Genomic DNA, 226185 nt, shown 5'->3' on the forward strand with positions numbered 1-226185 from the left:
GGCACAAACCACACGCACACACACCATACAAAATACACCACACACATACCACACATACACACACACACGCCATACACACACCCCACAACACATACACACACACACACACATGATCTATTGGCCCAGCCAAGTTGGCAATGACGTGCTGATGCTCTCACAGCACGGACACAGATAGCTGGAATTCCTGCAATCTGGGTTCATCATACTTTATTGTCAGTGCTTCATCAGTGTTGTTTTGAATTGACTGGGTTTTTTTTAAAGATTTTATTTTTCCTTTTTCTCCCAAAGCCCCCTGGTACATAGTTGTGTATTTTCAGTTGTGGCATGTGGGACACTGCCTCAGCATGGCTTGATGAGCGGTGCCCTGTCCGTGCCCAAGATTCAAACTGGTGAAACCCTGGGCTGCCAAAGCAGAGCGCGCGAACTTAACCACTCGCCCATGGGGCAGGCCCCTGACTGTTTTAATAGCTTAATTACACTGATCATTAATTATAAATTTGGCTTCTTGATTATTTTAGCTTTATAATTATCAGTTTAGTTTATTGTGGTTGTGTATAGAGATCTTTTGAACCTATCATTTTTCAAAAATTAGACTTTATGCATTGTAATTCAAATAGCATCACCATGCCCCTATATATACCTATCCATGCATAGTCCCCCTTGCAATTTTATTAGTACAGTAATAATTCACACAATACTGACTTTTATCCTCTGGAACCTGGGGATAATTGTAAGGTTTTGAGGTTTTTGCCCCTCTTCAGTGAGTCACAGTGAAAAACGTGAGACCTCTACTCTGGAGGACGGACCCACACATATCTCCTGTTAAGTCCCAACAGCCACCCTATTCTTACCCTTTTAGGCGGCTCAATGAGTCAGCTCCTTTTTTGATTCCATGATGCATACGATAAGTTTTTGTTTTGACTTAAACCAGCTTGAGTTGGTTTTGGTTACGTGTATCCAAAGAACCTTAACTAATAATTTCATTATATTATACATTGGGGCAAAAATATTAATGTATTCACAGTCTTTCCCCCTCCACCTGCATTCTAAGGAAAATTCTCCTACTTTTTTTTTGATTAGGGTGTGGGTGGAATGGCAGAGGTAAAAGCTAATCAGATTTGTTACAAGAGGCATGGCACCAGGAAAAAAAGAGAGACTCAGAGGGCGAGGGGCGGGAGGGTGAAATAGAGAGACCTGAAGAAGGAGCCAGATGAGTTGGGAGATTCTGGGAGGTGAGTGAGGAGAGTTTTGTAAAGAACAGCTGCCATAATGAGTAGGCAGATATGAGGACTTTTTAGGAAGTTTTACTGTGTGCAGAGACCACTCAAAAGTGGCCAGTGGTATTCAGGTTTGAACCTGACCAATCCCCTTCAGAGTACATAGATTTTTCTTAAAATGAGTGCAATAATTAGAACCTAATCACTAGATTAATACCCCCTAAATTACACTCCCATTTTAGTGTTTCTTCCCTGAGATTCCTCCCACAACACCTTGAGTGGTGTTCCAAGATTCTTCAACCTCACATTATTGACAATCTCTTAGTTTATTCCCACAGACATACAATCACATCCATTGAAAGTTGTTTTTAGTAGTTTATCTCTGAGGCAACCATAATTCCAAGTTCTTACGGGGTTTTTCATTCCTGCTAAGTTGACACTAGACCCTTTTTTTCTGACTTCTGGACCTAAATGCATAGCTTCTGAGCCCAACTCTCAGCCTGGCGCTCTCTCCACTACCCACAAGGCTTACCTCACCTTTTGCTGATTACCAGAGTGTCTGTTTTCTCCATCTAGTCAACTAGACATCACCATGAGGCCAAGACCTATTAGATCTGCTGTTCCTGTCATGGTGGTAAATGAAAATCAATTAGAGGGCTTTCAAAAAGCATAGATTCCCAGGCCTTTACTCAAACTGACCAAATATGAATTTCCCTGGGAGAGGCTCAGTCATTTGGGAAAAACAAACAACAAAACCTTCCTTGCTGATGCTGATAGGTACTCCTGATTTTAAAACACTGAAGTATGGTGCAGTCTTTAAGAACATTTCAATGTCCATGGTGTCATATATCCTATCTATAAGCCCTGGAGTGTTAGGTACATTAAAATGTCAGCTAAATAAATTCTTGTTTGTTTGACTGAACAGCCTGTTCACTAATAAACACTCCTTTCACTTAGTAAATATTTGTTTACTACATTACCTAGCAAAGCAGAGGCCCTTGTGAAAGTGAAATTTGTGCGGAATTACAATATCAACAAATATTTACAATGACATCATAAGGAATATAAAACAGACAAAAATCAGTGTTCTTAGTTGCAGATAACAGAATCCATGCTAACTAGTTTAAACAGAAAAGGAAGTTGTTAAAGAATCTTAGATAATTCAAAGAATCTCTAGAAGAGCCAGAGAATGGGCTCAGAAGCCACACAGTTGAGGACACTCCCCAAACACCCTCAGGGTGTTCCTATGAAGACACCACTGTCCCGGCCACTGGGAGGCTCTCAATGACGTTGCAGAGGACTGGAGGCAAGAAGTTCCACGATTGCTGTCCACGAAAAGCTGAAATCTCTGCCACCACTCTCATCCAAAGAAAAAGAAGTAGGTTCTCCTTTCTCCTGTCATTCAGTTCTGAACTGAAGCCTCACATAGGTCCAGCTGGTTGGTAGATTCACATGTCTGTGCCTGAGCTACATGGGAGGCTAAAAGAGGGAGTTGAATTTGTGGCTTCTGTCTTGGAAAGGGAGGACTCAATTTCCCAATGACAGAAAACCTGTCTGAAAGTTGATAAGGATCCCTCTTCTTCTTTCCACTCGTCTTCTGCTTTCCTTCTCTTCCTGAACAATTCAGTCCAAAAGCCATTAGATAGGCCAAACAAACTTGATGTGTGTACTGGGGAAGTGGGGATATCTGTGGTGTCACAGAGTGGGATGTTGGAACCTGAGTAAAATGAGGTCATCTACACTGGGAAGGAGGGGGCTGTCCAGTGCAGGGTATCAGAACCTGAGTGGGATGAAGAAAGCATCAGCAAGTGAGGGCAGGTAGCATGGGATAATGGAGCCTGAGCCGGGTAAAGAAGGAGGTGTCCATGCAGGAGAGAGTGTCAGAGTCCAAGAGAGTGAAGATGGCATGCATGTGGGTTACAGCCTACTGCAGGGTGTCCAAAGCTGAGCAGGATAAAGGGGGCATTTGCATAAAAAGGTGACCTGGGGCAGATGTCAGAGCCTGAGAAGCATGAGAAAGATATTCACATGGGAGCAGAGACATCCTAGCATGAGTATCAGAGCTTGAGAGGAATGAGGAGGGTTTAGATATAGGGGGTGACCCAATGTGGAGTTTTGGAGCCCAGGCAGGCTGAAGAGGGCATCTATCCATGGGGCAGGGGGCAGTTGCAGTGGCTCAGTACTGGGTATCAGAGCCCAAAAGGGGAGAGGATGGGATCCTTGCTGTGGAGGTGCAGCAACGAAAGCCTGGTTACATATAGGGAAATTGATCAAATAAGTAAATTAATATCAAGTATAATGAAACTATGTTTCTCACTTTCGGAGATGGGAGTTACAAATATGAAAAGGGAGAAAACTAGAATGAACACTGTGGTTGGACTTGAAATGGAAGTATTGGCTGAATTCATGGTTTTCAATATAAACAGATAGAGAAATAAATACATATGTAAATGTGTGTACATACACACACATACATGTGAGCATGTTCGTACATGCACTCTCTAGCTCTGCCTTCTGGGAGGGCAGCAGCACCTCTGTTGTACTGAGCACATATAGCACCCAGATGGTGGTTTCTAAACACCATTCTCAAGTAAAAACAACCAGGGCTTCTTAGAGAAACTGCTAATTCCATGAAGTCTCAGTCTACCTGGGCTGCCATAACAAAATACCACAGACTGAGTGGCTTAAACAGCAGAAATTTATTTTTCCACAGTTCAGGAGGCTGAGAAGGTCAAGATGAAGGTGCCAGCTTTGGCTCCTGGTGAAGTCTCTCTTCTTGGTTTGCAGGTGGCTGCCTTCTCACTATGTCTTCACACGGTGAAGAAAGAGAAAAAACGAGCTCTCTGGTGCTTCTTCTTATAAGGATACTGATCCTGTTGGGTCAAGACCCTACCTTTATGACCTCATTTAACCTTAGTTATCTCCTTGCAGGCTCCGTCTCCAAATAAAGTCACATTGGGGGTTAGGACTTCGACACCATGAAATTTGGAGGAACACAACTCAGTCCATAACACATAACTGGAGCAGGGAAACTACAAGATGAGCCTGGAATACCACTTTTTTTTGGTCAAAAATAAGGAAGTGCTCAAAGAATAATGGAGATGTGTCAAAAAAGACACAAAAGCCGGACTGAAGGGGATCTTAATGACCAAATCTGGAAAAAAAAATGAGCATGAAAAGAAATAATCATAGCAACATGTTACAACCCTTTGAATAAAATAGAAAACACATCACTATTGACATAATAAATAAAAGAATTGAAAGCTTGATAGGAAAGAAGATGTTTATAAAGTCTCTAAGTACCTCCTCACAAAATATTTATTAATTACAAAAGAAAAAAGAGTAACTTTATAGTGAAGAAGGCTGTTAGACGTCACTGTAATTAAGTGATTAAATTTAACATCATCAGCAGTGGAACAAATAGAAATCATGTGTCACCTGAGAAGATGCAATGAGAAGAATATAGCTTTGCTCCTGTGATATTTGTACCAGAGGCTCATAACCTCTTCATATAATCATGGAGAAACAACAGACAAAATCAAGTTGAAGAACATTCTACAAAATAACTGGCCTGTAGTCTTCAAAAGTATCAGGATCATTAAAATCAAGGAAAGACTAAGGAAACTTTTACAGATTGAAAGAGACTAAAGAGACAGGACAAATAACACAACGTGATCCTAAAGTGAATCCTTTTGCTCTAATGAACACTATTGGAACAATCAGTGAAACTTTAATAGGGTTTGAGAGTTAGATAGTAGCAATGTATCCACCTGAGTTTCTCTATTTTGTGGTTGTGGTTATATGGGAGAATATTCTTTTCTATAGAAAATACACAATAAAGTATTTGAGGGTGATGAGGCACCATGTTGACTATACACTCTAATGATTCAGAAAAAGTACTTTGAACTGTACTGGCAACTTTCCTGTGTAAGATTGTTTCAAAATAAAAAAGAAATTTTAAAAAAGGAACCAGAGAACCGTAGCATGGCAAATGTGTACTCCACCCTCTGTGTCATCACTTTTCTCTCAGATTCAGCAAACAACCTTACTTCCTCCTCAACAGAGAATATAGAGGCACCAGTACGACCTTCCTCCACCTCCCATGCACGTCCTTCATTTCCATCTGGGTCTGTGAAAGCAGTGTCCCTCCACCTGTCCATGGCCAGTCCTGCCACGGCTGCCTTAGATCCCTCTTCCCCACCTCCTCTTCCTCAAGAACATCCCTCCATCAATCATTCCTTCTCAACTCTTTATCTTCAGCCTTGTCTCTCTGTTGGTTCTTTCCCTTCAACCAAAGCCATGCTCACATATCTCCCACTGTTAAAAATGTTTTTTCAAATCCCTCTCTCTTTGTCCACAATTGCTATTTCAGATCTTCATCACTTTCCTCAAGCTTGCTGTTCCATCAAGGATTCTTAATTTTAGGCAACAGAACCCACTCTAGTAGTTAACTAGAAAAGAAAAAATTGTTATCAAGTATTATTAGATAACTCAGAGTATCTTTGGGAGTAACAGAAAGTAGGACTTCAAAGACATGTGACTAGAAACAACTCCTGCATTCATTCCTCTCTTACTAACCCCTCTCTTTCACTTCACAACCAAACTTCTTGCAAAATAAGTCTACACTGACTGACTCCACTGCCTTTTTGCCCCTTTACTCTCTGACCTCACATTCCATTGAAACTGTCTTTGCCAAAATGGCTTACACCCTCCTAGTTGCTAAGTACATGGACTCTTTTCCACTCTTAACCCCTCAGAAATCTCTGCAGCATCTCAGACTGTTGCTCTTGTCCTCCTTCCTAACACTTTCTCTTCCTTGACTTCTCTCATCCCCTCTCCCCTCCAGGTTTTCCTCCTGCTTCTCTGCCTGGCCTTTCTTATTCTCCTCCACAGGCTCTTCTTACTCACCCAGCTCATAAATTCTAGTGCTCCTCAAACTCAGCCACTTTCTTTCTCCTGTCAGTGTGTACTTTCTCCTAGGTGTACATCTACTTCACTGGCTTCAACTCCTACCCACACACTGTTGGCTCCTAAGTTTTTGTCTCCAGCTCAGCTTGTCTTGAGTTTCTGACTCATATATGGTATCCACCTGCCACCTAACATTTCTATCAAGATGGGTCCCAAAGATTTTGGCATCAGTGAATACTCTTGGTTACAAGTGAAAGAAAATCCAAAATGTTTTAAATGAAAAGGAAATTAATTGGAACAGCCATAGGCAGTTTTGGGCTCACATACAACTTGATCCAGGAGCTCAAATGATGTCACCAGGACTGAGTTCTCTGTCTCTCCCTCTCCTCTCTGTGTTGGATGCGTTCTGATACTGACTTTCCATTTCTCATCAAAAGAGGGGTGTCAGCTGTGCTACCATCAAATCCGTCAAATCCAGTAGAAACATGATAGAGTCTGTGTTCCAGTATTCCCTTCAGAAATCATGAAATTCACTCTGTTTTGGCAAACTAAAGTCACAGACCCAAGCTTGAGTCCATCACTGTGGCCAGAGAACTATGAAGCATTGACCAATTTAGGCCAATGTCACTTGTAATAAAATGGGTAAAGGATGTATTCCCAAATAAAAATTGAAGCTCTGACAGAAAGAAGAGGAAAGGATACTGGAGTAAGCAGATAATATACACTACAGTGTCCAGATCTGAACCCCCACTCGGGAACTTTGAAATTGTCCTCATCGCCTCCTTTACCCCCAGTCCTATTGTTTCTCACTCTTAGAATATCTCTCCATTCTACTTCTTCTTCCCCATTGCCACTGCTACTGTTTTTTTTTAGACCCTCATCATTTCTCACCTGGATAACTACTATAAGCCTTTAAATTGATGTTCTTGCTTCATTTTTTTCATTCGTTTAACTAATCTATGCAGAGCAACTGCTACTCACCAGACGCAGTCCCTGCCCTCACAGACCTCATAGGCCTGTGGGAGACAGGAAGAAAATAAACAAGTAAACAAATAAATAGAAAAATTGCAACTTGTTTAAGTGTTATGAAGGACACAAAGGGATTCACGAGAGAGACAAATGGGGGATCCGCCTAGATTGGGTGGTAAAAAAAGTCTTTCCATGACATAACACTTAAGCTGAGATCTGAAACACGAGGATGAAACAGTCACATAAGGAGATGGAGGCAAAGAGAGGAGAGGATCCAGGCAGAGGGGAAAGCCTGTGCCAGGGCCGGTAGGGTGTGTGAGAGCAACTGAAAGGACACGAAGATGACTAAAGCTTAGAGAGGGAGGGGGAGAGAAAACCAGAAGAGCCTGGAGAGGCAGGCAGGAGTCAGGCAGAAATTTATGGGTGTGGTAAGGAATCTGGATCTTGGATTTTATTCAAAGTAAAATGAAAATCCATTGAAAGGTTATTATGAGTAGCTTTATTGGGGAATAATTGACATGCAATAAACTATATACATTTAAAGTACATCATTTCATTCATTTACATGTATACCCATGAAACCATCACCACAATCAGATGTGAACATATCCATCACCCCCAAAAGTTTCCTCATGCCTCTTTGTAGTTTCTCCCTTTTATCTCTCCCCAAAGACTCCCTGCCACACCCCTCCCCAGGCAACCACTCATCTGCTTTCTGTCACTATCGATTGGTCTACATTCTCTAAAGTTGTATAAGTGGAATCAGACACATGTATTCTTTCATTGTTTGGCTTCTTTCACTCAGTATAATTATTTTGAGATTCATTTGTGTTTTAAGCATCGATAGTTCATTCTTTTTTATTGCTCAGTAATATTCCATTGTAGGAATACACTACATTCACTTATCCACTCACTTATTGACAGATATTTGGGTTGTTTCCAGTTTTGGCTCTTACAAATAAAACTGCCATGAACATTCGTGTACAAGTCTTTGTATAGACATACACTTTTTATTCTCTTGGATAAATACCTAGGAGTGGAGTGGCTGGATCATATTGTATGTGTATGTTTAACTTCTTAAGAAACTGACAAACTTCTTTTACAGAGTGGTTATATATTTTATAATCCCAAGAGCAGTGTATAAGAGTTCCAGTTCTTCCACATTCTTGTCAAAACTCTGTGTGGTAAGTCTTTTTAGTTTTAGCCATTCTAATGGGTAGGTAATAGTATCTCATTGTGGTTTTAATTTGCATTTTCCTAATGACTATTAATGTTGAGCATCTTTTCATGTGCTTATTTGCCATCTATACATCTTCTTTGGTAAAGTGTTCAAATATTTTGCTCTTTTATGATTAGGTTGTTTGTTTTCTCATTATTGAGGTTTGAAAATTTTTTATGTATTCTGACTACAGGTCTTTTATCAGATATATCATCTGCAAAGATTTTCTCTCAGTCTGTGGCTTGTCTTTTTGTTTTCTTAATAGTGTCTTTTGAAGAGAATACCTGAATTTTACTGACATGTAATTTATTAATTGTTTTCTTTTATGGATCGTGCTTTTGTTGCTGTATCTAAAAAGTATTTGTCTAACTCAAGCTCTCCCAAAGATTTTCTTTTATGTTTTTTTGTAGAAGTTTTATAGTTTTAGGTTTTACATTTCAGTCTGTAATCCATTATGAGTTAATTTTTGTCTTTGGTGTGAGGTATGGATCAAAGTTCATTTTCTTTAATGTGGATATCCAATAGCTCCAGTACCATTTTCTATAAAGACTATCCATTCTCCACGGAATTGCCTTTGCACATTCGTCAAATATTAATTTTCCATATATGTGTGGGTCTATTTCTGGACTCTATCTTGTTCCATTAATCTATTTGTCTGTCTTTTACATCAATATCACATTGTTTTGATCACAGCAGATTTATAATAAGCCAAAAATAGGTTGCATTAGATCTCTAACTTTGTTCTTCTTTTTCAAAGTTGTTTTAGCTATGCCACATCCTTTGTATCTCCATATGAATTTTTGGATCCATTTGTTATTTTCTGAGAAAAGAAAAGGCCTGCTGGAATTTATTTTTATTGGAATCTCATTGAATTTATGAATCAATCTGGGGAGAATTGACATCATAACCATATTGAGTTTTCTGATTCATGAACAAGGCATTTACTTAGGCCTTCTTTTATTTCTCTTAACAATATTTTACAGTTTTCACAGTATAGGTCTCTCACATCTTTTCTCAGATATATCTCTAAGTATTTCATATTTTTGATGCTATCGTAAGTGGTGTGATTATTATATATTTTCTTTTCCAATTGTTCATTTCTAGTATATATAAATACAATTGATTTTTGTATATTTGCATTCTACAACTTTGCTAAACTCTCTTATTAGTTCTACAGCTTTTTTTGTAGATTCCATCAGATTTCCTACATAGACAATCATGTCGTCTGAGAATAAGGACATTTTCACTTCTTCCTCTCCAATCTGTACACCTTTTATTTCTCGTTCTTGCCTGATTATACTGGCGGGAACTTCCAGCACAATGTTGTGTCGACGAAAATAATCCATAACCAATCTATAAATGAAAATTTGGGTGAGTTTATTCTGAGCTTAAATCTGAGGATTATAAGCCGGGGCCTTTCTTCCCGGAGGAAGAAAGGGCACCAAGGAAGTGGGGTTTCACAGACTGGTTATATACCCCAGAGAGGATGTTTCACATAGGATTGAAATGTCCCTTTTACAATAGTCGCAAGACTGCTCTGTCGGCACAGCGATTGATGGAAACAGCAGGTAGGTCTTCTGTCTCAGTGAACACAGCAGGGTGGCAGTCTGTTGTCTCCAGCTGAGTGGTCACAGGTGAGCTGGGTGGTCAAAGGTGAGTGCAGCAATAAGTTCCTAGCCTAAGGAAAAATGCTTATCCCTAAGGGAATGCTAATGTGGGGGGAAGTTGCACCTTTATCTCAAGGGCCTTTGTTCTGGCCATAGGAAATGTCTAAGCAGATATGCAATGCGTGCTCAGTAGCCAGTCAGGCCCTTTTGGAAAAAAAAAACAAAGTCAGGCCGAATTAGGTTTATACCAAATGGCTTCCTCATATACTCCAATACATCCTATTGCTTGCCATTTTTATTTGTCAGTTGGATAGAAGTGGTAAGAGAGGATGGGGATGGAATATTCTACAAATGTAGTTAGATCAAGTCAGTTAATAGTGTTATCAAATCTACTGTATCCTGACCTTAATGAGAAAGTGTTTGGTTTTTCATCGTTACGTATGATGGTAGCTCTGGGATTTTCATAGGTGCCCATTATGAAGTTGAGAAAGTTTTATTCTATTGCTGGCTTTTCAGAGTTTTCCTACACTTATTGAGATGATCATATAATTTTTCTTTTCAGTTTGTTAATATAGCAAATTACACTGACTGATTTTTTAATGGTAAACCAATCCTGCACTCTTGGGATAAAATACATTTGGTCATGATTTATTATCATTTTTATATATTGTTGGATTTGATTTGCTAAAATTTTAGGAATTTTTACATATATGTTGATGAGGGATATCTGTCTGTAGTTTTTTTTTCTTACGGTGTCTTTTTCTGGTTTTGGCATCTGGGTAACACTGTCCTCAGAGAATGAGTTGGAAAGTATTCCCTCCTCTTTCATTATGAAAGAGTTTGTATAAGAGTGGGATTATTTCTTTCTTAAATGTTTGATATAATTCACCAGTGAAACCATTTGGGCCTGGAGTTTTCTTTGTAAAAAAATTTTAAACTATAGAGGGAGATCCAAGATGGCGCCATGAGTAGTCCTCTTTGTCTCTCGCCCTTCGAGTCTACAATTATTTGGACACTTATCGCTTGACAAAGGATATCCAGACAGCATCTCAGGACGTCTGAGAGACCCACGCGACTATACATCGGAAGGCGGATGGACTTTCCTCCGGGAGGATGTGGAAATAGGTGAAAACTCTCCGACCCCGACGAGCAGCCTAGTACCCGCTAGCGGCTTTCTTCCAACGGACGCCCCCAGAGGATCTACACACATCTAGGGCAGGAGCGAGCACACAACAGAGGAGCGACGGTGGAAACAGGTGACCAGAACCCTACCTAAACCCCCCGCAATTACTCCTAAACACAGAGGGAAACTTTGGAGTTGCACACCTGAGCCCGCGGGGAGAGTCTCTCCCCGCCATTGGCGGGGAGTCCCCGCCGGGGGTTCGCGGCGCCCGGAGGGTCCCAGAGAGAGTCGCTGAGGGTACGGAGGTCTCCCAGCTGCCGTTGCTGGCCCCGTGGGACTAGGGATTGCCAGAGATCTCGGAGAGGACCGGGGCTGGGAGAAGTTTCAAAGGCCGGCTCTGCGACCCGGACGGGAAGCACTGGAGTTCCGCCCGGGCAGCAGACAAAACTCTCTGTCTGCCATTAGCAGAGGGGCCATGCCGAGCATTCACGGCTCCGGGAGAGGCCCGGAGAGAATCCCAGAGGGCGGGGCGACCCCCAGCTGCCATTGCCTGCCCCGTGGAACTAGGGATTGCCGGAGATCTCGGGGAGGACCGGGGCTGGGGGAAGTTTCAAAGGCCGGCTCTGTGACCCGGACGGGAAGCGCCGGAGTTCCGCCGGGCAGCAGACAAAACTCTCTGGGCGCTCGCGACCCGGACGGGAAGCGCCGGAGTTCCGCCCGGGCAGCAGACAAAACTCTCTGTCTGCCATTAGCAGAGGGGCCATGCCGAGCATTCACGGCTCCGGGAGAGGCCCGGAGAGAATCCCAGAGGGCGGGGCGACCCCCAGCTGCCGTTGCCTGCCCCGTGGAACTAGGGATTGCCGGAGATCTCAGAGAGGACTGGGGCTGGGAGGAGTTCCAGAGACCCAGCTTCGTAGCCTAGGGGGAAACCCTACAGGCTCACAGCAGCCTTAGGGAAAGCCTCTGCACAGCACCAGTAGAAGGCACCCAGCCACCAGCCACAAGGCTGGAAGACCCCAGGGCAAAAGCAGCATAGCTAGGTGAACTAACCACAGACTGTAGAAGATGCCAATAGCTCTCCTACGACCCATAGAGGACAAGTGAGATTTGGTGGGTGCCGACAGCAACGGAGTGACAAATATAAGTGATCCCACCCCTGGCCGCTGGAAAAGCCCATAACACCGTTGCAGACGCCAAGGAGAGAGCACGTCTAGGTGGGCTGCAACAGTAGGCACCAGCAGCCTGAAGCCCCCCTGTGACGGCCCCCACAGCAGAGGAGGGAATCCAAAGGGCCACTGTGGCTACAAGGAGGGGCCCAGGCCCAGTTAGCAACTGTGGACAGGGTTCCTGGTTGGTGCAGTATAAACAGCTGCTCCCCCACCGCAGCAGCTGAAACAAGTGAAAGGAGCAACTAAACTCTATCTCCATGCGGAGGCACAAATCAACAACATCAAGCAATATGAAAAAATACATTAAATCTCCAGAACAGAAAGAAAGTAACAAATACACAGAAAACAATCCCAAAGAAAATGAGATATATAACCTAAATGATGATGACTTCAAAACAGCCATCATTAAAATTCTCAATGAGTTAAGAGAGAGTTCTGACCGTCAACTCAACAAGTTCAGGAGCTATGTCACAAAAGAGTTTGATACGATAAAGAAGAACCAAACAGAAATATTGGAAATGAAGAACACAATAGAGGAGATTAAGAAAAATCTAGATGCTCTGAACAGTAGGGCCGATAATATGGAGGAAAGAATTAGCAATTTGGAAGATGGCACTATAGAATTGCTGCAGGCAGAGGAGGAGAGAGAAGCAAGACTAAAAAGAAATGAAGAAACTCTCCGAGAATTATCAGACACAATTAGGAGATGCAACGTAAGGATTATAGGTATACCAGAGGGAGAAGAGAAGGAGAAAGGGGCAGAAAGCCTATTCAAAGAAATAATGGCTGAGAACTTCCCAAATCTGGTGAGGGAGATGGATCTTCAGGTGACAGAAGCCAATAGATCTCCAAACTTTATCAATGCAAGAAGACCAACTCCACGGCATATAGTAGTGAAGCTAGCAAAAGTCAACGACAAGGAGAAAATATTAAGGACAGCCAGGCAAAAGAAACTAACCTACAAAGGAACCCCCATCAGGCTATCAGCAGATTTCTCAGCAGAAACTTTACAGGCTAGAAGAGAGTGGAATGATATATTCAAAAATCTGAAGGACAAAAATCTACAGCCGAGAATTCTCTACCCAGCGAAAATATCCTTCAAATACGATGGAGAAATAAAAACTTTCGCAGATAGACAAAAATTAAGGGAGTTCATTGCCACAAAACCTCCTCTTCAGGAAATCCTCAGGAAAACCCTCATTCCTGAAAAATCCAAAAAAGGAAAGGGGCTACAAAACCAAGAGCAGAGGAGATAAGTAGAAGGACAACAACAGAGAGTAGCAGCTCTACATCAGAACAGATTAAACCATGGGACGAGAAACAAAGGAAACTGAAGAAAGGCAGAAAACAAGACACAAAATGGTAGTGGTAGGCCCCCACGTCTCAATAATCACTCTAAATGTAAATGGATTGAACTCCCCAATCAAAAGACACAGAGTGGCAGGATGGATCAAAGAACAAGATCCAACAATATGCTGCCTCCAGGAAACACACCTCAGCCCCAAAGACAAACACAGACTCAGAGTGAAGGGATGGAGAACAATACTCCAAGCTAATAATGAACAAAAGAAAGCAGGTGTCGCTATACTAATATCAGACAAGGTAGATTTCAAAGCAAAACAGATAAAGAAAGATAAAGAGGGACAGTATATAATGATAAAAGGGACTCTCCACCAAGAAGACATAACACTTATAAATATATACGCACCCAACACAGGAGCACCAAAATTTGTAAAGCAACTCTTAATAGAACTAAAAGAAGACATCAACAAGAATACAATAATAGTAGGGGACCTCAACACACCATTAACACCAATGGACAGAACATCCAGACAGAAAATCAACAAGGAAATAATAGAATTAAATGAAAAATTAGACCAGATGGACTTAATAGATATATATAGAACACTTCATCCAAAAACAGCAGGTTACACATTCTTCTCAAGTGCACATGGAACATTCTCAAGGATTGACCATATTTTGGGAAACAAAGCAAACATCAATAAATACAAGAGAGTTGAAATAATATCAAGCATCTTTTCTGATCATAATGCTATTAAACTAGAAATCAACTACAAGAAAAAAGCAGAGAAAGGTGCAAAAATGTGGAGACTAAACAACACGCTTCTCAACAAACAATGGATCATTGAAGAAATTAAAGAAGAAATCAAATTTTATCTGGAGACTAATGAAAATGAGAACACGACATACCAAAACATTTGGGATGCAGCAAAAGCAGTCCTAAGAGGGAAATTCATCGCAATACAGGCCCACCTCACTAAACAAGAAAAAGCTCACATAAGCAACCTCAAACGACACCTAACAGAACTAGAAAAAGAAGAACAAACAAAGCCCAGAGTCAGTAGAAGGAGGGAAATAATAAAAATAAGAGCAGAAATAAACGATATTGAAACAAAAAAGACAATAGAAAGGATCAATGAAACAAAGAATTGGTTCTTCGAAAGAATTAACAAAATTGACAAACCCCTAGCCAGACTCACCAAGAAAAGAAGAGAGAAATTGCAAATTAATAAAATTAGGAATGACAGAGGAGAAATCACAACAGATACCAATGAAATACAAGAGATCATAAGAGAATACTATGAAAAACTATATGCCAACAAATTGAGCAACCTGGAAGAAATGGACAAATTCCTAGACTCCTACAATCTCCCCAAACTGAATCAGGAAGAAATGGAGAATCTGAATAGGCCAATCACAAGTAAGGAAATAGAAACGGTAATCAAAAACCTCCCCAAAAATAAGAGTCCAGGACCAGACGGCTTCTCTGGAGAATTCTACCAAACATTCAAAGAAGACTTAATACCTATTCTCCTCAAACTGTTCCAGAAAATTGGGAAAGATGGAGAACTCCCTAACACATTCTATGAAGCCAACATCACCCTGATCCCCAAACCTGACAAGGACAACACAAAGAAGGAGAACTACAGGCCGATATCACTGATGAACATAGATGCAAAAATCCTCAACAAAATTTTGGCAAACCGATTACAGCAATACATCAAAAAGATTATACACCATGATCAAGTGGGATTTATACCAGGGACACAGGGATGGTTCACCATCCGCAAGTCAATCAACGTGATACACTACATCAACAAAATGAAAAACAAAAACCACATGATCATCTCAATAGATGCAGAGAAAGCATTCGACAAGATCCAACACCCATTTATGATAAAAACCCTCAGTAAAATGGGTATAGAAGGAAAGTACCTCAACATAATAAAGGCCATATATGATAGACCCACAGCCAACATCATACTCAATGGACAAAAACTGAAAGCCATCCCTCTGAGGACAGGAACAAGACAAGGGTGCCCACTTTCACCACTCCTATTCAACATAGTACTGGAGGTGCTGGCCAGAGCAATTCGGCAGGAAAAAGAAATAAAAGGAATCCAAATAGGTAACGAAGAAGTAAAACTCTCGTTGTTTGCAGACGACATGATCTTATATGTAGAAAACCCCAAAGAATCCACAGAAAAACTATTAGAAATAATCAACAACTACAGCAAAGTAGCAGGGTATAAAATTAACGTGCATAAATCAGTAGCATTTCTATACACTAACAATGAACTAACAGAAAAAGAACTCAAGAACTCAATCCCATTCACAATCACAACGAAAAGAATAAAATACCTTGGGATAAACTTAACCAAGGAAGTGAAGGATCTATACAATGAAAACTACAAGACTTTCTTGAAAGAAATTGACGATGACATAAAGAGATGGAAAGACATTCCTTGCACATGGATTGGAAGAATAAACATAGTTAAAATGTCCATACTACCTAAAGCAATCTACAGATTCAATGCTATCCCAATCAGAATCCCAAAAACATTCTTCACAGATATTGAACAAACAATCCTAAAATTCATATGGGGGAACAAAAGACCGCGAATTGCTAAAGCAATCCTGAGCAAGAAAAACAAAGCCGGCGGAATCACAATCCCCGATTTCAAAACATACTACAAAGCTACAGTGATCAAAACAGCATGGTACTGGTACAAAAACAGGTCCACAGATCAATGGAACAGAATTGAAAGCCCAGAGATAAAACCACACATCTATGGACAGCTAATCTTCGACAAAGGAGCAGAGGGCCTACAATGGAGAAAAGAAAGTCTCTTCAACAAATGGTGCTGGGAAAACTGGACAGCCACATGCAAAAGATTGAAAATTGACCAGTCTTTTTCACCACACACCAAAATAAACTCAAAATGGATCAAAGACCTAAAGATTAGGCCTGAGACAATAAGTCTTTTGGAAGAGAATATAGGCAGTACACTCTTTGACATCAGTTTCAAAAGAATCTTTTCGGACACTGTAACTCCTCAGTTGAGGGAAACAATAGAAAGAATAAACAAATGGGACTTCATCAGACTAAAGAGCTTCTTCAAGGCAAGGGAAAACAGGATTGAAACAAAAAAACAGCTCACTAATTGGGAAAAAATATTCACAAGCCACTTATCCGACAAAGGGTTAATCTCCATAATATACAAAGAACTCACACGGCTTAACAGCAAAAAAACAAACAACCCGATCAAAAAATGGGCAGAGAACATGAACAGACATTTCTCAAAAGAAGATATGAATATGGCCAATAGACACATGAAAAGATGTTCATCATCGCTAATCATCAGGGAAATGCAAATCAAAACTACACTAAGATATCACCTTACACCCGTTAGATTGGCAAAAACATCCAAAACCAAGAGTGACAAATGTTGGAGAGGTTGTGGAGAAAAAGGAACCCTCATACACTGTTGGTGGGAATGCAAACTGGTACAACCACTATGGAAAACAGTATGGAGATTTCTCAAAAAGTTAAAAATAGAAATACCCTATGACCCAGCCATCCCATTACTGGGTATCTATCCTAAGAACCTGATATCAGAAATCTCAAGAGTCCGTTGCACCCCTATGTTCATCGCAGCATTATTTACAATAGCCAAGACGTGGAACCAGCCTACATGCCCAGAAACTGATGATTGGATAAAGAAGATGTGGTATATATACACAATGGAATACTACTCAGCCATAAAAAAAGACAAAATTGGCCCATTCACAACAACGTGGATGGACCTCGAGGGTATTATGTTAAGCGAAATAAGCCAGTCAGACAAAGATGAACTCTATATGACTCCACTCATAGGTGGAATTTAGTATATTGATATGGAGATCTGATCAGTGGTTACCAGGGAAAAGGGGGGGTGGGGGGAGGGCACAGAGGGGGAAGTGGTGTACCCACAACATGACTAACAAAAATGTACAACTGAAATCTCACAAGGTTGTAATCTATCATAACATTAATTAAAAAAAAAAAATTTTTTTAACTATAGATTCAGTTTATTTAGTATCTATTTCTTCTTGTAAGAGATTTAATAGTTTCTGACTTCCAATTTAATCTAAATTGTTGAATTTTTTCATATAAAGTTGTTCATAACAGTCCCTTGTTATCCTTTTAGTATCAGTAGTTATATTTTTAAGAGATCACTCTGTCTTCTCTGTGGAGAATAGAAAGGTGGGGGATGTTGGAGCTTGAGGGGGTAGAAACTTAACATTTGTTTACTCTCCAACTGGGTTCTGAATTATATGAGAGACTCTAGAGTCATACATACAATAGGAAATCAAAATAGCATCTGCTTTTTGATAAAAGGAGGGTTGGAGAATGTGGTTTAAGTGTGGCAACAATGAGCTTTCTGATACTCTATCCCAGAATTGTAGTTACCAACTTCTTACTCCCAGGAACAGTCAGCTCTCTATGACAGTGGGTCCCCTTTGGGAGGCCATTCCTATAAACTTCCGGTAGAGAAGCAGAACACAACACATGTCTTTTAGCAGTCAAACCCTAAGGTGACCCCCAGTGACTGCCTGCCTCCTAATGTCCAAGGTTTTGGGTAACTCCTTCCTTTCCCCTTGAGTGCAGGTGGAACCTGTGACTTGCTTCCAACCCACAGAATGTGGTAAAGATGATAGTATGTCATTCTGTGGTTACATTACCTTATATAAGATCACAGCAGATGGGCTGGGTCAAGACACTCTCCTTACTGGCTTGATGAAGTCAGCAGCCATGTTGAGGAAGCCCACATGGCAAGAAACTGCAGGCTGCCCCTGGCAGCTGAGGGTGGCCTCTAGCCGATAGCCAGCAAAACGCCAGGCTCTCAGTAGTGCAACTCCAACTAAGTGAATTCTGCCAACAACCTGAATGAACTTGGAAGTGGACTCTTCCCCAGACAAGCCTCCAAATGAAAACACAGCCTGGCTGATACCTTGATTGCAGCTTTGCAAGAACCTTCACAGAGGACCAAGCTAAACCATGCCTGGACTCCTGACTCACAGAAACTGTAAGGTAATATAAGTGTGTTGTTTTCAGCTGCTAAGTTTGTGGTAATTTGTTACACAGCATTAGAAAACTAAGACAGCCTCCCTGAGGCAGGCAGATCAATTCTGAAAGAAAGCTAAACTCCACTTGCTATTCCATTTCTTAAACTCATCACTCAGATTACTGAGAGAGGCCAGGACCACTCATCCAATGGAGGTGCCTCCACATGGAAACGTGAAGCCAATGAGAAGGAAAATTTACTTCTTCCCCCCATCCCTGTCTCCAGAGGAAGAAGAAGGAGAGAGAACTGTTAAGAGGTTACAACCATAGTCCAGACAAGGATGATGGTGGCCAGGATAAAGAGAAGTAAAAGGATCTGAGACACATTTGGAAAACACATCAATTGCCAGAGTTGCTAATTGACTGGATACAGAAGGTGAGAAAGAAGGGATCCGGAATGACCTCCAGGTTTCTAGCTTAAAGAAATGGAGCTATGGCGATGCTGCTAACCAAGACGGGAAACCCTGGGAGAGGCACAGTTTGGGGGAAGAGTGGAAATCAAGAGTTTCTTCTGGACATGTTAAGTTTGAGCTCCTGTGAGAAATCCAAGTGGAGATGTCACTTAGGGGGTTGGAGACGCCAATCTAGAGCTCAGAAGAGAGGATGGTGCTGGAGATAAAAATGTGTGAGTCATCAGCATAAAGATGTTATTTAAAGCCTTGGAAAGGGATGGAATCCCCTAGGGAGGGAATGTAGACGCTTGTCTTTCCAGTCTCTCCTTCACAGTGCCTGCTGACTCTCATTCTAAAATGTAAATCCCATCTTGTCCATCAGCTTAAAATTATGCAACAGAAATCAGAGGGGTTTTTTTTTCTTCTTTTAAGTTTCAATTTTACTAAAATGTTGTTTAAACTGTGAAAGGAAAGTTATGTTAACACGTTGTACATTGACCTAGTTTCACAGAAGAAATTATATAGCACTGATTAAAAGCCAGTACAATATTTGGAAAGTGGAGGAGAGACAGAGAACGCAAAGAAAATATAATGAAGGCAAGCGAATAATTAAATTACAGCAAATGTGTCGCTTTGAACATTCCTTTCTCAGAGTAACTGTGATAATTTATATACCCAGCCAAAGATTTTAATTGCTTCAAAGGCCACTTGCTAGCTGTGTGACCCTGTAGACTGCTTTAACCTTTCTACATCTCCTTTTGCTTTTTCTCTGAGGTGGGAATAATGATGTTTGCACTAGTTTCCTGGAAAGGTTGTGAGAGGGCCAGATGAGATCATGGAAATAAAAACATCGAAAAGTTTACAGGAGGAGGAGGAGGTTACAAGCTCCTTAAGTTCAAGGACTGCAACATATCATGCTTACATCCTCTCTGCTCGGTAGAGTGCCTAGACTTCATTATAGGATTATTATCAGAAAGGAAAAAAATGCTTCAAGGGCTCCCTATTGCCTTCAGAATAAATCTCAATTGCGTTCCTTGAGAGCAGAGTTCAAGATTAAGACTTGGGTGCAGATAGTTTATGAAATTGTCCAGAAAGCAGGAGAGGAAACAGGAAGAGAGAGACAAAGAGAATAAGCCAATGTGTGTTTACAATAGGGACACCACTGATGAAGGCAACCGGGCTGTCTGCTCTAAGATCCAAAACCTTTCACCTGACATCTACCCTCCCAGAGCTCGTAGCCCCTGCAAAGGGGATTTTCCTGCCATCACAGTCTCCCAAAGAGGCAACCCTATGAGGTTTTATACTTCATAGCCCTGCCTGCCTCCCTGTGCCAAGGCTGATTAAACCAAGAATAGGCACCTGTCCTGTCTTAGTCGACTCCGGCTGCTATAACAGAGTACCATAGACTAGGTGGCTTAAAAAATGCAAATTTATTTCCTGTAGTTCTAAAGATTGAGAAGTTCAAGATCAAGGTGGTAGCCGATTCAGTTCCTGATGAGAGCTCTCTCCCTGGCGTACAGGTGGCTGCCTTTTCATTATGTTCTCACACAGTGGAGAGACAGAGAGCTCTGGTCTCTTCTTATAAGGATATTAATGCCTTCACGGAGGCCCTACTCTCATGACCTCATCTAAACCTAATTAGCTCCCGAAGGTCCCCCCTCCAGATACCATCACATTGGAAGTTAGGGGCTTCAACATATGAGTTTTGAGGAGACACAAACATTCAGCCCATAACACATCCCAAGGGCAGCCAAACGTTAGGCTTACTGGTAACCTGTAACTAAATAAGACTGACCAACCAGTTTCTCTCTCTGGGGAAACTGAGCCGGGGAAAGCCAAGAGAATGAGCCCATCTGCAATGGGTATTGAAACTGACCAGATGAAAGGTAAAGATGGGGCTATAAGAATAGATCGATTTTACCAGGGGGTGGGTTGATTAGGAAAATTTATCGTAAAAGAGATGATTCTTGAACTGAATCTTGAAGGGCCACCATGTGTAAGGGTAACCATTCAGACAAAATGAACTGAAATTATGAGCAGACCAAGATGATGAGAAAATAAAAGGTACGAGAGAGAAAAGGTGAGTAAGGATGAGAATAAGCCAGTGGTGGTGGGTGGAGTGGAGATGCTTCGAGAGACTGAACTTCCAGAAAGGCCCAGCACTATCCTGAAGAGTTTCTTCCTGCTGCTCCTGAGGCCAGGCCAGGGGGCTTCCCCATGCCTGTGTCTTCTGACCACCCCTCACTCCTTCAAACAAAGGGGCTAAGGAGTTCCAGATACCCACAACTCTGGCGTTCTCCATATATTCCACAGTCCATCATGCTAGCCCTGCCTCAACTTCCTGGGCTACTCTGCTCATCCTTTAAAACTCAGCTCAGCCTTCAGAGCCTTTCCTGACTCCACTGTACCCTTAACACCCCGAGTTACAGGCCTTTCCTCTGTCCTCTCTAATACCCCATACTTATCTCTAATATAGCATTTTTTGAGTTCCAGTGATTAATATTCTTGTCTGCTACCGTTACATTGAGAACTCTCTGAGGAGAGGAACAAGCAATTAATTATCTTCATTTAACAAATATATATTGACTGCTAACTGTGTGCCAGGCACAGTGATAGACATTGGGGACATGAAAATGAATGACGCAGAGAGAATTCTTGCTCTCATGGAGTTTACACTCTAAATGTTTTTTGAATGAATGGATTAATGGGGAGTTTGATGGGTGGGTGGGTGAGTGGGAGGATGGATGTATGAATGGATAGATGAATGGACAGATGGATCGATGCATGGATGGATGTGTGAGTGAATAAGTAGCTGAAGCTTTGAGGTGGGTAGGTCCCCTGTAAAGGAACAAAAGAGCCTCTCTTCAATTAAACATTGTGAGCCACTTCTTAGTCCCAGGCCAGATCCATCTTCATCCCTGTATTAGTTATCTATTACTGCATAACAAATTGGCCCACGACCAAGTGTCTTAAAACAACAACCACCAATTATTATCCCAGTTTTTGTGTGTTGTGAGTTTAGACAGGGCACAGTAGGAATGACTTATCTCCACTCCACAATCTTTGGAGTCTCAGCTGGACAACTTGAAAGATGATCTTGAAAGATCATCCTGAGATCATCTGCAGGTTTGACTGAGGGTGGAGGATTTGCTTCCAGGCAGCTCGCTCACATGGCCATGGCAAGTTAGTTTCCCTCCAGGTGGGCTTCTCCTGGGGGCTGCTGGAGAGTCCTCAAGGTATGGCAGTTGGCTTTCCCCTGAATAAACAATTCCAACAGAAAGCAAGGCAGAAGCAGCAATGCATTTTATGACCCAGCCTGGGAAGTCACATACTGTCACTTTTGCCACATTCTAAGCATTAAAAGGAAGTTACTCGGTTTGGCCCACATTCAAGGAGATAGGAACTAAACTCCACTTTTTGGAAGGGAGCAGTGTCAAAGAATTTGTGGGCATATCTTAAAACAACCATGATCCCTCTTCCTCAGGCCCCAAAATTGATTTGTTTTCTTTTTTCTGGCTGCCACCATCTACTGTGAGACTCCTCTCCACAGACTTCCTCTCAACCAGTAGGATGTAGTCTCCCCAGTTTCAGCCCTATGAGCCTTCTCTAAATAACTCTTTGCATTTTAAGGGTTTTATTGCTAGTTCCTATGGAAAAGCAAAGCAAATCGAGGTTAAAAATGCCAAAACTAGGGAAATAATAAAGTTATAAAAAAACTGATAAAGAATTGGTAAAGAGGGGTCAGACTCGGTGGCCTAGTGGTTGAGTTCACAGCATTCACTTCAGCAGACTGGGTTCAGTTCCTGGGCACAGACCTGCATCATTCTGTTAGCAGCCATGCTGTGCTGGTGGCCCAAATACTAAAAAATAGAGAGGAAGATTAGCACGGATGTTAGCTCAAGGAGAATCTTCCTCAGAAGAAAAAAGAAAAAAAAGAATTGGTAAAGAGGCTATTATCCCTGGGATTCCCTGAAACCACCATGAGTTCAGATCCGTGGCTCTTGGTGCCCCCCATAGATAGCCCCACAGGGAGTCAGTTCCCATCCTGGGGATTTGCCTGCAATTTCTGTCTGATTGGATGGCCAACTAAGCTACTTAGTCATTATCCCAAGAATATCTATGTTGACATCTCTTCTATATCTGATGGAATTTTTGGTCTCTTCCAGAACCTTCTTCCAAATCTCTTCACTCACTGTGGGCACCTCTAGTCTTGAGTTGTTCTGCTTTTAAATTCTCCAGCTGCCCATGCTGGCTCTTCTGGACTGTACCCTGATCCAGGGACACTGGAAAAGGAAGGCCTTCTCCAAAACAAATCTATAGACTTTTCTCCCGGTTTTGGGGAGTCCTACACAGACCTGAGGATCTCAGCACCAACATCTCTTGCTTGGAAAACTTCAACAGCACCCTAACTGGTCCCTCTCTAAGCTACCCTCCACAACTTAGCCAGGGTGACCTTGCTAAGTATGTATCTGATCTCACTCCTGCCACTCTTAAGATTCTTCAGTGGTTCCCCATTGCCCCAGGATAAAGTCCACACTCCTTGACAAAGTCTACACAGCCAACCATGATACTGCTTTGGCTCACCTTCCCTGACAGCTTTCAACCAGGAAGGACTAGGTTGTCCAAGTTCTGTCCCACCCATGCCTTCACTTTACGCATGCTGTTTGCCCCACCTGGAAAGTTCACCTCCCCTGCTACCGCCCCCAATCCTAGGCCTGCCTCACTCCTATTCACTTTCAGGTGTCAGCTTGAATATCACTGTTTCCAGGAACTTATGCCTGACCTCACCCCACGCAAGCTAGCAGACTAAGATTGCTCCCACTTTTCACACTTGATTGAATTTTCCTTGTTTGTTTATGTGCACTGTTAAAGCCTTGATGGCATAAAGCAGGTCCTGTATCTTTACCACTGTCGACGAAAATAATCCATATCCAATCTATAAGTGAAAATTTGGGTGAGTTTATTCTGAGCTTAAATCTGAGGATTATGACCCGGGAGAGTCTTTCCACAAAGGAACAGAGCACTCCAAAGAGGTGGGGGGGTATACAGGGTCGTTATATACCCTCAAAGAGGATGTTTCACATGTGATTGGAATGTCCCTTTTACAATAGTCGCGAGACTACTCTGTCAGCACAGCGATTGACGGAAATAGCAGGTAGGTCTTCTGTCTCAGTGAACACAGCAGGGTGGCAGTCTGTTGTCTCCAGCTGGGTGGTCACAGGTGAGCTGGGAGGTGAGTGCAGCAATCAGTTCCTAGCCTAAGGAAAAATGCTAATGTCGGGGGGAAGTTGCATCTTTATCTCAAGGGCCTTTGTTCTGGCCGTAGGAAATGTCTAAGCAGATATGTAATGCGTGCTCAATAGCCAGTCAGGCCCTTTTGGAGGAAAAAAAAAAGAAGTCAGGCCGAATTAGGTTTATACCAAATGGCTTCCTCATATACTCCAATATATCCTATTGCTTGCCGTTTTTCTTTGTCACCCCCTAACACAGGGCCTGGCTCACAGTACTCGCTCAATGAACGTTTGCTGATTGAGTGAATCAATGAACAGTGGTCCTTCACTGCTCTCCTCCAAGTGTCCATGACTGTTCTCTGGAAGGCTTGCCTTGGCCCTGGCCTGTTTCTGTCACATACAGCTGCGTGAAGAGTGCTGACTTAGCAGACAGATGGCTACTAATGCGAGCCCAGCTCTTCTGTGACCTTTGCTGTCCTGGGTCACTATAGGAGCTGAGTCTTGTTCAGTGCCATGTGATGTGAGGGACTGGCACTGCCACCACCAGCTAGCTCCAGCTCTGTAATCCATGTGACAGGTCCCTCCACATCCCCAAGTGGCAGGAGAATTACCTGCCATCTGGTCATCCTCTCTGCCTGGGCAATCAAAGCTGTTGACTGGGGTGTCAGATGACCACTGGGTGGACTCTCCCTTTCATAGCATGGCCTGGGCACTCTGCCAGACTATACAGCACATCTCTGCTGGCAGTTGAAGCAGTTCTTTACCAAAGGCATCCAAAGCTGGAAAGACTCCAAGCTGTGGGGTTGCAACCATTTTATTTCTGTCTCCTTTTATCAGTACAGTGGAGGTTTGAGCACCGAGTTCTAGATTCATGCGGCCCGAGCTGGATCCTGGTTATACTACTGCCTAGTGGAGTGACCTGGGGCAAGTCACATGAGCTTTTTAACCCTTTGATTTCTCATCTATAAAATGAGATAAATAAGAGTAGGGCCTTCTCTTAGAATTGTTGCCAGGGTTAAGTGAAGAATTGTTGTGAGGGTTAAGTAAAGAGCTTAGAACAGACTAGGGCCTCAAAGAAATGACAGCTACTATTATTTGCACAAAAAGGGAGGCAAGGCTTGGGTGGAATGTTCCTCTTTCTCTAACTCTCTTCCTTGTCTCACTTCTTCCCCCTACCATCCTCCCTTCAAGCCTCTCCTCAGTCAGGATATTCTTACCGTCCCATAGGATGATGACAGACCCAGCCCAGTCTCTTCTTCGTGGCTACTGCAGGCTGATGTCAGCACGCTGTTCCTCTACCGGAAGCTCTGCTGGTCCACTGACAACTATGCATATCTCTGTGTGTTGAGGGAGAGATGATGAGCAGAGAGTGGGTGTTTCAACCCCATTTCAGCTTCTCTCCATGAGCAAATGCCGCAGTCTGCTTTTCCCCGAATGACCTAAAAGCAAACACCCCTTGCTACAGCAACAATTGTCTTCCAAAGGCCACAGTGTAGGATACAGAAGGAGTGCATCTTCTTCCCATTAACACAGCTTTGACCCTACTCTTTGGGAAGTAATTACCCTAGCTTTATTATGCTAAAGGACCATTTGCCCACTTCCTGGCCTGGTTTTTATTACAAAGCATCTCTCTGTTAACTGAAAAGGCTTCCGCCTGAATCAGAAGACTAACAGCACCATCTCCTCAGTATAATCCCTCTTATCCCCATATTTCTCTTTTAATGATAGCTGTTTTTCTTTCTGTTCATCCCACTATCCACTTCCATCTTGCCATGTGGAAGATACAGCCCCCTGTGGCAACTCCCACTCAGCCAGTTTCCAGCCTGAAAGGCACCTCTTGGGCCCAGCTCACTGTAGAGATGACTAACACATCCTAAACCCAAAGATGAATCAATCGCTCAGGGTACCAGCTCCAACCAGTTTTCTCACAGACCCTGTGACCTCCTTGGGCACCCACCTCATCCAATCCCTGTCCTCCTGGAACTGTGGTCCTCAACTTTGCCCTGGTCCACTCACCCTGTATGCATTTATGCCACATTCCTAGCACCAGGGCATCCCCACATGCTTTCCTTTTATGCTCTGTGGCATTACTAAGACAATCTTGAGGTAGTGCTCCATCCCCAGTTCAGACTCCACCTCCAAATCTTCCCACAGCCAAGCAACGCTCCCCGGCTGTTCTCAATTGTATTCTAGTGCCACAATCGCTACAAATTTCTTTCTTTTTTTTTTTTTAAAGATTGGCACCTGGCCTAACAACTGTGGCCAATCTTTTTTTTTTTTTTTTCTGCTTTATTTCCCAAACCCCCATGGTACATAGTTGTATATCTTAGTTGCAGGTCCTTCTAGTTGTGGGATGTGGGATGATGCCTCAACGTGGCCTGAGGAGAGGTGCCATGTCTGCACCCAGGATCCAAACCCTGGGCCGCCACAGCAGAGCGCATGAACTTAACCACTTGGCCACGGAGCCGGCCCCTACAAATTTCTTAAATACGCAATAACTACAAACATAATTCCTTCCATGGGGAGACAAGGCCCTCCCTATCCCCTAAGTCTCCAAGAAATCAAAGAGAGTTAATGCCACCTAAATCCCAAGCCCCACACACTCCCAGAGGCTGCCAATAACCGGGGGCCCTAATGGACACTCCAGCTCACCCCACCCCACCCTCCACCCCAATTTTCTAAGTCTGTTCAGCAGCCAGCGCCTTTAAACCTAGAAACTAATTTGCAAGGAAAACAATGAGGAGAGTAGTAGTCTTTCTGTAGGATTCCAGTGAAAGGTCCCCCTGGGACAGGTGCTCTGTAAAGAACGGAGAAGGGCCCTAGAGAGAAACATCTATTAACATTCAACGCCCCCCCCCAGTGGAATGGAAGCTGACCCTCTGCGAAATGGACATCTGCCCCAGGCCACAGGAGTCAGCGCTTGGGTTCACATTATTTATCCTGCAAACAGAGCTGCTAATAGGAAGCAATCACAGGCCTGCTCCCACAGCTCAGGGGCAGCATGCAGAGCCGTCCCCAGGACACGTGCCTGGGTTGCTTTGGAGCAGTGCTATTTGAAAAAGGAGAAAAAGAAAAACAAAGTGGGAAAGTGGGAGGAGGAGACAGAGCAAGAAAGGGAGAGGAGAGAGTCAGGGGGCGGGCAGAGAGGGCAGACTTGTGGTCCTTGCAGGGCCCCTGAGGAGACAGCCAGCCTTGCCTGGAGGGAAATACTGATGTTATCTTCTGTGCTACATGGATGGGGGCCGGGGACTTGGAGATGGGTAGAGATTCACCTTGAGTCATCCCCTGAGTCATAGGCAGGAGGCAGAAATAGATCTTATGACCCAATGTTCCTTGTCACAGATGTCTTGTAGCATCTTTAGCTAGGACTCCTGAGTGGGGATGGATTCAGGTGCTCCTTGAAGCCAGTTGGTTCATTTGATGAGATGTCTCTCCTCTTCCATTCCAAAGGCAAGTGATTTAAAGTCAGGAAGGACCAAGATATTCAAACAAGTGTCCCTGGCCAAGCCTACCTCTACTCACATCACGTCCATCTGTTTACCATCATCGTAAGGTCCAACTCATTTGTTTCCTGTTTCTCCTTCGTGTCTACTGCCTTTTTGCTCCCTGCTTCCACATACCACACACACCAAGTCCATCTAGGACTTCTAGATCTCACTGGAAGCCCATGCACTCCAGGAAGCCTTCCCTGATTAGACCAAGCCAGTTTTCCTCTTTTCTCTTACTTGTATTCCTTTAGGGATCGTGACAGATAGTGTGGATGGCCTATCCAACAGCCAAGAGCCCTCCATTGCCTTTGTCATCGGAACTCAGATTTAGTTCTGATATTCCCCCTCCCCCTGTGCTCAAGGAAGGTGTCCCTTCCTTAGTCCATTTACGTTTTGGACTTGTCATGTGAGGATATTACTGTTTTTAAAATGTAGGTTTTTATTATTTTTCGTGTATGGTGAGGTCAACAGATCAGGAGACAATTACCATAGAAAAGACAGTTTGTTACTTACAGTTCCCAAGAGGAGGAAGCACACCACACCACACAGGCAGGAGGGCCACATGGGGAGGCATCAGGATCAGCAGGGAGGGACAGGGACAGGGGAAAATGTAGATAAGAGCCTTTATTGCAGTTTCTGCAGGACAGAACAGGTGAGGTAGTGTAAGCAGGTTTAGGATTGGCTAGTTTGAATAATTTCAGTGGGCTCTGGGGCACAGCGGCTGTCCCTAGTTGCCTGGTACCTGGCTCCAGAGCAATTAGGCCAGATGGATGGTGGCCCAGAGTGTGAGAGCCTTGTGAAAGCCTGATAAATGAGGGTGATGGGGTATGGGTTATGGGCTCTGGATTGTTGGTTTGCACATGAAAGGCATGTTTTCTGGTGAGAAGTTTACTATCTTTAGGAATTAGCTAGCCCTGAGAGGGGCAGTGTCTCCAGGCCCAGCAAGGGACCAAGAGATCAAAGCATCAGAAATGCAGAAAATAGAAAGGCGCGATTAATACAATTACCCTTGGAGCTGCTGCACTCCTCTCATGACCACAGGATTCCCAAGAAGCCATTTCAGGCCACCTGAACTTGTTGAGCTCCTAAGTTAAGCTATCTTGAATTGCCTTGCTTTGGCCACTTTCATTCAGCTATTTTGTTACTTGCAGCTGAAAGCATCCTAACTGACATGACGTTGAAGCCTTTGGTTTACTGTAAAGGTAAAAATTCTAAGTCCAACTTGTTTTTTTACACTAGAATTGCTTTTTTAAAGAATGAGTTGCTTGAAATAACACCATTCCCAGATTGCAGGAACTATGGATGAAGTCATAATAACTCATCACATTTGTTCAGAGTTTTATACTTTACAACCTCTCGGTTGCTGCCTAACATCTCCAGAGTCACATAGAGAGTGAAAAATAAATGTTCTGAATCCAGCTGAAGAAGCAAGGAGGTATCTTTTACCTCTCCTGACCCTTGGATCTTCTCATATGCTGTTTCCCCTTGGAGATAGGTTTGGACCTTAGGTAGGTGAGACGATTGGGAGGGGAAATGTTATTAGGAAGGGGAGAAGATAGTGAAATTCAATTGCTATTTGACTGTAGGACCAAATAAACATAGAGGGAGAAATATCTTAGAAGGGAGAAGACAAGCTTCCCAGACTTGGCGTAACTGCTGTCCAGATATGTGCCCTCTGCCAAATCACATCACATTTCTAGGCTTCAGTTTTCTCAATCACAGAAGAAGAAGCTGAACGAAGTTTTTCCTGGTCACTTCAAACTGTAAAAATTTCGTGATTCTAGGTAGAAATAGCTCATCTCAACTCTCTTTCTGTTAAAATGCCAACCATATACAATCAAGTTCTTTATTAGAGACAAAGACAATTACACAAATTGGAAGAACTTTTTGTAAGTGGTTCTGTTTGGCAGGACCCTCTATCAAGATACAGAAATAACTTATCAGTGATATTATTAATACTACTGTTAACGGGTTGAATCATGTCCCTCTCCCTAACCTCTAGTACCTCAGAATGTGACCTTACTTGGAAATAAGGTCCTTGCAGATGAAATTAGTTAAGGTAAGATCATACTGGAGAAGAGTGAGCCCTTAGTCCAATGATTGGTGTCCTCATAAGAAAAGGAGACAGACACACACAGAGGGAACAAACACCATGTGAGGAGACAGAGACACACAGGGAGAAGACAGCCGTCTGACATCAGAGGCAGAGATTGAAGCGATGCATCTACAAGCTAAGGAAGGCAAGGATTGCCAGCAAACACCAGAAGCTAGAAGGGGCAAGGAGGGTTCTCGCCTATGGGTGTCAGAGGGAGCATGACCCTGATGTTATCTCAACGTCAGACTCCCAGCCTCCAGCACTGTGAGACAATAAACTCCTGCTGTTATCTCGAAGCCACCCAGTTGGTGGTTCTCTGTCAGGGCAGCCCTGGAAAACAATTACAGTTACCAAAAGCTGACGTTTATTGAATGATTACCGTGTACCAAGAGCTGTGCCAAGTAGTCTATGTGCAGAATATCTTGTAATCTTCACTACAATCTTAGGAAGTTGATACTATTTTAATCCATGTTTTACAAGAATATAAGGTTTTAGGAGTTAAGTGCCCACAATTATTCAGCCAAACAGTGGAGTCGGAGCTCTGAGGTACAGGACCCTTTGTTGTAAGGATCTTATGTATTAAGGGGACTTTAGAGATTCGAGGCCTCTTGTGGATACCAAGCTTTCTATACTACTTGAGTTGTTTTGTCTGTTTATGATGTTTGTCCAGCCAAGCTGTATAATAAAGCACCTCAAATTTAACGTGTCCAAAATGGCACTCATCATTTTCCCCTCCAAACCTCTTCTTCAGTTTCCCACTAAAACATCTTCTCCCTTCTCCCCAGGCTTATTTGGTTGCTCTGTGCATTTGCTCAGGCTGAAATCCTGAGTCTTCCTCAACTCCTCAGTCCATCCCAAACACATGAACATCCAGCAAGTCCTGTCCCCTCAGGCTGTATATTAAATCCAATCATAGCTCACTGTCCCCACTGCCATCACCCTGGTCCTAGTCACCAACATCTCTCTTCTGAGCTTACTGCTCTAGCCTAACTAGTCTCCTTACTAGTAGCTTCCTCTCCTGCTCTCCTGGAGTCCATTCTCCACAAAGCAGCCAGGGTGGGCTTCCATGTTTTAAAACAAGTCAGATCATACTACTTTCCTGCTTAAAACCCTCCAAAGGCTTCTCATGACACTTAGAATAAAATCCACTCTTTCCATGGTCCGCGAGGCTCAGATGGTCTGGCCTTTACCCCGCTCTGCAGCCTCATGGACTGTCACTCCAGCTCTGCCACTGGTTTTGGAGTCCTCAGATATTCCCCAGCCTGGTAGTGTTTCTTTCACCTGCCGTGCTCTCCTCCAGGGCTTCCCTCAGCTGCCTCCTCCTTCTTCAGGCCTCAGAGATCCACCCTGACCACCATATTTAAAACAGTCCCTTTCTCCAACCCCATTTCACCTAGTTTAATTTCCTTTGTTCTCTGAAAATTAGCGTATGTTTATTTTTTATTAACTTACTTTCTTGCTTGGTTTTTGTCTCTCTCCATTAGAATTTAAACTCCATGGGAGCAGGGGCCTCATCTGCTCTGGTTCGCTGCTTTATTCCAACACCTAGAATACTGTCTGGCACATAACAGGTGCTCCAGAAACGCTGGCTCAATGCGTGGAGGAAGCCTTAGGATTCTCAATGTGGGACCTGTGCTTTTGGTGACTCTGTCATGTCTTTTTCTGCTTCCAGTTCAGTGCTGTGGCTCAAGCAGGTGTTCACCAAATGCTTTCTGTTAGATGACCAGAGAAACTTTCTTTAGAGAATTTCTGATCTTCTTGAATATAGAACTTTCTGGGTGGTCCCAGAATTTCACATTCTGAAATCCATCACACAGTGCGCATAGGCGAGACTCAGAAATTTGTCCTCAACTTCTCCTCTAGAGGAAGTCCCTGTCCAGTGAGACAGATTCACTCTCCACACATGTGGGCTTGACCTGCCCCAAACTTGGGACCTTGCTATCCTAAGAGAGCTCACGTATGTAAATATTTTCTGGATTTTTAATTACTTCCAACACAGAGAACACATTTGAGGCCACTTGACAGTCATTCTGCATCATTTTCCACTCCAGACTGCTTGGGAAAATGAGTTTTTCTGCTGCAGGGGACGTAGAAGAATACTAAGGATTTTTTTTTTTTAATGAAGTCCATACTTGGTGCTGTTCTCAGATACATTGAGTCTATTTGTACTAAACGGAAGTGGACTTGTGCTTCTTGGAAACTGATTTCTCCATTCCCTTCAGTATTCTTTTTTTGCTGGCCATTGCCTTTTAAGCCCCTCCAAAAGCTGTTCTTAACTCCTGATCCCCTGGTAGGGGGGTGTGTCCAGGTCCAGCAGTAAGAACTGTGGCAGCAGTTTCCTTCAGACCCTTGAAAAGTCTGCAGGAAGCGGTCAGATGAGGGGAAACTCTGAGCCTTGGGTGATGAGTCCTGGGCGGCCACTGCTTTTCTGAGAATATAGCGTCACACAGGACATCAAGCCTCCAAGACAGCTGCTTGTATCCTGTCCCCATCCCACTGTCACCACATTCACCCATTCCCATTCCAGGCTAATTACTCCAGATCAGGAAGGAGAAAGAGGGAAGTGATTTAAAGAAAGGTAAGTAAGTTGGCCATTAACCCTGAAGAAGGCAGCAGCTGTGTCTGTTTGGGGCACTATCACCTCTCAAAAAAACAATCCAAATTCCCCTTCCTTTGGTGAGAGGTGTCGGGAAAACAATCTGACTGGGTGATGTGTTTTGGTTACAGTTCTTTTGGTTGCAAATAACAAAAGCTCATTTGAGCTAGCTTAAACCAAACATGAAAATGGATTGTATGGGTATAAGAGTATCTCACAGAACCCAAGATCAGGGAGAGGATATGAGTCTCAGGAGAGATCTAAGCCAGGAGCCGGAAATCCCTCAGGCACCAAATCGGCCCTCTTCTCTTTTCCTTCCACTCTAGGATCACATAGATGCTCGTCTCTGCTTCTCTCCGTACTTCTATTTCCTTCTTCTCTATCTCTGCAGACTGGCTCTTCCTGCTTCTCTCTACCTGATAGCCATCATTCAACTGTCAAGTTTACAGGTTCTCAGTTTAAGCCACACGCAGGCACTCACCCAGCCTGATCACAGCTCCAGGTTCCCGGGAGAGAGTCTGACTGGCTCAGCTCGAGTCTAGTACCCACTCCTGATCCATTCCAGTGCCAGCCAAATGAACCTCTACATATTGGGAAGCTGTCCTGACAAATAGACAGGGCGGGGCAGGGTAGGTTCTCAGACACAGGGTCACTGAGGGCTAGGCTGCAATCCCCAGAAATAGCTATACCACATTATTATCCGGCGTGAACAGAGAGCCACCTCTTCATTTCACCACTGTTGCTGTTCTGTTTCCTTAACTCCAGTATTAAAAATGACTATAATCTGGCTCTTTATTTATTGCTTTTCTTATCTGAGAAAGTATCATTTGTTACTAGAACTTTGTAAGGAATCCTAGAATCATTTTTTCTGGAGTAGTTTTTCCTTCTGTCTGAATGTCTGAACAGGGGTCTCCGAACCCCTACCTCATAATTACTCACTCTCAGACACTGGGAACTAAGGTAGGGGTCCTGGGATCATTTTAGTCAAGGCTAAGAAATCATAACAAGAAGAAGAAGAAGCAGGAAGGTAAAGAAGAAGAAATAGACAAGGGAGAGGAGGAGTGAACGTGTATTGAATACTTACCGTCAAGCATTGTGGGAAGCATCTCAGGGACTCAGTAGCCACTCCTTTCCTCAAGCAAGTTAGAGACGCTGAGAGCCGTAACTGTACTATCCCCCCACATTCAGGGCTGCTGCTCTCCCCTAGAGGCCCCTGCAAGTGCTTGGCTTGATTGCACAAAATACTACTGACTATTTTCATCTACACAAATAGCTTTCATTTGTACCTAATCACCATGTAGCACAAAGATGAATATTTGTTGATTAACTTTGCTTTAAGATTAATTTCAACAGTAAACTCTGCCTATTATTTTCAGGCTTCTTCGTTTATTGTTTGTGCAGAATTTATTATCTACTCACACTTAAAGATAATTAGAAGAAACATCATTTCTTGGGTTACTAGGCTGTAATATAGATGGCACATGGCTCCTTCACCGAGCAGCAGAGGATAATTGGATATTCTGGCGAATTGATCTTAACATATTTGGATATCTTTTTTGAAATGGAAAGAATATTAGTGTCCTGGAGCTATACGGTATGATGTAGTTGCATTTTAAAGGTACCAAATAAAGAGGTGGGCAGCACCAAGACTGTGGGAGAGTATTGGTTCTAAAGCCAAAACAACTCCTAGCTGTGACACCTAGGGAAGTGGGTGTGTGTAGAGGGAGTTAACATCTGTGGAATGTATACTATTATAAGTAATGGTACTGCAAATATTATTTTAGATATTAAATTTATTAAATAATTTAAATATTACTTTAGTAATAGTAGTGATAATAATGACAATAAAACAGAAACATTAGAAACAAGATCTGTTGAGCTCTACGTGCCGTGCAATATCATATTTAATCCTCAGAATAGCCCTAAGGAATTGGTGCTATCATCATCCTCATTTTTCCAGAAGAGGAAACTAAAGCTCAGAGATGCTAAGTAACTTGACAAAGATCATGTTGATAATCCGTAGGTGGGTCTGTTGGGCATCAAAACTTAAGGTCTTTCCAGTCCTCCTGGGCTGTCTCCAAGGTTCAAAGATCCCTGATCTCCAAGAATCTCAGCTCCCTCATTTGTAAAGGTGGGTGGTAACATTTTACTTAAAACTCAAGGTCTTGAAGAGGGTCAACAGGATCACACACCTGAGAGCACTTGGTGAAAGCTAGCAAACGTAATTTTCACAGAGTCTTAGAAAATTGACGTGTTTTCCTTGAAGAAAATAGGTAAACTTTGCTTCCTTCCTCCCTTTCTTCCTTCCTTCTTTTTTCCCCCCTTTCTCGCCTTCTACTCCTTTTGTCCCTCTCTTTTGTTCTTCCTCCACTTTCTTTCCATCCTTCAACCACTCCACCTCACCCCTCTCCTTGCCTGGTTTGGGAAAGAATTAACCAGGAGCCCAGGAGAGCATGCATTTTAATTTGTCATCTATGATTCGCTGGGAGATGGCTTTGTCGCCCAGAGGACAGAAGGAGACCTGAAAGTTTCTCACTTACACAGATCTGGCTGCACACCCGGCAGGGGCTCGGGGCATAGTTGCTAAATGATGAATGATACTGTTGCTCCAGTTAGACTACTCATTGGATAGATATGAGCAATTTCCTTTTATAAGATCATCTTCCTGCTGAGTCTCGGGCATCAACCTGGAATTCTCCTAGAGAGAAACCTATCTGCCCTTGATGGAGTATACAGGATAAGGCATAGCACCTGTGATCAGAAGGTCTAGATCTGAGTCCCAAATGTGCTACTTTTTTGCTGTGTGATGTTAAGAAAGTTATTTACCCTTTCTGAGCCTCAATTTTCTCAACTTTGAAAAGGGGAGGGTGGTAAGAACGTGTGTTGGAGATGTGAGTATTAAATGATGTAATAGATACTCTATAAATAGCATGTTTGTGATTAATCACAAATATTAGTTGTGACTGGAATTATGTATTTTTCCAGTAGTAGGGAGAGGACTGGTGAAAGCAGTGGCCTGAGCCCCTGGAAACCCTTCCTCATGAGCAGCAACTAGAGAGATTTCACCTGGCTTTTTCTGGGAGGTTCACTTATAGTCCTTTATAATTTTTATTATTTAGAAAGACAAGCACAGATGTCATTTAGAACTTGCAGAGCAGATACCTGCACCTGAGACAGAGGCAGCGAAGATGGCGAGCACTTGGGGTGAATTTAGGAGAACTGGGCTTTGCGAGGATGGTGGCCATCTCCTTGCAGGCGACTCAACAGTGGCTCAGGGAAGTAACTGACGAAGGGAGAGACAAGTGCCCGTTATTCACAATGAGCAATCACCCCACAGCCCTGGCCCCCATGAATTCCAACATCCCCAAAGCCATTGCCTTTACAGTGTCTCCCTTCTTACCTCCACTCCCGGCTGTCCAGACATCGATTTAACCTGACTAAGCTGAGGAGGCAGGAATGTTGGCAAGAGGAAGACATCTAGTGAGGTTTGCCCTGGGCCCCTCCTGCCCTTGACCATCAGGGCAAGCGCAGCTCTCCCACCTCCTTGGATACAGCAGTGACCACAGCGGGGCTGAGCAAGGGGTGCAAGCCTTGAGCATTCACTGAACTTGGTGTTAGAGGAAACGGAACTCCACTTGGGCTCTGCCACAAAAATGCTGTGTGACTTGGTCAGGTCACTTAATCTCTCTGAGTCTCAGCTTCCTTCTGAGTAAAATGGAGATGCTAATATATGTCCTGACTTCCTCACATTGCCGATATGAGGATCAAATTAAAAAACAAACAAAAAAATCATGAGAACAAAAAAACCTGTTTAAATGTTTATTTTTCGGAGAACAATGAAGCAGTTAAAAGCAATAGGCAATATGTACGGAGTAACATGGTTGGGTCTTAAAAACATGGCCTTGAATAAATATGCAAGAAACATAATGAGCTATACAACACAATACTATTCACATAAGTTGAAAATATTTTCTCACAAAACAATCATATATGTTTTTGAAAGATTCAACATCAAACAGATTAGAACAGTAATAGAACTAAGGAATGGGAATAAAATGAATGAATGAATGAATAAATGAATGAATGAATAAATGAATGAATGAATGGTAGGGGTTTTGCATGGACCAATAGTGTGACATGAGGGGAGGAAGAGATTAATTCAACCCTGTGCACCTGAAATTCAAGGAAAAAATTTTGTTACTACGAAGAGTCAGCTTTGTGAAGTAAGAAGGGAGTATTGCCAACACCTTCTTCTGCGACCTACGTAGTCTTTCATTTACTCATTCATTCAATTAACATTTGTAAAACATCTACAACAGGCCTCATCGTGCCAGGTTTACAAAGCTCTAAAAACACAGGTCCTGCCCTCACATCCCTTGTTTACAGACAAGGAAACGAATGAGGACAGTGTGCAGCAATGGCATCTGATAGAAGGGAAGAGGGAGGACCCAGAGGAGAAGGCCCTCACCTAGCCTGGGCGCATGGAGGGGCTGGGGCAGCAAAGGCTGGAGAGAGTGCTTGAGCTGTGCTGGAAGGCTGAGTTGCCTCAATCTGGTGAGGAAGGTGGGCAGCGAGACTTTACGTAGAAGAAACAGACTTCAGTGGCATTGAGACTTGGAGGAGCGACTAGCTCGTAACAGACTAGCGCAGATGGTGTCAAGCTCCTGAGAGCTGAGGGCAGAGATGCAGGCAGGACCCTTCTCTAAAGGGCCTTCGAGACCAAGATGGGGAGTTTGGATTTTCCCTAAATGCCTGGGAGCTGATGATGTGGCTTTACAAAGGAGAACATCACACCCAGATACAGATTTTTAATAAACACCCTGGACACAATGTAGAGACTGGGTTATAGGAAGGAAGCTTGAGGGTGGGAGATCATTTAGGAGGTTGTAGGAGCATTGGGGGCAGTGGCCACAGGGATGGAGAGAAGAGACCAAGGGCGTGAGATCGTAAGAGGTAGAATCCAGGATTATGTCGATTGGTGTCTGACTGGATGTAGGGGTAGGGGAGAGATGAGCGAGGGTCAGGGATGATTTTCCAGGTTCCCTGTCAGAAACCAAGGTAGCTGACCACGCCATTCTCTAGAATAGGAAATCCAGGGGGAGGAACAGGCTTGGGCAAGACGATGAATTCAGTTTTGGAGGGACTGAGTTGAGGGTGCAGAAGGTGGTTGTACACACATGTACACAACTTTGGAGAGGGCCCTGGGCTGGAAATATCTATCTTTGGAAGCACTGAAATGTAAAGCCACCGGAGGAGATGACACATGAGGGAGAACTTAGAGGTGAAGAGAGAAGAGGGCCAAGAATGGATCATTCATTTAAGGGATGGGTGGAGGAAATGGAACTGCAGAAAGAAGGAAAGAAGAGACCAGAGAGGAAGAGATGAAGTGAGTCATGGAAATCAAGGAGGAGGGAGGATTCAAGGAGGAGGAAGCAGAGGGCCAGCAGATAATGCAAACAGATCAAATAACATCAAGACCGAGATGACAACAGCAACCCAATGGCCACTGGGCACAACAGGGAGTAGATCCACCCTAGAGTGGACTGAGAAACAGAGAGAGAAAGCAGAAGCAGCAGGTGCAGAAATCCTTTCAAGAAATCTGACTGGGAAGGGAAGGAGGGAGACAGAATTGTGACTAGGGAAGCAAATAAGGAATTTTTAAAGCATGAGAACAACTTGAGTATCTACAGAGAGGAAGAGATTGAAGATATAGAAGAGAAGCGAGAATGGATGGAAGGGGATCCTGGAGAAGGTGAGGAGGGTGGAGTGCAGGCCCCAGCTTCACGTGACTGGAAGAAGGGGCCTCTTCCCTGGATGCAAGCAGTTTTTCAGCTTTCCTAAAACAATACTGCATACACAGCTTTCTGCTCCCTGTAAAATAAGACTGGTATCTGTTAATGAGATTACTGTGAAGTTTGTTCCACTTCATCCTTCCCTCATTTCCTCACTCTCCAACTTCCTCCAAGAATGACAAGAACCCGCAGGTACCTGAGAGACCCAGAGCAGGACCAGTGGGGGGCCAGAGCAGGTGGGGAGGGAAAAAGGAGTCTCGCCTGTAAGGGGACACAGAGAGGCATCGACATCCCTCATAATCCACAACTCAATGCCTCTGCCTAACCATAAGGCAAGCTGAGAGTCCTCACTAATTTACGGGGAGACTGTCCTGGTTTGAATCAGCTCTTACTTTCCCTGCCTCCCAACTCTGGATCCACCTCTCCATTTTTAACTTACTCCTGCTCCTTTGGCTTTTGGTGTTCTTTCAGTTCTGGCCGCTGATTCGTGGTTCCTCCTCAAGAGTTTTGCCTTGTATTCAGTACTTTGACACTCTAGCTTCTGTCTTTCTTGAGTAAAGGAATTTGAGATGGCTAATAAAGACATATTGAATATAACAAGATTTTTAAAAAATGAGATCACAAATAAGAAAAAAAAGCAAAGTTAAAAGAAATAGGATATATCCAAGGGTAAGGTGAAAATGCCAAAAATCTGTTCCATAGGTTTCTGTGTACCTTACTTTAAATGGTCCTAGATTGAGTTCTGAACTTCCTGGCAGCCAATGTAAAGAGGAGACATGATGAGGTATGCAAATCACTGTGGTTTTAAATAAAAATCAATGTATTGAGATACAAGAAAAAGGGAATCCAAGATAAGGAGAGGCAAAGGAAACCTCCAGAATGAGAGTGAAGGAAAGTCCTAGCTTATTAGCCATGCGGCAGGCCTAGAGAGCACCAGAACATTCCAGGAGCTGTCTCCAAACAGCTGTCTCCATCGGAGGAAGCTGATGGAAAACCTGATATGTTCGAAATTATTGAAGAGCTTAGACAATTAGGGGAAAGCTCAGCATGAAATAATGATAAATACATAGAAATTAAGCATACAGAAAATAATTGCCCCCAGTATAAAAAAATAAAATAGTGCAAGAAGGAAAAACTAATAGCTCTGCTATAAATAGCATTTATATGGTCATGATAATGTAATCATTGAATATCAATATAAATGTTGTCAAATTTATGCTATAATATATTGAGAGGAGAAGAAGAAAGTGACTGTGAGAGATTATAATGTTTATTGTTTTTAATCTAAGTCTTCTTCAACATAAAAATGAGAAAGGAGAAAATCAATAGATAATGCCTCAAACAGAAAGTTCAGGAAGTAGCTGTATAAGCTTGTTCTTTAAAGATATCAAAGCTAGTACCAGAAAAAAACAGCTTACAAAAGTTGGGGCTGGAGGATCAGCTTCCAAGATGATTTACTCACACGGCTGGCAAGTTATTGCTGGCTGGACGCAGGAGGCCTCAGTTCCTCACCACATGGACCTCTCCATTGGGCTGCTTGAGTGTTCTCACGACAAGCAGCCAACTTCCCCCAGAGTGCGCAGTACCCGAAAGAACATGGTGGAGGGTGCAGTATCTTTCATGATCTGGCTTCAGAAGTCACATCTGTCATTTCAGGTATATCCTATTGGATACACAGGTCAGCACTACTCAATGTGGGAGGTGATTACACAAAGACATGAAGTACCAGGAGGCACGGATCATTGGGGCCGCCATACAAGTATGCAAAAACTAGGAACTTGCCTAATAAAGAGAACCTCATCCTTAACATTCTTATAATAAGTACATTGTTGGGCCAGTCGTGCAGCAGAGAAGCCCTGTCGTTAAAAGCTAGCCAATCAGAGGCTAAAATTATGTGTTCAGGCACTCAACTATGAAGATCTCTGAAGGTCTGACTTAACAATGGATAAGACTTAGGGAATCCGGAGGAAATGGTGGGAATGCATGTCTTTTGCCTCCATTAAAGCTATTTTTTGCAACCGAGCATTTGGTAAATGTTGAGCTGCAGGGAGCTTGAGGTGATGCTATCTGACAAGTACACGGAGTTCGGCGCCACCCTGCTACCAATTAAGGGCAGATCCACATTCCTTAAGAGGCTGAGCTGGAGATGGGCTGTCATCCACCATCACCGTCCACCCTGTGCAAGTTCAGGAGCCTGGCTGGCACACATGTGTGGCTTGAAGGAGAGCCTCTTGTGCGTAATACTTGTCCTAGGCGCAGACAGCCTCGGCATTTAGGGCATCCCAACTTTAAATCCACACCCCTCCTCCTTGCCCAAGAGCAGAACAACTATCCATTCCCTCTTTTAAAGTTCTATCAGCCCTTCGAAGTCCAGCTGAAAAGCTCCCTGTCCCTCAAGCTTCCCTCGTTCCCTCCATACCTGCTCTTCCACCTCTTCCAGACCGGTGTCCAGGCCTCCCAGCCCCTTCTTTGCTCCCCCGGCCAACCTTCCTGACCCATACTTACTGACACGGAGGGAATTAACCAGGACTGCGGAGGAAAAGTGGGTACAAAGTGTGGTTAACAGGGCACACAGAGGTGGACGTATTGACCCCAAAAAACTCTACTGTCTCAGTCAGGTATGGGACAGGCCTCATCCAGGTACCACCAGGTCAGCTTGTACCTTCCCAGACCTCAGGTCTGTTCACAAGAAACCCTTGTCACTTTTGTCTTTGCATAGTGTGCCTTTAGAAAAGGGTGACTCCAGGGGCGCAGAGATGCCCACAAAGGACATCCTCAATTTTTTGTTTGTTCAGGCATTGTTTTTCCCCAAGCAAAAGACCACAGTTTCATCACATTCTCAAGACCCAAAGAGGTTAAGAATCCTTGTCAGAGGACAGAAATCATGGTCTTCAGGCCAGATGTGGCCCTCTGAGGGTATTGCTTTGAACTGCACAGTGTTTGGGGGAGTTCTGGCAACATTTAAACAAAAATACAGATTTCTAGATTTTAAAAAAATCGGAAAATGGGGCAACCCTGAGCCCACATTCCCTGGTGTCAAGAATTGGCTAGATGGGGGCAGCAGCTGCCCTTCAGATGGGGCACCAGCTCCCCACAGTCCCCACCAGACCAATTTCTTTTTGATGACTCTGCCTTCTTCACCACGGTTTAGGTCCTTTGTTTCAGATCTTTAAAAACGGGTAATATTTCTCTCCCAGCAGTTGGTTTTTACCGGTTTCGGGCCACTGCTCACCATTTTTAGTAACTCTCTCGACCTGGCGCCTGTGCTCTCACTCAGGAGCACACACTGATGCACACTCCCATCTGTCCCTGGGGAACTCTTCCTTCTATTGCCGGCAATTCCTTACCTGGGGTGGGACCTACCTGAGCTGACGCTCCCGCCTGACTCCGCCCCCCATTCCTGATTGGCCGGTGCCCGCCCTACCTTCCCACCCTGAGAGCCATGTGTTTGCCTCTGTTTCTTAAGGCTGTGGGGGCCAGGTCCCCTGGTGGGAAGACCATTAACAACCCCATTTAACTCTAGATGTAAGAGCTTTATTCTGTAATAAAGGTGACACTTTGTCCTCCATCAGTCTACACTTGTCTTTTTCCCTTTAGATTGTGGATTCAGGAATCACATTGCTCTTCACTAGCTGTGTGACCTTAGGCAAGTCATTCACTCTTCTCCTTCAGTTTCCTCGACTGTAGAAAGAGGATGCTAAGACTTGTGCCATCCTCAGTGAGTTGTCATGAGGAAAAAATGAGATAATCCAGCTTTAAGTACTTAACTAGTCTAGTATCCAGGACATAATAAGAACTCAATAACCATAATCTATTATAATCTCTGATCTTGGTGATTTAAGTATTAAACCAGACAAAACAAGGAAACCAAACACAAAATAGATAAACGCAGATTTTCTCTTGTGGGAGCTCTCCCCTTCTTCCCTTCCATGGTCTTTGAAGTGGTGCCAGGAAACCCCCAGGGATTCCCCCCACCACTCTCCCCCACATCCCCCACCCAAGGATTTTCCAAACATAGTTAACACCACTGTGCTAGCTGCTTGAACGTTCCTCCACCAACCCAGTGGTGGAGCCAACACCTGAGTCACCCTCAGTTCCTCGCTCTCCCTTACCCACCACATTCAGCAACCCCAAGTCCTGTTGACAATCCCTCCTAAATTTCTTCCCAATTCTTCCCTTTTCTCAACCCCACTGCTACAACCTCTGCTTTCATGAATTTTTTCTTTCATCCATGAATTCAATATTCACTTATTTAGGAAATATTTATTGATACTGACTACGTGCCAGGCACGGCAGTAAATGCTACAAATATAACAGTGAGTGAAACAGACACATCCCTGCCCTCAAGGAACTTCCATTCTACTGGAAGGAGACAGAAAATAAACAGGTAAGTAAAAGATACAGTGTGGTGGATGGAAAAAACCAAAACATGGAAGTGGGACAGGGCGTGGAGGATGGGGGAACTATTTTAACTAAAAGGACTGGGAAGTCTTCATTGAAAAGGAGACTTTAAGCAAAGGCTTGAAGGAGATGAGGGAGTGAATCATGTGAACATCAGAGGAAGACCATGCCAGAGAGAGGAAGAGAAAGTGCAAAGGCCCTGAGATCAGTATGACAGGTATGTTCTGGGATCAGCCATCAGGTCAATGTGGCCGAGCCAGGAAAAACCGAGTGGGAGATGAGGTCGTTGAGGTAACGGCTCAGCCTGTGGGGGCCTGGGAGGTCATTGAATGGCTTTGGGCTTTCCTCTGAGTGCAGTGGGAAGCCTTAACTGAGCCCCCCCCCCCCCAACCCCGTTTTCACCTACATTGCTAACATAGCCTCCTGTCTGGCTTCCCTGACTCCAGTCTTCACCACCTGTCAGCGCTGCCAGAGTCAGCTTTCGGGACACATCACGCCCATTCTTACCCTTTAACAGGACCCCATTGCCACCAGAAAACCTCAGTTTCATTGTTGAGGCTTTAAAGCTTTGTGATTTAGGCTTAGACTCGCCTCTGTAATCTTTCTACAGCCGCTACCCAAGGAGCAGCTCCTGCCCTCCCTAACGCGGAGCCGATTCTGATTCCCTGTCTGGGCCACCGCCTCTCGCCCTCGTTTGTTCCAGCTTCTTGCTCTGCATGCAGTGCTTCTGCCCTTCTCTCCCCTCTCTCATGACTGCTCACGCACTTCTCTGACCGCCACGGAGGTGGGAGGGGACGTCCCCGCTGGCCGGAGGGTCCCATCTTGTGTGTATCTCGACTGCTGTGCTCTTCCCTCTGCTTTCTCGTCCGTTCATTCCTCTGCCGGCGCTAGCAGAGCACTCTGAAGACCAGACAGCGCCTTCTTCATCTCAGTATCTCCAGTGACTGAACAATTCCTTGCACGTAGTAGCAGCTCCATTAAATTTTAGTTTAAAAATGAATAATCTCTTTCCTGCCCTCTTCAAACCCAGCCCATTAAGCTAGAATTAATCTTCCCTCTGCTCTTAAGCACTTCCTTGTATTTGATTTTTAGCAATCACAGTCCAACCTTCATTAGTGGTGTGTATACATGTGTGATAGGTCCTCCTGGGTTATAAACTAACCAACCAGGAACGTTGGAATTAATTTTTGTAACCACACTCCACCCTCACCCCTCCCCACATCACCTAGAAGGATGCCTCTCACAGATAGGTTCCTATAACATTAAGAGTACGGGCTTGGGGATCAGACTGGCTTTTGCATCTTGGCTTCCTGGGCAGTGTGGCCTTGTCCAGCCATTTTACCTCTAAGCTTTTTTCTCCTTTTTTTGAAAATGGGGATGGGGATGGTAATGCCTATTTCAGAGCGCTGTTGAAGGAGTTAAACGAGCAACTGTGCATGGTTTGCCATGGATTCAGGGCTCAACCCAGGCAGCTGAGATCATTAGAGGCACTGTGTAGTGTTTCTCAAATTTGTGTCAAGTTCAGTCTCTTTTAAAGGAGAAAAATAACATCCCTGAGAACACATGCAAAAACACTGACAAAAGAAGTTTTGTCTTTGTAAATGGTGTAAAAAATTTTGTAAAACCTATCATAAAATTGAAGTAAAAATTCAAGCAATTCTTGAAGAACTTGCAGAAGCTAAGGCTGTGTCTGTAGATCCCAACCTTAGTAAACAAAGTTGACTTGGAGCAGAACCAAAAACAGAGGAAGGCAGGAGGCCACTTCCATGGCAGGCAGTGTGGTTTCCCTCCAGAGGACATTCTTTGTGGTGGTCTGCAGAGACCGGAGCCTTTTGTTCTTCCCTTGGGGGTGGGACTAGGGAGGAGGAGCCAAAAGGCCAGTGGTTTGTCCCTGGCAACTCTCCCCTGGTGTGGGTCCAGCCCGTGGGTGTGAGCAACCTCCCACCAGAGCCCTGGAGCCAGCAGCGCCTTGCATAAGACTGAGGGGAGATGGACTGTGGGGCAGAGGCAGAAAGTTCAGGGAAAACAATGTAACTCAGAAATTTTATATCTCCAGCAGATGGGAAAATCACCAAGGCAAGACAGGGTCATCCAAGCAGAAAAGAACTATAGCAAATAAGTATAAAGATGGACCCCGTCCGCATTCCCTCCCTGCCCCAGATCAGGCCCGGCTGAGGATCCTTTGAGGTCTGCCGCACAGCTGGTCTCCAAATGCCACTTCTCAGCCCCACAAGGCCCAGAACACACTCCTCACCTCCTCCTTTCACCTAGCAGAAGCCAGTTTTTACAGACCCAGAGTAGAAACATCTAGAGATTTTCCAACTTGGATTTCTAAGAGATCTCGAGAGCTCCTTCCCCACCAGCAGCATATGGCAGCTTCTCCCATGTAGTCATACAGGCCGAGACCTCAGCAGTAATCAGACCAACCATTCACCATTTCCCTCTCTCAAAAACCTAAATAAAAGTCTAAATGATCATAACAGCAACTGGCAGACTCCTGCAAATGCAAACAGACATCATTTACATTCGGAAGGAATCTGCGGAGGGCAGCAGCCCCTCTGAAGCTCTTTTTCTCATTGGAAGAGGTTATCAAGCTTGGAATGTTATTTTCCTCCCCACAGGAGATTCTGGAAAGAATACAGACATTAAGCCGAGCCTAGCCCCTAAAATGTTCCCAGTGGCAACTTCGCAGGGGCCTACAGTGCCCTTGACCCACAGCAACCGAATGTGAAGCAGCTCCTGGAAGCTCCCCCTTCCCCACGGCTGTCTGACACCCTGTGGCGGTGCTGGTGGAGGCAGAAAGGGCTGGGATGAGCTACCTCCCGGCCAGAGGCAGCAAAGGATGGGACGAGAGTTTTGAAGTAGTGGAAAAACAAGCTCTGTTCTAAATCACTGTAGTGCTCCATGATTGGAACTTATAAGAAAGAGAAACCCAACTGTTCACCCACAGAGCCCAAGGATCCCAGCAGAGTTCCTTCTTCTTCTTTCATTTTCCTCTCCTTCTCCCTCTGCCGCCTCCTTCCGCCCTCCCCCACTGCAAATTGGAACAGTTTTCCAGAGGGTGATTTGGTGATGTGTGCCAAAGGTCTTACTAACCCTGATTTCTAGGAATCTATCCCAAGAAAATAATCTGTCTTATTTTGTTTTAAACTATAAGTGTTCTCTTTGGAATGTTATTTATAATAAACATAAATAAACCAACAATGTGGAATTGGTAAATGATGGTATCTTTTTACAGTACAATACTATAAAGGCCTTGAAAAAAAATATGAGGAGGGGCCGGCCGTGTTGCCAAGTGGTTAAGTTCACGCGCTCTGCTTCGGCGGCTCAGGGTTTTGCAGGTTCGAATCCTGGGCACAGACATGGCACTGTTCGTCAAGCCATGCTGAGGCGGCATCCCACATGCCACAACTAGAAGGACCCACAACTAAAAATACACAACTATGTACTGAGGGGCTTTGGGAGAAAAAGGAAAAATAAAATCTTTAAAAAAAAAATGGGGAAAAGCTCATGTTATACTGGGAATTTTTTCAAAGCATTTTCCAAAACATTATTTCAGCATACTTCCAATGATATAAAGACAGAGGAAGGCAAAAATATGTACAAAAAAAGACTGGAAAGATATGTTGTTGTGTGGTGGGTGTATGGATGATTTCTCCTTTGTACTTTTCAATTTTTCCACAATTAACATGTATTAGTCTTTAATCGGGTATAAAAAGCAATAAATTGTCCATCTCGCTAAAAGACAGACACAGACTTTTACCCAGTACACATACTTGAAGAGCAAACTTATGATCACTTTGCCCCCTGAGAAAAGCTGGAGTTGGAAAGGGCCAATGAACACAGGGCAGGTCATTGACCAGCAAAGGATCCCTTGGCAGGGCTGGCTACATGATTTGCAGGGTCCAGGGCAAAACAAAAACAGGGGCCCCTTTGTCAAAAATTAAGAATTTCAAGACAGCAACAGGAGAACATTAAACCAAGTGGGGGGCCCTTCTAAGTGGTGGGCCCTATGTGACTGCACCAGCCACATGCTCAGGAAGCTGGCCCTGCTCATTGGCCTGGAGCAGTATACTCTGGCCCAGTACGTGTGGGTTTGCAGACGGCCACCACGCGTGGAGGAGTTGACAGGAGGTCCCACTGCCTCCTCACTTGCTGCTGAATAGATTTTCATTCTTCATGAGTCCAGCTTCCCAGCAATCACCCTCTGGAACAGCGGCATACTTTATCATATATATGCAAATCAGAAGCCCGCCAAGGTTACTTAAACCCTGGATCATGACCTCCCTTTTCTTTTTTTAAGGTGATTGCTTATTTATTCTAAGGATACCAGAAAGAGGCCAAGCCATCTTCTACTCTGAAATTAATGACAGTTCCTACTGAGAACAGAATATGGGATTTTTTTTAAAGAGCGATTTCTGATTATTTTCTTTCCAGAATCATTCAGAACCCTGATTTGCACAGTACCATGGTCTTTCTCTGGCCCGAGACCCTTTTTTTGCCAAACTCTTCTTTTTGGGAGCAGAGAGGAAATTCATTAACAAATTCGCTACAGAGCATTATTCATTCCACATGTCTCACACAGAGGTTTTTAATATCAGGAGTTACAGTAAATCACCTGAGTTGTGATCACATGAAGCTAACGAGGTGCGCAGAGCAGCGTGCCTGCTGATGACCAAGAGAAGGCAAGGTTGGAGGAAGCGTGTTGATTCCCCTTGTCTGGGGTGGAGAACAAACTCATTAACTAACCCTTGGATTAAATTATGTGCAAAGCAAATCTCTCCCTTTGCAGCCAGTCCCAGACACTGCCTGCTGCAGAAATGCAAACAAATCAGATTCAAACTATAACCAGACACTTGTCTGAGCCAGAGCTTGTGAAAAATGGATGCAGAGTTGCTTAGGCAGAAACGCACACATTAACTTCTTCTTCCTCTAACTTCTCCAGGAGACTTCACCTGCCCAGATCGGGGAGGGGGTGGGGAAGGGTCGAGTTCTACCCCTCACCCCAGTGGCCAGAAGAACTCCTTTCATTTCCTAAAATGCAGCATGGGGAGCTTCGGACCATGACAAGTCATTCCAAGGCCTTTGAACCTATTCTCTCTTGACATTTCCTCTTTTTATCGTGCTGAAAACTGGTACAAGGTTTGAATGTTGGAAAATATTGTAAAGGGGTCTAGTTCCACTCCTCTAACACTTGCATCCTCTGTAAAGCCCCACCCAACATTCATCCAGCCTTTGCTTGAACACGTCCAGGAACAGGGAGCTCACTACCACCAAAGGTAACACAAGACATTCTGGCACAAGGCTGATTATTCTTCTAAGTGGAACTCCCTCTCTTCGGGTAACTTACCTCTATTGAGAGCCTCATTCTACACTTTGGGGACAGGTAAAACAAGTATTGTTCCTTTTCCTTATGATGACCTTCCTGATATTTGAAGACAGTGCTCTCATTTCCCATAGGTCTTCTCCTCAGGGGGTGTTATCTATTCCCTTTCCCAGTGACCTTGGCCTGTGACAATCTCTTGAGGCTCAGTTTTATTGCTTGTAAAATGGAGATAATAACATCTACTTTTCAGGATTGTTGTTGGGATTAAAAACAACGCATGCAAAGCATCTCCCAGGAGCGTAGCACAGAGTAGGAGCCTAATAAATAGTAGCGGTTCTAATTATCCTCTTTACCTAGGACTGAAAAGAACCTTGCTTCTCTGGTCTGACCACAGCAGAGCAACACAGGACTGTTTCCCCTCCTTTACGCTAATGCTATGCTTCTACTCATTTGGCCTACGGAGTATCATCTTTTGGGGCAGCCACACCACATAGTACCTACGTACATAAACCTTATATCAGCCAAACTCTTAAGTCTTTTTGCTTTCAACCTACGGTGCAACTAGAGGTGGTTGTGAAGTGGGAAGATACCTGCCAAGTACACTTAGTAAGGGCTCAAAAAAAGTAAGCAGCTGTAAGCTGTTACCAGTTGACAAATATTGTCCAGGAGGAGGAGATGCTGGCAATGAGGAGACTTGCTGTGGATCCACTGCAGATTCAGTTGGCCCTCGCTTTCTCTCAGCCATTTCTCAATCATCGCATGTTGGCTTCATACCAAATTCCCTCCTGCGGCTGTTTCCGCTCTTCTTTCTCCTCAGGCTCTGAACTGCTTCCCATCCCCTCACCCTCAGCAGGCTCCTTGCCTATTACTTTTCCAACAAGACTGGGATTCTTTTTAAAGGGAACTCTCTCCATTTTTACTCAGTGTCTTTATCCCCTTGCTCCAAGCTCTGATAAGCCTTGTCCCTTCTTCCTCCACTTCCGTCCTCCTCCTGAGTGGCCTCATCCTCTCGCTGTTCTTTCTCATTTACCTCGTCAACCTCTGCCCAGGCTTATACCTTCTCCCCTCTGGAAAAAAAAGTTTCCTTTTGCCCTAAGAATTTCTTCTCTTATAGGCTAATTAAAGTAATAACGAGATACCACTTCACATCCATCAAGCTGGCAACAAACACCATGTGTGATAACACTGAGGCGATTCAGGAGGAGGGCGGGTACTCACTCTGGGAAGTCTCGTGGCTGTGCCCAGTAAAACTGAAGATGCGTACACTCGCAATGTGCCAGTTCTTCCACTTCTAGGGGTCTGTCGAGTGACTGTCCCATATGGGCACAAGGAGACATGAGCAAGGATGTCCTTGCAGCACTATTTCTAACTGAGAATGAACCAGAGCTCTATTATCATCCCGGCCAGTCTCAAAAATAAAGCTGAGATTTAAAAAAATTGCATAAATGTATTTATAGAAGATATGTTTTATGCAAAATTTTAAAACATACAAAATAATTCTACAAACCATATTGGTTCAGACGTATGCAATAAAGATATTTTTTTAAACACACGGGAATACAAACTTAAGGATGATGTGAGGGAGAGAGGAGAAGTTAGAATGGGGAGGGAGTTAGCTGTATCTGTAAGCTTATAAGTGTTGTTTTTAAAACAGAGACGAAGATCTATAGTAAGCATCACAAATATTAACATTTTAAGTCTGAGTGGTGATTCATAGTTGCCAATTGTATTTTCTGTATATTCAAAAGATTTCATAATTAAAAGTACATTAAAAAAAAAAAGTCTGCCAACCCTGCTTCTCCTTCCCTCCTCCCCGCTGCCCTCCTTGTCTGCCTGTTGATCATCAAGTTTCTTGCGTGGAGGAGCTGATGTTCCACTGCTGCCCTCTCCTCACTGACTTCCGTGCTCCACTGCAAATGCCCTCCAGACCCCTGAAGCTGTTGCCCTCTGCTTCCTGACCTCTCTGCATGTTTGCGACTCCTGGCTGCCTCCTCCTTCTTAGACGTCTCTCCTCTCTTGGATTTAGAGAGGAGAACTTTTCCTGGTTCTCCTCAGTCTCTCTCCCTCACCGCCTCCTCATCATTCCCCCAGCCCCTGAATACACATCCAGGCTTCCCTGAACCTCAAAACTCATTTTACATCTCTACTTTCTCCTTTGATGAGCTCACCCACTCCCGTGCAGTTACTCCAGTGAAGGGGTCAAGAGCATGACCTTTGGTATAAGAGCCAGACAGACTTTGGTAGAATTTCTGGCTCTGCTACTTTCTAGGTGACGGGGAGGAAGGAATTTTCCTCTACCCTTCTAGGTTCTTCAGGCTGGTCTAAGAATTAAATTGACATGAGACAGATTAACAGGAGAAAATCAAATTTAATTTCAAATGTACAGGAACCCCACCTACATGAGAGGTTCAGAGACAGAAAGGTAAACTGAGGTATTCATGCCATCTTCAGCTAAGGAATGGGATAGGGACCTGTGGTTTCAGAGGGGAGGAGGGTAATTCACAGGACGATAAGAAGAGCAGATGCTCAGTGGATGTTTGCCCTATCATACAGAGAAGTCAGAAAGTTATTTTTGGTAATAGCTCTCATTATAGGCAAGGCCCTCAATTTAAATTCTTTGAGAGAGAGGTAAAAGTTTCTCTTGAGCCTGCAAGGTCTCAATTGCTTTCAGCTCAAAATACTACACATGCCACCCAAAGTGACACATCTTGGGGCAGCCTGCCCTGAACCTCACCACTAGGTGTGTGACCTTAGACAAATCATGTATTTAAACCTCAGTTTTCTCATCTGTAGAATGGAGATAACAGTCCTAATCTGTAGGGTTGTTGTAAGGATAAAATGAGACAATGTATTTACTGTTCATTCAATAAATGTGATTATTTACATAGCTTCTACATATTCACCTTAAATTGAAAGAGCTCCCTCAGCAATACGGCCCTGATTGGGTTTGTTTGGCTTTTATTTCCTTATATACCCCTAGAGGCAATTTACACTCTCACAAAACTAACCTATTAGCTGTTTCCTGGCTATGCCTGTGCCTAACGACTTCCACCCCTTTGCTCATGCTAGTCCTTCCTCTCGGTCCTTCCTCTAAGGGCGGCCTCAAAGGCTACCACTTTATGGAGCCTCTTCACATCTCTCTCATTGCAGTAGGACCACTTCCTCCTTGGAATTCTCATGAAGTGCCCTTCTCTTAAGCACTTACCTTAAACTACTCAGCTAGTCTTAGATAGTAGAGGGAAACTTATGCCTGTTTTATCATCCCACCCTTAACCATACCCCCCCATGTCCCCATCCCAACTGAGTTGTCAGTTCCTGAGACACAGAAGTCATCACCATGTCCTCCTCAACCGCCAGCACAAAGCCTGGCTCTCATTAAATATTTGTTGGTGGGATCAGTTGTTTCGAGGGTTAAGTGAAACCACTGTATTTGTGCTGTGTCTGCTGAGTGCAAAGGGCTCGGTAAACAGTGTTGCTGTTTATTATTTCTGTGCAGTGGCAGAGCGTGGAGGTGAGTGCCCTGCAGAAGCTACAGCCCAAGGCAAACGTGAATTCATGGGTGAATCCAGTGAGTCTAGGCTCCAGGTGACACAAGGCTAGCAACAAGGTCCTTTTCCCAGGAGACTTGCAAAGAAAACTGTGTGCAAAAGAACCCTGCTTGGGTTCTGGCTCTCTGGCTGCTGGCATTCACGCATATTTCTTTGTTTTTTTTAAAGATTGGCACCTGAGCTAACAACTGCTGCCAATCCTTTTTTTTCTGCTTTATCTCCCCAAATAACCCCCGGTACATAGTTGTATATCTTAGCTGTAGGTCCTTCTAGCTGTGGCATGTGGGACGCCGCCTCAACGTGGCCTGACAAGCAGTGCTATGTCCACGCCCAGGATTTGAACCAGTAAAACACTGGGCCACCGCAGCAGAGAGCGTGAACTTAACCACTCGGCCACGGGGCCAGCTCCAGGCATATTTCTATGCTCAGGAGAGGGGCAGCTGCTTCAGGAGGAGCTTACACCTGTGAAAAAACGTAGTGTCTGGGGCACTTGCCTCTCAAGCTCATGGAGAACATCCTTGGAAGGAGAGACAATCCCTCCCTCTTCCTTTTTGTCTTCCAGCCTTTTCATCTCCTTATTCTCTTCAAACATCTGTTGAGCCAGAGCACCAGGTACTGATGCTGTAAGAGAAAGTTACTCTCCTGGCTCGCAAGGGACTGTTTTCCCACAGAAAAGGACAGTTTCACAGTCTAGTCTGGGGAGTTGGGTCCATGATTTGTTAAGACAGACAATGAGACATAATGACACATGTGCTGGAGCCAGGAGAGACTCTTGGGTAAGGAGGTCAATTGGGAGCCTCCTGAAATGGTCCAGTTGAGTGGTCATGACAGCGATGGTGGCAGTGGTATGGAGAGGAGCCCTCATGGCTGTCCCTCCGGCTCAGGCTGAGGAGCCTCCAGAAGCTGCTCCATCCCCCACCCCAAGCAAGGCTGGGGTAGAAGGTCCTCCTGTCACAGAACTCCTACCACGCTGTAATGCAATTGCCTACTTATTCATCTCTTTATCCCACCAGTCCGAGAGCTGTGAAGACGTGTCAAAGTCTGTCTTATTCACTGTTTTGAATAAGCACATAGCACATAGTAAATACTTCATCAATATTCATTAAATATTTAATTAATAAATTGTCTGTCCCAGTTGGCTTTGACATTGAAGTGTTCCCACCGATGCTCTCGCATCTCCCCTCTCTCATGGGCTCCATTCAGACTTCAGCATCTCTCAATGGCCTTCCCTGACTCGGACCGTGTCTCAGCCCTGATTTTCTTCCTGCCCCATGAACTAGGCATCGGGCCACCCTCTACACTGTCATGGGGTTCTGACTTTGCAGTCTAAACACCATCCTTGGCTTTGTATTTTCTGCCTGCTGATGACCACTCACTGAGGTTCAATCCCACAATGGGGTCCAGGCAAGACAGACTTCAGATCCCCTTTTTGAATCTGGGATATCTACAATTTCCTTTCATCTGTAATAATTGACTCCCCTAATTATGACTTTTCATTTGTAGAGCTTCTCTTTGCTCCTTCTTGCTGGACAGGTTCCTCGGCTTGTCCCGTTCTTTCGCTGCTTGAAATCCAGCACAGATACAAAACACTCTGTGCTAAGTATGAGATGAGAAATGTGAACAGCTGGCATTTGTGTAGCTTTATGATTTACAAAACACTTTCACATACATCATCTCATTTAGTCATCACACCACCCCTGTGAGGGAGATATTAATGTTGTTGCTATCTTACAGATGAGGAAACTGAGATCGCACAGGCAGAAAAGAGCTGAACTGTAGTTCAGGTTGTAACTTGAACCTTGGATGTCTGCTCCCAGCCCTTCTGCGGCACTGCCTTCAGCGAGAGAGTAAGCCAGGCTGATACGATCCAGACCATGAATCAATAAGAGTGTCGAGCTGCCTCACTTGTGCTCATTAAAAACCCACAGAACATAAATCCCAATTTATGGCCGATAATTTGTCTGCAATTCACAGGCTTTCAAATGAATACTGAAGTTTGGTTTACATGAGATTGCTCCTATCTCAATTTAAAATCTAGAGATACAACTAACAGTTCCTCTATGCCTCCCCTTATCTACTTAATTATTAAACTAGTGTTTCTAGTTTACATCTTTAAAGCTTCCTCTAGATATGTAAGTAACATCCAACAGTAAAATATATCTCACCTCAATCAGGACTAATGAAGGCTGGAAAGGACCAAGAGAGGACGAGAGGGGAATTTGCTAGATCATAATCAAGAATAAGAGAAATCCACATCCATGTGTGTTTACCTCCCATGTGCTGGGAGGGAAAAATTCTTAAGAATCCAGGTCACTGGGTAGAGATTCCAGGGGGTAGAAACTACCGCATCTTCAGCCACTACAAACATAAGACATGCACCTGCTTCACAAGCCACTGAGCAAACTGATCACACCATGTGTAGAACGCCCTGTACAGGGGTCCAGTGAGTTAGGAAATACTCATACGACCTGAGGGGCTAGACCAGATGACTTTAAGTCCTCTTCAGGCTTAAAATAGGCTACGCTTCTGGTCTGTGGAATACTCTGCCACACATCTTGTGACTCCAATAAATGCAGCTGGCATGTATGCCAACTTTAAATCTTTCAAAGCCCTTTCACTCTTATTTTGTCCCAACCTAGAGTGGACAGCCGATTAGAAACAGTGACGGAGAGCTCTCAGAGAGGACCCAATGGCTACAGGGAGAACTGACAGGTGACAGTGAGAGAGGAGAGAGAAGAGACACGAAGTAGAAAAGCATAATAGCCACATTCTACACAGCATAATTGGTTCTGAATGGTATAGCAGCACAGTATAGTAATTAATATTGATAATAACTCTGAGTCATCACGAGAGGTTAAATCACAGATAAGGCACTGCATGCTGGTCACTCAACTCATTTACAAAATAATTATTGGACACGCAGTGTGCACCTGACTCTGGATGCCAAGGATAGAAAGATGTATAAGGCTGTCCCTGCCCTGAAAAGGCTCTCTGCACTTCAGTTTCTTCAATTGTAAAAGAAGAGAGCTGAACTCAGTGATTCCTAAGATTCCTTCCTGGAGGTCCTAAATGCTTGAATCTCAACAATCCTATCAGATGGTATTCAGGTAACAGAATCCTGTTTTGCAAATGAGCAAACTGAGGCTTGGAAGGGTTAGCATCTGGCTGAAGGTCACATAATTAATGAGGAGCCTCAGAGCCAGGAGACTCAGCCACATGGACCAATCACACTGAAATAGAAAGGCCTTCTTACTCCTATTCCTGTGCTCTTCCCACATCATCTTCCTTCCTGCAAAAGGGCAATCAGAATAGATGGAGAACAGCTCATGCATTTGATAACTGCATGGATGTACAGGTCTGGAATACAACATTCAGCAAGTACAAAACAAACATCACATGCAATTCAACAGCGATAAACATCTGTAAGACCAAGGCAATCAAAATGGCATTGAAGGATCTGTCAAAATCAACAGCAAGATAAATCAAAAAAGTCAATAGTGGGGCTAGCCCAGGGACATAGCGGTTAAGTTCGCACGCTCCACTTTGGCAGCCCTGGGTTTGCCAGTTCGGATCCCGGACATGGACCTGTGCACTGCTTGCCAAGCCATGCTGTGGCACGCATCCCACATGTAGAGTGGAGGAAGATAGGCACAGATGTTGGCTCAGGGCCAATCTTCCTCAGCAAAAAGAAGAGGATTGGTGGTGGATGTTGGCTCAGGGCTGATCTTCCACACACACACACAAACACACACACAAGTCAATAGTGATGGCTACTAGGGACACATGCTGAACAATTAAAATATCTTTGAGAGAAAATGCAGTAGAAGGAAAAAGGCAGCTGGGGAGGACTATGTTTAAAAAGGGAAGAAAGAAACCAAAAAACGAAACACACACATCACTGCTGGTAGAGTTGGTTCAGGCACAGAGAAAGGGGGATGCTTCCACATACCCTGCTTTCTTCCCCAATGGCTGGCGCAGGATGCCTGTCAACCCAACTGTTAACTGATAACGTAGAGATCTATGGCTGGAAACAGGTGCCATGTCTTCTCACAGACAATGTACAAAAGGAGAAAGAAGGGAGCTGAAGAGCCGCTGGATCAAGACAGATGGTTATAACACCAAACGGAGACGGCCACCAGCATACTGTCCAATATAAGACAGCAAGAGTCATAGCCCTGGGAATGAGCACTCACTGAGCACCGTTATTGTTCTGGATGCTCTGATAGGTATTTTTAAAACATTAGCTAGCCTATTCCTCACAATAAGTCTCTAGGGTAGGCAAGATTCAGTGAAGCTCAGAGAATTGATTTGCCCAGATTTATACAACTAGCAAGCGGCAGGGCAAAGACTTGACCTCAGCCTGAGTTCAGATCTCCAGCTCTCTCCACTCCTCCACACAGCTTCCAAGACATAGGTGTTGGCCCTTATACTTATTAGCTATGTGGCTTTAGACAAATCATTTTAATCTCTATAATCTTCAGATTCCTGAGAGTGCCTGTCTCATGGAATTCTTGTAAAAATCAAAGGAGATAAAATGCATGAGCATTTTGCTATCTGAAAAGATGTCTGCAATCATGGTAATATTAATAACAATAACAATAAAAATATTTATTAAGCATCTACTGTGTGCCAGGCACTGGGCTTACTGTTTTACAGGGATTATTCATTTAATTCTCACAACAATAGCTGAGATTGGTACTATTACCCACATTGTATAGATGAAGAGAGTGGGGCTCAGAGAAGTGAAGCTACTTGCTAGCAAGTGGCAGGGCTGGGGTGGAAGCAGGTGTAACTAACCCAGAACCTGTGCTGGGAGCCAAATGCTGAACAATAAAGGCCTTCCCACTACCTCCTGTGGTTTTATTGCCTTCCTCCCCTGTGGCCACAGGGCTTAGATGTGCTGGCCTAGTTTGAGACTGTCCCCTTAGATGCTGGAGTTAGAAATCATCACTGTGGGAAGGCCAGCATGTTCTGCAGTTGAAAGGAGAATTCTTCCAGTTTTTATCTGTAGTTGTCTTTGTCTAATTGAATTGAAAAATGCCATTAAGAACATTTATTGCTTGCTGGCAAAGTGCCACTCCTGAGTTAGGACCTGAGTTAGGAGACAAATATGCCCAGCGTTTCAAGGTTCACAGTCTAATGGGGGAAGACAAATACAAGTACTTATTGAGCCCCATCTATGAGCCGGGCTCTGCATTAGGCCTTGAGGACCCAAAGATGAGCAAGACACAGCACACTGTGGTACACTCCAACTGGGATGTGCACAAGGTAAATCAGGGCCTGCAGGAAAGGCACCTGACTCTGTTGGGTGGGAGTGGAAATGGTCAGAAAAGCCTCCCAAAGAAAGTGGGGTTTCAGAGCTGCATACTGATTGTCTGCACTGTTAAAGAGTTTGCATATATTGTCTCTAATTCTCACAGCAACAATCCTATTGGGCAGATATTATTATTACTTTATAGATAAGGTAACTTGCTCAAGGTATCATAGCAGTAAGTGGCAGAAGCAGACTCTGATCCTGGAAGCTCTGACTCCAAGTTTGCCAGACTCTAAAGTTTGTGCTCTTTCTAATATGTCAGCTTGCCTCAGAGGAAGAAACAACACACCATGAATGAACAGAACAGGAAAGGGGAACCAACCAGGGCATCTAGACGGCGTCACGGAGGAGGTGTGACTTGAGTGAGCCATGGTAGAATGATTCAAGACAGGCCTGCACAGGTTCTTGCACTATTCTAGTGAGTCCTTCGGGTCATGTGCAGAGAGGAACACTCTAAAGGGTTAAGGCCATCTGCCAGCAGTCCAGGGGATGGGGTGACTTTTTTGTTGGGGAGTCAGGGTCAAGATGAGGAGTTGTCTTTGGGTTGCAGGAAACAGAAACCCACTCATACTAACTTGAGCAGAGAGAAAAACAAACAAATAAGAAAAGGGAGTATTTATTTTAAGGATTCAGGCATTTGGTAGAACCCAAGGACTGGAAATGTACTGTGACCACAGAAGGGATGGTCAGTGATAGGACATGCACACCAGCCAGGATCAGCTGCCCTTTCACTCCTGCCTCTGCTGCTTCTGTACACCTCATCCCTTTCCCTCTGCAAGTCTGGCTTTCGTTGACTCCCAGTAGCGCAAAAGATGCTTCTAAAGACTTTCTCAGATCTAACATCTCTAATCTGCAATTCTAAATCCCCACGAGAGAGAATCTGACTTGTTCCCCTTGGGCCAAACAGCCTCGGCCAGGGAGTAAGGGTGTCCATCCTCAGAGAAGGTGGGTTTGGGCTGGGCAGACCCGCAGAAGTCATGCTGGAGTGTTCTGGAGATGTGTCCAACCCAAGATATTGTCAGAACCCATGTTCTAGAGAGAGGGTGCTGAGAGGTCTTTTTTCTACTTTCTCACTCTGTCTTTTAAAGTAATACATTGGCTTCCACATTTATAATTCTTCTATGGAGTTATTAAATCCATAAATAAAGATTTAATCTTTTAAGCTCTGCAATGTCAGAGCAGAAGTTAAAGAGCAGGCAGAGGAGAGCTTATCAGCCTTCGTGGCCGGGGTAGCAAAGGAGGAAGCTTCCGGGCTGCTGGGGCAGAGGGGCCAAGAGAGGTGGCAGCTGCTGATAGGGACTTGCCCTCTGGCTGAAGGAACAGAAAAGCCCTTCTGGACCAGGGACCATTCTGCCAAGGCAGCGACAGAGAGGCTGGACAGCAGGTCCTAAAGAGACCTATCCTGAAGGCTAGAAGAAATGCAAGACAGTCTGAACAGCTCTCCAAATGAGCATGTTTTGACATAAACCAGGTAGAGAAATGGGGAACAGAGGAAAGGGATGCTCCCAGGAGCCTTGGGGAAGGGGCGCCTATACAAGGAGAGGGATTGAGAAGGGATCCAGAAAATCCGAGACTGGAGGAGGAGGAAAAGGGCAAGGGCTCTGGTTCCTATTTAGCTCAGAGCCCTATCAGAGGAAGCACTGACAGCTGAATCAACAACTTCATTCCTTACATCTCTGCTCTCTCCCTCCGCACCATCCAGGGTTCGGACAACATTGGCTTGGGTTCCTTGATGAAAATGACAAGGTAAACGCTTTGGTTTCTCTGGCAGATAGACACAAAGATCAGCTCCAGGGAGGAGAGGATATTGAGAACAAAGAGGAGAGCTTGGAATGTAGGGCAGGAAACTCCAGGGGCTAGAGTTGGGGCGAGTCCCTCCTGCTTCTTGACGCTATTCTGCATCCCCATCCCAGCTGTTTACTGTCTTGGGGCCAGGCGTTGGGGCAGATGTGGAACTTCTCTTTGGGCTTTTAGCTTCTCTTTCACATTAGGGCCTCTGCTTTCTACTGTCTTTTGTTCAAATCAAACCAGAGGTCATACCAGTTTCTGCCAAGTGATGGGCTGTGGAGGGTGTGAGAAGGGGTCGGGAGGCTTGGTTTGATGGTAGGATTCAGCTACTGAGGCTCTCTCCTCGAGCAGCAGACAACTTAGCTCAATGAACTTGGACAGTTCCCTGGATCTGCCAACACAGTTCCGCTCACCTTCCAAAACGCTTCCAAAATAGCACCAGCTATTGTACAGGAGCCAAAAAGAAAAAAAGCAAAAAGTAATAAATGACAAGGCCCCAGGGATTTCTGCCCTTTCAGAAAAGTCTGAGTGAACTTTTCCAAAGAAATTTTAAGCCCAGAAGAAAAAAGATTACTTTTTCGTTTCTCATTGAGGAATCAGTCAAAGAAAGATGCCACAAAGACAGGCACACACGTGTGAGGCAGAAGGAGCCAGATTTTATACTCTGCTCCTCGCACTGATGTCATTTACACAACAGGGTCTCAGAGCTGTTCTCTCCTTAGGGTTGTCAAAAAGCCCTTCCTGATGTTTGGTGCTATATCAAGATAACTCCATAGACACAGCCTACCCTCTAGTAGCTTTCAGTCAGACACTGACACAGTGTCACACTAGGAAGAAGACAGGCGCCCCCCATGTGCTCAAACACACACACAAGGCTGTGCCACCACCCCTCACGGCCTGGACCCCTCTCTCCAGGCCTCCACTGAGTGCTCCCTCCCTCCTCCACACCCCTCTGTGTGCACCGGGCGCTGGAGCCAGATGTGCCGTGGGCAGACCCCACTGTGGGCTGACAGGCAGTGATTACTGTTGCCAGCCCCACATTAGGAGAGAATTGAATGGGAGAGAGCCCCCACCCACCTCGGGCTCCCTACAATAGCGCCTTTGTGAGGTGCCTCACTGTCTTTCTTTTCCCCTTCCCCACCACCCGACATCAGGAGCCACTCTGCCTGAGGAGAGAAAAAAAGAAGACAAAAGGAGGCTCACAGGGCCCTGACTGATCCACTCTATGCTGAGGTGGGAGGAGGGGTGTACTTTGGGAAGAAGACTGTGTTCCTTTCCCCTCCTCCACTGTGGTGAATAACCAGGAGGACTTCCAGGGCTGCCTGAGGTCAACTTACCCATAAAAGCCGTGGATCCTGTCCATCAGACAGCCCTGCTCCAGAGTGCTGAGCATGGAGTTGAGGCTGGGGTGGGGCCTGGTACAGAGCTCACAGATTCCTAGAGACTGAAGCGCAAAACCCAGGTTTTCCTCTTCCTGTCCCTTCTCCCTTCCCCAGACTGCTTTCTGTAATTCCAAACCAGGGGTCAGAGTACTGGGCAGGAAAGGGTTAAGTTTCCAGGCCTCCTGGACAGACTTCAGCCAGGTTCCAAGACTGGGGTGGGTAGGTGGGGGTGAGGAGGGTGGAGAGAGGCATGTGTTGGGAAACTGGTAAGACTAACATCTGGGATACGGTCTCTGCCCCTCCTCCTCGCCCAAACCGCAGACGCTGTGGCAGCAGGAAAATCAGAGCGGTTCAGACCAAGCACGATTGTGCAAGCCGGCCCTGGGGGCCAACCCAATGCTGGAGATGGGAGTGGGGTTCAGGGTTGGGGGCAGAGTCCACTTCAGAGGTGAGACTTAAATAAAGTTCTTACTAAAAACACATGCCTTCAGGGCTCTGGTTTCCACACCAGACTTCAATGCGACTAAGATCCATTTTCTGGTTCAAAACCTCTGAGAATTGGAACTGGAAGCCCTGCTCCTGGGCTCGAGTCTCATAGCCAGAGGCAGGGTGCCACTGGTGGTTGTGGGAGGGCTGCTGCGGATGACGTGGGTGTGGACGAGGTCTTTCGCCCAGCCTCCTAAATTGGCGGGATTCTGTCGCCTCACCAGGAGCCTCACAGTAAAATCTGTAACTAAACAAGTCCCCTCTCCCTCAGCAAAGAGAGCCCAGCCAAGTCCCTAATGTGGCCTAAGGAGTGGGGATCGGATAGAGGAAGAAAACGGAGGGTCACGGGGAGAAATTTGATCTGAGGACTACCCCAAACAAACACAGGCGAGGAGCAGTGGATTTTCCTTTTAATGCAAAATGTTGCAATACAAAATGATGTGGGGATAGTCCCATTCTTGAGAGTACTGAAGGGAGAAGGAGAGAGGGCAGAATTGAAAGTCTCTTTCTCCCAGTCCTCTCTCTCTCCGACTCAGCTGGGCAAGAAATATTCTGTTGCCTGTTCGCTGGGGTTGCCCCCATAGGAGGGTCAGAGCTCTGGGTCTGGGTCGTCTTTGGCCTGCAATGTGTTGACACAGGACAGGAGAGAAAGAGTGAACGTTCAGAGTTTTCTTTCTTTTGGCTCTAAAAGGATTACTCAAGATCTGGAATTCCATATGAAATGAAGGGACTATGAGAATTTGGCTTCCGTTGGCTAAAAATACAGGATTTGAACCACAATTTGCTCACATTTGGATGAGGAGCAGGAAATTTAGTGAGGATATAAATGTATGGAGGTGAAAGAGATACAAAAACCAAGGCTAGCTCTTCAAATTTCTTCCTCTTTCTTCCTCATCTCCAGCTTATAGACAATCTGGTAGCCATCATCCCAGGCATAGAGCTGGCGCTCTCGGGGGTTATAGCGGAGGCTGGAATGGGCACCATATCGGCGTGGAAAATAAGGGAGTGCTGCTCTTTCAGGGGTCAGGGTGCCACTGGCATCAAAGGAGCACTGGATGCGGGCCCGACTGGCAGGGCGGGTGTTATAGACGACGTATAGTGTCCCACAGATGACAAACGCAGCCTCAGCATTCTCTCTGGGACATGGTGTGTCCCACTGTTGTTCTGTGTCCAGTGTCTGAGGGTCTAACTTGGCCAGACACAAGTGCCTGTCATCCTCCCGGGTGGCATAGATAGCCCAAAGGCCCTCCTCATCAGCTGCCAGGTCAATGTACGTGTCTGCTGTCAGCCCGTATGGGGGAATCAAACCCTCTGCTGGGAACACTGAACTGTCCACCACCGTTCGGTTTGCCAGGTGGAATTTGATGAGCTGCAAGGTGTTCTCCAACTCACCACCCCCTCCAGGTCCTCCAGGAGGCCTCCGGGCATAATAAAGAAAGCCACCATATACCAGCTGCCCTGTGCCCACCCAGGGGAAAGGCACCCGGACTCGGGAAGCTTTCCGGGCAGCCATGGCAAGGGTGAAGTCACGCAGCCTTGGGAAGACAAAGGCTGTGTCATTCTGTGTCCCATCTAACACGTAGATCTTCTCTGTTGGCCCCATTGGATCCTTGGTCCATAGACCAGCTGGGCCACCGAACCGCTTCAGGATCTTCATTGATCTCACCTGAGAGATTGTGTAGCCACAGTCTGGTGGGGAAGGAGAAAAGCACAGGACAAAGAAATATAGGCAAGAGTTAGATGCCCATCGCAGGACCCCCCCTGGGTGGGGCATTTGGAGAACATTGGGACAGTGGATGCCTCCACTCTTATGGAAGATTGGGGAAAAGGGTATCACAGAGGCCTGGGTCCCCAGAAACTTTCCTTAATGGACCAGTCATTACAGATCTTTCCCTAAAATAGATCCCAGAAGATAGAGGATAGAGCCAAGGTGGACTGGGACAAGGAGAAAAAGGGAACAAACCGAGGAAGAATACTGGTTCTGAGAGTGTTAGGGGTCTGCTCTCAGATTGCTTACCTGTCATCATATCATACTTCTCATTTCTTCTGCCCTTGCCTTTGGTCCCAGGGCCTCCGCTCACCTTCTCCTCAACCTCTACACAGGGTAGAGCTGGGTTCTGGGTCTCCAGGTAGTCCACTTCCCGCTCCAGACGGTCCACTCTCCCCGAGATGGTGTCAGCCTCAGTTCTAAGAGCCTCCCGCTCCTTTTCAGCCACCTCCAGCAGCGGCAGCATCTTGTTCTTGAAGTCCCGCAGCTCAGCAGCATGTCGACTGCTCTGGTCCTGGCACTGGGCCAGCCTTTCCTGAAGGGATGGGGGAGCGGGAGGGAGGGCTGCAGGGTTACAAATCCCAGGCAGGGAGAGGCCCAACCAGGGAGTCAGGAATGGGAAAAAGCACAAACGCAGCCAGGCATTAACATCCCCTTCAATCCCCACAGAAAGGAAACCAGATGTTCAGAGATGCTAAATGCACAAAGAGCCCATCTCAGATTCACCTAAGTCCCTACCCCCACGTCCTGTCCTCCAGCCTGTGTTCTCTGTGAGCAGTGCCACCGAGTCATCTGAGCCTCTAGGGCAGTCTAACAGTGTATGAGAGAGGGAAGGGGTCTCTGCTCCATTATACAGTTTTCCTTTTGGGAGTTAACATGCTACAGACTTTAAACTGTTAAAAAGGCAGAAAGTTTCAGATTCTCTGGGAACTCCCAACATTAACAGAATTATCATCTTGTCCTAAGATACATCTCCACAATCTTAGCTCTCATTTCCACTCTGTCCCCTTTTCCTATCTAATCCCAGGGGTAAAATACAAGGTCTGTTTGCTTTAGAATTGCTCTAAGCATCTAAGAAAAGAGGAGGGCTTGCAATTTTAAGGATCCTCTTATTAAAGATGCAGTTTTCTGTAGATTCTTACAGAGCCCTATCTTGTCATCCCTAGATCCTGACAAACTGGGTGAATCCACATATGTGGAATCCTTCCAGGCTGGGCTAGAAGAGAACAGGAGTTGCTCACCTCTAAGGCAGCTAGTCGTCGTTCCATGTACTCCACAAGGTGGTGCTGCTGTCCTTGAAGGGGTACTGACCACCACAAAACGAACAAGATGAGGAGAGGAGTGCAGGGCCCCATGGCAGCGGAAGAGTGGGGACAGAGAAGAACGAGTGTGCAGTAGTGTGCAGTTGGCCTCTTCCACTCAAGCCCGCGAGTTAGCTTTGGAGGCGGGGTGGGGGCGGTGCCTTCTCTCTTTCTGGATCTCCGGGTCTCTCTCACTACTCTGGAATGCTTTCAGTCTCTGTACAGCCCCCACCCGCTCCTTTCCGCCCGGACTGATCAAACACAGATGGCCCTATTGCAGAGCAGCCAGAAGCCTTAACCACCTCCCGCCTAGACTGTAGGCTCCCCAGGAGAGGAAAGTAGATGGAAACCCTAGGGCAGAGGCCTTCTGGGCAGTCACCCAGGAAAAGGGGCTAACTGCTGGAGGCAGAGGTCCCAGAGCAAACTCTATTCCCATGTGTTAGAATGCTTCCAGTGCTGACTTCTTAAGAAATACCCTTCACTAATCCTTCCCTTTCCCAGCAATAATAGTGTGGAGTTTTCCCCCCTATTTCAGTGGAAGCTGGAAGAAGGGAAGATGAGATTTGAGGGGAAGAGGTAGAGAAAAAAGGCAACATTGGTCAAGTCTGTACTCCTTTCCTTTCTAGCTCACTGGCGCCATCTTGTGCTAAGCACCTGGTGTCATCTCAGGATTAATAAAGGAAACCAAGGCTTTCAGTCACCTTATGTGGAAAATTCTCCACAAAGCAAGCCAGATTGAATTTACAGAGGTTTTCATCATTAAAACGCAGATTTCCCCATAGACTACCCAATTACGTAAGGGGCTATCCCAATTTCTCTCTGATTTAGCCTAAGGAAGAAAATATAACTGAGACAAAAACAATTAAAAACAAAAAAACAAAACCAGGTTATTGAGAAGTTAGTAAACTCTTGATTACTTGGCAGTGAGATTGACAGCAGAGCCTCTCTATATAGCGTTCCTCTGTCTGAAAGCTTCTAGATGTATTCTCTTATCAAAACTGAGGAGTGTTCAGCAAGTTCACACTAATTTTACATTCATTTCTTTAGGCAAAAAATCTGAAAAATATACATGTTACAGTCTAAATCAATAAATGTATTCTGACTCCCCTACTAATGGGAGAGAATAGACTACTGATAATTTCTCTTGGTTATGGTCTAAAAAGGTGTTTCTAAATGTTTCTCATTTCTGTATACCAACTATGATGGTAGGAACTCAAAAGGAATTAGTGGCCAGTGTAGGGTAGACTTGGCTTTAAACACATGTGTCAAAAGAAGTCAAACAAATACAGCATTTATTCAGAGACCTGCAGTGATTAATCTAGATAAATCTCTAATTCTTTATCAGGAGAAATTTTCTTCACTTTAGAATCAAGAGAAATCTGATCAGAAGTGCTCCTTCTCTAAAAAGGACTATGCTTCTAATGGTGCAGCTTGAAAGGAAGGAATAATAGCATCTTCTTCTGGTGATTATTTTCATTCTGCTACTTTAGATGTTTGGTGGAAGGTAGTAAAAATAAAATTTAATTAGGGTGTGTCAGAAGTTTCTGTCTCTTTCAAAGGGTCAGATCCAGGTGATGTTAAGTTAGAGGGCTGGACACTCCATTCTTGGGAAGTGCTCCCTACCAACCCCTATTCATTTCTGTTGTGGAGGTTTGTGTGAAGAATGAATTTGTCTCTAATACTCTACTGATGTGCAGATGCAATGCATTTAAACACTCCAAAGATGCCATTTGTTGATCCCCTTTGTACCCCTAAAACAGAAGTCAAAAACAGCCACATGAATCAGAAAATTTACCCATTTTATTGATGCATTGCAATTGCTCTACATTTTACCATATTATGTAGAAAATACTGAAAATACAAGCTACTTTGTAAAACCAAAGACAAACATTGAATCCAAAGATAAACTATGTTTTACACAATGGACCCTTTTCCCGTAGTTAGTATTAAATTTTAAATATCTATTTCTTTTGTTAAAATGATTATTTTACATACTCCCTAAGTACATCTGCATTACAAACATAGCTCAGTAATTCTCAGAAACTGTTTCTAGAGGCTTGTTGTAAAAGGAAGCGCACAACCAGAAAAGGGAGAAAGCAAAAGAAGTTTAAATCGCACACAATAACTAGCATATCAAATACATTTAGTAAAGTTGGAATTCCATTGCAATATCAAGGATTCAAAGCAGAAATACTAACATTACATATAATGTACATATAATGTACTGCTACATGTAGTGAGATTATTCTTCAAGCTGAATCAAAACCACACATTATATAAAGTTTAGCAACAAACAACCATGTAGACATGCTGCACCATCCATCAGTTAAAAAAAAAAAATCAAAATAGGAAGCAGGCTTGGGCCATTCCTGTCACCAAGAGGCAATTTCATTTCCTATCCTAAAACAAACCATCCTAACCAGTGGGGTTTTGCATAATAATGCTGAATAAAACACACATTACTGTGCTTGCCTGGCTAAGAGCAGTCAAACTTAGCCCCTCTAGTGGAGGTTGATGGATGGCCAGAACTGTTTGAAATGGAGTTCTCATTCTTGGGGCTGGTATTTTAGCTGAGCACTGACAGTAGATTCACCTCCTGGGAGCTATTAAAAACTCTGGAGGGGTCAAGTATTCTGATGAGCCTAGAGTGGCTAGACTTAACCCTTCCCCACTTTCTCTCTCATTCTGAAGGGGAGAAGCTGGAAATGCAAGTTCTGAGAGGACTTAAAAAGCTTTAAGCCGGTCTGAGGTCAAGGCACGATGACCCAGGCCAGCTGCTCACTAAATTCACGGGGCTTCCCCCATCCTGTCAGGGCTGGCAATGCTAAGCCCCAGGGACAGAATCTAGAGCCACACTGAGTACACACACATTCAGTAGACACAGGTGGATTTTTAGCTTCGTAAATGTGAAATGCCAATTTGTAGACTAAGACTGTAAATCTCTAAAATTCTTAAAGCCACACACTGCTAGTAAGGTGATTAAGGTAACAATACAAGCTCTTGGTATTGTCTTTTCCCCGAGAAGTTAAGACTCTTATCTTAAACGGTATCTACTAATTGGACTGGGGGAGGAGAGCAGGAGTGGAGTGGGTTTTTTTTCCTGCATCTCATTTCTTACAAAAACAACAAATCTTATCCCTTGTAGAGGAAGGATAAGGAACAAAAAATGTTTCCATTAGAAACTAGGTCTGCCTTTGAGCAAGAAAATCAGAATGTGCTTGGCAAAAAAGGAGACACAATGATCACACACACTGACCAGAAAACTGTATAACACTAGTGACAGAAACTATACAAACTGCTTGGGTATCTTGACCAACATAGTGCTGAAAACACAACTCAATATAATGATAAAGAAAAATACACGGAAAACAGCGACATGTTCCTGGTAGGCTGTACTGACCATCTGCCCCATCTTGGAAGCCCTTACTCCTTACAATGAAGAAACTCCAAATACCTTAACAGCTCCTCGGTGTTCAACCCGGTACAGAGCTTGCTGACCAGGCTCCAGAAATCTCCCATCTCCATCCTGCACCTCCTTGACACCATCTCTACAAAGAACCAGTCCTAGACTTCTCTCTCAAATATGTAATTTTCAATTCAGATGGAACACATCTGTATCTTAGGGTTAACTTTCCTCTCCAAAATCTTTTTATGGGCAGGAACATCCCCATCCCCAGTACCCTCTACTTGACCCAGATCCATGCAGGAGCTGAGAGTACAAGGACAATTTCACAGTTTGAAGGGCCCCAAGAATATACAAGTTGTTAAAAAGAAACCTCAAAAGCCCAATGACTCAACAGGCTTTGGTTCCTTCTCAATATTCTTCACTGGCTGAGAAACCTTTCTGTGAGTTAGTTCCCTGTCACCAGCGGCATCACAAAACTCCTCCTCATAGTATGGGGACACGGCAAGTAATACAACAGGCTCTTTGGTATAAATACATCTGTTACATGTTTTCTTCAACGAGCAAATATTTTACTAGGAATGTCAACTATTTGCAGGAAGGACTGCCACATGGGAAAGGAAAAAAAAAATCTCATTCTAAAAGTGATTGCACATACCTTAAAAGAAGGAAAAAAAAAATGCATATTTAATATTGGCTTGACTCCTCTCACCGGCTTCCTGAATTCTCACAGAAGCAAGGTAGCAACATACAGTGAGAGAGCCACATGGGGAAAATGCTTCTGTGAGAAGTCAGCTTAGATTCCAAAGTGGAAAGGGGTAGAAGTGATGGTAAAGGAGAAAAGCTGCTGTTTTTATTTTTCAATGTCGGCAGGAAAACTGAAAACAATGCATTTACACAACACAGCTACTAATCCTGTTCTGATAAATCCCAGTGAACAGTTTAGGGTCCCCGGGGGCTTGCTGGTCCATCCTAAGGCAAGCTCACTGTAAACTCTATTAACCACTACATTATCATATAAGGCACTACAATAAGGGAAGGAGGAGAAAGGGAAGGAAGAGACACACACTGAACAACTCCTCACCAGACACACCTGTGCAAAACAATTCGAAGGGTCTCCTCTCCTTGCAGGCAATGCCCCTGCTCATTCAGCACTACAGTAATATGCTCTACTATAATTGCAATTAGTTCACATACATTCCAACAAGTATCAGTTCATTTTGGTTTAAATACAATGGAGACATCAATTCCATCTCCGGGGTAACACTGGAGGATCAGATACACACTAAATACACAATTCAAGTGTAATCACTACACATTTGATTACAAATAACATGTTAGGTTAGCAGGAAAAGTTGCTTGTTATATTTTTCTAATCAATATGTACATATTTAATTATGCAAAATATTAAAACACCACCATTACAAAACTTCTAAAATATTTTTAAATTCAGTAATAAATTTTTAAAATATTTTTTGCAATTCCTACATGCACTTATTGTATAAGTCTTAATAAGAGAGCATTCAGTTTGCTGCTGGCATACAAAGGAAGCTACTTTAAAGTATAAAAGCTATACACAACGTTCTTATCTGGATTCAGATTCTTTAGCTTTCTCCCCAAATAAATCACATAGAACAGAAGGGAGAGATGAGGCAAAGAGAGAGAGGTGTATTATTGAAAATTCATACTTCTTCAGGCAAAGCTCATCAATGCCAACAACCTTTACGCATAGCTTATCAACGCCAGTATCGCATAATGCAAGGAGATTTTGCATATAATAAAACCACCGCCACCAAAGAATAATAACTTCCTTCACGGCTTTTCCAATAATAAAATTTAAGCTGAACCAGAGAGAGAAGGACTTTTTAAAAATAATTTAAAAAGAACGCACGGTGCTTCACTGAAGAGAATACCTGGTGCTGTCACGGTAGGTACAGATTCTCCCACACTAAGTTATCAACAAACGGTGAGCTGCTTCCTACCATTACTTTACAATAAACACAGGAGCAACTGAGAGATCCCAATAGTAACAGGGTAGTATGTAACCAGTTTTGCAAAATAACAATCGTCCATTGAGTATAATGCAACATGAAAACAAAACTAACACGCTGTAAGTTTAAATGTCCCATAAACAAAAGTAAAATTTTAAGGAGAAATGCCTGATAGCAAAATACAGACTTGTGTAAAATGCTCTTAAAATAGGCAGTTAAGTCTTGGTTTTTAAACAAGCAAAAAGTAGTAATTTTTCTTTTTTTACTTGTTTCCAGATTTCAAGTCCTTCTATCAGCATTTTCCCTTTGACCAGCAATTACAATAAAACAAACTTAAATAAAGAGGGGCTTCACTTGTTTTTAAAAGCATTTATAGAAATCACGTCAGAGAGAGAAAATATTTTTCAAAGGGTAACTTCAGAATGATCTCTCGTCCTTGGTAACTGAAGAAGATGGGCATCTGAACTCTTCCAAATACCAAAAATGCTGTCACAAAAATAAAGAATTAAAAAATAGGGCAGACTTTGGGAGACTACAATAATGCAGTCAACACTGAGACAGGTTCCCCAGAGAAAAACCTTCTGCTTCAGTGGGCCCCTGCAGAACAAGTTGCTGGCTAAGGAGTTTCAAGACAGAGTAAAGGAGGAGCTTATCCTTGCCCATTATTAAGAACTCAGGGCCAGGAACAGGCAGCCATGACCCCTCCTCCCTCATGGTCACCCACTACAAGTAGGAATACTGGCTGATCTTGGTAGGACTAAGTGGGTATCCAGTGTAAATTGCTGAGCCTCGGGAAGACCCAATGTAGGACTGGGTGGCAAACTGGTGTTGGTACTGAGCAGGGGCCACACTGGCAGAAGTGAGAAGGCTGGGCCCGACACTGACAGGGACCTGGTGCACCAGAGTGCTAGGGTGGGTGGTATAGGCTGCAGCATGCCTTGAGGAGCCCTGGGGGGAGAAGAGATGAGCAATGGAGCTGGTAGAGCCCAATGCAGCAGCAGAGGTGGGGGCAGCATACGTATACAGGTGAGGCTGGCTTGGCAGGTGAGCAGGGGCTGGGGCCAGGTGTGGGTGCCCCGTCGAGTGCAGTGGGCTGCCATGCTGGAAGGCGTAGGGGGCTTGGGAGAGTGGGGCCACAAACGCCTGCTGCCTGCGGGGGGCAGGGTTGCTGCTTCTCTCCTGCGAGGTTGGAGCTGACGAAGATTGCTGGTTCTGGAAGGAGGAAGAAAGGAGTGAGGAATCTTGAGATCACTCTGGTTCAGGACACCACAGGCCAAGTTGAGAGTTGAGGTTCTAACTTGCACTGCTTCTAGGCTGCCACAGCAGAGAATCTCCCAGGTTGGCAATGTTGTCAGAAGTCAGCCATCCATCCCTCTGCCTCTTGGCAGAATAGATCCTAACCCAGCCCAGATAGCAGCAGTTCGACAGAGGAAAGGGGGAAATCAAGAGTTCATAGGGTTACCCACTCCTGCAAGTTAGTAACTGTTAACCAAACTCACCCTATTCTGGCGTCAGTGAATTTGAATTTTTTCTAACCTTTCTTTCTTGCCAGTGTTTTCTTTTGTTCTCCTCTAAGTTCTTCATGTCCCTCTTGCAATGTGGAGCCTAAAACACATGCACTAACTCGAACTTACATTGGCACTTGAACGTGCTTCTCTCTCTCACACAAACACAAACACAAACACAAACACAAACACACACACACACAGTTTCACATTCATATTTACACTACTGGTAGACATCACACAAGCATCAAAATTTTAGCTGAGGAAAGAGTGAACACAAACAGAATAGTGATCTTCCCAATCTCATCAGTGGATCAGATGGAGGGAAAAATCCCCAAATCCCAGACTCAACCAACAGGCAGGACTACAACCAGTTGATTAAGAGGCCAGAAAGCTTTTCACTGTCTCTTGCCTCAAATAAATAGCGTGAGGCTAGTTTATGACCTAGGAGATAAAGGAAGAGAATCTCGTCTCAAAGCATGTGGTGGGGCAGAACCAGGCATGGACTAAAGCATCCTAAGTTCTTTCTGAATTCCAGACATTTCTCTAATCTTCCAAGATAGACTGGGGAGGTCTGATGGAAAATCCAAAATGTACACTGAACACTTCCACAGAGAGTGAAAAAACACAGCACATGCAGATATGACACAGGCCACAGAACACCAAATTGTTTGACACAAAAGGGGCTTCATCTGGCTTTATTCAGCAGTCTAGCCAGAAGCAGGGTTCTCCAGAGAGTAACAAGAAGGGAGGGCCCAAACAGAAGGCAGCAGCCCCTTGCGCTTACCTGGCTAAGGTTGAGCGGCTGTGCTGCGCTGGTCCCCCCACGTTGAGCTCGATACCCTGTGGGGGTGATACAACATCCAGATGACTGCCCACTCACTGAGGCCACTGGCTTGGTCTTACTGCTCAGGAGACCTAAAAAAGGGTCAGGCCTTAGTAAGCTATGAGTAGACATCTGCTCAGTATCATTGAGCTAAACCTCAGATGGCATCATATTAATCAATCCAATTGCATGAGGTTTGCAAGAGTTAAGGTTTTACGTGTATCTTATTTCCTCAATTACATTTACACCAGAAGTTACAGTTACAAAAACTGTATTATCCATTTCTTTTCTGTCTTGCCACAAAGCTCCATAAAGGATCTTTAAAATGTTCACTTCAATAAATATTATCTAATCTCCTGCAACGTGCAAGGTACTACTGGAAATACAAACATGAGTTAAGACACAGTTCCTATCACCAAGGAGCCTGGAATTTTATGTAGGAAGTGATTAAACAAGTATAAAAATGACAGTGTGAAGCTGAGTAAGACACTGGCAATTCTTAGAACATTTAAGTGTCAAAAGGGTTTAAAGGAAGGCAAGATTATATCTTGCTGGGCACTCACTATTTTCAAATTCTAAGAAACTGCAAGGCAGTTGAACATAAGATCAATTTTCAAAATTTCGCTTCCTTCTGTATTCCCACTAGGAAAACCGGAGCATTTATTCAGAGACTTGCAGAGTAGCTTATAGTCTTTGGACCCAACAGTGGACAGAGTTCCTAATAACGTTGTTTAGTAGCCTGATATCAGGAAGTTTTGCCTTGTCTGCAATGTGACAGTTGTCTACTTCTGAGGAGGAGAACCTCATTGAAGCTGAACACAATATCCTCAAATGAGAACCCTGTTTACGTCTCTGGCAGTAACATAATTCATGGTAAAGCACTAATTTAGACAAGTATGGCAGAGATGGCTATACTGACACCAAAAATTCACGCTCCCCTCCTTTGACGTATGGAGTTGCCACTGGAAAACAGCTGCTTAGACAAGAACTACATCTCCTGGGCCCCCTTGCAGCTAGGTGGGGCCATGTGATTTCTTTTCACTGTTTCCAGGGCTAAAGAGGTTAAGAACCCTATGTGCCTCCTCCAAACTTTCTTTCTCCTTCTGATTGGATGCCGAAGATTCCAAGGCTCTGATCCTTAACTCACTGCAGGCCTACCCACAAGGAACACTTGCACTGGGAAGTCATGTGAATAAGAAGTAAACTTCTATTATGTCAAGCGAGGGAAATATGGGGCTCGTTACTGCAGCTAGCATTACCCAATAACTGAAGCAGGGAGCCCAAGCCCAGCAACGAACAGAGCAAGAAAGACGGAGATAACTAGGTTGATAATAAAATCCAAAAAAGCATCACTGCTATGACACTGGGTGAGAATAGATCTAAAGGACATATTGTTTTCCAAAACACTTTTGCAGTCTTTTTAATTTTTTTGTAAGGAAGACTGTCGCTGAGGTAACATCTGTGCTAGTCTTCCCCTAATTTTTTTTTTTTAGGTGGGATGCTGCCATAGCACGGTGTGAAGAGCAGTGCTAGGTCTGCACCTGGGATCCAAACCTGCAAACCCTGGGCCACCAAAGCGGAGTGCGTGAACTTAACCACTATGCCACTGGACCGGCCCAGTTTTGCAGTCATTATTAATATTACCAGTTCCTGTCCACTCTTGGATTGTCAAATTTGAATCACCTGTGGCAAAAAAATCACCTGCTAATTCTCCCTGCCATACAACGTGTGTCTTATTCACCTTCTCCCATCAACAGTGAGTATATTTCTGAGACTAGAGATTTATTTTTATATTAATCCAAGCAAAATAAACATAGAAGGATAAACTATGGCCAAAAATAATTCACATCACAAGGAACTGATTTCTGAATTGAGTAATTTTTAAAGATTTTATTTTTTTCCTTTTTCTCCCAAAACCCCCCAGGTACATAGTTGTGTATTTTTTAGTTGTGGGTCCTTCTAGTTGTGGCAGGTGGGATGCCACCTCAGCAGGGCTTGATGAGTGGTGTCATGTCCACACCCAGGATTTGAAATGGCAAAACCCTGGACCACCAAAGCAGAGTGTGCAAACTTAACCACTTGGCCATGGGGTCGGTCCTGAATTGAGTAATTTTTAAGAAAATCTATACCACTGGTCTCTACCATTGGCATAAATAGATTATAACAAAATTTTAAGGCTACACGAATCAAAGGAGAATTCAACTCTAGCTGTGAAGATACTTACCTGAGGCCTGGGTTGCTACAGTGCAGTCACCAAGCTGAGTTTTCAGTGGAGGCACAATGATGGTGCGGGTGCCAGTGCCATCTCCCACGACTCTGCCGGGCCCCTCCAGAAGGGGTCCACTGTTCCCCCGGAGTGCACTCAGGGTATCAGTGGAATACGGGCTGCTCAAGGAAGAGTCAGAGTCCGGAGAATCATTGACAGTGACATAACTGATGACATTAGACCTTGCCTTCAGGCCAGAGCTGAGGAAAAGAAAATACATGAAAATTCACTACCCTTTTAGCAATGTTTCTTTGATGGTCTCTGGTCCTCCCATGATAACAATGATGATGATGATGTTGATGACTGTCATAATAACAATAATAGCAGCAGCAAACTTTGGAGTGGTTATTATGCATCAGGTACTATTCTTACACTATACACACATCTCATTGAATCTTCACAACACTTCTATTATCTCCATTTTGCAGATGAGGAAACTGAGGCATAGGGAGATTAAGAAACTTGACCAAGGTCATACAAGAAGACAGAATTCAGATCCAGGTCAGAATGACTCCAGAGGATACACCTCTAACAACTACTCCATGTTGTCTCTTAGCCATTCCCATTCACAGTTATTTCAATAGTTTTCTTCAAACACCACTTTTTTTCCATATCACCCTGCTGGATTATACACGATTCCTTATTAGATCTAATCAAACTTCTCACCACATGTTTCTTTTTGAAGAGTTCCTTCACAAACTGATCCCCACCTTATTAACTTCAGTTTTTCCTTATTTTTTAATGTGCTTGGCTCCAGTGAAAGCAATCCTGCTGGTTACATAATTTTTGCCACTACTAGGCTACTTTTCCTCACTGGAAAGTTTACTTTTTCTCTTCCCCAAATCAGTTCAATGACCACTTTCAAAACTTAGTTTCAAGCCTACTTACTATTTGTAAATACCACTTCGTAATTGTAAATACCATGTGTAAATAGCCCTATTGAAGTACTTCATTCTAAATTTACTGTTTCAAGTTTAAAACTTCATTCATGTATGACTTTGTAAAGTCTCCTAAATTACTTTCATGTGTGAATCCTACCTCCTCAGGTAAAAGTAGGGTTATTCCTCTTCTATATGCCTAATACCAAAAGCCCAGTGAAGAAAACAACACAGATCAAGGCAAGTGACTATGTTCACACTGAGAGAAAGCTATATATTACAGTTCTTAAATGTATCTACTCTTACTTAGTTAAGTGCCCAGTTAAAGACTTGGATTAAGGTGCTGGGATAAGAGAAAATAATCTGGTACTAAATTCTGAAGTTTTTGGACCATATAGCTGAGGGGAAACAGAAGGCAGCCCTACCTAAAGTGAAGAGGTGTTTCCAGATTAAAAAATTACACAAATTTCAAATTATCTCACATCTACTGACTCGTCCCAATTAACTGTTGCTTATACGCTTCTGTTATGGTATCTGTTTTCAGATCTAAAGTTGCTCAAAGGCAGGGGATCATGTTTGTTGTGTAATGTGCATTCCAAGCCAGAGTAGCTTGACAACTTAATACATACCTTCTATCTAATGTATCTGAAAAGACTGATTTAACTAATGAACATGTATAATATTAAGAAAAACTTGTCAATGCTCAAGATACAGAAAACTTGAGTGTTTTGGCTCATTCATCCAAGGCCATCTGTTTTTAGTTGTTCCTTTCATAGCCCAAACTAGGCCACTTGCCTGAAGCTAACAGTCTAAGCCAAAGGGTAGGAACCACCAACCCAGGGAGCTATTCACCTGTCTTACCTACTGGGCTTATATTTGTTGTCCTCTTCCTCATCAGTGTCACTGCGGATAGTGATGACACTCACAGGAGGGCTGGGAGTATCTGGAATGATGATTGGCTGATGCTGATCTTGGACGGGGACTAGAGAATTATAAGAAGATGTAGTACGGAGGGGACTGCTCCCAACCAGAGAATAGACTTGAGAAGGCAGAACATCCAGAGAGGACCTGTAGGAAAGGTCATAAGAAAGACTGTTCAGTGCCTGGCTCCCAAAACTATACATCTTTTCCCCAAAACTCTTTGCAATTTGCTCTTTGATTCCTTTTTACCTAATCATTAAGCCAATACACTTGACTATAAAAGTTCCAATAAAAAATAAACTCTGGCCAGAGTTTCCAGTGACAAGAACACCAAAATACAACACAAATTTTATTTTCGTATGCCCTTTACCCCACAGTTAATTTCACTCTGTAAAGTGGGCAGAAAAATAAATGCATCAGCATAAAGAAGGCCTGGATTCAAAGCAGCAGAGGGGAGAAAGGTTTAGCATAACCAGGACACACCTGTATGCATGTGAAAAAGAAAATGTTAGCTCCTCCTCAATTTGGCAGCTACTTGCTGCTTCACACCAAAAGTGTCTATACCACCACCCTCTAAATACCAGGCAACACGTCTCTCAAACTGGCACAGTATTAACTATCAGCTCTAACAGAGACTTACTTGGAAGAAACTGGAGCAGCCTGCTTATTCTTCTTTGAAGGGAGGGAACTGGATTGTTGTTGTCTGACAACATGGGCAACACCAACATTCAGGGGCTGAGCAGTGGCCAATGTCACATGGTTAGTCAGCAGGGATGGCTGCTGCATGATAGTGCTGTACTGGTTACCATGAGAGTGGGCACTCCTGTATCAACAGGAAGAAATAGAGAACAAATGCCTAAAACACTAGGAAATCAGGACCAAATAGGTATTAAAAGCAATTAAAACAACCAGATAGAGCTGCATTTTATTTTTAAGGCTAGGCACCTGGATTACGAGGTTTTCACTGTATGGTTTCTAATTGCATAAGACTTTCTTTAAATCTGAAGTAGGGGCTGACCCCGTGGCCGAGTGGTTAAGTTTGTGCGCTCCACTTTGGTGGCCCAGGGTTTCGCTGGTTCAGATCCTGGGCGCAGACATGGCACCGCTCATCAAGCCACACTGAGGCAGCATCCCACATGCCACAACTAGAAGGACGCACAACTAAAAATATACAACTATGTACAGTGGGGCTTTGAGAAGAAAAAGGAAAAATAAAATCTTAAAAAAAAAAATCTGAAGTAAATGATTTTTGATCTTAGAATCTACTGTTTTCCTGTATTCAAACTTTCCTTATCACTCCATCTCTTAGCCTGATAGGGGTTCTTTTTTTAAAGGATTTCACACAGAGATAAATCTCTCCCTTCTTTCTTTTCTTCTCAGTCTCCCCAAATCATCAACTGCTCCTACCCTAAGGGATCTGCCCTTACAAATCACCCAGAAAGGAGCATAGGCCACTTGCCTCCAGTCCGCGAGCTGCTGGCCACTGCCCATGGCCTCTGGAATCACTGCTGTGGGCTGGACAGAGTTGTGGAGAGCTACCCCAGGCAACTGTTGCCAAGTTGAAGGCAGGAGAATTTGCTGGGTTCCTCCAGGCCAAGCCTGCTGTAAGGAAACACAAAAAGATCCAGACTTGACTCATTCTTGGTTTTTTCTCCTGTTTTTTTCAGATGAAAGAAAAATTCATATCTTAAAAGAAGTTGCTTGTAGATTGTTAACTTGCAGAGATTAAAAAAGAAAAGTCAGAGGGGCTCAAGGTTACAAGTCTTAGAAATAGAGAAAGAGAACATGCTGCTTTCTCTTGGCTACCTCCATAACCTGACCACCAGGGTATTAAAGAAAAGATCCCCATGGTTAAGAGTTTCTATTATACTATAGAGTCAAGGAGGCTGAAAGTTCACAGGTAAGCTCTGGTTAAATGCTCCAGTATCATTTTTGCAAAGATTCTAAAAATATCCCTAGATAGAGTTAAGACAGCTCCCTTGAGATTAAAAATGGGAATTTTAAAATTTGAGTGCCAATCAGATAAGACATCAGGTCAATTCCATCTAGAAAACAAAGGAGAGAATTGTTCTTTTTTAAAAGGGTAGTACTTAGAAAATGGAGCCAGATGTGGATGACCAAAGGCCAAAATCCTTTGGCAAACAAGCTTATGGCAGAAAGAGAAAGCTGACTTCATCACTTATAGCCATATGATAGAACTTAATAATAAGGCAATAAGTAAAATATTTATGAAATAGATGCAGAGAGCACCAGATTTTGTTTTTAATAGTTACCTAAAATATATCATTTTATGTATCATTTATAGAAACATACTTCAACATAAAAATTAATCACTACAAGAAAATATAGCATTTCTAGTTTTTAACAAGCCATGTCACTTGCAATAGACAGCAACAAATATGCTTTCTGTACTTCTCACAGAAATTCTGAAAAAATGGGAACAGATTTGAAAGTTTCCTTTTTAAACTTGAATTCTACAGTACAATCACCTACAATGCTTGGGTACATATGGTTCTGTTTCTGGAATTTCAAACTGCAAGGCCATCAACACACTGTTTTAAAAATATTTCTGCAAGTAACAGATCCACTTGTTACAAATACCGGTTCCAAACAAGAAGCCTTCAAAGCAGAGAAACTGCAAACATGTCTGCTACCATAAGCAGAATTTAAAACAAAACAAAACTAAACAAAAAATAAGAGAAGTATGTTAAGTCACACCATGCGTCTTTCCATAAGCCAACACCTGCACAAGACAAAGCATGTAGTTTAATACAAAGCAAGAAATAACATTCCAATGTGAGGCAGAAATCTGGCGTTCCAAGCGACGAACTGTTTTGACAGAGGAAGAACAAAAATATGCAAAGCTTAGCAAATGGCTAGTGCAAACTTAAGAAAAGCAGCAAAGGAGAGTGTCAACTAACATTTCCAACCTCAAAACCATAGGTGAGCAAGTTAAAACTAGTGGCTTGGATCAATCAAATTGGAAATATATCTGACTCCCTTCCACTCAGGTTCCATGTTTATGATGTAATTAATCTGGAGGTAACAAAGGCTTTTAAAGTGAAAACCAAAGAAATTTCAACAAACAAAGTATGTTTTTGGAAGTGTTTTCACTCACATGAGTCCTTGAGAAACAACAAAAGAAATTCAAAGCTACTTTGAAAGATGTAGAAATATCAGGATTCAATAGTATTAATTAGGTTTTCAAACGTTTAATTTTAAATTGCAAATAATGAAATGGTGGATGTCCAATAAACAATTCTAACTCCCCCAAATAAGCCAAAACACATCCAAAAATCACTCTTAAGGTTACAAATCCTGAAATACACCTCAAAGTCCTGTTTCCCTGTTTTTCCTATCTCTAAGGCCCATACATTTGCTGCTGTATTTAGTAACTTTTCCCCATGACTTTTAGTAACAAAGATATTGTATTTGCATCAAGTTTTTCAGTCATTTTTTTCACCTTTTAATAAAGACTTATTTGCGAAATAATTAATTTCCCCATAAACCCCTAGAAAGGAATTCACCTTTAATTTCAACCAACAAATGAAATACGATCTAAAAGAATTTTAAAGGGAACATATTTAAATGGAAGCTATAAGGTGCCACTGATCATGAGTGGCCAAAGAGTTATCTTCATGTGTTCAGAGAAGGAAAGTTAATATCAACTCATAAAGCAATAAATTAAGAGCATCTTTTAACATTTCTACATGCACAAAAGTTTTAGAAGTTTAAAACAGCAAATAAAGAAGGAAGCTAACTTGCCAAGGAGTTCAAATTTTGGCCATCCAGGTACCTGTAGCAGAGCCAAACTAAAGGCCATCTCCTTCAATCTCAAGGATCAGAGAGTACAAGATAGGGCAGAAAACAGGTAACAGTGTTGAAGCTCTTCTGAGGCTACACCAAGAGCTTTTATCACACTAGGCTGGCAAAGAAGAATCAAGGGATCTGGCTCCTCACAGAACCACATGAACATCAGAGTCAAACAGTGCTTCAGCAATGTTGGGGAGGAAAACAATGAGACATTAAAGATGTAGCAAGAACACAGCCACAAAATGGCACATGCTTCCATGCCCTCTGCAAAGACTAAGTTAAAAATTTTTTTGAAAAATGAGAAAACCAGAAGAAAACAGAACAAAAACAAACAGGAAAAAAAAAAGAAAGAAACCAAAGAAACTCCGTTAGTAACACAATCAAGTGAGGGGAATTACCAGTACAGCGGCAGTCTGTTCAACCAGCGCCGGCCGGCCGGCTGCGCAGCTCAGAGTAAAGGGCACCGCATACTGCGGTGTGATGGTGGCTACTTGAGGGTGGAGAGTTGCTACCATTAGTGGTGTACAGCTTCCCTGAAACGTAGATTAGGCAGGTGAGTGAAACAAACACGGAGGCAGGTATCTGGATACAGAAGGGTTCGTTCCCCCCAGTTATTACCAACAATAAGCAGTAATTTCATATCACCTAAAATGCTTGTAATCAAACACAACTTTCCCCTTCAACTCTGCACAGCATCGGCCAACTAGGTCAAATGTCAATGGCCTAAAGCAAAAAAGTATAGGAATCCTTCTTGGGCCAGATTCAGTGATCAGTTCTACAAAACTCAGTTAACAAAAGCATGTATTAAGAATTTCTCTTCTTCCTACTCACAAAATAGGGGTTTTGGGTTTCAGAATTTCCTATGTGTCACGCGCCACAAACATTTACAGATAGAACTGAAAATACAGGGGCGAGCCCGGTGGCGTAGCGGTTAAGTTCATATGCTCCGCTTCCGCAGCCCACAGTTCACCGGTTCAGATCCCAGGTGTGGACATGGCACCACTTGGCAAGCCACGCTGTGACAGGCATCGTATGTATACAGTAGAGGAAGATGGGCACAGGTGTTAGCTCAGGCCCAGTCTTCCTCAGCAAAAAGAGGAGGATTAGCAGCAGATGTTAGCTCAGAGCTAATCTTCCTCAAAAAAAAAAAGAAAAAGAAAAAGAAAAGGAAATATAATATCTGTTGCTTATATGAATACATGATTTTCTTGACCATCTTGGTTGCATGTTCCATGGCAGATATAAAGTTTTAAAGCTTTCTATAGCCGAGTTAAACATAAGTAATGAAGGAATATAATACTTGAAGAGGCATCCTGATATGATCCAGCCTCTCAACCATGATGAAATTCTGAAAGAGTGAGCAGAGGGGACTCTGAGGCGGCAAAATGGGATACTTTTATTTTTAGAATCAAAATGTTGTTAGATGTGTATTCTACCTTTAAGAGCACCAAGATAAAAAATTAACTTCACCCCACAAAATTAGAGTAAATTTACTCAGAAGACAATTTCTCAAAGTCTGCATATTTATCCCTGCAAGTCCAAGAAAGACATTGGCAGAGTTGCAATAGCGTTAAGAATGAGTATGTTGTTCCTTTATAGATGTTTCATTTTAAGTCCACTGAACCATGACCAAGAAAGACCTTATAGTCAAAGCAAATACCATTTCCTAGGACAAAATATGTGATTCTCAATAGTGCTTCAGCAATATTGAGTATCCAAGTTGCTATGGTTCTTACCTGTGTAAGAACTCCCGGCTGTATCTGTAGTGGCTGAGCAGCTGGCGCCTGGGGTACAATTGGCACAGCATTATCCATCCTCACAGGGAATCCAGAATGCTTTGTTGTTGCTTGTAGTCCAGCTGTAGAAAACAACATCACAGTTAAACTGTTACAGGGAATGCTGGTTTAAGAAAATTCAAAAAAAATTTTAAGATTTTTATTTTTCCTTTTTCTCCCCAAAGTCCCCCGGTACATAGTTGTGTATTTTTAGTTGTGGATCCTTCTAGTTGTGGCATGTGGGATGCCACCTCAGCATGGCCTGATGAGCAGTGCCATGTCTGCACCAGGATCCAAACCAGCAAAACCCTGGGCCGCCACAGTGGAGCGTGTGAACTTAACCACTCAGCCATGGGGCCAGCCCCTCAAAATTTTTTTTATCCTACAAAACTTAAAACACAACATTAATCCCATTCCTATGAACAGTATAAGCAAAAACAAACAAAAAACCTTCACTTAGTAAGTTACATTCACCTTTTAATCAACTAGGGGGGAAAAAAACGTGTTTTTAAAATGTAGTTTATTAAAAGGAGGACAAATATAATTATAACTTGTGGTTAATTAGATAAGGAAAATTATGAAAAACTCAATAATTTATCATCTAAGTTACCCTTTTGTTTAGAATATTTTAAGGGGATGTTTCACCCCACCCCTAAAAATATATAACCTAGTTCACAAATTAGTTATGTATTTTATCTTTAACCAGTACGTGAAAGGAACAAAATATGCCTAGGATAAAAATATTTAAAAAGTAGATATTTTGGTTTACAGAAACACTTCTTTCTACTTATTTTAGAAATCTGCTCATCATTGACAGCTTTCTAATGAAGCTCTTTCGTAGCTAATGGACAGCCAGGAAAATCAAGAATATTTTGCTGCCTTTAAAACAGTGACCGTGTCTCATTTACCTTTTTATTCATTATGCTCTCACACAAACGTTGAATAAATATTTCCTACAAATAAGAATATCCCATTCTGGGCAAAAGAGAGGGTCAAGATATAGTTCTCCCTTTTGCCAAGAATTGAGAAGAGAGCCTTCAAAGTTTTCTTTTCAACCTACCCTATCAAAACTGTCAATGTAGAGAACTTTTCTATTTTGCCTCTAATTCACTAATGCCCACAGTTTGAAGTGAACATACAAACATTTTAATTAGAATACTCTTTCAGTGACACTTTCTTAGCTACCAGCCACTAATTTCCCTAAATATTACTATGGAGGTATCAAATGAGCAAAACTCATAAACTCTAATACTGCTGTTTTCAGCAAGTTAAGTCTTCCAATTTTCTATTTCAGTAATTTACAAGCACTTTAGTAACAAGTTGTCATATAGGAAAACACGCTCCACAAATGTACAAAGTAAGACAGACTAGTAAAATCAGAATTAAAACACTCTACTAACTTTTTTTAAAAAGTGCCACTTACATAAAAACAAAAAGTAACAAATCCAGATATCGGATTTATCTGATAAAAACATTTGTCAGCCTTTCTTCCTAAAGCAATGCTATCTAATAAGAAAGCTAAGCAACATCAAAATTCTTATCTACATGGCTAACTACAAGACAGTGTTATTCTAATAGCCTCCTACAAATTGGTAGGAACTGAGGAAGCAAAATTTAGGAAGAAATGTTTACTATAGAAGCTCATCTATGCATCCCAGGGTGATCAAGTAAAAGAGGACAAAATTACAGAATAACAGTTTCCACTGAGCAAAATGAGTATCTATCTTAGTCAACTGGAATAGTATAGAAAGTGGTATTTATAGTACTGACCTACAAATGTGACTCTAAGTAAGTATTAGATTGCTATAGTAATTTAGGCTAAGCCACAGCAGTCAAGCTAGTTTAAAACTAGCTTCTTCAGGGAACTCCAAGTGGAAATAAAGAATTAACAAAAGGCAACACTTTTGGAAGGTTCTCCTTGAACCCTGAACTGAAGATTGAAATTTTGTTTTGTTTTGTCGTTTTTCTTGAACATAGCCCTTTAAATAAAAAACCATGGAAGTATAGAAAGAAGAGTAAAACTACCTAACTGATGAGGGTCTATTTTCCTTTAAGTATAGACATCTTATACAAGAGCAGATGGTGAAAGAAAAGTAGGCAACCTGGAATAGAGGACTGTTGGGCAGAAACCAGCATATGGATGTGGCTGGCATATCAATTGACAACACTTTATAGGTATTTGAGTTTAAATTCTGAGAGGTAGTATAGAATAATACTTCAAAATACATAAGCCCCATTGCCTGGCTTCAAATCATGGTTCTACCACTAACTAGTTACAAAGACTCTGGGCAGATGAGAGAATCATGATCAATTTTCTCATCCATAAATTGGGCATAATGACATTACCCACTTCCTAGGATTGTTTGTAAGAATGAATGAATACATGTAAAAACACTTACAACATCATCTGGGATGTAGTAATACATATCAGCTTTCATCATTATCATCACCTTAATTTTAAAACTTCCATTCATTTGGAAATTTTACAATTTGCTCTACCTAGCTCCTCAGGTTATTTAGACTTCCTAAAATAGGAAAAAAATTTCCAAAGCTCACAATTACCTAATTATACCAAAAGGGTATACCACTTTCCCCTCTACCTTTTCAGTTTACATTTTGTTTTGTTAAATGAACTAAAAAGTTCTTCTGCCTCATCTCCTAAATATCATCTGAGAAGAAACACAAAACTTCAGAGTCCCACATATGAAAACTGTTTCAATGAAACTCACTTTGGAAGAGGTGAGGGGGAGTGGGGTGGCTATTTGCTAAGTTCAGCAGAAGATCACTTAATATAAGACAACCCAAAGTACAGAATTTACTATTATGAAGTATATGCAGAAAATAATTTGGTAAGTTAGGCTAAATTTGCATTTACGGGTTTTGAATCTGCTCCTCCGCTCTCCCTGTGGTTTCTCCCTGGTTTACATCGCTATCGCTCTCCTGTCCTCCCGGTAATCTCTCAGTCTCCCCTAGCCCCTCTTTTCCTTCTGCTTGCTCCGACTCTGTCAGAAACCAAACAAACAAAAGAGTCACAGTCAATAAGTAGCTGAAGTAAAAAGATAAAAATGCTATCTGCTTCTATGTAAAGTCCTATGAGAAACCTGAATCCTGGTTTATTCCCAGAGCACTGACACTGACTTTCTACTGGGAAAGTCAAGAGTGTCGTCAGAAAATATCCTTAAAATGATTTTAACTTTTTAAATGGCTCACCAGATCAATAACCACACATTTCCCATATTTCAGGAAAAAAAGGAACTATACAGACTGGATTAGAGAACAACAATGAGAAAATGAGGAAGGATGGGAATGTGAAAATTAAAATCTTATTGCAACACATCAGGTCAGAGCCTCCTTCTTCAGCTACTCGGCTCCTCTGCTGAAAGGAGTTTGCAGGAACAATATGATTCACAAGCTGAAGCAGATAACCTTAGTGCCTTCCCCACACAAGTACCTCAGCTTGTAGAATTTTTCAGTGCAATAATGATCTTTATATCTGAATGCAACTTAAGAGGTTTCTACATTCTTAAATATGATTTTTACATTTTAGAATAAAATTACCTTTTATTTGGAACACTAATTTTATTTTAGGATGAAATGACACAGGAAATAAGATTTAATATACAGCAATTCTATTTACAACAAATTTTTTCAAGATGTATATATTCTGCATATTGAGAGACACACTTATACTAGATACATGACATTGGTACAAGGTCTCAATGGGTAAGAAAACTGGTATCAGGCAGTTCAAATAAAGAAATGTTAATTGAACGCCAATGTGTCAGGTAGTATCATAAACAGATAACCAATGTAAAAAGGGTAAATCTGCTTTCTTAATTTTAGTTACCTTCATAATCAGAGACAGAGTTTAAACTTGTCAGAAATCAAAACTAAACAACCAGATACCTAATAAAAATCTGCCTAAAGCAGGTAATTCTGATATAACACCATATGATACAGGAGTTTCCCCACTTACTCTGAAAAGCAGGTGGACATACTATAAATGTTTGTTGGAATGGATCTGTCTGAGTGCAAATCTGAGTGGTTCCAGGCTGCAATGAAACACCCTGCTGGGCAACTCCAGGAACTGGTGCTGCAGATGATGGGTACAAAGCCGACTGGTAGTTTAGCAGTGAGACATCTGAATTAGCCAGAGAAAGGGTAGCAGCTGCAGCAGTAGAACTGGAAGCTAGAACACTGGCCTAAAAACAAAAGGATTATAGTTGTATACTGGTATAAAGTGGAGATAATATTTTTACACACAGAAAACCTATGCAGAAAAACTGAGAGCGAACTTTTTAAATATGATGTTAACTGTCTTTGAAATAACTCTCTGCTTAAGAAATTTTCTCAGTCTCTAAACTTAAGGAATATTATAAGGTTGAGTAAGAAAACAAAGAATAAAAAATGGCCCTGGATGGGTTGAGACTATACAAATCCCTACCTCTCCTTTCTGTGCAAAAAGTTGCTGGATGTGAAATTCTACCAAATCTCTTATGTTCTTCCATTTAAAAAGCAGACCTAGCTAAGAAATGAGGAAACTTACATCTTCAGAAACAAACTTAAACGTAAATATAACTGTTTAGCAAACAAATGCAAAGCCACCCTTAAAGTTAATTACTGGAATCACCCAACCGAACTCATAGAAATGAAGAGTAGACTAAGGGGTTGCCAGGGGCAGGCGGTGGGGGTTGGGTGAGAGAACAGATGAAGGTGGTCTAAGGGTCCAAACTGCCAGTTATAAGATGAATAAGTTCTGAGGATCTAATCTACACCAAGGAAAAAAAAATTATTGGAAATGCTTCAATACATGTAACAAGACATATAAAGTCCTTCTAACAGAAAGAAAGTCATTTGGCTAGTCAGTACAACTAACAGCAGTAAGTAGTTCAATAGCCAGGTGCTATTTATTTGACTATGCTAAGACTATGAGGGCATGGATTAGGCCTTTGTATTTAATTTTTGTCAGCAGATGACTGATAGGTGTTATCAGTCTATCCCGTCTTCCATCACTTTGCCAAATAGAAAATTCTTAAGAAGCAACCTAGACCACCAAAGGAAAGACTGATTTCTTTACCTCACCCTGTCCTCTTGCTAGTTTCTAGCCCACTTAGGTTTGGGTTTCCAAAATTATTTACTAAATACCTGATTGTGCACTGTATTGAGCTGGTTGCTGAAGCTCATGGTTAGATTTGTGCTTGTATTTGGGGCAACATGAGTAGTGAAGGGACTCTTGATCTGACTCACTGTATCATACATGTGAACCCTCCGCTTGCAGATCTCCATGTTCTGAAAACAAGACTTAACACTGAAAAAAAGAAATTAAAGATCTATTGAAATGAATACTGAGATTTAAACAGATAGCAATTAAGATGAATATGAATCAACCTCCCCCTACCGAGTACTGTCAGATAAAATGAATCAAGAGGTTTTATAACCATAAAGAGGAAAATCACATATCTAAGTTTTAATCTCATGATTTTTCAATGAGAAAGGAAAGCATCAGTGAGCCGAACATGCAAGTACTAAAGCTGTAGCTCATGTGATAGTTTCATTTAGCTGTAAGATAGTAACTTAACAGAGAACCACATCATGGCAAAATGCCCCAGACCATACCATACTCACTGATTGCTATGTGGAAAATCCAAGAGGTGAGTCATTGTCACAAATTGATGGTTTAGAGTTTTCAGAGGAGTAATTCTCTTATCTGCATCAATTGTTAGCATTTTTTTTAACAGATCAATGTATTCTCTTCGATCTGCCTTCTCTGCCAACATGTCTGTTCCCTCTAAGTCTGTGGACATATTCACCTTCCGAAGAAAATTTAGAAATATTATGCTTCATGACTTAACCTTTAATGCTGACATTAAATATCTGCACTATATATACAGCTGAAGAGAAAAACCTGAGGAAATTCTTTTTATTACAGTATAATCATTTTCACAGGTGGAAGTTCTTCTTATGGTGTTCAATTAAAATCTTCAATTTGGTAGAGCTTGTTGGTAGAATGAAGGTGAATAAATTCTTTTAATTCAAAATTGGGACCAAACAAGTTAAATAAAACTGACTACTACAACTTAAATGTAAAAGTTTCTATTGTTGAAAAGATTAGATGACATACCAAGTGTAAAGTGTTTAAACAGAGTTTGGAACACAATAAGCATTCAATAAACATTAGCTCTTACTAAGTATTTAGTTAGCAGAGAAAATGGACAAGAAAGAAACCTTCATAAACAGTATTTCAAAATACTGACATGCAACAAGACCAGTTAAGCAAAACCAAAGGAGAAATATATCATTATAAAAGTTTCCTTTGGGGCCGGCCCTGTGGCCGAGTGGTTAAGTTCATGTGCTCCACTTCGGCGGCCCAGGGTTTTGCTGGTTCGGATCCTGGGCGCAGACATGGCACCACTCATCAAGCCATGCTGAGGTGGCATCCCACATAGGAGAGCCAGAAGGATCCACAACTAGAATATACAACTAGGTACTGGGGGGCTTTGGGGAGAAGAAGAAAAAACAATGAGAGAGAGAGAGAGAAGATTGGCAACAGATGTTAGCTCAGGTGCCAACGTTAAAAATAAATAAATAAAAGTATCCTTTGTTAGGATGCAAACATTCTTTTTAATACATAGCAGAATATTAGTGCATTTTTTTCTGTAAAAAATGAAAATATATACTAGAAGATAACAGATTGAATCTATCTTTAATACAACCAATGGAAGGAAGTGTGTCTCTGATTAAAGAGAAACATAAATGTCTGGTTTTCTGAAACTTTCCATACTCACCTGAGCCATGTCATCTAAACAATTAAAAATGTACTTTCGGGCTTCTTTTGATTTGATTCCAGTCTCCAATTCATGTTCTTCAGGTGTCTATAAAGTACAGATTTTTAAAAAAATTCCATCTGTATGTTAGTTTCACATTTTATTCTAAACTAAAGCCAGAATACAAAGAAAGAAGTGTCATCACCTTGCCAACCAGAGATGGCAAACATGAAAGTAACTTACATCCAGAAAATCTTCCGGTAGAGAGCTGGGACCTTAATAGTTGGCCACCCTTTCAATGGTGATAAAATAAACACGCAAGCAATAATGTACCACAGCTCCGGAAGAATGTCAGTTAAGGGACATTACCGTTTTTCTCTTAAAGCTACTTGCAAGTGAAATATTTCAAATGCTAATTATTCAACAGGCTCAGAGGCAGAGTCACAGAGTTAACCAAGTTACTCAGAGATCTCTCAAGTTAAAGGAGTAGGCCCAGAAGTAAAAAGCAGACATTTGTTTCAAGAAAATATATAAGCCCTTAAAGTGGGCAGTTAGAAAATTATGTCATTTTGTCATATTTATTGAAAAGCCTCTAAAAAAATAATCATTACTAAATTACTCTAGTTCTTCCTGTCACTTAATGGTGAGTGAGCACTACTCACTACACCTCCTTCCCAGTTGCTGATTCAAATATACAAAATAATCTGAGCCAACTAAACTGTCATTTAATATTTTGTTTTGAACTAAGGATAAGGCCAAATGAGTACAATGAAATAATTTTTCCAAGTATTTCCTCCTGCAAACATACATCCACACCTTTTCCCTCCTCCATCTCAAGAACTTAATGACTACACTTGGAAATCAAAGTTGGGAGTGAGGAGTACAGGAATGGGTAGTATAGTAGAGGAGACAGACCTTAAGCCTCCACAGTGGGTACCCCAAATTAGGATCTCTGTTGAAAAACCTGGTTGTTTTTGTCCCGGCACTGAGAAGATATTCAGCTGGCAGGCCTTGTGTTTGTGAAATGTAACGAATCTGAAATGTCAAAACCATCAAAACATTGATTTGGAGTAAAAAGGGAAATTATTAAAAACTTTTACACAAAAACATTATTAGCTCTGCAATAAAAAGGTACTGCAAAGAAATTAACTTTGATCTATACAAATTAAATTTATCTATAAATACATATATATGCTAACCCACTCACAGGTTATTCCCAAATATTTATTCATTAACTTCCTTCTTACTATATCTGTTATTTACATAGAAAACTCAGTTTTGAAAATTTTGTGTGTAACCTTTTTTGCTTTTTTTGTAGACTTCTGATAGAAAGTTCAGAAAACTTTAGGAGATTTCTAGGACAGAAGAGAATAGTTTCCAACAAACTATTTCACAGATTACCAAGTTTTTTTTGTTCATACATTATCAAATTTAAAAGATTAGGAAAAAATTTCCATAAACCTTTCTTCCCTGGCTACTCTAGCTCCTGTCAATTGTCCCTACTCTAAATTGCTACAGTACTTATCTTTCAAACCATAAAATTAAGCACTTAATTTAGCTTCTCTATCCTCAGATCAGTAGAGAGCAGGTACCATGTTCATTCATTCAACATTTATTGAACATCCACTATGAACTAGGCCAGCAGTTCTCAAAGTGTGGTCTGGGGACCCCTGGCGGTCTCCAAGATCCTTTCAGGGAGCCTATGAAGTAAAACTATTTTCATAATAATACTATGAAGCTATTTGCCTTTTTCATTCTCTTCTCGTGGGTGTACAGTAGAGATTTCCAGAGGTGATGTGTGATGATGTCATTACCCTGATGGCTAATGAAACACGTGCTTGTACATCCTTGTGTTCTAAAAATTTCCCAGATTTACTGTTCACACTTTTTTTCAGTTTGTTTTTTATTGTGATAACATTGGTTCATAATATTATACAAATTTCAGGTGTACATTGTAATATATTTCAATTTCTGTGTAGATTACATCAGGTTCACCACCCAAATACTAATTACAATCCATCACCACACACACGTGTTCACACTTCTGTTTGCTTCCACAATCCTCCCTACCTAGAAAAGCAATAGCACAGGTAATTTGATTCTCTCCCAACTATTGAGAGCAATGCAAGAGGCAAATTTTTTTTACCATCCCCCACATACATGAATGGCTATACTCAAGATGAAATGAGAGAGAAAGAAATTTATAAGGAAATAAATCTTACTTACCACCTCTCCCCAAAAAATCTTGTTTTAATTTCTAATACAGCATATATTAATAGCTCTAAGCTACATTAACAGAGCTCTTTGGAGTCCTCAACAATTTTTTAAGAGTGTAAAGAAGAGGTCAGTAAACTATGTCTTTCAGGCTAAATTTGGCCTGCTATCACAAGACAATTTTAGACAACAGCAGGCTATTATTCTGAATCTGTGGGAGCTGCATAAGTGGAAACCAAAATACAGCATTAGCAAAATAGAAAAAAAATTTTAAATGTGAATAAGAACATTTTAAATGTGAACTTCTGCATACAAAAAGGGTGAAATGTCTTAAAATCCAGGATAAAAATCTGTACAAGCAAATACTCTGCAAACATTTAAAAGGATAGGATAGAATTATATTTATTGACATGTAAAGATATTTCACAACATATAGAAAAAGAGATTACAAATTAAATATAATCTCATTTTTTTAAAAAAAATTACATTTCACTGATTCTAAGAGGCATATTTTTTTCACATTAACATCTTTGAAATTAGGACATGTCTTAAAACTGACAGCTATCATGGTTTAATCGGCAGCATTCTTTCTTAGAGGTACAGAAAAATGGTGCATCTTTCAATAAATAGTGTCTCAGATTTTAGGAAATACAGTATATATGCTCCTCTACATCCATAAGTTTATATTTGGAACATAACTATATATAGTACATAGTCATTCATTCTTTCAAAAAGTACTAATTGAGCCAGGCAGTGGTAACTTTAAAAAGAGATATGGTGGGGCCAGCCCGGTGGTGCAGCAGTTAAATGCGCATGTTCTGTTTCGGCTGCCCAGGGTTCACTGGTTTGGATCCCAGGTGTGGACATGGCACCACTTGGCACGCCATGCTGTGGCAGGCGGCCCATATACAAAGCAGAGGAAGATGGGCATGGATGTTAGCTCAGGGCCAGTCTTCCTCAGCAAAAAGAGGAGGATTGGCAGCAGTTAGCTCAGGGCTAACCTTCCTCAAAAAAAAAAAAAAAAAAAAAGAGAGACATGGTTCCTGCTCTCACACACCCTGCAGGCAAGTGAGACAGACACTAAATACATAATTCAAACTGAGTTGGTATTCTGAAGAAAATAAAGAGGCTTCTATAAAAATACATAACAAAAGAACCTGACCAAGACTGGGGACTGGTGAGGAAAAGCTCATTGAAGAAGTGATACTTTAGCTAATAAATGAGTAAGCATTGACTAAATGAAATGAATGCATGGTGGAGAAGCATTCCAGACTATGAGAACAGTATGTGCAAGGGCCTGTGCTAGAAGGAAGCATATTCTTAACCAGTGCTGAAATGATGCCAGTGGGGCTAGAGTATGAAAAGCAAGAAGAAATGGTGTAAGATCAATCTGGAGAAAGAGAAAGGAAGGGGAAGGACAACCCTTGTGGGTGCTCAGAGACCCTATTAAGTATTTAGCACTTTATTCTAAAAGTGATGGGAAACCACTAAAGAGCAGGAGAGTGACATGATCAAATTTGTGTTTTGAAAAAATTGCTCTGGAAAAAGACTGGAGGGAGGCCAGAGTAGATAAAGGGAGATTGCCTAGTAGCCTAGGTAAGTGATGAAGACAGCCCAGACTAGAGTAGTAGCAATGAAAAGAAAATCAGTATAATCAAGTCGCATAGGACATAATGATCAGAAGATATATATGTGCATGCACACACATAGCAAACGACAATTTTTCCTTCATCGAATTTATCTCCCACAACTAAAATGTACAACTATGTACTTGGGGGATTTGGGGAGAAAAAGTAGAAAAAAAAATCATACATTGAAGAAAAAAAAAATTTATCTCAATTGCATTATATAATTATTTGTATGATTAATTACTTAATGTCTGTTTCCCATCACCAAACTATAACCTTCATGAAGGCAAAGACAATGTTTTATTCAGCATTGTATCCCCAGTGACCAGAGTACCTGACACAAAGTAGCATCAATAAGCATCTGATGAAAATTAACAAATTATACATACAAATAAAATACAAAATAAACCACAACATAACAGGTTACCTCTGAGGGGTGGAACTACTGGAGGTTGAAATTTTTGTCTCCTGGCTTAATGCATCTTTTCTCATTTTTCTACAATGATGCACTTCTAAAATTAAAATACTTCAAAATTTTAATATTAAAGAATGAAAGAGTTTCATTGTGAAAGAATGGGAAGCTATCATCCAGATACTGCTTTTCAAACAGCTTAAAATAAAGCAACAAAAGCCCCACATTTATGCAAAGAACAAGTATTAGTGTCATTTATTTTAAACAATTAAAATGTCCCCACAAATTTGAACCCATTAGCTAACATCTAGAGAGGGTACACACATTTGACTTCAAGACTCACAAACATCTGCTATAAAAACTCAGCTACAGCATTTATCAAAGAGCCACAGCTGACATCATACTTAATAGGGAAAGACTGAACGCTTTCCCTCTAAAATCAGGAACAAGACAAGGCCGTCCACTCTTGCTATTTCTATTCAACACTGTACTAGTGGTTCAATGCAAAGCAATCAGGCAAGGAAAAAAGGAAATCCAGATTGGAAACGAAGATGTAAAATGATCTTTACTTGTAGATGACCTGATCTTGTAGTAGAAAACTGCAAGGAACGCACCAAAAAAACTATTAGAACTAGAGTTGTATAAGAAAACGAGTGCAACAAGGTTGCAGAATGCAAGATCAATTACAAAACTCATTGTATTTCTTTACACCAGCAACAAACAATCTGCAAATGAAATTAAAATAATTCCATTCATCATAGCATCAAAAAGAACAGGATACTTACAAATAAATTCAACAAAAGAAGCATAAATCTTGTATTATGAAAATTACAAAACACTGCTAAAGAAAACCTAAGTAAATCTGATCATGTTTATGGATCAGGAGACAATATTGTCAAGATGGTGATACTTCCCAAAGTGATTTACAGATTCAATGCAACCCCTATTTAAAAAACCAATGATTTTCTTCGCAGAAATAGAAAAATTCACCATAAAATTCATACAGAATTTCAAGGGAACTTGAACAGCCAAAACAATCTTGAAAAAGAACAAAAAGGACTCAATTTCCTGGTTTCAAAACTACTATGAAGTTACAATAACCAAAACAGTGTGGTACTGGCATAATGATAGATACAAGATACATACCAATGGAACAGAATTACAGTTCAGAAATAAATCATTAAATTTATCATCAACTGATATTTGCTAGGATGCCAAGACAATTCAATGGGGAAAGAACAGTCTCTTAGCAAATGCTGCTGGGAAAACTGCATATCCACATACAAAAGAATGAAATTGGTCCCTTTCCTTATATCATATTTAAAAAATTAACTTAAAATGTCTCAAAGACCTATACGTAAGAGCTAAAACTACAAAACTCTTAGAGGAAAATGTAGGAGAAAACTTCATGACGCAGGATTTGGCAATGATTTCTTGGATATGACACCAAAAGTAAAAGCATCGAAAGAAAAAATGGACAAACTGGACTTAACAACTCTACAACAAACAACCTAATTCGAAAATGGGCAACGTTCTTGAATAGACTTCTCCAAAGAAGATACACAGATGTCCAATAAGCGCATCAAACAATGCTCAACATCACTAATCATTCAAGAAATGCAATCAAAACCACAATGAGATATCACTTCACATCCATAAGGATGGCTATTAAAAACGACAGCAGAAAATAACCAGTGTTGACAAGGATGTGAAGAAATTGGAACTCTTGTTCATTGCTGGTAGGAATGTAAAATGGTGTAACCACTGTGGAAAACAATTGGTTGATTCCTCCAAAAGTTAAACACAGAATAACCATGTGACCCAGCAATTCTACTATATACCATTCTCCCATATACCCAAAAGAATTGAAAAGAGGGACTTAAAACACTTGTACGCCAATGTCCATAGCACCATTATTCACAACAGCCAAAAGGAGGTAACAAGCCAAATGTCCATCAAGAGACGAATGGATAAACAAAATGCAGTGTGTGTGTGTGTGTGTGTATATATATATATATGTTTATGTATGTATGTATATGTATACACACACAATGGAACATTATTCAGCCATAAAAAGAAGTTCTGATTCATGCTACAGCACAGATGAAAAACACGCTAAGTAAAAGAAGCCCATCACAAAAGACCACATATTGTATGTGATGAATATGATATGTTAGAAAAGGCAAATCTAGAGACAGAAAGTAGATCACCCTAGTAGCTGCCTAGGGTGAGGGGTTAGAGGAGAATGGGTATTAACTGCTAATAGATATAGGGTTTCATTTTGGAGTCATGAAAATGTTCTAAAACTCATTGTGGTGATGGTTCACAACCCTGTGAACATACTAAAAACCAGTGAGTTGTACATTTTAAATGGCCGAATTACATGGTATACAAATTATATCTCAATAAAGTTGCTTAAAACTCAGCTGTGAGAACAAAGACGCTGCCATAGGAATCTTTTTGTATAACCAGAGATGTATCAAGATAAACTATCCCCAATCCAGCTCTGCAACAGCAGCATCCTATTTATTTAGCATGGGAAAAAATGACTTCTTCCTACTATCCACAGTTTTACATCTACGCACCAGGCAAAAATTCTCAAAACTGCTCTAACATTTCTTTACAAGGAAAGCCCTAGTTGTACCTCAGCTTCTAAATCTAATTGCATTTGGTTCCACTCTGTAGCAATTTACAATACCAATGTATCTACTAGGGTTGAAAAGATGCCACAAAACACTTGGCCTAGGAATCGCATTTTGGAGGCTGTAATTGCTCAGAGCAATGTTTCTTAATCAGGGATCCATGAATCCCCTAAATTTGTACACAAAACATTGTGCACAGATTTTTCTGAGAAGATCTATAGCTTCATCAGATTCTCAAAAGGGTCTAAGACGCAAAAGGAAGTATCAATGGCTTGATTCAGTCAACTGTAATTTTGCATCATACAACCTCCCTCACACTTCTTTGTTGTTGTCGTAAAATACAGAAGCTAGCTTGTTTCTCATGAGGTAAAAGAAAGACTAAAACTCACAAAGCTCAATGTAACTGGTTACTTATCACATGAGCAACCCATTTTTTATGTTTCACTCAAAAATATGCCCAAAGAGTCAAATTTTTGGAAGTTAGTAAATGTTCTATCACTCTAAAATGGATCAACAAGTCAAAATTCTAGGCCGAATAGGTAAAACATTGTTTCGCTCTTTTTTCCTTTTAATAATTACAGATAACCATTTACTTCTCTAAATAAATAAATAAATAAACAAATGTCACAATGTCAGGAGCTGAGGGTACACTGGTGGAATGAAACAGTCTCCGCCCTCAAAGAGATTACAGCATAGTCATTAGAACCACTTTTTTAAAGAACAAGAAATGAGAATTCATAAATTACTTCCATGGCAAAACTTCTTCCCTCAGGACCAGCTGCTTAAGAAATTATAGCATATCTTCTAAAGCTCATCTGTTTTGACACTTGACACATAGATCATTTATTAGAATACTTTTCAACTCATATGATTTGCCTCCTAAATCCTATTTTACAGAGACTCAATATACATTGCAGCTTCTGGGGTCCAACTTGTTTCAGTATGTAGAGAGTATTTATTCAGTGTGTGTCATGTATAAAAGGAAAGAATAGCTCCGACTGAGCCAAAGTTCACTCTTAAAATTCAAACTCTACATCTTTATTTTCATATCTTAACTCAAGACACATTAGTTAACCAAAGTCAAGTCTCCAATAAACCATTACAGATCTGGAAAAGTACCAATCTAAGGTAATATAAAATAAAATCCTTTTTTAAATGTAGAATTGCAAACATAACTTCAGACTAAGAAGCAGGTAGAGAAAATTCTAGTCTTTAAAAAATTCTTTCTAATTGGACTACTCTTTCCCTACTATCTAAATACTTCACTAGTACTTCTCTTCCTCCAGAATCTATTTCATTAGTAACTGCTTGCTTTCCATTTGCATCCAAATAAACACTCTTACCTGATCATATTCTGAAGCACCAGGATAAAGAGGCCATCCCAGGAACAGCTCAGCTATCACACACCCCAGTGACCACATATCAATAGCTTCACAAAATGGTAATCCAAGAATAATTTCAGGGGCTCTAGCAAAAACAAAAACAGCAGATAAAAAAACCCAAAAACATTATTTGGGGAAATTAACTAAGTCAACTAAGTCCTGTTTTACTACAGCTCAAGGTATGCTGATTTAATGAAACTGAAAAGATTTTTAGCATAAAATCCATCATCTGAAACTCTTGGAGCCATACTGTTTTGGAATTCAGAATTTTTTGAATTTCAGAAAGGTACTACCATGCATAAACTACATATTGTATAATAATCCCAATGGAGTTTAGGGAAGTAGCCCACAACCAAACACATTAATACTTCTACAACAAAATATATGAGCAGCACAACCAGAGGGACCTACAACTAGAATATACAACTATGTACTGGGGGGCTTTGAGGAAAAGAAGAAGAAAAATATATATATGAGCAGTCATACTAAGTCAGCTAAATAAAGACTCTAAATAGCCTACACTGGTCCAAGTCAGGTCTTGCCAATAAATGAGTTTATACCAAACTTAGAAAAGGATTTCCAGTTTTGAGAGCTTTCTGAATTTTGAAATCACTTATAAGGGATCATAGATTTATTCTTTTTAGTCTTAGCATCTTTTTAATTATGAAAAAATCAATTAAATGGCCTGATCAACAAATACCCCTTTGTGACAGAAATGCCTTCTATGGAGACACGGTGGTTAACAGCACAGACTTTAGAGCCAGCCTATCAGGGTTCAAATCCTAGTTCCATTATTTAATAGCTGTAGGCAATTACTTAATCCCTTTGTGCCTCAGGTTCCTCATTCATAAAGTGGAGATAAGAGTACCTACTGCATAGGGTTGTTATAAGGTTTAAATAAATAAGTACTAAATAATAATAATAATGTTTAAATATTAAAGCTCTTGACCAGTGCCTGGCACATGGTAAGCACTATGTAAGTGTTAGATATAATATTATTATTATTATTATATTATTATTATTTTAAAACTCTGAATACTTTGTGTGCTTTTAGAAATAGCAATCTCCATTAATATTCCAAGTGAGAAACCTAACACTAGGGGAATGTTAAAGAGAAGACTAAGGTAACAACATAAACTAATAGTTTTATATATATGAACACATCTAAGGCAAATTACTATCCCCATTTGTAGAGGAAGAAACTGAGACAAACACATCAAGTAATTTGCGCCAAATCACAAAGTTAGTAAGTGGCAGAGCTAGAATTTGAATCTTGTCAGTCTGGCTCTGGAGTTGAGTATATCATACTGTCTCTAAATAAGAAAAAGTTAAGTACATTTATTTGCCACGGTAGTATACATGGCATTTTTCAGACTGTGACTAAAATTATGAGATAAATGGGTTCAAAAAGGGGATTATATGGGGCTGGCCTGGTGGTGCAGCAGTTAAGTGCGCACATTCCGCTTCAGTGGCCCGGGGTTCGCCGGTTCGGATCCCAGGTGCAGACATGGCACTGCTTGGTAAGCCATGCTGTGGCAGGTGTCCCACATACAAAGGAGAGGAAGATGGACATGGATGTTAGCTCAGGGCCAGTGTTCCTCAGCAAAAAGAGGAGGATTGGCGGCAGATGTTAGCTCAGGGCTAATCTTCCTCAAAAAAAAAGGGCGGGGGGGGGGTGATAATAATAGGTAACACTAATATTGATAATAATAATAGATGACACTGATATAGTGCTTACTATGTGCCATGCACTATTTTAAGTTCTTTATAAATGTGGTCACTTAATCCTTACGACAATCCTATGAAAGCAGGCATTATTACTGTTAAGTCCTCAATTATAAGATGCCTATTTTAACATCTCTGAAATTCAGAAGATTCTGGCAAATGAGGGTATATTTTAGTTTAATGACAGTGCTTTTATTTTCTTATTGGTACATAAATAATGTTTCATCTTATAATCAATGGTATCTTAGATTCTATGTAATAAGATATCATTTCCATTTTACAGATGAAGAAACTGGGCACTGAGACGTTAAGTAACTTGCCAAAGGCAAGACAACTACTAAAAGATGGAGCCCAGGCAGTCGATCCAAAGTCTGAGCTCTTAAAGACTTCATCATCTTCTCCAAATAATTTCCTTTCCTTCTTACAGGTCACAGAATTTGAATCTATAAGGATACTCTAGATCCAGAACCCTCATTTAACAGGAGATAAACGGAAAAGCAGATTTCACTATTAGGAAACATCTAAGAGGCTGGGTCTCCCCTCCTGGAGTGCGTAGGTTTCTCAAACTTTTCTTTCAGGTAAAATGTGCCTTTTGTTGTTGTTGTTGTTGCTGGTGTGTGTGTGTGTATGTAAGGGAGGAGATTAAGCGGGGAGGGTATAAAGATATTTCCCTAAATAAGAATATCATCCCTAAGTAATTTTCCAAATAAAGAGCTCTTAGAAAATAGGGTAAATTAGACTCCATAGGGTCTGGAAGCTTTCCTGATCCTTGCACAAAAACAGCAGAAGATCCAGGCCTGTGGAGACTTACACTATTTGACAGCTATGGGTGGAACCACCACTATCAACAGTCTTTGTACTATTTGATGTGGACTGTGGTTTTGTTAGCCAAAGAAACAATCTTCAAAAGTGATAATCCTGTTGTAGGTGGCTAGAGGCACACATGACTGATGGAATTTCAGAGTTTAATTAAATCTCAACCACTGTGGCATGTTTTTAGGACAGCACAAGTTTGAGAACATTAACAACTAGAGGGTAAGAGTACCCAGAAACATAAAAGGCTTGCTAAAATTGAAAAGGAACAAAATTTTTACTTTGCGAGCAGAATCATTAATTTCCATGTTCATGACAGTGCCAAAAATAGCTGGCAGGGAGAACGCAAATGGCTTTGTGCCAAAATAAAAACTGGGCTTAGAACATTCTGAAGCATCAATTGAAGAGCAGCAGATTGAGTTTGCTATTCCCACTATAACAGGAAGACATTTTAAAATCCCAAAGGTAGGTCACAGGGAGAGGCCAGGCCACCCAATAACTTACTTCTTTAAAAAGATAGCAATAATATGCAATAAACCGTTAGGATTCTAAAGCTTCAAGTTTCAGGAAATAAAGAAAAACACTAATTCAGCCCCCAACTCCCAGTAAACAAAAAACCCCTAAGACTGGCTGGAATCAGTTTTTCCATTGGTCTCATCCTGCTTCTGGAGTTAGAAAAGCAGCTGAGGATTTCCAGCAAAAGCTCACTCAAAACGGTAACTCTACCACACAAAAAGGTGAGTATCAAAAGAAAAAAATATGAAAGCAGTGAAAATAAAACAAAATAAGTCTTCTCAGTCTATTGAGGGTTTATTAGAGCCTAGAAACGTTATACATCTAAACTCTACGAAGTGAAAAAACTGGTTATTTTCTTTAAACAGAAAGAAATCATTTAGAGCAGGTTCATCTCTAAAGACTGAATATTTTAAACTGAATTCAGTTTATAATTCTTGGTAATATTTTCATTACTATATCATCTTTCCCCTTGGCCTCCATTATTTCTCAATCCCTCAATATACACCCTAGACACTGAAATTCTGGTTCTACTTCATCTGTATAATAAGAAGCCTGAGTTAGATAATTATTCTTCTACTCCCTTTCCAGCTCTGATATTCTAACACGCGGGCAGTAAAAAAGGTTACCTACTGAAGCACAGTATGGAGGAAAAAACCCACAAAACTGGCAGTATTCACTTTAGTAGCAAAATGGCATTAATTGTACTTTGGACATGGGGGGGTGGTCTATCCTTTTTTTTTTTCTTCTCCCCAAAGCCCCCCAGTACATAGGTGTATATTATAGCTGTGGTCCTGGTTGTGCTATGCGGACATCACCTCAGCATGGCCTGATGAGTGGTGCCATTTCCATACCAAGGATCCAAGTGGGAGAAACCGCAGGCCGGCGAAGTAGAGCACGCAAACCCAACTACTCGGCCACAGGGCTGGCCCTGGGGCGGGGGGAATGGGGAGGGGTCTCCTCTTTGAAAATATATCCCACTGTTAAAGTAAAGATACTAAACAGGCTTTAATTACTATAACTAGGTGGTAGAAATAGCAATCCCTGCCTTTTGATTTCCCAACTTCAAACTTCTTTAAACTGAAAAATGCCTCCAAAGTCATAAAGCTTTATTTCACTGGAACCCAGAGCAAGCTGAGGTTAAGATCACTTAACAGCACAAATCATTCTCTGCTCATTTTCATGAACACTCTTATTTCTTCCTGCCCATCTCAGAGGCATCAAACTTACTTACCAGATCAGAGATGTTACATAAAGTATAACTTCCTGCATCTGTGGCTTAGGTGAAGCTGTAGTTTCAGATGAAACTGGATTGTTTGTTGTCTAGGATAAAGTGAAAATATGCTTTGCTTCTCTAGACCTTGTCCTTCCTCACATAACAAATAAAGTGATCTCAACTTTAGATAAAGGCCAGCTAGTTCGTTCAGAATGGAAAAGCACTGAGCTTGTAAGCATGGCAAATCTTTGTGCCTAAAACTCAAGCCCCATAGACAACAACTTTTCTTGGAATTAGTCTACTTTTACATACAGTGGGCCAGGAAATAAAGTATATTATTTCCAAAGCCTGAGTCACTTAGCCATGCCCATGGCCAAGAGAGGCAGCATGGTGGCAAAAATTTATGTCAACTGATAATATTTTGGCATATTATCAGCAAGATGAAGCAATCTAAACTAAAAAGAAGCATAAGAGAAAGGCAGCCTTTGGAGCCAGAATGTTTCACTAGCCAAAATGATTTTACAGAAGTTTTCTGAAAGACAAGAGGGCGAGGACTTAAAGGACTCTAGTAAGACCACAAAACAATATGAAGAGGACCACTGTGGATAAAACTAATGATGAAGAAGGAATGCCTTAGCTGCTATTCCATTTGCCTTAGGCTCATTATCAAGTATTCCTGTGACACAACAGAACACTCACGTTAAATCCTAAACATACTCAAGCCGTGGATACTGAACCCCAGTTTGCAAATTATATATCTGATAAGGGATTAATATCCAGAAAATATAAAGAACTGCTAATACTCAACAAAAAAACTAAACACAGGGCCAGCCTGGTGGTGTAGTGGTTATTAAGTTTGTGCGCTCCTCTTCGGTGGCCTGGGGTTCACAGGTTCAGATCCTGGGAATAGACCTACACACTGCTCATCAGGCCATGCTGTGACAGCATCCCATATACAAAATAGAAGAAGACTGGCACAGATGTTAGCTCAGCGATAATCTTCCTCAAGCAAAAAGAGGAAGACTGACAACAGATGTTAAGCTCAGGGCCAATCGTCCTCACTAAAAAAACCAAACACAATTTATAAATGGACAAAGAACTCGAATAGACATTTCTCCAAAGAACATATACAGATGGTAATAAGTACATGAAAAAATGCTCAAAATTACTAATCATTAGGGAAATGCAAATCAAAACCACAATGAGATATCATTTCACACACATAAAGATGGTTATTACTCAAAAAAACAAAAACTAACAAGCGTTGGTGAGGATGTGGAGAAATTGGAATCCTCTGCACTGCTGATGGGAATGTTAAATAGTGCAGCAGCTGGAAAACAGTTTAGTGGTTCTTCAAAAAGATAACAATGGAATTACCATATGATCCAGCAATTCTACTTCTAGCTATATATGCAAAAGAATTGAAAACTGGGACTTAAACACTTGAAGGCCAATGTTCATCACAGCATTATTCATAATAGCCAAAAATGTGGAAACAACCCAAGTGTCCATCAACAAATGAATGGATAAACAAAATGTGGTGTATACATGCAATGGAATATTAATCAGTCATGAAAAGGAACAAAATTCTGATACATGCTACAGTATGGATTAACCTTGAAAACATTATGCTAAGTGAAATAAGCCAGATACAAAGGGACAAACATGCTATAATTCCACTTATGTGCAATATCTAGAACAGGCAAATTCATAGAAACAGAAAGTCAAACAGAGGTTATAAGGGGTGTGTGGGGCGGGGACAGAGTTACTGCTAACAGTTACAGAGTTTCTGTTTTTGGTGATGAAAAAATTTTGGAAATAGAGAGTGGTGATGGTTACACAACATTGTGACTGTACTTAACAACAATGAATGGTATACTTTAAAATGGTAAACTTCATGTTAGGTAGATTTTACCACAATTGGAAAAAAAACGGAGATGGCATATTTTCTGAGTCCTTATACAGGTTAAAATATCCTTACATTATTTTCAAACATAATATAAAATTCTTAGTTCAGAATTTCTATTTCCTCAAAATTAATTACAGACATTTGGAATGTTAGACATATCTCCCGACAAACGTATTTCATAAGTTACCTACTTTTTTGTTTATTGTTTCACTTCTTGATTGGGTGAATGTACTATTCATATTTAGTGCATGAACATTAGAATATCAGATTCATTAAAATTAATAACTAGACAAATAAATAAAGGAGATACTAAGATATAAAAGCTCATTTAAAAAAACTTTCCCCTCTTCTTTCAGTAACACTCCTTGGTTACAGCACAGACAAAATTGTATATATAAGCATTTAAGTACTGTCCCAATAATTACTATATATTAAAAAGGTAGCTTTGTTAGAAGTATCAATCTAGGAATATAGGGGCTGGCCCCGTGGCCAAGTGGTTAAGTTCCTGCACTACATTTCAGTGGCCCAGGGTTTTGCCGGTTCGAATCCTGGGCGCAGACGAGGCACCACTCATCAGGCCATGCTGAGGCAGCGTCCCACATAGCACAACCAGAGGGACCTACAACTAGAATATACAACTACATACTAGGGGACTTTGGGGAGAAGGAGGAGGAAAAAAAAAGAAATTAAAAAAATCTGGAAATATAAATCACTAAAGTAGAAGATACTTGGGTCAAGGCCATTCTCAGATAACCAAGTAAGTTCAAAGTATTATGGAGAATGATAAAACAGAAAGAAACCTTAGAAATCATCTAATCTAATTCTATTACGTAAGAAAGAAAATGTAAAAGAATAAAATGTTGCTAAAGTTAAACCTGAATTATTCCCAAGGCATCTTACCTGCAAAGATATGAACTTGGAAAAAATAGCAGCATATGCCCAAATTCATTACAAATAAGTAAACATCTTTAATATTTAAAGAGTCTTTAAAATGAGAAAATTAGTTATAATGGTACTAAGGAAAGAACCAGATGCTAGGATAATTCAACTAGGAACAATCTTCAGAATCAGACAATTAACTTTTCTAGGGTTAAATAAAATTTCAGAAATAAAATAATGTTACATATAGGAATGCCACACACATGGAATGAACCAAAACATATCCTATTTTTATCCTGGAATCTGTAAATAAATTCATTGTTATATGTAGTCCCATGTAATATGTTAAATGAAAACACAGACTGCTAGTCTAAGATTTGTTTTTTAGCATTTGCCACTTGCCTGTAGTAACGTGACTGTAAGTAGGTTGAGCACACAGCTTTGGAAACATGACTAGCAGAACCAAAGTCAATGACCTTCACTCGGTAGGGTTGGCGCACTGGATCAACCAGCATTATGTTTTCAGGCTTAAGGTCAGCGTGAATCAAACCAAGGCTCTTGAGCTTCATCAGGGCTGTGGCCACCTGCTGCAAGATTGGTCTGATGTACTTGAGTGGCAGTGGGCTAAACTTGTTCTGCTTTAGAAAATCATATAAGTTCTGCTCCAGCATCTCGAACACAAGGCAGGTGTGATTCTTATGCTGAAAACATTCATAAGAACGGACAAAATTATACTCATCAGCATTTTCACTGCTTAGGCGGGAAAGGATGCTCACTTCAATCTGTCCTTGTCTGGCATACGAGGGATGGTTCTTCAAGATTTTAATAGCCACAATTTCCTTGGTGCTTCGCTTCCAGCACTTAGCCACCTGTCCAAATGTTCCCCTGCCTAGGAACTCCAAGACTTCATAGCTGTTGGTCATAGAGCAAAGGATCTCATGCTGGACCAGCTGGTAATCCCCTTCTCCGCTGGAACTGCTACTCTTTGTGGTCACAGTGGTGGTTGTGGCAGCAGCACCCACCACAGTCCTGTTTTGCAGCATGAGAGGGGGATGTTCTTCTATGATTTGCACACTACCGTTGCTGTCAACTTCTTCACTTTTCCTTTTCAATCCACATTTTTGATATGGCTCAAGCAAAGAAACGTTGCTTCTGTGAGTCAGGGTCTGGCTGCTTTGGAAGGTTGATGTAGCAGCGCTGGCTGAGCTATCAGCGGCTGTTACAACAATATGCTCCACTGCAGGGGCTGGGAGGAGGAGGCCCTGGTCGTAAGCAGGGATGTTGAAATTTGCTACCTGGTGAGAGGAGTTGGCTTGCCCTTGTGTGGTTGGGAGGGTTTTGCTGTGGGTATAATATTTGTCGTTGCTGCTCTGTCCAGAAACATCCCAGCCAGAGGGCTCTATTTTCAGTTTCTTTGCACTGCAGAAGGCACTCGACGACACTGATGGGGGGGAAAACACCTGCAGCTGTGATGCCATACCTACGTTGAGAGAGAGAGGAAGAATTAGACCCTCAATTTCATACAATGCCTCAATTAGATTATATAAGAAAACTTTTGGTTTAGAAAAACCACAAGTAAACATATATCTGGCTGGGGTTTTATTTTATACATTTTCCAAACTATGTTTCCTATTATAGAAGGATAAACTTTTTGGTCTAATTACATATCCTTAATCACTCTTTGAGACTCAGCAATAATAGGACACATTGTTAAAAGAGTATGAACATCTATGATGGTTTATAAAATAATCATCATGATAATATAATAATAATAGCTCAGATGACTGATCACTTACTATGTGCCAAGCAGCAGACTAAGCACTTCAAATGCATTACTCATTTAATTCTCACCACAACCCTTTGAAACAGATACTATCAATATTTCCATTTCACAGATGAGGAAACTAAGGCACAGGGTGGTTAAAGTAATTCACCCAAAATAACACAGCTATTAAGTGTCAGCGCTGGAATTCAAACCCAGGCTCTTTGACCCCAGAACTCATTCCAAAGCTCTGTCTTCATTCCTGCCCTGATTAACTTCTTAATCAATTATTTAAATTTAGACATAGATGGCATACTTGTAAAATTCACAGATGAACCAAATTTGGGCAGGATACTCAATACTGTTAAGCAACAGGTCCAAAAAGATCACAATAGGGTAGAAACAACAAGAAATATCTAGCAGACAAAATTTTATATAAATATAGAGTCCTACTTAGGTCCAAAATACGATTAGCACAAAGCACAAGGATATACAAGGTTTACCAGGAGCACATACGAAAAACACTTTCAGTTGGTAAGAAAAACATTACACAATAACGTTCCCCTCCCCTCACGAGTGAATTCAACCTTAAACCACAGTCACAGAAATCGTGTCCAAAATGTGGAAGACAAAGTGAAGGCTATCCACTCTCTCAGATCGGACATAAAATCGGGTCTAGCTATGTCCAGTACATTATAAGGGGACCACTGACGAACTGACCAGAAGAAAGTAATCAGGATGATGCGAAGCCTAGAGAGGATATTTTGAAGAACCACAGGATGTTCTTCCTAAAAAAATATGGGGAAAGGGAGTGAGAACAGCCCAGCTCTCCATCCCCAAATGTCCCATAGACATCGCAAGCTCAGTAAACCCAAGGACTAATCCCAAAGCTAATACTTTCAGAATAATTGTCCAAACATTTGAAATAGTATACAAACCATTTCAAACTTATCTTTTTTCTCAACCACATAACCCTCAGATGACTTGGAGCTCTATACTAATCCCTTTTCTCTTGCTCCACATTTTCCCCCTTTTCAATAACTACTTCCCAGGATTAGTCATCTGTAAAAGATTCTCAAATCTCTATCTCTAACCTAGACTTCTCTCTCTTGAACCTCAAATCCTCATTTCCAAATAACCACTCCACACTGCAACTTGGACATCTTACAGACAACTTAAATTCAACATGTCCAAAATTAAACTTATGAGCTTCCACCGCATCCCCAGTCTTCTATCTCAATTATGAGATACCACTATATACCTATACCACAAGCCAAAAATCAGGGAGGCAGTGAGTCTCAGTTTCCTCATCTGTAAAATGGCGCTAGCAATATCTACACCTCACACTCCCCACAATCACCACCACTATCAGCACCCCCTACCCACCATGCAATCCCATAGCACCCTGTTTCTCCTTTATAACTTGAAATTATTTATTTAATGTTACATTCCCAGCTACAGTATAAGTTCCATGAGGGCAGGTACCATATCTGTCATGTTCTTAGCTCATGGCACAAGAACATACCACAGACTCTAGCAATATACAGACACTCCGTATTTGTTGGGTGATTTGACCTCTGCCAACCAACCTTATATTTGCCCCCTACCACTTGGATTAAACTGCAGGATTTTCAAATGTTTGTTTGTTTTTTCTGTCCCTCACTTTTATCTGTGCGGTCCTCGAGATATGGGGGAAGTCTCCAACACACACAGTACAACTTTACTAGTCATAAGAGAATAAACACACAACTAGAAAGGAAGGAAGCATGACAAAGGATGTTACAGAACATAAAAAAGCAATGTATACATTTCTTTGTGCCTAAATGCAACTAGAAACCATCTGCACCGGACTAGACAGCTGGAACAAAGAATAAATCCTGAGCCTTCGATTTCTAAAATGCAGTCCGGATTTACTTTAAACAAGAGTTTCTATAATTTACATGAACCTTGAAGAGAAAAAAGTGTAAATTAAAAGCTAAAGTCAGTACAATATAACTCTGAGGCTACGAATTTACAGATCATCTTGTTCTACCTACATCACTGATGTAATACCAAAGTATAATAAAAGAAAAATCTGAAATCAAGTAGTACCTTTAGAAAATTTACCTATTAAAATATATGCAAAAATACTTCTTGTCATCATAAAATTGAACCAATTTTTGAACAATGAAAAGAAGCAAATTTTCAAAATTTGTTTTCCATTGTACATCTGTTGAGCTACTAATTGTAACAATTCATCAAAAAACATGAGCACAAGCATACCTAAAAGTATCTAGTAAAAGAATTTGAATACAAAATTTGCAGTTTGTAGCTATGTCTAGGAATATGGGGGTTTAAAGTAATAATACTAAAAAGAATTTATGAAATACCAAATTTTTAAAAGTATATTCATAACTAGACACTTTTTAAAAATATTGCATTTACTAGAGTAATGCTGCTGACAACTTTTCACCCAATAAACAAAATAACAGGTATTGATGGTTTCAAATCTTCACACTGAGCACTGCAAAAAGTACAAGTTCTACGAAATTTTTCTGAAAGTTTAAGTATATAAATGAATATAATTCTTATTCAGTAAGACAAACTTAAGTCCACCCAGAGGGAAAGAGGGAAAGAACCACCAAGAATTTCACTGGCCTTCCCCACAGCAAGGATGTGCAGTACTTAAGTCAATATATGCCACCAGGACTCTTACGGTGTGGCTGAAACTCATCACGACCTCAACTAGCACAAGGTGAGAAGAAAATAACAGAACCAAAATTGCCTCAAAAAACCAACACTGTTATTTATATAACACTGAAATTCAGCTAAAACCAGCCATTTCTAGACACAAGATAAAGACATGTTCCAAAAAATTTGCCTTTGCAAATGGGGAGGCAACTGTCTTCCTAGGCTGAGACCTCCCAAACAAAAGTACTGGACGGAATTAATATCTGTGAATAACTTACTACGTATCAGACTCTGTTAAGCAAATTACAAATATTTTCAATTCGCATGAGAACAGCTTCCAATAAATTCAAAGCTATTTCTGACTTCCTGAAAATGTTATACCTCTTGACTACAGCAATAAACTAGTTATTTCATTTCAAACCTGACTTTCCAAAGATTTAACCATCTAAATATAATGACAAATTTGCCCACTGCACTGACCCCAACTAGAATAGGCAAAAGGCTACTGGTACTTGAACTTATTGCTAAAAATAGAATGGTCTTGCTAGAATCCTAGGCTTGCAAAAACAGTCAAATTAACAGCACCCCCACTCTCTGCCATGGTCACATCTATTTAACAACGTTTACTGGGTGCCCCACACTATGGGCACTACAGGCAGACAATCTTATCACAAAGAGTTCAAATATTATAACTATGAATGGAAAAGCTGGGTATGACAACCAAGGTAATCATTCGTCCATGTTTTGCCCTCAGTCTTCTGTAACTTCCATCTTTTCCCTGACACCAATAATAAATTCCTCCTGCTTTTGCTTAGTGTCATCTTTGCCTCTTTGATACAATTTAACAACTGGTGACCTAAATAACCTAAAATTAGTACTGTATATTGATTTCTTTCCTCTACCACTTGTCCTTAGCTGACATGCACAGATATGTACACAGTCTCCAGCACACTGATATATAAAGAGTATTCATATCATTAAAGTAGGTAAGTAAGAATACATGTTTTTTAAAAATAAAGCAAGACAATGGGGCCAGTTCCGTGGCCGAGAGGCTAAGTTTGTATGCTCCACTTTGGCAGTCTGGGGTTCACTAGTTTGGATCCTGGGTGCAGACCTACACACTACTGATCAAGCCATGCTGCGATGGCATCCCACAGAGAACTAGAATGACATACACCTAGGCTATACAACTATGTTCTGGTGCTTTGGGGAGGGGAAAAAAAAGGAAGATTGGCAACAGATGTTAGGTCAGGACCAATCTCTCCTCACACAAAACAAAACAAAAAACCCAAAAACAAACAAAAAAAAAGAAGATTAAAAAAAATAAAGCAAGACAAGTTTGGGAAGAAAATTCTTTCAGCACAACACCAAATTGCTCCCTACTCCAATCATTTTTCTCCACCCCTATGATTGCACTACCCTAGATACTTACTTCAATAGCCTAACTTGTCTCTTCCAAATGATACTCTTAAGCCCTCTTTTTAAGCTCCCTTCTCCCAATTCATTCTTCACCTCACAAGTGAAGCTTTTAAAAATGCGTATCTGTCCCCTACCTAAAACCTTAGGATAAAGGCCAAAACCTCTAAGTTGGATTGCCAGGCCTCAGAAGATCTGGACCCTGATTATTTATTTACTTATTTTTTTGCTGAGGAAGATTCACCCTGAGCTAATATCTGTTGCCAATCTTCCTCTTTTTGTTTAAGGAATATTCGCCCTGAGCCAATATCTGTGCCAGTCTTCCTGCTTTATGTGGGTCACCACCACAGCAGAGTCGCCAATGAGTGGTGTAGGTCTGCACCCAGGAACCAAACCTGGGGTGTGGAAGCAGAGCCCACTGAACTTAACCACTAGGCCACAGGGCCAGCCACTGGACCCTGATTATTTTTGTAGCCTCATTTCATCCACTCTTTCCCACAGGCACTCTCTCTTCTAGTAGTACTAAATTTCTCTGGGTTCCTAGCATAGGCCTTGCTTTCTCCTGCCTTAGTTCCTTTACACATAATGTTCCCTCTCTGAACTTCATTTTCCCCTCTTAGCCTTCTCTTCTTCTAACTTCCACTTATCCTTTTAGTCTCTTTTTAAAGCTCACTTTTTCAGTATGGCACCGGCTGTTGGTCTGGATCAAAATCTACTCTCTCCTTCATCCCAGGCACATGGCTAGACTATGTTTACCAGTGTCTCTCTCCAATGGAAAGTGATGTGTGGATGAGCCTTGCGTGTTCCTTTCCCTTTCCACCAGCAGGAACCCGTGGAGACCCAGCTTCCACCATGAAACAACATCCAAGGGATGTTGTAGAACAGAGCTGCCATGAGGTTCCACCATGAGACAACACCCAAGGGATGGTGTAGAGCACAGCCGCCTGCCCACCAGGTATGCTCACTTCAACCCTGGAACATTTACTTTAGATTGTTACATGAGAGAAATACTACTTTTTTTCAGCCAGATTATTGTTTAGTCAATCTTATGCTGACAAATACACTCAGAAAGCCTTCCCCGGACCACTTCTTAGGGTTCCTGGTAAAGGCTCCCATAGCATCCTCTATTACTTCTTAGCACCTATCCCACTCATACTTACTTATTTCATTTATTCATTTAACAAACATGCGTTGGGCACCTAGCATATCTGCCTAGCACTGTTCTAAACAGTAGGGATAACAGTGGTGTTTCAGATGTACAAGATACTTTATCTCCTGGAGTTTACATTCTGCTGAGGAGACACTCACACGTCCCAAGAAAATAGCAGCTAGTGATAAATGCTATGGTGAAAATTTAACACAATGATATGATAAAAATGGTGGGATGGAGAGAGAGACTCTAGATTTGGTGGTCAGGGAAGGCCTTGTAAGGTGGTGGCATTTAAGTTGAGACCTAATTGACAAGAAGGAGCCATTCCAATGAAAGAGAACAGTTAGTGCCAAGATGCATTCTTGGCCTATCTGAAGAGGAGACCAGTATGGATGCAACGGAACAAGGGAGAAAAGAGTAGAAGTAGGACCCAAAGAGGCAGACAAGGGCCAGATCACATACTGACTTGTGGGCTATTCTTGATTTTATTCTAAGTATGACTATTTGTAATTATTTATTTAAAAGTTGATTTCTCTTCTAAACTGCAAGTTCCATGAGGGCAATTCTCAATAACAGAGTAGGTGCGTTTTTTTTTGTATCACCAGCATCTATCACAATGGCTGGCCTACAGCATGTGTCAAATGTTTGTTAGAATAAATGACTACAAAGAGATCACAGTAATTCTCCATGTATAAACATAAGGGGATCTCAGAAGTCATTCTGACTAAATTAGAGAAATACGTGATGAGATAGAAAATATAGCCTCTTGTCTACAAGAGAATATATAGTTTTCTAAGTATAGTAATACAGAAGGAAAAAATAAGCTTGAAACTCTAATGACACCATTTGAATCAAAGTTCCCCACCCCCTTTCCTGTAAGCACTTCCTTCATAAAGAGCTACGTGAAACAAGCCAGTTCCCTAACTAGTATGCAAAAATAGGGTGTGGAATAGGTGGAGCTAGCTGACATAGGAGTAACTCTACAATTCTATGTAATTTCCAGCCATTTAAACCAATTTTGTAATATTCTGGTAAACTGGTTGAGGGGTGCTCTCCTTCCAGGTAGGATATTTTTCCCTAAATTTCAATAGCTCTCAGATCTATTTGGAATGACGAATCTACATCGTATTATGTGCACAAGGACCGTCCACAAGGTCTATAAAGTTTAGAATAAAGAAAACTATACCTTGAGGATTTTCTAGCATGAGGAAAATGTCACATTAACAAAGCATAAATCAATAAGAAACATAAACACTGAGAGACCTCTGTTTAGATCAGCCAGCAAAGGCCTAAGGAAAATAGGACTTAAGGAAGGTAATAGCAGTTTGGCAGATGGAAGGTGGAAGTTCTTTCAGATGAATGAGGTAACTTTTGCTAGAATGCCAAGGGATGTGGCAAAGTGAAAAACTGTTTAGATTAAGGAGATGTATTTGCCTGGAGCAGAAGACACTGGCAAAAAGGTACAGGGATTCTTACAGCTAAAACGAACCTTAAAAGATACTCTAAAGCTCCCTAATTCCAAGATGAGAAAAATGAGACCCAAGAAAGCCAAACAAGTTTTACACAGAGCTAATGAGTAGCAATGCTGGCAAAGAATTGAGGTCTTCTGATTCTTTTTCGTTAAACACTCTGGGACAGCACTATACCAGGTGCCCTTGAAGAACCCAAAAGAAACACACATAAGTTTCCCTATCTTCAAAGAGCTTAGGATGTTGCTTAGGTGATATGAAACACAAGAAAAAGAAAAATATAAAAACAGGATGCGAATTTTTTTTAAGTGCCAAATTATGCTCTACAAAAATACATAAGGCCTTTAGGGAGCTGGGATGGGAGATTAGAAGCAAAAAACAAAAAAGGAACCAAACAGCAAATCAGTAATTGTTGAAGTGGTAACTGAAGGAAAAATGATTTTTATGACTTGTGTTCAGAATGGCCTGAAGTGTAACTTAGGAGGAATTAATAACTGTAACCTAAAAAAAAACTAAAAAAAAAAAAAATATGGATTGCTTTATATAGTTATGAAAATGAAAATAAAAGGGCAGATCAGGAAGTCCATGTTTGCAAAATTACTTCAAATTACAAAAGGACCAGTTACAATATATAACTAACAACAAGTTGCACAAGTTCCAAGAGTAAGACGTTTACAAGGCAGATTTGGCTCTCTGATTTCTACCAACAACCACTGACTGAACTGTGCTGATGAAAACAAAACCACAGAATGAAAGAATTCTATTTTCCAGAGAATTTTGAGATCTTTTTTTCTTTTAGGAAAAAAAAATCAACTTGGTCTACAATCTACCAATCAACCTGCTATACAAACCATAAAACTACAATGTCCAAAGACATGATAAACTATTCATGAACATATCACCAGCAAAAGTCCTACTTACCAATCAGAGCCAGTATATTTACAAGATCTCATTCACCATTTACTCATCAGACACTTTACTGGCTTGGCTGCCTCCAGTTCCAACCACAAGCACTTTACCAAAATATCCTTCAAGCCAGGCACAGTATCTTAAAGTCAATGTTACACTTCATCATACCAGTATTATACAGAACCCTGAGATAATTACATGAAAATCTCCAAAATCACCAGCTGAATAACAACTATTAGGTAAAATGACTTGTTAGATTTGTAAACGTTTTACAGAAAGTTTTAGACCTATATACAAAAAAAAGCTGGTAATGATTTGCATTCTCTATAATCTTAAAAAAAAAAAAACACTACAGACCAGGAATCAAAAATAGCTTTACACAAACAAGAGCAAAATTGTAGGTTTTGCTGAGGGCATCAGCAACTTAATTTAACCCCACTTCATCAGGAGCAGGAAGCCACGCTGCTGTTTTCATCAGAGTTACTAGGAAACAAATAAGATAAAGGATAGGTTGGTGGGCAGCAGAGTCCACAATTGAAATGAATATTTTGATGCAATTACTGAAAATTCCCAAAGTGTCAATAAGAAAACCCATCCAGGGCTGCCTCGAAAGGAGTATATCTACAACTGAGTCAGTAGTTTAAGGGAAGGAAAGACATATTGGAGCTTGGGATTGTTTTTTCCCCTTGTCTCGCCCCTCCTCCCTTCCCCCACCTAAACAGGAAAGAAAGCGCGCCCAGCAATAAACACAGGCCAGTGCTCACAGTTTGTCACCACAACAAACTGGAGGTTAGACCAGCGCTCCTGGAGACCGAGCCCCACGTCTTGGTTGCTAGGCACAAAAAGGGCCTCCTTCCCACAGACGTGTGAGCAGTGCAGGCCTTACCCAAGAGTTTTGGCTGTTTCCTCACCTTTCCTTTCTTTTCTTTTCTTTCTTTTAATGAAAGCTTTGGGAAAGTGGCGACAGACAGCCAAAGTTTCCCTCAGAGCCAGATCTCCAGATCTGCCTTGCACAGACAGACATTAGGTGGGCTGGTCCCACGGAGTCTCCACCATCATTACAAATTACAAACCACGATAAAGCGCCTTCGCGGGAGGACGGGGAAGCTTCCACACCCACCCCACCACCTCCGTCCTTTCCAGACAGCGCTTCCTGGTCCCAAACCGCACAAACCACCCACAACCACGGTGATAAGCAGAGCGGTGACATACACACGCACAAGCCACACACTGGGAACCTGCCACGACAGCCGGGGAAAAACCGGCCGGGTGAGGAGACGCAAGGCGGCCCCCTGTCACTTGAGGACAACAACACGCCCAGCAGAGAAGTGGCAGGAGACTGGGGGAGTTGCCCCGAAAACGAGCCCGGAGCCTCCCCAGTTTCCTGGGAACGCAACCCCTCGGTGGCCGCGAGCGGCGGGCCGCCGACGCGGCGCCGGGTCCGGGGGGGCCCGCTGAGGGAAGCGCCCCCCACAGGCCGGGCGCCCCGGAGCGCCCCCGGCCGGCCCGGCCCCGCCTCAGGAAGGTCGCTCCCCGCCGAGGCCTCTTCCCGCCCGTCCCCACTCACCGCCGGTGTGTCTGGTTCTCAGCCGCGAGCTGGGGCTGCCGTGAGGAGGCGGCGGAGGAGACGAGATCCGGGGCCCCGCCGCCGGGTCATCATACCCCCCGCGCGAGCCGGCTCGGGCCCCGGCCCCCGCCCCCCGGAGCCGTCCCCGCGCCCGTCCCGCGGGGGGAGCCCCCTCAGCCTCCCGCCCGCTCCGCCGCCCGGCCCCTTGCCGCCGCCGCCGCCTCAGCCCCGCGCGCTCCCGCCTCGGCCTCCCGCTGCCGTCCGGGGCCACCTCCAGGCCCCTCGCTCCGCAGCCGCCGTTGTCGCCAGACCCGATGAGCTGAGCGCCGAGCGGCCGCCCCCATCCGGCCTGCCCCGCCTCGCGGGAACTCTTCACCCGCCCCGCGCCATGACACCTACTGAGGCGGAAGTGCCGAAGAGCGGGCCGATGAGGACTACCGCATAGTACTGGCGGGAGCGGGAGTGGGAGTGGGTGGGCCTCCGTGGGGAGCCAGCCTGGAACTAGTGCGGTGGCAGGATTCCCCGCCCCCTCCGCACGGCGGACTCCGCGGTGATTTAAAGGTGCTTGGTGGCGGTAGGGGGATCCAGCTGTAAAATGTCATCCCAGCCAGTGTGACATCACCACACTCTAGTGTGACACCCCCAGAGATTGGGCAGCGCGCGGGGAGGCAGTGCCTACCCGGGAAGCCCCCCTACTGGTTGAGGAATTACCCCCGTTTAGGCTTTAATGTTTCGTTGCCAACTAGAGACGTTCTAGCAGAGTGACATCCGTGTACGGGATCTGTAAGCCTCCAAGTCCATCAAGAGCGCCTTAGGGGCTCGCCCATTGCCGTCTTGGGAACCTGTGTTTGCATTAAGAGGTGAGAAAGCATAGCTGTGCTCTGAACACAACCCCTCAAAACATGCAGTGAGCGAATGCTGCCGTAATTTTCTTGCCTCTACCAGGAGATGGGAAGGCTGGGTATTCAGGAAACGGACTGCACTGGGCACACAACATTAAGGAAAAATGGACACTGCGTGAAAACTAGGTTACCCTAATAGAAAGACACTTGCCATCTCCCAGGGTCAAGAGATTTTGTAGGACTTCAAATATACCTCCCGCTGTGTAAAATGTTCTAATTCCTAAAGTGGGGGACATTTTTAGGGAGATAGTAGTATGATCTGTTTATTTTTTCCACCCTGCAAGTGCTGGAGGCAGCAATGATCTGAGCCCTAGAAAGTGACTGTCCAGAACCATGGGTATTTGCATGTACTCTTTCAGGAGGGGGGCAGGTGTGGCTAAGACGAGATTCTATCAGGCTGTATTTCTCAGATCTCACTCTTTATACATCCTTGACCTCTTTGGGTCCCCATCTCCTCACACAAAAAACAGATAAGGTTTGTGAAGATGTGCTAAAGTGGTTGTAGTACCTTCGGGTTTCTCTCCTGGCTTAACAACACTGGGAGCAGTTATGTTTTACTGGGCACAGGGAAGGTTATTTCCCTAGAGGACCAGGGCTAGCCAAAGTGTTCAATCCCACAGGGCAGTTTTGTTTGCTTATTTTCACAGAAACTTAGAAAAGGTTTGGGGTAGATATACACTGGGATGACCTGGGAAACATCAAGACATATGGAATGGGTGACCAGGCCTGTGTGGGGAGCCAGGAAAAAGGCAGAACTTGAGTTGTGGGGTAGAACAAATCCTGCTCAAAAAGCAGACTTCAGACACATTGCTTATCATCCCTTGTTCAGTCCATCTCCATGACAGGCCTCTAAGCTCCTACTCTTTTCCAACGCATCTCAAAATTGTTTAGGGAGCCTTTCCTGATTGACCCCCACTTTATTCTAATTGTTCAGTTCTGCATCATTATCTGACTACTTAATTTACTTATTTGTACCTTATTTATTTATACTTGTTGATCTCTATTTTCATTGTTCTTAGGTCATTTCCTCAGTCTGTCTCACTATAAGAACGTCTTAAAATCTAGTAGTTTCCCCTCTGTAATATCATTCATTCATCATCCAACAAACTCCTTGTGTGCCTGCTCTATGCTCGGTATTCTCCTAGACACTGGGTCAGATGTAAGATGAGTAAGACATTGTCTTTTCTCGCAGAGAGCTTTTCTCTCAGAGTAGGGGAAAAAAATGGGTAGAGACATATATAAGACGAATGATGGAGTCAGGGAACACCTTCAGAGAGCATGATATGGCCAAAGAAGTTTCAAAATTTAATGTAGCTGGAGTTCATTTGTCCATTCAGCAGATATCTTTTGAGTATCTTCTGTGTGCCAGGCACTATATTAGAAATTAAAGATACAAAGAAGAAAAGGCATGGTCCATGCCCTGAAGCAGCTTACAGTTCAGCAGAGAAGTGGCAGAATATGGAATTAGTAAAGGAGGTTGAGTCAGATTTTGAAAGGCAATAAAATGCTATTAGAGGTTTGATCAGACAGCTAATATGAAGGAATCTGTGCTTTAAAGAGAGAACTGGTGGCAGTGAGGTGAATGGCTGGCTGGAATGGGTGAAGACTAGAGAAAGAGAGCCTACCTAGGAAACTATGATGAGGGTTTCATCCAGCAGGGAACATGGAGAGAAGGGGCAGAGATGTGAGCTATTTCCTCCCAGACAAAGTCAGGGCAGCTGGAGAGGGGGATGGAGCTGTTGCCAGTTGGAAGCACTGAAGTCTCATGTAGTGTGTGACATCCCTCTAGGACCTGGAGCCTAGATTCAGTGTTAGAAGTCAAGAAGTCACTTACTCAGGAGCTTCGGTACTTAAAGCCAAGTAGAAGTTGATCGAAAGGCTGTGTCTTGAGGGAAGCTGAATCAAAAAGCTAGGCAAACTATCCAAACAAGTAGTGAACCCAAGGGGCCAGGAAGAAAAAGAAAATTCAGGTAGAAGCCAACAGCTGTAAAACTGGGAAAACCAGATGAGACTGAAGGTCTGAAGTAAAAGATAGGAGGCAGAACATGGAAAAATCCTTTGAACCAACACGGGGGGAATCCTCAATGATTTTTTTAATCTAGTCTCCAAAAATCTTTTTATTTGGAAATAATTTCAAATGTATAGAAAAGTTGCAAAATAAGAAAAAGAGCAGCCATATAACCTTCAGTCAGATTCACTTAATTAACATTTTTCCCCTTTTGCTTTAACGTTTGCAATCTCAGATACGTAGATAGATAACACATGCATACTCACACTTTTTTTTTCTGACCATTTGAAAGTATATTGCATACATCATGCCCCTTATCCCTTAATACTTCAGTGTGTTAAGAATAAGTACATTCTTTTACATACACAAAATATACAATTATCAATTCTACGAAACTTAACATTGATATAATACTTTAATCTACCACCTATCTTCCAAATTTTGTCAATCCAACAATGTCCTTCTTACCTTTTTTTTCCCTTCCAGTACAAGACCCAGTTTAGGATCATATATGCACTTAATTGTCACGTCTCCTTAGTTTCCTTTAATCTGAAACAGTTTTTTTAGCTTTTCTGGGTATTTTTAAGAATACAGTCTTTGATATTTAAAAAAATACAGTCATACACTGCATAATGACATCTTGGTCAATGACGGCCTGTATATACACTGGTGCTCCCATAAGATTATTACCATATAGCCTAGGTGTGTAGTAGACCATACCATCTAGGTTTGCATAAGTACACTCTATGATGTTTGCCCAACGACAAAATCACCTAATGATGCATTTCTCAGAATGCACCCCTGTTAGAGGGGGTGTGACTGTACAGGCCCTTTTGTTTTTTTTAATAATAGAGTGTTCCTCATTTTAGGTTTGTCATTTATGTTTGTCTCTTGTTTATTCATTATTAGATTCAGGTTATCCGTTTCTAGCCAGAATACTACATAAGTGTTATTGTGTCCTTCTCAGGATATCACATCCAAAGTCAGATGATGTCTCTGTCCCTCATTGGGTGATAATAATTTTGACTCACCTTGTTGAGGTGTCTGATTTCTCCACAGTATATTTAATTTTTTTTCCTTGTAATAAGCAATCTGTTAGGAGACACTTTAGACCATGCAAATATACTGCTCCTCATTAAACATGTTCCCCTAGATTTACCATCTATTGATGATTCTTGCCTGTACCAATCCTCCCTTAACTCTTGTTAATGAATAAATTAATTTAAGGGCCGGCCCGGTGGTGTAGTGGTTAAGTGCGCACGTTCCGCTTCGGCAGCCCGGGGTTTGCCGGCTCAGATCCCGGGTGTGGACATGGCACTGCTTGGCAAGCCATGCTGTGGTAGGCGTCCCACAAATAAAGTAGAGGAAGATGGGTACAGATGTTAGCTCAGGGCCAATCTTCCTCAGCAAAAAGAGCAGGATTGGCAGCAGGTGTTAGTTCAGGGATAATCTTCCTCAAAAAAAAATTAATTTAGTTGTCTAGTTACTAATGATATAGACTGGTTTATAATTCCTTATTCTCCTTAATTATTTGGTTGCTGAAATTTTCCCAGATTCAGTCAGTGGGTGCCTTTTCAAGTTCCTGGATTTTTTTTTAGCATGTCCCCATAATGAGATGTTCCAGATTCATCTTGTACTTTCCCTCCGCAAGTCCTATAATAGCCATTTCTCTGAGAAGTCCTGGTTCCTTTCATGAGGAATTATATTAGAAAACAACATCTGGGCACCAGGCCCACAATGATTTCTTATAGGATGTTTTTTGCCTTGGGTATGAATGTCAACCCTGAATGGACAGTTTCCCTACTCATCCCTTCTCCTAGGGTAGCAAGGCTGAGGTTTCCCCAGGATTTTTCTTTCCAGGACTCCTTAGGGTATCTTTAGCAAAGAAAGCTTGGGAAGGGGTATGTGGCAGACATTGTTCATTGCCTATTCACTGAATAGTTAGGGTTAACTAACTGCTGTAGCAAACAACCCCCACATCTCAGTGGCTTAACACAATTAAGTTTTATTGGTTGCCCACATTGTCAGTCTATTGTAGGTGCTAGAGCAAAGTACCAGAGAGAAGAGGGTTGCTCTGCTCCATGAAGTCATTCAGGGGTTCAGGCACCTTCCATCTAGATTCTTGCAACTTCACTATTCCTTGGAACCTTGGATTTCTCCACTGCATGCTTAGCATCCGGCCAGAAAAAAAGGAAGGAGGAAACATAGATGACTTGTGTGGGAAGTTTTTATAGGCCAGGCCTGGAGGTAGCAAACACATACATCTATTCTGCACACATTCATCGGTAGGAACTCAAGAACATGGATGCTGCTAATTGCAGAGAGGTTAGGAGATGATGTAATCCAGCTGTGTGCCCAAGAGGAAAGGAGATATGATTTAGTAGAAATTAAGCCAGTCTCTGCCATACTTATCCAATAGCCATTCCCTATTTTACTTCCTCCCTATTAATAGAACACAGTTTTGTTCAGATAGAATGAAGATCCTTTGATTTCAAGGAAGGTAAGTTCCTTCCCCCAAATCAGGAGATAAATCACATTTGATGTAAACCAATCCTGGTAATTCCATTTCTCTTTCCCAGTGATTGGTCTAGGAGTGGGTATAGGATTCAGTTCTGGTCAATGAAATATGAAAGGAAGTCTGCTGGGAGGCTCCTACAAAAATTTTTCTTGTGTGTAAAAAAGATAGCACCTTAAGAGAAGAAATTCTTTTGCTCCTGCCTCTTTTTGCTGAGACAAAGTAATGAAGACAAGAGGCCTGGAACTACCATGGCCATCTTGTGACCATAAATGCAACAGCAAATAGAGATGAAGATAAACAGTCAACATGCTGATGACAACAGAGGAGATGGATAGAAAGAGTGGGTCTTTGATGACATAGTTGAGCTTCTGATTAAACCTGGTACTACCTACTTCTGGACTTCTTTTTAAGTAAATGCGTTCTTATATTTTAAGAATACTGTTAGACAAGTTTCTATTATTTGCAGCCAAAATCAATCTTAACTGATACAGGAGAGAACTAGGAGAGATTTTCTAGAAGAAAGAGCTAATCTCTGGTGTCCAAATGTTCTGAGAAGTAAAGGAGAATAAGAATTGAAGAGTGGCCAGTGGATTTGGCAATTAGAAGTCACTGCTGATCTTGTTTTAGTAGCATAGTGGGGGCAGAAGCCAGCCCTGGTGGTCTAGTGGGTAAGATTTGGTCTCTCATTGCCACAGCCTGGGTTCATTTCCTAGTCAGGGAACCACACCACCCTTCTGTCACTTGTCATACTTTGGCAGCTGCATGTTGCTGTGATGCTAAAAGCTATGCCGTTGGTATTTCAAATACCAGCAGGGTCACCCATGATACCAGCAGGGTCACCCATGGTAGACAGGTTTCAGCAGAGCTTCCAGACTAAGACAGACTATGAAGAAGGACATGCCACCCACTTCTGAAGAAACTGGCCATGAAAACCCTATGAATAACAGCGGAGCATTGACTAATATAGCGCCAGAAGGTGAGAGGATGGCACAAAAAGACCAGGAAGGGTTCTGTTCTGCTATATACAGGGTTGCTAGGAGTTGTAATCAACTCGCTGGCACTAACAACATAAAGGGGGCAGAAGCAATATGGTTCCTATATAGGATATTTCATGGTATGAGGACTGACAAACTGGGAAGGATGGTTTGGTCCAACTTGGTGATAGAATCTATTCTGGTCATTTCCATATTCAGTTCTCAGTATCCAAGGAGGCTTCTTGGGTCTGCAGTCCACTTCACCCACATCTGGGAAATCATGAACTGAATCATTTTGACTGCTCTATCACTTCTTACAGGAATAAGCCAGGAAAAGTTGTTCTGGTCCCTTACCTGGTTTCATGAAGGGCAAATCCAGCATGCATGAAGTGGGTTAGACTCGGACTTTTAAAAATTTTGTATCTTCCAAGATTTACTGACTGTATAATAAGTCCCAGGCACTGAGTCGGACAGAATAAAAAATGAATAAAGCACATTCCTTGCCCTCAAGGGCCTCACAATCTAGTTAAGAAGACAAATTAGGAACAATTATCACAAGATTGGTCCTCAAAGTGGTATTATAAAAGCTGAGGGATGTAACGGTTAACTGTGTCTAAAGGTCACTGTGGAAGCTTCCAGAAGTATCACCATTGACTGAGCAGGGACTTAAAGAAGATAACACGACTTCTGCTGGGCCATCAGTGAGATGTGATTTGTTTTTAGTAACTATCTTAAGTATATTTTTCATGCAAAATGTGAACAGAGAATAAATATGCCATTGTATTATCATACACAAGGGACATGAGCTCTTAAGTATGACAGGTACTCTCTTGAGAAGAAGAGGTTATTGGTCTGTGCTAGGCTGCCAGAGAGCTGTGGGGTTAGAAACTAAAATCAGGGCAGAGATGAGTGTGGTATACAAAGCTGAGAAGTGAAGCCCCCACCTGCATAGGAACCCGTCCAGGGTAATCAGGTGAGTGAGTACTCTCCACTTCAGCAGGAAGGTCCTCTATATTGTGAGAGGGCTTTGTCTCCTCACTGCCTCCATACTTCCCTCCTCCCCCAGCATCTCCCCGCCAAAGCTGGGTTGGTTGCTGGGTGTTTGACTGCAGGTAGGAATCTGACTTGCCTGCTCTCAAGTTTAAGTTTTGCTAGTCTTTTTCCTTTTTGCATCAGAATAGGACATTTTAGGGACTGGGTCCCAGCAGAAACGATGGCTTTGGTGGAATAGGAGTCTGGATGAAGGCCATGCCTGTGGGATTAGAGAGGAAGAGTCAAATACAAGTAATTAGAAGAAAAAGAAGGTGAAACTGGAGAGGGGTGGTGGTTGCACAACGTTGTGAATGCACTAAATGCCACGGAATTGTATACTTTAAAAATGGTTAATTGTACGTTATGTGAATTTCAACTTGATTAAAAAAAAGGAGAGGATGGGAGGTTTGCAGGATTTAGAGATAATGGGCAAGAGACTTTACCCTGTAATTTTCCTAATTTTCAAGGGTCAACCCAGAGACTATTCTGGGGGAAGAGCAAATACCTTGAATACTCATACAACCCGTGTTTACTCCTCCTCAGACCCTCGTCCTCCCCACTTAATCATTTCTGTTTCCCCTCTCATCCACACATAACCATCTTACTCTCTCTCGTTTTCTTCATATACTAACCCATTATTCAGCAAAACCAATGAATAGTGCTTTTCTCTCTCTTTCCCTGGATCATCATCATCATTTCTCATTATCCTGCCTCTGCCATTCTCTAGCTTCTTACCTTTTCTTTGACCACTCTTACACAAGCTATCAGCACCTGCATTTCATATATCTTTCCCTATCATCTCTTCTAAGCAAAATCCAAAGGCAAAACAAATGCTCTGGGAAGGCACAGAGAGACCCACAAGGGAGAGGGCAATGCATCAGAACAGGAACTCAAAATTTAATAATGGAGTATTTGTGCTAAGTCATTTTGGACTTCCTACAAACTCGGAAATCAAAAAGCCCTAATGAAGTGTCCCTTGCCTAACACAATTCCTGACATGTGGTTGGTACTAATAACTATTTTGCTGAGTAAATTACTGAGTCTTTATTCACAGTGCTCAAAGCATCAGAATTCAGTTAACTATAGAACAGAGTTTAAGAAATCTCAAAATAACAATCTTCATCTTTGGCTGTGAATTCAACTTAAGTTTTTTATTAGTACTTTTGGAAATTCACTTTTATAAAGTCTGTAAGCTGTCACAAGTGGTTAGCAAGTGGTTCTCTCCGCTGGGGTGGGGTAGAAGGAGATGCCCTATCAAAACCCTAGACGGCAGATTCTCTGATGTGAAATAGGCTTCTGTCTGAAAGAAAAAAATTGTATGCTGAGTTTGCTAAGATCTACAGTAACTTTTATTACAGTATATTGCTATAATTGTTCTATTTCATTATTAATCATTGTTAATCTCTTGCTGTACCTAATTTATAAGTTAAACTTTATCAGAGGTATGTACATATAGGAAAAAACATAGTATATAGAGGTTCAGTACTATCCATGGTTTCAGGCATCCACTCGGCATCTTGGAACATATGCCCATGAGAATAAAGGGGGACTACTGTATTACAACTTGGTGAATTAAACAAAAAGACTCAATTCAGACTGAATTTGACTATGCTCTGTTCTCCATTGTATCTTATGGATCTCTCCTCATAGATGCAGATATTCAAAGATCAAGACTAATGTTATTCTCTATAAAATTTTATAGTTAAAACTTCAGAGGCCAGCCCTGTGGCCAAGTGGTTAAGTTCCCACACCCCACTTCTGTGGCCCAGGGTTTCGCCAGTTCGGATCCTGGGCACAGACGTGGCACCGTTCATCAAGCCATGCTGAGGTGGTGTCCCACATAGCACAACCAGAAGGACCTACCACTAGAATGCAGAACTATGTACTGGGGGGTTTTGGGGAGAAGAAGAAGAAAAAAAAGATTAGCAACAGATGTTAGCTCAGGTGCCAATCTTTAAAAAAAAAAAACAACTTCATAATAATTTAAAAAGTAAGTAGTCTTTAATAAATGAAATTTTTTACTAAAGAGTCCTAGTCACTCAGGAAATGTAACCTCTAACCCCAAGGCTTGTGTTGACTCAAAGCAAGTAAAACATTTTTTCTCTTCAGTATGTAGTTATAAAACATGTCTATTATAGGAAATACTGTTAATTCATAAAATATTCCAGTTATTTACTTGTATTGTAAATAAACTTGCTCATTTTTTCTTATTCCTTTCTTCATTCCCCCAAAATATGTGTATCTGTCTCATATCTTTGGGTATATATACATATAGAGAGAGAGAGAGAGAGAGAGAGAGAGAGAGTTATATATACACTTCTCCTTTGTGAAAGCTTCAGTGGAGGAAAAAGTATGTCTTTCTCCCTGTAGCTGCTCATGCTAAAGACGTAATGCTAATACATTTGTATCTAAACACACTGTAAAGCCCGTCTTCTAAAAATCCCAGTTCAGCTCACCAATATCTCTCATTGCGGCAAAAACTTCCTAACTGGTGTTCCTGCTTTCATTCCTGCCCCATTCTCCATCTGTTGCTTTTAAATATATATATATCAGATCATTTCACTCTCATTAAAGCTCTCTAATAGCTTCCCATTACACTTAGACTAAAACCCAACCTTCTTACTTTAACCTCTAAGTCACTTTTTTTTTTTTTTTGAGGAAGATCAGCCCTGAGCTAACATCTGCTGCCCAATCCTCCTCTTTTTGCTGAGGAAGACTGGCCCTCAGCTAACATCCGTGCCTGTCTCTCTCTACTTTATAGGTGGGACGCTTGCCACAGCATGGCTTGCCAAGTGGTGCCATGTCCGCACCCGGGATCCGAACCAGCAAACCCCGGGCCGCCCAAGCAGGACGTGTGCACTTAACCGCTGCGCCACCAGGCCAGCCCTCTAAGTCACTTCTGATCCAACTTCTGCTTCCCTCTCTGAGCTCCTCTCCTCTTCCTTTCCCCCTCTGACACATGTGTTTCTTGACATTCCTTGGGCACAAAGCCCATTCCTATCACACAGTCTTTGCACTGATGCTATCCCCAGGTCTTTACCTGGCCAGATCCTTTTCATCACTCAGGTCTCAATTTAAGTGTCAGTCCCACAGAGACACCTTCTTTGACCTGTATCTGAACTCCTCCCTACCCCCATTAGCCAGTTTTATTTTCTTCTTAGCACTTACCATGATCTGATATTTATTTATGTAAACTGCCTGTCTCTCTCCTTTGAAATGTAAGCTCCATGTGTGCAGGACATTTTCTGTCTTATTCACTATTTTATATCCCCAATGTCTAGAACACATGCCTAGCACATAGTAGGCATTCAATAACTATTTGTTGAATGAACAAATGAATGAATGAATTTATGGACACTAGTTTTCTCATGGGACAGTTGTAAGATTTAGAGATAATAAAGTGTCTGCCAAGCTAAGCTTTCAATAGTTGTTTGCCGCTTGAGGGCTAAGAACTCTGCTTTATTCCCTGTTTGAGTCATCTAGAGTGAAGACAGGGTTCTGAAGGAGGAAATGAAGCCGTGGAGATGTGGGAGAGCATGGAAGCCCCTTGCTCTTTCCTCATACCTTGCCTTATGCGTCTCTTCCATCTGAGGTATATCCTTTTATAATAAACTAGTGATCTACTAAGTAAAATGTTTCTCTGAGTTCTGTGAGCTGCTCTAGCAAATTAATCAAACACAAGGAGGGGGCTGATGGATCCTCCAATCTATAGTTGGTCAGTCAGAAGCACAGGTGACAACCTGGACTTGCGATTGGCGTCTGAAGTGGGGGAGGGAGGGCAGTCTTGTAGGACTGAGCCCTTAGCCTGCGGGATCTGATGCTATCTCCAGATAGAAGGTGTCAGAACTGAGTTGAATTACAGGACACCCAGCTGGTCTTGGAGAATTGTTGGTTGGCAGGGCACCCCCGCTACCAATTTAGGAATTGGGTGCTCAGAACCTTTTAGCAGGTTTTCTCCAAACTTTATATCCCTGACTGCCTACACACCAGGAGTCTGATCCCACCCTGAGGCTTTGTTTAGACATAGTCTGATTAGTAGAGTGATTGAGCTTGACCCAATTTTCTTGGTTCCTCAAAGGGACCTTTCAGTGAGCACATTAAGAATAGGATTGTAGCACTGGGGATAAACTCTTCATCCTCCACTCCCTAAACTTACTATAAATTGATGAGAGGATTCAAGATTGGTAAAATAGCTGTAATACAATAGTGTTTTCAATATGTGAATATGGTAAGGGAAAGGCTAACCCAAGGCTAGCTAGAAGTTTTGTGTGATTGAAAGATGAATCAGTAAACTATCTGTCCAGGAAAAGAACAAAACCCAAGATTCTGGGAGCTTTCTGTGATCCAGTGGGTCAAGGATGTGTTCGAAGAAGAGAAAGTTCCCCAGGAATGAGAGAGTCGAGGTGGAAGAGTATAGTTAAATAAAAGCATTGTGGTCAAAATAAAGGCAAGCATAACCATTCTGAGAATCCCCCCACAGGCAGTCACAGATTCAGATAATTACAAGAGCAAGCAGAATTGTTCTGTGCCAATGTAGGTGGGACGTCATGAGGAAGAGAAATGGGGAAGCGCCGGGAACACAAGACAAAACAGCTTGTTGTGGTGGCAGGAAGGTTGAGGGGTGGGAAGCAGGCTGGCAGACTGACAGCTGCTCACTAACGGTAGCACCAAAAATATGTGCACCTGGACCTCCAGATGGAATTTCTCCTGCTTGAGAATCATTCCAAGAAGGCAGAGAACTGTCTCCCTGGGAGTGGACTTGAGATAGAGAACCCAGGTCCAAATCCCTTTTCTTGAACAAGCAAACTCACTTATCTCCTGTTTCCTACCACAAAGGGCAGTCTGGGTCAGGAGTGAGGGATGGTCCCCCAAAGCCAGCCAGGCAGATTTTCTTCTCTAAAGGGACTTAAGTCACTGTAGTCTCATTGTGAAAAAGTACAAGTTTTCCCACAGATCATGAAACAAATAACTAATTGATCTCTAGGGAACTTCCTTTCTCCCAGGATCTTCAAGCCTAATTGCAAGATCTTAGATCTATGGGGTCATCCTTAGATTCTAAAAATAAATTAACTACTTAAAGATATACGCAATGCAGCCTTTTTATTTTTTATTTTCTTTTGAGGAAGATTAGCCCTGAGCTAACATCTGCCGCCAATCCTCCTCTTTTTGCTGAGGAAGACTGGCCCTGAGCTAACATCCGTGCCCATCTTCCTCTACTTTATATATGAAGACTGGCCTTGAGCTAACATCTGTGCCCATCTTCCTCTACTTTATATTTGGGATGGCTGCCACAGCATGGCTTGCCAAGTGGTGCCATGTCCGCATGCGGGATCTGAACCAGCGAACCCCGGGCCGCTAAAGTGGAACGTGTGAATTTAACTGCTGCGCCACCGGGCCAGCCCCCAATGCAGCCTTTTTATATGAGAGTGTTGAGAAATCAAACAAATAAGGAAACTGCTAATGTCTATTATAAGAAGCCAGACATTTACTTTAGAATAGTATGGAATTTTTCTGTTAATAAAACACAAACATGCCACCAACAACTAAATGCCTCAAAGCCCTTTGCTTCTGTTCCCCCATCTGAATTCACACAGATCCTACTTCAAGGAATGCGTGTGATACAGCATGTGCCAAGAGAGGACAAGTTCCCTTGTTCCTAGAAGATAACACCAATCTGGGGACCCTGGTACTGAAGGCTACCTTATCTCTCCCAGACACCTTGGGTAGCACAGAACTGAGGCAGCTAGAAGTCAGGCTAAGCCTTGCCCACACAGCTTAGTAAATATTTATTAACTTATCACACAAGGTGGTTTTCCATGTGTTTACATGTACCATTCTAATGATGTCCTCTGAACTTAATGAATCTTCAAGGTATTTGAATACTAGCCTCTTCTTCAGAAAGGATGGTAAGGAATCCTTTCTGAAGGGCAATTTGCATGATTTGCATCAAGAACATAAAACTGTAATCCCACTTCCAGTAATTTACTCTAAGGAAATAAACAAAATGCCATGATATATGCATAAGGATGTTCATTGTAATATGTAGAATCGTGAAAACGGGCACACAAAATTTTGAATAATATGGAAATGGCTTAAGATATACTATGATAGGGTATTATACAACTATTAAAATCATATTTGAATAATACGAAGAAATGCTTAAGATACTGTTAAGAAAGTAAAATGCAGAATATAAAATTATATACAGTATTACCCCAATTTTGAAAAAAATTTACCTATTTAATATTTACATCCACAGAAAAAGACTGGTAGAAAACAACTGATTTACATGGAGGAATTATAATTGATTTTTTCTTCTTTATATTTTTATGATGTCCAGTTTCTTGTTTTATATACAGAATAATTTTTTTTTTAAAGAATTAGAGGCTAAGAGAACCAATATTTGAATTACCCCTCATGTGGTAGGCACTCAGTTAGCAACTTTACCAATCATCTAACCTCCACGACAATCAGAGAGGGAGGTATCAGTCCCTGGTTACCAGATGAGGAACTGGGGCTCTGCTATTTAAGCATGCTCTGTCTGCCCAGTGTGCCCTGGACTCAGGCCCAGGACAATGGCCATGTTTCCTGCTGCCCCACACGCCTCCCCTACTGCGGCTCCTAGTGGGCCCACGGGAAGGTCACCGACAAAACAGAGCCGTATATGGGTCGCCCAAGAACACGGCCTTATTTTGCTTTCTAAATTCTTCCTATCTTCCTCCAAAAGTAGAAAACTTCTTTTTCCTGAACAAGATACAGAGGCTTCTTCATTGCAAAGACTCAAGGCTCCATTCTGAAGCAGTTTTTAATCCATGTGCCCAGTTCTACATGCCTGTGCCCCCTCTCTGAGCCTATGGTATCTGCTGTCCTGCTTACTGGTTTGGCATTTTGTCAGGCTGTGAGCAGAAGGACAGGGTAGAACTGCACACCCCCACCCCTTCCACCAGCTGGCTCTTTGGTCTCTGCCCTGGATACTAAAACAAACAGGCTGTGTGCTCTGGCTCCCTACTCAATCCGAGGGGGGTGCGGGGGGAGCAGCAAATATCCCAGCTATGTGAACAATCAGGAATATCTGGCAGCACATTTGATCTTTTGTAACTTTATTTCAGCCAAACGGTCAGGGCCTCTAGGCAGCTGGGAGGCCTGACGTATCCTAAGCCTAATGTTCAGCTGGGTTTCAGGTACTGCCCTGGTGAGGGGTGCCCAATGCCCCAGCTGGCTCTGTTCCAGATAGGTCCCCAGTGATACTAACTGCAAACTCTCATACAGGCAGACGTGGAATTTTTCTCCACTGTTCCAAGGCTCTTCATCCCTTCCTGTTCCCTCCCAGAGGTAGAGACAGGAAGTCATTTGAATGGGGTCACAGCAAGTCAGTGACATTCAGAATTGGAACATGCTGCCTGGATCATCACTTTATCCTCCAGCACCACAGTTCCTAACTTAAAAAACAGACCTACCTGGGGACTTTTATCTAGGAAGAAGGAAAGGGGACAGGGAGAATGGCACATGACGCTCAAAATAACAATGGGAATAACTTGGTCCTTTTTGATTCAGACTATCTCTTTCTACAGCTACATAAGAGGATTCCATGTTCCAAAAAGTTAGAGAAATACTGGGTTAAACAGATTAAGTTACTGCAGGACTTCTCAGAACCTTTAATGTGCTCATGCATATTGTGAAGGAGTTATAATGAAAGTGTTTCCTAAACACAGTTAACTATAAAACCAAGGATCCCATAGGCACTAGGATGAACACACGTTGAGAAGTGTCACTTCCAGGTTAAGCCCGTAAGGATCCTGTGAAAACAGAAAAGTAAGGCCCAAAACAAACTCCCCAGCAGCCAGCAGCCACTATCTTCCAAACTGCAGTGTTGGATCAAACAAAGTTGTCATTCTGTACGCTCCCGTCTATACTTCAGCATAGGGTTTATGGTATTTTTCTACTTGCTGGTCAAAGCCCCTGGAAGAGAACCTTGCGTAGAAAAAGTTCACTGGAGTCAGAAGGTATTTTAGTGCCAGGCCCCTGAACTCAGGAGCCAGAAGAGGGGCAGCCTGGCTGCTGTGAGACAGGGGAGAATCCTGGCCCATCGAAGCGCTCTGGTTCCCTGTGGGTGCTGAGCCGTCATTGTCTCCCCCGGGTACCACGTGGGACCCTACACCAATTTCCTCCTCAGTTTCTCGAGAGAGAAATTCCTCATCTGTAGACCTTAAGTGCAGTGAAAAACCCAAGGGGGCAGTCAATACAGTCACCAACTTCTGGGACTCAGAGAGAGAGGCTGCCCCATCCCATTCTTTGCTACAGAGGTCTGGGAATAGCTGCTGCTTGATCTGCAAAGGCTGGAGGGAGGGTTGCTTCTCAAGGTCCCCAGAAAGGTTCTCATTCTTGGCCTTCTTTGAGTCCCTGTCAGCTTGAGATTGATCAGCATTTTCCTCAAGGGGTTCAAACACGACACCCTGGGTTCTCGGCCTCTTTAGTCTCCTTTTTAATAACAGCCAGAGAAAGCCTGGTTTTCTAGAGGAAGAACTCATGTATTGCTGCACAGAGTCTGGAATCCGGGGCACAGAGAGCCTGGGGCTCAGGCTATCTTGAAAGTAGCCCTTATAGGGCTGTCGACTGACAATGGGCACCACCTGGCAAGGCTTTAATGCTGAGACAAAGGCTCGGAGCTCAGAGTAGGAGGAATGGTCAGAGTAGGGGATGATGTGGATATCGGGGTGGGATCTGCAGATTTTCCGGCTTGTGGGAAGGATGGCAATGGTAGGGTGGGTCTGGTTCCAGTGCAGCATGGCAGAATGGCAGATCTCTACGTGGTCCACAGCATGAATGCGGCCAGCCTTCTCCTCCACTGTGAACACATCTGCCAGGCCCAGCAGCTGCACCAACTCCAGGCGCCGAGGACTCAATACCACCCAGGTCTGAAACTCCAGGGCCAGCTGCTCCAGCAGTGACTCTTTTCCCAGGCTATAGAGTCCTGAATCAACGTTAAAGGGATCGGGGAAAGTAAGAGAAGGAAAAGAATGAAGCTACTGGGGAATCCTAATAAATCAACCAAATGTTTAACTAAAATACACGAAATTAATTGGGCAATCAGGGAGGAGGTGGCATTTGAGCTGAGATGTATGGAGAATGGAGTACAGGGGGGTTAACACAGAATCCACTCATTCATTCAGTTCAACAAAGGTAAGCATCTATCAAGTGTTAGGCCCTGTGAAAACAAACAAAGTTTCAGTCCTCAAGGAGTATAATCTACATGGGGACCCAGAAACAAGGTGGTTAAGGGCCATGTTGGGGAGAGGCACACAGTATTAAGAGGGCATAAAAAAGTATCCACCAGTTGATAGAGTTAGGGAAAGTTTCCTGAAAAATGACAACTAAGCCAAGTCTTCAAGGATGAGTTAAGGTGGCAAGAGAAGGGATGGTAGAGAACATTTTAAGACGGGTCAGTTTGGCGCCACTGAAGTACAAAGGAGAAACTGGTAAGAAATGACACTGGAGAGGGAAGCAAGGGCCATAGAGTAGAGGGCCTTGTATGTACTGCTGAGAAGCTTGGCCTTAATTCTGTAATTGAAGGGGAGCCATTGAAGAGTCTGCAGCAGGAACATGGCTAATTCTAATCACAGGATTAATATGACCAGAGCAGGGCTTTAGGAAAAAAAACTGACAGCAGTGTAATTCAACGGCCTGGAGGAGAAGACACTGAAAGCAGACACACCAGTTAAAAGGCCCAAACAGTACTTACACAGAAAGAAATGGAGGCCTAAATTTGGGTAACGGTTATGGTAACAGATACGGGACATGTTGTTTAATAGTTGTTTTCAGGCTTTTTTTTTTTTTTTAAGGAAGATTTGCCCTGAGCTAACTGCTGCCAATCCTCCTCTTTTTGCTGAGGAAGACTGGCCCTGAGCTAACATCCATGCCCATCCTCCTCTACTTTATATGTGGGACGCCTACCACAGCATGGCTTTTGCCAAGCGGTGCCGCGGCTGCACCCGGGATCCAAACTGGCAAACCCTGGGCTGCTGAGAAGCGGAACGTGCGCACTTAACCACTGCGCCACCGGGCCGGCCCCTAGGCCTTTCCTGAAGGTGTATTTCAAGTCCACCACCAAACGGTGAACTCCTTTAAAGAACTTACAGGTTTTTTAATATCCATCTTGTTTCTCATCATGGTTCAAAACCTCACTCTTTGGGCACACATGTAGCTGATTTTCTTTTCCCTTTCCATTTTCCTCTCCACTCACTTTTTTTTTTTTTTTTTTTTTACTTTTTCTAGGTCCTTTACTACTAGACTGTAAGCCCTCATATCTTATTCATCTTTCTATTCCCACTGCCTATCAGAATACTTGGCACATAGGAGCTTATTATATATTTGCAAAATTAAGCCCTTCTACAGCACCCTCCTAGCCAGCTGTGCTTGTCTGGGAAAACTCTGCATTGAAAACTCCAAGAATAGTTAGGATTGATATTTCTTCATGAGCAGCCAAACAATCCTGAGTAGGGGATATTTCTCAACCAATTTGCTAGTCATGCTAGAAAGTATACAATTTTTTTTCAATGCCTTTGTTTAACCCTACTTTGAAACTCCTTTCAGAATTGGGGTGTATCTTTTTAAAATATTCATCATGGTGTTAAAATTTTTTCCTTTTGTGGATTCATTATAATTTTGGAAAGAGTCAAAAAAGTCATTTAGGGGGGCTGGCCCGGTGGCACAGAGGTTAAGTTCACAGGCTCCACTTTGGCAGCCTGGGGTTCGCCAGTTTGGATCCTGGGCGCGGACCTACACGTCCCTCATCAAGCCATGCTGTGGCAGGCATCCCACATATAACATAGAGGAAGATGGGCACAGATGTTAGCTTGGGGCTAATCTTCCTCAAAAAAATAAAAGTGATTTAGAACCAAATCTATTACATTTTAAAAACAAAAATTGATTTTCATAAACTATCTCAAAAGCCAATTCCAAAAGAAGAGTCTCCAAGTGTACTATGTGGAATCACTAGAACAAGCATCTAGTTGGTTTTTCAATGTATCTAATTTTAAGCATAACATTCACTTGAATATCTACATACTGATAAATTTCATTCACTCATATAACAAATATTTATTGAATGCCTCATCAGGCAATAATCTAGGCCTCTGGGATATATCCATAAGTAAAACCAAGAGCCCTGCCATTGTGGAATTTACATTCTAGCAGAGGACACAGATAATAAAAACTAAATACAACAAATACGTAAATTATGGAATACATTGTTAAGGTGATAAGTGCAATACTGTCCCTCTCCTACTTAGAACTCTTCAATAGTTCTTTGTCCTAAGAGCAATGGTTGCGTTTAGGATCAAGTTCAAAATGGCTTATGAGTACTTCAGTCCCTCCTGCCTTTCCAACCTCCTCACCCACTGTGCCTCTGTCATACTGGCTGCTGCTTCTCTGTTCCACAAACACACAAGATTTCTTCTTACTTCTGTCCATGCTTTCAAGGAATTTATATTTCTCTGTGTGTGAGTGTGTGTGTGTGGCAGTGGAAGTGGGGCTAGACAATAAACAATAAGCAACAGCGTATTAAAATGTATAGAATATATTGGAAGGTGATGAGTGCCATGAAAAAATGAGAAGTTGAATTGGTATAGATAGCAGGAGTTGGGAATGTAGGAGTATGGATGGTGGGAAGATTGCGATTTTAGATAAGGTGGTCGGGGTAGGTTTCAAGGAGAAGGGGAGATCTGCACCAAGATTGAAAGATGTGAGAAACCCCGAAAGAATCTAGATTCACTAGCCACGGGAGAGAGAAAAAGGAAAGGAAAGCACTCACCAATCTTTATGTGATGTTGTGGGTGCTTTCGAATGAGCTCGACAATCTGGCGGGCAGCTTCTTGTTGGGAAGGAAGAACCAGGGCTGGGTTGCAATTGGTGTTATCTAGGTATAAGGTATGGATCTGTTTCCCCACTCGCAGGGCTGGCTCCTTTAGCATGGATGGCGTATACCGAAAATCACCTGAAGAAGAACATGGGGTGGGTAGAGAGTTAGAGACAAAAGAACAGAAGACAAGCCTCTCCCACCTCAAACAACAAACAGATGGGCATTTTCTTACTGGCCTGTGGAAAAACTATCACGGAGTCTGGTACTGAACTAATACAGTATAGCTTCTCTGTGGAAATGTCTCCATCCTGTTCCTGTTTTTGGATTACTCTTTACAAAGTGTGGACTCTTAAATGAGAAATCAGTTGAGAAAGGGTCACTGTGCTCATATGGGATGAGGCTAGGAGACCTCCAGACTTCCATTATGAGTTAAGGCTGCTCAGGAAAAGTAGTGTCTAGGCTGGGAGGGTAGGAGGGACCCCCCGGGAGGCCCACCTGTGTAGAGGATGGTTCCAAAGTAGCCTTCAAAGAGAAACATGACAGAGCCAGGGCAGTGATTGGCATCAATGAGGGTTACGGTCATGGTCTCTCGCCCAATTTCATCTAGAGGCAGGACATGGCTCTCACCAACTTCCAGGGCTCGGATCCACCGCTTGGATACCTGAGGAAACAGTTGGGCATCCCAATGAACACAGACTCCCCTCCCTGATACCTCCCTGGATCAGGAACCATCCCTTTCCCCAATCACGGAAAGCTGACCAAATCTTGAGCTGCCCAGGAGCCCAAGCTGTAAAGGGGATTCCCAAACAATTCACCATTTCTCCTCCCACTCTCCACCCTACCCTTTGTACAATTTTAAATAAAGATCCAGAAAACAGTCTAGTCAGCGATTTTCAGACTTTCCTGATCATCATAATCCTTTGGGGACACCTGTTAAAAAAATCCCAACCAGGTTTCCAGGACCTGCACTAGCTATAGCTACTGAATCAGATGGGGTATGGGGAGGGGCTGGAGAATCTGTATATTTACCCAGCACATTAGGTGGATTCTTAGGATGAGGCAAGTCTGGGAAACATTGGCCTAGCTTATGTGCAAAGCCAGGAATAGTTCTTGGCTGGACTCAAAGATCTCCCCAACTTGGTGCCGAAACATCCCAAGTCGGCCAGTTGGAAGCCACACTCCTATTCTGTGCTAAAGATGCATTTCTGGTTTCAAACAATTCCTGCATTGTAAAAATCAGTCCTCCTGGCCCCTACTCTGCGACTCCACGGCTGTGACAGATAGGAAGTCCCCACTCAGACGCCTGGACCAGCTCTCGGAGGCCGACTGTAGCCCCCCATACCTGTAGGTGACGATGCAAGAGGTAAGCGCTGATTGGGGAGCAGTAGAGGGGCCGGGCCCAGGTGCTAGACAGACCCACGGTGTGGTCCGAGTGCATGTGGGACAAGAAGAAGAGCCGTGCGCAACCAGCCCGGCGCAGGCTCCAAAAGTCCACGGCGATGGGCGTATTGGGGATCAGGACCCCGTTCATGGTGGCGGGGTTGGAGAGTCACCAGTGGGATCTTCATGGGAACAGACCTCCTGCGTGAGGCTCCCACAACGGCGCCCTGAAAAGAGTCATGCTGGGGCAAGACCAGGGCCAGAGATCCTGAGAGAAAGCCAGCCCAGTAGACGAATAAGTTACTAGAGTGGCAGAAAGAAGGAAGTGACGGTGCTCGCGGGAGTCGGAGGAAGAATCGAAAATCGCGCCTCTAGCCGCGGGCGGGACCTGGGGTCTAGGCCCGGCACTCAAAGCGCCCACTGCCGGGCGAAGACAGGCCCAAGTAGCCGATCTCCGACTGTCTGCCGCAGCTCCACCAGAGGGAGCCGTGCGGCTGCGCCGGGAGGCGAGGGCCTGTGGGACCGACACCCTAAGGTCGGGGGCCGCGCCGCGCTCCGCGCTCGCCCAGAGAGGGTGAGTGGCAGCTGCTCGGCTCGCGGGGGAGGCGGGACTTCCTCAGAAAGCGTGATTGGGCCTAACCGTGACGGCCACCACGTGGAGGCGCCAGAAAGGCTGGACCGGAGAGGGCGGGGTCTGCGGACTGTCGGCTGCCGGGCTGGAAATCGGGCCGAAGGCCTAGAGGTAGCCGGAGAGGTCTATGCGCGGAGCGAGGCAGCCTGCACGTCCCGGGAGGGAAGCGAAGAGCCCGGCGGGAGGCTGGCCGGGGAGCGGAGGGGGCTGAAGTTTGAGTGTGCTGGGGCCTGGGGCCCGGCTCTGGGGAAGCTGTGGCTGGGCGAGGTCACGCCTTTCGTCTCTTCACTAACTGACGTTTCCTTACCCAGGTTCCCACAGCAGGGCTAGAAGGAGCCCGCGAGTTACCTAGTGATCTGGGGGAACCGCCCCGGGCCTGTTGGAGAAGATGCCGTACCTTGGCTCCGAAGACGTAGTGAAGGAGCTGAAGAAGGCTCTGTGTAACCCGCACATTCAGGCTGATAGGCTGCGCTACCGGAATGTCATCCAGCGAGTGATTAGGTATCCCCCAACACCCTAACCCCCCACTGCAGCCCCCGTCAGGCCCTCTACCCCTGGCCGCTCTGAGCGAGGAAATGCGCTTCCATACTTGATGGCAGTTGTATGGTTTGGTCCTCCTGCTTCTCTGGAGTGCCATCTCAGTCTTCCCTGTGGGACGTCTGTTAACTTCATTTACTCGGTTGGTTTCCTCCGTATCTTGAACTTAGACTGCTGACACCCAGATCTATAATACTATATCCAGTACAGACCTCCTTTTTATCTTCGGACTCACATATCCTGCTGCCTGTTTGGCATTTCCACGTGGATATTTCTTCAAAGACATGCAAAATAGCACCTACATCCTTCCCCCTCCCCAAACCTGCTCTTCCGCTTATATTTGTGTTGATGAATGTCCACACCCAGCTGACCAAGCGTGGGACTCAGTCTTGATGATACTTGATTTTCACTTCTCAAGCCAGATGGTGTGAATTCGTAGTTCTAAATATCCATCCTCTTATTTACTTATTTTTTACTAGCGCTGCTGTCGTTCTGGTTTCATTACCACAACAGTTGCAGTAGCTTACTAATAGGTCACCTTGCCTCATTTCAGCCAGAATGAGTTTTCCAACATATGTATTTGAACATATAACTCTTGCCTACAGCTGTGGATCACAAACTTTAGTATGCCCCAAAGTCCCTTGGGGTGCTTTTAAAAAAATGTAAATATTTCATCCAATCCAGTGCTTCTGATTTCAGTGGGATGGAATGGAAGCCAGGAATCTGCATATTAAGTGTCCCATCAGATTGCTGTAGGAGACCACAGTTTGAGAAACAGTGATCTACAGAGCAAAGTCCAAGGAAGACCCAGCTAACTCAACTACCTGCACATTCTCAAAATAGTGTACCACGTAGACATGCCTCATAGCATATATCATTACCTATCTACTACACTTGACTGGCAACTCCTGCTCGTTCAACTAAAGTATTACTTCCTCTGTGGAAACATTTTATGACTTCCTGGCAATATTAGACCTCTGGATCCCCACTGCACCTTCTCTGTTACTTCAGTTATGATACTTATCTATCGTAGTGTAATTAGTGGTGTTTTTGTCTGGTTCCTTGAGCTCCTAGAGATCTAAAACCATGCCTTATTCAAAATTATGTCCCCAGAGCATATCCCTGGAATGTAAAAGCTGAATTTCACTGGAATGTACTAGGAATTCAGTAAGTGTTTATTGAATGAATAGAAGAACGTTTATTGCACGCCCATGGTGTGAAGTATTGTGTGATATAGTAGACCTGGTTGCTTCCCTCTAAGAGATCACAATCTAGTTGGATAACCAGGGCGTGCATAAGTAAAATGCCTTCTGTTGTATGTTGGCGATTATATATTTTACATCTTCCTGCTATGTATGTTGGTTTTAGGCACATGACTCAGGGCTTGGACATGTCTGCTGTTTTCATGGAAATGGTGAAGGCCAGTGCCACTGTAGATATTGTTCAGAAGAAGTTGGTGTATCTGTACATGTGCACATATGCCCCCCTGAAACCAGATCTGGCTCTCCTGGCCATCAATACATTGTGCAAAGACTGTTCGGACCCCAATCCGATGGTGCGAGGGCTGGCCCTACGGAGCATGTGTAGCCTCAGGTGAGCACCCTCTTCCCTGCCTGTTTCTCAGTGGCTGATGACTTCAGGAGCTCATGGGACAAGTTTTTAATGCTGACAATTTGTTTGAGCTCCTTAATATTGGGGGAAACACTGTTGTAACTTGAACTCAGGTTCTGAGCCATTGCTTTGGTTTAAGAAACTATATCATGGTTTCATTAAAGGGAGTTTTCCACCCTCACTCTTGGTGAAATAGTTCTTGGTTTTGGTTAAAGGTTTCTAAACAATTATGTATATGTATATTTTTGCTGCCAATGCAGCATGATTCCAAATGAAAAGTCAAGTATGGCTTTTGAAGTATGGCAGCAGCTTTCTCCAGTTCTTTATGATCTGATAGATGCACGTTCAAATATCTGCTAAACCCTTTGTTAAGTGAATAGAGGCTGAATTATGTCAAAACTAGTATTTAGGATTTGGCTGACTTCAAGATGTGTTGTTCAGGATGCCTGGTGTGCAGGAGTATATCCAACAGCCTATTCTCAATGGTCTGCATGATAAGGCTTCGTATGTCAGGAGGGTGGCAGTCCTTGGTTGTGCCAAGATGCATAATCTTCATGGAGACTCTGAAGTGGGTGAGTTTCAGTGTAATCCATCATGATCAACATTTTTTTGTGCCTCCATTCTATGTGTACCTTTGTAAAAGATTGTAGCTTTGGTAGAAAATAATAATGTTGCCCTACTTCTGTACCTGTCTCTTTAAGTAGGATGCAGGGCTTGGTATTTTCTGAGATTAGAGAAGTCCTTTCTTTGGGGTCCAGGTGAGATCCTTTGCATTAGTTACAACAGCCTGGAAATGGCAGTTTTTTTGCCTTGCGCTTTGTTATTGCCTTTGTTATTTTTGTAGCCGAGTTCAGCTTTGTCTGTCTGGAGCTGTTACACTCTGGCTTTTTCCCTGCGACTCTGAAGCTTTTCTTCTTTGCCTGAGATGTTTGTTCTCTTTTACAGATGGTGCCCTGGTAAATGAATTATACAGTTTGCTGCGTGACCAGGATCCAATTGTGGTTGTGAACTGCCTGAGGTCTCTAGAGGAAATTCTGAAACAGGAAGGAGGTGTTGTCATCAATAAGCCCATCGCCCACCATCTCTTAAATCGGTTTGCATGCTTCAGTGCTCTTTTTGCTATGATAAGATCTGCATCCCAGGGGATCTTATCTATGTGTTGAGTTAAGGAGAGGTCTTGAACAACTTCTGTAGAGTGGTAAAGAAAGTTAACTATAACTATTAACTTCCTCGTATTTCATTGAGAAGATTTCTTTTATTTGTCTTAGTTTCTTTGGCTGATACCAAGAGATGGCAGGAACATCCTGAGGGGATAGATTCTGTCCTCTAGTCATTGTGTTCCCCAAACTAAGCCGTTTATGCTGTCTTAAAATGTAGAGAGTCTGGATCTAGGGTATAGTGATCATGTCTTTGGCCTTAGATGAGTGTGCATTTGTACTGTAAACTGATCTTGGAATTGAAAGCCTATTTTGTATAAAATATTTTAAATAGTATGTAAAAAGAATAATTCGATTATGGCACAGCCTATTTTCAAGAATTCTCCCCTTGTTACGATGAATAGATGACTGGTAACATGGCAGTAACAGGGAGATGATCCTAATTTTGTTGCTGAAACAGCACTTTTCTTTTCTTTTTTTGGATAGAATGTCAAAACTGGACCAGTGGGGCCAGGCTGAAGTATTGTACTTTCTGCTACGCTACCAACCCCGCAGTGAGGAGGAGCTGTTTGACATTCTCAATCTGTTGGACAGCTTTCTCAAGAGCAGTAGCCCAGGCGTGGTTATGGGAGCCACCAAACTCTTTCTGATCTTGGCAAAAAAATTCCCCCATGTACAAACTGATGTGCTTGTGCAAGTCAAGGGGCCTTTGCTGGCTGCTTGTTCTTCAGAGAGCCGCGAGCTCTGTTTTGCTGCCCTCTGTCATGTGCGCCAGATCTTGCATAGTTTGCCAGGTCACTTTAGCAGCCACTACAAAAAGTTTTTTTGCTCCTACTCGGAGCCCCACTACATCAAGCTACAGAAGGTGGAGGTGCTGTGTGAGCTGGTGAATGATGAGAACGTGCAACAGGTGTTAGAGGAACTTCGAGGGTACTGTACTGATGTGTCTGCTGACTTTGCGCAGGCTGCCATCTTTGCCATAGGTGGGTATCTGCTACTTTTTCGTTCTGAGAGCCTAGACCAACCAGCTAGAAAGCTGTGGAACCATAGAGAGCAAGGGGAATGAATCTTGCTTCAGAGACAAAGTACTGTGCACTGAAGAATTGGGTCAATGACTACAAATAAGGGGGAGAGGGACAAAAAAAGTTTTTTTGTCAACACTGGTATTGCCATATCTTCCAGAATAGAGAATACAGATAACTCAAACTATAATACTTAAAGTTTATATTGCCTTTGTTGTCTACTCTCCAGAATGCCTTCCTGTGTATCGTCTCAACACAGCCTTATGAAGTGAGGCAGTCAGGAAAAGTGGACAAGTGTTATTAACTTTGTTTTAAAGATGAAAAAACTCAAGTCACAAAAAGGTTATTAACTTATCAAAAGGTCATACAGTTCCGGACCTGGGCCTGGAACCCAGCTCTCCTGACGCAAAGTCCTATGTCACTTCACCCGTTGTTTGTTGGGTTTCTACTATGGGCTATGTATTGTGCTGAGTAGAGACCAACACAGAATAAATCCTGAGTTTTACAGACTTATTCATACTACTCTGGAATTTAAGAGGCTAGAGTGACTCACAAAATGAAAGCAGCTGGGCAGCTAAGTTTTGGAGAGCTTCATGTGGAGGAGGAGAAGGAACCCTCATGTGTAGAATAAAGTATTTTTTAGGGGCAGAGAAGAGGGAACAAAGAGGAAAGTAGAAATCCTACAGTCAGGAGACTGCTGTCACATGTTCCCGGCAGGAATATTCCTGTGCGGATGTGCTGCAGTGAACAGTACCTCATATCGCGCTGGCACATAAATACCTTTGTTACTGAAAGTTTTCAACCTTGTTCAATGGGAAGTTATTTTACCGAAGTTCCCCTAATAGCAAACTTAGATTCTTATTTCATCAAGCAAGGGATGATTTTTTAAGTATCTTTGGTCCTCTTTGTCTTTGGCTGGTGGGGAATTATTTTAGAATGAGGTGCTAATATTTGACTTAACGCTTTTCTTTCCTTTCCCTTCCTGTGTAGGCGGCATTGCCAGGACCTACACGGATCAATGTGTGCAGATTCTAACAGAGTTGCTGGGGCTTCGACAAGATCATATTACCACAGGTAATGACTGCCTCCCTAGGTTTTTTTTTTTTTTGTCAATTGCCTGGCCTATAGTAGTTGCTCAAAAAGTATTGTTTAATAACAAAGACGTTTAAACTTTTCTTTGCATCATCATCTCTTGCCATCTGAGAAGCAGAGAGTCTATAAATCTAACACAGTAGAGGGTATGCAAGGCTGTTCTATAGATAATGAAGGTACTAGGATGACCTTGCTTATTATTTCCCCACCTTTACCCCTCTTTTTGCTTTAAGGTAGCATACTGTAAGCAGTGGCTTCCAGGGCTGGCACTAGGGTGAGGCAGGCAAGGTGCCTATGATGCAAAAGTTTAAAGAGGCACTCACTCTCAGGCTCGTGCAAGTGCTGACCCTGCGTGTCTTCTTAAGTTTTACACCCTTGGCACCTTGCTTCACCCTAGTCCCAACTCTGGGGGTTCCATTTATACTGTCTTTGGAGTATCATTCAACAGCAACACTACCCCACATTTGCATACAGCTTTGCATTTTACCAAGTGCTTTTGCCTACATTAGCTCATTTATCCTCATGGCAATCTGCTAAGAGCAGCGTTCTTTTAAGAAATTATTGCCCACGTCACACATTTCTCAGATAATCATTGACCACATCTCCAACACCCATTTTACAGAAATCCACCCAGCAATCTAGTCTGAATGTATTACTTTTCTTCAGATTCCTTCCTGCGTGGAGGCTCTAATCTTGTCCTTTTGTATCCTGAGCTGTGTTGTAGTGGTGGTGCAAACTTTCCGAGACCTGGTTTGGTTGTGTCCTCAGTGTACGGAAGCTGTGTGTCAGGCCCTGCCCGGCTGTGAGGAGAACATTCAAGATAGTGAGGTAGACTGTAATTCGCCTTTACTTCCAGGCAAAGGGGGAATGCTTGGGACTGCTCTGTGAGATGGAATCTAATTATTCTTTCTACCCAGTATCAGAAGTAGAAATTCTTAGAGTTAATTGCCACCTCAGATTCTATTTTGGGTGTAAGTGGAAAATAAATTAAAAAACATTAGGATTTAGCTATAGTTTTTATCACAAATACTTTAATTCTGTTGTTCTCTTGAACAGTTTTGAATTAGAAATTTAGGCCATGGAGTTTTCAGCTGAAATGAAAATGAGAATCATTTGTGGGATTTTTACAAATATCTGGGCTTCACCACAGGTCTACTGACTTAAATATTCAGGAGTGGTAGACCTAGACACACACACACACACATTTTTTTTTTTTGGTGAGGAAGATTTGCCCTGAGCTAACATCTGTTGCCAATCTTTGTCTTTTTGCTGGAGGAATATTAGCCCTGAGCTAACATCTGTGCCAGTCCTCTATTCTGTCTGTGGGACGCTGCCACAGCATGGCTTGATGAGCAGGGTATAGGTCTGTGCCTGGTATCCAAACTTGCAGACACTGGGCTGGTGAAGCAGAGCATGTGAACTTCACCACTACACCACCAGGCCAGCCCCTAGACACATATATTTTTAAGAAGCTTCACAGCTCATTCTGATATGCACTCTAGGTTAATCACCACTTTCATGAAGTAATTTAGAGAAATCTTTCAGTAGCTTCCACTGAAACATTAAACTCCAAATTGGGTCAGAGGCCCCAAAGCTGAGGAAGCCTTACTGCTCAGTCAACATAGACTATGACAGTCTTGAGTCTTCTTTTGTGCGGTAGAATTTCATTCCTGTTTGTTGTAGAGAGTGTGGTAGGCGGAATTGATACAATCCAAGTTGAAGTAAATAAAAGATTATACCTTTTCTGCTGACGCTAGGGGAAAAGCAAAACCTGCAACTGTCTACTGTCTTCTGTGTTTTGGACAGCCAAATGTTGAGCACCTGTTCTTGTTCCTTCATTTCCTAGGGGAAGCAGGCACTTATTTGGCTACTTGGTGTCCATGGGGAAAGAATTCCCAATGCTCCTTATGTCTTGGAAGACTTTGTGGAGAATGTGAAGTCAGAGACGTTTCCAGCTGTTAAGATGGAGCTACTCACTGCCCTGCTGCGCCTTTTCCTCTCGCGACCTGCTGAGTGCCAGGACACGCTGGGGCGTTTGTTGTATTACTGCATCGGTAGGTTCTTCAGAAGGAAATATCACTTGCCATAACCAATAGTAAAAATTCTCACAGCTTGCATTGTTTGTTGAGTCATGTCTGGGACCTAAGGATAAAATGTTAATGTTTTCTAGCGTTTCCTCCCTCCTTCATTTTTTTCTCCTATTTTGGTTGGCACAGGGGTAAAAAAGGAGTGCTTTTGTTTTTAACTGACTCAATCTGTTGTCGTACCTCAGAGGAAGAAAAGGATATGGCAGTACGGGACCGAGGTCTCTTCTATTATCGCCTCCTCTTAGCTGGCATTGATGAAGTTAAGCGGATCCTGTGTAGCCCTAAATCTGACCCTTCTCTTGGACTTTTGGAGGATCAGGCAGAAAGACCTGTGAATAGCTGGGCTTCAGACTTCAACACACTGGTGCCAGTATATGGCAAAGCCCGCTGGGCAACCATCTCTAAATGTCAGGGGGCAGAGCGTTGTGGCCCAGAGCTTCCTAACACTGCATCCTTTGCCACATCAGGTAAAAATAGTCTTTATATCTTGTCATGAAAAATCTTTATTTTTTGCAGTGACTGGTAGAGAAAGTAGAATACCCTAGCTAAATCTTAGACTGTTGCGTAAATTTGAAGTCTTTGTGAGCAAGAAAGAAGTTCATCATTGGTTATTTAAGCCATTTATCCAAAGATAAAAGTCATATTGTGTACTTCTGGAAATCTAGATGAAAAATGTACTTCCTATAGATTAAGAACATCTCTTACACAAGCTTTCTGACTCTTTTAGGACCCCTGATTCCTGAAGAGAACAAGAAGAGGGTACAAGAACTCCCTGATGCTGGAGCCCTCATGCTAGTCCCCAAATGCCAGCTTACTGCTGAATGTTTTGAGAAAACTTGGCTTCACCTCAAAGTTGCTCATCAGCAAGTACTCCCTTGGCAGGGAGCAGTCCATCCTGACACCCTCCAGATGGCCCTGCAAGTAGTGAACATCCAGACCATTGCAATGAGCAGGGCAGGGGCGCAGCCATGGAAAGCCTACCTCAGTGCACAGGATGATACTGGCTGTCTGTTCTTAACAGAACTGCTGTTGGAGCCCGAGAACTTGGAAATGCAGATCTCCGTGAAACAAAATGAGGCTAGGACTGAGGCACTGAATGGTTTTATTTCTGTATTAGAAACTGTGATTGGAACAATTGGAGAAATAAAATCATAACAGATTCTTGCTGCCTTTTCTAAGTGAGGTGAATAGCTGTGAGTGCCTTAATTTTTCTTATTAGAGCTGCTTGTGAGTCCAGATAGCATCAAATACAAAGGAGAATGGGAAATCTAAGAATGAGGGTTGTTGTGTTTTTGTCCAAAGACCATTGACTTATTCCTCTCATACCTATTGGTGAATGACCCCATTTTTCCAGGTGATGTAAAGGTTAGTGTTGTTGGTAAGGGGATGGGAATGGGGTAAGAATAGGATTTGGATTCTTTTCTAATCAGTTTGAGCGATTGTGTTACTAATTAAAGATGCCTGATGTGTGTGGACACTGATAGAGTCATCATTTGTAGGAGTCATCTCTTCTTTCCTTGATTATTTCTATAAATTGCTGACTGTTCTTATATTTGTAATCATGCTTTTTTAGGCCATAGTTCAAAGTCCTTACTGTGGCATCTGAAGTAACTCTTCAGTGTCATGTCTCCCCACTCCCCAAAACACCCTCTCTTCTGGCAAAAGCAAACCACTTACAGTTTCTTGAATGCACTAAGCTCTCTCTCACCTCTGTGCTTTGGCACCTGTTTTTATTTCTTGCCTAGAACATCTCCTCACCCCTATACCTTCTTTGTTTAAGTAACACCTAGTCTGTCTGTCAGTATGCAGCTCGGTCATGAGCTCTTTCAGGAAGTTTTCTGTGACCCTCACTGCCTTCATTAAGGGTCTCGTTCAAGCTGTCAAAGCAGTCAGTGCATATGTCTAGCAGCACTATTGTAGCTGTGTTCTTGTCACTCTTCCTCACTTTTAATTTTATCCATAACTGACCACAATTTTATATGTTAATTGAAACAACTTATGGCAAGAACAGATGTAATAAAATGATGGTAAAGTATAAATAACTAGAGAATCCAGAACAGGGAAAATGAAAATACCAGTTAAGACCAGCTGAGTTAAGGGATGAGGAAGTATCCAAATGTTCAGGCCATAAGGGCCTACATAGCTGATAGAGCTGAGCCTCAGATTTAGCTCTGTAAGTGATCTGGCAGTCAGAGAAAAGAGAAATGGTTGTATAGTTGTCATCAGAGAGGAAGAAACATTCCAATTCTAATTTCTAAAAGAAGTTTACATGTAGTCTCACATAGGTGGCACTGTGATATATATAAGATTCCTAGGGGAAGTTAGTAAAGGGTTTCACGTGACTCTCTTATGGTCTTCTTCAGTGAAGGCAGAGAGCATAACTTTCACATGGAGCTTAGTGAACGCATTTCTTCAAGGACTTGACATGATCCAAATATCATCCAGCTGAATTCAAGGACTTCTACTGCCTGGATATATAGATGGACTGCATATCTTTCAAATAATCTTCACCCATCCCTTCTCTCAACTAGGCTCTTAATAGAAGTAGATAACAGAAAGTATTGAATTTTCTGGTAAGCGCCTGGATTTTGTGAGTTGTTTGTCCGCACTGGACAATTTCTAAGGACAGTGATTGTCTTTCTTTCCTTCTATCTCCACAGTGCCTGCCACATAGTGGTTACTCAGTAAATATTTATTGAATGAATAGCTCTAAGTAATTAGATTCTGATGATGTTTTGGGATTGGTGTTTCAAATGAGTTTTGTTATATTTTATCAACTATACAGAAAATAATAGATGGAATTCCATCTAGACTGGGGTTTCTCAAAAATGGCACTATTGACATTTGAGGCCAGATAATTCTTTGTTGTCGAGGGTTTTCCTGTGCACTGTAGGATGATTATTAGTATCTCTGGCCTCTACCCACTAGATGCCAACAGATCCCCTAGTTGTGACAACTGAAATTGTCTCCAGACTTTGCCAAAGGTGCCCTGGAGGTCAAAATCCCCCCCAGTTGAGAATGACTGATCAAGGCCGTGCATCCCCAGGGACTGGAAGTAGAGGAATCAGAGCAGCTTCAGAATTGCTTTTTCCATATTTTGACTTGGTTGGTTAAACCATGAATGTTCAATTAGGCACTAAAAGAAATAAAATCGAAGTGTATAGTGCTGCCAATTTGAAGTGTTACAAGGGAACAGGATGTAAGTGGTATAAATTTGAGTATATTGGATTTTTTTAAAATTAAAGACTATAATTGAAATGTTGACCCTTTCCTAATTTGTAAGCAAAATTACTAAAACTTAAATATACCATGAAGTTAATTATTTAATATCTCTTCTCCCTAGGAGCTCTCTCTAACCTCTGCAGATATATGGTTTTATGATATGATATAAGTAGATGCTCATCTTTAAAATCCATAAGGGTAGTTAATACTGTGCCCTTAGGAAAATGGCCTTCTAATGTCTGTCATAGTTGGTAGGTAGTATGTAACATGTAATGAGTGCCCACCAATGACCGTGGTGCTTTGAAACATTGCAGAGACAATCATTTGCACGGTTCTTGACCATAATTTTATTACTATGGACCAGTGGCTGTTATTTGCCTCCATCTCTCCCTCCTTTTTTACATGGGAGTTCTGTTACAATTATTCTATCCCTTTTTCATATATTGGGTGTCTAGGGGAGGGGAGACAAATAACTTAATTTCCTATTTATAGGTCTCCACATTGAGAGGAGATGTACCCAAGAATCCTCATTCACACGCATACCTGGTGCAGATAACAAGATCCTGGACTTTGAGCCAGTGATATAATGAGATGAGGCTTTTGTGAGAGGCATGTAAATTGTTGTGGCCAGAGTGGCAAGAGAAGTAAGTGAGAGTGAAAAAATCCTGGCCTTATTTTTCAGTAAAAATTAGGAGTACTATATTTGAACTGTAAGAGTGAAGGGTGTGTAGGCTGAGCGGGAAGGGATGGTTTGGGAGGGTGCTACATTGAAGGCCTGAAGAGAAATAAACAAAGGGGGAAAATTTACCACACATTGCCCATGAGAGGGTATACTCTGTTTCTATGGCCTTATAACATTGGTTGTAAAGATAATACAAAGGATAGATAAGATAATGCAAAGATTAGATTCCAAAGATGGCATATTCCCATAAGCCTATCAGTACTGAAATGAGGAAAGTGGTTTATTATTGTGGGAAAAGGCTAATTATTTGAGGTCAGATAGACATGGTTTTAAATTTCTGTTCTGCCACTTACCTTGCGTAAGCTATTTAACACAAGTTGGATGGTATTTAATAATTTTTTTATATTATTTTGGTGGTATATTGTAAGAGTATTTGTTGGAATCCTTAAATCGTCAATAGCTAGCTCGAGTATGAAAGCAGGTTGGCCTAGAATTATCTCTGAGGGACCTTATAATGTTAATGGTCTGAAGTCTGCTTAGTAGAAACTGAAGTTTCAGCTCTAGTGATAATGACAAAGGAAAATGGCCCTTTAGCTACATAATTCCTAACCTAGTCCAAAAACAATTTATGATCATTTGTTTTTTTAGAATTGAATAGAAAATAGAAGATTGGCTCTAATTGTTTTCTAAGGTAGAAATTCCATTTTGAACAACTGATTTATATTTTATGCTTGAATCTCTTATTAGTTCACCAGGTCAGACTACCCTGGAAGGACTGATAGGTTTGATTGCTCCTTCTAGACCCAAACCTAAAATCTAGATGTAGCTATATTAAGAAGGCGGCTGGTATGAGTAAGTGTCCAATGCTGAGATCTCGTAAAACAATGATGGAGTCCAACCCTGTTTGGAAAATCCTAATTAATCCTGTTAGAGATTGGATCCCAGATCCCTTACCAGCACAGGGACACAGATATCCTCAGTATCAAATAGGTTTAGTGAGAAGAATATTTCAGGAGGCTTCAGATATTGTACTGTGATGACTGGCTTGGTTTCCTGTCCTGACATATTGGGCAAAATCTACCTTATCTACGAGATCATCATCACGATATCCTCTGTCTTGAGTCTGTGCAAGCACTTAAATGTACCTTTTTCTTACAGATTCTGAGGAACCGGCCTACCTGCATTCTAAAAGAATTACTGCAATATCTAGCTTTCTCTCATCAGATACCCTGGTTTTTGACGGTTTAGAGGAATTTATACACTGAGGCTGGACAGATGGAATGCATCTACAAACCCTCAAATGAAAATGAATTTGCTGCTACACAGAAAACTTGGCCATTCATGGGGTGTGGGACTGCCAAGGCACAGCTTTGCTTCAGGGAAACATGCAAGCAAGGTAATGGTAGAGGTGTTTATGGTTGGTTTTCAGGTGACTTCTTAGGAAGACAAGCCAACCTAAAGGAGATAGAGAAGGGCTAAGAATAATGAACCCTGGGTTGCATCTTTGACGAGTATGTAGACAAGGATGCCAGTTGCCTTTGGCAGGCATAGAATCTAAGAGACGTGATTCAGGTATGAAACTTATAGCACTGAAGATAAGTTAGGAGGTCTGACGGATGCCTATGCTCGTGCTGCAGAGGTAAGTTGAGGTTGTCATGCCTGCCTTGGGTACAAATAGACCCCAGGGTCTCTCTGGGAGACAAGTTCAAGCTTTATCATCTTGACAATGGAGTACTCATTGGCTACATTCAGAGCAGAACAGACTTCCATTTCCTCAAATAAGAAGATGGTGGCACTCCTATAAGGACAGTAGGAGTCAGATAGGCCAGGAAGAACCGAAGAAGTCAAACAGCATTCATCCAGTGAGTCCTATGGGGCATCATGCTCTACCACCTCTGGCAGCTCCCTGATGAACCTAGTTGGGTAGGGAGGACTGAAGATTGCAACAAGAAGGATAGACACCACAGCATCCTAGCTGCTTTTGATGAGAGGCATAGAAGTATAGTCACAGCAAAGGCACAGACCCATTAATGAGAGAAAAAACTAACCTATTTCAGGGGCAGAGTGTGGCTGCCTTGGGGGAAGTAGAGACAGAGAAAAAAGGAGACAGAGAGAGAGAATAGAAGGTGTTCAGTGCATTAGCCATATAACAAGCTTATGAGCATGAACTATGATTGAATGGAAGTCATGACTCCCAGCACATGTGGAGAATCATAAAAGTGGCTTCAACATTTTTGCATAAATTTTGTTGATAATTACATTCAGTGACCAAGTCAACACACACTTTAAAGGTATCCTTAGGGACCGGCCCCGTGGCTGAGTGGTTAAGTTGCCATGCTCCACTTCAGCGGCCCAGGGTTTCACTGGTTCAAGTCCTGGGCATGGACATGGCACCTCTCATCAGGCCATGCTGAGGCAGTGTCCCACATGCCACAACTAGAGGGACCACAACTAAAAATACACAACTAGGTACTGGGGGGCTTTGGGGAGAAAAAGGAAAAAAAAATCTTAGAAGAAAAAAGTGTCATTGACTCATTGTAACTTATTGTAGTATTAATTTATTTCCTTGATGACTGGGTAGAACATCTTTTCATGTGCTTTTTGGCCATTTGTATATCTTTTTTTTGTGAAGTATTTCTTCAAGTCTTTTGACCAATTCTCTTACTGCATTGTCTTATCAGACTTCATGATATATTCTGGAGACAAGTCCTTTGTTGGAGATTATAATTTCTTCTATTCTGTGGCTTCCCTTTATCTTCTTTTTTTTTTTTTTTTTAAAGATTTTATTTTTTCCTTTTTCTCCCCAAAGCCCCCCCAGTACATAGTTGTATATTCTTTGTTGTGGGTTCTTCTAGTTGTGGCATGTGGGACGCTGCCTCAGCGTGGTTCGACGAGCAGTGTCATGTCCGCGCCCAGGATTCGAACCAACGAAACACTGGGCCGCCTGCAGCGGAGCGCGCGAACTTAACCGCTCGGCCACGGGGCCAGCCCCCCCTTTATCTTCTTTTAATAATATCTTTTTGGGATATATATGTATAAGTGTAAATAAATATATATGATAATTATTTATAAATATATTTCATTACTATATATTTATATACATATATAAATATATTTGATATTTTCTCTAAGAAATAATTGCCTAACTTAAAGTTGCAAAAATTCTTTTCCTATATTTTCTTTTGAGGAGTTTTACAATTGTAGCTTTTACATTTATGTCTATGATCCATTCTTAGTAATATCTGTGTATGATGTGAGATATGGATTGATATTTTTTAATATGGATATGTAGTTTTTCTATCACCATTTGCTGAAAATAATTAACTTTATCCTTTGAATTGCCTTGGTACCTTTGTTGAAAATCAATTGACCATATTGATATGGGTCTATTTCTGGACTCTCCTTCTGTTCCATTGATTATATGCTATTTTTTTCACCAATACCACACTATCTTGATTTCTCTACTTTTATAGTAATTCTGGATATGGGCAATATAGCTCATCCACCTTTATTCTTCTTTTGTAAAATTGCTTTGATAATTCAAGATCGTTTGCATTTCCATATAAATTTTAGAATAAGCTTGGAAATGTTTACCATTTCTGCTGGAATTTTGATTGGGAGTGCATTAGATCTGTTGATCAATTTGGGGAGAATTGACATCTAAGCCATATTGTGTCTTTCAATCCAGAACAAGTTTTATCTCTCCATTTATTTAGTTCTTTAATATCTCAAAGTAATGTTCTGTAGTTTTCAATGTACTGTTCTTAGACACATTTTGTTAAATTTGTCCTTTCATGTTATGTTTTTAGATACTATTTTAAATGAAATTGTATTTTATTTTGCTTTTCAAATATGCATTGCTACAATATGGAAATACATTAGATCTTTTTTATATTGATCTTATAATCTGAAATCTTGCCGAACTTATTAGTTTTAGTAGCTTTTTTTGTAGATTTCTTAGGCTTTTAAAAATATGCAATCAAGTATTCTATGAATAAAGATAGTTTAAATTCTTCCTTTCCAATCTCTATGGATTTGTGTATTTGATTGTCTTATTTTACTGGTTAAGATCTCCAGTATAATGTTGAATTGAAGGAGCATCAGCACACTTTCTTGTCATTTTCCCTGTCTTAATAGAAAAGCATTCAATATTTGACCATTGAGTATTATATTATCTGTAGATTTTTCATATATGCCCTGGGTTAGGTTAAGACAGTTGCCTTCTATTCTTAGTAGGGAGTTGTGTGTGTGTGTGTGTGTGTGTGTGTGTGTGTGTGTGTGTGTGTGTGTTTTAATCATGAGAAGGTCTTTCTTTCGTCAAATGCTTTTTCTGCATATATTGAGATGATGATATAGTGTTTCTCCTTTATCCTGCTAACATGAAGAATTATATTGTTGACTTTTTAAATATAAAAGAATATTTAGTCATCATCATGGTTGTGTGAAAGGATCCCTTTGTCTCTCTTCAATCTACAGCAAGTAAAACATCCATAGCCCAACAAAGGCTACATTGCCCAACACACCAGGATTCTGGAGAGATCACATATTGGTACATACAAAGGTGTATGGATTGGAACACATAGAGGAGGCAAAACAGGAACAGCACAGGCATTGCCCAGGACCCTGGTTGCCCAGCTGCCCACTTCTAGCCCCAGAGAACCCAGTAGGCAGTAATGGAGATGCATGTGCAAATCCAGCCAGTCAGCCATGGTGGCACCTGCAGCCATGGGGAGTGGAACAGCAGTGAAGGTGAAATCAAATGATTCCAGGCCCCCTGGCTGCAGCTCAGAGCCTGGTAGCAGCTGTGGAGGTGCATGCAGGACTCTGACATCCCAACTTCAGCAGCCCCTGTGGCCACAAAGTAATGGGCAACACAAAAACAGTGTCCTGTGAGCCCAGCTCCTACCCCACCCATTTCTTCTGCCTCCTATCATCACAGTGGCAGACCTTCTGACCCAGGTGATTCCAGATGCAGTGGAAGCATTGGCCATCCCTGTACTCCTGGCAACAATATCAGCAACTGCAGCAACTGCAGCAACAGCAAGGCCTCAGTGGCCCCCTCCCCCAGAGGTGCAAGCAGTGATGATGAGAGTACCAGCGACACCCCAAATAGAAGCATTGGAGGGTGGAATGTGGAGATCCTCAAACATAGCCAGAGACAGCTCAGGTAAGAGAAACCAAAAATTAGGGCTATAGTGCCACCTATTAAAAAACAAAAGAAAGGTCTCTAATCTCCAACCACTTAAAAAGTTTGAATCAAAACAAACAAAGCTATACCTAAGTAAGAGAAGCACTTGCTATGACAAATGTGATGGCAGGGGAATAACTCAGCAAGCACCAGAAAAAGCCATGGTAACACGGCATCACAAAAAGAAAATAATGATTCTCCAGACACCAAACATAAAGTCATGGAAGATTGTGATCTAACTGATAAAAAAAAAAAATTGAAATAGCTGTCATGAAGAAACTCAACAAGCTACAAAAAAAACTCCGAAAGGCAGTTCATTGAGCTCAGGAATAAAATCAATGAACAGAAGAAATACATTCCCAAAGAGATTGAAACTCTAAAAAAGCACCAAATAGAAATTCTGGGGCTTAAAAACTCGATAAATGAGAAGAAGAATGCATTAGAAAGCACTGAAAATAGAGCAGACCATATGGAAGAGAGAATTAACAAGCTCAAAGATAGAAAACTAAAAATGACGCAGGTAGAAGAGGGGAGAGACTAAGATTTTTTTTTAATGTGGAAATTCTACAAGTATTATCTGACTCCATTAGAAAGGGAAACGTAAAGATAATGGGTATCCCAGAAGGAGGAGAGAGAGAAGGGAACAGAGACCTTATTTAAAGAAAAAACAGCCAAGAACTTCCCAAACCTTTGGAAAGAACTGGATATACAAATCCATGAAGCTAATAGAACACTCAGTTATCTCAACACAAAAAGACCTCCAAGATGCATGATGATAAAACTCTCAAAAGTCAATGACAAAGAAAGAATATTAAAGGCAGCCAGGGAGAAAAAAACCAATAACCTACAAGGGAACCCCCATTAGGGTGTCAGCAGATTTCTCAGCAGAAACTCTGCAGGCCAGGAGAGAGTGCAATGATATATTCAAAATATTGAAAGATAAAAACTGCCAGCCAAGAATACTCTATCTAGCAAAGTTATTTTTCGGATATGAAGGAGAAATAAAGTCTTTTCCAAACAAAAGCTGAGGGAGTTCATCACCAGTAGACCTGCCTTACAAGAAATGTTGAAAGGTCTTCTACCTGAAATGAAAATGCAAAGGTATACAAAGCTTTGAGCCAGGTGATAAATACGCAGAATCAGAACATTGCAACTCTGATATCAGAATAGATTAGTAAACAATTATAACAAAGGTTAAAGGGAGGGAAGCATTAAAAATGAATATAACCACTTCAATTTGGTAATGAACTCACAATACAAAAAGGGTCAATTTGTGACAACAAAACATAGAAGGGGAAAAGGGGAAAGATGGAACCTGCATAGGTAAATGAAGATAAGATACTATCGGCAGAAAAAGGGCTATCTTATCTATGAGACCTTTTATACAAACTTTATGGTAACCACAGAACAAAAATTCAGAGCAGACACATGAAACATAAAAAAGAGGAAACAGAGAAAAACATCACAGAAAACCACCAAACTGAAATGGCAGACAGAAATACAACAAAAAGAAACAATGGAAATATAGACCAACCAGAAAACAAAAGATAAAATGGCAATATTAAGTCCTCATATATCAATAATCACCTTAAATTTAAATGGATTGAATTCACCAATCAAAAGACAGAGTGGCTGGATGGACTAGAAAACAAGACTCAACTAGATGCTGCTTCCAGGAGGCCTATCTCAGCTCTAAAAACAAACATAGGCTTAAAGTGAAGGGATGGAAGATGATACTCCAAGCAAATGACAACCAAAAGAAAGTGGGTATAGCTATACTTATATCAGATAAAATAGACTTCAAGCCAAAAAAGATAACAAGAGACAAAGATGGACATTGTATAATGAAAAAGGGGACAATCCATGTAGAAGACATAACATTTATTAATACATATACACCTAACATAAGAGTACCAAAATATATAACGCAATTATTAACAGACCTAAAGGGAGAAACTGACAATACGATAAGAGTAGGGGACTTTAGTACTCTACTTAGATCAATGGATAGATTATCCAGACAGAAAGTCAACAGGAACCATTGGCCTTAAATGAAACATTAGACCAGATGGACTTAATAGATATATATAGAACATTCCATCCAAAAGCAGCAGAATACACATTCTTCTCAAGTGCACATGGAATGTTCTTAAAGATAGACCATATGTTGAGAAACAAATCTCAATAAATTTAAGAAGATTGAAGTCATATGAAGTTTTTTTTCTGACCACAATGGTATGAAACTAGAAATCAACTACAAGAAGAAGGCTGGAAAAGTCTCAAATATGTGGAGACAAGACAACCTGCTACTGAGAAACTGTTGGATGAATGAAGAAATCAAAGGATAAATCAAAAAATACCTGGTGACAAATGAAAATGAAAATACAACATACTGAAACCTATGGGATGCAGCAAAAGTGATACTAAGAAGGAAGTTTATAGCAATACAGGCCTAGCTGAAGAAACAAGAAAAATCTCAAACAGTCTAACATTACACCAAAAGGAACCAGAAAAAGAACAAACGAAGCCCAAAGTCAGTAGAAGAAAGGAAATAATAAAAATCAGAGTGGTGGAGCTGGTCCCATGGCCAAGTGGTTAAGTTCGTGTGCTCAGCTGCAGGCAGCCCAGTGTTTCGTTGGTTTGATTCCTGGGTGCAGACATGGCACTGCTCATCAAACCATGCTGAGGCAGCATCCCACATGCCACAACGAAGAATATACAACTAAGTACCGGGGAGCTTTGGGGAGAAAAAGGAAAAAATAAAATCTTAAAAAAAAAAATCAGAGTGGAAATAAATGAAATAGACACTAAAAAGACAATAGAAAATATCAATGAAACTAAGAGCTGGTTCTTTGAAAAGATAAAAAAAAAATTGGCAAACCTTTAGCTAGATCCATTAGGGAAAAAGAATAAATAGAAATGAAAGAGGAGAAGTTACAACAGATACCACAGAAATATAAACGATTGTAAGGGAATACTATGAAAAGCTACACACCAACAAATTAGATAACCTAGAAGAAATGGATAAATTCTTAGAATTATACAACCTTCCAAAACTGAAGAAGAAATAGAGAATCTTAAAAGACTGATCACTAGTAAGGAGATTGAAACAGTAATCAAAAACTCCCAAAAACCAAAAGTCCAAGACCAGATGGCTTCTCTGGTGAATTCTAACAAACATTTAAAGCATATTTAATACTTATTCTTCTCAAACTTTTCCAAAAAATTGAAGAGGATGGGATGCTTCCTAACTATTTTACGAGGCCAAAATTACCCTGGTACCAAAACCAGATGAGAACAACACAAAAAAGGAAAATTACAGACCAATATCACTGATGAACGTAGCTGCAAAAATCCTCGGCAAAATATCAGCAAATCAAATACAACAGTATATTAAAAGGATCGTAAACCACGATCAAGTGAGATTTATTCCAGGGATGCAAGGGTGTTTCAACATCCACAAATCAATCAAAATGATACACCACGTTAACAAAATGAAGAATAAACATCACTTGATCATCTCAATAGAGGCAGAGGAAGCATTGACAATATACAGCATCCATTTATGATAAAAACTCTGAATAAAATGGGTATGGAAGAAAAGTACCTCAACATAATAAAGGCCATGCATGACAAACCCACAGCTAACATCATACTCAATGGTGAATAACTGAAAGTTACCTTTCTAAGAACAGGAACAAGACAAGGATGCCCACTCTCACCACTCCCTTAATTCAACATAGTGATGGAAGTCCTAGCCAGAGCAATCAGGCAAGAAAAAGAAATAATTGGAAAGGAAGAAGTGAAATTGTCACTATTTGCAGATGACATGGTTTTATACATAGAAAACCAGGAAGAATCCACCAAAAAAACGATTAGAAATAGTAAACGAATAAAGTAAAGTTTCAGGGTACAAAATCAACATACAATAATCAGTTGCAAACACTAACAATGAACTAGCAGAGAGGGAAATAAGAATACAATCCCATTAACAATTGCAGCAAAAAGAATAAAAGACCTAGGAATAAATTTAACCAAGGAGATGAAAGAACTGTATGCTGAAAACTATAAGACATTGAAAGAAATCAAAGAAGATACAAAGAAATTGAAAGATATCCTGTGCTCATGGATTGGAAGAATGAACATAGTTAAAATGTCCACATTACCTAAAGCAATCTACAGATTAAGTGCAATCCCTATCTAAATCCCAATGACATTTACCAAAGAAATAGAACAAAGAATCCTAAAATTTATACACAGCAATGAAAGAGCCTGAATAGACAAAGCAATCCTGAGAAAAAAGAACAAAGCTGAAGGTTTGAAATCACTCCCTGATTACAAAATATACTTCAAAGATATAGTAATCAAAACCGCATGGTAGTGGCAGAAAAACAGACACACAGATCAATGGAATAGAGTTGAGAGCCCAGAAATAAGCTCATACATTTATGGACAGCTAATTTTTTACAAAGAACATACAATGGAGACAGGAAAGTTGCCTCAATAAATGATGTTGGGAAAACTGGACAGCAACATGCAAAAGAATGAAAGTAGACCACTATCTTATATCATACACAAAAATTAACTCAAAATGAATTAAAGACTTGAATGTAAGACCTGAAACCGTAAAACTCCTAGAAGAAAACATAGGCAGTATGGCCTTGGACATCAGTCTTAGCAATATCTTTTTGGATATGTCTCCTCAGGCAAGAGAAACTAAAGAAAAATAAACAAATGGGACTACATCAAACCAAAAAGCTCTGCACAGCAAAGGAAACCATCAACAAAATGAAAAGATAATCTACCATTTGGGAGAAGATATTTGCAATACATATATCCAATAAGGGGTTAATATCCAAAACATATAAAGAACTCATACAACTCAATAACAAAAAAACAAACGACCCAAATTGAAAATGTGCAGAGGATCTGAACAGACATCTTTCCAAAGAAGATATACAAATGGCCACCAGGCACGTGAAAAGTTGTTCAACATCACTAATTATTAAAGAAATGCAAATCAAAACCTCAATGAGATATCACCTCATGTCCGTCAGAATGGCTGTTATAGAAAAGACAAGAAATAATAAGCGTTGGAGAGAATGTGGAAAAAAGGGAACCCTTGTAGACTGCTGGTGGAAATGAAAATTGGTGCAGCCACTATGAAAAACACTATGGAGATCCCTCAAAAAATTAAAAATAGAACTACCATATGATCCAGCTATTCTACTTCTGGGTATTTATCTAAAGAACATAAAAACACTAATTCAAAAAGATATATGCATCCCTATGTTCATTGCAGCACTATTTAAGCATCCAAGATTTGAAAATAACCTAAGTGCCCATCAAAAAATGAATGGATACAGAAGATGTGATATCAGCAAAGGAAACCATCAATGAAACGAAAGACAACCTAACAACTGGGAGAAGATATTTGCAAACCATATATCTGATAAGGGGTTAATATATATATCTGATAAGGGGTTAATATCCAAAATATACAAAGAACTCATACATCTCAACAACAAAAAAACTAACAACCTAATTAAAAAATGGGCAAAAGATCTGAACAGATATTTCTCCAAAGATATACAGATGGCCAACAGGCACATGAAAAGATGTTCAACATCATTAACTATAAGGCAAATGCAAATCAAAACTACAATGAGATATCACCTCACTCCTGTCAGAATGGCTATAATTAACAACACAAGAAACAATAAGTGTTGGAGAAGAAGTAGAGAGAAGAGAACCCTCATACACTACTGGTGGGAGTGCAAACTGGTGCAGCCATTATGGAAAACAGTATGGAGATTCCTCAAAAAATTAAGAATAGAACTACAATATGATCCAGCTATTCCACTGTTGGGTATTTATCCAAAGAACATGAAAATACAAATGCATAGAGATACATGCACCCCTATGTTCATCGCAGCAATATTCACAATAGCCAGGACTTGGAAGCCACCTAGGTGCCTATCAAGGGAAGAATGGATAAAGAAGATGTGGTATATATACACAATGGAATACTACTCAGCCATAAGAAATGATGAAATCCAGCCATTTGTGACAATATGGATGGATCGTGAGGATATCGTGCTAAGTAAAATAAGTCAGAGGGAGAAAGTCAAATATCATATGATCTCACTCAGAAGATAACAACAACAACAAACACATGGAAAAAGAGATTGGATTGGTGGTTACCAGATGGGAAGGGGGGAGGGAGGAGGGTGAAATGGGTGATTAGGCACCTGTGTGTGGTGATGGATTGTAATTAGTCTTTGGGTGGTGAACATGATGTAATCTACACAGAAATCGAAATGTAATGATATATACCTGAAGTTTATATAATGTTATAAAACAATGTTACCGCAAATAAATAAAGATGTGAGATATTTATATATATGATGGAATACTACTCAGCCATAAAAAAGATGAAATCTTGCCATTTGTGACAACATGGATGGACCATGGGTATTATGCTAAGCAAAATAAATCAGACAGAGAAAGACATATGTCGTATGATTTCACTCATATGTGGAAGATAAAAACAATAACAAACAAAACACATAGATACAGAGAAAAGATTGGCGGTTACCAGAGGGGAGAGGGGAGTCAAGGGAAGGCAAAAGGGATAAAGGGGCACATTTTTATGGTGACAGATGGAAACTAGAATTTTGGTGGTAAACACAATGTAGTATATACAGAAGCTGAAATATAATGTATTCATGAAATTTATATAATGTTTTAAAACAACGTTACCTCAGGAAAAAAAGGTGTCATCAGAAGAAAAGAAACTTTGTAACTACATATGGTGACGTGTTAACTAGAGTTACTGTGATCATTTCACAATATATACAAATATCAAATAAATATTCATTGAATTTTAGGTTATGAAAAGTAATTTTCTTTCATTTAAACCGTTTTAACTGCTATATTGAGGTATAATTTACATCCAATAGATTGTGAGTAATTAAAAAATACAATTTAATAAGTTTTGACATGTATTTATATATCTTCCAATAGAGATAGTGGATTTACTACCTCCAAAACTTTCTTTGTGTCTCTTGTAATTCCTCCTTTGCACCCTTTCCACACTCCAGGCAACCACTGATTTGATTTCTGTCACAATAGATTAATTTGCATTTTACAAGGCCTAATATAAATGATTTCATATAGTATTAACATTATTTTGATTTGTCTTTTTTCACTCAGCATAATTACTTGAGATTCACCCATATCATTGTGTGTATCTATAGTTCATTCCTTTTATTGCTGATCAGTGTTCCATGCTATGGATATACTAAAATTCCTCTTATTCATTCACTTCTGCATGGATTTGAGGTTTTTTTTTTTTTTTATGATATTAAAAATAAAGCTTTGGGGCTGGCCCAGTGGCATAGCAGTTAAGTTCGCATGCTCTGCTTCGGCAGCCTGGGGTTCATGGGTTTGAATCCTGGGCATGGACCTACACACTGCTCATCAAGCCATGCTGTGGTGGCATTCACATACAAAGTAGAGGACAATTGGCACAGATGTTAGCTCAGGGACAATCTTCCTCAGCAAAATAATAATAATAATAATAATTATAAATAAGTAAAGCTTCTATGATCAGATTTTAGTAGACATATCCTTTCTTTGCATTTGAGTAGAATGGCTGTATCATATGATAGGTATGTGTTTAACTTTCTGAGAACTTGTCAAACTGCTTTCTAAAGTGGTTATACAATTTCGCATTCCCATCATCAGTGTATGAGTGTTCTAGTTCCTGCATGTAGAGCCGCCAGAATCTAGGAAGAGGCAAAGAAAACTACCCAAGAGCCTTCAGAAGGAGTATGGCCCTGCCAACACCTTGATTTCAGACTTTTAGGCTCCAAACTGTGTGAGATTAAATTTCTGTTGTTTTAAATTTGTGGTAATTTGTTATGGCCACCCTGGGAAATTAATACACTACATGTCCTTGACAACACTTGGAGTAGACAGTTTTTAGTGTTAGCCTTTTTTTTTTTTAAATTGAGGTCATAATAGTTTATGACATTGTGTAATTTCACATGTACACTATTATTTGTCCATCACCATGTATGTGCCCCTTTACCCCTTATGCCCATCCCCAACTCCCTTCCCCTCTGGTAATCACTAATCTGTTCTCTTTGTCCATGGGCTTGTTTATCTTCCACATATGAGTGAAATCATATGATGTTTGTCTTTCTCTGGTTTATTTTGCTTAACATAATACCCTCAGGGTCCATCCATGTTGTTGCAAATGGGACGATTTTGTCTTTTTATATGGCTGAGTAGTATTCCATTGTATATATATATATATATACCACATCTTCTTTATTCATCGATAAGTGGGCACTTGAGTTACTTCCAACTCAACTAATGTTGGCTATTGTGAATCATGCTGCAATGAACATAGGGGTGCATAAGTCTCTTTGAATTATTGATTTCATGTTCTTTGGTAAATACCCAGTAGTGGGATGGCTGGGTCATAAGGTATTTCTATTTTTAATTTTTTGACAAATCTCCATACTGTTTCCCACAGTGGCTGCAGCAGTTAGCATTCCCACCAGCAGTGTATGAGGGTTCCCTTTTCTCCACATCTTCTTCAGCATTTGTTATTTTTTGTGTTGGTGACTGTAGCCATTCTAATGAGTGCAAGGTAATATCTCAATGTAGTTTCAATTTGCATTTGTCTGATGATTAGTGACATTGAGTATCTTTTCATGTGCCTATTGGCCTTCTGTATGTCTTCTTTAGGAAAATGTCTGTTCACACACTCTGCCTATTTTTTGATTGGATTGTTTGGGATTTTTTTTGTTGAGTTGTGTGTTTTTTATATATTTTGGAGATTAACCCCTTGTCGGATATGTGACCTGCAAATATTTTCTCCCATTTGGTGGGTTGTCTTTTCATTTTGTTCCTGGTTTCTTTTGCCTTGCAGAAGTTCTTTAGTCTGATCCCATTTGTTTATTTTTGCTTTTGTTTCCCTTGCCCAAGTAGACATGGTTTTTGAAAAGATCCTTCTAAGACCAGTGTCAGAGAGGGTACTGCCTATATTTTCCTCTAGGAGTTTTATTTTCAAGTCTTTAATCCATTTTGAGTTAATTTTTGTGTATGGCAAAAGATAATTGTCTACTTTCATTCTTTTGCATGTGCCTGTCCGGTTTTTCCCAGCACCATTTACTGAAGAGACTTTCCTATCTCCATTGTATGTTCTTAGCTCCTTTATCGAAGATTAGCTGTCCGTAGATGTGTGGTTTTGTTTCTGGGCTTTCAATTCTGTTCCATTCATCTGTTTCTGTTTTTGTACCAGTACCATGCTGTTTTGATTACTATAGCTTTGTAACATATTTTGAAGTCAGAGATTGTGATGCTTCCAGCTTTGTTATTTTTTCTCAGGATTGCTTTGGCTATTTGGGGTTTTTTGATGCCCCATATGAATTTTAGGATTCTTTGTTCTATTTCCATGAAGTATGTCATTGGGATTGCATTGAATCTGTAGATTGCTTTAGGTAGTATGGACATTTTAACTATGTCAATTCTTCCAGTCCATGTGCATGGAATATCTTTCCATTTCTTTACGTCATCATTGATTTCTTTCAATAAGGTCTTAGAGTTTTCATTGTATAGGTCTTTCACCTCCTTGGTTAAATTTCTTCCTTGATATTTTATTCCTTTTGTTGCGATTGTAAATGGGATTGTATTCTTGGGTTCTCTTTCTGTTAGTGCATTATTAGAGTACAGTATTGCAACTGATTTTTGTAAGTTGACTTTGTATCCTGCAACTTTGCTGTAGTTGTTGATTATTTCTAATAGTTTTCCAATGGATTCTTTAGGGTTTTCTATATATGAAATCATGTATGCAAACAGTGAGAGTTTCACTCCTTCATTGCCAATTTGGATACCTTGTATTTCTTTGTCTTGCATAATCGCTCTGGCCAAAATCTCCAGTACTATGTTGAATAAGAGTGGTGAGAATGGAAACCCATGTCTTGTTCCTGTTCGCAGAGGGATAGCTTTCAGTTTTTCCCCGTTGAGTATGATATTGGCTGTGAGTTTGTCATATATGACCTTTATTATTTTGAGGTAGTTTCTTTCTATACCTGTTTTATTGAGAGTTTTTATCATAAATGGATGTTTGATCTTGTCAAATGCTTTCTCTGCATCTATTGAGATGATCAAGTGGTTTTTATTCCTCATTTTGTTAATGTAGTGTATCACATTGATTGATTTGTGGATGTTGAACCATCCCTGCATCCTTGGTATAAATCCCACTTGATCATGGTGTATGATTCTTTCAATGTATTGGTGTATTTGGTTTGCCAATATTTTGTTAAGGATTTTTGCATCTATTTCATCAGCAATATTGGCCTGTAATTTTCCTTCTTTGTGCTGTCCTTGTCTAGCTTTGGGATCAGGGCGATGTTGGCCTTGTAAAATATGTTAGTAAGTGTTCTATCTTCTTCACGTTTTTGGAATGGTTTGAGAAGGATAGGTATTAAATCTTCTTTTAATGTTTGGTAGAATTCTCCTGAGAAGCCATCTCGTCCTGGACTATTATTTTTTGTGAGGTTTTTGATTACTGTTTTTTTTATTACTTGTGATTGGTCTATTCAGATTCTCTATTTCTTTTTGATTCAGTTTTGGGCGGTTGTATGAGTCCAAGAGTGTATCCATTTCTTCTAGACGGTCCAATTTGTTGGCATGTAGTTTTTCATAGTATTCTCTTGTAATCCTTTGTATTTCTGTGGTATCGACTGTAATTTCTCCTCTTTCACTTTCTAATTTTATTTATTTGAGCCTTCTCTCTTTTTTTCTTAGTGAGTCTGGCGAAGGGTTTGTCAATTTTGTTTATCTTCTCAAAAAACCAGCTCTTCATTTCATTGATCCTTTCTACTGTTTTTTTGGTTTGTTTCAATTTCATTTATTTCTGCTCTGATTTTTATTATTTCTGTCATTCTGTTGACTTTGGGTTTTGTTTGTTCTTCTTTTTCTAATTCTGTTAGGTGTCGTTTAAGTTGCTTATTTGAGATTTTTCTTGTTTTTTAAGGTGGGCCTGTATTGCTATGAATTTCCCTCTTAGGACTCCTTTTGCTGCATCCCACATGAGTTGGTATGGTGTATTTTCTTTTCATTTGTCTCCAAATATTTTTTGATTCCTCCTTTAATTTCTTCAATGGTCCATTGGTTGTTCAGTAGTGTGTTTTTTAGTCTCCATGTATTTGTCACTTTCCCAGCTTTTTTCTTGTGGTTGATTTCTAGTTTCACAGCATTATGGTACGAAAAGATATTTTATATGGTTTCAATCTTATTAAATTTATTGAGGCTTGACTTGTTGCTCAACATATGGTCTATCTTTGAGAATTTTCTGTTTGCACGTGAGAAGAATGTGTATTCTGCTGTTTTTGGATGGAGTGTTCCATCTATATATCTATTAAGTCCATCTGGTCTAGTTTTTTGTTTAATTACACTATTTCCTTGTTGACTTTCTGTCTGTATGATCTATCCATTGATGTAAGTGGGATGTTAAGGTCCCCTACTAGTTTTGTGTTGCTATTAATGTCTCCTTTTAGGTCTATTAATAGTTGCTTTATGTACTTTGGTGCTCCTGTGTTAGGTGCATATATATTTATAAGTGTTATGTCTTCTTGGTGGAGTCTCCCTTTTATCATTATATACTGCCCCTCTTTGTCTCTCATTGCTTTTTTTATCTTGAAGTCTACTTTGTCTGATATAAGTATGGCAACACCTATTTTCTCTTTCTTTTTTTGCCTTTAGCTTGGAATATCATCTTCCATCCCTTCACTTTGAGCCTGTGTTTGTCTTCAGAGCTGAGATATGTTTCCTGGAGGGAGCATATTGTTGGGTCTTGTTTTTTAATTCATCCAGCCACTCTGTGTCTTTTAATTGGAGAATTTAATCCATTCACATTTAGAGTGATTACTGATATATGAGGGCTTAATGCTGTCATTTTATCACGTGTTTTCCAGTTGTTCTGTATTTCTATTGTTTTTCATCCTGTGTATTTCAGACTGCCAGTTTAGTTTGCTGGTTCTCTATGATGGTTTTCTCTTTATTTATCATTTGTGTCTCTGTTCTGATTTTTTGTTTAGTGGTTACCATGAGGTTTGTATAAAAGATCTCATAAATAGGATAGTCCATTTTCTGATAGTCTCTTATTTCCTTAGTCTAAGCAGTTTCCATCTGTTTCCTCTTCCCTGTCTAATTTATTGTTGTCACAACCTATTCCATTTTATGTTGTGAGTTTGTGGTTAAAATGCAGTGATTATATTTATTTTTTATGTTTTCCTTCCCTTTATCTGTAATGTTATAATTAAGTGTTTGCTAACCTGTTCTGATGGAGAGCTGCAATTTTCTGATTTTGTCTGTCTATCTATCTCCTTGGTCAAGCCTTTGTAAACCCTTTCTTTCTTTTTTTTTTTTTTCTTTTTCAGGTATGAGGGTCTTCTTGATCATTTCTTGTAGGAGGGGTCTTATGGCAATGAGCTCCCTCAGCTTTTGTTTATCTGGAAAAGTTTTCATTTGTCCATCATATCTGAAGGATATTACCACTGGATAGAGTGTTCTTGGCTGAAAATTTTTGTCTTTCAGAATTTTGAATATATCATTCCACTGTCTCCTAGGCTGTAAGGTTTCTGCTGAGAAATCCACTGAAAGCTTAATTAGAGTCCCTTGGTAGGTTATTACCTCCTGCCTTGCTGCCCTTAGTATTTTTTCTTTGTCATTTACTTTTGCCAGATTTACTAATGTCTGCCTTGGAGAAGGTCCTTTCACTTTGATATACTTAGGAGTTCTATTAGCTTCTTTTACTTGTAACTCCAGCTTCTTCCCCAGGTTTGGGAAGTTTTCAGCTACTATTTCTTTGAACAAGCTCTCTGCTCCTTTCTTCCTCACTTTTCCCTCTGGAATACCTATAATCCTCTTGTTACACTTTCTAATTGAGTCAGATATTTCTCAGAGAAATTCTTCATTTCTTTTTAGTCTCAGTTTTCTCTCCTCTTCCATCTGAATCATTTCTATATTTCTGTCCTCTAAATTGCTAATTCTGTCCTCCATAGTATCAGCTCTGTCATTCAAGGATTTAGATTTTTTCTTTATATCATCGTGTTTTTCATCTCCAACATTTCTGATTGTTTGTTTTTTATAGTTTCAATCTCTTTTGTGAAGAATTACTTCTATTCTTTAATTTTATTCTTGATTTCATTGAACAGTCTTTCTGAATTTTCTTGTAACTCATTGAGTTTTTAAGTGATAGCTATTTTGAATTCTCTGTCATTTAGATTGTAAATTTCTGTGCCTTCAGGATTGATTTCTGGGTGCTTTTCATTTTCCTTCTGGTCTGGAGTATTAATATACCTCTTCATACTATTTGATGGAGGTGGATTTGTGCCTTCGCATAGTTGAAGTATCTGGTCACCCATTCCACCTACCATCACTGGGGCATGGGGCAGGAGCTGTGTATTCTGAGCCTGCTGCAATCCCTGGCAGCTGTGCCTGACCTTTGGTAGCTATGTTGACAGAGCCTGTCTCCATTTGCCTGCTCACCACCCTTGCTTTACATACTGTATGCAACCATGCTCTGGCAGGGGTTCCTTGCTCTGGCTGACCCACAGAACCAGTGAGCCAGGCTAGTGGAGGGTCATTTTCTTTCATGTGTGATCCCAGGGGCACTCCTGCTTTGCCCTCACTATCTACCCTCCTGGGCTGCTTGGCTTCATGAATACACGCCCACAATTGCTTTGTCTCCTTGGTGTGGAGCTTTCCTATGTGCTGTGAGGGAACTTGGAGAGTGAAGGCATTCCTGCAGAGGCCTTCTCCCTCCCCCTCTCCTCTCAAGGCTGAGCACAGTCTCACACCCTAGGTCACTGCCATTGGAGGAGGAAGAGGATATCTTCTTACCTCCTTCCGTTGCCTTCTGGAGGGCCAAGCACCACCACCTTCAGACATATGGCTACATGGGCCTCTCAGATGTCTATTGTGTTGTGTGAGTGTCCTCTGTTGGTTTATGAATGTCCTTTTCATTGTATGTTAGGGGCGAGAGTCTAAGGGAAGAGCTCACTCTGCCATGATGCTGACATCACTCAAGCAGTTTTAACCATTTTAATTGATATGCAGAGCTATCGCATTGTGGTTTAAATTTACATTTGCCTGATGACTGATGATTTTGACATCTTCTCATGTTTTTGTGTGCCTTCCCTATATCTTGTTTGCTTAAGTATCTATAAAAATCTTTTATCCAATTTAAAATTGATTTGTTTTTCTTCTTATTATTCAGTTTTAAGAGTTTCTGTACAGTCTAGGTGTAAGTCCTCTATCAGATATGTGATTTAAAAATATTTTCTATTAACTGTGGTTTGAATTTTCATTCTCTTACCAATGTCTTTTGAAGAACAAAAGTTTTCAATTTTTATGAAGTACAATTTATCAATGTATTATTTTATTGTTTATATTTTTGGTATCAATCTAAGAAATCTTTGTCTAACCTAAAGTCACAAGTATTTTCCTCTATGTTTTCTTCTAGAAGTTTTACAGTTTTAAGGTTTACATTTAGATCTATGATCTATTTTGAGTTAATTTTTATATATGGCATGAGATGGATTCTGTTTATTTACTTAACTATTTTTCATACAGATATAGATATTTATTAGTTGAAAAGGTTGAAAAGATCATCCTTCACCATTTGTTGAAAAGATTGTCTTTTCTCCTTTGCATTTGTCAAAAATCAGTCTCTTTACAGGTATTAGTTTATTTTGGGGCTCTTTATTCTGTTTCATCGGTCTATTGACTTATCATTACACCTATATCATATTGATTTGATTACTATAACTTTATAATAGTTCCTGAAATCAGGTAGGGCTATCCCTCCAGCTTTGTTCTTTATTTTAAAGTGTTTTGAGTATGTTAGGTCTTTTGCATTTTCATATTCATTTTAGAATCAGCCGGCCACTTTCTACCAAAGATGCTGACTGAGATTTTGAGTTGAATTGCATCAAATCTGTAGGTAAATTGGGGAAAATTGAATTCTCAAAAATAGTGAGTCCCAGCCAGCCCCAGTGGCCTAGTGGTTAAGTTTGGTGCACTCTGCTTTGGTGACCCTAGTTTGGCTCCTGGGCGTGGACCTGCACCACTCATTTATCAGTGGTCATGCTGTGATGGTGACTCACATGGGAAACAGAGGAAGATTGGCAACAGCTGTTAGCTCAGGGCAAATCTTCCTCAACAACAACAAAAAAATAGTGAGTCTGACTCATGAACAAGGAATTTATCTCCATTTTTTAGGTCTTCATTAATTTCTTTCAACAATATTTTTTACTTTTATTTGTTTGATGCTATCATTTTCCACATTCCAATTGTGCATTGAAATTTTATCGACATAAAATGGGTTTTTGTATATTGACCTTGTAACCTGGTAGGAATAAATGCTTTTCAGATTCAAGATAGATCTGGCAGTGACCACAGCTTTGGGGACTTGTATATTTGCCGGGTGAGAAGAATCTTCTTCAATTTAATTGGGGCTTTATTATCTGTCCAAGGAAGAAGATTGAAACCCAATCAAGTCCTGTGGCTGGGTAGTGTTTGTAGGAGGGCTTTTGTGGACCAATGAATGTGAGAGGTTTCATATGCTCTTCAGTAAGTTTTTCTTAAGAGTAACCTTTCAGTTGGTGAGGCTGCCAATTTATCCTTGTGTTCGGCTGCAATACCAGTTGAAAGATGTAGGAGCTAATCTTCTCCTTTATTTTTAAGTTTAATTTTCAATAATCTATTCCAGCATTATGTAGTCAGAAGCTTTTGAATGGTATGCAATGATATATCCATTGAATATCCTGAGTTTGTGCCAAGTTCTGACTAGTCTTATTTCTCATGTGATCTATTATAAAAATGACACCAAGAGCATTGAAATAATTAATAGTGGCAGGCTGAGTGGGTTTGGTTGTGTGACACTCAGAGCCATAGCATCCATTTGTCATTATGTGTCTCTGCTAAAGTTTACTCTTGATGGGCTAAAATAAGGCTTACAAACAGCTTTAAATGTGTTTTCTTTATGTCTGTCTAATGGTTTTCTAAAGGCAAGGACACAACTGACTTTCTTTGTACCGTCCAATCTTTTGTTTCCCAAAGCTCTGCCCATTTGACAGGACCCAATAAATAAACATATATTTATTCCCATTGGTTTGTTATCATCAAATGATAGTTGTGTATATTAGATGTAATTCTACACATTGAGCTGACTGTCCCCTCCTTCTTTTACCTGTTTTCTGTTGAGTGTCCAGGTGTTGTAATGTCACTCACTACTTCCATTGACATCCCTGGATGACAGGACTGCTATCTGTAAAAACAATTATTTTACATTGTTATTCCTCAAAGTCATCATAGGCTGTGTTTAAATCTGCATATTTGTCATCATCATTAATAGTTAATATCTATGGTAGTCAATTCTTCAGTTAGGTCAAAGACTAAAATTTGAAAATAAGAAATAACTTCATTATTTTTAGCTTTTTTGAAAAAATATACCTTTTCTGTTTCAGGTGTGTGTGCTGATGTGCAGATTCCTGACCTTCTTTAGAAATGTCACCATTGGTCCAAGACAATACAGCATAAATTATGTACAGAATGATTGCTGATCATGGGCTAAATATTTAGGGTCCATGGAGTCCAAAATTTTGCTAAACATATTTTTCTAAGATGTAATGTTCTTCTGAGCCAACTCATTTGCAGCTCTAAAAACCTCAAGACATTTTTCCTGTGTGGCCATCTTGTGGCCAATGTCATAAAATTTACTCTGCCGTTTCCTGTGTCACTGACCATGAGATCTGTTTTGCTCCATGGTCCTAGAGGCAGAGCCATTTTTCCAGCCTATTTAAGTGCATGAAGAGCCTCCTGTTTCTGTAAGATCAATGGAAGTGAGTGGCGCTCTTTCTTATTTGATATGTAGGGCCATCATTTGAGTCACTCAGGGAATATGCTGTCTCCACAAGTCATTGGTTACTGCCAAATGCAATAAATTTTCTCTTACTACATGACACTAAACCCCACCCATGCATTGTATTCCCTAAGACTTCACTTATAAGTAGATCTTGAACTCTTTTGAGAGTCATTGCCCAACCACACATTATTCAGTATTTTCCAGTGTATCCCTCTGCTTTTTCTCTTGATTTTGCTACTATCTAAATAGGATCTGTGAAATGAAACACAGGACAGGGGTCCATGCCAAGAATTTGTGACATTCAACTATGATAGTTGGCAGCCAGGACATTCTCTGGAGGAGATTCTCCAGATGCTTTTTGACCTGACTCTTCAGGAGGTATAAATCCAGGGACTGCCATCACTCCTCCTCATTGTCTTCTCTTTCCCCAGGATGAGGCCACTGTGTCTGCTACTGATGTTCTCACTTACAGAGAACTCAGGCTGAGCTGGGAACAGACATCTTTCAGCTCTCTTGAGTAAGAAATGTATCCTCCAGTGTAATCAGCACAATGCTTTCCCCACAGGGGCTCAGTAAATGCATTCATGTAGCTCAACTAATTTAGAATCCACGTGATCTAGATGAGCAGAGATGTTATATTTTATAGAACTTGATAGGATAAATAGGGGAGTGACACAGGGAGGGTTAGTTTATTCTGTTTCTAAGAGAACAAAAGTCATTGGGTTTATTAACCACTTCAATATCAGAAAACCAGGATTTTAGTCCCAGACCACCCCTACCTTCTCACTACAAACTTGGAAGTTGCTTTACTCCTTTTTTACTTTAGTTATTTGATCTAAAATTTGAGGATAAAGTACCAAGTTATAAATGTATAGGAATTTGGTCAATATTTAAATTATTTTTGATGTGGGGAGAGACTCTTGAAGTCTGGAAAGCATTTAACTTATCAGAGAGAAGACAGATCATCATTGATCACTGTGGCAAGGACAAACCTGTAAGACTTATCAAACTTGCCTCTGTATTTCTCCAGCTGGCGAAGACATAGACAGTAGCTACTGATATCAGTAGTTTCCTCTGGAGACCTTGGTAGTGTTGACTGCTTTGAGCCAACATGGAGCACAGGTGTTGGTTGTACCCAGAGGGGCTGATTTCTGGCTGAGGTCCAGGGTTGTTGAGCCAGGACAGGTCATGCAGGCATTGGACAAAAACAGAAGAGGGACAAGGACAACCACTGAAGTCATAGCTAAGCAGCATTGGCTACTTTCTCCAGTGACCCACCACCACTACACTTCACATCGCTTCCTGGGTACTAGACTGAGGGCTCTGGGAAAGGTGGAATATTTTATTCATCTCTGCATTCATGGCTCCTAGCACCAAGCTAAGCACTGAGGAAGCTCTCAGCAACGTTTGTTCACTGATCAAATAAAATAATATTTTCTATTATCTTACAAAAGTCAAAAACACCATTCATAACCCTGACCCTAAACCACCAGGGACTCCAATCGGTTTGCATTTAGCCAGGTCTGGGAGCCACACAGCAGCTGAGGGGTCAGCAAAGACCATGCACATAGAGGAGAGGACAGCAGGGAGGACCTGCTCCAGACGGAACACAGGGAAATTCTCCACAGAAAGAAAGTGCAATAAATGCAGAGCAGGCCTGAGACCTGGGACTACAGCTCTGGCTGCTGGGGAATTGAAAGGAAGGGGTTCCATAGTGCAGAGAACCAGAGGTGACATTCTTGGAAAGGCGCAATTGCCAGGGCCAATGGGGAGGCCTGGATGAAGGTAGTGTTTTGGAGCCTTGTGATGAAGAAAAGAATAAAGCGGGCCGACCCTGAGGCATAGTGGTTAAGTTCACGCGCTCCACTTCGCTGGCCTGGGGTTTGTATGCACCCATCCCAGGCGTGGACTTAGTGCCGCTTGTCAAGTCATGCTGTGTGGCATTCCACATAAAGTAGAGGAAGATGGGCACAGATGTTAGCTCAGGGCCAATCTTCCTCAAGTGAAAAACAAGCAAAAACAGGAAGACTGGCAACAGATGTTAGTTCACGGCCGATCTTCCTCACAAAAAAAAAAAAAAAAAAAAGGAAAAGGAAAGGAAAGAGAAGAATGAAGCAACTGGTAGAGATTAAAGGTCTTCCTGGAAGAAAACAGAATCCTCGAATCAGAAGACACACCATGCCTATCCCCAACCTCACTTCTATTAGAGGAACTGCACCAAAGAGAGAGATCCAGAGCTAAGAAATCGATTAAGTCTCTCAGAGCACTCATTCCTTCCTACATAGAACTTGTGTTTCTTATTCAGGTAAACCTGAGCATATTAATGTGAAAATCACATAGCAGACATGTATTCCAAGGGGACAGAAGATAAAACAGAAATAGAGTCAAAGATTTCAGTTCATGATATGACACCCCTCAAAATCAATCACGAAATGTAGGAAAAGTGTCAAATGGCATTCCAATCTGAATTAAATGTTCCTAACAAAGTATTTGTAGATACAAAAAGTACCCAAAACTTCATATAAGAAAAACGCAACTAAAAAGAGAAGTGGACAAGAAACAGGAAATGAGAAATTAGAATTGGCAGACCTTAGGAAAAAATTTAAGAAAATTCTCTGAAAAAGAGGCTAAATGAGAAGGTTTGTGAGGGCAACATGATTGTCTAAATTGTAAGAGACATTAATTAAGAAATGATAGCATCAAACAGAACAGAAATGAATAAAAGATAATGAGAAAGGATCAGAGAGAAAATCATAGATACCTGGGAGAACTAGAACTGGAATGGTCAACTCTAAGACCTATCCTCTTAGACTAATAGATTTTAAAGAAAAAGAAAAAAAAGGTCCTCAGAAGTTCCAGCCTTGTCCCCACACCCCCCAAAAACCCAATTCACATACAATACAGAGAAAATCAATTTACTTTCTACAACTCAATAGAACACACAAAGCAAGACAATATTTTATCAAAATTCAATAAAATCCATTGTGGGCAAGTACTTTATATTCCGCCAAGCTGTCCATGCATCAAGGCAGTAGAACAAGAGTATTAAATACTCAACACTCAGGGAGTCCTGACTCCATCACAAGAAGTCTTTTAAGGATGGGCTCCACCAAACAAGAGATGACGGAGGAAATTTTATTTACATAGGAAACTTTAGCATATAAATATGAACAGGAGAAACAAGAATATTTATATTGATTTTTAGCCATATCCACCAAAATATATCATGATTATAATGGATTATAGTTTTGAATGTAAAAAATCCATGATTCCACATTGATAGTCAAAACAAAAATGTTAATGATACGGAAGGGGGAGGGAATGTTCTTTTCCACAGCACAAGGCCAGCAAATACATGTATATAGGAATGATAAAATTGGAAGATCTCCAATGTGCAAACACCAATATGACAATCGACACACAGCAGGGATCATGAATGGATGGTAAAAGTTTTAGAAAAAGATCTTTAGAGAAGAGGATATTCACACACTCTCAAAGTACCTTTCCCCAAATTACTGATTATAGAAAGAAAAAAATGTGTCTTTACAATGGACAGATCTCCTAGGCCCCTCCATAACAAAGTGACCAATGTTCTCACAGTAATGGTGGTGGATAAACTGGTCATTCTGGTCTCCGGGTGGGCTGCGCTAGGAAGCACACAGCGTTAACTGTGAAGTGTTCTCGGCAAAAGTGTGAGCCTGAATTTAATCATGAGGAAATGGTCAGACAACTTGAGAATGTAGACCATTGAGCCAGACGACTGACCTGTCCTCTACAAACAAGGCAATGTCACCACCACCGCAGGCAATCACAAAAAGGTGAGGAACGTCTTCGGCTCAAAAGGACTAAAGAAACATAGTAACATAATCTTTTCAGTCCTTTGGATCCCAACATATCTCTTCTCCTTTTTGTCGTCTTACTTGTGGTAACATTGACTGTTTGAAGAAAGACAGGCCAGTTGACTTGTTCAGCGGTCTAAATTCTGCCGTTGTCTGATAATGACCTCACGATTAAATTCAGACTAAACATTCTCAACAAGACCACTGCACAGTTACGGCTGTCTGCTCCTAGCACAGCCCTGCTGGTGGCAAAGAACGTTCAGTTTCTCATGTTGTCTTTTTCCAGTTGCTCCTGATTTTGGTGATGGACTCTCAAAACTGTGTGGATCTAGGCTTTTGTCCCCTTAGCGATATAGCACAATTGGAGGCTGAAGGGCTGGGATTTCTCCCATCACACCTGTTTTTTGGAGTAAAAATTGTGGAGAATTGTTTGTGGTTGTGATGTTGACTCTCTGTAAAGGATCCCTCCAGTGGTCCGTTTGGGCTTTCACTTGATTTGCTGTTTTAGATTTTTTTCATCAAGTGGAGAAGCTATTTTTTATGAGGCAGTTTCTTTCAAATCAGTAATATTTTTTCTTAATTCCAGAAGTACTTGGTATCTGAGAGAGAGAAAAAAAAATCCAATGTGAGAGTTTGTCAGGTCCTGCTGATAGCTGAGCCTGGAGGGATGGCTACCTGGTGACAGAGGCCAGGAGCAAGCTGAGCTCCCATTCAGAGGAGGAGCTGAAGGGGAAGCATCAGACTGGCTGAAGGGGAAAGTGAGACCCACAAGACAGAAGTGAAATCTCCCTAAAGTTACATTCAGCCTGTGGTGCGGGATCCAGGGACCCCTGTCCTCACCCACCAGGAGCCTGGTGACATCCCAGCTGAGAGCTGCTACAGAGCCTTAGCCAGATCCCCACCACCCTGTCCTCAGCAGCCACTTCACTCCTGAATCCCCTTCCTCTGGAGCAAAGTGGTGGTTTTCTCATACTTCCCAGGGAGGGATGTGCTTAGCATCCATCACACACATTCAGAACCAGACTGCTGTCAGAAGGAGAGGACCCCGGATAGAAACACACCTCTTTTTCTTTATGTCTCAGTCCTCTGAGAAGGAGGGGCAGGTTATGGGAAGAGCCCTAGAATGTGAGAGCCAACAAGGACCCCAGAATATATTTAAATCTAGTTCCACCTTTTACAGATGAGGAGTTGTGGTGCCAAGGGGCTAAGGCCTAACTAAAGCCACGTGACCTGTTATTGATAACCCTGGAACTAGAACCCAGGTCTCAGGCCCTTTCCATACATTTGGGGGAAAGGAGAGGAAAGGCTCCAACCTGGAGGTGTCAACAGCCAGTAGAAGCTGTTCGGTCACCGTGGCTGAACAGGAATAAGGTTTTACAGAGAAATTCTGCTCCAAAGGAGCTGAGGAAAGACCCAAAAAGGGAGAAACTCAAATGGAAGCAAAAAGAGAGCAGGGAGTGGAACCATGGCCACACTTATTTTCATTCCATGGACACCGACATTCTCTGAAGGTGATTTCAGGCCAGGATACACCTCAGGGCATTTCCAGGAAGAGTCTCAATAGGTGACCCCAAAACTCTGAAGTGAAAGTGGGAGAGCATTAGTTTTGCTCATACTAGATTCTCATCACTTTTTTCCCAAACTTCCCCCTAAGGAAAGGGTCTCTTCATATTGTACGCTAGGGTAAAGAAGGGCACGAGAAAGGATAAACATAGGAGAAGGAGACCTAAGAATCTCTATTGGGATTTTGCATAAGGACAAAATTTGATAGAAAATAATTTTTTCAATCTGCAGTCCGAACCAATTTGTGAGCTGTGAAATCTGTTTAGTAAATAGTGATCTGCAGGTTTCATTTTAAAGCAGAAAAAGAAAGCCCTCAATTCCATTACTTGTAATAAGAGGAGGTATTATTTTTTGTACACTGGGTTTCTATGTAATATTTATTTCTTACTGTATCTTGTCCTATAAAAATTGTGAGAAACTTTGATCCAAGTAGAGAGAGCATATGTCTAACCCATCAATCTCTCTTTTTTCTTTTCTGTTTTCTCCAGGCTGTACAAAGAGTTTTGTTGAAGGAGGAATGCTAAGTCCATCCATGGCTGATATTCAGCTTTTCTATGAAATAAGCACACATGAGACACTTCTATAGGTGACTGAGATCCTGCTAGATCCATGGTCCTTCTAATTTCTAGATGCATCCTGGGGATGCTTTTTAAAAGTACTGATACCCAACCCCACCCCAGAATGTTTAAATCAGAATTTCAAGGTATTGGGCGAAGGCTTCCTGTCAGTTCAAAGCTCACTCAGCGTTTATTTTATGACAGCATAATATTGAACTACTCACTAGACCTCCTCTGTTTCACATCATTCTTTTTTCTTCTCTGCGTCTCTTCCGCCATGAGCTTCCTTCCCACTGGCCCTAAAGATTTTGGTCTTCCTGCTGACAACCTCAGATGAATCACAGTCCTTCTCAATTGGACTTGTCTTATATTCTTATGTATCTCCTTGGGTCTTCACAAAGCTGGCCTAAAGTTATTCCACTACAGTGCTCTTCTATATGCTCTGACCTCAGATTCACCGCAGTTCACTTTTCCAGATTCTTCACTGAACATGTAGAAGTGGTAATGGAGTGAACAGGGGAGATGCCTGAATGCCAAAGCAGCTCACACTCTTTACATTTTGGAAACATGGCCTCTGCATCAGTTTCCCTTTAGGGTGCCATCTACTGTCCTCCACCTAAAGCCAGCCTCAGTGAGGCCCTGAGGTGGGGACACTGAGTCCTGGAAGCCCCATGTAGATTAGCAGAGGCCTGCACATCTGGGGCTGAGGAGAAAACTGAGTGCAGACCAGTCCAGGACTCCCACCTGTGACCCAGGTTCTAATTTAGTTTTGGTAATCAGGGCTCTTTCTCCTCAGTGTTAACACTTCTTATTCACATGGAGAAGTTGAGGGTTAAGGTTTGTCCTAGGTCAGGTTCCCTAAAAAACCCAGGGGGAGGATCCATGTGCAAGTGATCTATTAAGACAACCAGAAGAAAGAAGCAGTGGAGGTGGGGAATCTGGGAAGGGAAGGCAAAGAAGCCAAGACAGTGTGTGATTTCAAGCAAAGTGCCATGTGTTCAGCAGCTAAATGATGCTCTTGTGTTGAGGAGGACCATGGGGCCAGGCTCCCTTATAGCTAAGAGCAAAGGTGAGAGGGAATATCAGGACAGTAGCAGTGGGAACACAGCAGAGTTCAGAGTGCAAACAGGAGATGGAGATGGAAGGGCCTGGCAGAGTCGCAGCCCCCATGGAAAACAGAGGTGAGACCAGGCAGAGGTAGCCTTAGCTGTTAGAATGAAGAAATGAGGAAGAGAAAAGTGAGTGGGAGACTGAGCCATAAACTTAGAGAGCAAGAAGGAATAAGTGCATCTGAGAGCCCCAGATGTGAGTACCTCTGGACCCTAAGCTTGAAGGCCAGGGAATCTGCATGCTAGTCTCCACTTGCTGAGCTGCAGTTTTCTTTTGATAATCCTCTATTTCAGGGCACTTAAGGCATTAATGTGGCCAATGACTTGACATCCATGCTTGCTGGAAGCTGAGCCTTCAAGAGCATCACCCTCTAGCTTGGGAGGGTTGTTCATTCCAAAGTAAGCATCCAAATACAGCTCTGAAAATAAAACCACAGCCAACAGGATCCACTGTTATTCATGATCTTACTGTGACTTACTTCCTGTTGTCTGTAAGATTTTCTTGTCCCTCCACCCACCTACACATATAGATTCTATTGCCACTTGGGGCAGGGGTGGTGGTGACTAGCAGTTGTGAGTAATGTAGTAGAGGTCCAAGTGTATTATTGGAAACTTAGGGGCCAGAAGTACTACACAGTCAGACTTTGTGGTTCTTCAGGGAGGTAATACAGTGCACAACCCTTCTTTTACACAGCAGGGTATGGGCAGTACTCCTTATCAAACATGTTTATATTTCTACTGTGAAATGAATACTTATTCTCAGAAAGTGGGCTAACCAAAGACTTCAAATAGCCTCATCTCAGTCCTGGTTGGGCTCAGGTAAGGTTGTGGCCCACAGGGCCTGCTCCACTAGGCTGTGGGCTCCCCTCTCTCCTTCTCTCTACACATCCTCATTCTCACCAAGTTTTGTTTAACTGTTTCTTAAAAACATCTTCATGTTTCTGTTACCATTTAGTCTTCCAGATCACATGCTATATCTGACTCTTATCATTGATTTACCCAACCTCCTTTTAACTGTTTTCTCTGATTCTGTTCTCTCTGCACTGTCAAATGTCTCACCTGTCTTAGTACCCCCAAATCCTGTTTCATCACAGGCCTGCTCTGCTGTGAGAACTTCCTCTCACCTCTCTAGTACACACACTCTCTACTCCTCACCTTCCTTTGCACGCCTTCTCTCCTCTGGCCCCTCTTTCTTCTCTAACATCACTTCCCAAAGCTCCCTTATACAAATCCTCTGGAGTCAGGCTGCCTCTCCCTGACCCCAGCCCTGCACCTCAGTACCTCTTATAGCCTCCAGGTCTTTTTCCACAAATACTTCTCTCAGGCTGCAGTGCCCTCCATATTTTGCAATTATCCCTCTATTTCCCCTCTCTAGCCTGACTTGATACCAATAGTTTGTACTCTTGAGAGGGGGCCAGGCAATAGGAGGGTAGCCTGGGACAAGAAACAAAGAAAGTTATCTGACTCACATGATGCCTTTTTAAAATTAAATTCAAGAGCACAATGCAAACAAAGATGAGTCTACAGGGCCTGTTTACATCTCTCAGCCTATACAGGTTGTTGGATACAAAGAACATAGAGGCCACCAGGGACCCACTGGGAGCTTTCTTCCCTTTACAGTAGGAGCACTCACTGTGTACATCCAAAGCTGAGAAGACTGCCTGTTCATCGAATAATAATGAGACCCTTCTGTACAGCCTACAGGAGGCTGACAGGTCATGGCCAATTGAACGAGTCAAATAGCATTCATCCAGTGAGTCCTGTGGGACTTCATTCTCTTCTACCAATGGCAACTCCCTGCTGAGCCTTGTGGAGTTGGGAAGACTGATGATTAAACAAGAGGGATTAGTAAACACAGAGTCCTAGAGCTGGTTTTGATGGGAGGCATAAGGGTCTGGTCATAGAAAACAAATGGGAGTGCCCATCAAGGGAGATAAAACAATCCTCCTTTATCTGGCGCCATAGTGTGGTTGCAATGGGGAAGGAGAAAGAGGGGGGAGAGAAAGAGAGAGAGAGAACAGGAGCAGGAGGTGCTCAGAGCGCTGACCAGAAAACGAGCTCTCGAGGAAGAAAACTGAATCCCCCATACAGAACAGTCAGGATACACAGTGCACTCAGAAAACCATAAAGGCAGCTTCAACACTTCTGCATAAATTTTGTTGAAATACACATGAGGCAGCCAAGAGGACACAGGCTCTGGCAGCATTGTAGACCTCTAGAAATTCTGTCTTCAAGGCCTAGTTCTCCAAAAACTAAGACATAATAGGAATTTTTTTTCAAGTCACTTTCTTTGCTTTGAAATACCTGGCAACATGGTAATGCCTAACAGGCAGAGGCAGATATGTATCATATGTGGTTGTTAAAAAGGAGAGAACAGGAGAAAAATCCAGTGAGTGATTAGTTCACCTGCATCACTGACTTCAGGTTACTAATTGGAGAGGGATCAATAAAGGGGCCTGTACACGTACCACAGTGAAAACAGACACCATTGTAGAAAGGACACTTCGTGGGTGTCTGAGTCTGCTAAATAGGTCTATTCAGCCCTTTCTGAGTTCCCTAGATCTGAGATCACCAGATGCCACCATTGAATGAAGACCCACGATTCTGCAGAGTTACCTGGAACATATATGCGGACTTGGTCTTCTTCCTCCTCAAGATCAGTATGTTTTTCTACAAATAAATCCAGACAGGGCTGGTCACATTAAGCAGATCCCCCTTCATACATTAATAATCTAGTGTCCAACCCTAGCACAGGGACACACATATCCTCAGTGAGAGAATAGGTTTAGTGAGAAACCTATTATTTTATATTATTTATTTACATTATTTTATATTTATATTTCAGGAGGCCTCAGCCATTGTATTGTGTTGACTGGCTTGGTTTCCTGCCCTGACATATTAGGGCAAAATTTTCCTTATCTATGAGATCATCACCACAATATCCTCTGTCTTGAGTGTGCAAACACTTAAATATATCATTCTCTTAAACATTCTGGGGACCAGCCTACCCTCATTCTAAAAGAATTAATATCCAGCCTTCTCTCATCAGATACCCTGGTTGTTGATGATTTAGAGGAATTTATACACTGAGGTTAGACAGATGGAATGCATCTACAAACTCTCAAATGAAAGTGAATCTTTGCTGCTACACAGGAACCTTGGCCATTCATGGGGTGTGGGACTGCCAAGGCACAGCTTTGCTTCAGGGAAACATGCAAGCAAGGTAATGGTAGAGGTGTTTATGGTTGGTTTTCAGGTGACTTCTTAGGAAGATAAGCCAGCCTAAAGGAGATAGAGAATGGGGCTAAGAAAAGTGAACCCTGGGTTATATCTTTAACGAATATGTAGACAAGGATGCCAATTGCCTGGCAGGCATAGAATCTCAAGCATGAAACTTAGAGCATTGAAAGTGAGAAGAGAGACATTTCATTCAAATTAGGAGGTCTGACAGACACCTTCTATGCTCATGCTGCAGAGGTGAGATGAGGTTGTCATGCCTGCCTTGGGTCCAATGACGTGAGAGTGGGGCAAGGTGACATGGGCATGTCCTAGGACCAGGAAGAGAGTGAAGTGCACTGACTCACATACTGTCTATGTTTAAAACTCAATCCTAGAGCCTGAGTCAAATGAACATGTCTCTATAGGGCCTGCACACGGTGATGACATCTCTTAGCACAGCTAGAGGTGTGGATTACAAATATACAGGGCTACCTCGGAATCCAGTCAGCATCATCACATTGACAATAGAGTACTCACAAGTTATATCTAGAGCAGAATAGACTGCCAGTTCCTCAAATGAGATGGTAGCAGCATTCCTATAAGGACAGTAGGAGTTGGACAGGCCAGGAAGATCTGAAGAAGTCAAATAGTATTCATCCAGCGGGTCCCATGGTATGTCATGCTCGACCTTCTGTGGCAGCTCCCTGCAGAGCCTGGTGGTATAGGGAGGACTAATAATTAACCCAAGAGGGATCAGATTAACCCCAGAGTCTTATTTGGTTTTGATGGAAGGCATAAGGAGTGCTCAAGAAAGCAAAGAGGCTGACCCATTAAAGAGGGAAAAATTCTCCTATTTTTTTTGGTGGGACAGTGTGTGTTTATCACAAGGGCAAGATATAGAAAGGATGGTAGGTGCTCAGTACACTGGCCAAATAACAAGTGGATCAGGAAAGAAACTGAATTATCTCTGTATAATTCAGTCATGACTCACAACACACGGAGTCACATAACAATGGCTTTCACTCTTTCATTTAAATTGCATTGAGTTTTACCTGTAGTGGCCAAGTGAATACAGCTTTTGGGGCAGTCTAGTATCCCAGAAATCTCATACCATCAAGGCCTCTTTGTCTCAGTATTGTGGTATGATATAATAATATTTTTCTCTACTTATACTTCTTGCTATTAAACACATGCAACATGCTAAGACATCTCACTCTGTAAACCACACAAGAGAGAACATGTGAGTGGAGAAAATCCCTATGACTTCTTAGTTCATCCGAGTCAACTGACTGTGGGTTACTAAACTTGAGAAGTTAATAACAAATGGGAACAATACAAGTACCACAATGAAACAGAAAACATTATGAAGAAGGAAAATTCCTGGTTGGCAAAATAGATGATATAGTTATATTCAGCACTTTTTGCTTTTCCCTGGATCTCAGGTCTACAGACATCACCACTGAATTAACAGCCCACAGTTATTCAGAATTACCTGGGGGCAACTGGCTCTTGTCCTTTCGCCTGCTCATGATCATTTTGGTTTTCTGCAAATAAACTAAGAAAAGGGCAGTTACAAGCAGATCCCTGTCCACAAATGCCCAATCTGTGTCCAATCCTAGCACAGGGACATAAATATATGCAGTGTAATAGGCTATTGTGAGAGAAATATTCCAGGAAGTATTAAATAGGGCCTTGTAAGAAGTCACCCATTGGCTTTCTTGATCTATCGGACAAATCCCCCTGATATGATAGGTCATCATCACAGTATCCTATGTCCTGAGTCTGTGCAAACACTTCAACATATCCTTTTTCTCAGAGATCCTGGGGAACTACCTAGCTGTTTCCTGCAGCGTTGCTGCAATATTCAGGCTTTTTCCATCTGAAATGTTTTAAATGGTTTAGAGGAATTATACACTGAGATTAGGAGTGGAATCCACACACCATAAATCAAAGAATCTTCAATGCTAAAGAGAAACAGTGGCCATTCATGGGTTAGGGAAGTCCCAGGGCCCTGCCTTGTTCAGGGAAGCATAGGAAGCATGGGACTGATGCTTATGTTTTGCTACTCAGATGACTCCTGAAATGAGAGAAGACAAATAAAAGGAGATAGACACGGGGTTGAGAGAAGTGAACCAGGGTAGCGACATCTCCAAAGATATAGCTAAGGCTGCCAACAACCTTGGACAGTCATAGAAACTCAATGGACATTGCTCAAGAATAAAAATTAGAGGGGCTGGCCCCGTGGCAGAGTGGTTAAGTTCGCGCGCTCCGCTGCAGGCGGCCCAGTGTTTCGTTGGTTCGAATCCTGGGCGCGGACATGGCACTGCTCATCAGACCACGCTGAGGCAGCGTCTCACATGCCACAACTAGAAGAACCCACAACGAAGAATATACAACTATGTACCGGGGGGCTTTGGGGAGAAAAAGGAAATAATAAAATCTTTAAAAAAAAAAAAAAGAATAAAAATTAGAGCATTGCATGCGAGATAAGAGATTTATTCAAAATTAGGAGGTCTGAAAGTCACCTTCTGTGCCCAAGTTGCAGATGTCCATGTGTCTGGCAGGACCACCTTGGATCCAGTGATTGGCCAGCGGGACAAACGTGAAAGAGGTGTGGTCTTAGACTAGGAATTGAGCAAATTTCACTGATTCATGGGCTGTCTTGTTTCAAACTCAATCCTAGAGCCTTTCAAACCAGTATGTAAGTATAGGGTCTGCCTATGGGGATGAAATCTCACAGTCTAGACAGGTTGTAGGGAACAAAGAATATGAAGGCTACCTGGGAGAGGAGTCAGAGTTTCACCCCCATTAGAATGGTAGTGTTCACCGCCTACATCTAGAGCAGAGCTGACTTCCTTTTCATCAAATGCGAATTTGCCATCACTGTAAGGCTGGTCACAGTCAGACTCTTCTTGGCAAGTTGAAGAGGGCAAAACATATTCATCCTGTGAATCTTGCAGGACTTTTTTCTTTTTAAATTTCTGCAGCTCCATGCTGTGCCAGATGGAAGAGGGTAACAGAAGATTAAACTAAGAGAATCAGACACCATGGTAGCCTAGCTGGTTTTGATGACAGGCATAGAAAGTGGTCACAGAAGCAAATGAATTGTCGCCTGAAGAGAAAAAATTATCCTCCTATATGAGGAGCAAAGAGTTGCTGCCATGGTTTAACAAAGAGAGAAAGAGAGAGAGAGAGAAGCAGATGCTTAGTGCAGTGTCCATATAACCAGCTGATGAAGGAGGAGACTGAATTCTCCCTGTGCGTTACAGTCATGACTCCCAGCACACATGGAGGACTAAAACGGTGGCTTCAACTCATTTGCATACATTGAGTTGGATTTTATATGCAACGTCCAAGTGAATACAGCCCTTGAGACATTATAGACTCTCTGATATTCTGTTTTCGAGGAGCATTTTCTCAACATATTGATATAATATGAATTTTTTTCAGTTTCTTCTCATATATTCAAAATTGGCAACATGCTGACACCAAACAGGCACACAGCAGATATGCATCTCCCCCTGGTTTTAACCACACAGGAGAGAACAGCTGACTGCAGGAACCCCTGAGTTTGGTTAGTTCACCTCACTCAACTGACTCTAGGTTACTAAACTTAAGAGGATTAAGAAACTGAAACCCACACAACTACCAGAATGAAAACAGACAACATTGTTAGAAGGGATATTTTGCTGTTGGCTGAATGGGTGAAATAGTTATATTAAGCACTTTCTGTTTTTCCCTGGATCTGAGGTCTCCAGATGTCACCACTGAAATTCACAGCCCACTGATCTTCAGAGTTACCTGGGGGACATTGGCTGTTGTCCATCCTCTTCCTCATAACCATTCTGATTTTATGCAAATAAATTCAGAGACAGCAGGTCATGCTAAGTAAATTAAATTTCACACATTTCCAACTCAGCGACCACTCACACCACCAGGGCATTATATTCTCAATGCAAGAACAGAATATGCCGGCAGGGATATTCCAGGATACCTAAGGCGAAGTCTTGTGAGAAGTAGACAGGACTGCTTCCACACCTGTTGGGGAAATTCTCTCTCTGATCTGACAGAACTTTCTCCCAATATTCTGTGTGCTGAGTCTGTGCAAACAGTTAATATTTTCCCAAGAGATCCTGGGGAATTAGCCTAGTTATTTTCTAGAAGTTTTGCTGCAATATTCATTCTCCCATCAGATATCACAATTGTTGATGGTTTAGATTTGCATTGTGCAAACTGTCAAATCACAAAGAATCTTTGGTGCTACACGGAAACGACAGCTATTAATGGCTTGAGGGTCTTTCAGAGGCCCAGCTTTGCTTCATGGAAACATACAAGCAAGGTAATGATAGAGTTGTTTATGTCCTGGTTTTCAGATGACTGTTTAGCTAAGTTGAACCAACGTAGAGAAGATAGAGACTAAGGCTGAGATCAGTGAAACCAGGGAAACCACCACTCCTACTATATAAGCAAGTCTTCCAGTGTCTTTGAACAGGCATAAAAACTCCATGGACATTGTACAAAACCAAAATGAGATCACCGAAAATGACAAGAGACATTCAATCCAAACCAGGAGGTCTGACAGTTACATCCTATATATGCTCTGCTGGGGTGGGTGTGAGTGATCAAATCTGACTTGGGTCCAATGGCCTGACACTGGGGCCAATGACTTGACAGAAGTGTGGCCTGGGTCTAGAAAGAGATGAAGCCTCCTTGACCCACCTGATGTCTGTGTTTCATAATTCACCCTTGTCCCTTATTTACACCAATACATGTCTATAGGGTCTATTTTCAGAGATGATCTTCCTCAGCCTAAACAGAGATTAGGGTACAGAGGTATGAGGTTACCTGGGAGAATATTTGAAATTTCATCCCCTTTAGGATGGGAACATTCACAGTTTATATCCAGAGCAGAGCCGACTTCCTGTTCAGCAAATGTGAATTTGCCATCACTGTAAGGCTGGTCACAGTCAGAATCTTCTTGGCAAACTGAAGAGGGCAAAACACATTCATCCTGTGAGTCCTGCACGACTTCCTTCTTTTCAACCTCCTGCAGCTCCATGCTGTGCCAGGTGGGTTGAGAGAAAATTAAATAAGGAGGATCAGACATGATGGCGTCCTAGCTGGTTTTGATAGGAAGCATAGGGAAGGGTCACAGAAGCAAAGGGGCAGTCTCCTTAAAGAGAAAAATAACTATCCTCCTATATGAGGTGCAGAGTGTGGCTGCCATGCGTGGGAGAGAGCAGCAGGTACTCAGTGCACTGGCCACATAACCACTCTTAAGGAAGGAGACTCAATCATCCCAGTATGGTACAGTCACGACACAAAGCACAAATGGTAAACCATATCAGGTGCTACCACCATGGACCTAAGTCATGTTGAATTTAACATATGATGGCCAAGTGAATTCAGCCTCTGAGGCATTGTAGACTCCCAGAGATGTTGTGCCTTCTAGGCCTCTTATACTTCTCAGATGACAAGTAAAATTTTTTTTTGTCTAGGTACTTTTCTTAGTGTTTGATTTTGCTAGTTACTCCTTTACTAATTCCTTTGCTAGTTACCTTCCTAACAAGGACCTAAGACAACTCTGTGGGAAGCAGATATGCATCTCATCCTGGTGTTCAGTTACAGGAGAGAATAGGCATTTTCTGTGTGTGCAGGAAATCCTAAGGCTGGTGAGTTCACCATGGATCATTCTTACAAGTCCCACAGAGACAACAGACACCCAAGTTAACAAAGCCATTTCATTCTTGGTGAGAGAATTCAACCCATACAACCTGCAGTTGTGCTCCTCCTTGCATCTGGCATTTCTGATGCTCTTGACCTCACCTACTGTTCTTTCTTCTTCATATATTTACCCACACATTACTGGCTCCCGATTATTCATTGTTACCTGGGAGTGAGTGTTTCTTGTGCTTGTTCATCCTCCTCATCTTCATGATTTTCTGCACATAAATTTAGAAATGTCCCGTCAGCTATTTCCCACTTCACGTACTGCAAACACAGTGGCTTCAATGGCCATAGAGACACAAATATCTGTGTATGAGTTAGTACTGTATTGAAGTTCTAAAGCACTGTCTTTAAAGAACTGCCCTAGCATAGATTTCTGATCCATCAGGCAGTGTGTCTCTGATCTGGTCAATCAACATCATGGCACATTCTGCCTGAAATTGGGCAAAAGTTTAAATTGTCTTTTGTTCCCCATATCACTGGATACTTGCCCAGCGTCCATCTCGACTTTTACAACTGTATCCTTCACACTACCACAAATCCTGGCATAGGCACAGGCTCTATGTCCCTTCACTCTCACATCAAACCTCCTCCTTGCTCTAGGGAGAGGAAAAAAACCCTGTCCCACCTGCCTCCAATTGGGGACTTCATGGGCCTCCAAGATGGCTTCTGTGTGTTATTGAGGGAAATTTTGTCTATGGAAAATTTCTAGTCTAAACAACTTTCCCACCACTGAGTTCTACTATATCAGGTACCTTATCCAACCCCACACAGTGAGGGGCTTTCTTTTTTCTGAAGTGCATTTGTAAATATTCCCACATTACAGCTACCATCAACAGATTATTGGATCCATTTACAGACGAGGAGAAAAATATCAAGGAATAAAAATCAATTGTTCTTCCACCTTTAGTAAAGACAGTACTCAGGCTGGAGCCTGAGAATGTCCACACTTAGCTCAGAGCTCTTTTCACTCTAACAAGCTTTCTCCTGTCATGTCCTCCTTTCTGTGCTCTGCCACTGGGCAGATGCTGCCTCCTTCCCCAAGGGCTATGGTCCATCAGGGAGGAAGCAGACATTTGGAACATTATGACCTCCACTCTGTGCATTTCTCCTCTTGTTCCCACCCCATTAGTCCTGGTCCTATCATGGCCCCAAGTGTGATGTGGAAACCAGGACAGTTGGTAAAAGCATTACAAGTGGAGATGTGGAGTCTCTTGTGAGCTGGGGACCTTGGAGGGGCCCAGGGAAATCAGGGCCTGTGGCCACCTTACCTGGGCTGAGCTTGCAGACAATGCTCTCTGCCAGCCTGTGTCCCTTAGCCAGTTGCTCTCAGAAGCCCTGCCGCTGGTAGTTGTCAAGGTCATTGTGGGTGAGGAGGCCCTTGAGGTGTTGATTAAGACAGAGATGTCTCTCCCTTCCTGTAATTTCTGCCATAACAGGGTCAGCTGTTGCTCCTGATCTTTAATTAGGATACTTTATTGCCTAAGGTGGGATAGGAGGGAAAATTTGAGTCAGAAGAGATGACTGATAGATTTTAAAGATTTTTAAAAAGATTTCTGTGAGAATTTCTCCAAGGAGCTCTTGAAGCAGAATTCTGGCACAAGTGTGGTGACCTGCCTGTAGCAAAGAGAAAGAAGAAGGTGAAACAAAGGCTTCCTCTGTATCAGAGAGTGCTCCTGTAAGATCCCTTGACATCCCATTCATTGTTTTCTTCTGTAAACAAAACCAGGTGTCTTCCTAAACCTGCTTCAGAAAAGATATCCCTTCAGTTCCTCCCTTCAACCATGTCTATTTCCATGTAAAAATACACATAGTGACTTATGTAATGAATGGACACAAAGTCAGACACAGAAATGTGGACAGGTACAGCTGGTGATAATTGAACACAGAATGACAGGGTCAAGAAGATAGCATTCTTCTGAATGAAAGGAGGACAAGCCATAGTCACTCAGGAGGTGATTGTGATTAAAGGTAAATGAGCTGATTTGGGTACGACATAATGAAGGTACTAAAATGCCACCGAATGGTTCACTTGAATTCAGTGAATTTCATGTTACATGAATTCAGTTCAGTAAGTTTTATTTTTAAGCAAAGTAAATGAGGCTCTGAAAAGTGGAGTCCATACTTTACCAACTATTGTTCTCTAATTCTTTTATAAATATGTGTGCACATATGCCTGCCATGTAAATTTCTGCCCTTCTTCTGGCCCAGAGTTCCTCCTTGCCCCACTTCAGAGATTCCTACTCTTTCCCACCAGCCGCCTCACACAGAGCCCTTCTTACCTGAGCTTCCAAGCTAAGGTTGACTTCTCTGCCAGGTTCCCCTCATTAGAATGCAGCTTCTCCTTCAACACAGATTCAATGATGTCTTTGCACACTCCACACTCTGAGAAAAGACAGAGGTCTGTCTCAGCGGAAAGCTGGTCATGCTGCTGTGGTCACCGCCTTCAAGGGAGGAAGCAGGGTCCATCCCAGTGACAAACATAACCCCAGCACCAGGCTTTACAGTGAGATTTCCACATCTTATTCCTCAGCCTCCCAAATACATGGCATTTGGTTACGTTCTATTTTTGAGCTGAAGAAAGAGACGCCCCAAGGCACAGGAAGTAACTGGACAGATTAACTGCTCAGAATTCACATCCCCTGAGACTGACTCCAGATCACTGGCCACTTTACCAAGACTTCCCAAAAGTTCTCTTCAATTTTAAATAGCAGGCTTCAATTTTTACTTTTATCTGTGTCAGTCATTTTTAATTAACCTTTCTGCCACGATGGTTTATTGGAAAATGACACAGATTCAGGCTCAGAATTGTCTAGATTCCTTCTAATGACCCTGTTGTGCACGTGCCCCTGTTCTCATGATTCCCTTTGTGTCACTACAACCCCCTATTACTGAACAGGTGATTGAGCTTCCAATTGCAAGGCTGGCTGTGGGAAGGAACAGCCTGCCTCACACACTGGCTTGGGTTTTTCCTGGCGCTGGTGGTCTCCTCCACTTACACACATTCTCACTTTGGCCACATGTCTCATAGCCCAGACCCTCAAGGTCACCTGGACCCGCTGTGCATCCTGCATCACTGAAGGTTCTTCAGCTCAGAGACAGAGAGAGGGAGTGGCACAGAGTCTCTGATTTTCCCAAAAACACTATCAACCTCAGCACAGGGTGTCAAAGGGCTTCCTTGGACTCAGGAAGAAGAGCCTGTGCCCCAGAAGCATGGTTTCACACTCAGGAGGATCGTCCGTGTCTTCATGGCATCACTCACATATACAACAGCTTCAGTGGGGAACAGACTCATCTTGAAGCTCCTTTAAAGCAGGCACTATCACCTGCTTCCCCCAGTGTGTACCATCACCCTGTTTCCTCACTGTAACCAGTACAGTGCTTTGCCAATGGGACCACAGAGAAGCCTGAACAAATGGAGTTTATTAGTTCTGCACATTCAGGCCAACAGTGATGCAGGAGGTGATTCAGTTAGGAAAGGATCCTGAGAGAAACAGTTTATCCTGTTCCTGAGAGAAACAGGCAGTTCTGTCCCTACACCAGGAATCAATAACTGGGACTCTAATTCCACCCTATAACTCACTGCAAACCTGCAAAATTTGCTAAACTCTTGTGCCTCAGTTTTCCCATGCTCAGCAAACTGACAGTAAAATACCCACTTGTATCTTTCTGGACTGTGGTCAGAATGAAGTTTATTTTAACAAAGGGAATAAAAGATAAAGTCTGGAGAGTTTTTAGTTTCTTAGAGGGAAGGAGTGATCATTCATCACTTTGGTGACCATGAACCTGTCAGACTTCCTGAATTTCTGCAGCTGGTTGGCCAGAATGTAGGCAGTAGCTTGGGATATAAGGAATTTCTGTCTGGGGTCATGGAAGTCCTGCTTGCTCTTTGGCAGCTGGGATTGAAGCTCCTGGTTGATTTTCGGGATGGTAATTTCGGACCTAAAATCAGACAAAGGGCTAAGACATACTGCCATGCTGACATGTGGCAGAGGAGGCAGAGCTAGGGACTGGGGAGAAGAAACCCAAACACATAATGGGTTAGAAACAAGTGAAATCAAATAGGTTTAATCAGGACTGAGGGGTGATGATACAGGAATTCTTAACTTACTGTTGGGAAGAACTTGATGAACACCCTACGACACTTGAGAGTCTGTAAACACAAAAACAAAGGTCAAGATGGCAGAGCTCAGAGCCAACGGTACTGCTTGTAGCTCAGACTCTGACAGGAGCGAAGGAGGGACGACCCAGAGTGCCAGGTAACTGTCTGGAGTTACAGTAACAGATTGGAAGGTGAGGGGTGTCATGGAATCTTAGGAGCCGCTGCCTTCCAATTGCCTAGGCCATGCTGATACACAAGGCCATCTGGTCTCTTCTGAAGGTCACCACCAACGGGGACTATCCCACTGCAGCCACTCTCAAGATTTCTCTACCCTTGTGCTGATACCACTGACCTATGTCTTTCCAAAAAATATCTAAGCATAATTCTCATTGTTCATTCTTGTGTGTTTATAAAAACATCAAGGCAGAAAGAGTTCCCCAACAAGTTTTATTTACTTCAGGACTGTCAAAAATTCATCCCACCTTCTCCCTAAATTAATACTCATATTAAGGTTTTTCCACAAATGGAAGATGTCAAACTATTAGTCTCTCATGATGTTCTTCTCTGAATCTTCTCCAGTTTTTTCTATATCCATTAAGAAGTGTAGTATAAAAAGCAGAGTACCATACTAAATGATGAATAATTAATTTTTAAAAATATTTTCTGTCCTGATTGTCAATATTCTTCTTACTGCATCCTTGTGTTCTGTCTGTTTCTTTTCCGTTTGAATGAACATATGTTTTCAATTCTTCTGGTTATATATCTAGGAGTAGAATTGTTGGGTCATATGTAACACTATGTTTAACTTTTTGAGGATCTGCCAAACTATTTTCCAAAGCAAAGCAACGCAACTATACCTTTTTACATTCCCACTAACAATGTATAAGAATTCGCATTTCTCCACAACTTCCCCAACACATATTGTTGTCTTTTTTTTTTAAGTCACACTTTGGGGTGGGAATTGATATCTCATTGTGGTTTAGAGTTGCATTCTCCTAATGACTAACAATCTTGAACATCTTTTCAGGTGTTTATTGTTTCATCTGTCTATATCCTCTACAGAAATGTCTGTTCAAACTCTATTTTCCATTGTTAAATTGAGTTGTCTGTTTATTGCTCAGCTGATAGGGTTCTTTATGTATTCTGTATACTAGACCTTCATCAGATATACGATTTGCAAATATTTCTCCCATTCTGTGTATTGTCTTTTCACCTCCTTGACAGTGTTCTTCAAAAAACAAAAGTTTTTAATTTTGATGAAGTCCAGTTTGTCTATTTATTCTTGGGTTGCTTGTGCATATTTAAGAAACCACTGCCTAATCAAAAGTCAGGAAGATTTACACCTACGTATTCCTCAAAGCATTGCTTTTTGAATAGAACTTTCCTGGGTTTTAGTGTGTGTGGGTGTAGATATCATTTAATTCTGTCTCCTATCCATTGACTGATATTTCTCTCAATTGATATTCATTGTCTGTTGTCCCCTCCTATGGAGCATCTAATGGTCTGTAACAGAGATTTGGGAAATGCTAACTATTCATATTCTGGCTTTGCAATACAGGTTCATGTTAACAAACAAGAAAAAGCTCAAATAAACAATCTTAAACTACACCTAAGAGAACTAGAAAAAGAAGTACAAACAAAGCCCAAACTCAGTAGAAGGAGGGAAATAATAAAAATTAGAGCAGAAATAAATGAAATTGAAACAAAAAAGACTGTAAAAATGATCAACGAAACAAGGAGCTGGTTCTTTGAGAAGATAAACAAAACTGACAAACCCTTAGCCAGACTCACTAAGAAAAAAAAGAGAGACGTCTCAAATAAAAAAATTAGAAATGAAAGAGGAGAAATTACAATAGATACCACTGAAATACAAAAGATTATAAGAGAATATTATGAAAAACTGTATGCCAACAAACTGGACAATCTAGAAGAAATGGATAAATTCTTAGACTCTTACAACTTCCCAAGACTGGATCAAGAAGAAATAGAGAATCTGAATAGACCAATCACACGTAAAGAGAGTGAAATAGTTCACAAAAACCTCCCCAGAAATAAAAGTCCAGAACCAGATGGCTTCTCAGGAGAATTCTACCAAACATTCAAAGAAGATTAATTACCCATTCTTCTCAAACTATTGCAAAAAACTGAGGAAGATGGAAATATTCCTAACGCATTCTATGAGGCCAACATCACCCTGATACCAAAGCCAGATAAGGACAACACAAAGAAGGAAAACTACAGGCCAATATCGCTGATGAACATAGATGCAAAAGTCCTGAACAAAATATTGGCACACCGAATACAGCAATACATTAAAAAGATTGTACACCATGATTAAGTGGGGTTCATACCACCATACAAGGATGGTTCAACATCCGCAAATCAATCAATGTGATTCACCAAACTAACAAAATGAGGAACGAAAACCACATGATAATCTCCACAGATGCAGAGAAAGCATTTGACAAGATCCAACATCCATTCATGATAAAAACTCTCAATAAAATGGGTATAGAAAGAAAGTACGTCAACATGATAAAGGCCATATATGACAAACCCACAGCCAACATCATACTTGATGGGGAAAAACTGAAAGCCATGCCTCTGAGAACAGGTACAAGACAAGGGTGCCCACTTTCACCACTCTTATTCAAAATAGTTCTAGAGGTTTTGGCCAGAGCAATTAGGCAAGAAAAAGAAATAAAAGGAATCCAAATAGGCACCGAAGAAGTGAAACTCTTGTGCTTTGCAGATGACATGACTTTATACATAGAAAACCCTAAAAAATGCATCATAAAACTATTAGAAATAATCAACAACTATAGCAAAGTTGCGGGGCACAAAGTCAGCTTATGAAAATAAGTAGCATTTCTATACTCAAATAGCAAACTAACAGGACAAGAACTCAAGAATACAATTCCATTTACAATTGCAACAAAAAGAATAAAATATCTAGGAATAAATTTAACCAAGGAGGTGAAAGGCCTATACAAAGAAAACTATAAGACATTACTGAAATAAATCGATAATGATGTAAAGAAATGGAAAGATATTCCATGCACATGGATTGGAAGAATAAACATAGTTAAAATGTCCATACTACCTAAAGCAATCTACAGATTCAATGCAATCCCAATCAGAATCCCAATGACATTCTTCACAGAAATAGAACAAAGAATCTCAAAATTCATCTTGGGCAACAAAAGACCCAGAATAACCAAAGCAAGACTGAAAAACAAGAACAAAGCTGGTGGCATCGCAATCCCTGACTTCAAAATATATTACAAAGCTATAGTAATCAAAACAGCACAGTACTTGTACAAGAACAGACACACAGATCAATGCAACAGCACTGAAAGCTCAGAAATAAAACCACACATCTATGGACAGCTAATCTTTGACAAAGGAGCCAAGAACATACACTGGAGAAAGGAAAGCCTCTTCAATCAATGGTGCTGGGAAAACTGGACAGCCACATGCAAAAGAATGAAAGTAGACCATTATGGACTCAAAATGGACCAAAGACTTGAAGATAAGACCTGAAACCATAAAACTTCTGGAAGAGAGTATAGGCAGTACACTCTTTGACATCAGACTTAAAAGGATCTTTTCGAATACCATGTCTACTCAGACAAGGGAAACAAAAGAAAAAATAAACAAATGGGACTTCATCAGACTAAAGAGCTTCTGGAAGGCAAAGGAAACCAAGATAAAAATGAAAAAACAACCCACCAATGGGGAGAAAATATTTGCAAATCATATAGCCGATAAAGGGTTAATCTCCATAATGCAAAAAGAGCTCACACAAATGAACCACAAAAACACAAACAACAATCAAAAAGTGGGCAGAAGATATGAACAGACATTTTTCCAAAGAAGATATACAGATAGCCAATAGGCACATGAAAAGATGCTCAACATCACTAATCATCAGGGAAATGCAAATCAAAACTACACTTAGATACCATCTTACACCCATTAGAATGGCTATAATCACTAAGACAAAAAACAGCAAATGTTGGGAAGGTTGTGGAGAAAAGGGAACCCTCATCCACTGCTGGTGGGAATGCAAACTGGTGCCACCACTGTGGAAAACAGTATGGAGATATCTCAAAAAATTAGAAATACCACATGACCCAGCTATCTCACTACTGGGTATTTACCCAAAGAACATGAAATCAACAATTAAAAGAGACTTATGCCCTCCCACGTTCATTGCAGCATTATTCACAACAGCCAAGACTTGGAAGCAACTCAAGTGCCCATCGACGGATGATTGGATAAAGAAGATGTGGTATATATATATATATATACAATGGAATACTGCTCAGCCATAAAGAAAGATGAAATTGTCCAATTTGCAACAACATGGATGAACCTTGAGGGAATCATGTTAATCAAAATAAACCAGACAAAGAAAGACAAACATCATATGATTTCACTCATATGTGGAATATAAACAAACTTATGGACAAAGAGAATAAATTAGTGGTTACCAGAGGAAGAGGGGTGGCAGGTGGGCACAAGGGGTGAAGGGGCACACTTATATGGTGTATGGCAAACAATAATGTACAACTGAAATCTCATTAAGTTATAAGCTATTATGATCACAATTTAAAAAATTATTCTGGCTCTGATTCAGGTGAGAGTCCTGATCATGCAGTTGAGCTATTCTTAACCCCACCCAGTTTCACAAATTGCTCAGGTCCTTTAGAGTTGAGCAATTGATTGTCCTTCTGAGGAACACTTGTCCAGAAGTCCAGGTTGTTCTGAGGCTTCTGAGAGGATTTCCTCAGTCCACTACAGACAGAAGACTGCAGGAGTTGGACATAGTCAAGATTTTCATCTCTGGTCTTAGATGGAAACTGGACCTGGTTCAGGCTTTTGGGAAGGTTGTTCAATACAAATTGATTCCTCTCCAATTCTTTTTACTATATACATGATTTCTTTCTAGAAATGGTGGAAGGATATTTATTTTAGAAAATCTTGTCTGCTCTTTGCCTGTTGTTGTGTGTCTGTGATTTTCACACAGGTAAAGGAGAACTCAAAGTCAAACATATTCTTAACAATTATAGTTCATGTGTTCCTGTCAGGTGATCATACTTAATCTTATGTACTATCTTATTGCTCAGATATTATCCTTTTCTTGATGAGAACCAAAAAACTCAGAAAGATTACAAAATTTCACAAGGTCAAAAGATCTAGTGAAGAGGAGAGTGGGCATTAGAATCCAGTTCTGTTTGGCCTTCAAATCCAACTTTGTACCATCATATTCAACTTTATGACAGTACTTTTTTACTTATTTATTTTATTTATTTTTTAATTAAGATTATGATAGTTTACAACCTTGTGAAATTTCAGTTGTACATTATTGTTAGTCATGTTGTGGGTACACCACTTCACCCTTTGTGCCCTCCCCCCACCCCCACCTTTCCCCTGGTAACCACCAATCAATTCTCCTTGTCTATTTGTTAACTTCCACCTATGAGTGGAGTCATATAGAGTTCATCTTTCTCTGCCTGGCTTATTTCGCTTAACATAATACCCTCAAGGTCCATCCATGTTGATGCGAATGGGACGGTTCTGTCCTTTTTTATGGCTGAGTAGTATTCCGTTGTGTATATATACCATATCTTCTTTATCCAATCATCAGTTGCTGGGCACTTAGGTTGGTTCCATGTCTTGGCTACTGTAAATAATGCTGCGATGAACATAGGGGTGCAGGGGACTCTTGGAATTGCTGATTTCAGGTTCTTAGGATAGATACCCAGTAGTGGGATGGCTGGGTCATAAGGTATTTCTATTTTTAACTTTTTGAGAAATCTCCATACTGTTTTCCATAGTGGCTGCACCAGTTTGCATTCCCACCAAGAGTGTATGAGGGTTCCTTTTCTCCACAACCTCTCCAACATTTGTCACTCTTGGTTTTGGATATTTTTGCCAATCTAATGGGTGTAAGGTGATATCTTAGTGTAGGTTTGATTTGCATTTCCCTGATGATTAGCGATGATGAACATCTTTTCATGTGTCTATTGGCCATCCTTATATCTTCTTTGGAGAAATGTCTGTTCATGTCCTCTGCCCATTTTTTGATCAGGTTGTTTGATTTCTTGTTGTTGAGCTGTGTGAGTTCTTTATATATTATGGAGATTAACCCTTTGTCGGATAAGTAGTTTGTAAATATTTTTTTCCCAATTAGTGGGCTGTTTTTTTGTTTCAATCCTGTTTTCCCTTGCCTTGAAGAAGCTCTTTAGTCTGATGAAGTCCCATTTGTTTATTCTTTCTATTGTTTCCCTCATCTGAGGGGTTATGGTGTCTGAAAAGATTCTTTTGAAACTGATGTCAAAGAGTGTACTGCCTATATTCTCTTCCAGAAGACTTATTGTTTCAGACCTAATCTTTAGGTCTTTGATCCATTTTGAGTTTATTTTTGTGAATGGTGAAAAAGAATGGTCAATTTTCATTCTTTTACATGTGGCTGTCCAGTTTTCCCAGCACCATTTGTTAAAGAGACTTTCTTTTCTTCATTGTAGGCCCTCAGCTCCTTTGTTGAAGATTAGCTGTCCATAGATGTGTGGTTTTATTTCTGGGCTTTCAATTCTGTTCCATTGATCTGTGCACATGTTTTTGTACCCGTACCATGCTGTTTTGATTACTGTAGCTTTGTAGTATGTTTTGAAATCAGGGATTGTGATGCCTCCAGCTTTGTTTTTCTTACTCAGGATTGCTTTAGCAATTCGGGGTCTTTTGTTGCCCCATATGAATTTTAGGATTCTTTGTTCAATTTCTGTAAAGAATGTCATTGGGATTCTGATTGGGATAGCATTTAATCTGTAGATTGCTTTAGGTAGTATGGACATTTTAACTATGTTTATTCTTCCAATTCATGTGCATGGAATGTCTTTCCGTCTCTTTATGGCGTCATCAATTTCTTTCAAGAAAGTCTTGTAGTTTTCATTGTATAGATCTTTCACTTCCTTGGTTAAATTTATCCCAAGGTATTTTATTCTTTTTGTTGCGATTGTGAATGGGATCGAGTTCTTGAGTTCTTTTTCTGTCAGTTCATTGTTAGTGTATAGAAATGCTACTGATTTATGTATGTTGATTTTATACCCTGCAACTTTGCTGTAGCTGTTGGTTGTTTCTAATAGTTTTCCTATGGATTCTTTGGGGTTTTCTATATATAAGATCATGTCTGCAAACAGCGAGAGTTTTACTTCCTCATTGCCTATTTGGATTCCTTTTATTTCTTTTTCCTGCCGAATTGCTCTGGCCAACACCTCCAGTACTATGTTGAATAGGAGTGGTGAAAGTGGGCACCCTTGTCTTGTTCCTGTTCTGAGAGGGATGGGTTTCAGTTTTTGTCCATTGAGTATGATGTTGGCTGTGGGTTTGTCATATATGGCCTTTATTATGTTGAGGTACTTTCCTTCTATACCCATTTTATTGAGGGTTTTTATCATGAATGGATGTTGGATCTTGTCAAATGCTTTCTCTGCATCTATTGAGATGATAATGTGGTTTTTATTCCTCATTTTGTTAACGTAGTGTATCACATTGATTGACTTGCAGATGTTGAACCATCCCTGTGTCCCTGGTATAAATCCCACTTGATCATGGTGTATAATCTTTTTGACGTATTGCTGTATTTGGTTTGCCAGAATTTTGTTGAGGATTTTTGCATCTATGTTCATCAGTGATATTGGCCTGTAGTTCTCCTTCTTTATGTTGTCCTTGTCAGGTTTGGGGATCAGAGTAATGTTGGCTTCATAGAATGTGTTAGGGAGTGCTCCATCTTCCTCAATTTTCTGGAATAGTTTGAGAAGGATAGGTATTAAATCTTCTTTGAATGTTTGGTAGAATTCTCCAGAGAAGCCATCTGGTCCTGGACTCTTATTTTTGGGGAGGTTTTTGATTACTGTTTCTATTTCTTTACTTGTGATTGGTCTATTCAGATTCTCTATTTCTTCCTGATTCAGTTTGGGTAGGTTGTATGAGGCTAGGAATTTGTCCATTTCTTCTAGGTTGTTCAATTTGTTGGAATATAGTTTTTCATAGTATTCTCTTATGATCCCTTGTATTTCTTTGGTATCCATTGTGATTTCTCCTCTCTCATTCCTAATTTTATTTATTTGAGAGTTCTCTCTTTTTTTCTTAGTGAGTCTGGCTAAGGGTTTGTCAATTTTGTTAATTTTTTCAGAGAACCAACTCTTTGTTTCATTGATCCTTTCTACTGTCTTTTTTGTTTCAATATTGTTTATTTCTGCTCTAATTTTTATTATTTCCCTCCTTCTACTGACTTTGAGCTTTGTTTGTTCTTCTTTTTCCAATTCTGTTAAGAGTTGTTTGAGGTTGCTTATGTGAGATTTTTCTTGTTTAGTGAGGTGAGCCTGTATTGCAATGAATTTCCCTCTTAGGACTGCTTTTGCTGCGTCCCAAATGAGTTGGTATGGTGTGTTTTCATTTTCATTTGTCTCCAGATTATATTTGATTTCTTCTTTAATTTCTTCAATAATCCATTGTTTGTTCAGTAGCATGTTGTTTAGTCTCCACATTTTTGCACCTTTCCCTGCTTTATTCTTGTAGTTGATTTCTAGTTTCATAGTATTATGATCAGAAAAGATGCTTGATATTATTTCAACTCTCGTGTATTTATTGATGCTTGCTTTGTTTCCCAAGATATGGTCTATCCTTGAGAATGTTCCATGCGCACTTGAGAAGAATGTGTAACCTGCTGTTTTTGGATGAAGTGTTCTATATATATCTATTAAGTCCATCTGGTCTAATTTTTCATTTAATTCTATAATTTCCTTGTTGATTTTCTGTCTGGATGATCTATCCATTGGTGTTATATGACAGTACTTTTGCTAGAATAAGTTCAAAATTTGCTGTTCTAAGATGGTTTTCCCAAGGCAGCAGTGTGTCATTTTAATATTACTTTGAACTTTTAAATTTCACTTTTTTCCTTAAATCATACTTTTTATGGTTTGTTCTGTTCCATTGCTTTGTGTTTCTTCTCAAGGGATTTCTATTATTTGTATGTTGAATGTTTGTTACATATCTTCTGTCATTTGTCACTTCTTTTAGTTTTTGTCATCTTTCTCTCTTTTTTTATGTCAGCAGTTCTTTATTCAAGTTTAATTTGCACAGAGCAAAATGCGCAAAACCTTAGAGTACAGTTCAATGAATTTTATGCACTGTGGAATACCACCCAGATCAAGATATAGAGCATTTTCCATCATTGCCAAAAGTTCTGTGTGCCCCTTGCCAGTCAATACCAATCCTCCAAATAATGACTGTATTCTGAATTTTCTCACCATGGGTTAATTTTGCTTATTCTTGTGCTTCATAAAAATGGAATCATAATGTGCGTTCTCTTTTCTTTGACTTCTTTTATTTAACATTTTGTTTTGAGATTCAGTGCCAGGTGGTTGTATACATCAGTCAAATGTTTGTTTTGTTGGTTGGTTTTTTTTTTTTGCCAAGTCCTATTCTATTGTATTTTTATAGCACAAAGTGATTATCCGTTCTTCTGATGATGGATAGGTTTATTTTTTGGCTATTATGTATAAAGTAACTGTGAATATTTTTGAACAATTCTTCTTGTAGAGTTGTGCACTCATTTCTCCTGGGTACATATATGGCTAAGGGTGGAATTGCTTGGTGAAAAGGTAGAACTGTCACAGAGTTTTGCAAAGCAGTTGTTATCATTTTACTTTTCTATAAAACTGTAGTCCATTTCCAACTGCTCTACATTCCCACACTGAGTATTCTCAGTCTTTTTAATTTTAGCCATTCTGCTAGGTATGTAATGATATCCCATTTTGGTTTTCATAAGGTTATTGGTCATTTGGATATTTTCCTTTGGGAAGGGTCCTTTCAAATTTTTCTGCTCATTAATATACTAGGGTTTTTTTTTCATTTTCTTTGTGATTTATAGGAGTTCATCTATTTTGGATGGGTGCATTGTCAGATATACGTATTGCTAATAATTATTCCTGGTCTACAGATGGCCTTTTCATTTTTTAAACAATTTCTTATGGTAAGCAGAAGCTTTTATTTTTTATGAGGTACAATTTAATTGACATTTTATTATGGTGAGTGAAAATATTTCCTATTTTTCTCTTACAAGCTTTATAATTTTACCTTTCACATCTCCAATTAATCTCTATATATGATAGAAAGTGGTTCTTAATATTACCTTTTTTAAAAAAGCAAATTATTTTTGTTCTAGCATCTTTTACTGAAGAGTCTTTCATTTACCCAGTGAAGAATATTGGTGTATTTATTTTTAAAAATAGTCAAATAACTGTACAAATGTGGGTATATTTTTGAATCTTTCTTCTTTCACTTTGATATATTTATGTTGACTTACACAATACTATAGTTTTTTAAATTACTGTAGCATTAAAGTGAGTTTTGAAATGAGTACAGTAAGTTCTCTATCTTAATGCTTCTTCAAGAGTATCTTGTTTTTTGTAAGTTTATTGATTTTCATATATATTTTAAAATTAGCTTGTCAATTTCTCCAGAAATGCAAATGCAATATTCATCAGAATAATGTTGATTTGACATCCTAACAAAACTGAGTCTTACAATCAATGAACTTGATATACACTATATTTCTCTATTTACTTAGTCTTTAATTTCTTTCAGCAATAGTTTTAAGGGGTCTCGCTTCTGCTTCATTATATATATTCCCAGCATTTAATGACTTTAGATGATAATCTCTATTGTGTCTTATTGAACTTCATTTTCTACCTGCTAATTGCTAGTATGGACAAATACAACAGATTATGAAATCAACTTTATTGAGGTATAATTTAGGTTAGGTAGACTGCATCACTTCAACGTGTACAATTAAGTGCATTTTGACAGATGTATACACTAATGAAACTGCTGCTACAGGATGCAGGGCATTTCCATTACCCCAAAAGTTTCTTGTGCGTGCAATAAAGTGCATACAATTAAGATGTGCAATTTAATAAGTCTGTTGATATATATGCATCCATAATCAAGATAGTGAATATATCTGTCATCCCCAAAAGTTTCCTGGTGTCCCTAGTAATTCCTCTCTCACATTCCCAACCCAGGAAATCACTCACTGGCTTTCCGTCACAAAAGATTGATTTGCATTTTTTAAGGTTTGATATAAATACAATCATGTACTATGCACATTATTTTGTTTTGACTTTTTTTACTCAGAATAATTATTTGGAGATTTGCCCCTGTTGTTGTGTACATCACGGGATCACTCTGTTAAGCTGAGTAGTATTCCATGAGGTGGATACATCACGATTTGTTTTATTCCATCACCTGTTGATAGCTTTGGATGGCTTTTCAGCATTAAAAATAAAGCTTCTGTCAAGAGATTTGTATGAATATATCCTTCCTTTCCATTTGGGTGGAATGGTGGTATCATATGGTAGGTAAAGTTCTAATATTTTTAAAACTTTCAAACAGTTTTCTAAAGTAGTTGTATAATTTCACATTCCCCTCAGCAGCGAATGAGAATTCTAGTTCCTACATATCCTTTTCTATGCTTGGAGTGGAGATTCTTTTCATTGTAGCCATTTTAATTGGTATATAGTGGTTTACATTTGCATTTTCCTAATGACTAACAATGTATAGAGCATCTTCTCATGTATTTACGTGCCTTCAATATAAATTCTTTGCTGAAATATCTTTACAAATCTTTTAGCTATTTTTGAAATGGGTTGTTTGCCTTCTGATTATGGAGTTTTGTGAGTTCTTTAAATGTTCTAGATAGAAGCCCTTTCTCCAATACCAATATTTTCTCCCTAAGTGTGACTTGCCTTTTCATTCTCTTGCCAATGTCTTTTGAAGAGCAAAAGTTTTTAATATTCATGAAGTCCAAATTATCAATTTGTTCTTTTATTAATTGTGGTTTTGGTGTCATATCTAAGAAATCACTGTCTAACTCAAGTTTACAAAGATTTTTCTACTATGTTTTCTTCTAGAAGTTTTAAAGTTTTAAGTGTTACATTGAGGTTTATAATCTACTTTAGGTTAATTTTTTATATGGTGTGAGGTATGGATCCAATTTTATGTATTTGTTTATTTTCATAGCATATGGATATGTCATATCCATATTCATTTGTTGAAAAGATTATCCTTCACCACTTCTGGAAAGATTATAATTCTTAGAATGCTTTGCCTTTCACGTTTGTCAAAAATTTGTTCACCATATAGGTATTAGCTTACTTTCAAACTCTATATTCTATTTCATTGATCTATTTATCTGTTATATGCCAATACCAATCTGTTTTGATTACTATAACTTCACAATAGATCTTCAATTCAGGTAGAGCTAGCCCTCAAACTTTGTTCTTCATTTCACAGGTGTTTTGGCTATGCTAGGTCATTTGCAATTTCATTTTAAGTTTAGAATCAACTGGTCTCTTTCTACCAAAGATACTTGCTGAGACTTTGAGAGGGATTGCATTGAATCTGTAGATCAAATTGGGAGAAATTGACATCTGAACAATACAAGTCTCCTGACCCTTGAACAAAAAGTTTCTCTCCATTTTCTAGGTATTCATTAATTTATCTGTGAAATATTTTGTAATTTCGAGTCAGATTTACCCCTAAATATTTCACGTTTGATGCTATTGTAAGTCATATCAGTTTTTATATTTTAATTAGGCATTGCAATCACATAAAACACAATTAATTTTTGTATATTGATCTTGTATCCTCCCACAGATAAATGCTTTTTGGATTCAAGCTAGATCTGGCATTGACCATATCTTCAGGGACTTGTGCATTTGCCTGGTGAGAAAAATCTTATTCCATTCATTGGGAGTTTTCTCACCAGCCCCAGGAAGAGGAATAACTCAGCCCATGTCAAGTCCCGTGTCTGGGCAGAGATCGTAGAAGGGCTCTTGTGGACCAATGCGTGTGAAATGTTTTGTATGTTCATTAATAAACTTTCCTTAAGAGTAACCATTCAGCTAGTGAAGCTGCCAATTTATCCTTGCATTTAGCTGTAATACCACAGTTGCGAGATTTAGGAGCCAATGTTCTCCCTTATTTTTAAATTTAGTCTTCAATAATCTTTTCCAGCATTATGTTCTGCCAGAAGCTTTCAAACGATATGCAATGATATATCCATCAAATATCATGAGTTTGTGCCTAGTTTTGATTAGTCTTATTGCTGATGTAATCTATTATAAAATGACACTAAGAGCATTAACATAATTAATAGTGGCAGGCTGAGGGGGTTTGGTTGTGTGACACTCAGTAGCTTTGGAGACAGTGGCTCCTACTCCATATGTGAAGAAGGTGTCCACTCTCATAAGTGTGTAAGCATTGGGGTCCTGATTCTGCAACAGAATCTGTAGTCCCTTGTTGTATCAGCTTCATTCCCCCAAGGGAGGATGAATGGCCTTCAGTTTAAGTTATGTCATGGTTGGTGTAGCATAAACAGGTGACCTCATAGTCACCTCTTTAGTCACTGACCTTTACATCCAATCATGTAAATTTTGCTCACCCGGATGACTCTCAAGGTCACATTCCCAAGGGGTCAATGATGTGTCTCAAAGAAACCAAAGCATCCATTTGTCATTATGTGTGTCTGCTAAAGTTCACCCTTGATGGGCTAAAACAAGGCTCACAAACAGCTTTAAATGTGTTTCATTTATGTCTGTCTAACAGTTTTCTAAAGTCCAGTTACCAAATAACTTGACTTTATAGTCCAGTTTTTTTCTTTTGAGGAAGATTAGCCCTGAGCTAAAATCTGTGCCCATCTTCTTCTATTTTATATGTGGGACACCTGCCACAGCATGGCTTGATGAATGGTGCATAGGTCCATACCCAGGATCTGAACCTGCGAACCCCAGGCCGCTGAAGCTGAGTGCATAAACCTAACTGCTGTGCCACCAGACTGGCCCCAGTATAGTCTAGTTTTTTGTTTCTCAATGGTCTGGCTAATTGACAGGACCCAAGAGTCAACAAAAACAGATTTACTCCAATTAGTTTATAACCAAACAATAATTATTACATAAATTACATATAATCTATACGTTGGGTTAACCTTCTCCTTCCTTCTTTTACTTGTTTGCCATTGAATATTGAAATGACATAATGTTAATTGCCATTTCCATTGACATAATGAATTACAATTCTGCTATATGTTAAAAAAATGTGTTTTACCTTGTTATTGATCATAGTCATCCTAGGATGTATGTAAATCTGCATATTTGTGAGCATCATTATTAGTTAACATCTATGGTAGTCAATTATTTGCTTAGGTCAGAGACTAAAATTTGAAAATAAGAATTTTATTCTTTATTATTTTTTATCTTTTCTTGAATATATCATTTCCATTTCAGGTGCGTGAGTGCTGTTGTGGTGATCCCTGATCTCCCTTAGAAAAGTCATTGTTGGCACAACCCAATAGTAGATCATCTGTGACAGAATGATTGCAGATCATGGGCTAAATATTTAGTGTTCATTGAGTCCAAATTTTGCTAAATATGTTTTTCCAGCATTGTGTAATGTTACTGTGAACCAGCTCATTTGCAACTTCAAAAGCCCCAAACCTTTTCCTCTACCACTTTGTGGACATTGTCACAAACACAATTCATCCTCCTCTTGTGCCAGCTACCATAGGATCAGTTTGATTGCAGGGCCCTAGAGGCAGAGCCATTTACCAGCTTGTTTAAGAGCATTAAAGCCCTCCTGTTTCTGTGAGATCAATGGAAGTAAGTGGTTGTCTGATGTTTGGCATATAGGGCCATCATTAGGGTCAGGTGAGGAACTTGTTTTCTCCCGAAGTCATTAGGTGCCGTTAAATGCAATAACTTTTCTCTCACTACATTATACTTTATCCCACCCATGCATTATATTCCCTAAAACTTCCTAAAGCTGGAACAATCATCCTTAAGCTCACTTCAGTAAGGATTTGTATACCCTCCCTCTGTATCCCCCATAGTAATTAGCACAATGCTCTACCCACAGGGACTCAGCAAACACACTCATTGAGCTCAACTAATTTAGAATCCAAGTTGTCTAGATAAGCAGACTTATTCCAGTTTGGAGAGTTGGATAGGTTAACTGTGGAGCAAAAGAGGGGAGCTATTTTATTCTAATAGTATAAAGTCGTTGTGTTCATCAACTATATTAGAATCAGAAAACCAAGATGTTAGCCCCAGACTCTCCTACATTCTCACTGGAATGGAACATTGCTTCCATTCCATAAACATGGAAGTTGCTTACTCCTTCCTACCTTAGTTATTTAATCTGCAGTTTGAGGATAAAATAAGTTCTAAAATTCGAGGAACATGGCCAATATTTAAATTATTTTTGATGTGGGGAGAGACACTTGAAGTCTGGAAAGCATTTAACTTATCAGAGAGAAGACAGATCATCATTGATCACTGTGGCAAGGACAAACCTGTAAGACTTATCAAACTTGCCTCTGTATTTCTCCAGCTGGCGAAGACATAGACAGTAGCTACTGATATCAGTAGTTTCCTCTGGAGACCTTGGTAGTGTTGACTGCTTTGAGCCAACATGGAGCCCAGGTGTTGGTTGTATCCTGAGAGGCTGAAATCTGGCTGAGGTCTAGGTTGGGTGGGCCAGTTGGGCTACAGCTGTTGGGAAAACCAGAAATGGGGATGAGGACAACCGCTTTGGTCATTGTAGAGAGCGCTGGCCACATTTTCCAGTGACCCACCACCACTACACATCACTTCCTGGTTGCTAGACTGAGGGCTCCATGAAAGGTGGAATATTTTATTCATCTCTGCATTCATAGCTCCTAGCACTGAGCTAAGCACTGAGGAGGCTGTCAGCGACATTTGTTCACTGATCGAATAAAATTGGTTGCAAACCTCCAATCATCTCACTACTTTCCTGTCCCAAATGTCCTGTCAGGGATGCTCTGCCATCTCTCGGGATGTTGCAGATCCCCTTCCTTAGAGAGGAGGCTGGCCTACACTCTCCATGCCCTATGACTCTCACCTGTGCAGAGCTCTGATGAGATGGACTGTCCTCAGGGATTCCCTCAATGGTTCACCCTGTCATTAGGAAGAGATATCCTCAGCCTACCCTCCCATCCTCTGTGCTGCCACAACACCCCAGTTTATGAGAGCTACCACACTGTGTTGAAATTATTTATATTCTTCCTCTCACTGCTTTGATTTCCTCAGGGAAACCTTATCGATATCTGAACTCCAAGTTCTTAGCACGGCATAAGGAAAATTAAGACCTCAACAAATATTTAAGAGAGATTGTGCGTAAAGCCTTTCTCAACTGTAATGCAGAAGAATATCATGAGTATCACTGCTTCAGATGTAAGGGTCTCCTTACTCTGACCCCTCCTGACCTGAGGGTAAAACTGTTTAAGGTAGGAATGGACTTCTCCAACCCTTCTCCAAACACCATTTATCCCCCCTAAGCCCACACTTACTGGCAGGGCATCCACTCTGAGGGCAGCTTCAAGGTTGAGCCTCATGTTTGCATCCTCCACCTCTTGGAATTACTGCTTCTCATCAGTAGAAACCAACCCTGATCCATCCTTGGATCTCCTTGTCAGGTGCATAGGTTCGCTGTGGAGTAAGTTACTCTCCCAGTCCTCACTGCTCAGCTCAGCCTGCTCCTTGAGGAGCTGGATGATGCTGTACACATTCCTCGGTTTCCCTTAACTTTTCTGAACTCAGCTTGTCCTTATTCTCACCCCCTTTGGCAACCACCTGCTCCACAAATACATGGCCCTTCTTTGGGTTCTTTTCACCCTCCAACCTGCTGATTTTCTTTCTTCCATCTGCTCCCTCAAGTTCTCTGTTTTCTGTGTGTGGGGTCAGCTCAGGCTCCTGCAAGAGACACACAGAGATGAGACCAAGGCCAGGTCCCAGCTACAGTTCCCAGTGCACATTTAACACACAACTCAGGCCCTCATGAACTCAGAGAAAACTGAGCAGGAAGGGAACTTGGAGAATCTGGTAACAACCTTACCTTACTTATGAGGAAAGTGAGGCCCAAAGAGATTAGATTTTCCCAGGCTCCCTCACCACTTGATGGTGGCAGAGCCACCACACGTCCTTGGCTGCAGCTTCCCTGTCCAAAGCACCTACCACACCTTCCAGGAACCCACATCTGAATTTCAGGGGACATTGAAATTAAAAGTTTAACTTAAAAATTATGAAATATATTCCAGGGGACTCTGTATCAAACATCAATATTTCCACAGTTCAAACAAAAATATCACAAGGGCCTTTCTTGGGACAAATCTTTTACCACAGTTATGTAGTTCTACTATTTATATTCAGTTTTAATCACTGGCTGATAGATAGGGATCAGAGGACACAAAAGTATTAAATAATACTTATCATAATCACAAATAAAATATACTTATGTGATCACCTGTGAAACGTCTGGCTCCTGTGCCAGAAGGTCTTCTTCATGAGAACAGGCGCTCTTTTTGCCTTGTCCACCCCGTCTCCCCAGAGCCTCCACAAGTGCCTGCCAGATAAAACACTCAGGAAATACCTGTCAAGTGGAAAAAAATAGTCACTTGGAATTCTTAACTTTTACCAACATTCTCTTTTCTTTTTTTTTTCCTCAAAATTTACTTCTTTAATAAACATACCCACACTCTAAAACTGATATTTTAGAAGTGTCTTGTTTTAAGTTATCCATGCCACTGCTCCTTTGACCTGGTGCTTAATGCGGAGGTGGCTGGACATAGAGCAATGAACGCCGTGTCCTCCAGGGTCTGAAGGGGCTCTATGTCGCTATGATAAGCCAGGATGGCGTGGCAAGTGGTGACTTGTTAAAGCGGAGCAGATTCGTAGTTGTGGGGTGCTTTCTGTCCATACAAACTGTGATGATCAAACCATCTGCGGTGCCTGCCGGTCGCGTCATCGCAGCCGGAGCGGCCACCTGTTAACGTCTCCTCAGTCACGCTCTGCTTCCGTTTGATCGCCGAGCCCCTTCCTCCTGCCTCCACCACGCCTCTGTCATCCTCTGTGTTGTCTCCATTCCTGTTGTCCTACCCCCGATTTCAGGCCTTTTTGCTTATTTTTATTTTTCTAAATCCTGCACTACTCCAATAGCTTCCAGACTGGTAGCTCTGCCTCTGTTTTTTGTTTTTTTTTTTTTTTTCATCCATCTTCTATATTACACACAAACACTCACAAAATTCTAAAAGATAGAATCGTGGGATCAGTGCGCTTAAAATGCTTGAAAAAAAATCCTGCCAATAACCTACTGAGCATATCCAAACTCCAGCTGAAGTCCTAACACGCCATCTTTCCAGTCTTCCAGGACATTTAAAGCCGTCTTTCCAGTCCCCTCCCCCTTCCCTACGTGTCCCACCCGCCCCGTGCTGCGGTCACACCGTCGCCCTCTGGTTATCAAACCCTGTGCATGCTGCAGCCTCTTCCAACGACTCCAACTGCCAAGTCTTGAATTCTTGCCACAACTGTGTGAGTCCCATTCTTGCCGTTTTTCTCAGCATAAACCTTATACACGTGCATGGCCTATTATAGTCCTGTCACAGAGCAACATTAGTATCAGTTATTATGAAAATAAAAGCAGAAGTAGATTCGAGGAGCCCCGTGACCTGGGTTCTAAGCAGCCATGACCCTTGGCCGGCCTGTGTTGGAGCTGCTGAGCTGCGGCACAGTCACGATGATCTTGGAAGAACAATGGATGTTTCTGTCTCTTCATTCAGGCTCCTGACTTCGTCCAACACAGGATGCTTCTTTTTAAGTTTTTACATATAACTTTTATTGTTTCTTTTTCACATTACAATAGACATACATGCTCATTGTACAAACCCAGCATTGCAGGCGTTCCCGGCCCCTTCGGAATAGCGGCTCAGGAAATCTCTACACCTGCAATAGGAAGCTTGTTTGGAGGAGAGCAGATTGTATTAATAACCCTTCGACACCAGATGGCGCCATAAGGCATGCCTATGTTCGCATTTTGGAGGTCTGGAGGGATGCTGGTTGAAACTGAAGCTTGAGGAAAGGGCACAGTTTACAAAGTCAACAATTTTTACTTTTATAAAGTCTTTATATATTCTTCAAAAACTAAATGGATTATAGACATACATTTGAGAAGTTTACAAAATAGACTTTTCATTTAAAAATTTTATGCAGATATTATTACCATATGGCAAAATGTTCCACTTTTCTTATATTTTCAGGCCTAACCTTTATTAAGTACTCACTGTCTTCTTTTTTTTTAATTTTAAAAAAATTTTTTAAAATTTTTTAAAATTTTTATTTTTTTCGGATGTACATCATATTTCAAATTCTGGATACATTACATCATGTTCACCACCCGAACACTAATTATAGTGCATCTCCTCACATGTGACCCTAATCACCCCTTTTGCCCTCCCCCCTCCCCCCTTCCCCAATGGTAACCACCAGTCCAATCTCCAATGCTATGTGTTTTTTTTTGTCGTTTTTCTCTTCTACTTATGCGTGAGATCATATGGTATTTGACTTTCTCCCTCTGACTTATTTCACTCAGCATAACACCCTCACGGTCCATCCATGTTGTCACAAATGGCCGGATTTCGTCATTTCTTATGGCTGAGTAGTAGTCCATCGTGTATAAATACCACCGATTCTTTATCCATTCGTCCCTTGGTGGGCACCTACGTTGTTTCCAAGTCTTGGCTATTGTGTACAATGCTGCAATGAACATAGGGCTGCAAGTATCTTTATGCCTTTGTGTTTTCAAGTTCTTTGGATACATACCCAGCAGTGGAATAGGTGGATCATATGGTAGATCTATCCTTAATTCTCTGAGGATTCTCCAAACTGCTTTCCATAGTGGCTGTACCAGTCTGCACTGCCACCAGCAGTGAACAAAGGTTCCCTTCTCTCCACACCCTCTCCGACATTTGTTGTTTCCTGTATTGTTAATTATACCCATTCTGACCGGAGTGAGGTGATACCTCATTGTAGTTTTGATTTGCATTTCCCTGATAGCTAATGATGTTGAGCATCTTTTCATATGCCTGTTGGCCATCTGTATTTCTTCTTTGGAGAAATCTCTGTTCAGATCTTTTGCCCATTTTCTAATTGGATTGTTGGTTTTTTTGTTGTTGAGCTGTATGAGTTCTTTGTATATTTTGGATATTAACCCCTTATCTGATATATGGTTTGCAAATATCTTCTCCCAATTGTTAGGTTGTCTTTTCGTTTTGTTGATGGTTTCCTTTGCTGTGCAGAAACTTTTTAGTTTGATGTAGTCCCATTTGTTCATTTTTTCTTTTGTTTCCCTTGCCCGGTCAGACATGGGACTTGAAAATATGCTGCTTAGACCAATGTCATAGAGCGTACTGCCTATGTTTTCTTCTAGAAGTCTCATGGTTTCAGGTCTTACATTCAAGTCTTTAATCCATTTTGAGTTGATTTTTGTGCATGGTGTAAGGGAATGGTCTACTTTCATTCTTTTCCATGTGGCTGTCCAGTTTTCCCAGCACCATTTGTTGAAGAGACTCTCCTTTCTCCATCGTATGCTCTTGGCTTCCTTGTCGAATGTCCATAAACGTGTGGGTTTACCTCTGGGCTCTCAATTTTGTTCCATTGATCTGTGTGTCTGTTTTTGTGCCCGTACCATGCTGTTTTGGTTACTATGGCTTTGTAGTAGAAATTGAAATCGGGGAGTATGGTACCTCCAGCTTTGTTCTTTTTTCTCAGGAATCCTTTGGCTATTTGGGGTCTTTTGTTGTTTCGTATAAATTTTAGGATTCTTTGTTCTATTTCTGTAAAAAATGTTGTTGGAACTTTGATAGGGATTGCGTTGAATCTATAGATTTCTTTAGGAAGTATGGACATCTTAACAATGTTAATTCTTCCAATCCAAGAGCATGGAATATCTTTCCATTTCTTTGTGTCTTCTTTGATTTCTTTCAACAACGTTTTATAGTTTTTGGTGTACAGATCTTTCACCTCTTTCGTTAAGTTTATTCCTAGGTATTTTATTCTTTTTGTTGCAATTGTAAATGGGGTTGTATTCTTAATTTCTCTTTCTGCTACTTCGTTGTTAGTGTATAGAAATGCAACGGATTTTTGTACATTGATTTTGTAACTGGTAACTTGACTGTATTCCTTTATTATTTCTAAGTTTTTTAGTGGACTCTTTAGGGTTTTCTAGATATAAAATCATGTCATCTGCAAAGAGTGACAGTTTCACTTCTTCTTTTCCAATGTGGATCCCTTTTATTTCTTTTTCTTGCCTGATTGCTCCGGCTAGGACTTCCAATACTATGTTAAATAAGAGTGGTGACAGTGGGCATCCTTGTCTGGTTCCTGTTCTTAGAGGGATAGCTTTCAGTTTTTCTCCATTGAGAATGATATTTGCTGTGGGTTTGTCATATATGGCCTTTATTATGTTGAGGTATTTTCCTTCTATACCCAATTTATTTAGAGTTTTTATCATAAATGGATGCTATATCTTGTCAAATGCTTTCTCTGCATCTATTGAGATGATCATGTGATTTTTATTCTTCATTTTGTTAATGTGGTGTATCACGTTGATAGATTTGTGGATGTTGAACCATCCCTGCATCCCCGGAATGAAACCCACTTGATCATGATGTATGATCTTTTTAATGTATTGTATTCGATTTGCTAGTATTTTATTGAGGATTTTTGCATCGATGTTCATCAGTGATATTGGCCCGTAATTTTCTTTTTTTGTGTTGTCCTTGTCTGGTTTTGGTATCAGGATAATGTTTGCTTCATAGAAGGAGTTAGGAAGCCTCCTCTCCTCTTCAATTTTTTGGAAGAGTTTGACAAGGATGGGTATTAAGTCTTCTTTGAATGTTTGGTAGAATTCACCAGGGAAGCCATCTGGTCCTGGACTTTTATTTTTTGGGAGGTTTTTAATTGCTGTTTCGATCTCCTTACTGGTGATTGGTCTATTCAAATTTTCTACATCTTCTTGGTCCAGTTTTGGAAGGTTGTATGCTTCTAAGAATTTATCCATTTCTTCTAGATTATCCAATTTCTTGGTGTATAGCTTTTCATAGTTTTCTCTTATTATCTTTTGTATTTCTGAGGTGTCCGTTGTAATCTCTCCTCTTTCATTTCTGATTTTATTTATTTGAGCCTTCTCTCTTTTTTTTCTTGGTGTGTCTAGCCAAGGGTTTGTCAATTTTGCTTATCTTTTCGAAGAACCAGCTCTTGGTTTCATTAATTCTTTCTATTGTTTTTTTAGTCTCTATTTTGTTTATTTCTGCTCTGATTTTTATTATTTCCTTCCTTCTGCTGATTTTGGGCTGTGTTTGTTGTTTTTTTCCCACTACCTTTAGGTGCACTTTTAGATTGTCTATTTGGGATTTTTCTTCTTTGCTGAGGTAGGCCTGAATTGCTATAAACTTCCCTTGTAGAACTGCTTTTGCTGTATCCCACAGATTTTGGCATGTCGTGTTTTCATTTTCATTTGTCTCCAGGAATCTTTTTATTTCTTCTTTGATTTCTTCATTGACCCAATCATTGTTCAGTAGCATTTTGTTCAATCTCCACATTTTTGTGGCTTTTCTGGTGTTCTTTCTGTAGTTGATTTCCAGTTTCATACCTTTGTGGTCAGAAAAGATGCATGGTATTATTTCGATCTTCTTAAATTTATTGAGATTTGTTTTGTGGCCTAATATGTGATCAGTCCTGGAGAATGTCCCATGGGCATTTGAAAAGAATGTGTATTCTGTGGTTTTTGGATGGAATGTTCTCTATAGATCTACTAAGTCCATCTGGTCTAATGTGTCCTTTAAGGCGAGTGTTTCCTTATTGATCTTCTGTTTGGATAATCTATCTATTGGTGTAAGTGGAGTGTTAAAGTCCCCTACTATTATTGTATTACTGTCTATTTCTCCTCTTACGTCTGTTAATAATTGCTTTATATATTTAGTGCTCCTATGTTGGGTGCGTAGATATTTACAAGTATTATATTTTCTTGTTGGATTGTTCCCTTTATCATTATGTAGTGCCTGTCTTTGTCTCTTATTACAGTTTTTGATTTAAAGTCTATTTTGTCTGATATAAGTATTGCTACCCCCACTTTCTTTTCTTTGCCATTTGCGTGGAATATCTTTTTCCATCCCTTCACTTTCAGTTTGTGAGTGTCAGTAGGTCTGAAGTGTGTCTCTTGTATGCAGCATATACATGGATCTTGTTTTTTTATCCAGTTGGCCACCCTATGGCATTTGATTGGAGCATTTAATCCATTGACATTTAAAGTAGCTATTGATAAATATGTATTTATTGCCATTTTGTCACTTTTTCTTTTTTTGGGGTGTTTTAGTAGTTCTTCTCAGTTCCTTTCTTTTTCTCTTGCTCTCTTCACTTGTGGTTTGATGGCTATCTTCAGTAATATGTTTGATTTCTTTTGTCTTACTTTTTTTCCTGCTTGTTATAGGTTTTTGGTTTGTGGTTACCATGAGGATCCTATCTAATATACTATGCATATAACAGTCTATATTGAGTAGATAGACTCTTTAGCTTGACCTCTTTCTAAAAGCTCTACTTTTTCACTCCCCTCCTCCCACATTATATGTTTTTCACATCATATATAGTCTTTTGTTTAGTGTGTGTCTATCCCTTACCCTCTTATCATTGAAATAGGTCATTTTAGTACATTTGTCTTTTAACCTTCATATTACCTTCACAGGTAGTTGATCTGCTGCCTTTACTATACTTTTACCTTACAAGTGATTTTATTGCTTGTTTTTTTCTTGTTGTTGTTTTGGGTTTTTTTGATAATTTTTTTTCTTTATCTCTATTTGTGGTCATTACTTTCCCACTTAAATAAGTCCCTTCAGCATTTCTCGTAGAACTGGTTTCTTAGTGATAAACTCCTTTAATTTTTGTTTGTCTGGGAAGCTCTTTATCTCTCCTTCCATTCTGAATGACAGTCTTGATGGATAGAGTATTCTTGGTTGTAGGTTTTTTCCTTTTAGCACTTCAAATATGTCGTGCCATTCTCTTCTTGCCTATAGGGTCTCAGCTGAGAAGTCTGCTGACAGCCTGATGGGCTTCCCTTTATATGTCACTTGTGGCCTTTCTTTTGCTCTTTTAGGATTCTCTCTCTGTCTTTAATTTTAGACATTTTGATTATAATATGTCTTGGTGTGGGCCTCTTTGGGCTTCTCTTGATTGGAGCTCTCTGTGCTTCCTGAACTTGCATGTCTGTTTCCTTCCTCAGGTGAGGAAAATTTTCCTCTACTATTTCGACAAATAAATTTTCTGCCCCTTTATCTCTCTCTTCTCCTTCTGGGACCCCTATAATCCGAATGTTAGCACACTTGATATTGTCCCAGAGTTCCCTTACACTGTTCTCATTCTGTCTAATTCTTTTTTCTCTTTTCTGTTCTGCTTGGGTGATTTCCTCTAATCTTTCGTCTAGCTTGCTGATCCGTTCTTCTGCTTCCTCTACTCTGCTATTGAGTCCCTCTAGTGAATTTCTCATTTCAAGTATTGTATTCTTCATTTCTGATTGGTTCTTTTTTATATCTTCCAGTTCTTTGCTGATGTGCTCACTGTGTTCATCCATTCTTCTCCGCATATCTGTGAGCGTCCTTATTATATTTTGTTTGAATTCCTTGTCAAGGAGGTCGCTAGTTTCTGTTTCACTTAGTTCTTCTTCTGGTGTTTTGTAGTGTTCCCTTGCTTGGAAAGTATTCCTTTGGCTCCTCATTATGCCTCTTTCTCTGTGCTATTTTCTTTGTACTAGGTGAGTCGGCTATGTCTCCTGATCTTGGAGAAGTGGCCTTATGTATGAGATGCCTTATGAGGTCCAGCAGTGTGCTTCCCTCTCGTCACCAGACCATAAGAACCAGGAGTCACCCCTTTGTGGGCTACTTGTGTTCTTCTGCTGTGGCAGGGTTGCTCCCACTGCAGGTACCCAGGGAGTCTGATCTTTCCTTCCCTGGCCAGCTGTTTGAAAATCCGGTTTGGAGGGGCCTCAGCACTGTTGGCTACAAAGTCTATTAGTACACTCTTATTGCAATTGTCCTCTTAATTGGGTTGGTACCCAGTGTAGCTGGTTGCTAGGCTCAGGGGTGTACAGTTGTGATAGGCCTGAGGCCACCAAGGCTGATGTCAGTTCTCTTAGGAGTACAGCTGAGTGGGGCTAGCCCTTGGCATGGAGGCACTTAGTTGTTTCAGGCTTTGGAAGGTGGGGCTGATCCTTTTTATGGCTATTTGTGAAGCACAAGTCTTCTGCTGCTGATAAGCCTCACCCCGCTCTGGACCACATACACTGTCAACACAGTCCTGGTCCGTGCACACTTCTCAACCCCCTGGAGCATACCCCAATGCCACACTGCAGAGGCCCCCACCTCTGCCCCAATGCCCCCCACAGTTCACCTGGTCCTCACACAAGCCCTGCCCCACAGAGGCAGACACCCTTGCCTGCCTGTAGAGGATCAAGGCACTCAGTCAATGCAGGCTGAAAAGTAGCCTGAGGGCTTGCTGTTAGGTGGGGCCAGTCAGTAGGGTGGGTTGCCTGCCCTGGCTGAACTGGATTAAATCTGTGCTCTAGTGTGTGTGGCAGACCCCTGGGCTAACAGCCCAAGGGACGCACCTCAATGGCCCCCACCGGTGTCCGTATCAGCATGCCTGGACCAGCTCAGAACAACGGTCCCCACCAATGTCTCAGTCTCAGGAGAGGATCCTCCTCTCACCAAGATGCCCCCAGAGCCCACCAGGTGAGTCTCGTTTCACCAAAGGACAGTCAGCCTTCTCTCTGGTGATTTTAGGTTGCTGCAATGAGTGAGTTTGTGCGTGGGCCCTTGAAGACCCGGATCTTTTCGGCTTTCGGCTGATAGCTTTTCTGGGGTGTCCTCGCTGCAGTTAATAGCCAGCAAAGCCAGATAGTAAGACCCCCATCTCAGTTGGGCTGAGTCTGAAGGTTGGTTATAGCAGTATTGCCCCCGCTCTGGACCTCACTCCTCCAGGGAGGGCTGCGTACCTTAGGTTGGCTCCCGCCTGGCCAGCTGAGAAGCTCCACTGCTCCCAAAGGTGGCTTTTTTCCTCTCTGGCAGGAGTTACTGCCTCTTCTGCTTTCATCAGGACTGTCCCATGTCGTGGGGGTTCTTTTTATCCAGTTTTCAGTTTTCAATCCAGGGTGATTCTTCCTAAAATTGTTGTAACCTGGTTGTGTTCATGGGAGGAGGCGAGTTCAACGACTGCTAACTGTGCCATCTTGATGAGAACACAACATTCTCTTTTCCAAACTGTCTTTTCAACCAAATGCTATTTTGGGTGTGTTTCTTGCCTTAGGAAAGGCAGTCTGAGATTCGAATACAGCACCGGCACACACCAAGTGTGCTTTAGTGCATGATTCTATAATCCTTTTTGAGCACATTCTTATCAAGTATTATAGAGAAGAATATATAACATGTAATCTATAGTAGAGAAGAAAGTATAATGGAAAATAGAGAAGGCAGCCTTGACTGCTAGAGTGTTGGATGATTAAAGTGCTATCATGCAGCAGGCAGGGCTCTAATCCCATACCAGCTGCAGAGCTACAGAACACTTCCGTCAGAGTCATTGTGGTGCTTTTTAACAACTTCTGGGGATAGGGCCCAAGAATCTGCATTTCAGACAAAAATTACAAGGAGATTCTTATGCAAGGAAAAAGTCCCACCATTAAACAAACAGCCTAGCATGGAGACCCCAAAAGCCCTAGTGACCACAAGAATGACTCAGCTGGAGTAAAGCAAGTCCCTGTCCAAAGTGTCCCTTCCATTGGAAATGTCTCCCTTTCCAAGAAGGGTTCCTACCTGATGTGGGACACAAAGAGGACCCTGTTTCCATAGTCTGGGCGTTTAGTGCCTCCATTGTCCTTTGGTTTTCTCCTCTGCTCTATTTGCTAGGGGGATCTCAGCCTCATATGGGTCATTTCTTTATGAAACCTCTGTTATTTTATTCTCCTCTTGGATAAAGGGATGGGAGAGATCAGTTCTGGGGCTCCACAGTTCTAGGCTTTCTCCTAAGCCGCCTAGGTGAGCTGAATAAAATCATGACTGATAGAAATCAGGTTAATAAAGAGGATCCCAGAGGAGCAGGAGAATACGAGGGCAGCCCTTCACGGGAGAGAGTCGGAACCATATCAGCTGGCTGCATTTTCATCGAACGCTCAGGCTCCTCTTCCAAGCTTACCACAGTTATTGCCAGAATTCATTTGCCTGTGGTTATATGTGAGAGTCAGAACAGGTCAATATCAGACCCGTTTAGGTGGGGAGGACATAGCGATAAATTAAGGGGAGGATGCTGCTATGAGGAAGAAGAGGAAGAGCTCGAGGAGTGTGAGAAGAAAAAAAATAATGAATTAAATGAAGATGCAAACAAATGGGAGCACACAGCCCAGAGGCAAAGCCACACGTCACAGTGGATTATACCCAGGCCTTGAAAGCAAATCAAAGAATTCCTGCTGGAGTTTGCCCAGCTGGATTTCCAAATTACTTAGGATCACTGACTTCTTTATATCTTCAGTTTTCCCCCTTTCTGAACTGGAATTTGAATAATTGTTATCCTACATCTGTCCAACGATGGCACACTGGAGGCAGATAAGTTGTTTTCTTAGTTTCACAGGTCTACAGATGGAGAGGAATTGAGCCCAGGAGCTGTGCTTAATGGACACATACAGGAGCCTCATCCACACCTGATACACATGTTTTAGATGAGATTTTGGCCTTTCAAGCTGATGAGATTGACATATGTTTTACTTTGAATTGATGCTGTCATGGGACGAAACTTTGGGAACCTTAGCGGGTAGGTGAATGTATTTTGCATTTGGAAGAGACAAGTATCCCTGGGAACTAGAGGATGGAATGTGACAAGCAGAATTTCTAAAATGGTCTACAAATACATCTTACCCAAATCCCTGGAACTTGTTGACGTGATGAGTCACTGTCCTCTGATTGTGTTGTTCTAAGGCACAGCTGACTTTACAATGGGGCGATCATGTGGGTCGGCCACATCTGATCATATGACTCCTTAAATACCAGAGCTTTCTCTGGCTAGTAGGAGAAGACAAAATCAGAGAGAGTCAAGGACAAGAAGGACTCAATGCACTGTTACTGATTTAACAATGGAGAATGCCACATGAGAAAAAATACAAATAGCCTCTAGAAGCAGAGAATGGCCTCTGACTGACAGCCAACACAAGAAACATGGACCTCAGTCCTATAACCACAGGCAAATGAATTCTGGCAATAACTGTGGTAAGCGTGGAAGAGGAGCCTGAGCGTTCGATGAAAATGCAGCCAGCTGATATGCAGCCAGCTGATACCTGGATTTCAACCTCATGAGAAGCTGAGCAGAGAATCCACCCACATTGTTGCAGACTTCTGATCTACAGAAATGTGAGGTAGCAAATGTGTGTTGTTTTAAACCACTATTTTTGTAATCTGTTAATATGCAGCAGTAGAAAACTAATTCAGATGCTTATCTCTACTCTCCTGACTTTTTAATTTCCAGAAACATGTATGCTAATCCCTATAAAGCAAAAAAATCAAAGAACCAGAGTAAAAATCTTGTGCTCACCTTCATGTGACGGTTCCCAAGCCCTTGTAATGTGAAGGACACTAGGAAGGGCATTTCAGGCACTAGAGAAATGTCTCTTTAATGTTATCAGCTGTACTTCTGGAAGAATAAAGATGGTATAATACTTAACTCCATGTAACATTATCTGCAAATCCATCATCAGTCTGTATTTCCTATGGCAGATGTTTTTTAGCTCCTTGTTCTGAGCTTACCAGACAAGGTTTTATAGCAATCACCTGTCACCAGCATAAATGAACCAATTCAAGGAGAGCAATAGAACAGCCACTATCTTAAGTTCCTCCAAAGTCCCTAGAATGCAGTCTCTCCTCCAGCTGTCAATAAATTAAGAAAATGATCCATTATACAAAGTTGCAATCTAATAAAAGTTTAAGCTTAATCATGTTTGTTTTCCAAATTTTTCCTCTGCTCAGGTTCAGTCATGGTGACCAGGAATTGAGCATTGACTGCAAAGAGGCTTGAAGGAATTTGGGGAGGTGAAGAAAATGTTCTAAAACTGCACTCTGGGGATGGACAACTCTATAAATCTAAAGTCATTGATTTGTACATTTACAATTAGTGAATTTTATTATGTTGTATTAGGGCTCTCCAGAGAAACAGAACCAATGGAGATTTATTATGAGGAAGTGTCTCACACAATAATGAAAGCTAAGAAGCCCCATGATTGGCCATCTGCAAGCTGGAGACCCAGGAAAGCCAGTTGAGTAATTCCAGTCTGAGTCCAAAGGCCTGAGAACCAGGGAAGCCAATGGAATAAATCCCAGTCCAAGGGCAGGATAAGACCAATGACCCAGCTCAAGCAGATAGGTAGGAAGAAAACAGGATGCATTTTTCCATCTTCTATTCTGGCCCTCAAAGAATTGGATGCTGTCCACGCACATGGTGGGAGGCAATCTACTCTACTGAGTCCACTGATTCAAATGCTAATTTCATGCAAAATATCCCCATATTTTGAAATACTCTGAAATAATGTTTAACAAAGCAAACAATCCAATTTTAAAAAATGAGCAAAAGATCTCAACAAACACCTCACCAAAAAAGATATACAGATGGCAAATAAGCCTATGAGAGATGCTTGAAATCATTTGTCATTAGGGAATTGCAAATTACAACAACACTGAGATACCACTGCACACCTATTAGAATGGCTAAAATCCAAAACACTGATAACACCAAACACTGGCAAGTTTGTGGATCAATAGGACTCTCATTCAATAGTGATGGGAGCACAAAATGGTACAGCCACTTTGAAAGATGGTTTGGCAGGGTTTTACAAAACTAAATATACTCTTCCATTTGATCCAGCAACCGCAGTCCTAGGTATTTACCCCAATGAGATGAAAACTTATGTCACACAAAAATCTGCAGATGCATGTTTATAGCAGCTTTATGACATTATGCATTTATCAAAACCCATAGAACTGTATGACACAAAGAATGAACTCTAATGTAAACTATGGGCCTTGGCTAATAATAATGTATTAATATTGATTTTTCAATTGTAACAAATGTACTACACTAATGCAAGATACTGATAATGGGGGAAATTGTGTGAGGGAGAACAATGCTGTATTTGAAAACTCTGTACTATCTGCTCAATTTGTCATTAAACCTAAAACTTTTTTTGAAAAAATGATGCCTACTGATTAGCAAGAAAAGTAAGGATGCAGCACGGTCAATACAAAGTGTTGGTGGCCTCCCGGTAAGCTTGTGGTGAACACTGAGTGTTGAGGTGCACCAACCTGGAGTCTGACCAGTTGGTGATTTCCATGCTTGTGCCTTCAGCCTCTGACCCTGGCAGTTCCCCTGGAATCCAGATGTCGAATCAGGTAGGTCAAGGTGGCCATGGCGCTCCAGGTGGTGCAGAGACACCAGCGGCATCTGGTAAGGACGGGAAGAAGCCACCGCGCAGGGCAAAACTCCGTGAACACTCGGGACAACTGAGATGGCGCAGCTGCCCAACCTGCACCCGCAGAGCAAAAGAAAGGGAGGGCAGGAACTGAGAGCTACAGGTGGGGTCGCTGCCTAAAAGGAGAAAGCAGATCGAGAGGCTTAGGTGAATTTTGAGAATCAGAAGCCGGAAAATGAGTTTAAGTGAAGACTAGGCGGTCCCACGGTGGGCTTGAATCGCCACCCTTTCAATTAACAGCCGTACTCGCTGATTATAACACGGAGACCAAGTATCACAAAATCTTACGCCGTTACCATGGGGTGAGAACGTGCTCCCCAAGCCCTCCATCCTCTGCTGAAAACACATGCAAAACCTGTGGCGCTGGAGATACTGAGTCTTGATATTGGGCACCTTTGGTTAGTGACAGGAGTGTGTGAGCACTTGATGGCCCCACGCCGGGCCCAGGGCTTTCCCCGCCTGCTCCACCTCTGGGCTGAAGTCATCCATTTGCCATTCTTCCTTGCGCTTCACCCGTCGCGGGCTCCCTGAGTTCCACCCCCAGTCCTGGGCGGACTCGCAGGGGAAGGACAGTCACCGGCTGTTCCGCTACCGTCCTGCCCCCTCTGGGGCTCCAGAGGGGGCTCCACCCGGCAGGGACTGGAGTTTGCTCACCACGCAGCCCCTCACCTGGAGGAGGGCCTGGCACCTAGTAGGCGCCCAATAAATGTTCAGTTAAGAAAGGCATTCGCCCCAGGGTGCTGGGGGGACCAACAATTTCACCGAGGACGATTAGTTTTTAGTCCTAGAGGAACCCTAGAGGAACGGGAGGATGTGAAAGAATTTCAAAAGCGGCCCTTGTTTAAATCTTTTATACTAGCAGTCGAATCCTACAAATGTCCCGATCATGGCGACATCTAGAGGGCACCACCTGGAACCGCAGTGAGCTCCCACCCAGGACCGCGGGGCGGCCTCAGTCTGGGGGCGCCGGTGGGCACGGAGAGGGGTGAACCCAGAAAGTTGAAGAGGAGAAAAAAGGTGAGGGTGGAGAAACCTCGTGAGAAGAGAGGGAAAACTAGAGAGACAGAGACAGAGACATGGAGAGAGAGAGAGAGGCAGATGTAGCCACTAAGGAAAACGCGCGGAGGAAAACGCTGTCGCCTGCTGACGCCGGACCACACCACCGCAGCTCGTGGGTGGCCGGCTGTGCTCACGGTGCGGTGTGTAGGCGCCGTGGCCGCTTCGGTTGGAACCCGATTGATAATCGAGAGGACTCTGCGTCCGGGAGAGAAGTCTGCAACTCCTGGTGATTGTACTCTCTGGGCTGGGAGCTCTCCCTTCGGCGAGGCGGCGCTTGGAGCACCGCACGAGGAGGGTTCTGCGGTCAGAGGCGCCGAGACTCCGCCCGGGCCCCTGGTGCCCGGAGCGCGCAGCGCCCCCAGGGTGGAGGCCAAGAGGGCGCGGCGCTGAGGCTCCCGACAGCGCCAGGAGGACAGGCGGGGAAACCTCCAGGTGAGCGCCTCTGTCCAAGAGGACCTTCTCCTGCACCGAAATGGGGCGCTTATATCGATTTTCTTCGGACCAGCCCTCGTCGCGTCATAGGTGAGGGGATTCCACTACGCCGTCCCTGCGGGGGCCACCAGGAGGCGCCCTGGCCCTTCCACTCAAAGGGCTTACAAAGGACAAGGTCTCCCGCGGTGTTCAAGGTCCCTAGATTTTGAGGGTCAGATTTAGCCTCGTGGAACCCGAGGTTGCCTGTTTGGGGTCACCCTGGCCACCGAGTCGCCTTGGATCAGCCCGTCCTGCCCAGGCTGGAGGACTGGCTGTGGACGCTCAGCCACTCAGCGGGGGCCACCTCACTCCGCCTCCCCAGCGGGACCCCAAAGGGTCTGGACCAGAGAGACGCGCATCCCTTCCGCCCTCAGCCTGTGGAAGCCGGTTCCTATGTTGGCCTGGACGGGGCGGGGCGACCCCAGGAAGTCCGAGTCCTGTTCTGAGGGTCATCGGAGCTCCCGGGACAGTGCGAAGAGGACAACGGCAAAGGAAAGGAAAAGGACACTTTTTTTTTCCTGACAGGATTTTGCCCCAGGGCAGGAAACTCTAGTACTGCGGGCGGAGGAGGTGGATTTGGGGGAGGCCTAAAAGCCCCTCCCTGCCGCCGCTCCAGAAGGACTTGATCTCACCCCCACGGAGCGGCCTGGAGAGCCCGGCAGAGCGCGGGCAGGCGGGGCGACCCCTCCGTCGAGGACGGGCCGCCCTCGGGCCGCGAGGCCGTCGGAGCCCGTCCTCGCGGCGGGGCTCAGGAGGCCGGGCCGCCTCCGGGAGAACGCGCGGCCCCGCCGGGGCTCCGTGGGCGCTGGGTGTGCTCTGGCCGCGGCCTCCAGCCCCCGCCCCGGCTCCGGACGCTCGCTTCAGGCCCGGCCATCCCTTACCCCACAGCCCAAAGGGAGGTTCTCCTCTGGAACGCAAAGTGGCGCCTCACAGACGGAGTTGACGGGACGTGGTGTTCCGCTCCGCGTCCCCTCCCGTCCCGCTGTCGGAGAGAAAAGTTCCGGCCTGGGAAGGAAGCTCCACGGGCCCGCGCTGCCCCGGGTCTCCGCGTGACTCTTGCTTCCTCCACCCTTTGCATCTCGCAGCCGCGTCCCCTGCCCTCTGCCACCTTCTCCTCAGGAGTCCGGGACATAGGGAGGTGACAGAGCCTGGGGCGCCCCCGATGGCCTCGTGCAGCTCTGCGGGTCGCTGGCCATCCGAGGCCTGGGCCCGGCGCCAGAGGGGTAGTGCCAGTCCCTCGTCAGGGTCACCCTCGGGCCTCGGGAGTAGAGGCAGTGGCTGTGTCCATTCAATCCTGCACCTCGAGGGGCCTTCGCAGGGCAAGTCTTGTCATCGGACCTCCTGTCTCTCTGTGAGTAAAAGGGACGTGTGAGGGCCTGCGATGGGGCTGGGACAGCCATTGTGACTGTGTCTTCGTTTTGGGATAGAAGTTCCAGACCTGAATTAGAAGTACTGTATTTTGTTAAATGGCCTATTTTATTCAGATTTTCATTTATTCTATTCTAACTTATTCAGATTTTATTCCTAATTTCTAGCTAATTCTCCATGAGACACTAAAACCCCTGATAGGCTAAGCTTTGAAATTGACTCCAGGAAATTTCATCCTTTCCTCCCAAACTCAGGCAGAAAGAGCAATCCTAGCCAGAGAATCCAGCGTCTGTGGAGAGCAGGAGTTACTGATTCACCTGGGCCCAGGCTTTGGAAATGCTTGCAGATCTTTGTGTCAAGGCTAGACTATTTGAATGTAACTTTTTTGGTTATATTTGAGTTGCAAACCACATTTGTTTTTGCATAATTATAAAACTAAATTAAAGTTAAAAAATTTTGCCTCTAGATATTGAAAACACAATGTAATGAATGAACCTGTTGTATCCCTGTTGTGGAACAACCATATGGATTAGAACTATTCCTAGAGACTTTAAGACACAATAATTTATTCATATACCAAGGCAGCGACAAATTAAAAAACCATTTTCCTCAATTGGGTTGTTAGTGGTATTGTTGTTATTGTCTTTATTCTTTTGTTTATATAATGTGCGACAGAGTAAATGAGACATTTTGGGATATTCTAATTCTATTACTCCCCCGTCCTCAAAAACAACAGTGCTTGGTATTAGAGAAAGGAGATTCAGATGAAAGATACACATTCAATAAAAACCCTGTAGATCTGAATTTGCATTGGCAGTGTTTATGTATATATGTAATTACGTGAATGCATATGAATATGCATATGCATTTTCTAGTTCTGTCCACAGGAAAGGCCTAGAAATAAGCCAGTTGCAATGAGGACCTCTAGTATACACATTTTGATCTGGGAATACTGTTTCTCACAAAAAGAAATCAGAGATTCTTAGAGAAATGGCTGAGTCCAGGTCAGGGGCAGTAAATATTCAAGATGAGACAGAAACACCTTGTCTTACTGATACCAGAAAAGGTCTCAAATAGTAATCTTAAAAGGAGTAAGGAACAACTTGAAGTCACCATCTTCACTGCTGAAAGAGAGGATAAATTGAAGCATCAGTAATGACCATATTGCAATGGATTGAACTACTTCCATGTGTTTGGATCATTGAGTTCATATTAATATAGGAAAAAAAGAAAAAGAACTAATTGATGACCGCAGAGGATGCTAGGGGACGAGCTCATGTAGCTGCAGTTTTCTTTAGAAACTGTACCACTAAGTAATTAAATAATATTTAGGGGAAGTGTCTCTTTCTATAGGTGTTCCAGATAATAATATGTGATGATGGATCACCATTTTACTCCATATAATCAATCAATGGATCTGGGCCTTGAGCATAAAGGACTGCTCACATCATTAGAAGATACACACAGGACGATGTGCCTCTTGATGGAAAAGCACACACCATTTTTGAGGAAGTCTTGCCAACAAATCAAACATGAGTCAAGTCAGTCTCTACATCTGCCAGGTCCGATACCATAGCTGCTAGACACATGTGGCTGTTGAATATAACTGAATTTCAATTATTTTTAATTTATAACTCATTTAAATGTAACTTAAAAACAGAAGAAATGTAAAATATTTTTCTATTAAACATAACTTTATAACTTTGGTAGAATTATATTTCCCTTAATGTGTAGCATTAAGTAGCAATGTGTAAGATTATTTTTGTATTGTTCTGTACTTATACTTTTTAGTTTTCAATGTGGCTACTGGAAAATTTTAATTATATCTGTGGCTTGCATTTTCTTTGTATTAAGACAGCACTGCTAGATTCTAGCACCCACTGAGAGGAAGTATGGAGGACGGAAGAATGTGTTAAAGTATACCCTGGCATAAAATTCAGAATGTGGGAATGCTGCAGAACAAACAACTTAGTTTCTTCAATAAATGCATGCCAAAAAAGCAGAGAATGAGAGCAAGAGAGAAAAAGAGAGAGAGAGAGAGAAAATAGAGCAAAAACCAGAGAGAGAGAGAGAGAGGAAGGAAGGCGGGAGGGAGGGAAGGAGAGAGAGAGGGAAAGAAGGAAGGGAAGGAAGGAAGCAAGAACCTGAGGAGGAACAAACATATTACAGGACACTTAAAGTGACATCCTACTGATCACAGTTTGTAGATTTTATTTGGATCCTGATTCAAAGAAACCAACTGAAAAACAACAATGGGAAATTTGAACACTGTCTATTTTATGATATTAAGGATTTAAATTAATTTATGAATGATCATAATGTTATGATGATAGTCCTTTCAAAAAGAGTCCTCATTTAGGGAAGCATACTGATATAATTACAGATGAAATAGGATGTCTAGGATTTGCTTTAAATAATATAGGAAAAGGTAAGTAGATAGCACTGTATTAAACAAGTTGAGTGATAAGTTGATAATTGTTGAAGCTGGTCGATGAAGATGGGGATGTTTTGTTACACAGTGCTGTCTACTTTGGTGTACTATTGAAATTCTGCATTTGAAAAAGAATGGTAATGAGTAAAGGCCCACCTAGGATAAGAAGCTGAATCCCTCAACACATATTTCAAAGGGCTAGGGATTCACATAATGTCAAACACGCCACTCATGACCCTGCCCCTAAGTCACCAGGGGCCAGAGACTCTCACTGGTTTGTACTGAGGCAGGTCTGGGAGCCACACAGCAGTAGAGGGATCAGCAAAGACCATGCACAAAGAGGAGAGGACAGCAGGGAGGGCCTGCTTAGCAGGGAACACATGGAAATTCTCCAGAGAGAGTGTGATAAACTCAGAGCAAGCCTGGCTTGCAACCACAGCTCTGGCTACTGGGGAATCGAAATGAAGGGGTTCTACAGTGCAGAAGACCAGAGGTGACATTCTTAGGGAGGCAAAATTGCTTGGGACAGGGTGGGGAGACCAGATGAAGGTAGTGTCTTTGGAGGCTTGTGGTGAAGAAAAGAATGAAGCAACTGGTAGAAGTTAAAGATCCTCCTGGAAGAAAATAGAACATGCAAATTAGAAGACACACCATTCCTATCCCCAAACCTTACAGCTATTAGAGGAATTGCACCAACAAGAGGGATCCAGACTTAAGAAATCGACCAAGCCTATCAAAGCACTCATCCGTTCGTACACAGAATCTTTGTTTCTCGTTCAGGTAAACCTAGGCATGTTAGCATGAAAATCACATAGCAGACGTATTCCAAGGTGAGAGAAGAAAAAAAACAGAAACAAAGTGTCAAACATTTCAGCTCACTAAACGATACCCACCAAATCAATCACAAAACATAGGAAAACTGTAAAATGACATCCCTATCTGAATTAAATGTTCCTAACAAAGCATTTGTGCATATGAAAAAACAGAACTTCACATAAGAAATATGCAACTCAAAAGAGAAGTGGACAAGAAACAGGAAATGAGAAATTAAAATTGGTCAAACTTAGGAAAAAGTTGAAGGAAATGAAAAGTATCTGAAAAAGATGCTAAATGACAAGATTCATAAGGGCAACATATTTGACTAAAAATATAAGGGCCATATAATAAAGATATGAAAGCATCAAACAGAACAGAAATTAATACAAGTGATGAGAAAGGATCAGGGAGAAAAATCATAGATACCTGGGAGAAATCGAACTGGAATTGTCAATTCTAAGACCTTTCTCTTAGCACTAGTAGATTTTAAAGAAAAAGGAAAAAACCCCTCAGAAGCTCTAGACTTCCTCTACCCCATAAAAAGCCAATTCATATATAATGGAGAGAAAATCAATTTACCTTCTACATCTCAACAGAACATATAAAGCAAGACAATATTTTTTCAAAACCCAATGAAAGGGATTGTGGGCAAGTACTTTATATT

At 41.5% G+C, this 226185-nt stretch overlaps 5 protein-coding genes and 2 long non-coding RNA genes across 27 annotated transcripts; 3 read left to right on the top strand and 4 right to left on the bottom strand.

Annotated features, from left to right (window-relative positions):
• Nucleotides 1–60852: 60852 nt before the first annotated feature.
• Nucleotides 60853–65316, bottom strand: OLFML3 (olfactomedin like 3). 2 transcript variants are annotated; one of them, XM_008542125.2, is made up of 3 exons: nt 63470–65316; nt 62478–62763; nt 60853–62149 (listed from the first exon to the last, which is right to left on the bottom strand). In XM_008542125.2, the coding sequence occupies exons 1-3, from the start codon at nt 63581–63583 to the stop codon at nt 61329–61331; spliced, it is 1221 nt and encodes a 406-aa protein (XP_008540347.1). In that variant the 5' UTR covers nt 63584–65316; the 3' UTR covers nt 60853–61328. The 2 variants fall into 2 exon arrangements, with proteins under 2 accessions (XP_008540347.1, XP_070464021.1); XM_070607920.1 differs by lacking the exon at nt 63470–65316 and adding an exon at nt 62967–63035.
• Nucleotides 65312–114561, bottom strand: HIPK1 (homeodomain interacting protein kinase 1). 19 transcript variants are annotated; one of them, XM_070607904.1, is made up of 18 exons: nt 114347–114561; nt 103407–104484; nt 95911–96034; nt 88587–88706; nt 87693–87779; nt 86533–86717; nt 86053–86215; nt 84884–85109; nt 80869–80990; nt 79531–79665; nt 76779–76918; nt 75960–76142; nt 75260–75466; nt 73479–73720; nt 71216–71346; nt 70460–70528; nt 69942–70135; nt 65312–69409 (listed from the first exon to the last, which is right to left on the bottom strand). In XM_070607904.1, the coding sequence occupies exons 2-18, from the start codon at nt 104480–104482 to the stop codon at nt 69328–69330; spliced, it is 3486 nt and encodes a 1161-aa protein (XP_070464005.1). In that variant the 5' UTR covers nt 104483–104484; nt 114347–114561; the 3' UTR covers nt 65312–69327. The 19 variants fall into 19 exon arrangements, with proteins under 19 accessions (XP_070464005.1, XP_070464004.1, XP_070464000.1 ...); XM_070607903.1 differs by having other exon boundaries at nt 76779–76921; XM_070607899.1 differs by having other exon boundaries at nt 69861–70135; nt 76779–76921.
• On the top strand, nt 114262–125014 carry LOC139081622 (uncharacterized). The gene is made up of 3 exons (XR_011536768.1): nt 114262–114391; nt 114694–114807; nt 124865–125014. It is a non-coding gene; the product is annotated as an uncharacterized lncRNA (long non-coding RNA).
• Nucleotides 125015–126598: 1584 nt separating this feature from the next.
• On the bottom strand, nt 126599–177636 carry DCLRE1B (DNA cross-link repair 1B). Of its 2 annotated transcripts, XM_008542136.2 has the most exons (8): nt 177497–177636; nt 176068–176282; nt 173032–173233; nt 169810–169950; nt 168121–168198; nt 133734–133899; nt 133191–133373; nt 126823–130352 (listed from the first exon to the last, which is right to left on the bottom strand). In XM_008542136.2, the coding sequence occupies exons 6-8, from the start codon at nt 133819–133821 to the stop codon at nt 129289–129291; spliced, it is 1335 nt and encodes a 444-aa protein (XP_008540358.1). In that variant the 5' UTR covers nt 133822–133899; nt 168121–168198; nt 169810–169950; nt 173032–173233; nt 176068–176282; nt 177497–177636; the 3' UTR covers nt 126823–129288. The 2 variants fall into 2 exon arrangements, with proteins under 2 accessions (XP_008540357.1, XP_008540358.1); XM_008542135.2 differs by lacking the exons at nt 168121–168198; nt 169810–169950; nt 173032–173233; nt 176068–176282; nt 177497–177636 and adding an exon at nt 134581–135067 and having other exon boundaries at nt 126599–130352.
• Nucleotides 135237–143915, top strand: AP4B1 (adaptor related protein complex 4 subunit beta 1). Its single transcript, XM_008542131.2, has 11 exons — nt 135237–135360; nt 135561–135750; nt 137155–137379; nt 137839–137969; nt 138343–138490; nt 139041–139537; nt 140567–140650; nt 141393–141496; nt 142515–142722; nt 142941–143222; nt 143483–143915. The coding sequence occupies exons 2-11, from the start codon at nt 135638–135640 to the stop codon at nt 143908–143910; spliced, it is 2220 nt and encodes a 739-aa protein (XP_008540353.1). The 5' UTR covers nt 135237–135360; nt 135561–135637; the 3' UTR covers nt 143911–143915.
• On the bottom strand, nt 177079–204528 carry LOC103565934 (NBPF family member NBPF6-like). The gene is given in 10 exon segments (XM_070607620.1): nt 177079–177725; nt 181922–182076; nt 183928–184142; nt 184973–185024; nt 186081–186209; nt 186212–186282; nt 187092–187194; nt 188552–188751; nt 188921–188962; nt 204352–204528. Coding segments are annotated over 10 exon segments (1500 nt in total). The 5' UTR covers nt 204381–204528; the 3' UTR covers nt 177079–177221.
• A 12381-nt stretch (nt 204529–216909) lies between these two features.
• On the top strand, nt 216910–219100 carry LOC139081618 (uncharacterized). The gene is made up of 2 exons (XR_011536764.1): nt 216910–217273; nt 217881–219100. It is a non-coding gene; the product is annotated as an uncharacterized lncRNA (long non-coding RNA).
• Nucleotides 219101–226185: the final 7085 nt, after the last annotated feature.

The sequence above is a fragment of the Equus przewalskii genome, unplaced genomic scaffold (assembly GCF_037783145.1).
Source record: "Equus przewalskii isolate Varuska unplaced genomic scaffold, EquPr2 ChrUn-13, whole genome shotgun sequence".
NCBI lineage: Eukaryota > Metazoa > Chordata > Mammalia > Perissodactyla > Equidae > Equus > Equus przewalskii.

Excerpts from the sequence above, each read along its gene's own strand:
- AP4B1 (XM_008542131.2), top strand. The coding sequence starts at position 135,638 with ATGCCGTACCTTGGCTCCGAAGACGTAGTGAAGGAGCTGAAGAAGGCT. Across the intron at positions 135,751-137,154 it reads GTCATCCAGCGAGTGATTAG|GCACATGACTCAGGGCTTGG; the intron begins GTATCCCCCAAC and ends TGTTGGTTTTAG. Across the intron at positions 142,723-142,940 it reads TTTGTTGTATTACTGCATCG|AGGAAGAAAAGGATATGGCA; the intron begins GTAGGTTCTTCA and ends GTCGTACCTCAG.
- OLFML3 (XM_008542125.2), bottom strand. The coding sequence starts at position 63,583 with ATGGGGCCCTGCACTCCTCTCCTCATCTTGTTCGTTTTGTGGTGGTCA. Across the intron at positions 62,764-63,469 it reads GACGACTAGCTGCCTTAGAG|GAAAGGCTGGCCCAGTGCCA; the intron begins GTGAGCAACTCC and ends CCATCCCTTCAG. Across the intron at positions 62,150-62,477 it reads GAAGTATGATATGATGACAG|ACTGTGGCTACACAATCTCT; the intron begins GTAAGCAATCTG and ends CTTCCCCACCAG.
- DCLRE1B (XM_008542135.2), bottom strand. The coding sequence starts at position 134,769 with ATGAACGGGGTCCTGATCCCCAATACGCCCATCGCCGTGGACTTTTGG. Across the intron at positions 133,900-134,580 it reads TCTTGCATCGTCACCTACAG|GTATCCAAGCGGTGGATCCG; the intron begins GTATGGGGGGCT and ends CTGTTTCCTCAG. Across the intron at positions 130,353-133,190 it reads ACAACATCACATAAAGATTG|GACTCTATAGCCTGGGAAAA; the intron begins GTGAGTGCTTTC and ends ACGTTGATTCAG.
- HIPK1 (XM_008542126.2), bottom strand. The coding sequence starts at position 104,482 with ATGGCATCACAGCTGCAGGTGTTTTCCCCCCCATCAGTGTCGTCGAGT. Across the intron at positions 73,721-75,259 it reads AACAAATATAAGCCCAGTAG|CTCTGGCCTGAAGGCAAGGT; the intron begins GTAAGACAGGTG and ends TCTTTTCCTCAG. Across the intron at positions 71,347-73,478 it reads TGTAGCAACCCAGGCCTCAG|GTCTCCTGAGCAGTAAGACC; the intron begins GTAAGTATCTTC and ends ACCCTTTTTTAG.